At 43.7% G+C, this 211,989-nt stretch overlaps 2 protein-coding genes and 1 long non-coding RNA gene across 5 annotated transcripts; all 3 read left to right on the top strand.

Annotated features, from left to right (window-relative positions):
• Positions 1 to 25,263: 25,263 nt before the first annotated feature.
• On the top strand, positions 25,264 to 153,148 carry pid1 (phosphotyrosine interaction domain containing 1). 2 transcript variants are annotated; one of them, XM_033031922.1, is made up of 3 exons: positions 25,264 to 25,455; positions 81,454 to 81,600; positions 151,097 to 153,148. In XM_033031922.1, the coding sequence occupies exons 1-3, from the start codon at positions 25,426 to 25,428 to the stop codon at positions 151,568 to 151,570; spliced, it is 651 nt and encodes a 216-aa protein (XP_032887813.1). In that variant the 5' UTR covers positions 25,264 to 25,425; the 3' UTR covers positions 151,571 to 153,148. The 2 variants fall into 2 exon arrangements, with proteins under 2 accessions (XP_032887813.1, XP_032887814.1); XM_033031923.1 differs by lacking the exon at positions 25,264 to 25,455 and adding an exon at positions 45,313 to 45,441.
• LOC116979961 lies at positions 108,780 to 123,843 on the top strand. Its single transcript, XR_004413814.1, has 3 exons — positions 108,780 to 108,790; positions 110,332 to 110,337; positions 123,732 to 123,843. It is a non-coding gene; the product is annotated as an uncharacterized LOC116979961 (long non-coding RNA).
• A 40,027-nt stretch (positions 153,149 to 193,175) lies between the features above and the next one.
• Positions 193,176 to 198,695, top strand: rnf7 (ring finger protein 7). 2 transcript variants are annotated; one of them, XM_033031920.1, is made up of 3 exons: positions 193,176 to 193,390; positions 197,430 to 197,477; positions 198,377 to 198,695. In XM_033031920.1, the coding sequence occupies exons 1-3, from the start codon at positions 193,228 to 193,230 to the stop codon at positions 198,493 to 198,495; spliced, it is 330 nt and encodes a 109-aa protein (XP_032887811.1). In that variant the 5' UTR covers positions 193,176 to 193,227; the 3' UTR covers positions 198,496 to 198,695. The 2 variants fall into 2 exon arrangements, with proteins under 2 accessions (XP_032887811.1, XP_032887812.1); XM_033031921.1 differs by having other exon boundaries at positions 193,181 to 193,383; positions 198,377 to 198,433.
• The last annotated feature ends 13,294 nt before the right edge of the window (positions 198,696 to 211,989 follow it).

Below are 211,989 nucleotides of genomic sequence, written 5' to 3'. Positions count from 1 at the left end.
CAGCTAGAATTATTTTCTCTGTGTGTCTCTGCTGGTTCACCAGTTGACTTGGTGCTCCACATGGATACAATTACACTGTTGCTAGAGCTGTTGCCTCACACGCCAGAGACCTGGACTAGGGTGCTGTCTGTGCGGAGTTTGCGCATTCTCCATGTGAGCATGTGTGTTTCATCTAGGTGTTAGTAGAAGTGATAGGAAAGTGGGATAATGTAGAACCAGTGTGAACAAATGATCAATAATAATAATAATAATGGATGGGATTTATATAGCGCCTTTCTAATACTCAAGGCGCTTTACATCGCATTATTCATTCACTCCTCAGTCACACTCGGTGGTGGTAAGCTACTTCTGTAGCCACAGCTGCCCTGGGGCAGACTGACGGAAGCGTGGCTGCCAATCTGCGCCTACGGCCCCTCCGACCACCACCAATCACTCACACACATTCACACACATTCACACACAGGCAAAGGTGGGTGAAGTGTCTTGCCCAAGGACACAACGACAGTATGCACTCCAAGCGGGATTCGAACCGGCTACCTTCCGGTTGCCAGCCGAACACTTAGCCCATTGTGCCATCTGTCGTCCCATTAATGGACTCAGTGGGGGGAAGGGTCTGATTCCATGCTGTACCGCTAAAATTGTAAACTAAAGTTCTTTAATATTTGATTTTTCTGAAAATTCTTAATCTGGGACAACTATTACTCAATCATGGCCACCATTACCAGTAGATTAATAAACATGAGATTTTGTTGTCTGCATCACTCCAGCGGTGCTCTGTAGTATTCAAAAACTTCAGACGGCTCTGTTCTGCATTGTAATGTTTGAGCATCACATAAGCTCCACCATGAGCTGTCTTGTTCGGGCATTAGGGAGACCAGGGGGCAATAGATCGGAAGCAGAATGGAGAGGGATAAGGATGGAGGGTAATGGAGAGGTAGAGAAGCAGATGGAACATCAGAAAGGAAGAAGGGGGAGAGAGTGAAGCAGGCAGAATCCAGATCTACTGGAGCCAGAAGTAGTTAGCATGTATGAGTGGGAAGGTGAGTGTTTAGAAAAGAAAGGTGTAGGCAGTGTGAGAAGTTGAGAAGAGAGAAGAAGGCGAGAACTGTAGCTGCAATGATAATGTCTTAGGTTTTGAGGACGCTTCTTAAGTCAACCTGGTAAGATCATGAGAGTGACACCAGTGGCCAGTGTTGGCAGCTAATGCAAATCTTCCCTCAAAATTCTTGCCATTGTCACCTGCAGGAAGTTCCAGAGAGTGTCTGTATACCATCCCTTCCATGCCTCAATAGAGGACATCACTCAACAACATTGCTCAACACATTAACACAGTCACAAAGTGACTTCATCAATGTCTCTACTTCCTTAGAAGATTGGTATGTCCGCAAATATACTATTGAACATCTACAGTTGTACGGTAGAGAGCATATTGACTGGTTGCATCATGGCCTGGTTTGGTAAGTCAAACGCCCAAGAATGAAGTAGGCTGCAGAATGTGATACACAATGACCTCCCCCACCATCAAAGGGATGTACAGGAGGATATGCCTCCAAAAGACAGCCAATATCATCAAAGACCCACACCAACCCGGCCATGTTCTCATCATGCTAGAAAATAGGTGCAGGAGTAGGCCATTCGGCCCTTCGAGCCTGCACCACCATTCAATATGATCATGGCTGATCATGGAAGGTACAGGGGCCTGAAAACTGTGACCTCCAGGTTCAATAACAGTTTCTTCCCAGCAACGTCAGCCACTGGAACACTAAACACAACCATATCTCAGCAACTATGATCAACCATGCAGTTTGGTTTGGTTGGACAAATACAGTACTTCAGCTTTGCACTAATATGGTCTGATTATCTAGTGTTACTGATTATTAATACTGATTATGAATTTATTGTTTTACCGATTATTGTATATTTATTTGTGTGTTATTGCATCAATGGGCCTACAAGATTACAGCAAGTAGGAAATGTATTATTTTGTGGCCAAAAGATATGACAAACAAACATTCTTGCCTCTTGACTCTTGCGTCACAAGCCGGCTTTAACTTTGCCTGCCGTCCATGAATGAAACTTTCAATGGTAGACTTTCATGTTCCTGCCCGGAGACCAGAATTGGCAAGGGTTCAGACCAGGAATGTCATAGATTTCCCGACATAGTGGCATGCCCTATCCAGCCCCTCATGACAAGCTAGATCTGGCAAATTAGGGATGTTGCAGGTTTGTACTGCAGGTCAGCTTTTGGTCATGATGATCTTCAACTCCCAATTGTAACAAAGGCTTCTGTGAGAGTCATGGAGCACGGAAACAGGCCCTTCATCACAACTATTCCATGCCAACCCCATCCATACCCCAACTAGGCTAGTCCTATTTGTCTGCATTTGGCCCATATCATTCGAAACCTTTTCTATCCACGGATCTGTGCAAGTGCTCAGTTTTCCCTGGGGACCCTATGGATCCTTTGATCAGCATCTGACTGGGTTAGATCTGAATGCAGCAAGGGTTCTGACCCAAAACGTCACCTATCCGCGTTCTCCAGAGTTGCTGCCTGATCTGTTGAGTTACTCCAGCACTTTGTGTCTTTGCAAGAACCAGCATTTGTAGTTCCTTGTGTCTACACCTTCAGAGTGTGTTTCTCTGTCTTTTGCTCTCTATGAGTCAGTGCTTCCTGGGGGCAAGAGTCACAAAAAGGTACCCCTCTTCTCTGAGCTGTACCAATGGTTTTGCTCTGCATATTTTGAATACCTCTGAAATGGGGCTAGATCTTTGACCTGGATTCATAGAAATATAGACTCCTAGCTATACAGCATGGAGTAATAGATCTATAAAGCTTAGTCCTTGCTGGCTAAGTTGCTTAACCAAGCTAGTCTTGCTTGCCTGTACCTGGCACATAACCCTCCAAACCTTCCCTACCTGTGTACCTGTCCAAGTGTCTCTTAAATGTCACTTATGTACCTGCTGCCAACACTTCCTCTGGCAGCTTTAGACGTTATTTTAGAATTTAGAGATACAGTGCATTCAGAAAGTATTCAGACCCCTTCACCTTTTCCACATTTTGTTACGTGACAGCCTTAATTTTAAATGGATTACATTCATTTTTTATCATCAATCTACACACAATACCCCAGAATGAAGAAGCAAAAACAAATGTTTTGACATTTTTGCAAAGTAATTAAAAATAAATAACTGAAATATCTTATTTACATAAGTATTCAGACACTTTACTATGACACTCATTAGGTTCATCCTGTTACCATTGATTACCCTTGAGATGTTTCTACAACTTGATTGGAGTCCACCAGTGGTAAATTAAATTGATTGGACATGATTTGGAAAGGCACACAGTTGTCTATATAAGGTCCCACAGTTGTCAGTGCATGTCAGAGCAAAAACCAAGCCATGAAGATAAAGGAATTGTCTGTAGACCTCCGAGACAGGATTGTGTCGAGACACAGATCTGGGGAAGGGAATAAAATAATATTTGCAGCATTGCAGGTCCTGAAGAGCACAGTGGCCTCCGTCATTCTTAAATGGAAGAACTTTGGAACCACCAGGACTCTTCATAGAACTGGCCGCCCGGCCAAACTGAGCAATCGGGGGAGAAGGGCCTTAGTCAGGGAGGTGACCAAGAACCCGATGGTCACTCTGACAGAGCTCCAGAGTTCCTCTGTGGAGATGGGAGAACCTTCCAGAAGGACAACTATATCTGCAGCACTCCACCAATCAGGTCTTTATGGTAGAGTGGCTGGATGGAAGCCACTCCTCAGTAAAAGGCACATGACAGCCCGCTTGGAGTTTGCCAAAAAGCATGAGAAACAAAATTCTCGGGTCTGATGAAACCAAGATTGAAATCTTTGGCCTGAATGCCAAGCGTCATGTCTGGAGAAAACCAGGCACCGCTCATCACCTGGCCAATACCATACCTACGGTGAAGCATGGTGGTGGCATGTTTGTGGGGATGTTTGTGGGGATGTTTTCCAGAGGCAGGAACTGGGAAACTAGTCAGGATCGAGGGAAAGATGAACGGATCAAAGTACAGAGAGATCCTTGATGAAAACCTGCTCCAGAGCGTTCAGGACCTCAGACTGGGGCAGAGGTTCACCGTCCAACAGGACAACGACCCTAAGCACACAGACAAGACAACTCGGGAGTGGCTTCGTGACAAGTCAAGTCAAGTCAAGTTTATTTGTCACATACACACACGAGATGTGAAATGAAATGTGACAATGCTTGTGGATTGTACAAAAAAACAAACAAACAAACTACAAACAGAATGGAACAGAATCACATATTCGCATATTAGATATTTGTGGGAGGAAAGAAAAAGGAAATAAACAGCAAATTTAAAAAACAGTGAATGGTACAGTAAAGTTAGTAAAGTTAGTCCCTGGTGAGATAGGAGTTTACAGTCCTTAGGCCTCTGGGAAGAAACTCCTTCTCATCCTCTCCGTTCTCACAGCATGACAATGGAGGTGTTTGCCTGACCGTAGCAGCAGGAACAGTCCATTGCTGTGGTGGAAGGGGTCTCCCATAATCTTGTTTGTTCTGGAGTTGCACCTCGGGGTGAGTGTAGTTCCCATTGTGCGTTCGGCCGAACGCATTACTCTCTGCAGAGCCTTCTTGTCCTGGGCAGAGCAGTTCCCAAACCAAATCCTGATATTTCCGGACAAGATGCTTTCCACAGCCGCTGAGTAGAGGCACTGGAGGATCCTCGGAGACACTCTGAATTTCCTCAATTACCTGAGGTGGTAAAGACGCTGCCTTGCCTTGCTCACGAGTGCTGCAGCGTGTGATGTCCATGCCATATCCTCAGAGATGTGGACTCCCAGGTATTTAAAACAGCTCATCCTATCCACAGTATCCCCATTTATCTTCAATAGGGTGAATGTCCTTGAGTGGCCCAGCCAGAGCCCGGACATCTCTGGAGGGACCTGAAAATAGCTGTGCATCGATGCTCCCCTTCCAACCTGACAGAGCTTGAGAGGATCTGCAGAGAAGAATGGGAGAAATTACCCAAATACAGGTGTGCCATGCTTGTAATGTCATACCCAAGAAGAATTGTGGCTGTAATTGCTGCCAAAGGTGCCTCAACAAAGTACTGAGTAAAGGGTGTGAATACTTATGCAAATGTGATATTTCAGTTATTTCTTTTTAATTACTTTGCAAAAAAAGTTTTTGCTTTTTTTATTATGTGGTATTGTGTGTAGATTGATGATTAAAAAAATGAATTTAATCCATTTTGGAAGGCTGTAACGTAACAAAATGTGGAAAAAGTGAAGGAGTCTGAATACTTTCTGAATGCATTGTACAGCCCCTTCAGCCCATCAAGTCCATGCTGACCAGTGATGACCTGTACACTAGCACTATCCGACACACTAGGGAAGATTTACAATTGTTCCAAAGCTAATTAACCTACGAACCTGAACGTCTTTGGAGTTTGGGAGGAAACCAGGGCACCCGGAGAAAACCCATGCGGTCACAAGGAGAATGTACAAACTTCACACAGAGAGCACCCATTGTCAGGATCGAACCCGGGTCTTGGTGCTGTAAGGCAGCAACTCTACCACTGTGCTGCCCAAATCTATAATCTTGGACCATTTACTCAGGAAACTAATTAGAAATTTATGCTGAGGTAACAAAGGATTATATTCAAACAATGAAAGATGGCTATCTCTTCAATGGCCATGCTTGAGAAAAGTCTTTAGTACGACAGAGGTAACAGCCTGCGAGTGGCCTGTCTGAGACAGTCTTCCTTAGGGAGCCTGGAGATTAGATAATGAAATCAATATCAAAGATTTCACTATATATTTGTTCACTTGCAAAAGTGTGTCTCCACATTTGTTCACTTGTTTGGTTTTACAGCCAGACCAGACAAAATATCTTCAAAATGGAACATTCCATTCCTGCAAATAAATCCAGAAGACCTCAGATGCTGCTTTCAACCTAAAAATCAAACTCACAGCTGCATTCTCGTAGAATAGTGCCCTGTTTCTATTTGTCATATCTGGTAAGTCATTGACTTTCATAAGTGATTTCTTCAGTGCATCTAATCACTGGTGCATGTTAATCGGTACTAATTTCATTTCTAATGATAAATTTGTGCTGGAGACCTCTCCGAATCAATTGCTTGAGCCTTGCTGTTATTCTGTGATGTATTCAATGCCATTTAAACCCTCTCCGTGAAACTGATGTAGTTATTAACCCTTAACCAGAACGAGAAATAGCAACCAAGACATTGTAAATGGAATGTCCTGAAAATAAGTGAGCTGTTATTTACATTGATGAAAAGATCAAATCAATACTCCATTAAAAGGAAGACGGATGGTGACGTTTCCTGAGTTATTTAAGAAGCTTATAAACTTCAACGTTCATTTACTTAGGTACATTTAAAATGTGCACAGGAAACAAAGACTAAAAATGATTTTAAAATGACCTGAAATTAACTTTGCATTTGCAAATTAAAACATTAATCTGGAAGCATATATACAAAAGTTCCACTTGCAATTTATCCTGTTGCATTTAATTTAGTTCTTCCCCTCTGAATTAGACATCTTATGATAACTTGTAATTTAAACCACCTATAGTTTAGTTTATTATTGTCACTTGGGTACAGTGAAAAGCCTTTGTTGTGTTCTATCCAGTCAAAGAAAAGACTTTACATGTTAAAAATTAGCCAAGATCAAACTCTGTTTCCAGTGGTGGATTTTGATCTTGCTGATCAGGCATTAAACAGATGTGATATCTAATTTTAGAATCACAAGAGACTGCAGATGTTGTAATCTGGAGCAAAGAAAGCAAACCACAGGAGGAACTCAATGGATCTGACAGCATCTGTTGAGAAAAATGGACATTTGACATTTCAGATCAAGATCCTGTCTTTCGGACAGATCCCTCTACCTCCACAGATGCTGCCTGACCCTGTGACTTCCTCCTGCGGTTTTCTTTTTGCTTGATCATGCCTGATCATTATATCTATAGGAAAAAAAGGAACTGTAAAATAGAGATACTATGAACTGCAGATGCTGAAATCTTGATTAAAACACAAAGTGGTGGAGCAACTCAACGGATCAGACAGCATCTGTGGAGAGAATGGATAAGCGACATTTTGGGTTGGGACCATTCTTGAAACTGATTGTCTTCAAAGTAGCAGAGCTGTTTCTCCAATGGGAGTTGGGTTCTCCCATCAGCTTTACATGTAACAATCATGTCAAACACGTAATTAACTTGGTTTGGAATTATTTTAATGAACGACTGGTTCCTGGATGTATCAAAATAATGTAGTTTGGTGTCTTCAACCTTTTGTGTTAATCACTTCATATAATTTCTGGGTTATATTCAACTGATCTCAACCCAGTCTTTGCATTGCCCATCATTGTAGAGAAGGAACACCGGATGAGTTCACATTACTCGTTTAAGGGCATTGAGGCTAATTAAACATCCTGATTGCCAGTCAAGCAATGTAATATAGGTTGGGGATCAATTCTAGCCTCTATGCTACTATGCTACTGAACAATTATTGATGTGATTTCTGTAGGGTCCACAACCTTAAATATGTTTCCAAAATGTGACACCTAAACTTTAGTTATTTTGCATTGGAGTATGACGAGAGGTTTATATCACTAAACATACAACTATAGATTCTAGACAGTCCATGAGGTACCTACCAAAGATACTAGAGGAGCTCCTCCAGTATCTTTGGTACCTACCACTGATTTGTACCAGTTATTTCTATATTCAGCGATTGTCCAACATACTTTTGTGCTCTACTCTGATTGGGAGAGGAATTGTGTGTGTGTGTGTGTGTGTGTGTTTATTTCATAGTTCTCCCTTGGGTATTTTTTTACACCATGAATCAACAAGAACAAGAACTTACAAAAAACATTGTCACCGATTTCTCTCCATTTCTATTTTGCCAATTATTTCAACAATGAATCCTGGCAACACAATAGCTGCAGAGTTGCTGCCTTACGATGTCAGAGACCTGGTTCGATCATGACTACGGCGCTGTCTGTATGGAGTTTGTACATTCTCCCTGTGTGTCCACTTGGGTTTTCTCCAGTTGCTCTGGCTTCCTCCCACATCCCAAAGACGTACAAGTTTGTAGGATAATTGGCTTCAGTAAAAATTGTAAATTATCCCCAGTGTGTAGTGTACGGGGTGATCGCTAGCCGCTGTGGACTCAGTGGGCCGAAGCAAAGATCCTATAGCGGAGCAAGATAGGCTACTCCTGCGAAATGTAATGGGCTGACGTGTAGTACGCTACGGAGGGGATCCTGGGCATTTTTCCCCGCCCATTTTAGTAACCGGAGCCTACCTGACCCGACCCGACTCGCAGTGTAATCAACGTTGCGGGGAAACAGTTTGTGTGTGTGATATAGGGTTAGATTCATAATTCTGTCAGTTCATACCTGTTAATTCTTGTCAAGAATAAAATTTGACTCTGGTAATTGTCTTTTTAATGTTTTTTAAATCATTTCTTTTTAAATGGCTCATAAGATCTTTGGGCCGAAGGGCCTGTTTCCGCACTGTATCTCTAATGTCTAAAGCTAAGCACTAACCTGAATGGATTACTAAAATCTCCAGCTAGCAAATTGCTTTATCAATAGAAGTACAGGCTAGGAAGTGGCTGTCAAGAGTCCTATCCGACAAACACTTTTACTGAAGGTATTAACCCATCTACAGTATTTCAAAAACATTTTAGTGGTTACCATTTCCACCAAAAATAAAGGAGAATTTAATTGGACTGTGTTAAATGTTCGTCCGATAATTTTGCTAATTAACTTTCTATGGAAGCGCGACAACTGGGTGTAATCATTTACATTCAGGATCTCATCAAGTGCAATGGTTATTTTCTTCAGGATTTCCACTGTTACCACTGTTTGTTTAATTTAAATCTAAAACATCGATAGAAATGGAAAGACCAAATCCAAAGAGTACTAATGCTAATTGTTAAATCATTTTCTCTGTCTATGTTTTCCCTGCAACCATAAACTTCTGATTGAAAGTGTATTTAGCATTGTATCCCTTTCTCTGAAATGTAGTGGCTGTAAGCAATACAATCCAGCTTTCATCATTTTAATCTTATTTTGTCAATAAAAACTTTATGTTCACAGTTATTACTTTGAACCGTATGTAGTGATGTTAATCGCTAGAAATTATTTGAGGGAGCTGTTAAGATCAGTAAGGCTGAATTTTCTGTGTCTGTTCATAGAGTCATACACCACGGAAACAGCCCCTTTGGCCAAACTCATCAATGCTGACCAAGATGCCCCATCTAAGCAAGTCCCATTCCCCTGTATTTGCCCCATATTCCTCTAAGCCTTTCCTATCCATGATAGGAACCTGTCCAAGTATTTTTTAAATGCTTTGTAGTAAATGTTTTGCCTCAACTACCTTCTCTGGCAGCTTGTTCCATATACCCACCACCCTCTGAGTGAAACCGTTACCCCTCAGGTTCGTATTAAACCTTGCCCCTGTCAACCTTAAGCCTATGTCCTCTAGTCCTTGATTTCCCTACCCTTAAGATTGTGATTGGTGATACCATTTGCCACAGTTAATGCCCCCTTGCCAACAGGGTCAGTACAGTGGCACAGCGGTAGAGTTGCTGCCTTACAGCGCCAGGGACCCGGGTTCGATCCTGACTTGTACAGAATTTGTACGTTCTCCGTATGACCGCATGGTTTTTCTCCAGGTGCTCCAATTTCCTCCCACACTCCAAAGACGTACAGGTTTGTAGGTTAATTGGCTATGATAATATTGTAAACATTCTCCCTAGTGTGTAGGATAATGTTAGTGTACGGGGTGATTGCTGGTCGGTGCGGACTCGGTGGGCCGAAGGGCCTGTTTCCGCGCTGTATCTCTAAAGCCTAAATCAAGCTCAAGTTAATGTCAATCTGATGGAAGTTTCAATTGATGCCTATATGGACAAGGCAGATCTGTGGAATATGGACAGTCCCACTTACCGACAAAGGGGAGTTTTGGAAAAGAATAAATCTCAGAAGCTCCCTCTGCATTCTTAAGCTTGCTTTCTCTTCGGAGGCAGTCGACTCATTTTCCAAAGTTCTTCCTTAATTGGTCACAGATTCTTTAGTTGTTTGTTACCCATTGTTTTTTTTTTATGTGAGTTTGTTTAAAAGCTAAATCTGATTTTAATAAACAGGATGTGTTTTTGAAGATAAATATGCTTAACTCAAGTTAAATTTGATTTGGCTTTAAGACCTCCAAATGTTTTACATTGATGTTAACTGTTCAATGTTTCATGTCCCATGATTGTTATTTTGCAGTTCAAAATCTAAAGGGTGCCAGATCTCTTTAACTTAACACCAAACAATATAGCTACTTTAAATACATCTTTCTTCTTGTAAATGATCTTGATTGCTTTGTATTCCACACTTGTATTACAGCGTGTAAAACATGAAATCATAAGACATAGCAGCAGACTTAGGCCATTTGGCCCATCAAGTCTACTCCACCATTCGATCACGGCTCATCTACTTTTCACAATCAATCCCATTCTCCTGCCTTCTCATCGTAACCTTTGACACCCTTACTAATCAAAAACCTATTAATCTCCACTTTAAAAATACCCAATGACGGCCTCCACTACTGTCTGTGGCAATAAAGTCCACAGATTGACCAGGGGTAATATCTTTAATTGTGGGTTTCACTCATTCCTTCGATGACACTAATCATTCACACTGTACCTGGGTGGATGAAAATTTGAGAAAAAAACCCTGCAGATACTGAAAAACTTAAGTAAAATCAAAATGCAGGAAACACTCAGCAGGTCATGCATCATTTGTGGAAAAAGAGTTCATGTTTTCAGATCGAAAAAGCCCTTCCTACTCAGAAATGGTTTCATCTTCTTTGATTTTAGTGAAGCATAGTTAACATACCACAAAGTGAGATTTCCCATTGACTGCATTCAATGCCCATGGGGGTTGCATTTAATAATCCAGATTTTTTTCCCCCAATCCTTCAATGGTTGGAAAATCCAGTCGAAGGCGTTCCTAATTGTGAATCCCACATCTCTGGTGGCTCATTTATCCTCAACAAGATCGAACAGCTAGACCTTTTTCACAGTTTCCTGTATCTGATGGGTGGACCCTGGGGGGCAAACACAATCCTCTGACTTCTCTGGCTCCTGTCACCAGTGTCTAATAGGCTGAGGGCCAATGCATGGTGGCACAGCGGTAGAGTTCTTGCCTTACAGCACTTGCAGCATCGGAGACCCGGGTTCGATCCCGACTACGGGAGCTGTCTGTACGGAGTTTGTACGTTCTCCCTGTGACCGCGTGGGTTTCCTCCAAGATCTTTGGTTTCCTCCCGCACTCCAATGACGTACAGGTTTGTAGGTTAACTGGTTTCTGTAAATTGACCCTAGTGTGTGTAGGATGGTGTTAATGTGTGGGGATCGCTGGTCGGTGCGGACGCGGTGGGCCGACGGGCCTGTTTCCGTGCTGTATCTCTAAAACTAAAAAAAACTAAAAAGCAACATGGAGCATCAAAGCCATTGTGGAAATGATCTGAAAATGACATTCTAGTGTTGGCATCAGACCTGAGATGCCTTGCTGTAAGCGTGGGGGCTTCATAACTGGGTGGGGGGGTAAAGGCAGTAGCTGATGCTGGAGGATGAGCAGTGTGTAGACCCTGAGTCTGATGGATATAGGGCACAGGATGAAAGGGTGCAGGAACTAGAGGATGAGAAATGATACTTCCAGTTGTTACACAATGCCTGTGTTCTCACTTCCCATGCAGAGGGCAGCAGTGACTGAGTGGGTCATGGGGACTCGATGATGGAGCAAAGTTTCCTATCAGAAGCCGGTGAAATTATAATGCAGGCGGAGGGAGAGTGATCATCTCCATCTCACAGTCCCGTCCTTAACACCAACAGAGTTCAGACCTAATCACCTGACAGAGCTCAGATGACATACAGTATAACAGTCATGTACGCTCACTTTCACAGCTCCACCCGCATGGACCAAGACACGTCTGTGAATGAACACCTAATCCCAGTACCAAAATGGCACACTGCAGCCCTTGTCAGCTCAATGCAACATTACTTGTCAAGAGGATCGGAACCCTTCTTCAGACCCGAAAAGACCCGAAACGTTACCTACTTCTTTTCTCCAGTGATGCTGCCTGTCCTGTTGAGTTACTCCAGCATTTTGTGTCTATCTTGCTAATTGACATTGCCTGTTTGACATTAGAGGCAGAAGATGTATTTCCATCACATTTTATGGATGTTGGGGTGGCATCAGAGACAGCAAATGCTGGAATCTGTCACAAATAAGGAGAGCAGCTGGAGGAACTCAATGGGTCAGGCAGCATCTGCGGAGGGAAGTGGGCAGTTAAAGTTTTGGGTTGGAGACCCTTCATTTAGACTGAAAGAGTAATGGTGAAGTGGCCAGTGCAATGAGGTGAGGGGACAGATGAGGCAAGAGTTAGCAAACAATGGGTGGGTGAGGTGAGATTGATTGGCAAATAACATCAGGCGGGAGAGGGAAGGGTGGAGATAGCGACAGAGGCTGGGAGGTGATCAGTGGAGAATAAGAAGCTGGAAACTGATAGGAAAGGAAGATGACAATTTGAACAGAATGAGGGGTGTTGGCATATGAGGACAGCAGAGGGAAGGGAAGAGTGAACAGTAGGGGGTGAAGGGGATCTCATGGGAAGAAAGGGGGGGGGAAGAAATTGTATGATTGGGGGCTGGAGGAAGAAGGGAGTGTGAGAGGGAGCCAGGGTAGATGGGATGAGAGAGAGAAAGGGGCAGAGGGAATGTAGGTTACCTGAAATTGGAGCGTTCAATGCTCTTATCTTTGGGTTGTCGATGTTGTGTTTAATTAAGATATTAACATATTTAGGCCCTGAAATTCATCTTGGATGGTGTTAATTACCTATTGTATTTTGGCTTGATTGTATTTATGTATAGTATTATCTGATTTGGTTAGATAGCATACAAAACAAAGCTTTTCACTGTACCTAGATACGTGACATACATAAATCAAACCCTAAGCCAATGAAGATGACATATCATGAGCTAGATTCTAATTGAGATGAACCCTACAAGGGAAAAGTAATGCAGCACTATAGAGGAGATAGAATATAGAACAGTACAGCACACAAATGGACCCTTCAGCCCACAATAACTGTGTTGACCATACCATATTAAACTGCATGTCTGCCTGCCATGATCTATATTCCTCCAGTTGTACTTGATCATGTGTCTGTCTAAATGCCTCTTAAACATTGCTATCATTTTTTCTTCCACCACTTCACCTGGCAACACATCCCAGACACCTACCACGCCAAGAATTTAAAAAAGTACATGTCTGCTAAATCTCATTTGAATGCTCTCCTTTCCCCTTTTATGTCCTCTCGTATTTGACATTTCCACCCTGGCGAAAACACTCTATCTGTGCCTCTCATAATGTTAGATACTTCTATCAGGTCACCCCCTCAACCTTTGTGCTCCAGAGTAAATAACACAAGTTTGGTCAACTTTTCCTTGAAGCAATTGTTCAGCAATCCAAAGCAAATCTCCGTCCAATAATGTTTAAATAAAGTAAGTAAGTACGTTTATTGGCCAAGTATTCACATACAAGGAATTTGCCTTGGTGCTCCGCCCACAAATAACAACATGACATACAGTGACAGTTACGAATGACTCAGAAAACACTAAACATTATTAATAATAAAACATTAATGATAAAACACCATTGATCAAGAATGTGAACCAACAAAATACCAGATCGAAGGGAGGCTGTTGAGTGGAGCAACTACTCGTGGATAAAAACTGTTTTTATGTCTGGCTGTGGCAGCTTTGACAGTCCGGTGTCACCTTCCAGAGGGAAGTGATTCAAAGAGTTTGTGGCCAGGGTGCGAGGGGTCAGAGATGATCTTGCCCACTCGCTTCCTGGCCCTTGCAGTGTACAGTTCATCAATGGAGGGAAGGTTGCAGCCAATAACCTTCTCTGTTGATCGGACGATTCGCTGCAGCCTCCAGGTGTCGTGCTTGGTGGCTGAGCCAAACCAGACCATGATGGAGAAGGTGAGAACAGACTCTACGATGGCCGTGTAGAATTGGACCATCATTGCCTGTGGCAGATTGTGCTTCCTCAGCTGCCGCAGGAAGTACATCCTCTGTTGTGCCTTTTTGACTGTGGAGTCGATGGTAGCCCCCCACTTAAGGTCCTTGGAGGTGATGGTTCCCAGGAACTTAAAAGACTCCACAGATGTGACTGTGGTGTTGTTGATGTTGAGTGGGGTGGGGGGAAGGGGAGGTTTCATAAAGTCTACAATCAATTCCACTGTCTTAAGACTTTAGGTTTAGGTTTATGTTTACCATGTAACATTGAAATGCTTTGTTTGTCAATCTATGCAATCAAATCAGATAATACTATACATAGCTGCAATCAAGTTAACCTCAAGCACAATAGGTAATTAACACCATCCAAGGCGAATTTCAGAGCCTAAATCTGTTAATATCTCAATTAAACACAGTCTACAACCTAAAGACATCCAATGGTCAAATTCAGGTACCGGTATATAATAGGTAGAGCAAAGGGAAAGATACAGAGTGCAGAATATGATTCTCAGCATTATAGCACAACAGTTCTAGAGCCATTGTTCAATGTCTGAAATGGGGTAGAGAAAAATCTATTTTTATTATAGACTACATTCATTAAAAAGTCATGATTTTTTATATCGGTAAGTCAATATAAACTAAACTCATAAGTATGGCTTAAGTTGTTGACAGTAAATTGTCCAAATTGACAATATGACAATTTGAGAAATGTGTGTAATCATTATAAAATCCATATGTGTACTGAGATGCATAAACCAATGCACAGATAACCATTTGATTCAGCTTCCCATATTCCAGCCCAATAATTCCTTCAAGGCACCCCACATAAATGCCATCATTGCTATTCAAAATATCAAGCCAAATCAAGTTTATTGTCATATGCACAAGTACAGTGATGTACAGGTATAATAAAAACCTTGCTTGCAGCAGCATCAGACTCAGGCAACGCACAAAACATAAGTTTTACATAAATTATACAAGATAGTAAAAAAAAAGTCTGCAAACTAAAGATTAGTGCAAAAACACAATTAGATATCAAGCCCATGATAGTGCAGGATGACCCAAAGAACAAATAAAGTTCTATCCTATCGTATCGTATCGTAGGTGGTCTGTGGTGTTCCATTGTTGATGTGTGCTTAGTATTGTGCAGCTCAATTCAAGATGGTTGTAGGAAAGTAGCTGTTCCTGAACCTGGTGGTGTGGGAGTTCAGGCTTCTGTACCTCCTGCCTGATGGTGGCAGTGAGAAGAAGGCACAGCCCAGATGATGGAGATCCTTAATGATAGATGTTGCCTTCTTGGGGCAACACCTCATGTAGATACTTTTGATGGGGGGGGATGGCTGTGCTCGTGATGGACTGGGCTGAGTCTACCACTCTCTGCAGCCTGTGCATTGCAAAGTCCATTGAATGAATTAATTAATCAATCAATTAATTAATTAATTAATTGGTTGATTAATTAATTGATTAGTTAAATAATTGATTCATATGTTTATTGGCCAAATATTCACATACAAGGAATTTGCCTTGGTGCTCCGCCCGCAAGTGACAACGACATACAGTGACAGTTAGGAATGACACATAAAACATTAAACATTAGTAATAAAATATTATTGATTAAACATGTGAATTAAATAAAATACCAGAGCAAAAGGAGGCTACAGATTTTTGGTTGTTGAATCGAGCCACTACTCGTGGAAAAAAGCTGTTTTTATGTCTGGCTGTGGCAGCTTTGACAGTCCAGTCGCCTTCCAGAGGGAAGTGATTCAAAGAGTTTGTGACCAGGGTGAGAGGGGTCAGAGATGATCTTGCCCGCTCGCTTCCTGGCCCTTGCAGTGTACAGTTCATCAATGGAGGAAAGGTTGCAGCCAATAACCTTCTCAGCTGATCGGACGATTCGCTGCAGCCTCCGGATGTTGTGCTTGGTGGCTGAGCCAAACCAAACCATGATGGAGAAGGTGAGGACAGACTCTACGATTGCCGTATAGAATTGGACCATCATTGACTGTGGCAGATTGTGCTTCCTCAGCTGCCGCAGGAAGTGCATCATCTGTTGTGCCTTTTTGACTTGCAGGCCATGATGCAATCAGTCATGACACTTTCCGCAGTGCATCTGTTGAAGTATTTGGATACATGCCGAATCCCTTCAAACCTCTACCTTGAGGCAGTGGCTCTGCTTTGAACTCCATTGGCCATTCATCAGTCCACTTGCCAGCTGATCAAGACCCTGCTATAATTTTTGATAACGCTCTTCACTGTCTACGATACCACCTACTTTAGTGTCATCTGTGGACTTACTTATCATGCCTTGCACATGCTCATCTAAATTGTTCACATAAATTACAAACAGCAATGAGCCCACCACCTATCTCTGAGGCACACAACAGGTCACAGGCCTCCAGAATAAAAAACAATCTTCCATCACCACCCTCTGCTTCCTTCCATGAAGCCAATTCTGTATCTGGGTAGCTAGCTCTCCCTGAGTGCCATGTGATATAATCTTCCAAAACAGCCAACCACGTAGAACCTTATAGAAGGCCTTGCTGAAGTCCATACAGCCAATGTCTATGGACTTACCCCTGTCCAACTTTTTGGTTACTTCTTCAAAAACTCCAATCGGTGAGACACGATCTCCTACGTACAAAACCATGTTGACTATCCTAAATCCGCCTCTGCCTATCCAAATGCATATATATCTTATTACTCAGAATCCTCTCCAGTGAAGTATCTACCACAGATGTTATGCTCACTGGTCTACAGACCCCAGGCTCTTCCTTGCAACGTTTCTTAAATAGTGACATAACAATAACCACCCTCCAGCCTTCCAGCATCTCACCTGTATCTAACAATGATTCATATATCGCCATCAGGGCTCCTGTAATTTCTTCTTTAGCTTCCTACTGTGTTCTCGGAGATATCTGATCAGAGCCGGGAGATTTATCTACCTTAATACAACTTAGGACATCCAGTATCTCCACAACCATAATGCGAACTGTCCTCAAGACATCTCCATTCACTGACCCAAGTTCCCCAATCTTCATATCATAGAAACATAGAAACTAGGTGCAGGAGTAGGCCATTAGGCCCTTCGAGCCTGCACCGCCATACAATATGATCATGGCTGATCATCCAACTCAGTATCCCGTACCTGCCTTCTCTCCATACCCCCTGATCCCCTTAGCCACAAGGGGAAAAGCAACGCCCGAACAGGGACTTGAACCCTGGACCCTCAGATTAAAAGTCTGATGCTCTACCGACTGAACTATCAAATAATTGATTGAAATATATTTTCAGGACAAACTTTCCATGCTATTTAAATTTTATATAATCCACGTAATCATTCATCAGTTGTTTCCTTTCCTAAAGAGCCATTCTATGAACTTCATTCAAGCAGTAACTGGTTTCGATCCAATGGTTAAAACTGGACACTTTGATAAACATATGGTCTGATCTGTTTGTTGAAGACTTTGTGTGATTTGTCACTTCAACAGTGAGCTGGGTCTTACTGTAGATTCCAGAAAGGCATTCGTGCCTTGAAAAGAATGATTTGGGAAAAACTTAAAGAGGATGTGAGCTAAGATTGCATGGTTGAGGGGAAAGTTGTTATGCAAAATACATGTCGACTATTTTAATTGGAAACGTCTGGCAGTGCCTAAAATTATAACCATACAAACTTAAAGAAAAACAAACACCAGACTTCTCCCTACCCTAGTGAAGCTGAATTATAAGTTGTTGGATTTGGCTTCATAACCTGAAGAAGTGACTGAGAAATGATCCGATGTTTTAAAAGAGGTAATAAAGATCTATCACTATTGACGTTAAGAATTACAGTAGTTCCTAACCAGGGGGTTCAAGTGAGAACAATAAAGGGAGATTGTGGAAGCAGCCAGGGAAACAAGTATAAGCAGTGTCGGTAAGAGTGTAAATCCTTTCTAGGTGGTTGAGCGAGGATGAACAGAAAGATCTTTGCCACAGGATTTATCTTATGGCCGCAGTTTGCCAAAATAATTCTTCGCAAAGGATTCATCAGGATCAACGTGTTTTGTTCATGAACTTTTATTGATCCAGTGCCCTTATGGAATAGACATACCTGCTGCTTGTGGATATGTGTTTGGTCTGGGGAAAGAAGGGAAAATGTGTCAATAAGACAGTTAGAGTCAGCAATACCTCTTAGTGACAGGCTGATGAGTAGTGAGAAGATAAATATTGGCCTGTAAGTGATACTTTATGCAGGAGCATCTAGAGCCTGTGAAAGCAATTGTATTCAGTAGATGAAAGTTGAAAATAACACTTTACTAAATTTAATAAACCGTGCATATATTCTGGATTTGCAATATCATTGGGGAATATTATATAGATTGCAATAAACTATCTCACAATTGAAGCTGATTAAACAAAGGCTATCCATCTGTGGTTTATTTCTTGGGGAATATACACCTTCCCACTAGCTATAATAAAATTCAAAAGGTGTAGTGATGACTATCACGAGCAGTAAAATACAAGTGGATGTAGAAACAAAGAACTGCAGATGCTGGTTTATACCAAAGATAGACACAACGTGCTGGAGTAACTCCGTGGGTCAGGCAGTCTCTTTGGAGAAAAAGGTTGGGTGACGTTTCGGGTCGGGACCCTTCTTTGGACTGAAGGTTTGCCGAGAATGTTGCTGAGGTAAAATATCAGCTATGATTTTCTTGAATAGTGCATCAGGTATGTGGGACAAAATGACTTACTTCTGCTCCTATAAATATATTTTTAAAATCATGCTGCTTATTAATTCCCCAAATTAAACACCTAAAAAGACAACAGGAAGCCCATTAAACCTAGGTGCCGCAGGCCACTGCCTAGTGTTTGGATGAGGGAGAAGGCCGAAGAGGATTGATGTCCCTAGTTAGCAAGGGCTTCATGGCAGGAGTCCCAGGAGGCCGTTTACAAGATATTCCAATTTGAGACTAGGGAATGACTGGGGTGTGAGTGATCTTGATTATGTTGGCTGCTTTCCTGAAGCAGGGTGAAGTATAGACGGAGTTGATGAGGACTGAGGAGAAGGCTAGTTTGTGTGATAGACTGGTCTGTGTTCACAACTCTCTCAATTTCTTCAGGTCTTAGGCTGAGCTGTTGCATACCAAGCTGCATACATCCCAATGGGATCCTTTCCAAGGTACATCGGTAGAAATAAGTAAGAGTCATTGGAGACATGCTGAATCTCCTTAAGGGCATGTCCCACTTGGCTATTTTGCTAGCGTCATATCAATGTTGTCAAAAGATTTGGAACATTTCAAAATCTAGCGGCGACAAAAAAAAATATTGCGACACTTGAAAAATCACCGCCGCGTCATACGACATCCCGCCGCATCACCGCCGCGTCATACGACATCACGCCGCGTCATACGTCGTCATGCCAAATCACGCCACGTATTTTTCAGTGACCTGATACGTCAGTCAATGATGCCGGCAGTCGCTGAAAAAATCGCCAAGTGGGACAGGCCCTTATGTCTTCTGAGGAAGTAGAGGTATTGGTGCGTTTTTTGGCCGTAGAATTAATATGGCTGGACCTGGACTTAGCCCACTTGCCCAGCTGATTAGAATCCTGCCATCATTGTTGATAACCATCTTCACTGTCTACAATTCTTCCTATTTTAATGTTGTCATTCATTGACCTTTGTTTAAAACGAGTATGGAATGCATTGAGCTCGTCAGAGAGGCATGCAATATTGCCACCAATTCAGGCCCACCACTTTGAGTGAAGAGTGTTTAATTGTCATTTGTAGCCCATTATAGGGTGGCACAGCAGTAGAGTCGCTGCCTTACAGCGCCAGAGACCTGGGTTCGATCCTGACTACTGGTGCTGTCTATATGGAGTTTGTACGTTCTTCCCATGAGTGGGTTTCCTCCGTGTGCTCCAGGTTCCTCCCACACTCCACAGGTTTGTAGGTTAATTGACTGGTAATAATTGTAAATTGGGTAGGATAGCGCTAGTGTGTGGGCTGGTGCCCAAACTCAGTGCGCCAATGTGCTTGTTTTCACGCTGTATCTCTAAAGTCAAAAGTAAAGTCTACGGCATTCGAACCTTGCCACAATGGACCACAGTCTGTGTGGTGAGTTTGGGACTCTAGCTTGGTTTGCCCTCAGTTATTGAACTGCCACAATCATCTCTGCAAAGATATGCTTGCCCCTGAATCAAGAAGGTGGGCTGGGTCAGCAAAGCATAAATTGCAGTCATGTTTTGCTTGAATTATCACATAAAATGATACGTTACATGGAGATCTGTTCTATATTCAATCTCACCAGCATCTTTGGTTCCAGAGCTCATAATTTAAATCTGTTGAAGAGAGAAAATGCATTAAATCTCACAGAATCAAATCTCCAATTCTCTCACCTGCAATTGCAAGTGATTAAGCTGCCTCCCATTGGACATTCCAAAGAGCCGAGGCATTGCCTTTGCATGTTTTCTGGATTTCCTCAATATAGCACTGAGCGAGCTCTTTTTACAGAAATCCTGGCATTTCTAAGTGCTTGATAGTGACGGTTCTGATAGGACACCATGGGCTCGCCAACCCAAGGCCACAGCAACAGCTAGGGTATTGTCTGATCCACCTTTACTGAGGTGGGCCCCTGCTCACCCCATGGACTGGAGAAGAGGGAGCCAGTCAGAATGGTAAGCGGCCTGCAGTGGCCCAGAGCGGTGGAGCAGTAGTGGAGGGCACCAACCACTATGCTTGGCCAGGCCGACCATGCAGAGTTGCCAGGACAACGGGCCTTCATGGTCAGGTTAAAAACTCTACACTCTATAACAACTAGGAGTCACAGCATCAGAGAGCGATACAGTGTGGAAACAGGCCCTTCGGCCCAACTTGCCCACAGCGGCCAACATGTCCCAGCTACACACTAGTCCCACCAACCAGCATTTGGTCCATATCCCTCCAAACCTGTCCTATCCAAGTACCTGTCTAATTGCTTCTTAAATGTTGGGATAGTCCCGGCATCAACTACCTCCTCTGGCAGTTTGTCCCATACATCCACCACCCTTGGACTTGAAAATGACGCCAAATTTTGCAACCGTGTAAACTGTCTCAATGTACTACTACTATACACTTGTAGTACATTGTATCTGACGTGCTTATCTACAATGTATTTAATTGCTTATGTATAGTGATACGTACTGAACTGTATACAAATAGAATTTTGCTGTACCTTGCTACATGTGACAATAAAGTGCCATTGAAGCATAGAACCACTGAGGACCATTGTTGTACTCTGAAACTGTCTTGCGTGCATATTGCAAGGATAGATTGATCATCATTCAATATGGTGTTCAAAGTAATCCTGCTGACCTTTTGGAGAGATTTAATGAAATAGTGCAGTTGAACACCATGATTGTATGAATAAATTTAGGTTCTCTGTACAGAATTGTAGATGTACATGTACAGTAGTTGCACTAGGACACAAACCTAAAGAGGCATTCCTGCATTTAGTTGATATTGAGCATGCTTTAGTCAAATAGCAACCGATACTAGGAAGCAGACTGCAATAAGTTAAGGCCTAGATTTGAACAGAGAATAAGGCTGCTCCACCACTATCTGGATAACTGGAACACATAAGCCAGGCTGCTGTTCATTGACTAGAGCTTGGCGTTCAACAATATAGTTCCCTCCAAACTCATCATCAAACTCTAACACGGTGGACAGCACAGTGGTTCGCCGTTAAAATTGTGCCTTACAGTACCAGACACCCGGGTTCGATCCTGACTATGGGTGCTGTCTGTATGGACTGGTACATTCTCAATGTGACCAGTAGTGGGTTTTCTCCGGGGTCTCTGGTTTCCTCCCTCGGTCCAAAGGCGTACAGGTTTGTAGGTTAATTAGCTTGGTGTAATTGTAAATTGTCCCCAGTGTGTGTAGGGTAGTGTAAGTGTGCGGGGATCGCTGGTCAGTGTGGATTCGGTGGGCCGAAGGGCCTGTTTCCGTGCTGCATCTCTAAATTAAACTAAACTTAGGCCTCTGTGCCTCCCTTTGCCATTGGATCCTTGATTTCCTCATCAGCAGGCCTCAATCAGTGTGGACTGGTAATAATATCTCCTCACTTATCGTCAACACAAGTGCACCTCAAAGCTGTGCGATTAGAACCTGATCTTCTCTCTTTACTCCCATGACTGGGCGGCTAAAGGAAGCTCCAACGCCATCTATAAATTCCCAACAGTTGCTGGTTGACTCACGGGTAGTGATAAGTCAGCGTACAGGAGAGAGATGGAACTGCTTGTTGAATGGTGCCACAACAACAACAACCTCTTGCTTAATAACAACAAAACCAAGGGTCTACGATCATTTACTTCAGGAGAGCGAGGTTTGAAGGCCACATTATAGTTTTCATTGGTGGGTCAGTGAAACGTTAGCAGCTTCAAAATCCTTGGTATTAACATCTGGGATGACTTGTGCTGGACCCAGCACATAGATGTGGGCAATGAAAAGGTGCATTCGTCCCTCTATTTTCTTAGAAGTTTAAAGAGATTTGGCATGTCACTGAATACTCCAATGATCTTCTAAAGCTGAACTGTAGAAAGAATGGTTACATCATGGCCTGGTGCGGCAATTCCAACACACAAGAATCTGCAAAGAGTGGTGGGCCTAGTCCAGTCCTTCATGGGCACAGCCCTGCCCACCATTGAAAGCATCTGGATGAGGCACTACCTCAAGTAGGTGGCATCTATCTTCAAGGATCACACCTTCTGGTCCATGCCCTCATCTCACTATTATCAACGGGAAGGAGGTACAGAAGTCCCACACCACCAGCTTCAAGAGCAGGTGCTTTCCTACAACTATCAGGTTTCATAAATGAACCTGCACAACTGTAATTCTACTTCAGCAACAGAACACTTTAGACCACCTCTTGCAGTAGCATAGACTTGTTTTCTAATTGTGCATCATTGCATTCATATCTTGCTTTTGTGAACACCTGTCACTAGCTTGTAGAATGTATGTAACATTTATCTTGTAGGGTGTTGTCTGAGTCTATGTGCTTGTGATACAGCAGCACGATTTTCATTGTACCTGTACCATACCATACTTGTGCATCGAACAATAAACCTGACGATATCACTTGCTATGAATTCTAAGCTGCTGCTCAAACAGCAAACAGAAAAGTTTGAAACTAATTCTTATTTTATCGTTTAACAGTTCTGCCAATTTGTGAAAACAACAAACTAATAATTTCTTCCATTCATGCATGATCTTTATGCCAATTGTCGGTCTTGATGTCTGATACTTGAGGTGTGAGGAACTCTTCAGAAGCTTGTAAATTTTCACCTATGGAATACCCTGGCAAATGTGTGCACAGATTTGGACCCAAGGCTGCTTGTTCTTTGTGCATTTTGCCCTGGTGATGACGAACTTAGCCTCATTTCACTTTAATTTACATCCGGGAAGTAAGCATTCCCCAGACAAGTGAGAAATTCACCTCTCCATTTCATCCTGGTTATAACTCCAACTCTGCTTTTGAAGTTAAATCCAAGCCACATGATTTCAAGGATGTTTCGGGACTGAAGAAGTGTCCTGACCTCGAAACATCCTCTATCCATGTTCTCCAGAGATGCTGCCTGATCCACTGAATTATTCCAGCACTTTGGGTCCTTTTTTTATGGATATGGGCCAAATGCAGGAAAATGAGACCAACCCAGAAAGCCAACTAGGTTGGTATGGACAAGTTGGTCCGAAATGTCTCTTACCATGGTGTATAACTCTGTGATCCTGTGACTCCATTCCCCCTCTACAGCCTGACAGGACCGAACATTAAGCAGGCCACTTTACATGCCAATTACCTCTGTGTGTTTTGTTAAGAAGTGCATTCACGCTACAGACTGACTTCCTTGTATATTCTGGAAGTGAGTGAAGAGGTAAAAGAGCAAATAAACAGTTTGAAAACGTTGACTCTGTGATGGCTGGATTAAAATAGTCCTTGATTTGGAGCCTTCCCATTTTCCTGCTGGACCGGCGAATGGAAAAGTTTTAAATCAATTCCTACTTTATCTTAATAGCCCAGTCAATGAGCTCCAGCAAACTAAATATTTCAGGGTCTTTTTGCCGACTGTATAAGCAGGTTTGGTGTCATAGAAACATAGAAAAATAGGAGCAAGGGTTAGCCATTCGCCGCTTCGAGCCAGCACCGCCATCCAATATGATCATGGCTGATCATCTAAAATCAGTACCCCTTTCCTGTTTTTTCTCCATATCCCTTGATTCCTTTAGCCCTAAGAGCTAAGAACTAAACCTAACTCGAGGTGTCAAGACCAGGGCTCGACATTCACTGTTGAGACGTGATATAACATATTACTGTGCTTGCCCCAGTCTGATGCCAAGCCTCTGTTGTGTTGTAACAATGGTAGGGGGAATGGATGCCCTTGTGAATTCTCTCTGGTTCTGAGTGTCACTGGCATGTGGGTTACTCTGTTTCCTGACGCGTCTCTCTCTTTCTCTCTCAATCGGACTCAGGGGGGTGTAATTAGTAAAAAGCTACCAAAAATCATCATTGTCTACTTCCCTTAGATCCACCGAACTGCCGGACACCGTGCTCAGCGCATGAAACATAGGCATTCAAAGGGTCGCTGCCGTTTATCGTGAAACACGGTTAAAAGGAGGAGGGGGGGGAACGAATATTTCCTCAATAATCCCAGATATCCTGGAATCTTTCTTCCCTCTCTCGCCTGCTTTGGGATTCGATCCCTGCCACACGGGGTAAGTAAGGGGCGACTGACCTCCACACCCCAGCTCGTCCGAACTGCAGCTAAAGTGAGTCCAATTGGGAAGGTCACAACTGCAGGAGTCGCTTCTCTTGGGGAATGTGGCCAGTGCCCGCTGGCGCACTTACACCTTAAACATACTCTCTGGGGAGATCTGGTTGATACAAAATCCCGGGGCATGATTTATGGGCATTTAAGTGGGATTAACATGAAGGGAAGCTGCAAGATGATTCCACCGACGATGTTGTTAATGTGTGTGTGCCTGACGCCGAGAGAGGGAGAGAGAGGCGAGACCTCCCCCTTTCTCCCAGCGCTGCGAACTACAAATGGGATTGAGGATCAGACTGTGAGGTTTTTCCGCCTCTGGATCCCCGCCTGCAGCAGAGCATAGTGGCCAGAGGAGGTGAGAGTGAGTGAGTGTGTGTGAGAGAGGGAGGGAGGGAGAGAGAGGGAGGGAGAGAGAGGGAGGGAGGGAGGGAGACGCCGGCCTCATCAGTCGAACCTCCCCCCACACACAGACAGCGCCGGAGGGGACGCAGTCGGCAGCAAGCGGGAGAAGCGAGCAGGTCAGGCCACCCACTGTCACCCGGGGCCCTCCGGCAGCACCAGCATGTGGCAGCCAGCGAGCGAGAGACTGCAGGTAAGAGTCGTGTAGGCAGCCCATGGGGAACCGTCAAGACTGTCTGCACTGATCCCCGACACCAGCGCTCTCTGTGTGTCTCCCTCTCTCTCTGCCTCCACACACAGCGTTCAGCCACCTCTGGTTAAGGAGAGAGAACGAGAACAGCAGGGCTGGGAGCCTGGGAATAAACAGGCTCACCCTAACCTGCAAACTCCCACTCGTCCTCTCTCCCCTTCCTTGATGCTAAGAGGGAAAACAACCCGTTATTTGTGTTTAATTATCTGTTGCTTTCACCACCTGCCTCTCCGCCAGGCGTGATAGTGATCGCCAGTTGTATCTGGGACTGTGTTTTGTAGCAAGGTAACGCTACCAGACACTGGATAACATGGGGGGCTCCCACACTCCAAGGGGCTCTGGGCAGAGATTTCAGCAGAAAGTGTGCCCCCTCCCTCACTCTTCTCAGTCAAAGGATGAGCAGAGCCAAAGTTAGAATAAGTCTCCTCGTCTAGTTGCGCCTGGCTGTAAGTGTCTCCCTTTCAGAGCTGAGTAGCCCTGCTGTGGTGGAATTTGCCGTGGCATGCATTGGGAAACTCGAACCGCGTCTTATCAAGGCTGTTGCAAGCTTTGCCCGTTTTTCTCCACCTTTAAACCCCCCCCCCCCCTTCCACGTGTATTGCAGATTTTGAGCCAAATGGCGAGGGACACTTGTGTCAGTCACACTGGAACATATTCTGCAGTCCGTAGATACAGGAAAGTCGCCAAAGAAACCTGTTCACGGTCCTTAAAGCGACGCCTAAATCCCTCCCTGTCCACTGTGTGGAGAATTTCATAGAGATTGTCTGTCGGTGGGGATGGGAAATAGGGGATGACATTTTGCCCCCAGATTTTAATTTCTAATGATAAACTTAAACTTTAGAGAGTGACATACAATTGAAAGCAGGCGAGGAATCAATACAGTACTTGCATGCTTGATGATATTTCATCTAGGTTGGCATTCCAGTTCATAGTCATACAGCACGGAAACAGGCCCTTCAGCCCAACTTGTCCATGCTGACCAATATGCCCCATCTACACCAGTCCCACCTGCCCATGCTTGGCCCATATCCCTCTAAACCTGTCCTTTCCATGTACCTGCCCAAACGATCCTTACACATTATTATAGTACCTGTTTTCACACCTTACACTTCCTTATCCATGTATCTCCCTCTCCCCTGGAGAAGGGTCTCGACCCGAAATGTCACCCATTCCTTCTCTCCAGAGATTCTGCCTGTCCCGCTGAGTTACTGCAGCATTTGCGTCTATCTTCGGTTTAAACCAGCATCTGCAGTTCCTTCATACACATGATAGTACCAGCCTCCGGCAGCTCGTTCTGAACACCCACTACCCTTTGTGTTAAAAAAAAAAGTTACCCCTCGGGTTTCTTTCGCCCTTCACCTTAAAATACTGGGGTGCTGTCTAATACTGGGAGAGAATTGCATTGTCAAAGATGTCATCTTTCAAATGGAGTTCTTAACCTAATCCATTCTGTGCTACACGTCTAAGTAAAAAATCCCAAAGCTGTAATTGAACTACCATAGAATTATTCCCAGTGTCCTGGGCTGTATTTATCCTGCAATCAGTATTTTTAAAACAGATTATCTGGTCACTATTACACTTCATGAGAGCTTTCTCTTCATCTGCTTTCCATTATTGAAGTATACAAGCTTATTTGAGGCGTTGATAGGGTAGACAGTCAGGATCTTTATCCCAGGGTGGAAATGGTAAGGACTAGAAGGTTTAGTTTTAAGGTGCCACTGGTAACATATGCAGGGGAAGTTTATTTACATGGAGAATGGTGGGAGCCTGAACGTGCTGCCAAGGGTGGTGGTGGCAGGTGGAGGCATTTAAGAGGGTTTTAGAGAGGCATATGGATATGCAGGGAATGGAGGAATATGGATCAGATGCAGGCAGAGAAGTTTAGTTTAACCAGCCATCATGTTAGTCACTGTGAGCTCAAGGACATGTCACTGTGTTGTATTGTTCTATGTTATATTAGTTACCATGCTTCCAACAGCACCTCAGTGGCTCTATTGTGCTTTGGGTAAAAGAAAGATGAAAACTATCCAAAAAAATTATTCCTTTCAGTTGTTGTTTCATATATTAGAGAATAATCATTGCAGTATTAACCTAACCTGTTGTGGCAGTCTGAAGAAGGGTTTCGACTCAAATAGTCGCCCATTCCTTCTCCCCAGAAATGCTGCCTGGCCCGCTGAGTTACTCCAGCATTTTGTGTCAATCTTCGGTTTAAACCAGCATCTGCAGTTCCTTCATACACTGTTGTGGTAGGACATGGGTTTATATTCAGTGTGCGCTTGGATCACTAGATATTACCCATGTTGAAACCTCCCGCTGGGTATATAATCTGGTCCAGTATTCCAGTGCAGTACTGAAGGAGTCCACCATATAAGGAGAACTGCCTTTTCAATGAGGTCTTAAATCAAGGAGTTGTCAACCCATTCTGTTAGATATAGAAGCCATTTAATAATGCATTGCTAATACTATTGGAAGTTCATCCCCTGTTCTGGCCAACATTCCTTCCTTAACTGATGCCCTGAAACCAATATTTGCTACCTATTCACTGCTGTCTTTTGGGGAACTTGCTTTGAAGAAAAGGGGCTGCCAGCTTTCTCCACATATTAATCATTTGCTCTTTGGGATATGATTGCATTAGATGTTCTTAATTGCAGCAATAAAGTGCTACTTAAAAATTGATTTAGTTATTATCTGTGCAGGGAATAGAATTTTTATGCCGATTTGCAATATGGATAGACAGAAAGTGAGTGACTCAATGGATCAGGCAGCATCTTTGGAGAAAAGGGGTGGGTGACATTTCAGGTCAGGACCCTTCATCAGACTGAGTTACTCCAGCAGTTTATGTCTACCTTTGCTATAAACCAGTATCTGCAGTTCCTTTCTACACTTTGTAATGTGGATGTTGGCATGCTTGCTAGCTTCAATGTGTACATTATATGAAAGATAAAAGGATTATCTAAAGGATCTTAGCTGCCAAAAGTGATGATTAAGTTAAAGATAATTTAAACACCCATAGCTTATTCCTTAAGATGAAATCTTCTCCTTGAATTTTAATGGCAAGAACTGGGAAATGTAAATTGCCTATTCACACAGAACATTTGGAAATATTCAGCAGGTTACTCTGCATCTGAGGAGAAAGCAAAAGAGTTAACCGTTTAGGTTGATGAGCTTTCATTCGAAGTCATTGATCCAAATAATTGATTCTCCTTCCACAGATGCTGCTGAGCATTTCTGCCATTTTCTGTTTTTTATTTCAGATTTCCAGCATCTGCTGGATTTTTTTTTTGCTATTCCATTGTCATTTGACATTTGGCTTGTTGAATGGCACTGATTTAAAACTTCTTTCAAAGAAAGCGTATAAAGTCAAACACATGTTTACAATCTCCTTGGAGTACACAATTGAGAGGTGACCTGGGAGAATGGCTCTGCTTTCTAGCCATGACTTGGGCTTTTGATGATCAAAGTACTCTTTCCATTCCAAAAATCACAGGTCACTTTAGATCATCATGTTCCAAATACAAGGAATTATATTTATAACTTTAGACTTTACTTAAAACTTTAGAAATACAGCACAGAAACAAGTCCTTTGGCCCATCGAGTCCATGCTGGCCAGCGATCCCCAAACACTAGCACGATCATACACACTAGGGGCGATTTATAATTTTACCAAAGCCAATTAACCTACAAACCAGTACCTCTTTGGAGTATGGGAGGAAACCGGAGCACCCAGAGACGTACAAACTCTGTACAGAGAGCGCCTGTAGTCATGATCAAAGTGGGTCTCTGGTGCCGTAAGGCAGGAACTCAACTGCTGTGTCATTGTGCCACCCTACTGAAAACAACAAAAGGGAAAAAATGATACAGTGGTGTAAATTTAGAAACAAGGAATAGCAAATGCTGGAATTTGTCCCTGGTCAATTCATCCCTTCCCACCCAAATCACCCCCTCCCCTGGTACTTTTTCTTGCAACTGCAGGAAATGCTACACTTGTCGCTTTACCTCCCCCCTCGACTTCATCCAAGGACCCAAGCAGTCTTTCCAGGTGAGGCAGAGGTTCACCTGCACCTCCTCCAACCTCATCTATTGCATCCGCTGTTCCAGGTGTCAGCTGCTCTACATCGGTGAGACCAAGCGCAGGCTTGGCGATTGCTTCACCCAACACCTCGGCTCAGTTCGCAATAACCAACCTGATCTCCCGGTGGCTCAGCACTTCAACTCCCCCTCCCTTTCCGAATCCGACCTTTCTGTCCTGGGCCTCCTCCATGGCCAGAATGAGGCCCACCGCAAATTGGAGGTACAGCACCTCATATTTTGCTTGGACAGTTTACCCTCAGCGGTATGAACATTGACTTCTCCAATTTCAGGTTGTCCTTGCTTTCTCCTTCCTTCCCCTCCCCATCCCAGCTCCCCCACAGCCTACTGTCTCTGCCTCTTCCTTTCTTCTCCCCCCCCCCCCCACCGACATCAGTCTGAAGAAGAGTCTCGACCCGAAACGTCGCCTATTCCTTCGCTCTACAGATTGTTAGTCTGAGGAAGAGTCCCAACCAGAAACATCACCTATCCATGTTCTCCAGGGATGCTGCCTGACCCGCTCTGAGTTACTCCAGCATTTTGTGTCCTATCAAAGGTGGAGATTTGTTATGCAAGATACAGATCTGAATTGTATAGAAAGGAACTGCAGATGCTGGTTTATACCAAAGATAGACACAAAGTGCTGGAGTAACTCAGCGGGTGAGATAGCATCTCTGGTGAAAAGGGATGTGTGACATTTCCTTTTTTCCCCAGAGATCCTGTCTGACCCACTGAGTTACTCCAGCACTGTGTATATATCTACAGATCTGAATTAGTGGATGCCCAGAACTAGGTACTGTCCTATGCTATATGGCCTATATCCTTCTAAACCTTTCCTATCCATGTACCTGTCCAATGTCTTTTTAAATGTTGTGATAGTACCTGTCTCAACTAACTCCTCTGGCAGCTCGTTCCATACACCCACCACCCACCAAATGCTTCCCCTCAAGTTCCTATTAAATCTTGCCCTCTCACAAACCTCTGTCATCAAGTTCTCTATTCTAGGTTCCCCTACTCTCAGTAAATACCCAGGTTAATTACATACAAGGTATGATAACACGATACCAAAGGTAAGACAGGTACAGTTTAAGTAAAAAAGAGCATATTTACAAATAAACAACAGACATTGCAGCTTCAGGAGAAATTTATTTCATGACAAACTGGGTAGCGTGTGGAATTCCATAGGACACACACATAATGAATGAAGCAGACGATTGCCACATAAGGATTTGTGGATTTTAGCAATATAAGAAGTGAAAAGAATGAATGGATGGCTGATTCTTTTTCCTCCTGCATGAAACCGTTAAATTCAATCGAGGGAATTATATTGGACTGAGCAACTTGAAGGTCTTCAGTGAGCAGCACATAAAGCCATCAGCTAGGCAGTATTTGTGTTCCATTATTTTCGGTGGTCACACTGAAGCACATTGTAAAGAAGCACCATCCCCCTTCCCATACACCCCCACCCTCCCCTACACCCCGTCTCCCCTACACCCCTCTCGTCCACACACACCCTCGTCCACACCTTCCCTCCCCCTACCACCACACCCCTTCTCCCCTCCCAGTTACACCCTCTCCCCGCCCCCACAACCCCCCCTACCCAATAAACCCCCCCCCCCTCCCCACAAACACCCCTCCCCCACACCCCCCCCCTCCCCCACAAACCACCTCTCCACACACACCCCCCCCACAGACCCCCCTACACACACCCCCCCTTCCCCCACACCACCCCCCACCCTCACCCACACCCCCCTCCCCCACACCCTCCCCTCCTCCCACACCGGGCCCCCCCTCCCCCACACCCACCCCTCCCCCCACCAACCACCTCTCCACCACACCCGCCCCCTCACCAGACCCCCCTCCCCCACAGCCCCCTCCCCCACACCCTCCCCCGCACAGACCCCCCTACACACTCCCCCCCCCCACCCCACCTCCCCCTCTCCTCACGCCTCCCTCCCCACACCCCCTCCCCCCACCCCCACACACCCCCTCCCCCTCTCACAGCCCCTCCCGGCGCAAACCCCCCTCCCCCGCGACAAAACACCCTCCCCCGCACTACCCCCTCCCCCACACCACACCCCTCCCCACACACCCCTCCTCCACCCCCCCTCCCCTCCCCACACACCTCCCCTCCCCCACACACCTCCCCTCCCCCACGTACACCCCCCTCCCGTAAACATCCCCACACACCCCCCCCCCCCTCCCACACACACCAGCCCCCGACAGGCCCCACCTGAAGCAGTCCCCGTGTCCTGGCTACAGAAAGCTCCCGCCGTTGTGTTGGGGGAACAGGTGAGTGGTGGATTATTGCATTGGGGAATGGGTTGCGTTGGGGGACCAGGCCTCCCGTGTGACTGGGACCCAACATGTACCTATTCAAGTCATTCTTAAACGTTGGGTTAGTGCCTGTAAATCGTACGTGGAGTTCAGAAAGGGGGGGAGGGGCCGTCCATCTACATTAGACCTGTCGACCCATTGTACCTCCCTCCACCACTCCCTCCGGCAGTTTGTTCCAACCAGCGGCATTCTCTGTGTGGAAAATCCGAATCCTTGGCTATCCTTCAAAATTTTCCCCTCTCACCATAATCCTGTGCCCTCTATTTCTAAACACCTCTACCTGGGGATCAACATTTCTGCCGTATACGAGTACATGGGAATTTCATGTTTAGTTTTTTCACTTATTTGCATGCCTGTTTGCAAGGAGCCTGTGGCTGGTTCTATGGGTGAATGTCTTCTTAAGCAGTCTTTTGCTGGGCTGTGTGTAATGTTTAGCATACCTCTTTGCTGCAAGGTTCATAATGAGGCAATTTTTCCGTAAGTGAGATTCTTATGAAAATACTAGGTTCCAGAAAAAATATTGGCAGCAAAATTTACTCTCCCTTTGAGATGTTTTCTTTTAAAGCACTTCAATTTCATGGTAGAGTACAAAGTAAATCAAGTCTTGTGAAATAGATTAGCTAATCCCAGCCCATTCTTATGGCCTTGGAAACCTGTTTAACAATTTCATGGCTCAGTCTGTAACAGGTCACCAGGACGGAACATTTATCATCTGGAGCAAGTACATCTGCTGTACATTTGTATCCTTGAGCTGGCACAGTCAGTAGCTGGCAAGAGAGACACAGTTTTTAGTGAGTATACCTGTGGCTTAACCTGCTGGTGTTCTTGGCCACGTAGGCACTGTAAAGGTGGTTGGCCTGCAGGTCAGTGCCGCCAGCATTTTTATACCCGTCCCACTCATACACACCCTCCATCAGTGCCCCGATACTCTTGCCAGAATTCAGGTCACCAGTAGTTGCTATCGACTAGCCAACTATAAAATCCTCGGAAAATGTGAGTGCAGTGGAACCTCTGCTCAGTTCTGTGCAAGCTTGAGCTACTGTGAAAGAGTTGTTACAGCTTGTGTAGATTGACAAAGGTGCAATCAGATGAGAAGTCACAGTTTGCTCCCATCTAACAGATGCATGATGCTGGAGATTGCATGTGGTAGACCTTTTAATGATGTTTATCGTCTCCAACTATGGGTCACAATCTTCACCTGCTACTTAAAAGGTTGCAATTCTGCCCTGTTTGTTGAACTGAAGGAGATCCCATTATCACCCATTTGCACATAGAATCCATTACACACTTTTACATTGTGTTGCCTGACCTTCTGATCTCCGTACCTCCCCAAACCACTAGTTTAGTTTAGCTTAGAGATACAGCACGGAAACAGGCCCTTCGGCCCACCGGGTCCCCGCCGACCAGCGATCCCCGCATATTAACACTATCCTACACACACAAGGGGCAATTTTTACATTTACTAAGCCAATTAACCTACAAACCTGTACGTCTTTGGATTGTCTCTCACTATTTCTGGTTTTGCCAAAATTGAAAACATGAGTAAGTTTTAAGGGCGTCACAGTAGTGCAGCAATAGAGTTGTTGCCTTGCAGCGACAGAGACCCGGGTTCGATCCTGACTATGGGTGCAGTCTGTACGGAGTTTATACATTCTCCCTGTGAACGCGTGGGTTTCATTTGGGCGCTCCAGTTTCCTCACACTTCAAAGATGTGCAAGTTTGTAGGTTAATTGGCTTTGGTAAAATTGTAAATGTCCCTAGTATGCTGGATGGATAGTGCGGGCTAGGCGGTGTGGACTCAGTGGGCCGAAGGGCCTGTTTCCACGCTGTATCGCTAAAATCTAAAGGTTTGAGGAATTCCTTCCCTATCTCCAGCCATTGTCTTTTGTTGCACAGTGCAATCCCCACAGGCTTGCCTGCTGCCGATTCAGTTAGTCTCGCTTCCCTTTCTTTCTCAGGGCTGTGGTTCACAAGACTTCCTGCACACGAGACAATGTGCAGCTGAGCTATTCCAAAATATATATTTTTAATTAATTTAGCGTTATGCCCTTAAGTGTCAAGCAGCAAGACGGGAGGGAGCAACCTCTTTTCCACCCTCCTCTTCACTTGAGGAATATCAAGTAGGATTCAAGGCATAATGAAAACTATATACCTCCAACTAAGTAGAAAGTGGCAGGAAAATATTTGTGCTCATTGTTTATCTTCTATTTTAGTAAACAAGTAAACAGTCTTCTATACGCTGGAGATACAAGAAAGTGTAGATGCTGGAATCTTGAGCAAAACCTAATGTGCTGGAGGAACTCAGGTGGAATCTATGGAGGGTTTGTTTCAGACTGAGTCTGAAGAAGGGTCCTGACCTGAAACATCACCATTCCATGCTCTCCACAGACGCTTTTTGACCTGCTGGTTACTCCAGCAATTGCTCAGCCTTTGGTACATGTGCCACCAATAGCACTCAGTGAATTAATCATGATTTTGTGATAAATAGCCTGAGGGAATTTATTTGCAGTATTCAAGTTGTAAAGATGAAGACCTTAATATCTATTCATCCTAGTTCTGTTCCTCGTTGTCTTGCTGCGATCTGAAATTGTTCCTTTTCATCCAATAGCTTTCTTTAGCTATCACACTACGGCTGTGAGTTTTCTGCCTCCATGTATTAAGGGTCCATTTCAGGCCATAGATCACTTCTGCCGAGGCCCTACCCTGTTTTTGTGTCTATCCTGGTTTCAGCCGGAAGTGAAGGCAGTCACTTTTTTGGGGTTGGATCGAAAGATGACATTGTCTGACAAACTTCCCACAAGCTTCACCTCAATTAACGTTTAATGTGGTGGTGTAATGCAGGTGTACCGGTCTGCATGGGTCTCGCCCCGGCACAAGCAGGGTCACTTACAATTCAAAAGCCTGGATTCCCTTTCGCAAATTCAAATAAGTAAGCATTTGAAATACCCTTCAAAGTCCTTCTGTATTATTCGCCAAACCTCTTGTCGAAGCAGGAAGGGATTAGAGAGAAATCCCTCCTTTATTCAATTGAACCCATGGAGGGATGTGGGACAAATGCAGGCGCATGGTTTGCCAACGTGGCTGGCATGGACAAGGTGGGCCGAAGGGTCTGGTTCCATGTTGTAAAGCTCTACGACTCTGTAACTCTGCTCCTTAATTGCAATAAAGATGGTGACCACCACTGTGATGTAGAGGATTTCAGAATGTTACTGACACAAGTGGCCAGAGTTAAAGTGACTAATTGAAAACACAAGAAATCGGGGACTCTGAATTCCAGAGAAACAGGTTTTCATTGATTTCATGTGCGCATTGTATCCTTGTGGATAAGATAGCCATACAATTACAGTGTTTCTCATTCAAAACCAAAACATCCAACATTTAATCAAAGTCGCAGTCACGTAGATTGATTTTAAAGTTATCTTTGCATGAAGGCAGGTGGATCCTTTCACCAGAGAAGTATGAAAGATTGATTTGTAAGCCTCCAAAGAAAAGAAGAGTTGGATTTGTATATTAGCGCCTTTTACATCTTCGGGATACCAGACTAAGTACTTTAGCATGCAATCACTTCTAAGCCAAGTGGTTGCTTGCCAAGCAGGCACCACTGCCTCAAACAGAAGAGTTAAATGAACTGGTGAACTGTTTAGTTGTGTAAATTGGAGAGATTAATATTGATAAGAACATCAGTGGAAGGCCACAATTCATCCAACTGTGCCATGAGATCATCAGTCCAAGAGGATGAACAGGACCTCAGTGTAACATCACACTTGAAGGTCTTTCCTATTACTCCCATCCAAACCCATCACTCTCAGACTCGGAGACACGATCTGCCATTGACTGAGTTACGGTTGACATGATTAAACACACGATAAAATAGGCCAAAGTCAACATGGTTTTCTGAAAGGGAGATCTTGCCTGATAACACTTTGGAATTCGTTGAGGAAGTAAATAGCAGGATAGACAAGGGAGAGTCGGTGGATGTGGTTTACCTTGATTTTCAGAAGGCCTTTGATTAGGTGCCGTACGTGAGGCTGCTAAAGAAAACGAGAGCCCATGGTATCAGAGGGCAGATACTAGCATGGATAGCAGGTTGCTGGATGGCAGAAGGCAAAGAGCGGCAATAAAGGGGGGCTAATTCCGATGATTGCCGGTGGCTGCCGGTGATTAGCGGAGTTCCGCAGGGCTTGTTGCTGGGGCAGCTGCTCTTCACAGCATATATCAATGATTTGGATGAAGGAATTGAAGGCTTTGTGGCCAAGTTTGCAGATAATATGAAGGTAAGTGGAGGGGCAGGTAGTGTAGAGAAAGCAGGGTCTCTGCAGAAGGATTTGGACAGGTTGAGAGAGTGGGCTGAGAAGTGGCAGATGGAATACAGCGTTGCCAAGTGTGGAGTTGTGTATTTTGGTAGTAGGAAGAAAGGCGTAGACTATTTTCTAAATGGGGAGAGAATTCAGAAATTGGAGGTGCAAAGGGACTTGGCAATGCTGGTGCTGGATTTGTTAATAAAAAAGTTAATTTGCAAGTCGAATCGGTAGCAATGAAGCTGAATACAATGCTAGCATTTATTTCGCGAGGTCTACAATACAAAAACAAGGATGTAACGCTGAAGCTTTATAAGGCACTGGTCAGACTGCATTTGGAGTATTGTTGAGCAATTTTGAGGCTCTATCTGAGGAAAGGCGCTGGCGTTGCAGAGGATCCAGAGGAAGTTTACGAGAATGATCCCAGGAATTATTGGGTTAACATATGATGAGTGTTTGATGGCACTGGGCCTGTACATGCTGGAGTTTAGAAGGATAAGAGCGGACCTCTTTGAAACTTACCAAACAGTGAAGGGCCTGGATAGAGCAGATGTGGAGAGGATGTTTCCATTAGTAGGAGAGCCTAGGACCAGAGGCCATAACTTCAGAATAAAAGTTTGTGCCTTTAGAAAGGAGATGAGGAGGAATTTTTCTAGTCACAGCGGTGAATCTGTGGAATTCATTGCCACAGACGGCTGTGGAGGGCAAGTCAATTAATATTTTTAAGGCGGAGTTTATCAGGGTTTTGATTAATTAGGGTGTCAAGAGTTATGGGGAGAAGGCAGGAGAATGGGGTTGAGAGGGAAAGATAGATCAGCCATGATTGAATCACGAAGTAGACTTGGTTCCAAATGGCTTAATTCTGCTCCTAGAACTTATGATTTTATGACAGACTACCATATTGATCTAGCACAATCAGTACGTTGCTAGCTTCTGAAAACTATAAACACACCGAAATCCCAGTAAATGTGAAATGTTTACCCCATGATCATTTTTACCCCAAAGACCTGGATAGAGTGGACGTAGAAAGGATGTTTCCAGTAATGGGAGAGTCTCGAACCAGAGAGCACAGCTTCAGAATAAATGGAGATGAGGAAGTATTTCTTTAGCCAGAGGGTGTTTCCATTAGAGGGAGAGCCTGGGACCAGAGGCCATAACCAGAAGTTATGGCCCCTGGTCCTAGGCTCTCCTACTAATGGAAACATCCTCTCCACATCTGCTCTATCCAGGCTCTTCACTATTTGGTGAGCTTCAAAGAGGTCCACTCTTTCGAATGGAGATGAGGAAGTATTTCGTCAGTCAGAGGGTGGTGAATCAGTGGAATTCATTGGCAGAGATTGCTGTGGAGGCCAAGACATCGGGTATTCTTAAAGCAAAGATTCTTGATTAGTAATGGTGTCAAAGGTCACAGGGAGAAGACAGGAGAATGGGGTTGAGTGGAAAAAATAGATAAAGTATGATTAAATGGCAGAATAGACTCGATGGGCCAAATGGCCTATTTCTGCGCCTATGTCTTATGATCTTATATGGCCCAGCTGATTATTATTAATTCACTTTTCCTTTAAGGCTTTCCCTCGGTGGATCCAAATAATTGCATACCTTTGGCAAAGAAATGAGATGGCGGTATTTGGTCACCAAATGAGATTTTGTTTGTTTGTTTGTATGAAGTGAAACAAGCAAACTAGAAATGCAGAGACTATCCAGCTGTTCCATAAGAAGATGTGCTGCTTTAGTACCAGATGTGGAACCTCCCTATAACATGCTTCCGCCACAATAGACAACAGGTGCAGGAGTAGGCCATTCGGCCCTTCAAGCCAGCACCGCCATTCAGTGTGATCATGGCTGATTATCCCCAATCAGTACCCCGTTCCTGCCTTCTCCCCATATCCCCTTACTCTGCTATTTTTAAGAGCCCTATCTAGCTCTCTCTTGAAAGCATCCAGAGAACCTGCCTCCACCGCCCTCTGAGGCACTGGGTATAACTGTTGGGTTTCCAGATCAGCGGAGATAACTGTATGAATTAATTAAAAAAATAATCAAAACCGACTATTTATTGGCCAATCTTTACCACTTTATTGTACAATCACCCTTGTGGTAGGTTCTGTCCGAAGAAGGGTCCAGAGATGCTGGCTGTCCGGCTGAGTTACTCCAGCATTTTGTGTCTATCTTTGAGGTAGGTTTAGCTTGCATTCACGTTTAGCACAGACATTGTGGGCTGAAGGGCCTGTTCTTGTGCTGTACCGTTCTATGTTCTAATCAGGAGTCTTGAGTCATCAGAGGCTGCGTTATAAATATCATCCAGGCTTCATGGAGAAGCTTCCGGAAATAACAAGACCACTTCCAAAATAATTACAGGGAAGATGTGAGAAAGCCCTCCATTGAAGCCACCATCAAGATAGTCCCATAGAAAATTACTGACTTAGTTAAACCAAGCACTGACCTTGTGCAGGTTCAAGCCTTTACCAAGATAGTTCAAGTCGGCAATCATCACATCGAGCTCTGCAAACTGTAAACAAAATGCGCTCAATTGATGCATGATACAATTCCAAACCGAGGCAGGATCGCAACTGGGCGCAAACAACTGTATTCAATCAAATTGAAACTGTATGTAAACAAATCATTAGGGATTGTTGTTTATATTTGTTAGTGGATATTTAGCAACAAATGCTGGTAGAGCTGCTGCCTTTCAATGCCAGAGACCTGGATTCAATGCTGTCCTTGGGTGCTGTCTTTGTGGAGTTTGCATGTTCACCCTGTGACCAATTAGGGTTTCCTCCCATCTCCGTTTGTAGATTAACTGGCATCTATAATTTGCCCCTAATGTGTAGGGAGTGGAAGGGAAAATGGGATGACCTATAACTAGAGTGAACCGATGATCGATGTGTAGTCAATGGGACAAAGGGCCAGTTTTCATGGTATCTCTCTCAGCTAAAAACAAAACTAATGCTTTTGTACAAAACGCTTTCTTATTTTTTCCTCTTGTGTTGCAACCTTGGTCCACAACTCTGAGCTACAAGTTGTATAAACATAGAATAAATAGAAAGCATTTTATCTGGATGCATCACAGCATGGTTTGGGAACAGCTCCATCCAAGACCACAAGGAATTGCAGGGAAAATTTGCACGCAGTCCAGACCATCACGCACACCAACCTCCCTTGCATTGACTCCATGTACATTTAACTCTGCCTCGGTAAGGTCACCAACATAATCAAGGACAAGTCTCACCCTGGGCATTCCTTCTTCTCCCCTCTCCCATCAGGCAAGAGGTACAGCTGTTTGAGTATTCATTCCTCCAGATTCAGGGACAGTTTCTTCCCAGCTGTTATAGGCAACTGAACCATGCTATCATCAACTAGAGAGCAGTCCTGACCTACAATCTACATCACTGGAGACCCTCGGATTATCTTTAATCGGACTTTACTGGAATTTATCTTGTACTAAACACGATTCACTTTATCCTGTATCTGTACACTGTGGACGGCTTGATAATAATCATGTACAGTCATTCGGCTTACTCTATTAACACGCAACAAAAAGCTATTTACTGGATCTCGGTACAGGTGACAATAAACAAAACTAAACTAAACATTTCCCAATTCTTCGGATCTTAAATTTAGGCATAATTTAGTGTTGGAGTGAAGTCAGAAGGGACTGAAATTTAAGTTGCAGCTAGTCTGAAGGAGAACTGCTGTTAGGAAACAATGGGAAATATTGGGAAGACTTGGAATAAGCACAGGAACTTCATTAGCGAAAGAACAATGCTGACATGTGAAATGATTTTTGCAAACAGTGAGAAAATATCAGCTATGCCTATTGAGTGAAACACCTGGCCATGCATCTCCTGTTTACTGATAACATTGATACTGAGCTGTTAGAAAGCTGTTTGGTGCCTAATGAATATTCCATTGCTCCATCTGAAACATTGGCAAATTAAAAGCAACCCAGAGAGAGTTATCCATGCCAGGTTTCAAATTGCTACAGTCTGTTCTCAAATATCTCTCTCCTAGAGCAACCATCAGTCTGAAGGGAATGTTCAGATGGTTGATCTAAGATCATCAGACATAGGGGCAGAATTAGGCCATTCAGCCCATTCGATCATGGCTGATCTATTTTTCCTTCGCAACCCCATTCTCCTGCCTTCCCCCATATCCTTTTTACTAATCAAAAACATCAATCTCTGCTATAAAAATACCCATTGACTTGGCCTCCACCGCTGTCTGTGGCAATGAATTCCATACATTCACCACTCTCTGGCTAAAGAAATTCCTCCTCATCTCTATTCTAAAAGTGTTTTTTTTTATTCTGAGGATGTGCCCTTTTGTTCTAGTCTCCCCCCCCCCCCCCCCCCCCCCCCCCCCCCTGATGGAAACCCCCTCCACGTCCATTCTATCCAGGTCCTTGCACAACACTTCATGTGTGAGATGATCTGCAGTTTAGTGGTGAAAGTTGTGTTTGGATGACAATCTACTGCAATTTTATTACTTGTAGAAACACAAACAAATGAAGTGTATTAATTATTTTTGCAATCGCAATCAACATTATCTTCCACCCATATAAGTATGTTTGAACCTTCGTCGGTGCAATTTGTGCGCTCAAACCAGTTATTTAACATTTTGATCGATCAATTGCGCAACTGAACCGACTGTAATTGTTTGATGTTGGACTGGTTAAGCAAACAAAGGAAATCAATGGATAACATCTAAACGATTTAAAGTATGTTAAGCTTCTGGGTGAGAGGTAGGTTGAGAGGATAGCCAATTGCAATTGCAAATCCGCCATTTAAAAAATGTCTCAATGTTAACGGTGAATACTTGAACAATCCACATGTACAAAAGGATGAAAGAGTTCCTGATCTACAGTTTAGTTTAGCGATACAGTGCGGAAACGGGCCCTAGAGCCCACCGAGACCACACACACGAGGGACAATTTACAATCGTTACCGCAGCCAATGAACCTACAAACCTATACATCTTTGGAGTGTGGGAGGAAACCAATTCAATTCAATTCAACTTTATTGCCATTGCACAGATACAAGTATGGGTACAACGAAATGCAGTTTAGCGTCTGTTCGTAGTAATAGTGCAATGTAGAAATAAAAATACAGAATAAGCAAACAATGTGGACGGAGAGACTGGAGAAACCAGAGCACCTGGGTGGGGGAAATCCATGTAGTCACGAGGAGAATGTACAAACCCATAGTCAGGATCAAACCTGGGTCTCTGACGCTGTGTGGCATCAACTCTATGTCGCCCATATTCATTGACCTTTCAAGATCTTTTTAAGAATCTGTTTCCCACTAAATAATGAAATGTGAGCAAGTGGTCGAATGTAACAGCTCCAAACTAATAGAGAACATATTTTACCATGATAGACACCAAGACGATTAAAATGCACTGATATGACAGTACCTGCAGATAAATAAATGGTAAAAAAACAATTGGTGCTGTTATTTGTGTAAATTCTGTTGCTAATTGAATCAGTTTGAACTGTTTTCTTCTCTCCATTAACTATATCTTCTCTATTCTATCTCTTTGAAATGTTACAAAAACTACCACATGGAATAAATTGCTTTGGAATTGACTGTAGCCTCAGTGAGTAGCCTTTCTGTACAGAAAATAAAAATCCTCATCTAACAATGAGGGGAATTACCAGCAAATTATGTTTTAAGGATGAGGTGCTATATCCCAATAAACCTAAATATATTAAGAACTTAACTTTCCACCTAAAGAAAGAGACATGGTCTTAAATTAACAATGTATGCAGCACTCGGTCAGTACTGCACTGAAGTATTAGGTCCTCTGTTGAAAACCAAGTACAGGTGAGCCTGTTCATGCAAGAGTCAGTTGTATTGACTCAGAAGGCTCAAATCCTTCAATGTGTGTAATGATATGCTGCACATGTTTTACAACACTGTGGTTGCAAGTGTTATTTTCTACGCTGTTGTCTGCTGGGGCAACAGCATTAGGGCAAAAAACAACAAGAAGCTGGTCAAACTGGTTAAACGAGCTAGCTCAGTGCTGGAGGGGAGAGTAGACTCTGGGATGGATGTGCTTGAGAGGCGTATGAGGCACAAGGTGCAGGCCATCCTGAAAAACCCCGGGCATCCCCTCCATGTAATTCTGGAGAGTCAAAAGAGCACTCGGAACAACAACCGGCTCCTCTCCCTTCCCTGTAGAACGGAGCGGTTCAGGAGATCCTTCACCCCTGCAGCCATTAGATTTTATAATTTGGACCGCTAGGCTGTAGGGAGACGCATTTTGCAATTTTTAATTTTAAATTGTTAATTATTGGTCTTTTTAAGTATTTATTGCTCTCAGGTAGTGTCCACATTGTATTCTATGTATTTTCTGTCTGCGTTCGTTTTGAATCTGTGGGTTTGTTGGTTGGGGGCTTCTGGACATCTGAATTTCCCTGAGGGGATCAATAAAGTATTTATTATTATTATTATTATTATTATTATTATTGATATTTGTGCTACAGATTCATCTTTGAGAACAGATAAGGCTCAAATTTAATATCAGTTTGTGCAAAATATGTAGAAACAAAACAGCTGCTTGTAACAACCTGATCATGTTTTCCAGTTATCGGTAGTTAATGGGTAATAAGATGATAAGATAAGACTGATTCTCAATAGCTACCGATTCTCTTCAATATGAAAACAACATGCAGATGCTAGAAATCTGAAGTAAAAGAACAAATGCTGGAAACTCTCAACAATTTCGACAGAATCTGTGGAAAGAGTCTGTATGGAGTTTGTATGTTCTCCCTGTGATCGTGTAGGCTTCCTCCCATACCAAAGACATACAGGTTTGTAGGTTAATTGGCTTTGGTAGAATAGTAAATTGTCCCTAGTGTTTGTAGGATAGTGCTAGTGTACGGCGTGATTGCTTCACGGCGTGGACTCACTGGGCCGAACGGCTTGTTTCCACGCTGTATCTCTAAAGTCTAAAGAAATAATTAACTTTATTAGGTCCAGAACCTTTTACCAATGGTCTTATGAAGAGTCTCAGACCTGAAGCGATTTTCCTCTATTCACAGATATTGCCTGAATGTTTCCAGTTTTTTTTGTTTTGACTTCTAATTCTCTCGCTCTGTTCCCCATCAAAGCAGAATTCCTCCACTTAGTAGTCTTTTTTAAAAACAACTAACTAAATGAAGACACATTAGGATTTTCTGCCTTGTGAATAGTTAAAACATTAAATATGTAAAATGTCCAAGTATTATTTTCATGTACTGTACAGAGGTGGCACGGTGGCACAGCAGTGTATTACACCACCAGAGAACTGGGTTCGATCCTGACTATGGGTGCTGTCTGTACGGAATTTGTACATTCGCTCTGTGACCGTGTAGGTGTTCTCAGGTTGCTCTGGTTTCGTCCCACACTCCAAAGACACGCATGTTTGCAGGTTAATTAGACTCTGTACATTGTCCCTTGTGTATAGGGACAATTTACACACAGGTGATTGCTGGTCAGCCCAGGCTTGGTGGGCCGAAGGGCCTGTTGCTTGGCAATTTCTAAACTAAACTATCTGCTGCAGCAACAGGGATTAACCGCTGTGGCACAGCATTTCCAGCAGAGAATAGGTGTGAACTGTCTAAATAACTGGTATAGAGTTGCATAGAAACTAGGAGGCCACACAATCCACACCAATTCCCATCCACTGGGAACCCCAACCAATCTCCCTGGACAAAGCATTTTCCACCAGAGTCTCTCAGACACTAACATGACAAGCAGCTCCATCCCCAGCTCCCTGTAACAACCAGTACCTCCCTATGATTCCAGTTGCCAATTCTCACTGAGGCACCCTCACAGTACAACCCCATTGCCAGCTCCTGGTTTGACCCTCACCAACCTGCAAGCCCACGTCCATTTCCATACCTGGCACAACAGCTCTACCAACCTTCAGGCCCAGCACACCCCTACATTCGATCCCAGACTGAGCCATTTACCCATCTTTCAGTTTGAGTCCCACCGTGTGGTCAGCTCAGCGGTTGCATAAACACCCATCTCCTAGCACAATCACGCCATCTCGCTGGTCTGATTCCAAACATACGTGCAACTAGTCATAGAATCATACAGCGTGGAAACAGGCCCTGCGGCCCAACTACCCCACGCCGACTAACTTGCCCCGTCTACCTTCGTCCTGCCTGCCTCTAATCCTGTCCTATACATGTTCCTGTCCAAATGTTGTTTAAACATTGTGATAGTCCTCCGACAACTCGTTTCACATACCTGCCACCTTATGTGTATGTTAAAAAAAAATTGCCCCTCAGGTTCCTATTAAATCTTCCCCATGCCCCTCAATTTAAAGTTATTCCTTTGGTTCTTGATTCCCCTGCTCTGGGTAAAAGACTGTGCATTTACCCTATCTATTCCCCTCATGATCTTATACACCTCTATAAGATAACTCCTCATCCTGCACTCCAGTCCTGGTCTTGCATGATTTTGGGGCTTACCTGGATCAGGGTCCACTCCAGTACATCGAGTACGTGGACTGGACTTTGGACATTTTGTAAATGGTGCCAAAATATGGTGACATGCATGTGTGATCTATGAGAGATCTAAGAGAATTTCACTGTGCAGTACATTCATGACATTTTGTACATTCTACAGAACTTTTAGGAAGCTATTTAGTAGAGCACTCACTTTCTATCCTGCTGAAGTTTGCATCTGTGATAAAATATTTAAATATTTTATCAATATAATATTCATTGGTCAGCATGCACCAACATTTTGACATGCACAACACATGCCGATCATCCTCTAGGCATCCAGAATTTAAGCCTTCTTTGAATTCTTCACTGCATTCTCTGAGCTCAGGTTATGGATTATTACTGTCATTTAATTTTAATCAACGGAGGAACTTAATTCCAAGTCCAGCACCTAAGCTAATTATATTTTGTATCACAGTTGCAAACTGGAATTTTTAATTCAATGGAAAGTACATTCTTTTTGCAGACTGTCAAACCTAAATAACCTGAATACAAATACAGTTTTGAAAAGTTGGAATTTATTCACACAAGTAAAATTGCAAAATGGTTCTTGTGAAAGGTGTGCTGGATGAAGATGTTAAGATCTCCAATTTGCATCTGCAGCAGTCCTGAAACGGTCAGTGATTCGGCTGTTAGTGCTGAGGAATATCAGTTCCAAAGGACTTCCTGCCTCGTCCCAATTGAAACAATTCCAGCGTAAAGCTGTTCATCAGCCGCAACTGGCAAATTAAGGTAATTAAGTTGGTTAGTGTAGGAAATGGGGAATTGATAGCAGCTCAATGGGGCTGCTCATCGGACGGAGGCTGTGACTAGGTTTCAAAGAGAGCATTTATTCCATGTTAACCCTATGTATCACTTTATTTCAAATATTGCGATTTTCTTAACCGTATTGCTGTTTTCAACAATGAGAGTTGCCTCCATTTCAAAAATCCAGACAACGCCATTTGATCTCAGTGTTCAAAAGGGAACTGCAGATGCTGGAATATCGAAGGTACACAAAATTGCTGGGGAAACTCAGCGGGTGCAGCAGCATCTATGGAGCGAAGGAAATGGGCGACGTTTCGGGCCGAAACCCTTCTTCAGACTGATGGGGGGTGGGGGGGGGAAGAAAGAAGGAAATGGGGAGGAGGAGGAGAAGCCCGAGGGCAGGCGGATGGGAGGGTGGGAGGAGACAGCTAGAGGGTTAAGGAAGGGGAGGAGACAACAAGGGCTAGCAAAATTGGGAGAATTCAATGTTAATGCCATACGGACGCAAGGTCCCCAGACGGAATATGAGGTGCTGTTCCTCCAATTTCCGCTGTTGCTCACTCTGGCAATGGAGGAGACCCAGGACAGAGAGGTCGGATTGGGAATGGGAGGGGGAGTTGAAGTGCTGAGCCACCGGGAGTTCAGGTAGGTTATTGCGGACTGAGCGGAGGTGTTCGGCGAAACGATCGCCCAACCTACGCTTGGTCTCCCCGATGTAAATCAGCTGACACCTAGAGCAGCGGATGCAGTAGATGAGGTTGGAGGAGATACAGGTGAACCTTTGTCGCACCTGGAACGACTGCTTGGGTCCTTGAATGGAGTTGAGGCGGGAGGTGAAGGGACAGGTGTTGCGTTGCAAACCCACTGACTCACATGGCTATCTGGACTACACGTCTTCCCACCCTGCCCCCTGTAAAGACTCCATCTCCTACTCCCAATTCCTCCGCCTACGCCGCATCTGTTCCCAGGATGAGACATTCCATACCAGGGCATCGGAAATGTCCTCGTTCTTCAGGGAACGGGGATTCCTCTCCGCCACCATAGATGAGGCTCACACCAGGGTCTCATCCATACCCCGTAACACTGCTCTCTCTCCCCATCCCCGCACTCGCAACAAGGGCAGAGTCCCTCTGGTCCTCACCTTTCACCCCACCAGCCGGCAAATACAACACATAATCCTCCGCCATTTCCGCCACCTCCAACGTGACCCCACCACTCGCCACATCTTCCCATCTCCCCCCATGTCTGCCTTCCGCAAAGACCGCTCCCTCCGCAACTCCCTCGTCAATTCTTCCCTTCCCCCCCGCACCACCCACTTTCCGTTGCAACCGCAAGAAATGCAACACCTGTCCCTTCACCTCCCCCCTCGACTCCATTCAAGGACCCAAGCAGTCGTTCCAGGTGCGACAAAGGTTCACCTGTATCTCCTCCAACCTCATCTACTGCATCCGCTGCTCTAGATGTCAGCTGATTTACATCGGGGAGACCAAGCGTAGGTTGGGCGATCGTTTCGCCGAACACCTCCGCTCAGTCCGCAATAACCTACCTGAACTCCCGGTGGCTCAGCACTTCAACTCCCCCTCCCATTCCCAATCCGACCTCTCTGTCCTGGGTCTCCTCCATTGCCAGAGTGAGCAACAGCGGAAATTGGAGGAACAGCACCTCATATTCCGTCTGGGGACCTTGCGTCCGTATGGCATTAACATTGAATTCTCCCCATTTTGCTAGCCCTTGTTGTCTCCTCCCCTTCCTTAACCCTCTAGCTGTCTCCTCCCACCCTCCCATCCGCCCGCCCTCGGGCTCCTCCTCCTCCTCCCCTTTTCCTTCTTTCTTCCCCCCCCCACCCCCCATCAGTCTGAAGAAGGGTTTCGGCCCGAAACGTCGCCTATTTCCTTCGCTCCATAGATGCTGCTGCACCCGCTGAGTTTCCCCAGCAATTTTGTGTACCTGCCATTTGATCTCATGTGTCTGATCGTCCCGTTCAGTAAGATTATGGCTGATGTACATCAGTGTCACTTTTTGTACTGTCCCCTAATCCCTTGATTTCATTGACATCTAGCAATCTATTGAACGCTATCTTAAATATATTCAGCCACTGGGCCTCAGTGGCAGTCTTCAGTGAAGAAAATCAAAGATTCACTATTGTCTGGTGGAAAAGTTTCTTTCCATTCATGTCCTGAACGTCTGTTCCTTTATTCTGAGTCAATGAACCCTAGCGTTAGGCGCTCCAGCGAGAGGAAAGATCATCTCCATATCTGTCTTGCAAAACCCCTTAAATGCATTGCATATTTCAATAAGAAATATTGAAACATTTCAATAACCTCTTGTTCTTCTACACTCAAGAGTGTATAGGCCTGGTCCACTTTATCTCTTCCCATATTGAAATCAATGTCTCTCCTTCCCCCGCCAATCCTGGGGATTAATCTAGTGAATCTTTCCTCCATCACAGGTGTACAGTGCATTCAGAAAGTATTCGGACCCCTTCACGTTTTCCACATTTTGTTGTGTTTCAGCCTTATTTTACAAATACTTATGTAAATGTGATATTTCAGTTATTTATTTTCAATTACTTTGCAAAAAATTCTAAGCACCTGTTTTCACTTTTATATTATGGGGTATTGTGTGTGGATTGATGATTTAAAAAAAAGATTAAAATCAATTTTAGAATAAGGCTAACGTAACAAAATGTGGAAAAAGTGAAGGGGCCTGAATACTTTCTGAATGCACTGTTTATCGCTCTATCACAGGTATATCCTTCATAAGTAGAGAAAGTAGACCTTATGCAATATTCTAAAGTGGTCTCATCGGGATCCTGTGTAATTACAGTATGACGACGCCTTTATTCTTGTACTCAAATCCTCTTGGAATTAAGACCACCATTTGCTTTCCTAATTGCTTGATGTCTGAAAGGCCTCTTGATGTCTGAGAATGTCCACTGGATTTCACCCAACAAAAAATACGTAACTATCATGAAAATACTGTGGTACGTAACAGGAGGGAAAACAAGGAAATGAAACAAAAATAAAAAAGACACATTAAATTTTCAATGGCACGAATATTACTACAGACACTCCCTGACTTATGTAAATGCGACCTGCATAAATTAGCACTTACGTAAACACTTTTGTACTCAGTTCTGAGTGCAATCAAGGCAGTTTGTAATTTCCACAACACTATACGCTCGCTCAAGTTTACATTGGAAACAAGCCGGCAATGGCGGCGGTGCTTACCCAGAAGGCCGTGCGCTGCAGAAAGTGCCCTGACACCACTATGGCAGCAAAGCCTCAAAAATACCACGACTGCTGACAAAGGCAATTGTGGCAAACGGGATTTGGCTAAACCAAAAATGGTTTGGCTGAGCCAATAAATAAAAGGTTCGGAAGAAGGTGCAATGACATTGATCAGATTGTTACGTCTTTCATCAGTTGAACAACATGGGATTACTTGCACTTTTACCTTCTTCCGTTCCAGAATTTAAACGATTTGAATTTATGCCTTCAGAAAGTTGTTTTACTGTCACTGGGGAATTGTTAGGAAGGAAGATCCTCGAACGGTTTGAAAACTACCTTGAAAACACTACTCAAATGCTAAAACATCAAGGTCTGTGTCATGTTCATGCTGAGATGCATGTTCTTATTTTACTGCTTTCGGACATCTTCTTTCACAAAGTTAAAGAATTAATGGTACAAGAACCAATTGCTTGTACCTCATCCTCAAGTACAAATACATCAGCGTACACCCAATGCAGCTAACTGTTTCAAGCAGGATAGAGACACGAAGAGCTGAGTTTTATTGGGTCTGCACTATATCCACTATAAAATCTGCACATTATGTAATAATTTATGAACAACATACAACTGTTGGAGGAACTCAGCAGGTCAAGCAGCATCTATGGAGAGAAACGGACAGACGACGTTTCGGGTCAGGATGCTTCCTCGGGTCTTCCTGCAATAATTTATGCTGCAGCCCAAATATGTCAACTTTTGTTGACCACCCAGGAACAAAAATAGATAATGCCTGTCATCCCTACCTCCACCCCTTCTCTACACTATGAAATAATATTATGTACTCCACTAGACTAAGAATAGTCCCACTGCTGGATGGCACAGTGGCACTGAGGTACAGTCGCTACTTCACAGCACCAGATATCTGGGTCCAATCCTGATTACAGGTGCTGTCTGTACGGAGTTTGTACATTCTCCCTGTGACCGTGTGGGTTTTCTCCATGTGCTCCAGTTTCCTCCTGCATTCCAAATGCAGGTTTCTAGATTAATTGAGCTTTAGTGTGTAGGATGCAAAAGTGAGATAACATAGAATAGTAAGATTAAACGAGAACTTATCAGTTTGAAGTTTGATCTGTATTTTATGAGGAGTTACGATGAGGGATTACGTGAAGAACCCGTCCAGCACGCATGCGCGACATACTTCAAAGCAGCGGTGTGGAATCACAGACAGACACAGTAATTGAAATAAATATAGTAAAGAAAAGGAGAGCTTAGTTACCAGTTTGATCTCTATTATTGAGGGTGGGAGCGGAGGGCACGTAATCCCTCATCGTGACTCCTCATAAAATACAGATCAAACTTCAAACTGGTAAGTTCTCGTTTAATCTTACTATTTTACTTCGGAGTCACGTGAGTGACTACGTGAAGATTTTAAAGCTCTGTGATTTCAAACCGTGTAACAGTTCATACTTCACTCGCTGCCGAAGTCATTCGAGGGAGGAAGTATGTTATCGTAATCAACCATGAATCTGTTTGTAAAACAAAAATGGTGTTATCAACAATAACAAGACAAAAATACTCCCCCGGGCTTAAATTATATATTTGCAGATTCTAATGTTATTTCTGCAACCGATACAGGTTCTGCCAGCGGCTTGTTACAAAGTTAGGAACGTATACTCCCTAGACCACCCCGCTGTAGCCAGGATGTGGTCCATAGGCACGTCCATCCTCTTAGTCACTGACGTGGAAGCTGCCCTGGTGGAATAAGATTTATACACGTTAGTATTTACTCCAGCAACTCCCAGTACCTGCTTGAGCCACTAGAGATAGTTTAGCTCGTCACCCGACCATGAGGTTTCTTGTGGCTGACCCATGAGGCTTTTTCCTCTCCCTCGGGTATTTCTTATTGTGTCAATGTGGTTCATTAAGTGGGTCATGACACATAACCGTGGTTCAGGTGGGTATGCCTGGACTTCCATGATTGGACCTGATGTTCCTGGTCTGCTCTGTTTGGCCAGCCCCTGAATGGAAAATGTGACACTATCAGGTGTTATCACCATGTTGTCCAATCGCAGTAGATGGAAGGACTGGGTCTTTGTGCTGAGGTAAGGCCGTCAGCATATCCATCTTCAGAGTAGGCTGTTCCAGGGTGAGGGACCTGGCTGGTGATCATCCCCTAAGGTACGTCAGGATCTCACTGACTTCCCAATTTGGGTGTACCTAGTTCTGGGGAATGGGAATTGAATATACCTCTCCTGAATTTGATCACCAGTGGGTGGTACCCTTGCCCTGTTGTCGTGGTGCCTGAGTTGAATAGGCTGACAGGGTACTTCTGGCTATATTGATGGCGCAGTAGCTGAGTCCTTCATTGTGGTGAAGGCCTGCCAGGAACTCCAGTACAGGTTTTGTTGTAGTTGAATGTGTAGTTCCTGAGTTTGAGCAGTTTCTTCCCACGTATGTTCCCTAGTGGATATGCGACGGAATGCTGTCATCATGTTGATAGTGCTGTCTGATCCAGGCCCAGCAGTGGTCTTCCCAATTCTGTAATCCAGGCCCTTTCTTCCTGCAACCTAGTAGTTTATCGTGGCATGGATGGTTTATGCCTGAACTGGGTGGGTTGATAAGCCTAGGCTATTGGGAATCATAGGGTTTTGATGACCATGTCGAGGACCATTGGGAACCATGACTGTGGGTTTAGTCCACTGTATTTTGCGTAGTACCCGACTGATGAGACCGTAGTACCTATTGATGAGGTAGAAAGAAGGGGAGAACATAGAGATTAGTTTCCCCCCCCCCCACCTCAATACGCGGGAATATATCCATGCCGCTGCCTTGAGTTGGTTCCATGCGACATACATTGGTACGTGGCGATTCAATTGGAATATAAGGTAATCGATATCTGGTGTCCATATTGTTTTGTAATCTCAGCAAATACTTTTGGTTTAAATGTTCGTTTACAGTATTTAGCTCACCTGACAGGTAAGTTACTGATGGTCAAACATGTTTGACGACATACGGTTACCAATTGTTAAATAAATTGTCACATAATATCGATTTTATTCCGCCCAAGTGGTTTGGTATATGCCACCACTGTGATGTTGTTAATTTATAAACGAACATGCAAAATGGTGCACTACTCAGCAATATGCTTGCCCAATAGTAAGTAAGTTTTATTTATATAGCACGTTTTAAGTCAACTCGCATTGACACCAAAGTGCTTTACAAAAATAGATAATACGTTTGCATACCATAGAAAAAGGTTAACAAATAAAGAAAATGGACAACACATATAGAGTTCTACACAAACGTTCCCCCCCCCCCCACAGCAGAATCGAATTTCCACTGTGGGGAAAGGCACCAGAATGTTAAGTCCTCTTCCTCTGAAAACCCCCGAGGTCGGCCCATTTGTGGCCTTGCAGCCAGTCCGATGAATATACTCAATAGAACATACTCAATATTTCTAACTAGGTTTAATGCCCAGTGTCTATAGTGATGACAACTCCAGATTAGTCCATTTGCCACCATATTCTAGGTATGGGATATAGTTTGAACACTAGTATCTCAGCTCATTGGAAAGGTACAATGTTCAGTGGCTGGTAATGCTGCTACTTTCCCAATTACTTTTGCCACGTAGTTGATAGGTGGTTAAATGTTACCATAACTGATAGCATTAATGAATACCAGATAGACAATGTTGTGGATGGGGTCAACGTAGATATCTGGATAATATGACAGAGCCCAGGCTAAAATAAGTTAGTAGCTAATGCAGCTGATATAGCTATTCCAAGGATAGTCTGTCGTTAATATATAGACATGCCATGACGAAATGTTCCTTAAGTGTCAGGGCTGGTTTGAAATTCTGGAATAGCTTCTGCTCATACTGTCAATGCTCACAGGATTATTTAGCAAAAAATTAATGATCCCAACTAATCAGATTAGTTACGTAAACTCTTAATGCAACATCCCTACATGATTCATTCAAGCAGCCATAGACATACAAAATATTTACTAGAGGCTTTACAAGCTTTAGTGTTTATTCAAATATTTTTAAATGTTTGCCAAAGTATGCGTGTGTTAAGAAACATTAAAGCAGCTGGGTAAATATATTTTTTTCATTGAAGGCTGATTAAAACTAAGAGAAAACATCTGGGTGAAGATAGCATTACGATGTAGGCATTGCCTGAAGCCTTCACTGGACATCCATAGAAAAGGGAAATTAGATAAATCATCTGCCGTAGTGGTTGATAAAGTCACAGCAGGGCCATCCTGAGGAACTACTTGAATCAACATCAAGTATTAGGGGGGTTAGAAATGTCACTTTGGGCACATTTGCCAATCTGGTAGAAGTGAAGCTCAAAACTACTGGATTTTTTTGCCCACCTGATTTTCATTCAAACTCATTTTAGTTTGGCTTAGTTTAGAGATACAGTTCAGAAACAGGCCATTCAGCCCAAAGCATCCACGCTGACCAGCGACCCCTGCTCACTAACACTATCCTACATTTATGCATTATTAAATGTAAAATCTGTTACAGGCCAGTAAATTTTGGGGAGGTTTTAAGGGCCTGCCCCACTTTCACGACCTAATTCACAACCTCTGCCGAGTTTGCCCTTGACTCGTACTCACAGCATGGTCGTAGGAGGACGTAGGTAGGTTGTGATGCTAGTCGTAGGTACTCGTGACATCAAGTAGGTCGGGGCGTTTTTCTAGCATGATGAAAAATGTCCACGAGTTAAAAAGGTTGTGTATTAGGTTGTGAAAGTGGGACAGGCACTTTAGAAGATTACATTTTTTTTTAATGGTATGCTTTTAAAAAACATTTTCTTAAGGCATCTGGAACAAGTGCCAGGTGTGGTGGTGGAGCAGGTATGATAATGGCATTTACGAGACTTATGGATAGGCACATGTATATGCAGGGAATGGAAGGATATGAATTATGTGCAGAGAGATAAGAGTGGTCTTGGCATCTTGGTCAGCACAGACATTGTTGGCCGAAGAACCTGATCCTGTGCTTTTTTATTTCTAAATGTTTTACATTATTCATGAATTTTGAGGAGTAATGATGCATTTTGATGAATGAAACTGAAAATTGGTTTATCATAACTTGACACTGATTAAGAGAGAGACGCAAGGAACTGCAGATGCTGAAATCTTGAGTAAAACATAAAGTGCAGGAGTGACTCTGGGTCAGGCAGTATCTGTGGACGGAGTGAATAGGCGATATTGTCCCAGCCCAAAGCGTTATCTGTCAAATCTCTCCACAGATGCTGCCTGACCCATAGAGTTACTCCAGCTCTCTGTGTTTTGACACTGGTTAAATTGGATATGTCTTGTATCTATTAAAACTAAAAATCACATTAAATCACATTTAAAACCAATTTTTAATGCACAATGGTAAGATTTTTTAGCAAATTAAGAAAACAAATTAAATTCAAAAACATTTTCAAACATGTCAATTAATATAGAAACAAGGAACTGCAGATGCTGGTTTACAAAAAAGACACAAAGTGCTGGGGTAACTAAGCAGGTCAGGCAGCATCTCTGGTGACATTTCAGGTCAGAACCCTTCTTCAGACTAATAATCTTAGACCTAATAAAACAAAAATGGCAGATCCTCCTGACTGTCTCACACAGATCAAATAAAGTAATACTCCGTATTAGTGGTTATTTGTTACTGAGAGTGTAGCCAGTTTTGTTCTCAGGACCAGCTTCGAGTCTGTTCAACAAACACAAAAGATCAGGGAAAGTCGATTAGCACTGGTCATAACTTGCACTTGAAGCTCCCATCTTTTCTGCAGTCATTTGCCATTTTTGACCAAATTATGCTGAATGACTCCAGGCCTTTGAGTTTAGCAGTGTGAAAGTCAAATAGACTTGATGGGCAGGGGATATGAGAAGTCAGAGTTGTTGATTTTGACTTTTAAAGCTGAATGAGAAACAACAACAGTAAATTGAGTTGTCGTCCTGTGTTACATCAAACCCAATCTTTGATTCTGGACAATTTGACATGCATCTTTGACTAGCTGAAATACAGAATCTCGCCAAATTGCAAGTGATTGCCCCATTCTAATCTGAGGCTGTGCCCTCTGGTCTCACCAGTGGAAACATCCTCCCCACCTCCACTCTATCAAGGCCTTTAACTATTCAGTAAGTTTCAATGAGATCTCCCCCCCCCCCCCCCCCCCCCCCCATCCTTTGAAGTTTATTTCTCGGTTTATTTCATAGTAACTCTTGAGACCTTTTATTGTTCCTGAGCTTCTTGTGCCAAGACTTGTTAATTCTGTGGAACCCAAATTATGTGACAATCTTGACTATTAGAAGCACAGAAGAGCAAATTGTTGATTTATTTCAAACATTCACGATGGAATTGAATTTATCCCTGACCTAATAAGAAGTGGAGGAATAATTTATTTTCCGTGTTGGAGATTTTATGTGAAAATATTGAAGCATTCCCAAGGACCTTTCTAGTGGATGCACGGCATCTTCCGTAAGCTCATGTGTGTGGATAGTTGATACATTACTTGCAAACGTCTTCCTTTATTCTGGGTCCATAGACGTACAAAAAGGATTTCATGATGCAATGGTCAAGAGCAGCGGTTACCTGTGCAGCTTTCACTCCCGGAACCTGAGAGGTTCTGATCCTAAGCCTAAGAGTCCAAGTCCATAACTCCCTGAAAGTGGCAACACAAGTAGATAGAATGGTAAAGAAGTCTCATGGTATGCTTGCCTTTATTGGTCAGGGCATTGAGTATGAGTCAGGGAGTCATGATGGAGCTTTATAAGACTTTGGATAGGCCTCTTTTGGAGTATTGCATGCCGTTCTGGATGCCCCATTACAGGGAAGATGTGGAGGCTGCGGAGAGGGTGCAGAGGAGGTTCACCAGAATGATGCCTGGATTCGGGGGTATTAGCTGCAGGGAGAGGTTTGACAGACTTGGATTTGTTTGCAAAGGAATGCCGGAGGTTGAGGGGAGACCTGATAGAGGTACAGTATATAATATTGTGAGATGGCTGGGTAGTGTAGGCTGTCGGAACCCTTTTCTCAGGATGGAAATATCAAATGCTCGAGGGCTTAGATTTAAGGTGAAAGGAGGAAAGTTTAAAGGAGTGTTTTGTGCGAGGTTTCCATACAGAGGGTGGTGGATGCCTGGAACATGCTGCCAGAGGGTGGTGGTGGAGGCAGATAAGATAATGGCATTTTAGAAACTTTTGTTGAGGCCCATGGATATGGATTATATGCAGGCAGATAAAAGTTGGTCTTGACATCATGTTCGGCACGGATAGAGTGGCAGTTCCATGCTGTACTGCTCTTTGTTCTCAGTTCAATGTTCTTAAACCCTTTTTTCAGTGACTTCGTATAAAATCATTGCTCTTTATGCAAGGTGGAGCAACAAACCGTGGTTTCTTGGATTATAATGCTGAACTCTCAGTGATTAATACCATTGACTTGGTAGTGAAGCCGAGACATTGGTTTAGTTTAGTTTATTATTGTCACATCTACCACGTTACAGTGAAAAGCTTTTTGGTGCGTGCTATCCAGTCAGCGAAAAGACTGTACATGATTATAATCAAGCCGTCCGCAATGTACTGATCCACAGTGCAATAAAGTCCAATGAAAGATAGTTCGAAAGTCTCTAATGAGGTAGGTGGGAGGTCAGGACCGACCTCTAGCTGGTGAGAGGACTGTTCAGTTGTCAATAGACAATGGACAACAGGTGCAGGAGTAGGCCATTCGGCCCTTCGAGCCAGCACCGCCATTCACTGTGATCATGGCTGATCATCCACAATCAGTACCCTGTTCCTGCCTCCTCCCCATATCCCTTGATGCCGTTATCTTTAAGAGCTTTATCTAACTCTTGAAAGTATCCAGAGAATCGGCCTCCACTGCCCTCTGAGGCGGAGAATTCCACAGAACCACAACCCTCTGTTTGAAAATGTTTTTCCTCATCTCCGTTCTAAATGGCCTGGCCCTTATTCTTAAACAGTGGCCCCTGGTTCTGCAATCCCCCAACACCAGGAACATGTTTCCTGCCTCTAGCGTGTCCAATCCCTTAATAATCCTTTATATTTTAATAAGATACCCTCTCATCCTTTTAAATTCCAGTGAATGCAAGCCCAGTCGCTCCATTCTTTCAACATATGACTGTCCCGCCATCCTGAGAAATAACCCCGTGAACCTACGCGGCACTCACTCAATAGCAAGAATGTCCTTCCTCAAATTTGGAGACCAAAACTGCACACAATACTCCAGGTGTGGTCTCACTAGGGCCCTGTACAACTGCAGAAGGACCTCTTTGCTCCTGTACTCGACTCCTCTTGTTATGAAGGCCATCATGCCATTAGCTTTCTTCACTGCCTGCTGTACCTGCATGCTTACTTGTCTGATAACAGCTGCGAAACACAGTCCCTGAATCACAGAGGTACGTGATTCACAGAACAAAAGAAAAAATTGGTGGATAGGTTCAATAGCTGCTATATACCAACACATTCATTATATCCTAAGATGAAGTGAGCAGTTGCAAAACTATAATGTTTTAATATGATTTAATTGCTCAAAATGGAGGCTTATCCCCAATTACTTATGTTTATGTATAAAATTCTGACAACTTAAATGTCTGAAATTGTCAGGTGCCGTGATCTGACTATCGTTAGTAAGGTCACATTAAATAGGCAGTGAACCATGAGCTTCAAGCTTTAAATCATGGATGGAGTAAACCAATGGGGAAAAATAGAGCACTGGATATGTGACAGTAATGCGAATGAGATCTATTCCCTTAAACCTTAAAATATAGCAATTTAAATTTGGAAACACAGCGCAAGAGTAAAAAGAATAAAACTGATGATACTTTCAACAGAATTATGACCGATTCTTTGCTTTGCTGAGAAATAGATAATGTTATGTTATTGCTCCAAAATATATGGTGCCTCTGTACTGCCAAATGTTGCGCATAATTCCGACAGGTTTTCAGCAACAACAAAAAAGCACAGTGCAATTATGATGAGTGTATTTGTTAAAAATCCATGTGTTACAGGAAGTCATAAATTATTTGTAGCAATTTAAACATTGAAATCTATGAAATATTGTTTGCCACACAGACATAACAAAAAGTTTAATAAGTATACTTAAAGCAATAACTATTGTTTTAATAACTGATCTCTATCAATGGACTCGTGTTGCAACATTCTCACTTTGAAAACTGCCTAAGATTAAAGGTTGCATGCTAAAAGTTTGGATGTACACATCTGGATCCAACATGTATCCAGGGGATGTCTGTGTCAGACCTCTCGCTGTGAGAATGAGTTATAAATAAAAAGATTACAAGAGAGCCATTCTGCCTGTAATTTCTTTTCCTTGGAATTTAGAATTCGATTCAATTGTTCCCTGTAGATGGAAACCTCATAAAATCAGGCCTTTGTTAAGAAACGTAAATTTGTGACTTTCATTTTCTCGATTTCCTTCTGTGAAGAAACTCTGCCTGCCACCTTTGGGTAAATTCTGTCAGTTAGCTCGTTGCCAATTCCTGTTGCACATAAAGTATGTGTTCAGGGCTGCAATCATTGGATTATCTAATATTCATTGGCTGTGGGTTCGGGTCTGCCAGCACTGCGAGACCTCCTAGAATCTACCCTTTATTTTTGTTTCATAAGAAGTACAAGAGTAGGATTGTAATTCTTTGGCCAGTCACAACATGGACAAATACCAAACTCTAGCCACCTCTTACTAACTTCAATTACCTTCCTTCTCAAGTGTTTTTACAGTTCCCTCGTGGAACTGCTAACTCTATTCATTCACGGTGGCGCAGCGGTAGAGTTGCTGCCTCGCAGTGCCAGAGACCTGGGTTCAATCCTGACTATGGGTCATGTCTGTACGGAGTCTGTATGTTCTCCCTGTGACAGCGTGGGCTTTCTCTGGGTGCTCTGGTTTCCTCCCAAATTCTAAAGATGTGCAGCTTTGTAGGTTGACTGGTTTCTGTAAATTGTCTATGTGTAAATTCTACGTGTAGGATAGAACTATTGTACAGGTGATTGTTAGTTGACATGGGCTCGTTGGTTGACGGGCCTGTTTCCACGCTGTATATCTAAACTAAACTAAAAACACTGCCTCCTTCAACTCTTTCTAGATAAAATAAGCAAATTAAAAAAGTCCAGTGCACTTTCCGTCCTTCATGCTCCTGCTTTAAGGGCCTGTCCCACTGTACAAGCTAATTCAAGAGTTCTCCCGAGTTTCCCCTGATTCGAACTCGGTGAATTACGGTAATAGCCGTTCGTAGGTACTCTGGGCTCTCGTGGACATTTTTCAACATGGTGAAAAATCTTCACGAGCTTACCGCGTTTCCCGAGTACCTGCCGTTAGCGTTACGAGCCGCTAAGAGACGTCCCGAGCTCCGACGTACCCGCTACGTACATTCTACGTGCTTACCACGAGTTTGATTTTTTTCTTAAAACTCGGGAGAGCTCTTGAATTACCTCGTACAGTGGGACAGGCCCTTTACAGTGTTAATTGGGCTCTGGAATTAGTGTGGTGCTTCTCACACTGTTGGCATTTTTACAAGTAAGTGCTGCAAGTTTGGGATTCCCTGATTGAATGCTGAAGTGCTGATCGTGGCCCATTCTCCAACGGCATTAACTGACTGGGCTCCAACCTTGGATTCTTCATGTGTTCCATCCATGCAGCAGTTCCTCAAGCTTTAAACTGGGGAACCTGCACCCTGAACCTGTGCCAAGTTAGATCTGGCCCAGGAACCGCGACTCCATTTGTTTGCACAGTGAGGAACAGGTGTGAGGAAACTCTTAACAATTCTTTTTAACTAATTGAGTTACATGCTTTAATTTAAAAGTAAATTAACTGGGTGGGTGGCACGGTGGCCCGGGTTCAATCCTGACTGTGGTGCTGTCTGTATGGAGTTTGTACGTTCTCCCCATGACCCCCATGGGTGTGCAGCGTAGGTTTACAAGGTTAATTCCAGGGATGGCAGGACTGTCATATGCTGAGAGAATGGAGCGGCTGGGCTTGTACACTCTGGAGTTTAGAAGGATGAGAGGTGATCTTATTGAAACATATAAGATTATTAAGGGTTTGGACACGCTAGAGGCAGGAAACATGTTCCCGATGTTGTAGGAGTCCAGTACCAGGGGCCACAGTTTAAAAATAAGGGGTAAGCCATTTAGAACGGAGACGAGGAAACACTTTTTTCTCACAGAGAGTTGTGAGTCTGTGGAATTCTCTGCCTCAGAGGGCGGTGGAGGCCAGTTCTCTGGATACTTTCAAGAGAGAGCTAGATAGGGCTCTTAAAGATAGCGGAGTCAGGGGATATGGGGAGAAGGCAGGAACGGGGAACTGATTGGGGATGATAAACCATGATCGCATTGAATGGTGGTGCTGGCTCGAAGGGCCGAATGGCCTACTCCTGCACCTATTGTCTATTGACCGCGTGGGTTTCTCTGGGTGCTCCGGTTTCCTCCCACACTCCAAAGACGTACAGGATTGTAGGCTTGGTAAAATTGTAAATTATCCCGAGTGTGTATAGGATAGAGCTAGTGTAGGTCACTGATCGGCACGAACACAGTGGGGCGAAGGGCCTGTTTCTGTGCTGTATCTCCCATTAGTGGGAGAGTCTATGACCAGAGGCCAGAGACTAAAAGGAGATCCTTTAGAAAAGAGATGAGGAGGAATTTCTTTAATCAGAGGATGGTGAATCTGTGTAATTCATTGCCACAGACAGCTGTGAAGGCTGTCAGTGGATATTTGTAAGGCAGAGATAGATAGATTCTTGATTTGTATGGTTGTCTGGAGTTATGAGGCAAAGGCAGGAGAATGGGGTTGAGAGGGAAAGATAGATCGACCATGTATGAATGGTGGAGTAGACCTGATGGGCCGAATTACCTATTTCTGCTAAAACTTATGAATGAAGCATGAGTTTACACCTCAGTGTAAATTGAGCGAAATTTACAGTAATGGACCAGAGTGACAATAAATAAGAGTAACTTCAAAAAAGGGATATAAAAACCAATGAATCATAGATAAAAAAACACCAGATGGTTTCCCCTCCAATGTTCAGTCAGGTTGCAACTATATTTACACCCAAGCTGTCTTCTGAAATGAATGTGGAAATGCTTCTATTTAAAAATGTATCAATGAAACCTATTATATTTTTGGACTGCAAAATCTTTGATCTTCACGTACCATTTCATTAGACCCAGCAGGGTGGCATTGGTTCAGTTGTTCACAATAGGTGGAAAATAATATGTTGACCCCCAGAAACACCTGAAACGTAGACTGCATGAGTTGATGAAGCATAATTACCAACAGAATAAAACTGACTGGGGACTGTAAAAACTTTATTTCATTTTTTTACTGGATCGAACCTCTTGCTGCCTCAAGACATGATACATGACCCCTTTTAATGCTTAATGCTGTTCCCTTCGTCTGGCATTGAGAGCTTACATAGAAGGAACATATAAATTTGAACATAGGAAGAGCATGCTTGCCTTGGAGGCTGTTCTGAGTGGATTAACTTCATTGATTCCTGGGTTGAAGGTTGTATTATGAAGAACAATAGAACAGGGTGCATGAACACTCTTTAGAGTTTAGAAAAAGGAAATCCAATCGCATTGAACCATTAGATTCTGAGACTGGTTGACAGATTTCAGAGGGATCAAGGGACTAATCGTGGAGTAGAGAGTAGTGTTTCTGAATAACGGTTTTAGGACTGAGATCAGGAGAAATCTTTCGACTTGGGTTGTGAGCAATTGCCATTCTCCACCGAAAGTACTTAATTACTGATGCCATCAACAAAGAGAAACAAGAGGTAACGGGATTAGGTAGGAATGGCAACTTTAGCGAGAAGATAATCCGTAATCTCATTAAATAAAAGTTCAGTTTTGAAGCAAAATGTGCTACTCCTACTTTCTTACATACCTTAACTTGCCAAGTCCCCCCCCCCCCCCCCCCCCCCCCACTGCAAAATGCACATGATTAATGACAGAGATTCAGCCAACACCAAGGGATTAAAAATTGTGATGAAAGTGTGATTGGGTTTAATATATTGGATCAGGGATCTTCCCTGGTTCGGGGAAGCAAAATAGTGGGCGAAAGGCCTTGTGGAATTTTTGTTTCAACAAAATGTGGTCAATTATAGGCTTACAATAATATAGAAAACATTAACAGCACCGTGTGCCTAAAGCATATTGCTGAAGGTGTTTAAATATTTCATTAAAAATCAGTATATTTTGAACACAGCACAAGACATGAACACCAATTTAGTAGATATAATGATTTATTCATCATTAATGGTCCACTTTAAAATAATCAGGGATTACAGATTGTGTGTTTAATGAAAAAAAAACTTGCATGAACTTGGCATCATATTTTTTCTTAACTTTATACACTGTACGGCCAGCTCTTAAACTAATAAATTGACCTATGTTTGAAAAACTTGAATGGTTGATTGATGTTTCTTCTGAAAAATTCTACACATTTCCCTTTTACTGCTTATGTTCCTTTTCAGTTGTCAAAACGATTGCTGTAACCACATTCTCTTCAACGTGCATGCCAAGAGCTGGTAAAATAAAAGGCTGTATTGTTCATATCATTATTGGAGCACATTGATCTAATGCCAAAAATGGGAATGAATGCCTGGAAATCTCGGACTCCCCCAATAGGAATTTTGAGGTGCTCTCAGCAACCTTTCTGTAGCTGGAAATTTCATAGTTCTCCCCAAGGGACTTTATTCCATTTGAAGATAGAAGGTAACGAAAGAAAATGATGCGAGATATTAGGAAGTATGTGATACACAAAACACCCAAACCTGCAATGTTCCTCAAACCCTCCTTCCAAAATTCAGTTTATTTGCAGTTAATGGAAAATAATTTCATAAAGACATATGAAATGCATTTGCTGTGGCATCAGCAGTTCGAAAGAGGATAAATTATTTTTCTTCATTTTTCTGTTGGTAGCGAATCAAAACAAATTATTCCAGAAATAATCAGCAGGACAAAACACAGAGTGAGGTTAAATGATCTGATGAGTTTAGTTTAGTTTAGAGACACAGCGTGGAAACAAGCTCTTTGACCCACCGAGTCCGCGCCGACCAGCGATCCCTGTACACTAACACTATCCTTCACTTTAGAGACAATTTACAATTTTTACCTAAGCCAATTCACCGACAAACCTGTACGTTTTTGGAGTGTGGGTGGAAACCTGAGCACCCAGAGAAAACCGGCACGGTCACGGGGAGAACATACAAACTCCGTACAGGCAATACCCGTAGTCAGCATTGAACCTATGTTTCTGGCTCTGAAAGAGTCTATAAGAAGGGTCTTGACCCGAAACATCATCTCTCCATCTTCTCCACAAATGCTGCCTGACCTGCTGATTTACTCCAGCACTTTGGATTAAACAGGCCATTTTTAGTTTGCAATCAATGTGGTTTTGCAGGGCATAATGCTGAAACCGTGTTCAGGTTCTACATTAATAATTGAAAGCAAGGGTGGCTTATAAAGCTAGATACACATGTACCGAGGTGCCTATGTGGAAGATCCAAAAATGTTTCGGGGCAATTTAGGTAGGCTATATAAATGGGCAAGGACATGGTAGATAGAATATAATGTGGAAAAGTATTATATTCTTTGGCTGGAAACATAGAAAGGCAGTGTATTTGTTTTAGACCAGAGGTGGGGGTCTGTGCATTTATGTAAATAAAGCATGGTGCTCGGACTCCACCATCATCGAGAGTCACTGCTCAGCTAACCTTGAGTTCCTCTTGGTTAGATGCAGACCGTTCTATCTGCCCAGAGAGTTTACCTCCACTGTTGTGACTGCAGCCTATATCCCTCCTGATGCTAATGCCAAGCTTGCAATGAAACAGCTGCATACTGCCATTAGCAAACAACAGACTCACAACCCCGAGGCAGCCTTCATTGTTGCGGGTGACTTCAATCACTCCAACCTGAAGACTGTACTCCCCAAATTCCACCAACATGTCTCCTTCGCCACTAGAGTAGACAAGACACTGGACAAAGTCTACACTAACATGGCTGAAGCTTACAAAGCCGTCCCCCTCCCCCACCTTGGTCAGTCTGATCACCTCTCATTGTTCCTGCTCCCTAAGTACTCCCCACTCATCAGACGGGTTAAATCCACTGTGAGGACAGTTAAAGTCTGGTCAGAGGAAGCGGACTCCACACTTCAGCAGTGTTTTGGAAACACTGACTGGAAGGCGTTTGCAGCCCAGGCCACCCTTGACTCCCACACGGACATTGATTCCTACACATCCTCTGTTCAGGACTTTATAAACTCCACCATCAATAGTGTCACCTCCCTCAAACGGGTGACCATATTCCCGAATCAGAAGCCATGGATCAACAGCGAGGTCAGGCTACTGCTGAAAGCACGGGACACCGCTTTCAGATGCTGTTCATCCAGGGCTAACCTGAAGAGGGGCATCAAGAAGGCCATAAGCTCAGGATTGAGGAGCACTTCAACAACAACTCCGACCCCCGACGCATGTGGCAAGGCATCCAGGCCATCACGGACTATAGACCCACCAACACCACCCCCACATCCAGCGATGCCTCCTTCCTTGAGGAGCTTAACCACTTCTATGGCCGCTTCGACAGGGACAATCTAGAGACAGCCATCAAGGCTGTGCTCCCTGCTGATCACCAACCCCTCACACTCACCCCCTACGACGTGTACGTGGCACTGAGTAGGACTAATGCACATAAGGCTGCTGGCCCTGACGGCATCCCCGAGCGCGTCCTCAGGGCCTGTGCTGCGCAGCTGACAGACGTCTGGACTGACATCTTCAACCTGTCACTTGCCCAAGCAGTTGTCCCCACGTGCACAATGTAGACATACCGAGACAAGCACACCTCTTCAACCCTCACCCTGAACACCGGCGTTCCACAGGGCTGTGTGCTGAGCCACCTCCTCTACTCCCTCTTCACCTACGACTGCACACCTGTACATGGTACTAACACCATCATCAAGTATGCAGATGATACAACGGTGATTGGCCTCATCAGCAACAACGATGAGTCGGCCTACAGGGAGGAGGTCCAGCTCCTAGCAGCATGGTGCGCTGACAACAGCCTGGCCCTTAACTCCAAGAAGACCAAGGAGCTCATTGTAGACTTCAGGAAGTCTAGGGGCGGCACGCACACCCCCATCCACATCAACGGGACGGAGGTAGAACGTGTTTCCAGCTTCAGGTTCCTGGGGGTCAACATCTCCGATGACCTCTCTTGGACTCACAATTCCTCAACTCTGGTCAAGAAGGCTCATCAGCGTCTTCTTCCTGAGGAGACTGAAGAAGGTCCATCTGTCTCCTCAGATTCTGGTGAACTTCTACCGCTGCACCATCGAGAGCATCCTTACCAACTGTATCACAGTATGGTATGGCAACTGCTCTGTCTCCGACCGGAAAGCACTGCAGAGGGTGGTGAAAACTGCCCAACGCATCAGCGGTTCCTCGCTCCCCTCCATTGAGTCTGTCCAAAGCAAGCGTTGTCTGCGAAGGGCGCTCAGCATCGCCAAGGACTGCTCTCACCCCAACCATGGACTGTTTACCCTCCTACCATCCGGGAGGCGCTACAGGTCTCTCCGTTGCCGGACCAGCAGGTCCAGGAACAGCTTCTTCCCTGCGGCTGTCACACTACTCAACAACGTACCTCGGTGACTGCCAATCACCCCCCCCCCGGACACTCCTCCCACAGGAAAAACACTATGACTGTATGCATGTAAATAGATTTATTTATTGAAATCATATTCTATGTCGCTCTTCCAGGGAGATGCTAACTGCATTTCGTTGTCTCTGTACTGTACACTGACAATGACAATAAAAGTTGAATCTGAATCTGAATCTTGAACAGTAAGAGATTGAAAAGTAGTGTTGAACAGAGGGACCAAGATGTCCCTACGTACGACATCCTGATAACTCATGAGTATAGAAGTTGAGAAGTCATGTGCAGTTGTATAAGACGTTGGTGAGGCTACATTTAGAATATTGTGTTCAGTTCTGGGCACCGTTTTATAGGAAAGATGTTATCAAGTGGGAAAGTGTACAATTATGAGAATGTTGCCACGACTCGAGGGTCTGAGCTATAGTGAGAGGTTGAGTAGGCTGGGACTCTATTCCTTGGAGCGCAGCGGTGATCTTATTGAGAGGAATAGATCAGGTAGATGCCCAGAGTCTCTTGCCCAGAGTAGGTGAATTGAGGACTAGAGGACATAAGTTTAAGGTGAAGGGGAAAAGATTTAATAGGAATATGAGGGGTAACCTTTTCATACAAAGGGTGGTGGGTGCATGGAACAAGCTGCCAGAGGAGATAGTTGAGGCAGGGACTATCCTAATGTTTAGAAACAGTTCTCTCCAGAGATGCTGCCTGTGAGCATTTTGTGTCTACCTTTAGAATCAGTTAGACAGGTACATGGATAGGATAGGTTTGGAAGCATATGGACCAGGTGAGAATAGTGTAGCTGGGACATGTTGGCCGTTGTGGGCAAGTTGGGCCGAAAGGCCTGTTTCCACACTGTATCACTCTGACGAGTCTTACAATGTTAATATGCACATTTTAGTTTTTGTTTAGTTTATTTAGTTTATTATTAAATACGTGAATAATCTGTGAGTGTATGAGTTTAATTTATTGAGTTTGAGTTTAGTTTATTGTCACATGTGCCGACGTACAGAGTAATGGGGCTGTCCCACTGCGGCGACCTAATCCACTAGTTAAGAAGAGTGTCTTCGACCTTCAAGCTCGAGGACACTCACCTGGAAAACTTCGAGTTGGATCGACCGTCCGCGTTGAAACCGCGAGCTGGATCAACCGACACACACACAAACACATCGCAAAGGCGGGGGCCAGGGAAAGCGGGGGAGCGCTGTCTGAAATTCACACCCGCAATGAAGAGGAAGGAAAGACGTCTGGCACAGTAAACGGTAAGTCCTTTAGAGAGCGGGGGGGGGGGGGGGGGGGAGAAAGAGTGGAGACACTTTTAAGAAGTATAATAAAGTTTAGCGGGCATTTTACATACTGGTCAGTTTTCCTGGGTCCTAAAAACTACAATGAGCCAATCAAAATGCCCGGTCAGCGAAGGAAATTGCCTACGTCTGCCCTCGCCTGCCTGTAACTAAATAGCGACCCCACTCCACTGCACTACGAGTTAAAAAGAACCACGCAGACCAAATTTTACTCACAGAAAAATTTTCAACATGCTGAAATATTTTCTGCGACCTAGCTGAGGCCGCGAATATTCGGGAACTTCCCACGAGCATGAAGGAGAGTTCCAGTGACCTCACAGGACCTCCTAGGACCACGTGTCGAGCATGCTGCGAGTTTGAGTTGAGGGCTAACTCTTCTAAACTTGCAGATTAGGTTGCTGCAGTGGGACAGCCTCTTAAAGCTTTTGTTGCATGCTCTCCAGACAGCCATCTAAGCACCGTTACCCTTGTTTAACATAAATATTTCCTTGTTTGTCATTCTGTTTTAGATTCTTAGAATTATCACTGCACTAGAGGACATTCACCCATTAACCCCATTTGCGATGTTGAGTGCTTTTTGCACTTTTATTTTATATCTGCAGAATCTGCAACTTTTTGATCTTCTGAAAGTCGCTAGTCGCGAATAAACTAAGTACAGCTGTTGACTCAACTATTGTTGCCAAGTCTGTGGCGATGAGGAGAAGTTTTTTAAAGAAACGTACTGATAGAAAGAGCAAATCCCCACAATGAAATAAAAATGTACTCCATACACTCAGCTCAGTGAAAGCCAGATAACAGCGTGTCCCCGGCATTCAGGCGCCGGCAACAAGATTTGTCCTGTGCCGAAATATTCTTTTAATTTAAAATTATTTCTGACATGTAACAGCTATAAAATTAACACTCCTTTCACACTTTATATTAACTTGTTCAGACATGGCAAGGAAATTGGATGTCTGAATAGTACACTTTACCCTATTGCCGTTAGAACTAAACAGATGGATTTGCCTCCTTGCAGTCTGTTACTATTTTCTTTCTTCATGTTTCAGGTGTGCAATATTCCTCCCAAACAGTGTTTTAAAAAAAAAAAAAAAATGTGTATCAGACACTGCTGAACTCTGCTCTCAACTATTACCATCTGGTACAATGATGTGGCAGTGTTTCCATCAAGGTGCCTGACTTTTTAAACGCAATGTTGTACTTGGAAAATCTGATCTCAAAACACTTAACTGAAACAGTCTTTTCCCCATTCATGAATCATTATGATTGGTTCATTGTATGAATCATGAGCTTTGTTTCGATGGGCCTAGATTGTCACATTGAAAGACTTTAGACCAACTGGTAACCACTTAAAGACATTGAGCAAGGGGAATGTGTGAAAGGATTAGGATGCCTTCAGAATGACTATAAACACCTCGGTGATAGCAAGCAGATGCATTCAACTTGCACCCTTCTCTCATAGCCAGATGTTGATCTATTTGCTTTCTCCTTCCCCACCATCCATTTCCACCTGTATTTCTTCTTCTGTCTTCACATTTCATTCCTTCTCTCTCCTTCCCTTGCACCTTTTTGTCACATTTTCATCTGTCCACCCATCTATTAACCAAACTTCCCCCTCCCTCACCTATATCCACCTTTATCACTTGCAGGTTTTGTCCTGCCCCCCCCCCCCACTGCAATCAGTCTGATGAAGGGTCCCAACCCCCAACTATCACCACTAACCCCATCACCTATCCATGTCACTTTGCGTGTGGGGGGGGGGGGGGGTCTGTTCATAAGTACATATTTCAACATAATGTTATTCCAATACATAAGAGTATTGCTCAGCATTCTTGCAAAACGAGGGCATACAAAGGAGCCTACAATGTTGAAATGAAACCAGAGTTACAGCTGAGTTTTTAACAATGTGTGTGATAACTGTTGTATAACCTCCCTGGCTTCAGAAAGGTGTTTTTTAATTCCATGATATATTTTAGCATATTCCATAATCTCGTAAATGTATCCCAATCAGTATTTTATTTTAAGTGATTTCATTTTTTTTTTAAAAGCAACGATAGGCGCTTCTCACTTTAAAGCACAAAGTGCTGGAGGAACTCAGCAAGTCAGGCAGCATCGGGGAAGGAATTCTGAAAAGCTCTTCTAGTCTGAAGAAGGGTTCTGACCCAAAATGTTATCCATCTATGTTTTCCAGAGGTTCTGCCTGACCCGCTGAGTTACTCCGGCACTTATTGTCCTTTTTGGAAAGTTCTTGGTTGATCCACAGCATTTTCCAGTTGTCAGTCTGCTAGTTCCGCCATTCATCTGTAATTAATAAATAACTCAATAATCCGTATTATTGGGGCGGCACGGTGGCGCAGAGGTAGAGGTGCTGCTTTAGAGCGCTTACAGTGCCAGAGACCCGGGTTCAATCCTGACTATAGGTGCTCTCTGTAAGTTCTCCCTGTGACCACGTGGGATTTTTCTGAATTCTTCGGTTTCCTCTCACACTCCAAAGACGTACAGGTTTGTAGGTTAATTGGCTTGATATAAATGTAAATTGACCCTAGTGTGTATATGTTAGTGTTAATGTGTGGGGATCACTGGTCGGTGCAGACTCGGTGGGCCGAAGGGCCTGTTTCCACGTTGTTTCTCTGAACTATAAACTAAACTAATCCCTCCATAACGAGTCATGCTACAATTATGTTAATTTTGTTCTGAATAATATTTTTTCACAAATATTCCACTAAATAGCCATTCCACTGATAGCCCTGTCCCAAGGTGCGAGTTCATTCCAAGAGTTCTCCCGAGTTTGCCCTGATTCGAACTCGGAGATTTACGGCATTGGCCACTCATCGGTACTCGAGGCTCTCGTGGACATTTTTCAACATGTTAAAAAATCTTCACGAGTCTTCCCGTGCTTACCTGCCATTAGCGAGTCTTCCCGAGTACCTGCCGTTAGTGGTACAAGCCAGAAAGAGACGTCCCCGAACTCCGATGTACCCACTACGTTCATTCTCCGTGCTTACCACGAGTTTGATTTTTTTTAAACTCGGGAGAGCACTTGAATGAACTCGCACTGTGGGACAGGGCTTTAAGAAGGAAGATTGACTTTTCTCTTTATTTGATGTTCATCCACAAGTGTTTTATCTTTCGCTATTTCTTCATCTCTTTATTTCCTTTTCTCTCATAACAAATATAATATGTTATTTCTTTCAACTAACCATACGGCTTCTACTCCGCAAGATTCACTAAAGCCTGCCTCCCCTCCTTTGGTTCCCACCTAGACTCGTCCATTGATTCCCATAAATATCAGAACCTGTGGCCCCTACAGTGCATGTCTGGTGATCTGAGCGTGGGGATGACATTTGAAGTTCTGAAGGTTTCATTCAAGGATGATTGAATTCTCAGTTTTTGTTGAGTTCAAATGGGCCTTTACAAGAATCCATATTACCTCATCGTGTGTGCAATTGGCTTCTTTTACATTATATTTCAACATAAGTGACATGTCTATCACTAGTTATGTACTGTATTATAACAATAGCAAACAGCCACAGTTATACAGCAACTTTAACATTCTCCAATGTCTCGAACAATCTGGAAACATAAAAATCACCAACTCTTGTCATGAGGGCTCAAAGTCAGCAAAGAGGTCTTAGACTTCAAGCCACATGACTATACAAAAAACAGAACCATAGATGATAGGCTTGGTTATAATTTGCGGGTAGAATGCAAAAATCAGCACCTAATGTATAGATTAGTTTTAAGGGGCTGTCCCACTGCGGCAACCTAATTGGCGAGTTTAGAAGAGTTTAGGAGAGTTTGAAAAAGTGTCATGTTGGAGACCTCCTTCAACTATGTTGAAGACTAACTTCGACTAGCTTCGGGAGAATTGGACCTCCTTCGACCTCCCTTCAACTATGTTGAAGACTATCTACGACTACCTTCCACTACCCTCGATTAAATACGAATAACATGCCAGACCTACTGTGACCTACTTCGACTAAACATACAAGTTAAAAAAAAGATTGATTTTTTTTTTTCCATGGTGACCTTTTTTTTACTCGCAGGCATCTTTCAGCACGTTGAGTTATGCCCCTGTCCCACTTAGAAAACCTGAACGGAAACATCTGGTCCATGAGTTGCCAGAGGTTTTGGTCACTCGCCTGGAAAGCCTCGACTGAAGCGTGAGCTGCATCTACTGACCAAAGATCCTACAGGATCGTTGCTACCGACCACACACACACGCACGCACACACACACACATATATACACATCGCGAAGGTGGGGGCCAGGGACAGCGGGGGAGCGCTGTCTGCGCGATTAAGTGGAAGGTAAACGGCTGCCGCGGAGCACGGTAAGTCCTTTGGAGAGCCCGGGAGGGGGGGGGGGAGAAGGGGGCAGAAGGGGAGAGAGAAGGGGGAGAGAAGTGGGGAGAAGGGGAGAGAAGAGGGGGGGAGAAGGAGTGGAGACAGTTTTATGAAGTTTAATAAAGCTTAGCGGGCATTTTACCTTCCGGTGGGTCCGTCTAGGTCGTGACACTCCAATGAGCCAATCAAAATGGTCGGTCAGCGAAGGAGATGGCCTTCGACTGCCTGTAAGTAAATAGCAACCCCACTCCACTGGCTTCCACCAAACGGCAACCTATTTTTAGTCGAGGCCGGTTTCAATTTTGTTGAAATAATCGAAGGAACATAGAAGAAACCTCGACCACGCGGAAACCACTTTCGACCATTAGGGATAGTGACCAAAACCTCCAGGAACCTCATGGAAACCTTGGGTGGGGCGCAAGGTCACCAGAGGTTTCCGTTCAGGGACAGGGGCATAACAAAGACCTCCTAGGACCTCGTGTCGACCATGCTGTGAGTATGAGTCGAGGGCAAACTCTTCTAAACTCGCCAATTAGGTCGCCGCAGTGGGACAGCCCCTTTTTTAGAAGATTGAGGGGTGAAATAATCACGCTGTCCACAATCTACAGATACAGGACAAAGGGTATAATGTTTAGTGCAAGATAAAGTCCAGTAAAGTCTATTTAAAGATTGTTCAAATGTCTCCAAGGAGGTAGCTGGGAGGCCTGGACCACTCTCTAGTTGCCAAGAGGATGATTCAGTTGCCTGACAACAGCTGGGAAGACATTGTCTCTGAATCTGTATATATTAATCTACAAGAGATACATAACAGGCCCTTTACATAACTTTCCCTTTCTTCACATCAGTGCATCCGTGGATGTTTCCACTAGTGGGAGAGTCCAGGACCAGAAGCCATAGCCTCAGAATAAAAGGACGTACTTTTAAAAAGGAGATGGAGAGGAATTTTTTTTAGCCAGAGAGTGGTGAATCTGTGGAATTAATTGCCACAGAAGGTTATGGAGGCCATCAATGATTTTTTTAAGGTGGAGATTGGCAGATTCTTGATTAGTATGGGGTTATGGGGAGAAGGCAAGAAAATGTGGTTGAGAGGGAAAGATAGATCAATCTTGATTGAATGGCAGAGTAGACTTGATGGGCTGAATGGCCTAATTCTGCTCCTTATGAACAAACCAAAGCTCGGCGGACAATGGGGAAGGTGTAATGTGTGGCTGGGGCCCACTTTCTTTAAAGTAGCATCAGTGAACAGGAGACCTTCCTTCTACTTTTTGTATTTGTTTGACACATGTAATGCAGAGGTATGAAAAGATTTTGACAATGCCACTTTTGAATGCCTTGGAATACTCTGGAATGAAACATAGATGAGCTCCCAACCTGTGACTGGTACTTGATGAATTAATTATGTATCAAAATACAGATGTAAATTAAAATAAACAAAAACTTGGTGGAAAAATACATTTTTGCATGTTAATAGTATTTCGTGTAAGCAATTTACATTTACACTGTGGGTGGCGTAATGGTAGGTTTCCTGCCGTACAGCGCTAGAGATCGAGGTTCAATCCTGACTTTTGGGTGCTGTCTGTACAGAGTTTGTACGTTCTCACTGTGACTGTACGGGTTTATCTCCTGGTGCGCTGGTTTCCTCGCATATCCCAAAGAGTTACCAAGAAGTCCTATAGTGCTGTTTTGTACATTATAAGTATCTATCATCAACCAGCAAATTAATGGATCATTAATCTGGTTTTAGTGATATTTATTGATTGGTTTACTGATTTATGTGAAAGCATTTGCCAGGCTTAGTGCTGGTCAGACAATATTCTAAGGATGAAAACACAAAATGCTGGAGTAACTCAGAGGACCAGGTAATAATAATAATAATGGATGGGATTTATATAGCGCCTTTCTAATACTCAAGGCGCTTTACATCGCATTATTCATTCACTCCTCAGTCACACTCGGTGGTGGTAAGCTACTTCTGTAGCCACAGCTGCCCTGGGGCAGACTGACGGAAGCGTGGCTGCCAATCTGCGCCTACGGCCCCTCCGACCACCACCAATCACTCACACACATTCACACACATTCACACACAGGCAAAGGTGGGTGAAGTGTCTTGCCCAAGGACACAACGACAGTATGCACTCCAAGCGGGATCCCATCAATGAAGGGAATGGATAGGTGATGTTTCGGGTTGGGATCATTCCTCAACCCGGATGTGAAACATCTCCTGATCCATGGATGCTGACTGACCTGCTGAGTTACTTTGCATTTTGCTCTAGATTGCTGCACCTCGGTTTCTTGATGCTCTATGTTCTAAGACAGAATTCCTCCTCATAGGCTCCAAAGCCACACTTAGCAAAATCAATAACCCCACTCTCACCATCGACGGCACCACTGTCTCCCCATCTCCCCAGGCCCGCAACCTTGGCGTGATCTTTGATTCCACCCTCTCCCTTGAGCCTCACAGCCGCCATGTCATTAAAACCTCCTTCTTTCATCTCCGCAACATCGCCAAACTCAGACCCTCTCTCACACCTCCCGCTGCTGAAAGACTCATCCATGCCTTCATCTCCTCCCGACTGGACTACTGCAACTCACTTCTCCTTGGCATCAGCTCCACCTACATCAACCGACTCAAACTGGTCCAGAACGCAGCCGCCCGACTCATCACCCACACCAAATCCTGGCATCACATCACTCCAGTCCTCAAACAACTTCACTGGCTTCCCATCTCCCACCGGATCAACTACAAAATCCTGATCCTCACCTACAAAGCCCTCCACCATCTGGCCCCCCCATATCTCACTGACCTCCTCTCCTCCTACCAACCCTCACGGTCCCTCAGATCCACACCAGCCGGTCTCCTCTCCATCCACAAGTCCAACCTCCGCAGTTTTGGGGACCGAGCCTTCTCCAGGGCAGCTCCCAGGCTCTGGAACTCCCTCCCCCAACTGATCCGCAATTCCGTGTCCCTCACCATCTTCCAGTCCCGCCTCAAGACCCATCTCTTCACCTCTGCCTATCCTTAGCCCCACGTCCCCCTCCCTTTTCATCTGTGCATTAATTGCCTCATATTGTGTTTTGTATTGAATTCTGTCTTTACTTTATGTACTAGTCATGTCTCTACTATTTATTTAATTCCCCTTACATGTTTTTCCTCTACCTGCTAAATTTTTGTAAGGTGTCCTTGAGACTCTTGAAAGGCGCCCATAAATAAAATGTATTATTATTATTATTAAGAATAATGAGTCTAGCACCAAAGTTGTAAACACTTTGCTCCCAAACCCACATCCTGCCCATGGCTGTGCGTCACACAGATCCCGATCCAGTTTTTAAATAGAGGGACTTGTGGTTTACTGACAGCCTGCTGAAACCGTGCCCAGGGCTGCAGGGAAGTGGAGGTACTGTAGTTTGAAAATGCAATCTTAAACTCATAGGAAATGCCATGATATTGGCAACACAACTTTGGAGGGTTACATGTACTGTATGAGTTAACATTTAAAAAATGTCCAAGTGCCAAAAATGATTAAAGGATAAATAATTTCCATTCACCTCATAAATAACTGTTCAAAAATGCATTAACTAGGCCCAGGTATGCCCTTTGCATTAAAAAATGAAATCTTAACCATTCCCTTTTCTGCAATTGGTAACGTTTCTGCTATTGCTGCCCAATTTATCTCATATAATGACGAGCCAGGTGCCTCTCCACAGGACTAATGTCAACCACTGTCGTTGTGGGCTCTGTGCCCTTGCATACAGCATCCCATCTCTGGATGTCCCTTATCTGTAGGCCAGCTCAGGGTCTGGGCTACTTGGCATTGTGCCAGCCTGGAGCCAGTGAACTGCAAGGAACATCCACTTGTGTCATGAGCTCTCTGGCATCACATTAGTTATGTGATCATGGCCTTAAGGGCTTTAAAGGTGTGGAAGACTCCCAGTTATTTATTTGAAGGTCCTGTTATTCTGGGTGGACATACTATATGACTATAGGCCATCGGAGTCAGTACGACGCCCAGTGTAACTCTAGTCTAGATTTAAGCATGAAGCGTGTAATTAGAAATTATTTGGTTTACTTAACAAGTACGAAATGGCAGTCATAAATCATATACCAAGTAATCGAGTTTCACTGTACCTTAATTGGTACACGTGACAATAAACAGACCTTTGACCTTTGAAGCCTTTGAATAATGACAAGACAGAGAACAGGAAGGAGATTGAGAATCTCGTAACCTGGGGCCAAGACACCAGCCTCTCCCTCAATGTCAGCAAGACAAAGGAGATTGTGATGGACTTCAGGAAGCGAAGGCGATGCACATACATTGATGCTGACAAGGTAGAGATGGTTGATAGCTTCAAGTTCTTCGGAATAAATATCACCAGCAATTTATCCCGGACCTGCCATATCGAACCAATGGCCAAGAAAGTGCAACAGCGCTTCTACTTCCTTCGAAGGCTTAGGAAATTCGGCATTTCTCCAACACCTCTCACCAGTTTCTACAATTTCAGTGGTCCTGACCTGCAATCTACATCATTGGAGGCCTTCGGTCTATCTTTAATCGGACTTCACTGGGCTTTATCTTGCATTAAACGTCATTCCCTTTATCCACTGTGGGCGTAACCTAACTGCAATCATGTATAGTCTTTTCATTGACTGGATAGCACACAACAAAAAGCTTTTCACTGTACTTTGGTATCTGTGACAATAATAAATTAAAGCAAAATGAACTAAATTGCTCCCTCCATGTACAATACAAACATGATTGACTCCAATCAACCAGCTACTCAGCCTCTTCAATTGCATTAACTTGGATGGGAAATAAATAGTAACGAGAATTCAAAAATTCTTTTGACAGCCAAATACCGGCAGTCCTCGGAAGATGGGAACTTAAACACAGTTTGTCAGGAATGAGGAAATGTTTATTTATATTACTGACAAAAAGCCTGTGTGCTGTCAAGTTTAAAAAAAAAAAAGCCTCCTTTGTTCAATGCCTATCTATTATCATCTGTCGCAGTCAAAGGCAGAGTTTGACATTCTGTCATTGTTATTTTGAGGAGTCACTATGTATGTTCATATACTCTGGTGTTGCAATCTGACACAGCATGGTTGCAGAAACAGATACCAGCTATGTGTAAATGGTGTGGTGGTCCTATATATGAATGGGTCTCTGTGTCAGCTAATGCTGACGAGTCATTTATTTATCCTTATTTATACTCCCTTCCATTCAGAATTTCACTGCTAAAGTTTATAATGGAGATAGAAAACCTGTGATACACTTACAAATCTCAATGTTGATGTTCCATTCAATCATGATTTTGCATTCAATGGTTCAATGGTTCTTTATTTGTCACATATGCTACTTTGTACTAGTGAAATTCTCCTTGCATATATTACACATGCAGGCGCCACCATGTTTTGTCGCCATTTCCAAAGTCCGGTTGGCCCGCGCGCTCGAATTAGTGGAGCAGTTCCCACAAACCAACGTTCCTCTCCTCTCCGGCCTTCTTTGTGCCCCAGGGTCGCCTCCTGCAGCCGACCCTGAGGGTGCTGGATGCATTACCCTCCTAACGGCCCGTGGTCTTTGTGTCCGATGTCTCCAGCTCCTTCCTGGTTCTGCTGACCTACGAGCCTTCGGGCAGGATCCCACCGACCAACAAGCCTACAGGCTGGGGGGTCCCACCGACCAATGTGCCTTCAGGCGGGTTCCCATTGACCAACGAGTCTACAGGCTGGTTCCCACCGACCAACAAGCCTACAGGCTGGGGGGTCCCACCGACCAATGTGCCTTCAGGCGGGTTACCATTGACCAACGAGTCTACAGGCTGGATCCCACCGACCAACGAGGCTACAGGTTGGGTCCCACCGACCACCAGGCCTGCCGAGCGGGTACAGGACATATATAGAATTAGTTTATCTGGGGCCTACACATTCAGTGTATTCACATATTTCCTATAGCCCTGCAGCAGAGATCAATTGGACTGCTGTTCCTGGCCATGTACTCCTTTGCTCTTCAGCTCCTCATGAAGGACCTTCATGCTCCTTTAAAATGTTGCAAACCAACAGGGCCACCCATCCATCATTTTCTTTCATCTGTGCTCTTTTGAAAAACCTCTAACCACACGGTACTTGATGGGGGAGAACATCCTCCCATCAACATGACCTCTGTGACACTCCATTATACAAGCCCACACACATTTAGCTTACAGACAATTGAAGAAAGATACTCTCATTTGTCATTGAGATGTTCTGCTCAACACTTCACTTTGCTCTTGGAATGACAACAACTTCTTACTCTGGAAGTGACCTGTTAAATTTAGTTTAGTTTAATTTAGAAATACAGCACGGAATCAGGCCCCTCAGCATACGGAGTCTGTGTTGCCCAGCGATCACCCCGTACACTGGCGCTATCCTACACACAAGGGACAATTTACAATTTTTTTACCAAAGCCAATTAACCTACAAACCTATACGTCTCTGGAATGTGGGAGAAAACCGGAGCACCCAGAGAAAACCCACACAATCACTGGGAGAACGTACAAGCTCCGTACAGACAGCACCCGTAGCCAGGATCAAACCCGGGTCTCTGGCGCTGTAAGGCAGCAACTCTACCGCTGCGCCACCGTGCCGCCCCTAAAATATTTGAGAAGTATCCTTTGATTCAAGAATATTTTGATTTAGTTAACGAAACAAGTATATTTTCAGAATCCCTGCTTCTGTTATGATTTCTCCCAATTATATAAGCCATCCAATAAATGAACCTATTTAGTCACTTCAGCAGGAAAAATTTGACTTGACCCCAATATCAATATCAAATACTTCCAGGCCAAGTGTAGCTGCAATCCCAGGAAAAATAAACATTTGTTTCTCTAAAATCCTCCAGCAATCTATCTTGTCTATATAGCCTCAACACAGTACGGGTGGCATGGTGGCATAACCATAGTGTTGCTGCCTTACAGTGCCAGAGACCTGGGTTTGATCCTGACTATAGGTGCTTGTCTGTACGGAGTTTATATGTTCTCTCCATGACCTGCGTGGGTTTTACCCGATATCTCCGGTTTCCTCCCACAGGTTTGTGGGCTAATTGGCTTGGTATAATTGTAAATTATATTCAATTCGGGCACTCCAAGCCGCGGAGTGTGTTCCATCCGTCCCGACGTCGGAGCTTCCATCATCCCGACGAGAGGGCTTGTACATCGGGCCGTCCGTAGCGGCGACTACGGAGGGTCAAGGCCCCAAACACGGGTGAACAAAAGGAGGAGGACTGACTGAACTTTATTGGCTTCCATCACAGTGAACACTGTGGTGGATGTTTATGTTAAATTCTATCATTTTTTTAAATTGTGTTGTGTTCTTTTAATTGTATGGCTGCATGGTAACTCAAATATCACTGATGCACGTGACAATAAATGTGAATCTGAGTCTAAAATTGTCCCTAGTGCATGTAGGATAGTGTTAGCGTCGTGGGTCGGCACAAACTTGGTGGGCTGAAGGGCCTGTTTCTACGCTGTATCTCTAAACTAAATTAAACTATAGTACCATGATACTACACACCTTCCGCATCTAAATTTCACAATTCGTCGCTGTTGACTGTGAGGTGTCAGTGAGGTTGATGAAGTTTAATGTCAACAACAACTGAATTATGAGAAATTCTAAGCTTGTGGTCCAGGGAATGGGTCTGGTTTTAAATGTTTTCCCAAAATGTGGAAGCATTGTAATTTGACTCGCTTTACCATAAACGACCCCTCAGACTGTTAGGCAAACCATGGCATTATATATTTCACTCCAGACTTCCAGGTACATCCAGTTCAGACATTTACACAAAGGAGAGCTTGAATATGTTTTGGTCATTTTATGTTTTTCGAAGTTTGTGTATTTGTTTTACAAAGACATCTTGAGAAGAATTTGCTGGTGGTTAAAATTCCTGAGACAGCTGGTAAACATTTCTAACAGGGACACTGATGAAATGGTGTGGCTTTAACTCTTTGCTGTTTTTACATTCAGTGATGACTTGCTGTTTTGAACGTTCTGTGCTTGTGAAAGGCGCTGGAAGTTCCGTAAAGTTTTGGCCTCCAAGCAGGATTTCTGATTTAACTTGAAGAAATTAGTACAGTTAAGACTGCCTTGTGGCCCCATATGTTTTTATAATATTCCTATTTCAGATTTCACAGACTCCGCATTGTCCAATACATTTTATTTCAAAGTATACCAAGAAAATGTGATACTCAAGAGAACTAAAATCCAACGGAATTTACAGTTATTTGAGATCTAACTGGAACCTGGCGGGCAAAAGAAAATCTTTAAAATTTATAAGTGTCCTTATACACCCTGAGTGCATATTACTGCAAAGCACCATGACATTTTCTTTTAAGACGCTTCATGAGTTAGCGTCTACTTTGCCTCATAAACTGACAGGATGCAATTCATGAAAATGTATTTTTTCACAAGATATTGTTCTCAACTGATATATATGAATAACCAAATTTGGACAGGAATATGTCCCTAGATCCTACTCTGCCCTTTGATAAGATTATGGCTGATGTCATCGTAACCTCAACTCTTCTTCTTCTTGCGCATGGCGTGCACAGCCTAAAGTTGTAGGTCAACTTGTGTTATTTGATCTATTTGTTTGTGCACGTCGGGTTGATTGCATTAGTCGAAACAGGGTGGACAACGTGAATGTTGAAATCTCCCACCCCACCTCAACTCTGCATTTCCACCTTTCACCATTAACCTTTTGCCCCTGTGCCTATTAAGCATCAATATCCCACTGCCATAAAAATAAGCAAAGATTCTATCTCTACCACCTTTGTGGAAGGCCGTCCCAAAATCTGCAGCCCCCTAACAGAATAAAAGTCACTTCATTTCTGTCTTAAACAGCAACCCTTATTTTTAAACAATGTCTAGTTTCACCCACAGCAGCAAACATCCTCTCCACATCTTGTGAAGACCTCGTGAGGTCCTAGTATTTTTCAATCAATTCATCGCTTTTTTCTAAACTCTCCCTATCCATTCTTCCCTTGTAAGATAACACACTTATTCCAGGTATCAATCGGGTGTATTTTGGCCAAACTGCTTCCTTAGCTTTAACAACCTTCATCGATTTAAAAAGACCGATTTTTTTTTTTAAAGCCACATTTCTCCAGATGCTCTGTATAACAGAAGCATAACTCCCCCTTCTTATGTATTGAATTCCCCTGGCAATAAACTACTATTCTGCCATCTTTCCCAATTACCTCCTCTACCTGAACACCAGCCTTTCTCATGGCTGGATCCCTTTGCACCTCACTTAGCATTCAGATAATGTGCCCTCTTCTTTACTCCTGACAAAATGGACAGTAGCATGCCCAGCTAGACTCCATTTCTCCAATCTTTGCCAACATGCTTAACCTACCTACAACCACTTAATGGCTTCTTAATGTTCTCGTCTTAACTTCCTTTCCTCCCTATCCTTGTGTAAATTTAGCAACTAGGCCTTCTGTGCCCACGTCCCAGTCATTTAAGTAAATAATAACAAGATGGAGACCTAGACCTGCATTTGTTACAACTTGCCAAATATAAAAAGACTCTTTATGCCAACATGGATTAACCATCTATCCACGGCAACATGCTATCTCCCGCACCATAAACTCTAATGTTCCACAATCCCATTGACAAAAGAGTTGCCATCTAATATCAGATGATCCCTACACAATGACATGGAGGACTTCATCCATACAAATTAGCTCACCCATAGTAATTGTATAGTGCAAAAAGTAAAGACCCCTCACATGCTCAAACCCTAATAGAATGAGATAAAGTAAATGTTTTGCAGGTTCAGGAAATCCCCTCTTTTATCATGTGCCCCTTGTTAGTTTTCAATGTTACCCAATAACATTTCTGCATGGTGTTTTTTCTTAAATCCATGCCAACCCTTAGCACGGATAAGACAGACACAAAGTGCCAAAGTAACTCAGCGGGTCAGGCAATATCTGGATAAATGAATAGGTGGCATTTTGGGTTGGGACCCTCCTTCTGACTGATTGTGAACCAGCATCTGCAGTTCATTTTTATTACCTTAGCATGGATAACTTCATCTGATAATACAACCTAGTTTTTCTGCATGAATTATACTTGCATTCATTCCATTTCTAAATATATTCAGGCCTAAGAATACATTTTTCAACTACTGAGGAATAGGGCCTTTGGAGACTGGGTAACAAGGTGGATCAATCTGAATGGTAGTGAAAGCCTGAGTAAGAATGGCTTACTCTTGCACCTGTTTCCAACGTGCTTATGCAACATAAATTCAAGAGCAATTTTCAGGTGCTCTGCCAATTGCTTTATTCTCCCACTATGAATAAAATCATCTTTTCCTTATGTTTGCAGATGAGTTGAAATGAATCTAACCTAGACTATTTGTTATTCATGCCAATTCACTCCAAAGCACTCTGAGTTTGACTCATTCTTTTGCATTCCAGCACTTTCAGACCATGCTGAAAACCAAGTTGAATGTGTTGACTCTGCGGAAGGAACCCTTGCCCACTGTCATCTTTCATGAACCAGAAGCCATCGAATTGTCCCCCACAGCTCCTTTGATGAACAGCCAGTACAACACAGAGCGCAAGGTTGGTTGCAAGCTGCGTGTAGGATATTGCTTGACAGGATGTTTTTGTGGGCAACAGTATGCTATTTATTAGTGAGAATATCTCACTGGCTGGGGCAAATATATGTTAGTACTTCCTAACCTCAGTTAACATTTACTGTCTGGACAAGGTGCCAGAATCCATGTACAGACAACTGCACTCTTCAGCTTACCAAAGGTACATGGTTGTGGTGCCTTGAGACATTACCTCAGACTGCTGCATACATAGAATTACTTGATCTATTGGCTTTAAAATGCTCTGCAATTTTTTTAATTCAGGAAGAGAAAGCAAACAAAGGCATCGCTATTACGCTCGGCGGCTACTCAAATTTGAAAAGTATTGAAAAATGAAATATAAAAATCATTCAGAAATGTTTCCGAAAAATGTTTTCATTTTCTTAAAAAAAAAACCCTTGAGAATTGCCTGTGATGTATAATCAAAAATGCGTCCTTTCTTTGGGATCTCAGGGGGGAATCTCGGATCAGAATGATGTAAATCAAAGTTTCACTCGACCCTCTTTGTGTCCTAAATAGCAGAGGCAATGACAAGGTTTTGTTGAAAAGCACACATAATTGACATGATAATCTTTGGCTTTCACTGTCTTTCAATGACAGTAAGACTTTGAGTTTTCCCCATCTGGTAGTGGGTATCTATGGCAAGGCCACAATTTAATGTCTGTCAATGATGCCCTTAAAATATTGAGATGGTGACTTCTTGGACACCTGCAAACACCTGCATCGATGCCCATATCTGAACTTTGTGAATGGAGTAACTGGGGAACTAAACAAAATAATTAGATAATAGTCTTTGCCTCTGCCATTAAGACAAGTGTGGATAATTGTTTTTGTGGGTTACTCTGCCTCCCCCCCCTCCCCCGTCTCCCAGAGTCTTGACGTTACTCTGTACTGTTTGGATATACGCCTTCTCATTCTGCCAGTTCTGAAATGAGTTTAATTACAATCAAATGTTTTGCGTTTTGTGCAAATTGCAAATACATTGTTCACTGGGTCTGGGATGTAACCACATGGTTGGGGGGAGAAATGAAATATTCCTGCAGTTTGGCTTAAAACCTATTCCAGCCGCAACTAGCAGGAGTTTTGTGTGGCAATTAATCTGTACCACCTGAAACTGCTGCTGTGTGGTGTGTTTCATATTAACATCGGCATAGGAAGATGCAAAGCTGCCCTCTTCCCCACCTTTGTCCAAATCCATATTTCTGAATATAGACATCTTATTTTAATCAATGCAGCAATCAGTAAACTATGAAAATGAAAATGAGGTATAATGGGTAATAAATAACTTTGATAGTTAGAAACTAAGAGGAACATAAACCATACGGGATACATACAGTGAAACCGTTCTACTAGTTTATCAGCCAGGTGATGTAGTTAAAAAATTATTCAAAACGTGGAATTATTGCCCTTTCATTTCTAATTTACTGCAATTAAATTGCCAAATAACGTCTCAAGAGATTTGCTTTACAAGTTTCAGTTACAGATCTTGCATGGAAAATGCACGCATACAGCATCATGGGTGACTTCAAAATGCGTGCTGCATGCAATCTGAGCGCAGTTTGAGAGCACGGAAAAGAACCTGGAACCAATCCAGCAATCCATAAAAACTATACTCAGATTTTTTTGATGAAGTTCTTTTACAAATCACTTGTGTAAAGGAATCTCTCAACACATGTTAGCATTGTTTATTCTTAGTCAAGTTCAGGTGATGCTAAAAAACTGTGAGTGTCGTGATTTTCAGTGACACAAACATGTTTTTCCCATTGATTCCAATGTTATAAGTTGATATGTGTTCCTACACGATGTTTTTTTTCTCTCATATTAAACCATTTCATTGGAGATGATAAAGTGAGCAACTGTTGATATAGAACAGCCGAGGCCGACATTAAGAGTTGGGGATAAGAGAGGAATGGACAAGACTTCTGCAAAAGAAACAATTACTCTTGTCATTGTTATTTTTAGTCAAAATAAGTCAATATCACTGCGTCAATTTGGTTGCCAGTTTAGACTTTACTTTAGACTTCAGAGATCCAGCAAGGAATCAGGCCCTTGGGCCCACCGAGTCTGCCCCAAATTTGAAGTCAATTAGGACCTCTGTGGTGAATCCATGTACTTTTGCCAGGAATGTGTTTGGAGCAAGCGGCATTGGTGTTGAGGTGCAATGCAGAACAATAGAAGAGGTATTAGTGGTTAAATGGCTCACCCTTTATCTTATCCTCCTCTGTCCTGTTGTCCACGATGCTTTAACTGTCCTCAGTGAGCCTGCCTTGTTTGCATTGGGTGGCATTCAAAGGATCATCAGGTTCATGCAAACATTTTTAACTATTGAGCCATTAGCCAGGTTATTCTCCATATCAGATGAGATACAGTCAACGTGATGTTATTTAGGCTCATCTGCAGATTCTGCGCTGGGTGCCTCAGCACTGGAAAAATGCTGACACTGCGCTCTTGTTCAAACACAGCAGTACCTGCAGGTCAGTCAGGTCATCTTTTGTTTGAGGAGATACATGTAGTTCTGGAAATCAGAATCCGAAGCAAAACTAGACAACTGAACTGATTAGACAAAAAAGCCAAGTCAATCCTTTTTTTAAAAGGTAAACCATTTCAACAAACCTTACAATAGACACAATAGGCTGGAGTAACTCAGCGGGTAAGACAGCATCTCTGGAGAAAAGGAATAGGAGATGTTCCGGGTCGAGACCCTTCTTCAGACCTGACCCGAAACGTCAGCTATTCCTGCCTGACCCGCTGAGATACTCCAGCAGTTTGTGCCTATCTTTGGTGTAAACCAGCATATGCAGTTCTTCCCTACTCAACTAACCTATAGTTTTTAAATGAAGTAACAAAGGAATTCAGAGGGAAATGTGGTCAATGTGGTGTAAACAGACTTTCAAAAGATGTTTGATAACCCACCACATAATTGGATTGTCGTCAAGATCGCAGGCCATGGGATATGAAGGGTTGTAGCAGCATGGTTAGAAAATTGGCTGAGCAACAGGAAATAGAGAGTGGTAGTGAGAGGCTATTTATCAAACTGAAGGAAAGTGTGCAATTAAATTTCTTCTGGGTTGTTACAAAGACCGCAGCTTTATTTAAGATTTATTATCTTGGCTTAGACTTGGATGTAGATGGCTCACTTTCCAAGCTTGTACAGGATGCAAAACTGAGGTAGTGGTGAGCTTTGAAGAGGATACAGAGGAGCTCAACGAAACAAACAGGTTGGTGGATTTTGCACAAGATCGACACAAAATGCTGCAGTAATTCATCAGGTCAGGCAGCATCTCTGGAGAAACGTATAGGTGATATTTCAGGTTGGGAACCTTCTTCAAACTGATTGTATTAGGGAGACTCTTTGTAGGCCCTGACCTGAAACGTTACCGCTGAGTTACTCCAGCATTTTGTATCTATCTTTGATACAAATCAGCACCTGCAATTCCTTTTTATTACACAGTGGATTTGGTGAATAAGTGGCAGAGGAGATTTAATGTAGAGAAATTTACAATTTTACATTCTGATGGAAGAAATGGACGTGGAGATACGAACAGGAGGCTCAATCCACTGTGAGGGGTGGCATGGTGCCAGAGACCCAGGTTCGATCCTCACTACGGATGTTGTCTATTGAAATTGTACATTCTCCCTATGACCACATGGGTTTTCTCCGGGTGCTCCGGTTTCCTCCCACACTCCAAAGAGGTACAGGTTTGTAGGTTAATTGGCTTTGGTAAGATTATAAATTGTTCCTAGTGTGTAGGATAGTGCTAGTGCAAGGGGTGATTGTTGGTTGGCATGGACTCGGTGGGTCATAGGGCCTGTTTCCACGCTATATCTTTAAAGTCTAAAGTTACAATTCTATGTACAAGAATATGAAGATCGAGTGGCATATTTACAGTGTTTTCAAAAGACGCATGTTTAAACGATTTACAGGGTCCTAGGTTTTATAGATGGAGCTAACGAATACTGAATAAGATTCCCCATTGTGCCCAGCTTGTGCCCTCTCCCCTGACTCTCGGAAGGGTCTTGACCCGAAACGTCACCTATTCCTTTTCTCCAGAGATGCTGCATAACCTGCTGAGTTACTCCAGCATTTTCTGTCTATCTTTGGTGTAAACCAGCGTCTGCAGTTCTTTCCGTCACTTACTTTCACCTCTGTCAGTTTTGATGATAACAGGGCTTCCAGCAATAGTGTGCTGCCAGCATTGTCACTACTCAGGTCCCCATTGAATAAACACCTCAGGAGCATTAAGGTGCAAGAACACACTCCCATCAGGTCTAATGCACGCGTTGAACCATGGCAGGTATTGAGCAGCCTGTAGTCATTTTTTGAATATCCCAGTCGAATCCCCCAGAGCGTACACTGAAATAGTGAGTAATCCAACAGCCCACAACAACCGTTCCACAATGGTCAGAGAGTGGAGCTTTAGTAAAAATGGATTGAAACAAGACGTGTGGACTGTGATGTTAAAGCATGCAAACATGAAACCCAGAAACACCCAGAGATCGCAGATGCATGTAAACTAATGCAGCGTCTAATTTTAGTATTGGCCTAATTTCGCCAGGGATTGAAACCAGAACAATGCAATCCAATTTCCAGGCAAATATGCGTTTAATTCTGAGCGGTGTACCTGTGATTTTCTAATATGCTACCATTACTCCAATGGCCCTGGGGAGTTGTTAACATTTCACATATGGAGAGAATATAAATTCAAATCTTGGGTCTGGTATGTGAGGGGATTATAGCACGGCGCAGGCATTTCCGTGCTCGGAGAATGATGAGAATGTGGAACTCGTGGCTGCACAGAGTGTCAGAGAGTCAGACAGCAGGGAAACAGGCCCTTCGGCCCAACGTCCGTGCCAACAGTGTTCCCTGCTATGTTAATCCCATTTGCCCCATTTGATTTCTACCCCTCTAAACCTTTCCTATCCATATATCTGTCCAAAATTGCTTGTGAATCCTGTCATTGTACCTGCTTCAACTATGCCCACTCGCAATGCATTCTACATAGATGCCACCCCTTGTGTGAAAACTTTGCCCATCAGGTTCCTATTAAATCTTTCCTAGCAGGTCTTGAACTCTCACTGTCACACTTTTAATAGACCCTCACTTGACGGACATCCCTTTGCCCGCAAACATGCTCCAAATCAACTTTTGGCAACCCCTGTCTATGATCGTCAAAATTAGCCTTGCCCCAATTTAGAATTTGAACTCATGGGACGGTTCTGTCCTTTTCCGTAACTATTTTCAAAGTTATAGAATTATGGTCACTGGTCCAAAAGTGGTCCCCTACTGCCACCTCAGTCACTTGCCCTGCACTCTTTCCCAAGAGTAGGTCTCCTCATTAGGGTTCTTCATAAATTGTATGTAAAAACTTTCCTGAACACCGTAAAAACAAATTCCACCCCACCTATGCCCTTCACAGTATAGCAGTCCCAGGCTATATTAGAAAGTTTAAATTCCCTTCCATGACCACCCTATTATTCTTGCAGCTCCCTGCAATCCCCCTGCATATTTCCTCCTCTATTTCCCGGTGACTATTTGGGGCCTCAGCAAACTCAGCAAGATGTTCAGAAAGAGAGTTAGATTTAGCTCTTTCGGGCTAACGGAATCAAGGGATATGGGGGAAAAGCAGGAACGAGGTACTGATTTTGGATCGTCAGCCATGATCATATTGAATGGCTCGAAGGGCCGAATGGCCTACTCCTGCAACTATTTTCTATGTTTCATTCCCCCATTTCCCAGCTCCATCCAGCAAGCGTTACTGGGTGGCCACTCAGTAATTTCATTTTGGACGATTGATTTGATGTTCCCTGTAATCAAAACTGTAATTTCCCCCAGATCCTTTACCAACACCTCTATCCTGCTTGTAGCACCTGTACCTTGGAACAGTAAGCTGTCAGTTCTGGTATGAATCAAAGTGGGAATGTTTCAATTGCTGAGAATACCACACTCTGAGAAACCATAAACAAAACAAAATGTATGTACGTGCACACGTGCACAACCTGGCCATTAGCACCAAGAAGACCAAGGAGCTCATTGTGGACTGCAGAAGGTCTAGGGGTGGCACACACACCCCCATCCATATTAACGGGACGGAGGTGGAGCGTGTTTCCAGCTTCAGGTTTCTGGGGGTCAACATCTCTGATGACCTCTCTTGGACCCACAATACCTCAACTCTGGTCAAGAAGGCTCACCAGCGTCTCTTCTTCCTGAGGAGACTAAAGAAGGTCCATCTGTCTCCTCAGATCCTGGTGAACATCTACCGCTGCACCATCGAGAGCATCCTTACCAACTGTATCACAGTATGGTATGGCAACTGCTCTGTCTCCGATCGAAAAGCACTGCAGAGGGTGGTGAAAACTGCCCAACGCATCAGCGGTTCCTCACTCCCCTCCATTGAGTCTGTCCAAAGCAAGCGATGTCTGCGAAGGGTGCACAGCATCATCAAGGACTGCTCTCACCCCAGCCACAGACTGTTTACCCCCCTCTAACTGCATTTCGTTGTCTCTGTACTTGTACACTGCACAATGACAATAAAGTTTGAATCTGAATCTGAATCTGTGTTGGAGGTAGTGCAAAGTAATATATAAGAAAAATAATATAAGCAATGTGGCTTTGGCCAGACACAACTTAAATAGATGCTGCTCCACATGTCTTGCCGCAATTATTCAAAATCCTGGTCACATCAGATGCATTTGCCTTTGGCAGTCCTTAAATGAGAAAAGTTCAAGAATAACAGCTGCTTTTACTTTGTTCAGTGGTACTCCCAGGTGGCCCATCAGATCCTCTCCTCCCTCGGCTGCCAATAGCTTCCAGTGGTTTACGCCACTGCCTGCCATCACAGCAACGGCATCTCTACAGCTATTGCCTCCCCACCAGCACCACTGCTTTCTCGCACTACTTGATGTATTCAAGAGAGTTAGATATAGCTCTTAGGGCTAACGGAATCAAGGGATATGAAAGCAGGAACGGCATATTGATTTTGGATGATCAGCCATGTTCATATTGAATGGCAGTGCTGGCTTGAAGGGCCGAATGGCCTACTCCTGCACCTATTTTCTATGTTTCTACATCTACTTACAATTATCTCGCACAGTTACGATGCGATGTTCCCCCTGATTCCTTTCCCCGTTGACCGATTGCACAAGGCAAGCGAATGGTCCAGAGCGCGGTGGTGAGACTGACCACGGCGCAAAGGGAACAAAGCAAAACCCGAGCAAGCGCCAACAACAATCTCCCCTGCAGGCGGACACAGTGAAGGATGAGCAGGAGTCTGGGAACGTCCCATATTCTTAGTTGTCTTTTTCCTGCTGCCGCGCAAGATCGTTGTGAACCCTGTTGATTCCGAAAGGGAAATGTGTCTCGGAGTGTTCCTTCGCCAAATTGGAAGGAGGGGAGCAATTTCAAACAAAAAGAAAATACTATGGAGATTGAAAGTCTGGAATAAAAGCAGAAAATACTGGAAACAGTCGGAAACCATCTGTAAGTAGAGAAGCAGAGTTAACATCTCAGGTCAACATTCTTGCAAATGAACTGGAAAAACAGAGCGATAAAATAGGTTTCAACGGGAACGGGGAGAGGACTGATCTTCACGCTGTTCTTTCCCCCACGTGTCACCTGATTGATTATTATCGCCTACCCTTTCTGGTTCTGGTGCAAAGTCGTCAAACTGAGCTCTGTTTCTCTCCCTCCAGCTGCTGTCTGACATTCTGAGTATATCCAGCACTCTCTGGTTTATTGCAAATAAGTTAAAACTCGTACTCTAAACTCACTTTTAATATTGCACACATGCAGTTTGTCAACTAAGTGATGAATGATGGGATAAAGTAAAACAACGAGCTAATGGCGTAATTGACGCCTTATTAAAATGAAACAAACATTCAGTGAGTCATTGCAATCCACACTGGAGACGCGTTCACGGGTCCCAGTTGCTTTGTCCTTTTACAGTTGTACACTTCAATGCAAGGGTTGAAAATGTGTTTCTGAAAGTACTGTCGCAAAACCTTTGGCGTCAATGGTATTTGGTATATATTTGTCTTCAGCAGCTGTACCCTCTCCAATATTTCCCTTGCCCCAAAGGAGTAACATGTTCAAGGTTTACAATGGAAAAGCACATTGGATAAAGGATGAACACTATACGTCAGCCATGTCCATATCCAAAGATTTGTCGGGTTGATAATTTGTCACTGGCAGTTTCAGGTCAACATAATTTGTCTGAGTATCCATAATTCAGCAGTTCCCTGATGACCCAATTAGGACTAGCTTTTTGCCAAATATATAATTAGTTCAAGTTCAAGTTACATTTATTGTCACATGCACCAATTGGTACAGTGAGATTTGAGTTACCAGACAGCCATACGAATAAAAAGGAACACAATACACGATAGAGTTTAACATAAACATCCCTCCACAGCGGAATCAGTGTTTCCCACTGTGAGGGAAGGCTATAAAGTTCAGTCATCTTCCTCTTTGTTCACCCGTGGTCGGGGCCTTTGAACCCTCCGCAGTCGCCGCTATGGTGACCCGATGTTCAGACCCTCTCGTCGGGATGATGGAACTCCGACTTCGGAACGGAAGAACACACACGGCTTGGAGTTTCCGAATTGGTCACTTCCTACCGGAGACCGCGGATCCCGAAGTCCACGGGCCGAGCTGGGCAGAGATTCAACACTGGCGACCCTCAGCAAAGGATCCCAGGACTACGCGATGTTAAAGTCAGCGCCACCTGCGGTTGGAAGCTCCACAAACCACAGCTCCACAGTGTTAATCAGCAGGCCCGGTAAGGCATCGCCTGCTCAGCGATGGAATTCAGTGCTGCGCCGCTGCTGAAGCTCTGGCCGGTCTCCGGCAGGAAAGGCCGCGCCAATCCAGTTGGTAGGCGACGAGGGGGTCGCGAAGATGCGACTCAGAGAGAAGACGCATCCTCGACCAGGTAGTGACTGAGAAACGGTTTCCCCTCTTCCCCCTCCACCCCCCACATAAAAAAGACCAAGAAACCTCCAATTACATACTTTTTAGACTAAAAACAACAAAAAGGGTGAAAGGACAGACAAATTGCTGACGAGGCTGTTGCAAGCGGCGCCACCCGATGACAATTTCATTAATAGAAGCACAATTATTATTACAAGCACAATTCCTGCTACGTGCACCAATGATTTACATGAATCCCATGGTTGCCTACATACTTTTTTTGTTCTCCTTTACTTTAGAGCTACTTTTGGCTTTAGAGATACAGCGCGGAAACTGGCCCTTCGTCCCACCCAGTTCCACGGCGACCAGCGATCACTCCACGCGCTAACGCTATCCTACACACTATGGACAATATTACTATTTTTACCAAAGCCAATTAACCTACAAATCTGTATGTCTTTGGAGTGCAAGAGGAAACAGGAGCACCCGGAGAAAACCCACAGGAAGAGCGTGCAAACCCCATACAGACAGCACCCACTCTCAGGATTGAGCCCTGTCACTGGCGCTGTAAGGCAGCAACTCTACCACTGCGCCACTGTACTGCCCTAAACCAATCCTTTGCCAATACAATTCGGTTTCCCATTCAAAAGTCGGTACCTACTCTGTCAATGATATCACCAGCCATCACAATTCAAGGTATCTTTTCGAACTGAACAATTAAATGGCAAAAAAAAAATACAATCAGCAAATTTATCTTTATAATTAGCTTCTAATTATTTTGAAAGGTGAAATTCAGTTTGCATGTGAAATCTTGGTGTATAACTACAAGATTTAATTAATATTCATCCACATTGCAGTGTGAAGCATTTAAATTTTATCAGTCCTACTTTCTTTTTAACAAAATCCACTACAGGTTTGTTTGTTTTTTTTCAAGTTAACAATTTTCAGGTTCTTTGATGGTTTTTGGGAGCATTTGGGATTTTTGTGTGTGGGGAAATAAATTCCATTAAAAAATATACCAATGCATTAAGGCAATTTAGGAAAAAACAATAATTGTGAACAGTATGTATTTAATCCACATGGGTTCCTCTCAATGGCTGGTGATTAATAGATTTATTTTTCAGGACACATTCTTTATTTACTCATGGGAAAAATCATTATTTAATGGGCATACCTGATTGCTGATTTTTACATCCACCTATACTGTGGCATTCATCATACACTTGCTACAATTCTTTAATTAAATGTAAACCCTAACATTACTCATGATTAAACTAATGGAATATATACTGTATTCAGTCATTAATGAATACCATGAAACTTTTTTTTTATTATTACTCGCTTTAAAAATACTTGAAAATATATGGGAGACATTTGGACTGGTACATGGAGAGGAATGGTTTAGACTGAGGTATATGGGACGAACATGCGCAGCTGGGACTAGTGTAGATGGGGCATCTTGGTCGGCATGGGCAAGTTGGGCAGAAGGGCCTGTTTAGGAGCAAATGGAAAGGCCACGCCGTGTTGTGTTCGAAGTAACTGGCAATGTTATAAAATTGATGCACACCAGGAGACCAGTCAAAGCTGTTCTCCTGAGTGCAATCTTGGTACAGCTTTTACATTGTCAGCTGACAAGATTACACAGAAACTTGATTAACAGACAAACGAGGTCTTGGTTACAGAATAAAATGATTATCCACAAATCTAACTTTGTTGACAGTGGATCCCATTTTCTGTTACCACGATGGGTACACACTATAATGGAATCAATGAAGTTCCTGAAACTTGGGTGTCATCACAGCTGCATTCCATAGCTCTACTTTTAGGCTTTGTCTGCAGGATCCCTGTCACCACATTAGCACAATCCACATCCCTATTTGTGTAGAAAGCAACTGCAGATGCTGGTATATATGGAAGATAGACTCAAAGTGCTGGAGTAACTCAACGGGCCAGGCAGCATCTCTGGAGTAAAAGGATGGGTGACGTTTCAGGTCGGAACCCTTCATCAAACTCCAGAGATGCCACATTGCTATTTACTAGTTATGAGCCCTCACTATTTTGTCCCCTGTTTCCATGCTGTATGACTATAAGAATCACCATAAAGTCAGATTTTCATAAATCAGGTCATTCGTAACCCAAGGAGCCCCTGTACTAATATGAAATAACTTAAAATAACTATAATTAACTAAAAGGTGTCTAAAGTTTAATTGTATTTAAAATTAACTACAAAGGCCCTCAAGTTCAGTGGAGCTTCTCTTGTTTGCTAACTCAAACTGCAGTGAGAAATTGGCTACAGTCCCAGAGAAATGGTTTAGATATCTGTTCCCAAATGTCTTCGCCTTTGTCCTGAGATATTTCCAGTTTCTGGCTGAGTTCAGCAGGAACACTGTGGAACCACGATGCTCCTGAATGGGCAAGATCACGTGGAGTGCAAGAGGATGCTTCCAGTGAATTGGTCACCAAGTACATTACAGTGCGATGCATCACAGAAGTCATCTGTGGATTAATGCCTGTGTGCAGGGTCATAGAGAGATGCAAGAAAACAAACCATTCACCCTACTAAGTCCATGCCAACCACCGGGCATCCAATTTTACATTAATCTTACGCTAACCCATTTCATTCTCCTCAAATTACCATTAATTCCCATCAGATTCTAACACTCACCGATGTACTAAGGGCTCAGAGAACAACTTAAGCCCCTGTCCCACTTTCATGACCTAATTGGCGATCTCTGCCGAGTTTGCCTTCGACTCATACTCGCAGCACGGTCGCCATGAGGTCGTAGAAGGTCTTTGTAACTCTTCCTCATGCTCGTGAGTGGTCTCCTCGTACCCATGGCCTCAAGTAGGTTGCGGCGTTTTTTTCCACCCTGATAAAAAATGTCCACGAGTAAAAAAAAGGTCGGCACGGAAAAAATTGATACTTTTTACTCGTAGGTAGGTCGTAGTAGGTCATGATGGTAGTCGTAGATAATCGTAGGTAGTCGTAGGTCAGTAACTTGGCCGAGAAAAAAAATGCAAACATGACATCATTTTATCATGTGATAATTTTCCACTCGTAGCTGGTCGTAGTTGGTCTTAGGTGTGGAAGTCTGAGGTCGAGGGGGGTCGTAGGAGGTCGTAGACATTGCCGTAGGAGGTCGTAGGAAGTCTTTTACTTCGGCGAGTCAACACGACCGTGACATTTTTTAAAACTCGTCTAGGGTCTTCTAAACTCGTGGATTAGGTCGTCCAAGTGGGACAGGCCCTTTAGCACTCATAACAAAAAAGTAAAAGAGCTCATCATTGACCAGGAAGAAGCAGGGTGACCATCCCCCACTGCACATGAACAGAGAAAGAGTGGACAGAGTCTCCTATTTCAGGTTCCTGGGCACCCACATCTCAGCAGATCTCAGGTGGTCAACTAACACGCACTCCCTGGTAAAGAAGGCACAACAACGGCTTTACTTCCTGAGGTCACTCAGGAAAGTCAACTTGCCACAACAGCTGCTAGTGTCATTCTACCGTTGCGCCATAGAGAGTGTCCTGACACATGGCATCCTGGTATGGTATGGCAATAGTTCTGCGGCTGACAAGAAGGCTTTGCAGAGTCATCAATACAGCCCAGAAGATCACCAACACACACCTGCCTGCCCTGGAAGAGATCTATAGCTCTCGTTGCCTGCGGAAGGCATCACGCATACTAAAGGACTCATCTCATCCCACACATCACTTGTTTGCCCTTCTGCCCTCAGGAAAGTGTTACAGGTCCATCAAATCGCACACTACAAGATTAATGAGCAGTTTCTACCCCAAGGCCATTATGACTTGACGTTTCTTGCCGTTTTTGTTATTCGTTATTATTTATCTGATACGTTGGAGCTCCACTCGGGCAGTGCGCCTGAAATATCGTTGTATGTATTTACAATGACAATAGAGTGTATTATTATCATTATTATTATTAATTTACAGCAGTCAGTTAATCTGTAAAAGAGGGCGAACAGCTGGAGGAACAGTGGGTTAGGCATGCATCTGCAGAGAATATTGGCCGATCGATATTTCAGGCTGAGACCCGTCATCTAGACTGTTTTAGTTTAGAGATTTAGCTTAGTGATAAAGCATGAAAACTGGCCCTACACTGACCATTGATCACCAGTTCACACTAGTTCTATGTTATCCTACTTTCGCATCCACTCCCTGCGTGCTAGGGGAAATTTACAGAGGCCAATTGACCTACAAACCCGCACGTCTTTGGGATAACCATATAACCATATAACAATTACAGCACAGAAACAGGCCATCTCGGCCCTACAAGTCCATGCCGAACAACTTTTTTCCCTTAGTCCCACCTGCCTGCACTCATACCATAACCCTGTGGAAGTAAACTGGAGCACCCGGAGGAAACCCACGCGTTCACAGTGAGAACGTGCAAAACTCCAGCAGACGGCACGCGAGTTCAGGATTGAACCCGGGTCTCTGGCGCCGTGAGGCAGCAACTCTACCGGCTGCGCCACTGTGCCACTCACTGCCGACCAGTCTCGACTAAATACACAACCCGCACATCTGTTAAATATGGAAGACAACCCAAACACCAGCAGGAATGTATTCACCATGCATTCACAGGGAGAACGTGCAAACTCCACACTGACAGCCCCAGAGGCCGGAATTGAAACCCGGTTTCTGGGCTGTATCAGCTGCACCACTATTGCATCTGAGCTCATTTGACCCTGCTACAAAATGCAAACCCTCTATTGATCCCTCAGTTTAATCACAGACATTCTGTATGTAAACAGCCCCACACATTTGACTGGAGTTAATGATTGATTGCAAAGGTAAGTGCAGGTTGGTGTTTTGGATTTCTAATCTACATTTTATGTTCTTAATGATTTTAATTAATTTCTAGCTGCTAAACATTTTTAAGATACTAGGTTATCTTTAATTCAACTGAGTCTGAAGAAGGAGCCTGATCCGAAACGTCACCTATACTAACCCGAGACATCAACTATCCACATTCTCCTGAGATGCTGCCTGACCTGCTGAGTCACTCCAGAACTTTGTGTCTGCTATTTTATGCTATCTTTTAGTTTCTTATAATAATATTTATATCTTAATTACTAAAATGGATTTCAATCATTGTAAAAATGTGATTATCAGAAAGACAGAGCATTGAGGAAAATAATGGCATAATCCATGGTGCCAAGAAATAGTAAGTGTACTTACAATTTAGTGTAGGGAGGCAAGAAAGAGAACAGTCTGGATCAAACCATAGTCCACCTCATTGTATGTGACGTGCTGCATCAGCGCTGTAAGTCAGCTCAGATCATTGCTGTGGAAAGTCTTGATATAATGAATTTGTTTAAACTCAACTCAATTCCGGATAAGCATGAGTCCACAATCCAATACTTTTAGTAATTTCTTTAATTTATCATTCATTGACATCAGCCCTGCAGGCATACAATGTTAAAAGTATTTGTTAAAGTGTTTTGTACCTCAGCTACGAAACCATTTTATATCAGACAACCGATTTTCAGCGTGACATTTACAAAGAAAAATGGTGTCCATCTCCTACTGTGACATTTCAAGAGTTCACTCGAACGTGGCCATCCGGTCAGTCCTTAGCAGCAACGTATTGGTTGAAAGAGCTGCACATTTGTCTTCTTATTTAGTGGTTCACCGAATACAGTTCTTATACAACACACACGCTTTGATTCTTACGCTAGCAGAGAGGTGCTTTATTTCCCATTGAAGCAGAACGGAAAGGTTTGGGATGTTAAATTGCCTGTGGTTTTATTAGTGGAAGATTGCCGCTGCTCTTTGTTTCTCAATCCATTTTAGGGTTTTGATGAGGGGCTTCATAGGTTTGGACTCCGAAATTATCCCCTGGGGCAAAATAGTTAGCAGATTTCTGAGAGTTTTTGCTGGGATAGAACCTGAGAGACAGAACGTTTTTTAATAAGGAACTGCAGATGCTGGAAAATCGAAGGTACACAAAAATGCTGTAGAAACTCAGCGGGTGCAGCAGCATCTATGGAGCGAAGGAAATAGGCAACGTTTCGGGCCGAAACCCTTCTTCAGACTGATAGGGGGTGGGGGGTGGGGAGAAGAAAGGAAAAAGGAGGAGGAGGAGCCCGAGGGCTGAGGGAGAGCTGGGAAGGGGAGGAGACAGCAAGGGCTAACAGAATTGTGAGAATTCAATGTTCATGCCACCAGGATGCAGACTCCCCAAGCGGAATATGAGGTGCTGTTCCTCCAATTTCCGGTGGTGCTCACTCTGGCCATGGAGGAGGCCCAGCACAGAGAGGTCGGATATGGAATGGGAGGGGGAGTTGAAGTGAGAGACAGAACCATTGGGATGAATAGACAACACGATATTGTCATTCAGTAAACATTTCAGCAAGGTTGTCTTTGTAAACTAGAGGCACAATAAATGCCGTCAGTACCAGGTACTACTGCAAATGACACTAATATTTCCTGTGGCTCAGCCACCAAGCTCTGATAAATGCTGCCCTGCGTAGTTAATAAAAGCAGATTAGATTCGACAAAGAGCAAGGTTTATGCTAATAGTAGATAAAAAGAAAACAGCACTAAACAGTGCGTCCAGTCCATTTGTCAGAAGTCAACAGAAACAAAAATAAGGGGAAGCTTGAAAGGAGCAGTCCATGGAGCACGGATTAGGCCTCAGGTGGCTGACCCTGAGGTCTTGTTCCCAGCACTTGAGAGTGTTTACTGACAACATTACTTCAGGCAATGACTCGGAGGTAGGATGGGACATATGACTTGGCTCATAACTACTGCACAGTCAACAAAATCAATTTACTCAGAAACTGTCGTGTTAAAGGGTGGAAGAAATAGATGAATGAAGCTACAGCAGTGTCTCACGGTAAATGCAGTGTAATTTCTCCACAGTAATGGAGTCAATGTAGGATAGTTACGCATATAAAATCTATCTCAGTCATTTACAGCAGGGTGGGCATCATGTGGGATTGGCAAGAGAATTGATCAATCACCTCTATTCTGGCTTGCAATAGTCTACATGAAGCAAAATACAAAGTGCTGGTGTAACTGAGGGGATCAGGTAGCATTTCTGGAGGGAATAGACCTCTTCGGACCTCAATGCTATATCTTGCACTAAATGTTGTACACTTTAACCTTTATCTGTGCACTGTGGGTGGCTTGATTGTATTCCTACTCAGTCTTTTCTTTGACTGGATAGCATGTAAACATACAGCCAGTCTGAAGAAGGGTGTCGACCCAAAAAGTCACCCATTCCAGAAATGCTGCCTGTCCCGCTGAGTTACTCCAGCATTTTGTGTTTATCTGAGCTTTTCACTGTACCTTGATACATGTGACAATAATAAACAAAACTGTTCTAACCTTATTAGTTCTCTCAAAGTAAATTGCTTCATGTTTTTTCAGCACTAAATTCCATCTGCGATTTCTTTGCCCATTTTACAGACTTATCAATATTATTCAGTACCCACCTCGCTAGCAACAACACACTGATTTTTGTGTCTTTAATGAACTTGCTGATCATACTTCCTACTACATTCACATCCAAATAGTTGATGCATCTTAAGGGTCCCAGCACCCATGCCAATGATACACAGCAGGTCACAGGCTTTCAATTGTAAAATATAGTCGCAAATCACCCTCTGCATCCTCTTCACAAGCATCTTCTGTGCATGCTGTGCCCACATTTCCAAAGCCTACAGTGCCTGCACATTGTCAAGTCAAGTCAAGTCACATTTATTTATATAGCACATTTAAAAAACAACTCTCGTTGGCCAAAGTGCTTTACATTTGTTATAAGAATAGCACAACAAAACAGACTACATACATATATAGTGTTCAAGGAGGAACTGCAGATGCTGGAAGATCGAAGGTACACAAAAATGCTGGAGAAACTCAGCGGGTGCAGCAGCATCTATGGAGAAGGGTTTCGGCCCGAAACGTCACCTATTTCCTTCGCTCCATAGATGCTGCTGCACCCGCTGAGTTTCTCCAGCATTTTTGTGTACCTACATACATATATACATGTAGCCCTCACTCAGAGGACGTCAGGAAAGGCTTGGGAGTATAGATAAGTCTTTAGCCTTGACTTAAAAGAGTCGATGGAGGGGGCAGTCCTGATGGGAAAGGGGATGCTGTTCCACAGTCTAGGGGCTGCAAATTGTGCCACCTTTCACTGTTTTTCATATACAAAGAGCTGCCGCTGCCTGCAGTCACAATGCTCTCCTCTTGAAGAGCAGCCAGTTAACATTATGTAGTGCAGGCTGGCATTAGCTGGTACCACCCATGCATAATAATGGCACCACTGCCGATCATCTGGGTGCATGCGACGCTGTAATGCGAAGGTCCATGAAGATGCCGCCTTGCCCACGTTGCATTTAATGGGCCCACTACAATCTCGCTACCTGCTTCAGCCACTTTTGAATTTAGCCGCTTAGATCTTTCAAATCCGCCGACCAAATGTTTCCGTTTTACAGGAAGGTTGTGATTACTGTTAAAGAATGTTAAGAAACCCTCAAATCAAACCACGAGAATCAAAGTTTATTCCCTTGAGTAGTACCATCTGAACTCCGAGTACCATAATTCACTTTCGATCAGCCACTGTTTGTTCGCTTATCAGCCTCATCCAATTGTCACAGAGGAAATTTCCATATGTTTCCGCTTGTCTAGACATATAGGTGATGTTTCTGAGGAGATTCACTGCTACCGTAACCGAGTTTACTTCTTCCTGTCTGTTGAAATTGTCGTGCCTCACAACCGTGACAGCTTTGAAAGCATTCTGACAGTCATCACTGCTTACTTATATCTTACTGCCATTTTACACAGAGGTTCTCTTTTAAAACTTGGTGCAACTAGCTACCACATGTGAGTTTCTAGTATCTGCTGGCTGAATCAGCTTGGGCTGCATCCTGTCTCGTGGGCATATTTTGGATTGAATTCAGCTGTAAGGCCTCTAGTCCAATCTTTCAAGTCATTGAACATGTGGCTCTCGCTAATGTGTACACGAATGATCATTATCCATGACCTCAAAGATTACCAGCATCCTCTTTGATACAGCTATTAGCTTTGGAATGAATCAGTCATCCTAATGTGTGCCATTGATCTCTTAAAGACCATTTAATTACGGACTCCACATTACCCCTGCAATTACCTATATATCATTTGTGATAACTATATTATGCCTTTGAAAGTTTGACACGCAGCAAGGCTTGTTGGGGCAATCTTTCAACATTGGAAAGGTGTGAAATTGGCAGAGGAATACTCAGTCTTTAGAGAGGATCCCCTTTCTTCATTTAATTGATATTAATGAAAATATAATTGGCATCTTCCAGAGTAAGCAGTCAATTTCAGAATTAAACACGGGCTGGAAATTTGGAAAATATCTGCCACACATGCTGTCCATTTCTGTTTTAATTTAGCATTCCGCATGTTGTTACATATTCCGCAAGGGCATTTCTGTACCCTATACCCATCTGTTCTGAGAAGGAGATGTATCCTTCCACCCTCTCTTAAATTGTTAGACTTCTTGTGGAGATTGTGATTTACGCACTGTCTATATACTGTATTTATTATGCTGCTGCAAGTAAGAATTTCATTGTTCTGTTCCGGGACACATGACAATAAAAGACTCTTGACTCTTAACATGATACAAGTCAACCATGTTATATGTTGTCATTTGAACCTTACCACATTTATTGAATTTCATTTCACAGGTGGCTACATTTGAGCTCACAGCTTTCAGATTTCTAGCATATTTCTCATGTGCCTGTCTTGTGAATATGTGGATCAGTATTCAGTATTCAGTATTTACTTTAATGTCATTTTAACTGAGTGCTTACATACACAGATGAAATGGAAAAATTGTGTTACTTGGTCAATCATTAGTGAATTTCAGTTTCTGATTTTGTGTAAAACCATGATCTTTCATTGACACCATTTTTTTGGGTTATTATAGTCACATGTACTGTGATACAGAGAAAAACATTATTTGCATGCCATCCAGTCAAATCTTATTATTCATACGAACAATCAAGCCATAGATGAGTGTAATAGGTTGCGCAAAGAGAATACGACCAGAATATCGTGTTACAGCTGCAGAGGAAGTTCAGATAAAATAAAGTGGAAGGGTTGTAATGAGGTAGGTTGGGGGATCGGAACCACATTCTCAGATTATGAGAGGACTGTTCAGTAGTCTGATAAGGGCCTTGTTGAAGCTGGTTGTCTGAAGCTGTGTTGAAGCTGTGCCTGAACTTGGTGGTTTGAAACTTTTGGATTTTCTGCCCGATTAGAGTGGGGAGAAGAGCAAATGACTGCAATGAAAATGATACTTGATTCTGTTAGCTGCTTTCCTAAGGCAATGTGACGTGCAGACGGAGCCAATGGGAATCGGGGTGGAGAGCTTAGTTTGTGTGATGGGCTGGGCAGTCTTGGGTAGAGCTGTTGACAAACCAAGTTGTGATGCAATCCGATAGGATGCTTTCTCTGGCGCATCTGCAGAAGTCGGTAAGAGTGTTGGAAACATGCTAAACTTCATTAGCCCTCTCCGTAGAGACTGCACCCATGGTCAGGATCCAACCCGGGTCTCTGGCGCTGTAAGGCAGCAACACTACCGCTGCGCCACTGTGCTGCCCACTGTAATTTAGTTTGTTAGAATCCAGATTGGATGCTGCTAAGTCCTTGAGTCATCCCACTAATATGCTGCTGGCAATCACATGTACTATTAGCACTGAGAGTCATCTCGAATAGTTGACCTTAAAGCCTTTCCAATTTTCACCCAAAAAATAAAGTCACTGTTAAAATTGGTTGAAGGTTTAGTAGATCAGATGCGGGTGGGTCAGATGCCTCAATTGCCATAAAGCCGGCAAGTCCTCTTCTTCCGTAGAATGACCAGGATATAGCTGAAGGGCAGTGTGTTGTGGTGTTGGAGTAAGCTCACCAGCAATGTGTGCTGTGCACTCTCCAAATGTTTAACGAGTCCAAATGTTTATTAAAACCGAATGCTGGCTCTCCGAAAATGATGGCCTATGTGTTAATATGTTTCTAAAACCTCTTATGAATTTGAAAATAAAAATGATCTCATAGAAGAGATGAATCCAGATTATCCTTTACCATTGCGTAAATAGTGTGGCTTTAATTAACTTTAAACACAGATTTTGCTCCAACAGATTTCACTGCTGCATGAAAGCTTCTGTTATTTCTGGCATGTTTTAGTACTTGAGGCCTTGCGCTGTGTTGAAATCACCCGGAATCTAGACAACCAATAGACAGCAATACCGGGCATTCCAACTCATTCTCCTAATACATTCATGAAAAGCTCTTCAATTCTAAAAAAAATGTAAATTAAACTTTGAACAGATCTGTCATAGAATTGTTAATCTACCTGTAGAATCTGTACTGCCTCTAATATTATTAACCACACCAACTCAAAAATGCCCCCATTTAAACCTGCAAGGCAAGAACAGAGTTGGTTGGGAAGCCTTGCTCCGTTTTATTTAGACAATAGCACTTATCCAGAATCCAGAGTATCAATACGGAACTGCTGGCTTACAAACGAAGGCCCAAAGTGCTGACGTATATCACAGGGTCCGGCAGCATCTATGGTGAGCATGGATAGGTAGTGTATCAGGTCTGGACCCTTCTTCAGACTGATGTGAGTAAGAGTCCCAACCCAAAATGTCACCTCTCCATGTTCTCCAGAGATGCTGCCTGACTCGCTGAGATATTCTAGCACTTTATGTCTTCATAGGAGTATCAACATTCTCATCTATACATCCTTCAACGACTGTTGCACGCTCAGAATTGCCAAATGTACGAGTAATACGAGGACAAATGTGCTTTTAGAAATAAAAGTCGAAATGGGATTGGTAGCACAGAGATTGAGAGGAACAGTTTCACAAAGCATCGCAAGCTGTGACACAGGCTAACAAATGGGGTGGTGGTGAGGGCAGATAAAGTAGTGGCATTTAAGAGGCTTTTAGATAGGCAAATGGATATGGAGGTGTATGGATCACATGAAGACATATGAGATTAGTCTATCTTGGCTTCATGTTTGGCACAGGTATTGTGGGCCGAAGGACCTTATTCCTGTGCTGTAGTGTTCTATGTTCTAAAGCCATAACAATCATATGATGGAACAGGGATTTATTTATAAAGGAATGTAATTCAAAATCAGAAAACTCTAGTTAAATTTACACAGAACCCTTGTTAATTCATATTTGGAGCATTGTATACAGTTCTATGGCATGAACGAGGTATAAAAGCTCAAGAGGAAGGTACAATGAAATATATACAAGACCGGTTCCAAACTGAGAGCTTCATAACCATAAGGAAACATTAAATATCATCAAAGGTTGGGTTCTCCCATCTAGAACTTTACCAGGTATGATGGTGAAATCCTAATTTTGTGAGTAGGGAGTGGGGAGATGGGAAAGAATAAGGGGATAGGATGAATATTTCTTGAAGTTGGAGAATTTAATGATCCCTGCCTCCACTCTCTTCCTCATGCCTCCACCCCACCACGGTGGGCTTCCAATTCCCCCATCATCTCTCACCCCACCCCTGTCACCCTGCTCTTTTCCCTCCTTCGAACACTCGTCTCCCATCCCCGTCCCCCACTTTCCTTTTATCTCCTCTTTCCCTTTCCCACTGCCTCCTTCCATCCCCATCCCTCATCCCGCTTTACATTTCACTCCACCTCTCTCCTTATTTCACACCCTTTAGTGTTCTTTTCACCTTTAACTTTTGGCACCTATTCTACCCATCTGCCAGTCTATCCCCCTCACCTGTATCCACCACCGATCACTTGCCCGACTTTGTCCTGACCTCACATTTCCTTCCCAGCTTTATTCCCTTCTACACCAATCAGTTAGAAAAAGGGTCCTGACCCAAAGCATCACCTGTCCATTTCTCTCCACAGATGCTGCCTGACCCTTTGATTTCCTCCAGCACTTTGATGGGGTAATGATAGGAGGAGGCTTGTATGGCCATTAGCACATCACATGCACAGGTTCTCCTGACTGATGTGCACCTTGTTATAACTTCTATGTAATCTAGAGAAAGTAACGGTATCCCATTTCCTGCCTTTCAAGCTGCTGGTCAAGTGCCTAAGAATTTCCTGAGATACATGGTGTATGATAAGATGGTGATGCAGCGTACTGAGTACTGAGTTTGTACGTTCTCTCTGTCACCAGTTTTCCCTGGGTGTTACAGTTTCCTCCCACACTCCAAAGACGTACAGGTTTGTAGGTTAATTGGCTTTGGGGAAAATTGTAAGTTGTCCCTTGTATGAAGGATAGTGCCAGTATACGGGGATCGCTTGTCGGCGCGGACTCAGTGGGTCGAAGGACCTGTTTCCACGCTGTATCTCTAAACAAAACTATACTAAACTAAACCTGGATTTTAATAACTTAACGAAAACCAGGTATATAGAAAACCTTAACAGCCTGGTGGAATTAACATATTCTGGCAATATTGTTATGTGGTATGACACAGCCTTATACTGTCATTGCACCCTAGTGCGATTCTTTTCACTGTCATGGAAGATCCCAGACCTGAATCTTGAACTCTGTTTCACTTTCCGCAGATGCTGACTGACCTGCTTAGTGTTTCCAGCATTTTGGGGTTTTTTTGTTTCAGATGTCAGACGTCTGCAGCTTCTTTCACTTTTCATTTATCATTGAATCCACTGCCACTTCTCTTCCACCAAAGCCAATCTTGAAGAGGTTCACTGCTCTCAGAGGAACACATATCCATTCATTTTTCCGTGAACGAATTGTCCTGGACCTGAAGCCTTAACTTTGTTACTTTTAGATGCTGCCCGACCACCCGAGTGTTTCCAGCATTCCCTGTTTTTGTTCCTTCACTGTTCCCCTTGAACAGTACAAGTTAAATTTCCCATGGTCATCACATCTGTTTAATTAATAACACAACTCATTGGAAAGAGAGGAAGAATTTTGGCAGTGGAATGCATAGTCAAGATCCCAAGGTTTAGAAAACCAAATTTAGCAAGGGATCAATTAGGTTTTTTGGATGTGGGTGGTGGAGTTGGATTCTATGGATATAATGGAATCCAAAGCTGGGAAGGGGGGAAATATTTCTAGATTTTGCACCCCAGGAGGTATCGTGAAGTAAGATCTGCAGTTATTTTTTCTCACGTCAACCTCAAAATGTACATTTACCAAAGAAAAACATTTTTGTTGTTCAGAAAGGAATGCCAACTGGAAGTAAGTTAGTTGCGACCAAGTTGAGATAGTCTTGCTTTGTTTCATTTAAGGAGGGCCGGGGAGAGAGTGGAGACATGAAGTGTTTGGATGAGACTGGGGAGAGGGAAGGGGTAAGGAGAGACTGGATGTAGGGAGGGTGTGGGGGAAGGACTTGAGGTAAGAGGGGCGGAGAGAGCAGAGGCTGGAGAGGAGGAGACTAGACTGTAGATAGGGAGGGCCTGAGAAGGATTGGGGTCGGGAGGGCGTAAATAGGATGGGGAGGGGAGAGACCGTAGGTTGGGAGAGAGATATGTGTATTCCTCACCTCTCCTACTTCCAGTGTCTCCCTACTAGATATCTATCTGTTCAATTTTCAAGATTTGAACATCACAAGACCAACATTTATAGCCCACCTCTAATAGTCCTTGAGAAAGCAACCACTTATTGTAGCTAATACTCCCTAATCCAGGCAGCATCCAGTAACTTTCTGCACCCTCTCCAAAGCCACCATATCCTTTCTGTAATAGGTAACCAGAACTGCATGCAACACTCCAAATATGGCCCACCCAAAGAGCTATATTGCTGCATTGCGACTTTCTGACTCTATACTCAATGCCCCGACCATTGAAGTTGAAATAGATTGCTTTGCCTCCTTTACCATTCTATTACTTGTACTGTCATTGGTCATTGGCTGGCATTATTGTGGCATGAATGCTACTTGCCATTTACCGATCCATGCCGGAGTCTTGTCAAGTTCCTACTGCATCTTGGCATGAATTGTTTCGTTTGCTAAGAAGGCACAAATGGATTTGAACTGGAATGGATTCAGACCTTATGATGGATGGAAGAAAGACCATTGATGAAGCAAATGTAGATATTTGGGTCCAGGACACTGTCCTGAGGAATTACTGCAACTATGTCCTCCAACTTGGATGCTTGACCTCCAGCACCCAAAACCATCTTCCTTTGAGTGAGAAATTATCCCCAACCATTGTAGCGGCTCAGTGGTGCAGCTGGCGGAGCTGCTGCCCCCCAGCACCATGGATCCAGGTTCGATCCTAGCCTCGGGCTGTCTGTGTGGAGTTTGCACGTTCTCTCTGTAACCACGTGGGTTACCTTCGGATGCTCCGGCTTCCTCCCATATCCCAAAGATGTGAGGGTTTGTAGGTTAATTGCCCACTGCTACTTGCCACTGGTGTGTGGGAAGTGGATGAGAACTGGTGTGAATGGATGATCGATGATCGACCTGGGCAAGGTCGGCAGAAGGGCCTGTTTCCATGTTGCAATCATTTTAACTCACCTATTGTATCCCCTTCTAAGCGTTAATACAGTATGGAGCCTCAATCTGGCAGACACCTAAAAGGTATACAAGTTTTAGTTTCCTGCTTGTTCATTTTCACCCCCTAGATATGAGCGCCAGTCCTTTGTTTACTTTCACTGTTACGGTGCTAACCTCCATCACGACTTTAAAATATTTGTGTGTCTGTTTCCTGAGATTTCTCTGCGCTTCCACCTTATTTAGATTTTCCAAAAGGCACACAGGAGTCTCTTTATTCCTCTGCCCAAAATCTACTTATTTATATTAAAGCAGGGTTGTTGGTCCAAAGTCAGACAGAAATAAATAATTTCAACATTTGTCTACCTTTTTTAATCAGGCATATATTTAGCTGCCTTTCCTCTCCCCCCTCTTGCTGAAAGAAGCTGTCCAAAACCTAGGCAGTGTCAACAAAACTCACATCTAGAAGTAATTAATAGATATGAATACTGGAAAATTCATCACAATCGATCATACGTGCAGCACACAGAAGATTAGACGGCATTAAACAAAGCTGCTGCAGGGTAAAGTGTTCTGGAAGATATTTTAGAAGTCTGTCAGTGGTCCATTCATTAAACTCCACCACATGTGCTGTCCTCTAAATATGATCCAAGAGAAAATAATTTTAAAAGGATTTGTTTATGTATTTTAGCATCGATGGGGAGCTAATCAGTGGGTTAAGGAAGAGCCATGGAAAATAAGGGAAAGCAGATGAAAAATCAGAGAGTGGTGATAAATGAGGGGGGAAATAATAGAGGAATGAAGCACAGGGGTTTAGGAGATAGATAAATGAGAGCTGGTTATTTTCATGTTGGTCATATCTGTAAGGCAATGCCGATACTCCATCCAAGTTGAATCCAGGAGAGACTCATCCACTACAAATAGACACCTTTCTATTACAGTCTATATTTAGTGTGGTCTTTTTCATCCGTGCCTTTAAATTGACTCTGTCAGATTGGTGATGAGGTCACGCAGTGGCATTCCTGAAGCAAATTCTAACCATCTGCTGCCGATGACTGCAGATCATTGGTTTCAGGGAGCACTCCATACTCCTCTGTGAGAGATTAATTGCACGATGCACGGCATTGGCTATCATTGCCTTGCGTGGGATAAGGAAGTCTGACTTTGTCAAGGAAAGCACTGCATTTTAGTTTCCTCTTCTCATATTTTCCTCAACTGTCCAGACAAATTGCAAAAATGATTTTTTTTTTTAAAGTCAAGATCCTAATGGGCCTGTCCCACTTAGGCGATTTTTCAGCGGACTGCCTGCGGCTGTCAAGTTGCCGGCAGTCGCCTGAAAAACCGGGAACTGGAACAGCAACTGTCAGAGTGGAACACACACACACACACAAACACATCGCAAAGGCCAGGGCAAGCGGGGGGAGCGCTGTCTGAATTTCACACGGTGCAAAGCCATGATGATACAGACACACACCGCGATGAACAGGAAAGTTAAGACGGCTAGCATAGTGCACGTTAAGTCCTTTAAAAGAGGGTGAGAGGGGGGAGGGGAGAAGGGGGAAGAAGGAGTGGAGACACTTTTAAGAAGCCAGACAACTTTGAATAAGCCAGTGATACACAGCTGTGAAGTTCGGCGGGCATTTAACATTATCGGTCGGTTATCCTTGGTTCTGAAAACTCGTGCATACTTTTTTTTCCCCCAATGAGCCAATGAAAATGCCCGGTCAGCAAAGGCGATTAACTAAAACTACCTACGACTACCTCGACTACCCATAACTACGTGGCGACACCACTACAACTGCACCTAAGACTACAGGATTATCGATTTTCTCCATGGCGACCAATTTTTGGTCACAGAAAAATGTTCAACATGTTGAAGAATTTGCGGTGACCATACTGAGGCCGCGACTAGTTCCCAGAACGCGGGAACTCCTCGCGACCATGAAGGAAACTCACCAGCGAACATGTGACGAGCGCAGAGTCTCTTACACTCACCTAAAAAGTCGCCTAAGTGGGACAGGCCCATAAATCTACAACCAAAATGGCAATGGGATCCAAGCGAATTGCAGCTTTATCTGCAGGCAATTCAGACCCCAGGCTGCACGAAATGTGAATTAGTTATGAGTTTTTACCTCATAGTCAAAGAGTCATAGAGTCATACATTATGGAAACAGGCCCTTCAGTCCAACTTGCCCACACCGACCAACATGTCCCATCTACACTAGTCCCACCTGCCTGCATTTGGTTCATATCTGTCTAATCCTGTCCTTTCACATACCTGTCCAAATGTTTCTTAAACGTTGCGATAGTACCCTGCCTCAACTACCTCCTCCGGCAGCTCGTTCCATACACCTACCGCCCTTAATGTAAAAAAGTAACCCCTCATGTTTCCATTTAAACTTTCCCTCCTCACCATAAACCTATGTCCTCTGGTTCTCGATCTCCCTACTCGCTAATGTGACATGTGTGCATACCAGTTAAAAACTCATTCTACCTAGTAGGTACAAGACATTTGTCATCACAAAAAGTTATTGGATAGATGCAGTAAATGGTTAGGAAGGCAAGTGGCATAGAAGATTTTATTGCAAGAGTTAAAGTTTAGAAATATACCCTTTTTCCTGTATCTGTACATTGTGGACGGCTCGATTATAATCATGTAAAACCTGTTCGCTGACTGGATAGCACGCAACAAAAAAGCTTTTCTCTGTGCGTCAGTACACGTGATAATAATAAACCAAACTAAAGGAAAGCTTGACAATTGGATGGGTGCTCGTGAGACTCAATTACAGTCAGTACTGTGTACAGTTTTGATCCTCTTATTTAAGAAAGGATAGAGCAGCATTGGAGACAATCCAAAAGAGATTCACAAGGATAATTCCTGAGATGCGAGGCTTGTCCTATCGAAAGTGGCTAAAGAAATTATATCTGTGTTCTCTGGAGTTTAGAAGAATGTGAAGTGATCTTATTGAAACACAAAAGGTCCCAAGAGAGCACAACAGGGCAGGTAACAGGATGTTTCCACCTGTGTGAGAAACTCAAATCAGGGTAAGTCTGAAGAAGGGTCCCGACCCGAACCGTCACCTTTTCTTTTTCTCCAGAGATGCTGCCTGACCCACTGTGTTACTCCAGCACTTAGAGTCTGTCTGAGGGTAAAAAATAATAAGATCGGAGGGCAGAGAGCTACCACAGAGGGTTAAGTTTAGTCTAGTTTAGAAACTGAAGATCTCGGATGTGCGTGTGTGTGCATATACATATATATATAATCTATATATGTATTTGCGAGTATGTGTGTATATATACACACACTGAACTTTTTTTTTCTCTCGTTTATTATATTGTTCACCGTGTACTATGTTTACATATTGTGTTGTGCTGCTGCATGTAAGAGTTTCATTGTTCTATCTGGGACACATAACAATAAAACACTTTTGACTCTTGAAGTGGTTTGACTGGGTGTGAGTGTACAAGAGCTGGACTGGGGCAAGCATTGTTTCTGTCTTAATGGATGTGCTTATTCTGTGCAATATAAAGTTACACTGAATTGTTTGCAGGATTGTCATAAAACTATTTTCATATTGCTGCCAATTGTAAAAAGCTCGTAAATGAATGTATTTGCATTTTGGTTCTCTTGAAAGGATCTGAGAGTCAGACTATTGAATCAGTCACATAAAAATGTACTTGATAAAGGATAGCACGCATTGCAAAAATACTTTGCCCCATGTTCTGGAAATGGTTGCAATATCTACCTCCCAGCGTGGAGCCTGTTTGCTACAAGGGAACTAACTGTTCCTCAGAGGTTATGATATGGAGATTTACACGCAATATAGTCCTGATTTAATCAACCGAGAACAGTACAACATTGGAACAGGACCTTTGGCCCACAATGTCTATGCCCATCATGAAGCCAAGTTAAACTAACCGCATCTGCCTGCACATGATCCATATGTCTGAAGATGGGTCTTGACCCGAAACGTGACCCATTTCTTCCATCCAGAGATGCTGCCTGTCTTGCTGAGTTACTCCAGCATTTTGTAAATATCTTCGGTTTAAACCAGCATCTGCAGTTCCTTCCTACACATCCCTCCATTCCCCGCATGTTCTTCTGCCTTTCTAAATGCCTCTTATATAACATGTTCAAGGGACCCGTCATTTTGTGTAAAAACAGAATGTGCCCCATATCTTTCCTTTAAACTTTCCCTCTCTCACCTTATAGCTGCTCCCTCTAGTATTTGACATTTCTACTCTATGGCTCTCATACAGAATGCAGAATATAGTTCTCAGCATTGTAACACATCAGTTCCCTAGACAAAGTCCAATGCCCTCAATGAGATAGAGGTGAATCAGACAGTAGTACCCTATGGAAGGACCGTTGAGAAGCCCGATAACAGAGGAGAAGAAGCTGTTCCTGTCAGTGATGTCCTGATATTCTAATATGTCCTTCCTGGGTAAAGTACTGCAGGGAAGAAAATCAGAACACTTGTAATTCAACATTTAACTTAAGGGTGATACAATAGATTGAATAAGGTTTTAAACAACCTGCTGCTTTTCCTGTTTACAAGTGCTACCCAACTTACATAATGGTTATATTCCGTGAACCCTTACATAAATCAGTTATTACGTAAGTCTGAATCACCATCGCCATCCTCTGACCTAAACAACTGTATTGACTGTCTTGGCTGTGTCTGCGGTACTTTCTGTGGCTCACAGCCTTCTGGGTAAGCACCGCCGCCATTGCTGCCTTGAGTTCCGTCTCGCCCTTGGGGCACTTTTTGCAGCGCACGGCCTTCTGGGTAAGCACCATCACCATTGCCGGCTTGTTTCCATTGTAAATGTGAGTGATCATAGAGTGTTGTGGAAATTACAAACTGCCTTTGTTGCACTAGGGATTGAGTACAGAATTATTTACATAACGCGAGTTTAAATAAGCCTCCTATTGTGTAAGTCTGGGAACGTCTGGATACGGGATGAGGGAATTGGTCCAGATGGAATGTGAGGAAATACTGTAAATCCATGTGCAACTGATAGGAGTTACTTTGTAATCAACAGGTGAAAGACACACCAGTCACAGGGGAAGGAATGTACAATATATAGGTTACTCCATGCGTGACTGTGGGTGTTCCTCCCTGATCAAAATGGTGGAAGTCGTTAAACTGGGAATAATTTGGTTCTTAAATGTGTGGGGTGGTTACATTCTAGGAGTGGCACTCTCCCTGACAAAACTATGTGAGAATTGTTCCATGCGTGACACTGTGGAAGTTTCTCTGTACTCAAGAGGTGGCAATTACTGTACCTCCTACCTTAATGTACGGCAATCACTCCATGCAGTACCGTGTGGAATTATTCAATGTATTTCTGTTTGAGACTTGCCCTACATTAGCAAGTCCCAATTCAAGGCATTCTAGAGCCCATTTAAGGCTGTCAGTCCATTGAGAACGTTACAAAATGCTTGATTATTCAGCAGGGTGAGGGTTCTGTGGCTTGCATCTGTGCTGGAGTTCTTGTTTGTTCTTCAAGTTGAAGAGAGGTCACTTGATAACACTGTGGTGTTCCTGTTTATTTAGCAGGGCAGGAATATTAAATCCATGTGTGAATTTATATGTTCAGTCAAGAGTGGGTTACGTTATGTAACCACATATAATTCCTTTTTACTCACTAGGGTAAATGGTTTTAAAAAATGGTGTGATTCATATTGGTGTATTTATATCCTGGAATCACAGTTTGCCAAATGGTAGACATGGTCTTTTTGTACACAGTGTCACAGTAGTTTAGACTTTAGAGATACTGTGGAAACAGGCCCTTTGGCCCACCAAGTCCACGCCGACCAGTGATCACCCTGTACATGATGAGCACTAAACACTACACACTAGGGACAATTTACAATTTTACCGAAGCCAATGAACCTACAAACCTGTATGTCTTGGGAGTGTGGGAGGAAATCAGAGGACCCGGAAGAAACCCACACGGTCACTGAGAGAACGTACAAACTCCACGCAGACGGCACCCGTAGACAGGATCGAATCTGGGTCCCTAGCGCTGTAAGGCAGTAACTCTACCGCTGTACCATTGTGCCACCCCAGTTACTTGCGACCATCTCTAATTGGCTTTTTTTTTAAACTCCCTGGGTGCAAATTAGACAGCTTAAAATAAGGATTGAATTTACAGCTGTTAAGAATCACTAACATTTGCTTCTCTCCGAATGGTTGTTATCAGGCTGTAATATTGAAGACCATTATGCAGATTGTAAACTTGCAGACTGGGTTGTGATGGATTAATGTTATTCAATAAATTAATTTAATGGCGACAACCACCATGTCTCCCACATATTTCTATACAGTGATAGTTCTTGCAACGCTGCAAGGCTTACTATGCTTTATGGTATTAATTAGCATGGCAGGCAGTAATCGACGTGATGTAGTGTTGAAAATAACAGTAGGTTGCATTTGTATGACAACTTTGTTGATTCGCTGGTTTGGGCAAATTTTCCAAAAGCTGCTGGTTCTTAAGCATAGTTTTCCGTGAGGAGCTTGTGTGATGATGTTCCTGGGTGGGCGTGATTGCCAACATGCAATGGTTTTTATTTATTAGGACTCTATTGCTCTCTTAGGACGTTATATAGCTTATATTTTTCCAGAGGCTCCCACCATCTCCTGGGTTTCCTCCCCTTTACATATATCTCTATTCCACAAACACAGGGCAGGGAGTGAAGGGTGGGCATCACCATGAAGAAGAGACTGAAGAAGGGTCTAGACCCAAAACGTCACCCATTCCTTCTCTCCAGAGATGCTGCCTGTCCCGCTGAGTTACTCCAGATTTTTGCATCTATCTACCTCGAAGAAGAGACCTAACTCAAAATGTTGCCTGTCCATTCCTTCTACATGTTGTTCAGCCTTGGGAAGGTAGGACTGGAGAGTACACTTTTACTTGAAAAAATATCCAGAACCTAGTTTGCTGTGACGAAAAGACAGGAACTGCGAATGCTGGTTTACAAAAAAAGACACAAAGTGCTGGAGTATATCAACAGATTAGGCAGCATCTCTGGAGAACAGAGATAGGTGGCATTTTGGGTCGGGATCCTTCTTCATCTGAAGAAGGGTCCCTAACAGAAATGTCACCTATCCATGATCTCCAGAGATGCTGCCTGACGAGGGTTGCTAACTTATTCACTCCCAAATAAGGGACAAAAGGTCAAAATAAGGGACAAATTCCCAACGGCAATTTGTTGACCGACTCGGCCATGGGTGGGTGAATGATGAGTTGGCCCGGGTGCTGGACTGCATACAAAGCCCAGCCGGCGGGCCAGCTGAGGAATTTTGGCCTGGGCGCCAGGGGCACGCGACTTCGCGCGCAAAGTCCGGCACCCCATCCAACTCATGAACCGATGATCGGCCATGTGAAGGATGGATGGTGGTGTCGGCAGTAAGCAAAGGTCCGAAGGTCGGACAGCTGGCCCGCCTGCCGACCGACGCGGCCACGGGCGAGGTGATGCTGCTGCACCACATGGGCTGCACTACGTCGGGACGGGTGAGGCGGGGCCGGACACAGCCCTCCGATCCGACAGTCCACTCGACCCGAGTAGTAGCAGTCAAATATGGGACAAGGGCGCTCCCGTATGGGACAAACCAATTTAGCCCAATATACGGGATGTCCTGGCTAATACGGGACAGTTGGCAACCTTAGGCCTGACCCATTGAGTTACCCCAGCAGTTTGTGTGCTATACTGGGAAGTAAATGACTGACTCTTCCTGCAATGCTCACAAAAGCTCTCTATAGTCATGAAGAGTACACGTAGGGGGGCGCTGCAGTGGCTGCGCCTGTCAGCAGCGCGTTAGTCTTTTCAATTTTTAGTATGTTTTAAAGTATGTTTTAAAGTTTGTTTTAATGTTCCTTCGTGTGTTTGTGTGGGGGGGTAAGGGGGAAACCGCTTCGGTCGCCTCCTCCACGGAGAGGCGACTTTTTCCAGGTCGCCTCCCCCGTGGCCTAACAACGAGGATCGGCGCGGCCTTTTCCGGAGACGCGCCCGGGGGCTTCAGCGGCGGGCGCAGCGTGGACTCTCGGCGTGGAGCGGGCGAGCCCTCGCTGGAGGGGAGCGCTCCGTTTCGCTGGCCCGCGGCAGTCGGCAGCCTGAAGCCGCGGTCTGCAGAGCTCCAGATGGCGCGGCGTCCGCAGCCCGGGATCCCTCATGGGGGACCCGGGGGAAGAAGAAGCCATCACGGCCGGCCCGCGGCCAACTTCTACCGCGGGTGCGGCATGGACTTACCATCACCCCTGGAGGGGAGCTTCGACCATCGGCCCTGCGGTCTGCGGTGCTTCTGGCTGCGGCGCGGCGCGAACCTTAAATCTTCGACCGCCGGCCTGCGGCCTACAACAACCTGAAGCCGCGGTCTCCGGTGGGGAAGAGCCGATCCTGGACTTACCTTGACTTTGACTTTGTCCCTTACCATCTGGACGCCTGCAGCAACGGCTGCGGAGGGTGAAGGTCCCGACCACGGGGGGAAATGGAGGAGGACTGGCCAAGTTCTGTGCCTTCCACCACAGTGATGAATGCTGTGGTGGATGTTTGTGTTACATTTTTATTGTGGTTGTGTGTTCTTTATTATTGTACCGCTGCTGACAACCCAAATTCCACCGACCCTGGTTGTGTGGCAAATAAATTCTATTCTATTCTATTCTATTTAAGTGTTGAATAAATGCAGAAATTATGATAATAAGATTTGCCAGGACACCACACCTGGTTGAAGAGATTAACATCTTTATAGTGCCTTAACATTGCTGATTTTACTTGGCTCGGCGTAAATTGGACATGGTCTTCTTCCCCTGAGAAACCTGATCCAAGAGAAAAAAGAGAGGACAGAACAGGATAATCAGGACAGAAGGCTGAAAAATTCCAAAGGATGTGAGTAAGAACTCAAGTATCTCCAGTGAGATTGAATATGAGCTCAGGAAGACCAGTGTCAGGGGTTATGGGGAGAAGGCAGGAGAATGGGATTGAGAGGGAAAGATAGATCAGCCAAGATTGAATGGCGGAGTAGATTTGATGGGCCACATGGTCTAATTCTGCTCCTATAGCTTATGAACTATGAAATGCTGTGGGTATTCCAGTACTTGTGAGCATGTTGAGTGAGAGTGATCACCGAGTGACAACAAACTAGGGTGGAACAGCAAAGGGCAGACGGTGGCACAACTGATGAGGAAATTACAAATAAGCTTTCTATGGAGACAGAGCATTATTCTCCATCAAAGCCAGATTATGCATAGTGATAGTAAAATCAACAGCCTGTTAAATTAGATACAAACAGGGAAATAAATCATTTGAAGATGCTTCATTTTGCAAGGAGACTGCTAAACTACATTCTGATTTACATCGGTGAGACCAAGCGTAGGTTGGGCGATCGTTTCGCCGAACACCTCCGCTCAGTCCGCAATAACCTACCTGACCTCCCGGTGGCTCAGCACTTCAACTCCCCCTCCCATTCCCAATCCGACCTCTCTGTCCTGGGTCTCCTCCATTGCCAGAGTGAGCAACAGCGGAAATTGGAGGAACAGCACCTCATATTCCGTCTGGGGACCTTTCGTCCTTATGGCATTAACATTGAATTCTCCCAATTTGGCTAGCCCTTGCTGTCTCCTCCCCTTCCTTGACCCTCTAGCTGTCTCCTCCCACCCTCCCATCCGCCCGCCCTCGGGCTCCTCCTCCTCCTCCCCTTTTCCTTCTTTCTTTCCCCCCCCCCCCACCCCCCATCAGTCTGAAGAAGGGTTTCGGCCCGAAACGTCGCCTATTTCCTTCGCTCCATAGATGCTGCTGCACCCGCTGAGTTTCCCCAGCAATTTTGTGTACCTTCTGATCATAACTGCTGCTCAAATAAATGAATACAGTGCTTGTGTCTGCCAAAGATCCTGTCGTTTTGAATCTTTCCTCTATTAGATCCTTCTAGGTCTGAAGAAGGGGTTCAGCCCGAAACGTTGCCCATTTCCTTCGCTCCATAGATGATGCCGCACCCGCTGAGTTTCTCCAGCATTTTTGTCTACCTTATAGGACTGAGCTGTGTGCAGAGTGGGTGTGGTTGATTTGAGCAGCATTGAAGATATCATTTGTCATCCGACCATACATGGTGCTAAAAGTTAACATCAATCCTGATTTCAGCAAAGGTGAAGTTTTGTTCAAGTAACCAGTGAAGGACTGACTTGTGTAAATTATTGTAGTCTATAGACTCTTTAGTGTTGCTACTTGTAAATTAAAGTAATAGGACAAGGACAAAAGACAAAGGACATTTATTGTCACATACACCAATTGGTGCAGTGAAATTTGAGTTACCATGCAGCACACAAATAAGATAAACACAACACTATAGAATTTAACATAAAACATAAAATCACCCCCCCCCCCCCCCAGCGGAATCAACGTTTCCCACAGTGAGGGAAGGCAACAAAGTTCAGTCCTCTTCCTCTGTTCACCCGTAGTCTGGGCCTATTGAGGCCTCTGCAGTCGCCACAACGGCGGCCCGATGTTTCAGGGCCTCTCTCCAGAATGATGGAAACCGGCCTCGGAACGGAAGAACACTCTCAGCAGCTTGGAGTTTCTGAATCGGCCGCTTCCTACCGGAGGCCGAGCTGGGTGGAGCTCCAACACTGGCAATCCTCGGCGAAAGATCTCTGGCCTCCACGATGTTAAAGTCAACGCCGCCCGCAGCTGGAAGCTCCGCAGACCACAGCTCCACTGTGTTAAAGTCAGCAGGCCCAACACTCCGGAGCTCCAACACAGAGATCCCGGTAAGGCATCGCCCGCTCCTTGATGGTAATTCAGTGCTGTGCCGCTGCTGAAGCTCTGGCCGGTCTCCGGCAGGGAAGGCCGCGCCAATCCAGATGGTAGGCTGCGACGAGGGGGCGAAGATGCGGCTCGGAGAAAAGTCGCATCCTGGACCAGGTAGTGACTGAGAAGATGGTTTCCCCCATCCCCCCCACCCCCCACATAAAAAAGACTAAAAGACCTCCAAAAACAAACTTTTAGACAGACTAAAAATAACAAAAAGGATGAAAGGACAGACAGCTGCTGGCGAGGCTGCCACACTCAATGGCGCCACCACTCGAAATAGGGGGTAATTTATCAGTGGTACGTCCATTACTGAAGACAACGTGCTCTCAACTAACTTATAGAAACATAGAAACATAGAAAGTAGGTGCGAGAGTAGACCACCAGGTCCGTCGAGCCCGCACCGCCATTCGCTCATGGCTGAACACTAAACAGACACACTTACCCACAAACAGTAGACACAAGACACAGAACACAAGACACTACCCTCCCCTTTATACCGCTATCACCCCTCTCCACCCCAAAAACCTCGTGATCTCCTGGGGGAGGCAAAAAAACGGATAAAAACCCAGGTCCAATTCGGGAAAAAAATCCGGGAAATTCCTCTCCGACCCCAATCCAGGCGATCGACACTTGTCCAGGAGATCACTCAGGTCTTACTATACTAACCATACCTAGGTCCATATCCCTGCCCTCTCCCCGTAGCCCCTTATCCCCTTGGCAGCTAAAAAAACATCTATTTTAGTCTTAAATATATTTTAAGTTTCTGCTTCCACTGCTCCCTGGGGCAGTGAATTCCATAAATTAACCACCCTCTGGGTGAAGAAGTTCTTCCTCATCTCAGTTTTAAAAGAGCCCCCCCTTATTCTGCAACTATGTCCCCTAGTTCTAGTTTCCCCGATCATTGGGAACATCCTCGGTGCATCCACCCGATCAAGGCCCCTCACGATCTTATATGTTTCAATGAGATCGCCTCTCATTCTTCTAAACTCCAAAGAGTAGAGTTCCAGCCTACTTAACCTTTCCTCATATGTCAATCCCCTCATTGCAGGAATTAATCTTGTAAACCTTCGCTGCACTGCCTCCAGGGCTAGTACATCCTTTCTTAAGTATGGACCCCAGAACTGTACACAGTATTCCAAATGTGATCTCACTAATACTGTGTACAGCTGCAGCAAGACCTCCGTGTTTTTATACTCAATCCCCCTAGCAATAAAGGCCAAAACTCCATTGGCCTTCCTGATTGCTTGCTGCACCTGCATACTGACTTTTAGTGATTCATGTACTAATACCCCTAGATCCCTTTGCGTTGCGTTACAACGCAGCTCCTCCTCATTTAGAAAATAACTTGCCCTATCATTTTTTTCCCCAAAGTGAATGACTTCACATTTATTAGTATTAAATTTCATCTGCCAAGTTGTTGCCCACTCACCTAGCTTATCTATATCCAATTGCAGACTCTTCCTATCCTCCTCATCCCCTACTTTCCCTCCCATTTTCGTATCGTCCGCAAATTTTGATATATTACACTTGGTTCCCTCCTCCAAATCATTTATATAAATTGTGAACAACTGGGGTCCCAGCACCGACCCTTGCGGAACCCCGCTAGTTACCGGTTGCCATCCCGAGTATGAACCATTTATCCCCACTCTCTGCTTCCTATTCGTTAGCCAATCCTCTACCCATGCTAATATATTACCCCCAATCCCATAATTTTTTATTTTTAGCAATAGTCTCTTATGTGGCACCTTGTCAAAAGCCTTTTGGAAGTCCAAGTATACCACATCCACCGGTTCCCCTTTATCCACCCGGGTTGTTACTTCCTCAAAGAATTCGAGCAGATTCGTTAAACACGATTTCCCCTTCACAAAACCATGCTGGTTCTGTCTGATTAAGTCATGTTTATCCAAGTGGCCCGTTAGTGTTTCTTTAATAATTGTCTCCAACATTTTACCCACCACCGATGTTAGACTAACCGGTCTATAGTTACCCGCCTTCTGTTTACTTCCTTTTTTAAATATAGGTGTTACATTGGCCATTTTCCAATCCACTGGGACCGTTCCTGCCTCCAGGGAGTTTTGGAAAATTATCACCAATGCATCCACAATCCCCACTGCTATCTCCCTCAAGACCCTTGGATGTAATCCATCAGGCCCAGGGGATTTATCCTCCTTCAGTCTCATTAATTTCCCTAATACCACCTCCTTGGTGATCTTAATAGTATTTAGCTCCTCCATTCCTACCGCCTCCTGTTTATCCAGCGTTGGAATATTTTTTGTGTCTTCTATGGTGAAGACTGATACAAAATACTCGTTTAATGCCTTTGCCATTTCCATGTTCCCCGCCAACAACTCTCCAGTCTCACCCTCCAATGGACCAACGTTCACCTTAGCCACCCTTTTTCTTCTTATATAGCTATAAAAACTCTTACTATTAGTTTTTATGTTGTTCGCTAAATTCCTTTCATAGCCTATTTTCCCCGTCTTAATTAATCTCTTAGTTACTTTTTGCTGACCTTTAAATGCTTCCCAATCCTCTACCCTCCCACTACCTCTGGCTACCTTATATGCCCTTGCCTTCAGCCGAATACTATCCTTTATAGTTTTACTGAGCCATGGCTGACTGTTCTTACCCTTACCCCTTTTTTTCTTCATAGGAATAAATTTTTCTTGAAGGTTATACAGTAGACCCTTAAACGTACACCACTGCTCATGTACTGTCTTATTCTTGAGTCTGCTATCCCAGTCAACTTTGATCAGCTCAGTCCTCATACCTTCATAATCCCCCTTATTTAGACTAAGCACCCTAGCCTGAGTTTCAACCTGCTCCCCTTCTATTTGAATATGGAATTCGACCATATTGTGGTCACTTGTTCCCAACGAGTCCCTAACTATGACATTTTTAATTAATCCTGCTTCATTACACAGGACCAGATCCAAGATTGCCTCCCCCCTTGTCGGTTCTGTGACATACTGTTCTAGGAACCCGTCTCTAATACATTCTATAAACTCTTCCTCTAGTCTACCCTGCCCAGTTTGGTTTGCCCAATTAATATGAAAATTGAAGTCCCCCATGATTACAGCAGTTCCCTTTTTACATGCGTCAACTATTTGCAGATTTATGTTCTGACTAACAGCGTCACAGCTATTTGGAGGTCTATAAATTACACCCACTAGTGTTTTTTTCCCCTTGTTATTCTCTATCTGTACCCAAGCTGTTTCACTATCCTGATCCTTCAACGCAATATCCTTCCTCTCTATTGCCGTTATTCCCTCCCTTATTAAAAGGGCCACCCCTCCTCCCTTTCTTTCCTGTCTATCTTTCCTAATTGTCGAGTACCCCTCTATATTTAACTCCCAGTCCTGATCCCCTTGCAGCCATGTCTCCGTAATGGCCACGATATCATAACTATATATACTTAATTGCACCGTTAATTCATTTATCTTATTACGAATACTCCGTGCATTTAGATAAAGCACTTTCAGATGATTTTTACTACCCTTCCTTTCCGTTTTTGCCCCTTTTACATCTAGAGCTTTATCTTCACACATTCTGTCTCCTGTCACATTTTGACTTTCTGCTTCCCCACTGATACCCTGCTCTATTTCCTCTACCCCTGCCGTTATTACCCCCCTTGATACCTCCCCCCCGCTACTTAGTTTAACTTCAGTCCAATATCAAAAATAATACCACAAGACACACTTTACTTTTTATAGTTTAAAAACATGTATCAACTACTTTCCTTTTGTAAAACCACATACAATTATTTACGTCTATATATGTATACATTTATGAACTAACAACATCAATGTATAGTGAATAGAATTCTGTTAAAAATAATTTAAAAGACATTTGGACTGGTGCATGGAGGGATATGGGCCAAATGTGAGCAGGTGGGGCTGGTGTATTGGGCATCTTGGTTGGCATGTGTAAGTTGGGCCATGCTTTATGACTCTATTAACTCACTCAATCACTTGGTTGCTTTATTCACTGAACTCTCTGACTTTTTCTGAATCATCTCCAAGGCGTTCAGCACAGTCTAGCTTATCTATGTTGCGATTAGGCACATGTTGTTCACATTATGTTGGACCGACATCAGTGAGTCCATATGTTCTGTAACATCTCTCATAGGAGCTTCAGAATTGCCTCCATATTGCAATGCGATCCTGTGTTTAAAGCATCCAGCTCAAGCCAAACCTGGTTCAGGTTCTCTAAACAACAAGGCATGTATACACCGAGCCATTCCACGGAGCTCCTCTGTCCACATGGTCCATGCCAGATTCAATTAGCATCACCTCGCTTACAACACTTAGTGTAGAACCTTTTACTCCTCACCTGATTGTGGACTCTTGCAGTAGCACCGCACGCTGTTGTCCTGAAACCTTTGTGAACCAGCGCTTTTATACTGTAAAGGGATCACAAATTACCTCTGAACTGATTGCCACTGAGCTCCGTGAATCGTCACATTGTACCCAGGAGCTTAGGAAGTGCAGTGAAAGAGAGAGATTAGAGAAAAAAAGGCAAGGAGCATTGTGAATGAAAGTGAGTACAGAGCCACAAGAAGCCATTGTTCCCATTGTCCCATTAACAAACCGATGACTTTGACGAGCTGCTTATAATGGACTCTCTTTCACTATCCCAGGAGACGGAGCATCTTTCTCTCTGGGAAACCTTGTTCTGGATCTATTTCTCTGACCAGTTCATTGATTCACTTTGCTTTTCTTCAAACACGTGCGAGCCTCTGCTTCTGCATTAATACCTTGTGCAATAATGCATCATTATAATTCGTCATGGCAATGCCTGCCTCACTTGTAAAACTATTAATGGCAGACAGCTAAGCAGTTGGCATTGTGAACCCATGGCTGATAAAGAATGTCCACAATATGCTCTTTATTGTCTGAAGGTATGTTTAGTTTAGAAATACAACGTGGAAACAGGCCCTTCGGCCCTTCGGCCCACCAAGCCCACACCAACCATTCACCCGCACATTAATTCTACGGTATCCTACTTTTGAATCCTACACACTGACAATAAAGGCTATCTATCTATCTATCTATCTATCTATCTATCTATCTATCTATCTATCTATCTATCTATCTATCTATCTATCTATCTATCTATCTATCTATCTATCTATCTATCTATCTATCTGGAATTTACAGAAGCCAATTAACCTACAAACTTGCATGTCTTTGGAATGTGGGAGGAAACCGGAGCACCCGGAGAAAACCACAAAAGGTCACACAGAGAACGTACAAACTCCGCACAGGCAGCACCTGTAGTCAGGATCGAACCCGGGCCTCTGGCGCTGTGAGGCGGCAATACCACTGCACCACGTGCTACCTCTTATTAATCTTTATTGATGTCACCTATTCAATGTTGTCATGGCTGATCATCCACTTCTGTGGAAATCATTAAAAAAAAGCACCGAGTAACTGGAGTAACTCAGTGGGTCGGGCAGCATCTCCAGAGAACATGGATAAGCGACATTTTGGATCGCAACCCTACTTCTGAGTAAATCATTTTTATCCAATCTCTGCTCTGAAGCTTCACCCAGCTGTGTGTCACCGTAATTTCCTTTCATTTCCGTAGTTTGCAACATCTTGATGCGTTGGACTAACCACTGCCCTACTACCTTCCAGGCAGGTCTCACATTTAACTGCCCTGCTCCTATAGATCAGCTGCCCATTCCTGCACTGAGCCCATATTCTTTGATTCCTTTAATATCTGAACATCTAGTGGTCTCGGTCTTGAATACACTCCAGTGACACAAGCAAATATGTTTCATTGTCAAATGTGCAGAGTTTAAAAGGCCAGGCTCATAAACCCTTGAGATTAGAGATGACTCATTCAAACATACAAAATTCTTACAGGGCTTGATAGAGGAAATGCATGGATGATGATTTCTCCTGTCTGGAATGTCTGGAACAAGGGATCATATTCTAAAAATAAGAGGGGTGTCATTCATGCAGAGGTGGGATTAATTTTTTTCACCTCAAGGTGACAGAAGAAGGGACGGTTCAGTCAGCAAATTATATTTGACACGGAGATCCTCCCGCAAAGGGTGGTGAGCCTCTGGAATTCTCTATCTTTAGTTTACTTTAGAGATACATTGCGGAACCAGGCCCTCTGGCCAGGCCATCATGTCGACCATCGACCACAATTTTACCGAAGCCAATTATCCTACAAACCTATATGTCTTTGGAAAATGGGAGGAAACTGGTGCACCCAGTGAAAACACACATGGTCATAGGGAGAACGTACAAGCTCCGTGCAGACAGCAACCGTAGTCAGGATCGAGCCCAGGTCTCTGGTGCTGTAAGGTAGCAACCATACCGCTGCGCCACTGTGCTGCCCACAACATCCTAAAAGGTTGTGAAGGCTAGGTCATTGGGGGTATTGAAAGAGGAAGTAGGTACATGTTTGAACAATCAAGGAGTTGAAAGAATTGGCAATAAAGGGGAAATGACAGATCAGTTGTAATCATCCTTAATGGTGGAGCAGGCTTGAGGGGCCATGTGGTCTACTCCTGCTCCGAATTTCTTATGTCCTAATGCATTGATCCTTTGAGATTAAAGAAATCTTGAGTATAGGTTTTGTGAAGGAAAGTGCTATGTCGTTATTTCTGTGTGTGAAAGTGTGAAAGATACATCAGCAGCAGAGAAAACACAAATGGTTGAATGGGGTTTTTGTGCCTTATTTCATATATGTTTCTGTTAAAAAATGAAATATAGAAATGCTCAGCAGGTCAAGCGACATCTATGGGGGAAAAAACCCCAGAGATAATACATCAGTTAATGACCTTCGATCAGTTTTTTGAAGGGTCGGATGGTGAGAATCTTTGTTTAGCATATTATCCAAACATTTCAGATAATGCAATACGTAAATACAATCAAGTACAAAAGATAGAGCAAAGGGGAAGAATGCAGAATATAGTTCTCAGCATTGTAGCGCATCAGTTCTAGAGACAAAGTCCAATGTTCTCAATGGGCTAGAGGTGAATCACACAGTACCCTAGCTTATGGAAGGATCATTCAGAAGCCTGTTGACAGGAGAAGAAGCTGTTCCTGCGTCTGCACCTTCTGTCAGATGGGATCAGAGAGAAGAAGGAATGACTGGGTGAGATGTCTTTGATTATGATGGCTGCTTTTCCAAGGCAGCGTGAAGTGTAGATGGAGTCATTGGTAGGAGCTCTGGTCTGTGTGATGGACTGGGCTACATATTGCAGTCTTGGGCAGAACTGTGCCCAAACCAAGCTCTGATGCAACCTGTGTATACTTTCTATGGTGCATCTTCAGAAGTTTATAAGAGACATTGGAGACATGTCAATTTTCCTCAATCTCCCAAGGAAGTAGAGGCGTTTGTGTGCCTTCTTGGCTGTCGCATCAATGAAGTTGGTTCATGACAGATCGTTAGTAATAATAATGCCAAGGAAATTGAAGCTCTCGGCCATTTCCACTTCGGCACCATTGATGCTGATTGAGGCATGTTTCAATTTGTGGAAAAGATAGAAAGAACAAACCAAATGATAAGGTGGAGATGAAATGGGACTAAATGCCTGATGCAATGGTGATACAGGTTGAGATAAGGTTAGTCTGCTAATCACAGCTCATCTGTCTGGAGGAGATGGGAAATAGAAGGGAATTGATGAAGTAGAGAATAAAAATATATATTTTTTAAATGCTGGAACTGAGATATAAAACATTTATGAAATAAAATACTGCACATGGTGGAAATCCAATATAAAAATGGAATACTGGAAATGAACAGCATCTGAATATAGAGAAAGAAACAGCTTATGTCTCAAGATGATGGTTTTCATCAGAACTAGTTAGTTAGTTACCTGGAATTGTTGAGGCAGAATTGTTCTGAAAGCAATAATATGCTAAATTGGAAGAGGCACGTTAGAGAGATCGGAGTAGGAGTTGGGTGGAGGATTAAAGTGAAAGGCAACTAGAAATATAGGGTCACCCCTGATTAATGAGTGGAGGTGTTGCAGAAGCAGTCAGCTAATCTGTGAACTCAAGCAACTGCAGATGCAGGATTACAAAAAAAACCCACAAAGGGTTGGAGCAACACAGCGGGTTAGGCAACATTTCTGGAGAATATGGATAGGCGACGTTTCGGGTCAGGACCCTTCTTCAGACAACATGGATAGGAACACAATGTCAAACGTTGCCTATCCATGTTCTCCAGCGAAGTGCTGAGTTCCTCCAGCACTTTGTGTCTTTTTTTTCAGCTAATCTGTTTTTAGTTTTCCCAGGGTAGATGAGGTCACCTCTTGAGCATGGAATGCAAGATGAGGAAATGGTGTTGGGTTACTGGGTGATGAGTCCAGAAGAGGGAAAAGAGTGGGGTTTGCGTCTATATGTGAAGGTGTGGCGAAAAGGAGAACGCATATAGTGGAGGTGGGAAAGGGAACCAGAGTGTTGTGGAAGAAACAGTCTCCACTGAATGTCGAAAGGCAAGGTAAGGTTGTGCCTGTTGGTGGCATCACATTGAAGGTGCCAGAAATTATGGAGGGTGGTTCGGTAACAACAAGGGTAACTCCACCTATGTGTAGGAAGGATGCGGGTTTAAACCGAAGATAGACACAAAATGCTGGAGTAACTCAGCGGGACAGGCAGCATCTCTGGAGAGAAGGAACGGGTGACGTTTCGGGTTGAGACCCATCCTCTATACTTGTTCTGGCTGGGAGTGGAGCAGCTGAGAAGAGAAATGTAGGAAATGAGACAGATGTGGTTGTGAGCACGGCCAACTGTGTTGGAAGGGAAAGCAGAGTTAAGAAATACGTCTCGAAAGATGTCACCAGAGAAACTGGAGGAAAAGGAATGGACTATCCTGACAGGAAGAACGGAGGGAATGTTAGGAAGTGGGGGGCCGGGGGGGAGGGGGGGGAGGAAGAGGTAGTCAAGGAACCATGGAAACCATGAACTTGGAATGGATACTAATCACTGACCTCTGTGTATTTTGACTTTGCTGTACTAACTTAACTACAAGAAAAATATTAGTGTTTATAAAAAAGTAGACTAAACGTGCTAAAAATGCAGAGCAGGCCAGTATCGGTAGAGTAGAGATGGATTTCTATTTCGGCTAGCATCTTTCATCACAGCCACGCTGGAAATATTCCATCTAAGGCACCAGACAAACTTTCTCTGCAATTCCCGACTGGGTTGTTTGGCTGATCCTTCGTTTTCTGCATAAGCATCAATTCACGTCTCTGAAGAAGCCATAATTCCACTGCTCAGTCTATCTCTTGTATCTCTCATACTTTCAGAAACTAAGGCCAGCATGAGCTTCCAAAGAATGTATAATATCTGCAAGACATTTTGGGAGCAGAGACTGTTCGATAGTCGCCAGCTGTTAAGGAGAATTATTATTTTGCAACACTCTTCCCAGTTCAGGTCACATTTCAGTTCATGCCCTAGAGCTAAAAGAACAGTGGTGCAATAGATTGCATAACCACTTCCCTCAAGGATTTCAAAATGAGTATTGACCTGTTTGGAATAGAAAGTAGTCAGTCTTCTCTCTCTGGTTGTAAACGTCACATCTTGCTGAACTGTGAAAGAACTGTCTGTTTCAGTTTGATTTTTTTTTTTAACTTTTGGTCAAAACATTCATTTAATTGAAGGATCTCTGATGTGCCGTAATAGACACCCACAGGACAGGATTACCCAGCACACGAAAGTGACTTTTTCCACTTCCCACAGTAAGCATCGTCCTGAGCCCTGAGAGAAGCTGGCATTTTGATGCCAAATCACCCTCAATGATGCTCATTATGTGGTGTGGACTCATGCCTACTTGGAGCAGAATGCAGGCCGTGCAAACACATTTTGAGTTAAATCTTTATAGCTGGCATAGAAAGGAAAGGTTTTTTTTTCCATCCGTTCGGCTGAACAAGTGCCAGCGTTGAAAAGATGCGTCACTAACCGATTCTCAATCACCTCAATGCAATCCATCAATATAAACTTGCAAAATGAAAATAACTTTGTAGATCAGCAGTGTTGTGGAATCAAGCTGCTATTTGCTTGTGCTTCCTTCAATCAAGTGCAATGCTCTCAGTGTTCGCATTGTGGACTCCTCTACAGCGGAGAAACTAAATACAAATGGGATAACTACTTTGCATGCACCTGCGTTCAGTCCGCAGGGGCCACTTGAGCTTCCTGTTTCCTGCTACTTGAACTCTACATCCACTCCCACTCCGACCAATCGGCCTGTGGTCGCCAGCATTGTTACGATGAGGCCCATTGCAAGTTTGAGGAACTGAAACTCATCTTCCATCTGGGCACATTGCAGCCTTCCGGACCTAATATAGAATTCCGCAGTTTTACAGAACTCTCAATCTGTATCAATGATTCAATGGTACTTTATCATCATGTGTACAGTGGATTTTTTTTTTGCATACAGTTCATTGACAATCCTATTAAACATTAGGCACAATCATACTAAGTGTAAGATAGTAGACCACATTGAGTCATTATCCAAGAGTCGCCTTGTTTTAGATGCCATCTTGTACCCTTCAAGTCCAATTTTTTTTAATGTTTGTGTCTTACAAAATGTTAGAGTCTTAACTTGGCGCTGAAGGCCCAGTGTCATGGTGGTGCATTGGGTCAGTGTTGCAGTGGTCAGTCTGGCTAGAGGACGTGTTGGTGTCCTCTGTGCCACTGCAGGCCGCGGCGGTTGTATGCACTCGGCCACTAGGAGCTGCGCCCGATCTAACGGAGCCCCAGGCAGCTTTTTGTCATCTGCAAATTTGCTAATGTTACTTTGAATCCCTTCATCTAAATCATTGATGTATATTGTAAATAGCTGCGGTCCCAGCACCGAGCCTTGCGGTACCCGGCTAGTGATTGCCTGCCATTCTGAAACGGACCAGCTAATCCCTACTCTTTGTTTAATGTCTGCCAACCAATTTTCTATCTGTCAACACCCTACCCCCAATACCATGTGCTCTAATTTTGCCCACTAATCTCCTAGGTGGGACCTTTTCAAACGATTTCTGAAAGTCCAGGTACACTACATCCACTGGCTCTCCCTTGTCCATTTTCTTAGTTATATCCTCAAAAAATTCAAGAAGATTAGACAAGCATGATTTCCCCTTCGTAAATCCATGCTGACTTGGACCGATCCTGCTATTGTTATCCAAATGTGTCTCTATTTCATCTTTTATAACTGACTCCAGCATCTTCCCCACCACCGATGTCAGGTTAACTGGTCTATAATTCCCTGTTTTCTCTCTCCCACCTTTCTTAAAAAGTGGGATTAATTTAGCTACCCTGCAATCCACAGGAACTGATCCTGAATTGATAGAACATTGGAAAATGATCACCAATGCATCCACGATTTCTAAAGCCACTTGCTTACGTACCCCGGGATGCAGACCATCAGGCCCTGGGGATTTATCAGTCTTCAGTCCCGTCAGTCTACCATGAAACCAATTCTGAATCCAGTTGATTGATTGAAAAATTGGAAAGGTACGGCATGGAAACAGACCCACCGAGTCCATGCCAACCATCCATCATCCGTTCACAGTAGTTCTATGTTATCCCACTCTCTCATTCATCATCCACTCCCTGCGTACTAGGGGCAATTTACAAGGGCCAATTAAACTACAAACCCCACGTTTTTGCCACCCATTCTAGGAAAGGGTTAACACATTTTCTTTCCCACAGATGTGGCCTAACCTGCTGTGTATTTCCAGCATTTATTATAAATGGACCACAGTGGCCACCTTTTTACCTTTAGATGTACAGATTAACGATTTGATCCATGGACAGTGTAAATTCAGCCTGGTTTAGTTATTTATATCAATGCGATCTGTATTTAAACCTTGCACTCAAAGATGCAACATAATTTTGAATCGATCTCCAAGTACTAGTTTTAGTCTTAAATCAGGTCTATATCTAACAAGATCAACCTGAGCCATTAAATTAAAGAGAAGCAGCTGGATTTTCTCAAGGGTGGATTCACACCAAGGGCATGACTTTCGCTCCAAATCCTTTATTAATATGATGCAATTTCCATCTTTGTTCTGACTTCCTCATACAGGATGAGATGCCAGCAGGATTTTCAACACATACAGGGAGCCCAATACTGCAAATATGCCAAAGTTGACCCATTTCAGCAGGGACCTAACTAACAATGCCAGTTAAAGCAGGAAGGTAGCTTAAAGTAGTCAGAAATATCCACAGCTTCAATGCTGAGTTGTGCGCCTTCCACAAAGAGATACATGGGCTAATTTCATGTACAGGTATTTCAGTTGGTACCTGAAACTGAAAGTGCTAATGCTGCATACAATCCACCATGCAATCCACCACCATTTTGTAGTTTAGTTTAGTTTAGAGACACATTAGGGAAACAGGTCCTTTGTTCCATCGAGACCACAGCGATCAGCAATCATTCCATACACTGGTGCTATCCTGCACACTAGGGATAATTTACAATATTTACCAAAGCCAATTAACCTACAAACCTGTACATCTTTGGAGTAGGGGACGAAACCGGAGCACCCGGAGAAAACCCACACGGTCACGGGGAGAACGTACAAACTCCGTACAGACAGCACCCGTAGTCAGGATCGAACCCGGGTCTCTGGTGCTGTAAGGCAGTAACTCTACCATGCCGCCCCATGCACCTGCCGTGATCATCAGAATATCTGGGCAGTCCGGGCATCCAACTGATCAAGCGACACAACTATTCCAATCTTTGGTAGGGATCCCACAGAAATGTTGACAGGAATGCTCAGGGCTGTTGTTCAATAAAGAAACAAGAGTCAAGAGTGTTTTATTGTCATAAGTCCCAGATAGAACAATGAAACTTGCAGCAGCACAACAGAATATGTAAACAAGTAGCAAAGGAGGATATTTAAGTGGCCAAAAAAGCTTCATTATCAGTATATAACTCTAATATAACTCCACCGCTGCACCATAGTTCCGCCCTTAAACACTCAAAGAATGCAGATCGTGGACAGTGGGAGCTGATAGGCATGGAATATCTATGAAACCTACTTCCAGGAGATCTTGATTGCTGGTTGTGCTAACTTTTCAAAGAGTTAGTGTGTGATTAAGCAACCAGCTGTTTGTTTTCACATTCCCCTAACAAACGTAAAATGGCCACAAGGCAATAATTACCTGACTAGAACATACAAATCAGTTCAAATCTCACAAACAAGTATTTTTCCGTTAATCCATTTTATTACCGAGGAAAAAATATATAGTATGGCAGTAGATGAAGTTTTATGCCCCTTAAATTTCTTTACATAACACAGATATCCATTCATCCTGTTATTTTCCATGCTTTTGCGCGTATGTTTTTCCTCAAAGATCTACGGAAACTGCCAGTAAGATTTGTTACAGGTCATTAATTAGACCTGAAAAAAAAAGACACAAAATGCTGGAGTAACTCAGCGGGTCAGGCAGCATCTCTGGAGAACATGGATAGGTGATGTTTCGTGTCGGGACTGGTGTGGGAGAGGGGTGGATGCTGGAAGAGAGGTTGGTCCGGACAAAGCCTGGCAAAGGATACAGGTGAGGGGGGGTTGGGGGGGTTGAGGGGTAGATGGTTCGACAAAGGCAAGGGATGAAAGGACATAGGGTGTGAGGCAAACGGATGAAAGAGTTGTGAATTGTGTAGCTGGAGGAAGGGGAAGGGGAGAAAGAGGTGCTTGTTCAGGTGGGGCACAGGGGGGAGAGGTGCAGAAAAAGGATGGGGAATAAGGGAAGGGGGAGGGTTGTATCACTAAAATTGGAGAATTCAATGCTCATACCTTTGGGTTGTAAGCTACCCAAGCAGGATATGAGGCCTGATTCACCATTTGTTTTCAAGCCAGCTAGAAGTTAAATAAGACCAGGTAAATAATACTCCTTTCTTAAAACAAAATTATTTCAGAGATCATCAAAATAAATTGAATAGTCATATAATTATACAGCATGAAACAGGCTCTTTGGTCCACTTGTCCATGATGACAAAGATGTTCCATATAAGCTAGTCAATATCCCTCTAAATCTTTCCTATCCCTGTACCTCTCTAAGTGTCTTAAGTGCTGTCACGGTACCTGCCTCATCCACCTCCCTCGGCAGCTTGTTCCAAATACCAACTGCCCGCTGAATAATTGGAAAGAAATTGGACATGCAGTTGAGAGTGACGGTTACTTAACCTGGTCCACAAATCAATAATGGATTTCAATGCACTGGAATATTGTTTCACCGCCCTTTTCCCTTAGCAAGGATGATCTGTAAAGACTTTCATAAATTTTCCTTTTTAGTTTACAAAGAACTATAGGGGCAGAACAGTAGTGCAGCGGTAAAGTTGCTGCCTTACAGAGCCAGAGGCCTGGGTACGATCCTAAATAAGGGTGCTGCCTGTACTGAGTTCTCCCTTTGACTGTGTGGGTTTTTCTCCGGGTGCTCTGGTTTCCTCCCACACTCTAAAGACATACAGGGTTGTAGGTTTGATGTTATTGGAAAAAATTGTAAATTATCCCTAGTGTGTAGGAAAGTGCTAGTGTACGGGGGCCATTGCTGGTCGGCGCGGACTCGGTGGGCCAAAGGGCCTGTTTGCATGCTGTATCTCTAAAACTTAAAGTCTACAGTCTAAAACTTGTAACAAGAACAATCCACTCCACCCAACGGCTCCATGCCAGAGTTTCTATTCCGCTTAAGCTTCCTCCATCTTATTTTGTCAAGAGTATTAATGAATCACAGGAACTTAGTGCTTGTGAGACCATTCAACCCATTGTGCCCACGCTGGCCAAAATAGAATAATCCCACTTCGAAATTCTTGACTTCTATCTTTTTAGATTATTGCTTGTCACAGGTGAAATTCTCCCCAGTTGCATGCACTAAATGCAAAATATTGTAGCAACGAAAATTGTCTGCTTCTGAAATGTTCATAAATTCTAGGAGCAGAATTAAGTGATTCAGCCCATCAAATCTACTTTGCCATTCAATAATCATGGCTGATCTATTTTTCCCTGTCAATCCATTAATGTTCCATTAACGTCTGACGGTTTCAAACAATGAACACTTTCTGTGTTCAATCAAATGCTTAGAAATAGATTGAGTTTGGGACACCATCATCCTTTCATGCAATGAGTTTCAAATTCCCACCGTCAATTTCTCCTCTATACTTTCAACTTTAAATCCCTGTCCACTATCTACTGACCTTTCTGTTAGGAGAAATTGACGTGTCATGTTCAAGCTATCTACGCCTCTTATATAATTGTTACACCTCAGTTAAATCTCCATCTGTTCTTCGTAGCTTCAAGGAGAAGCTTTCTTGTAACAGATCGGGCAACATTGTCATAAATTTAGATGCAAAGCGTTGGAGTAACTCAGAGGGTCAGGCAACATCTCTGGAGAACATGTCATAAATCTCCTCCGTATTCTCATTAATGTTGTCACATCCTGGTGTGATGCCTGTGGTGATGTTCTCTAATGCAGAGACTAGACTAAACACCAATCTCCAGCTGTGGTTTGACCCGTGCGATGCACTGTCCTGCTGTTCTTGACTTCCATTCAAGACAGGGAATATTGCTTTATTTCTCTTGCCACAATTTCACAAGTTCTGCACAATATATACAGTATATACATGGTATAGATTTAGTATATTTATATATATATATATGACTTGGACCAAAATGAAGATGGGTTGGTCAGTAAATTTGCAGATGACACAAATGGTGATGTTACAGACAGTGAAGACGGCTGTCAAAGGATACAGCAATAGATCATATAGATCAATTACACATGTGGATGGAGAAATGGCAGTGAGCTTCTTGTAAATAGACAACCTAAATGCTCATTCTCCACTTTGAACATCCTTGACCAGGGATTCCCATGTTGGAGATTCTGGCCTGGGAGAGGTTATAGATAGTGATTCATTTATGCTGCCAGTGGAATTGAAGGATTTATAATGGATGGGATTTATATAGCGCCTTTCTAATACTCAAGGTGCTTTACATCGCATTATTCATTCACTCCTCAGTCACACTCGTTGGTGGTAAGCTACTTCTGTAGCCACAGCTGCCCTGGGGCAGACTGACGGAGGCGTGGCTGCCAATCTGCGCCTACGGCCCCTCCGACCACCACCAATCACTCACACACATTCACACACAGGCACATTTAGTAGAAACACCTTTGGAGTACTTCTCCAGTGTTTTGCAGTGCCTCCTGAAAGTAGTTCATGAGTTTACAGGACAACAGGTATCTCTGGTGTCCAGCAGACCAGGAGCTTTGTGCCAGATTGGAGGTTTTGATCATCAAATGCACTTTTTCTCAGGCAGACACAGACTTGCTAGTGAACTGAAGGTAAGGTTGAATTTCATCTCTGAGAGATGACTCCCACATCATAAAAGTGGTTCAGGTTATGTAGGTTAATGTGTTGGGCCCATTACTATCAATGCTGCCATTTTATGGTGAAGGACATTTGGTAGAATGCTGATTTATGCTGGAGATAGACACAAAATGCTGGAGTAACTCAGCGGGTCAGGCAGCATCTCTGGAGAAAAAGAATAGGTGAGGTTTCGGAGTCAAAACCCTTCTTTATTTTTCTCCAGGAATGCTGCCTGGAGTTACTCTAGCATTTTGTGTCTATCTCTGCCTAAATTGTTTTGCTAATCTAGTTTAGTTTAGTTTAGTTTAGAGATAATTTGTGGAAACAGGTCCTTTGGCCCTGTTTGCCGACCTGCACACTAGGTCTATCCTGTACATTGTGGACAATTTACAGAAGCCAATTAGCCTACAAACCTGCACCTCTTTGGAGTGGGGGAGGAAACTGGAGCACCCGGAGAAAACCCACATGGTCACAGGGAGAACGTACAAACTCTGTACAGACAGCCCCTGTAGTCAGGATCTAACCCAGGTATCTGGCGCTGTAAGGCAGTAATTCTACCACTGCGCCATTGTGTCACCCAATGTTTGTTAAAAGGCCATTCTGCAGTTAACAGGATGATGGTTCAAAGTAAGATGTAGAAATAAGGAACTGCAGACGCTGGTTTACCAAGGAAAGGCACAAAATGCTGGAGTAACTCAGCGGGTTAGGCAGCATCCCTGGAGAACATGGATAGGTGACGTTTCGGGTTGGGACCCTCCTTCAAGGTGAAGCAGTGGCAGCAGTGACGTAGTTTGAATAGTTCCCCATTCTTCTGTCAATTTGTTCCACTCTTAATCACACAGTGGAATTTGCGGTTAAAGATGGTACCAGTGGCTCAACCTGTTTTCAGACAGTTATGGATAACTAATTCATCAGTCAACCAATGAGGTTGGGAGAATGTCCCGAAAATCTCTGCATGTGTAACGAAACAAAACCAGCCTGTCTTTGGCATCAGTGCTTCAAATCAAAAACAGAGGCATTTGTACTTTTCCACTGTTGCTTCAGGAGGCACGAGGAGACGATGCAGCCACAGAGCTCAATACAATGGGCTGTGGACACACCTGCCATGTCCTGAGTCCAGTCAAAATGTAAAAACAAAGAACTGCAGATGCTGGTTTATACTAAAAATAGACACAGAGTAACTCAGTTGGTCAGGCAATATCTCGAGAGAAAAAGGAATGGGTGTCAAAATGCAGAGCAATTTACAACCCAGCAGTATGAACATTGAATTTGAAATAACTTCATCTCCACTCACCACTCCCACCTTGCCCCCTTGGGGGGCGGTAAGAAGAAAGAAAGAGGCGGAGACAGTGGGCTGTGGGAGTGTAGAGTTGGAGGGAAGAGGGAATCACAGAGGGAGTAACAACCTCCTCTCCCTCTGCCCCCCCTTTGTGATTCCCCTTTCCCTCCAACTATACGCAACTATACGCTCCCATAGCCTACTGTCTCCGCCTCTTCCTTTCTTCTTCCCCCCCCCCCCCCCAACCACCCCACCCCCACATCAGTTTGAAGAAGGGTCTCGACCCGAAACGTCACCTATTTCCTTTGCTCCATAGATGCTGCCTCACCCGCTGAGTTTCTCCAGCATTTTTGTCTACATTTGCAGCTGAAGGAAGTTTGTGGAAGAACAATTCTTGATCTTTAATAGGAAACAGGAAAGCTCTATTCCTCCTCAGCTTGTTCAACCACGTTCAAGCTTGATTATTTGCCTTTGTTATCGCAGCATGTCAAAGTAATAAACATCACAATGCAATCCTGGGATTGCCAAGAAATCTCTATTGGAAATTGAAATAAATAATTGAAATCCCTGCCTAAGAGAAGTTAAACCTGCCCCACAAATAATCAGAACATGACACCACATCTACAGTACCTACTGTCGTGAAGTTGGGCGTTGAGTAATTGGGAGATTTGATCCAACTATGTGAATGTCTGATTTTCATCACATTTTCTGCCAAGTCAGCCATGTGGCTTTATTGGTGATTTGGATGCATCATGGGCCTCCAGTCTTTTGTCTCAAAAGTGCGCTGTACAAGTGGGCCAACGTTTGTTTTCCACTCCTTGTTGCTCTGGCATTGGTATGGCTTGGCAAACAGTTTAACTGGGATTAATAGTTGCCATATTGAGTCATTTATAAGTAGGTGGATCTGGCAGCTTCTGTGCCCTGAAGAGTTTCTTGGTAGTTCAGCAGCATTCATGTCTCTTTTTGGGGAATATGAGACATATCAGTGGCAGAAACTTTAGACTTTCGAGATACAGCTTGGAAACAGGCCCGTTGTCTCACCGGGTCCGCGGCGACCAGCGATCACCCCCGTACACTAGCACTGTCCTACACACGAGGGCCAATTTACTATTTTTACCGAAGTCAATTAACCTACAAACCTGTATGTCTTTGGAGTGTGGAAGGAAACCGGAGCACCCAGAGAAAACCCACACAGTCACAGGGACAGTGAACAAACTCCGTACAGACAGTACGCGTAGTCAGGATCAAACGCGGGTTTATTGTGCTGTAGGGCAGCAACTCTACAACTCTATCGCTGCACCACTGTGCTGCCCCTAGCTGCTTCTGTGATGTAAATCGTATGGAATTAGGAGCAGAAGTAGATAACTCATCCTCTTGATCCTCTTCCATTCAATAAGTTCATGCCTTGTTTAGTCTTAACCTCAGCTCCACATTTCCACCCACATCCTATAACCTTTTATCATCCTTCTTTATCAAGAACCTTACCTCTGCCTTAAAACTATTCAAGGCATCTGCTTCCACTGACCTTTGAAGAGGGGTTTCAGAGAACATATTGACTCATCTATGTAATAAATGGACGTCATTATTTTGCAACAGTGACCCTGCATTTAGACTCACGCACAAGGAAGCATACTCTCCACATCCATCCTCTCAAGACATTCAGGATCTTATGTTTCAAGTTCCAAGTAATTTTTCTGGTGCCGACCCAAGTGTTTCTAAATTAATTGGATGTGATTCCTACTATTATCGCAGTGGGATCCAAATTTGATCCGTGATATTCTGCAGAACTTTGAGACGTTATCACAGGCACAGTGGAATTTCCTTTAAACCCAGCTCAGTCCTTTTAATAAACTGACTAGAATTTACTGTGGTCATGCACGCTCCTCATTATTTATGGGTATCATGTACATACGATTACAACATCTTTGGATTACCTTTTAGTAAAGATGAATAATTGTATTCATTTTCCTACCAAGCTGTATGTTTGGAGTTTTTTCATCGTAAATGTATGAGCTGAAAATCGGTGTGATATTTTCCTGGAAGTGTAGCTCACACTCCAATCTTGCCTCCTGTCAAAAGTTATCAAAGCATTTTGGGTGTTGAGTTTAATTTTGTTTATTATTGTCACGTGTACCGAGGTACAGTGAAAAGTTTTTGTTTGCGTGCTAACCAGCCAAAGAATAGACTATACATAAATACAATCAAGCCTTCGACAGTGCACAGATAAAGGATAACGGGTATAGTATTTAGTGCAAGACATGACATTGAAGTCTGATAAAGTTTGTTTGAAGATAGTTCAAAGGTCTTCAATGAGGTAGATGGGAGGTGAGGACTGCACTGTAGTAGATACAGACTCATTATACCTTACCACTGAACCCTTGGTGCTGCGAGTCAACTTGTCTGGCCATTGCAATTGGAGTTGGTGGAAAGGTGAGCTGTTTTGGCCTATGCTTGGAAAAAGGAACGGTGCAAACTACTTCATATGGAAATGTTGGACTCAACGGCAGCAGGTTTAGCAAGGAGTTACTAATGCAATCATTGCACACAAAAATAAATCCCTCATACTTCCCACATGTATTTCATGGTTAGAAAATGAAATGTATTCCAGAAGTAACTATTACACAGCTAGTAATTGTGAGCATATGTACAATAGCATATGGAAGTGCTTAATGGGTAAAACTTGGGAGAGTGAGGGACAAACTGCTGAAATGTCCCATGTGTCCAGGCTCCATGTTGTCCCATTTGTTGTATAAACAACAAAAATGAACATAGAGAATGTCATTATCACTATTTTGAAAAATAAAGTTCAGTTTTCTGTAGTTCTTTCTTTGTATATCAGATCGATATAGAAAATTAAGAGTTTTAACATGAATTTGGATGTTGTCCCTTTTCATTCGTTATTTTAAACATTTTTGTGTAACTCCACTAATGTCAAAGATGTATCTGGAACACAGAACAGTACAGTACAGTTTAGAGGTGTACATAATCATGAGAGGAATAGATCGATAGCCCAGAATAGGAGAATCGAAAACACAGGTTTAAGGTGAGGGGGAAAAGATTTAATAGGAACCTAACCTTTTCACACAAAGGGTGGTAGTTGTATGGAATGAGCTGCTGGAGGAGGTAGTTGATGCAAGTACTATCGCAATGTTTAAGAAACATTAAGACAGGTACATGGATAGGACATGTTTAGAGGGAAATGGGCCAAATGCAGGCAGGTGGTACATGTGTAGATGGGACATGTTGGTCAGTGTGAGCAAGTTAGGCCGAAGGGGCTGTTTTCACGCTGTATGACTCAATGACTCTATGTTCATTGGTGCATGTAATGCCAAAACAGAGGCAATACACTTATTGAATGTGGATAAGATCATCGGCCATAATCGGAGGTAATTAAAAGCCTATATTTGAGACTTAGTTAGTTAAATTGAGATATGTAACTGCAAAGAGATGTCAAGTTAATGCTTGGGTCCCATGTTTCAATGCAGTTTTGTCAGCATAATTTCCAGTGATCAGATATGTATCATAAAATGTGTGGATTAAATCTGAAGTTCCAAATCTACAATGCCCTCCATAATGTTTGGGACAAAGACCCCTCGTTTATTTATTTGCCTCTGCACTCCATAATTTGAGATTTGTAATAGAAAAAAATAGTAAGATTAAACGAGAATTTACCAGTTTGAAGTTTGATCTGTATTTTATGAGGAGTTACGATGAGGGATTACGTGAAGAACCCGCTCAGTGCGCAGGCGCGGCATACTTCCAAGCAGCGGTGTGGAATCACAGATAGACACAGTTATTTTGAAGTAAACATAGTAAAGATAAGGAGACATCAATTTATTAGTTTGATCCATATAATGAGGGTGGGAGCGGAGGGCACGTAATCCCTCATCGTAACTCCTCATAAAATACAGATCAAACTTCAAACTGGTAAGTTCTCGTTTAATCTTACTATTTTACTTCGGAGTCACGTGAGTGACTACGTGAAGATTTCAAAGCTCTGTGATTTCAAACCGTGTAACAGTTTCATTTCACTCACTGCCGAAGTTCTTGAGGGAGGAAGTGTTATCGTAATGAACCAATGAGTCTATTTGTAGAAAAACACAATGGTATTTTTTAAACAATAACAACAAAGAATTAAGTTGCTCCCCTGGGTTTAAATTAAATATTTGCAGTTCGTAAATCTTTACTGCAAATAAACCAGGTTTTGCCAACGGCTTATTATAAAATTTCTGAACGGTCTTTTCCCTTCCCACCATCCTGCTGTAGCCAGGATGTGGTCTATAGGCATGTCCATTCTTTAGCCGTCGACATGGATGCTGCCCTGGTGGAATAAAATTTGTACATGTTAGTGTTTATCCCAGCAGTTTCCAGCACCTGCTTGAGCCATCTCGCAATGGTTTGGCTCGTACCCCACCATAAGGTTTTTGTGACTGACCCACAAGGCTTTTCATCTCCCTCGAATATTCTGGTTGTGTCTATGTAGGATAGTAGGTGGGTCATGGCACATAACCGTGGTTCTGGTGGGTAAGCCACGACTGGATTAGGTGTTCCTGGTCTGCTCTGTTTGACCAGTCGCTGGATAACGACAGATCTGGTCTGGAGCTGTGATCATGTTGTCCAGTCGCAATAGGTGTAGTGACTGGACCCTCTGAGCGGATACAAGTGCCATCAACATGAGCGTCTTTAGTGTAGCTTGCTCGAGGCCGGGGGATCTGGCTGGTGGCCATTCCCTGAGATATGTCAGGACCACACTGATATCCCAAATATGGGTATACCTGGGCTTAGGGCTTGATATTGTAAATGCCCTTCATCAGTTTTACCACCAGTGGATGGGATCCCATCGCCTGTTGTCCTGGCGCTGGTTTGAGATAAGCAGAAAGAGCACTCTGCGCTGTGTTGATGGCACTGTAGCTGATCCCTACATCGTGGTGTAGATGGCCAGGAACTCCAGTATGTTGGTGGCTGTAGCTGTTGCGTATGTTGTCCATGTTTCCTGGCAGTACTTCTCCCTTTTTTGATGCTGGTTAAGTACTGCCTCTTGGTGGATGTTCGAAGGGATGCCGACATGGTGGTGATGGTTTGTTTGGACAATCCCAGTTCCAGGTAAGGTCTGTTCAAACTTGCAACCCAGGCGTTTAATTTTCTCATGGCATGGGTGTTTAGCTTACCTGGTAGGTAAGTAGCTGATAGCCAAATATGTCTTTCGACATACCATTGCCAAATCATGTTGACCAATTTGTCGCATGATAATGATTTTATGCCACCCATATGGTTAATATAAGCCATCACCATAGTATTTATCAATTTGTAACCGAACATGCAAGTGCTGCATATTAGATACATATGCTTTTAAACCATAAAAGGCGCCCAACATCTCTAGATAGTTAATGCCCAGTGTAAGTAGTAATGATGACTCTAGTTTAGTCCATCTACCACTTGTGCTGGATATGGAGTTAGTCACTCCCCAGCCTTGAGCACTGGCATCTGTTTGAATAACTAAAGTAGGGTTAGTGATAAAGATAGGGCTGAAACTATGCCAAACGTTTTCTGCCCACCACTGTAGCTCTGATATTGCTTCAGTGGGTAAGTTCATGACACGATCATAGTGACCTGTATGTCGTTTTATTGCCCGTACCTTTGCTCTCTGTAAATTTTTTGATAGTGCAAAGGTCCGAATTGTGTAGCCGGAAATGCTGCTACCATTTCCCCAATTACTCTTGCTACTTGTCGAATAGTTGGTCGCTCGTTGACCATTAATTTGTTGCATGATTGTGCTAATTCAACCATTTTTGCCTTTGGCAAGGTAACAGTCATATGGACTGAGTTAATTGTGAAGCCCAGGTAGTCCATGATAGTGGATGGCTTCAACTAGATTTATCTGGATGTAGGACGAACCCCAGAGTTTCGAGGAGCTGTTTTGTAGCTGATACTGCTGCCACAGCCAATTCCATCGTTTTCCCTACTATCAGAATATCCTCCAGATATGCCATGACAATATGTTTTTGTTTTCTTAGTATTGCCATGGCTGGGTTCAATATTTTGGTGAATAATCTTGGGCTGAAGTTCGCCCATAGGGCAATGCTTTGTACCATCCAGATAAATTTTAGGTATCTGCGATGATCCTTGTATATGGGTACTAGATAGTAAGCATATTTAAGATAAATGCTTGCCATGAAGTGTCCTTTGGAATTCAGTTGTTTGGCAGTAACATATGTCTCCATTTTGAAATGTATATACTTAACAAATTTGTTTAATGATGTTAAGTCAATGATGATGCTACAGACACCATCTTTTTTGGTTTTAGTGAATATATTCGATACAAATTCCAAAGGTTCATGTTTGGTCTTTTCGATGACCCCCTTTGTGATAAGTCTCACCAGTTCAGCTTGTCCCTCACGTTTCTCTTTGACGGAGGGAGAAATACCCTTTGGGGCCATTGTTGAACTGGCGGCGTTTTTTCTGACATGAATTGTATTTTATATCCTGTAATGTTGTTGAGTATATACTTGTCACTCGTGACCATACCCCATGCTTCTTTAAACAAGTGTAATCTCCCCCCTGTTAATAAAGCACCCTTATTCTCTATATGCTGGTAGGGACCAGACCCACCTACCTCCATGGTTATTGGTGATTCTGTTTCTTCATTTTCTTGAAGATTTTGTTCTGACGTGCTGGTGATGTTGGGGGGAGGTGCATTTTCCAGAGGGTCCGCTGCGGGCCCTGATCTAAAAGATCTTTGGGGATAATGTGCAGAACCCAAGCGTTCACCAGTCCCATATTGCGGACGTCGACTGGTGGATGCCGTGGGGTGCTGCCGCTTGGGTATCGGAGGTCTTGGTTTGCTCGTCCCGGGGCCTGCCCTCATTAGGCCGAAGGTTTTTGATGCTTCCTGCATCTCCTTCAGTTTTTTATTGAAATCTTTCCCAAATAGCAGCGCGTCCGTCTCCGCAGCTGAGGCTTTACACAAGCCAGCAAATTTGGGATTGAGGGCAGGTCTTATGTTTCCCTCCGGAGATTGTTGATCTCAAATTGTGTGGTACACATTAATGCCAGCACATCCTGCTGGCAGGTATCCATCTCCGTGGTCTCCACGGAACGAGCAAAGGCTGTGATGGCTGACGTCAGGAGCCTTAGGATCCGCTGTAGCTTGAGTTCTTGGGTCTGGATGTGTGACCCACATGCCCCCAGATTTGGCTGTTGACACTTTTTACTTTGAGGGCCTCACCGTTTTCTGGTGCTGTGTTGCTTCAGCCCCTCAGCGAGCACCTTTTCCAGTAATGGTTGATGCTGGCCGCCATTCTTGGTTCCAGCGGTGCTCCAGCCCGTGGGGTTGCTACAAGCGGTCCATCACACCCAACAGCTCTTCATGTTCCTGCACCCCTGGCATACTCCCGAATTCGTCCGCCTGCCCCTGTTCCAGACCAGCCCAGCCCTGGTCACCAATGCTAGCCTCCAGTAATGAGGGAGCAGAGGGCAGTGCATGAAGCACTGTGGAGGGGGTGCCTGACCTCCCTCCGCGAGAGCGCTCTTTCTGCGCATCTCGCTGGAGCTGCTCCAATTGCTATTGGATGCAGCTCAGGCGGCTGTCTCTCCTCCATTTAGGTGGAGACATGTCCCCGTCCGACGAATCGGACGCCACCGGCCGGATGCCTGTTCGGATGGCTAGACATCCAGCCCACAGTTCAGGCACTAGCGGGACTGGGCTCGGCGCGGTGATGGGGATAGCGGAGCGACCGGTAATTGTTCCTACCGCCTTGTTTTGGAGCTTTTGTGCCTTGTAGTAGCGAGAGCGCCCCTCAAGCAGCGCGTCTCGCAGGCACCTGCTCCGTGAGCCGCTCCAGCGGCTCAGGCGGCTCTCTCTCCCCCCGTGCGGGTGGAGAGACGTCCCGTCCGGCATCGGGAACACCTGCCGGATGCCTCTCGAGTGGCTATGCGTCCAGCCCGCTGCTTCAGCTACTAGCGGGCTGGCCTTGGCACGGTGTCGGGGAATTACGGAACACCGGGTAACGCTCCTACCGCCTGTTGCTGCCCCCCTCCCCAACGGGAAAACGGGGGACAGTTTTGTTCCAGAGCCTTTTTCTCTGCCTGTAAAAAACACAAGCAGAAAAAGGCTCACCTGTAAATGAAAACCCGACCTCAGGATACTCACCTGAAGGACCGGTTCATCCTGTAACGGGAGAGCCTAACTCCCGTGGCAGCCGCTGTTGCACTGCTGGCGTAATGCCGCGCCTGCGCACTGAGCGGGTTTTTCACGTAGTCACTCACGTGACTCCGAAGTAAAATCACTGGTTAAAGTGCACATTGTCAGATTTTATACAACACCAGAAATTGGAGGAACAGCACCTCATATTCCGCAAACTCCGGAAATTGGAGGAACAGCACCTCATATTCCGCTTGGGGAGTCTGCATCCTGGGGGCATGAACATCGAATTCTCCCAATTTTGTTAGTCCTTGCTGTCTCCTCCCCTTCCTCAGTCCTCCTGCTGTCTCCTCCCATTCCCCAGCCTTCGGGCTCCACCTCCTTTTTCTTTTCTTGTCCCCGCCCTCCCCCCACCCCCGATCAGTCTGAAGGAGGGTTTCGGCCCGAAACGTTGCCTATTTCCTTCGCTCCATAGATGCTGCTGCACCCGCTGAGTTTCTCCAGCTTTTTTGTGTACCTCAGATTTTATACATGTTAGTTTCACCATGTAGAAATTACAGCAGTTACATAAATTACATAGTCCACCCATTTCAGGGCACCATAATGTTTGGGACACAACAATGTCATGTAAATAATGAAAGTAGTCATGTTTAGTATTTTGTTGCATATCCTTTGCATGCAATGACTGCTTGAAGTCTGCGATTCATGAACATCACCAGTTTCTGGGTGTCTTCTCTGGTGATGCTCTGCCAGGCCTGTATTGCAGCCATCTTTAGCTTATGCTTGTTTTTGGGGGCTAGTACCCTTCAGTTTTCTCTTCAGCTTATAAAAGGCATGCTCAATTGGGTTGAAATCGGGTGATTGACTTGGCCACTCAAGAATTTACCATTTTTTAGCTTAGAAAAACTCCTTTGTTGCTTTAACAGCATGTTTAGGATCATTGTCTTGCTGTAGAATGAACCGCCGGGCAATGAGTTTTGAGGATTTGTTTGAACTTGAGCAGATAGGATGTGTCATACACTTCAGAATTCATTATGCCTCTACCATCAGCAGTTGTATCATCAATGAAGATAAGTGAGCCAGTACCTTCAGCAACTATACATGCCCAGGCCATAACACCGCCACCACCGTGTTTCACAGATGAAGTGATATGCTTTGGATCTTAGGCAGTTCCTTCTCTCTGCTATACATTGCTCTTGCCATAACTCTGATAAGTTAATTTTTGTCTCATCTGTCCACAAGACCTTTTTTCAGAACTGTGGTTGGTCTTTTAAGTACTTCCTGGCAAACTGTAACCTGGCCATCCTATTTTTGAGGCAAAGCAGTGGTTTGCATCTTGCAGTGTAGCCTCTGTAAAATGGACAAGGGAGAGCCAGTGGATGTAGTGTACCTGGACTTTTGATAAGCATTTGATAAAGTCCCACATAGGAGATTAGTGGGCCAAATTATGGCACATGGTATTGGGGGTAGAGTGCTGAAGTGGATAGAAAATTGGTTGGCAGGCAGGAAACAAAGTCTAGGGATTAACGGGTCCCTTTCAGAATGGCAGGCTGTGACTAGTGAGGTACCGCAAGGCTCGGTGCTGGGACCGCAGCTATTTACAATATACATCAATGATTTAGATGAAGGGATTCAAAGTAACATCAGCAAATTTGCAGATGACACAAAGCTAGGTGGCAGTGTGAACTGTGAGGAAGATGCTATGAGAATGCAGGGTGACTTGGACAGGTTGGGTGAGTGGGCAATGCATGGCAGATGCAGTTTAATGTGGATAAATGCGAGGTTATCCACTTTGGTAGCAAAAACAGGAAAACAGATTATTATCTAAATGGTGTCAAGTTGGGAAAAGGGGAAGTACAACGGGGCCTGGGGGTTCTTGTTCATCAGTCAATGAAAGTAAGCATGCAGGTACAGCAGGCAGTGAAGAAACCGAATGGCATGTTGGCCTTCATAACAAGAGGAATTGAGTATAGGGGCAAAGAGGTCCTTCTGCAGGTGTATAGGGCCCTGGTGAGACCACACCTGGAGTATTGTGTGCAGTTTTGGTCCCCTAATTTGAGGAAGGACATTCTTGCTATTGAGGGAGTGGAGCATAGGTTTACAAGGTTATTTCCCGGGGTGGCGGGAAGTATGTTTAGGATCATTGTCTTGCTGGAACAGATTCTTTCCCTATGTTATTAGGCTTCAGAATGGTTCTTCCATAAGCCAGGGTACTGTCCGATTCACCTCCACCCCATTGCAGACATTGGACTTTGTCTGTAGAACTGTAGCACTACAACACAGAGTTGCACGGTGGCGCAGCGGTAGAGTTGCTGAGACCCGGATTAGATCCTGACAGCGGGTACTGTCTGTAGGGAGTTTGTATGTTCTCCCCGTTCCCACGTGGGTTTTCTCCAGGTGGTCCGACTTTCTCCCACACTCCAAACACATACATGTGTGTAGGTTAAGTGTTTAAGAAGGAACTGCAGATGCTGGAAAATCGAAGGTACACAAAAATACTGGAGAAACTCAGCGGGTGCAGCAGCATCTATGGAGCGAAGGAAATAGGCAATGTTTCGGGCCAAAACCCTTCTTCAGACTGATGGGGGGTGGCGGGGAGAAGAAAGGAAAAAGGAGGAGGAGGAGCCCGAGGGCTGAGGGATGGGAGGAGACAGCAAGGGCTAACAAAATTGGGAGAATTCAATGTTCATGCCCGCAGGATGCAGACTCCCCAAGCGGAATATGAGGTGCTGTTCCTCCAATTTCCGGTGTTGCTCACTCTGGCCATGGAGGAGACCCAGGACAGAGAGATCGGATGGGGAATGGGAGGGGGAGTTGAAGTGCTGAGCCACCGGGAGGTCAGGTTGGTTATTGCGGACCAAGCGGAGGTGTTCGGCAAAACAATCGCCCAACCTCCGTTTGGTCTCACCGATGTAGATCAGCTGACATCTTCGGTAAAAATTGTAAATTGTGTAGGACAGTGTTCGTGCACAGGGATTGCTGGCTGACGATGACTCGGGGAGGCCGCCTATTCTGCTCTGTATCTCTAAAACTAAAAAAACTTTAAAAAAACTAAACACTACAACAGATACAGATGCATTCTGTATCTTCCCCTTGAGTGTGCCATGATTGTATTTATACAGTATTATCTGATTGGATAATATGCAATACAAAGCTTTTCACTTTACCTCACTATGTGACAATATTAAACCTAAAAGCAACCAAAAAGACGGAGGGATAAAAAGAAAAGGTTTGCTCCGCCAATAATTGCATGATGTCATTTGAAAGACAAATCTGGGAAAAAGCCAGTCTATTGTTAACGCTCGTTATATAGACAGCATGGGTTTCCAAGCAAATGGACCAGGAAATTACTTATTGTATTTAACACTTCAGTGTTTTATTGGTGTGCCATTTGTCGAATATAGTTTTTATTTATTATTATAGTCAGTGCATTTCTAACGCCAATAATCTTGTACTGAGTAAAAGCTGTAAAATCTATTCTGTGTAATTACAGCCAGCAAAGTATCCCTCCTTATGAAGCTGCTTGATCTGCAACTATTGATTAATTGGATATCAGAATTAAATCGAGTGCTGAATGGATTATTACACATGATTACCCTTGAGTTGATTTCATGATATTGTGAACACATTTCTGAACCTTTTGAAGATTCAGCATGGTGATGCACGATCCACAACACATGGTCAGAATGTGGCGAGATTCATTAAAAAAAAATAGCAGATGGTGCAAATGACAAGAACATTCACTAGTGGTGTGTGGTATGGAGGACAAGGCAAACTCTGTACTTTGGTTGGAGTACTGCCTGAAATGTTTAACACTCCAGAGGCATGTCTGTAGCAAAATATGCAGAGGCATGGTTCAGTATACCATTCACTGCCAGGAGTGGACAAAATGACTGCAGATTGCCTGTAATAATAGCAATCCTGCTGTGAACTGGCCTCTCTCTGCCTCAGAGCGCAAGCTATTTTGTCGGTATCATTATGGGGCACACTGCAAGATCTGACCGCTTTCCCCCTACCCATTACTGAATTTAAATCCAGATTTTCAGAAAAAAAATAATTGGAAGTTTTTCATTCACATAAATGTTGAAAAACGATTAGATCCTTGTTAGACCTGTGCTATGCATTAGATTCAATCCAACAAATAATATGGGAAAGAAAGACACACCAAGTGCTGGAGTAACTCAGCGAGTCAGGCAGCATCTCTGGAGAAAACGGATGGGTGACATTTTGGGTCGGGACCCATCTTCAGACCTGTCTAAGATGCTGCTTGACCCGCTGCATTACTCCAGCACTTTGTGTCTATCTTTGCTATAAACCGGCATCTGCAGTTAAGGGGCGGCACAGTGGGCGCAGCGGTATAGTTGCTTCCTTATAGTGCCATAGTCCCGGGTCCGACCCTGATTATGGGGTGAAGTCAGTATCGAGTTTGTACATTCTTCCTGGGACCACACGCGTTTTCTCCGGGTGCTCCGGTTTCTCCAGTGCTAGTGTAGGGGACGATCGCTGGTTAGCATAGACTCCGTGGGTCAAGGTGCCACTTTCCACGCTGTATCTCTAAAATCTAAAGTAAAGTGCAGTCCTTTATTTCTGCAAAAATGGTAAGATTGTCTTTTGCACACTTCATGATAAAAAATGATTAATGCCCTTCCCCAAATTTTGCTCAGTTACGGACATATACTGTGCAGTGGAAGGAATTTAAAAATTCCAAACAGCTGGTTTCATGGAGACTGCAAATGGATGTGATGCAAGGGGCTAAACCATTTCTATGATAAAAAGTTGTTAAAAAATCTCAGGCATTCAGAATTTTGTGGAAAAACTAATCTGTTTTGAGGTCTGGATGGTCACACAGGGCTGGAAGATGAAGCTGTTGCGTCTGGTTTGTTGACTTAAAGTTCAGGAAATAGACAACAGGCATCTGTACAAGTTAGAACCATTCTTAAGTCTAAGTGAGGTTGAGTACAAGTACCGCAACCAGATACATTTGTGTTTGCTTGCCAAATATTTTTTAGTATGAGACAAATAGTTCTGCCATCTGTTAGCCATTACTAAAATTACAATTTTATTCTTTGTGCTTTTGGAAGTGTAATGTTTATTCTTCCTGTATTGGCTCTGTAGGTAAGCGATGTGGCATTGAAGCTGCATAAATATAAATGTTCTAAACAGGTTCAGTCTCTGCTGAATTGGGTCATTTTACACAAAACCATCAGATAACAATAATGACCTCAGTTCCTCCAAGTACAGGGGGAAAGCCATTGAGGCTGCGCTCTTTAATACCACCTCCTGCAAGTCCTTGTGCGCAAATTTTACGCAGCGGTAGAGTTGCTGCCTTACAGCGCCAGAGACCTGGGTTCGATCCTGACTACTGGTGCTGTCTGTATGGAGTTTGTACGTTCTCCCTGTGATCGCTTCAATTTTCTCCATGTGCTCCGGTTTCCTCCCACATCCCAAAGACATGTAGTTTTGTAGGTTGACAAAAATGCTGGAGAAACTCAGCGGGTGAGACGGCATCTATGCAGCGAAGGAAATAGGCAACGTTTCGGGCCGAAATCCTTCTTCAGGTTTCGGCCAGAAACGTTGCCTATTTCCTTCGCTCCATAGATGCTGCCTCACCCGCTGAGTTTCTCCAGCATTTTTGTCTACCTTCGATTTTGCAGCATCTGCAGTTCCTTCTTAAACAAATTGTTTTGTAGGTTAATTGGCTTCTGTAAATTGTCCCTATTGTGTAGGATAGAAATAGTGTACGGGTGATCGTTGGCCGGCGTGGACTCGGTGGGCTGAAGGGCTGTTTCCACTCTGTATCTTTAAAACTAAAACTAAAAAAACTAAAAACTAAACTAAAACAAAAAATCCATCCCACTGGATAGGAAGCCAAGAAGCTGCACATGTCAAATCTGCCACATTGGAGCATGATTGTTGGCAATGTTAAGTCCAGGAATAACATCTTCTGCAGGAGAGATGGTATGGATCAGGCATTCTTTAGATCACAAATGTAAAGTCAACAAGGGGTTGTTGATCATAAGCTCCTACACTTCCATAGTTCTTCATATACATATATATATATATGTATAATTCTTTTTCAAGAATCATAATGAGAATGCAGTGATGTGAAGACCATGGTCTTCACATCACTACATTCTCATTATGATTCTTGAAAAAGATTAAATTCAATTACACTTTATTGTCACATGTGCCTGGATTCAGTGAAATTCTTTGTTTTGCACACAATCCAGTAAAATCATACGGCAGACCTCACAAAGTCGCCACGTTTCTGGCGCCGACGAAGTTACAAAAAGTTAATCGAACAGGCTTATCTTTCCCTGGCAGCGGTGAACCAGGCCTGCCGCTGCACAGTCTCTTGCCACATCCTGCATCCATCTCATGCAAACTAATGAGCTGCATGGCCACTTCCCTTTCTTCCTGAAAAAGGGTCTCGACCCGAAACGTCACCCATTCCTTCTCTCCAGAGATGCTGCCTGTCCCGCTGAGTTGCTTCAGCTTTTTATGTCTATAACTTTCTAACCCTTATGTGTTACCCATCCACACTAGTCCCACCCGCTGCTTCATCTGCAAAAGTACTGATCACGCCTTGTACATTCTAGACAAGTTGCCATGTCCAGCGATATCAGTGCAGGCAGAGACGTTTGGGTCAGTTTTCTTTTGCAAAGCTCATTAGATTAACAGTGAAGAGGATGATGACATTGTCTATCAAGCATTGTTGCCTGACATATTTTGACGGGGTTGTCACTGTTGGTAAACAACAATCCAGCTGACAACTTGCAGATTGACAGGTGCATTTTTGCAGAATGAGCTGCACGATGCAGAGGGAGAAATGATACCTGTCTTCTTGCCGAAAAGCTGCAAAACAAATTCCTCTTAGTTATTTTCATTCAGTGGTCGGACTGCTTTCTGCTCTGTGCAGCATGTAAACCTGTAGCTGCCATCAGTAATCAGGAATGTGCTACATCAGAAGATCCCAATATTCTTTAAATATCGTGGGGCCTCATGTATTTCCACCAGGAGTGCTGGCAGTCCAACCTAAAGCCTTCTCGGAAATAAAACTGTATTACAGTGCTCCTTTTAATTTTGTCTCATTGCTGGCCCATTCATGCTGAACAAATAGATGGTACATTGATCACCAATAATAATCCATAGAACAGGATTCCCAAAGAGTTAGTTTGCAAGTTGAATTGGTAGTAAGGAAGGTAAATGCAATGCCAGCATTTATTTTGGGAGGACTGGAAATATATAAACATGGATGTAATGCTGAGGCTTTATAAGGCACTGGTCAGACCGCATATGGAGTATTGAGGACAGTTTTGGGCCCCATATTTGAGGAAGGACATGCTGGCTTTGGGGATGATCCAGAGGAGATTTATGAAAATGATACCAGGAATGATTGGGTTAACGTATGATGAGCGTTTGAAGGCACTGGGCCTGTACTTGTGGAGTTTAGAAGATTGAGGGGGGACCACATTGAAACTTACCGAATAGTGAAAGGCATGGATACAGTGGATAGAGTGGATGTGGAGAGGGTGTTTCCATTTGTGGAAGAGTCTTGCACCAGAGACCATAGCCTCAGAATAAAAGGACATACCTTTATAAAGGAGTTGAGGAGGAATTTCATTAGCCAGAGAGTAGTGAATCTGTCAAATTCATTGCCACAGACGGCTGTGGAGCCCAAGACATTGGGTATTTTAAGGCGGAGATTGACAGATTTTTGATTAGTTAAGACCCTGTCCCACAAGCATGCGACTCCATGCGGCAAGCGCGACCTAACGTGGTCGCTTCAGCCGTACGGCCTCGCGGGGCCGGTCCCACTTCTATCGCCGGAGCCATATGGAGTTGAGCGGAGCTGGCCCCGACATTGTGCGGGGCTCCGAAAAACTGACCGTGTTCAAAAATTCCGTGCGGCAACGGCATGCCGGCCCGCAGCCGCGTCGTACGTCACGCGCGAACTTCCCATGGACTTCGCTCGAACTTCACGTCACTCACTCGACCTCCGCGCGGCCCCCGCTTCCGGTTTGGTCGCGCTCGCCGCATGCAGGCGCATGCTGGTGGGACCGGCCCTGTACGGGGATCACTCAACCTCCGCGAGGCCCCCGCTTCCGGTTTGGTCGCGCTTGCCGCATGCAGGTCGCATGCTCGTGGGACAGGCCCTTAAGGGTGTCAAGGGTTATGAGGGGAAGGCAGGACAATGGGGTTGAGAGGGAAAGATAGGTCAGCCACGATTGAATGGCAGAGTAGACTCGATGGGCTGAATGACCTGATTGTGCTCCCATAACTTTAGAAGGATGCGGAGGGACAAGATTGAACAGAATATAGAATTGTGCCCACTGATAATCTACTTACCGCATGCACACAGTTATTTGAATGCTGAACCTTGTGGATATTTACACTTATTTTGAAAACTCGCTGTAGTAAAGCTAGTAAATGAAATTTATTGACATGGAAGATGACGTATTTGTTTCTATCAACTTCTTACTAGTTAATATTCACGATTGTTCTAATCATTTGATTTTCTTTTTGTTGTTCACAGGTGAGGTACTTAGGAAAAGTGGTCATGAAGGGGACACAATTTATGTCGGGCTGCACCGAGAGGTCAGTTGTGGAGTTGTGGGAGAAGGAGGCAATGGATCAAGAAGACATATCGTCAGCCAATGCCATTTTGGAGATCCGCCCTTTCCAGGTCCGTCTCCACCATTTGGATTCCAGGAGGGAGGCCACGGTCCAAATGGATACGTTCCAGGTGTCGCGCATTGCCTATTGCACAGCAGATCACCACGTCAGCACCAACATCTTTGCATGGCTTTACAGAGAGATCAATGACGATTTGTCCTACCAGATAGATTGCCACGCGGTCGAATGTGGGAGTAAGCTCGAAGCCAAAAAACTAGCGCACGCCATGATGGAGGCGTTCAAGAAGACCTTCACCAGCATGAAGAATGACGGGAAAATCCACCACAGCAGCTCCTCGGAGGAAGCAGAGTCCGCGGCGTCGGATGACGGCTGAGAGGGAAATCGATGTATCCGGGATCAACGTTGAAGTCTGGCCTGACGATGAGAGCCATTTGAAAGAAACAAATAGAGGAAATCTAATTGAAGATGAAATGCCAATGAACCCTTGGTTGGTTAGCTTGCCAAATTAGCCAAGTGACAATACATAATGAGAAAAGTTTAAAAAAAAGATTACGCATTATTAAATAGTTGCATTGAAATTTAAAACAACTGCTCTGCTCTGACTGTGAGTGTACAATCTCTAATTCCCTATGGGAGTTTGACACATCTGCTGATGTTAGTTCTTTGCTAATTTACCTAAAAAAATTCTTGAAACTAACAGAACAATTAACTTTATCGCTGCAACCAAGAATTAAACCAGTTTTAACTACAGAGGAAGTATCACACAGGCAAAACAGTTAGGAAAAACAAAATGGAAAATTTACATTCAGATTGGAACAAAACCAGCAAGATTTACACATGAAAACAATTAAAAAGAAATGCATTGATCTATCTTCATATCTTTCTACCAACATATAAGCTACAATATATTTAAAGATATATTCCATTTTTATAAAATATATTTCAAATGTAAGTATTAAAATGTAATGTTTAAATCTTTAAAAATTGTGGAGTATTATCAACTGTGAAAAACACATGGAAATATTTGATTGTAAACTCAGAGGTTTGTCACGTGGAAATCTCTGATCTGCAGTTGTTTCTCAAAAGCAGAGGAATAAACCAGGCATTAAAAATCTTTAGCCAGCACGACTGTTTAAATGGACTCCAAAATTGTATTGTTTATTTTAAATTTGTTTTAGTTTCAGTGCAAGCAAGAATCATTTCACATTTTGATTTCCCCCTGTTCAGTACAAGCTGCTTGTTTCAGTTACATTCACCTGGATAGATTACACAAATCAGGCTTTGTCAATTGAAAGTCAACGGGAGGCTTATGTTCTGAAACCTTTGTAGATTTAATCTTAATACCTTGATGCTGGCCTTCAAATCATGGTGTTGCATTCTTCAAAGAAGATGGCAAGTCACAGTAAATGGCCACTTCCTATTTCTAGCTTCTATTCTTCCACAATATCCCCTTTTATTTTGTTCTTCCATTACTGAGGGAGAGAGCATGCCCGCTGTGAGAGAGCTGTGAATCTTTCATAACGGAAATAGATTTGTTTTCCATTTTCCTATCCGTGCCTTTGCACCCGCTTGTTGGCTTTAGGTAGAAAACTGGGTTCCCAAACTGGTCAGAGCTTTTCCATTTTCATCAAGGTAGACGCTGGAAGGCTTATATACCAATATATATATGGTATGGATAATTATGTCAGTGAAGAAAGCCATTGCTGCACTGGGATGGTGAACGGAACAGATTGTAAGGTAGAAAATCAGTAACAGCTGAGTACAGCCGACCAATAAATCTGTGTTCATGTGAATTGTCCATTTAGCAAAATGAAGTGACTTGTTATTTCAGTGGCAGCATACTGTCACCACAGCATGTAAACCAAGATTATCCGAGTGTGTGATTGTTTTTTTTCGGAAGTACAATGTTGCCTGCATTTGTCAAATTACAAAATAAATTGTTATATGGTGAGGTTTGGGTAGACGGTCATTATTTTATTGTTGGGAGATGAATTAATTTTGCAACTGCCCTGGGTGATAGCGCACCTGTTCACAACTCCCTTAATCATCTCCACATAGGAAATCTGTGGAAAATCTGAAATGCGTTTAGGAGATTGTTGAATCATTTGGAGTTAAGATGAGAATCTGGGCCTCGAATAGAGCTCAGACGACAGAGAATCAATACGAGTGCTGATAGAAACATAGGAAAATAGGTGCAGGAGTAGGCCATTTGATCCTTCGAGCCAGTAACTCGATCATAGCTGATCATCCAAAATCATTCCCCCTTTCCTGTTTTCTCTCCTTATCCCTTGTTTCCTTTAGCCCTAAGAGCTAAATCTAACTCTCATTATATTGTCTGAATCATTGTCATTGGCTGAAGCATGGCCATTGAGAGATTTTACTTTTCACATCTCTTTGGGACTTTGTAGTTTCCTCCAGGGACAGACATTGGTGCAAGTAATGGGTGGAGGTCAGGTGGGTGACATGAAATGGGTGTCGCAGTTGGCGACCACTGCAGGTCCCTGTTTAGGATCTGAGCCAAGTCAAATGGGGAAGGGAGATCATCAAGGATGCATGCAGTGAGAGGAGTAGGCTTGTCTGGGAAAATGGCAACCAAGGTGCTACTATGTCCTCAGAAACAGAGGTTGCAGAATGGTTGCAGCATGATGAAGGTCATGAGATCATAAGTGATAGGAGTAGAATTAGGCCATTCGGCCCATCAAGTCTACTCTGCCATTCAATCAAGGCTGATCTATCTCTCCCTCCTAACCCCATTCTTCTGCCTTCTCCCCATAACCTCTGGCACACATACAAATCAAAAATCTATCTCTGCCTTAAAAATATCCACTGACTTGGCCTCCACAGCCTTCTGTGGCAAAGAATTCCACAGATTTACCACCCTCTGATTAAATAAATTTCTCCTTGTCTCCTTCCTGAAAGACCGCCCTTTATTTCTGAGGCTATGACCTCTAGTCCTAGACTTTCCTGATAGTGGAAACATCCTCTCCACACTCTATCCAGACTTTCACTATACTGTATGTTTCAATGAGGTCCCCCCTCATTCTTCTAAACTCCAGCGAGTTCTGGCCCAAATGCCAACAAACGCTCATCATAGATTAACCTACTCATTCCTGGGATCATTCTTGTAAAGCTCCTCTGGACCCAGCGCATCCTTCCTAAGTTATGGTGCCGAAAAATGCTCACAATGTTCCCAATGCGGCCTTACCAGCACCTAATAGAGGCTGCTCGGTCCATCCAGTCCCTACTCGCTCGATGTTAGAGCTAATCCAACAGTCAAATTCCACCACTCTCTCTAAATTCCTTCCAGCTCCTTTTTGAACACTGCAATTGAACTTATATCCACTAATATCCCAGCTGTGGAATTCGGACCACAAATGCTCATTGCAAAATAAGTGTTTCCTCATGTTACTTTGGTTCTTTTGCAATCCATTGCAAATTGTGTATCCTCTGATTCTAGACTAATCCATCAGCTATATCGAACAAAATAAAACATCTAAGCCTCAACTGATCATGGTACGTGACCAGCTCTCGCCAACAGGTCAGATATTGCACAATCCTTGTGGTGCCAGTGCAAAAAAAAGGCAACATTTGCATATTGCCATCAGATTTTGACGTAGCAATGTTAGGGCACAATAATTGAAAGGCACACAGCCTTAGTGTTTGGCCATGTTCCACTGATCTCTCTGAAATAAGGACAACAAGTAAGGATTTCATTTATATCTGGGACATATGACAATAAAACACTTTTGACTGCTGATTGTCTTGAATCCATTCAAAGAGCAATAGCCCTGTAGGAACAATAGGATATTTCACAATTGTTGCATTGGGCTGGAGCCAATTTGCCTTGGCTTATCACAGTGGGTCATGATAAATGGAGACATTTAGTTGAGTGTGGTTTAGAGATACTTACTGGAAACAATCCCTTTGGTCCACCGAGTCCGTGCCGACCAGCAATACCCGCACACTAACACTATCCTACACACACTCGCTGCAATTTATTCTTTTACCAAACCAATTAGCCTACAAACCTGTATATCTTTGGAGTTTGGGAGGAAACCAGAGTTCCCGGAGAAAACCCACGCAGATCACAGGGAGAAGGTACAAATCCGTATAGACAGTATCGGTAGCCAGGATCAAACCCGAGTCCGTGGTACTGTAAGGCAGAAACTCTACTGCTGCACAGCCGTGCCACCCCTAATGTTTGGGATTAAAAGAAGCAAAGTTCTTCTCTTTTGTTATTTTGTCTCATGATTTTAATCCATTAAAAAATAGATATTTTCACAAATACTTTGGACCAGACAAATTGGACTTTACTGGACTTTATCTTGCACTAAACATTATTCCCTTTACCCTCTATCTATACACTGTGGACGGCTCGATTGTAATCATGCACAATCTTTTCGCTGACAGGATAGCACGCAACAAGAAGCTTTTCACTGAACCTCGGTACACGTGACAATAATAAACTAAACTAAAATAAATATGTTTAGATGAAACCGGTTCTTTAGATTGTTAAACGTCAAGCAGGACAAATGTTTGCAGCTAACATGCATAACATAAGGTGGACAAAAATGCTGGAGAAACTCAGCGGGTGAGACAGCATCTATGGAGCGAAGGAAATAGGCAACGTTTTGGGTCGAAACCCTTCTTCAGAACATAACATAACATAACTAAGAATGGGCCTAACAAAAATGTGATATGAGGGAATAACTAAAGATATAATAAGGAAAAGGATGAATAAAAAAAACAGTATTTCGTGGGCAATAAATGATATAAATTATAATTTATTGAGATGGTTTGTAGGGAAAGGTTGTTGAAAGGTTGGTTGATTAAGAGAATTCACAGGGAACCGAACTTGCATTCACTGGACTGTGCAGACACAGGTGCTTCAGTTTAATGTCCCCAGATTTCACAGGGCCTTCTTCCACCCAACCCAGCAATCCACCCCCGGACCACCAACTGGAATAAAGAGAGAAAATGCTGAAGACACTCAAAAGATCTGGAGCAGCAGTGGAGAGAAAAACAGGGCTAATGTGACCGCTCTCATAAAAGGTCATTGACACAAAGCATTCATTCTGTTTAACTTCACGGATACCACCTGACATACTGAGTATTTTCAGCACTTTTTATTTTCATTCTGCAGGATTTTATTTTGCGATTTCACAGAGGATAAGACCCAAATCATTGTTAGATCTTGAATGTCTACATTAGTTCATGTTAATAGCCTCCAGAGTTAGGCCATTCAGCCCATCAAGTCTACTCTGCCATTCAATCATGGTGGATCTATCTTTCCCTCTCAACCCCATTCTCCTGCCTTCTCCTCATAACTCCTGACACCCATACTAATCAAGAATTTGTCAATCTCCGCCTTAAAAAATATCCATTGACTTGGCCTCCACAGCGTCTGTGGCAATGAATTCCACAGATTTACCACCCTCTGACTAAAGAAATTCCTCCTTGTCTCCTTTCTAAACGTATGTCCTTTTATTCTGAGGCAATGGCTATAGTTTTGCAGTGGTCCCAAATTGGCATTAATTGAGAACTAATGATATTTATTATAGACAATAGGTGCAGGAGTAGACCATTCTTCCCTTGAGCCAGCACCGCCATTCAATGTGATCATGGCTGATCATCCACAATCAGTACCCCGTTCCTGCCTTCTCCCCATATCCCCTGACTCCGCTATCTTTAAGAACCCTACCTAGCTCTCTCTTGAAAGTATCCAGAGAACTGGCCTCCACCGTCCTCTGAGGCAGAGAATTCCACAGACTCACAACTCTCTGTGTGAAAAAGTGTTTCCTCGTCTCCGTTCTAAATGGATTACCCCTTATTCTTAAACTGTGACCCCTGGTTCTGGACTTCCCCAACATCGGGAACATGTTTCCTGCCTCTAGCGTGTCCAAACCCTTAATCATCTCATATGTTTCAATAAGATACCCTCTCATCCTTCTAAACTCCAGAGTATACAAGCCCAGCCGCTCCATTCTCTCAGCATCTGACAGTCCCGCCACCCCGGGAATTAACCTTGTAAACCTACCCCTTATTCTTATCCTTATTCATACAGCTCACAGTCCACATTTCAAAGCTATTAATTTGTTAGCTCAGCACAGACCTACTGTGTATGAGCCCCTGCAGACATAATGTATGTCTTTGAGCTGAGCATAATGTCAGTCTGCTTATAAAAGAATGCAATGATGTGATAAGTTTGAACTACTGTAGCCACTTACAACTAATTTCTTATTATTGTGAGCCTGGAGAGTCTCTGGGCAGCACTGGCAAACCAGACCTCTGTCCGGGCATGTGTTTAATAGACCAGGACTTGAATGTCCCTTTGAGTAAATGTGGCGGCTGCCTTCCTCTCCCCTCGATCCTCTCCCACCTTCCATGGCAGCCATGGCATGTTGTTGTGGCACTATTGAGGGCAGTGTGCCTTTAAATGCTCTCTCCCTTCTCTGACCATGACACAGCAAGTGTCAGAGGCTGCCATTACTTGGAGTGTGGTCGCAGCAGAAGCCTCACAGTTCTGCTGTAGCTCTTGTTTCTGGGTCCAAATCACCATCGTGCAGTTTCACGCTGGATTTTGGCCAAGTTTGCAACAATGTTTGCAGTGGTCCCAAATTGGCATTAACACTCCAAACGCCACTATGTCTTAGCTAACCAAAAACAGATGCAAACCAATTCATAGGCTCTTGTTTCTCAAATGTAATTTGCAGTAAAAAAGCTAATGAAGACACAGGTGGCCTTCATGAATTTTCAACAGCTCTGATGTTTGTCTTTTGTGCTTTGGCTGAGACCAACCTGATCTCAGCCAAGATCCCAGAGGTCCGCGCGTCTCTTTGGACTGTCTGCTGTTTTCAAACTATACTGCTGCAAGATCCAAGCAAAACAGCAGATCAAATCAGTAACAAGCTCTTCCCCTGTTCTAATCATGTGCTTTCACTACCTGGGTTCCTGCTAACTCCAATATATCACGTTAATGCCGGTGGGGGCGCAGCAATGGTGGCAGCCCTGTCAGCAGCGCGTTAGTTATTTTCAACTTTTTTAATTTTTTTTAGTATGTTTTAAAGTATGTTTTTAATGTTTCTTTGTGTGTTTTGTGTTGGGGGTGGTGTGGGGGGGTGAGGGGGAAACCGTTTCGGTCGCCTCCTCCAAGGAGAGGCAACTTTTTCCAGGTCGCCTCCCCCGTGGCATAACAGCGAGGATCGGCGCGGCCTTTCACGGAGACGCGCCCGGGGCTCGGGGCTCCAGCGGCGGGTGCAGCGTGGACTGTCAACGCGGAGCGGGTGAGCCCTTGCTGGGGCTCGCTGGAGGGAAGCTCTCCGTTTCGTTGGCCCACAGCAGCCGGCAGCCTGAAGCCGCGGTCTGCACAGCTCCAGCTGGCGCGGCGTCTACAGCCCGGGATCCCTCGGGGGGGACCCGGGGGAAGAATGCTTTTATTTTCTCATCATCTTTTCCAGTATTTAGGGAGGAAACATTTTGAATAGTCTTTCATCATTCACCACACCGCAAATACAGTTTCAATTATATGAGCCATTATGGAGTGAAAAATCTTTTAGCTGTCAATAATCTTCATTGTTTTCCCGTGATTGGTTGCAGTCTTAGATTCATCCCTTCAACCTACTGAGTCCCTACCAACCATTAGGCATCCATTTACACCAATCCCATTTGTTGTCCACATATTCTCTACAACTTCCCTAGATTCTTCCACTTGTAATGTCTAAAGGGCTTGTGACCATGAGATTCTTCCACTAGCCCACACTCACCGACACACCAGGGCAATTTACAGTGGCAAATTAACCTACCAACCCATACATCCTGGAAGGAATCAGAGGACCTAAAGGAAACCCCTAGGTTCAAAGGGGGAATGTCCGAACTCCACACAGACAGCACCAGAGGTCAAAATTAAACCCAGGTCCTGAGACTTAGACGTTACTTTAGACTTTAGAGACACAGCATGGAAACGGGCCATTCGACCCACTGAGTCCGCGCCGGCAAGCGATCACCCAGTACACTGGCATTATCCTACACACTATGGACAATTTACAGGAGCCAAGTCTTTGAGAGGAAACTGGAACAGCAGGAGAAAACCCATGCGGTTGCAGGGAGAACGACAACCTCCATACAGACAGCATCCGTAGTCAGATCAACCCAGGTCTCTGGCACTGTAAGGCAGCAACTCTATTGTTGCGCCACTGTGCTACCCCTGATAGCAGCAAGTCTAGAAGTTTTGTCATGGTGCCTCCTTCTGTAACTACTTCTGTATCCACACAAAGTGGAATGTTCAAACACTAATGTAGCCGCACCTCCTCCAAGATTCCTTGAAATAAAGAATAAAAACAAAAAATAAAGTACCTGAACTGATGGCCCACATTAGGCCAGTGGACTAAACTCCAATCCCAGCATTTGCCTTCCGCCCTGTCGTGATTAAATCAACATAACAATTCCTTGTCCAGTGTTTCTGTTGGATCAGCTTTAGTGCATTAGCAGGATATTGATATTGGTTTATTATTGTCACGTGTACCTAGATACAGTGAAAAATCTAGATAGCGTGCTATCTAGTAAAATGAGACCATACATAAGTACAATCAAGCCTTACACAAGTACAACAGGTAGTAACAAGTAAATTAACCAAAGTGCAGAATGTACTGTGATGGCACATTGGCGCAGTGGCAGAGTTGCTGCCTTACAGCGCCAGAGACCCAGGTTCGATCCTGACTATGGGTGCTGTCTGTACGGAGTTTATACATTCTCCCTGTAACTGCATGGGTTTCCTCCAGGTGTTCTGGTTTCCTCCCACACTCCAAACACATGCAGGTTTGTAGGTTAATTGGCTTCTGTAAATAATAAATAGGATAGAACTAGTGTATGGGCTGATCACTGGTCGGCATGGACTGGTGGGCCGAAGGGCCTGTTTCCACACTGTATCTAAAGCCACTACCAACTAGGGGTGAATTTCCAGGCAATTGCAGGATCCCCCTCACTAAAGCTGCTCCTACTTTCTGTGATATAAGATATTCAGAGTTTCATCTGCAGACTACCAATCTGCCACAGGAACTGTAGAAGGCTGGAAATGATGATCTGACTAGATGGATTATTTTCAGTCTGGTTCTGTAGTAACGTCTCTGTAAATTAGGATCAAGGAAAAACCGAGTTCAGTGCTCATGCTGTATGTATAACTGTTTTGTTCGCCTCATACTGAGGGCATGCTCAAAGTCTACTGCTCAAAGTTCTCTCTGGTTTTAGTTGGCAATTGGAGAGCATACCACTGAATTACTGAGCATTAACTAAACTACAGGTCATTCCAGCTTTGAAAAGCTGAAATGACTTTTGTTGGTGGAAATAACTGTAAACAAAAAAATACCGTAAGATTTCTTTAAAGGTGAACCTTTTTTAAATGCTCGTAGTATTACAAACACCAAACCTTATTTAATTCAGTCAAGTTTCACTGCAGACATAATAATCGGAAATTTAATTTAGTTTTCATATACGTTGCACCTTAATCATTTAACCTAATCAGCACCAATATAACTCTAGACTCACCAAAATTTAAGAAAGGAATAGGACAGTTTAATTTACCACAAGCAATAATTTTCTTACATATTTCTATGTGATATTGTATTCAGCTTCAAGGAGAGGCTGCCAGTGATTTCTGTAAGCAACTAGCATTGAGCAGTAACACACTGTGAAGATGTTGTGGAGAAAAGCAGGAACTCCCTCTTCCTGGCCACTCCCTCTTCTCCCCTCTCCCATCAAGCACAAGGTATAGAACTGTGAAAACACACACTCCAAGTTTCGGGGACAGTTTCTTCCCAGCTGTTTTCAGGCAACTGAATCATCCTACCACAACCAGAGAGCAGTGCTGAATTACTACCTCTTTGATGACCCTCAGACTATCCTTGATGAGACTTTGCTGGCTTTACCTTGCACTAAACGTTATTCCCTTATCATGTAGCTATACCCTGTAAATGGATCAATTGTATTCTTGTATTCATGTATAGTACACACATTCATTGTATATATTTATTACTTGGACAAGGGGCCACAGAGTGGCACGGGTGGGGGATAGTTTTGGTGGAATTTGACAAATGTAAAAATATTGTGCTGAAAAAAATTTGTATAGTCTCCGAAAATGTCGGATGAATTTTTTGTTCGAATGGTTCATGAATTGCATATATTTATCAATTGAATAAAGTCTATTTTGAAATTTAAAAACATTTTTTTTTTTTTAAAGTATTCATGTATAGTATTTCTGCTGACTGGTTAGCACTCAACAAAAGCTTTTCACTGTCCTCGGTATTCGTCACAATAAACTAAACTAAACTAAATATAACATTTCATATGGAGAATTTTACATAAGCACAATTAATTTCAGGCTTACGATTGGCTTAGTGCTACAATGCTATCACCACAAGGTAGATCAGGCAACATGTGCAAAGAGAACAAACAGTTGGAACGTGCACTCACTATCAGAACTGGATAGACAAAATACGCATGGAGGTTTGTCGTGTTTCTGATACCGCCTGACACGCTGGGTGTTTTTGGAGCTATTTCTGTTCTGTTCCTGTTCAGATTTACATGTCTCAGCTTAAACCATCGTCTCAGCTGCATTTGCTATTTAGGGCTATATGAAATATTTGGCAAAGTCAGCCGTTTTGGCTACGGATGTGAGTAATAGTCAGCAATTGGCAGGAATGAATTTCTAGACAATAACGTCTTGGGTAATAAAACCAGAAAATTCAGGAAATACTCAGCAGATCAGACAACATCTGTGGAGCGAGAAATGGGAGTTGCCATATCAGGTTGGTGATCCGCCATCAGAGCTAGTGGTTTATATGAACGTAGTTCCATGTGTTCTTGTGATGCACTAACTTTAACCTCTGTAACATGTGAGGCAATTGTAGTCTCCGTACCCATTGTTCCCATCTTCCAACTTCAGATTATACGTTGACCATATTAAACCTGGCAAAGCTGCAACACATGCCTTCAGGTATGCTAGACAACAAAGACCCGACAGCAGGAAAGGACACCTGAGATATTTCTCTACAACCTAAAAAGTTGAAGCAGCAAGAACTCAACACTAAATTAGTTCAGCAGGTCAGGCAGCATCTCTGAAGGACATGTCCTCCACAGATGCTGCCTGATCCACTGAGTTATCCCAGCACCGCATTAGATCATGATTGATTTGCCTCAAGCCTCATCTCTTCTCATTCTCACCAGATCTTGGACTTCGGAAATGGCGGCAAAACATGGCGGCGCCTGCACGTGTAAATATGCAAAAAGAATTTCACTGTACAGTTGCACATGTGACAAATAAAGCACCATTGAACCATTAAACCATTCTTACATGGCATTTCCCTTTCACAAATTCATCGTTTAGGCGGGAACTGCCGATGCTTGTTTTCACTGAAGATAGACATAAAATGCTGGAGAAACATTGGGACAGTCAGCATCTCTAGATAGAAGGAAACATAGAAATTAGGTGCAGGAGTAGGCCATTCGGCCCTTCGAGCCTGCACCGCCATTCAATATGATCATGGCTGATCATCCAACTCAGTATCCTGTACCTGCCTTCTCTCCATACCCCCTGATCCCTTTAGCCACAAGGGCCACATCTAACTCCCTCTTAAATATAGCCAATGAACTGGCCTCAACTACCTTCTGTGGCAGAGAATTCCAGAGATTCACCACCCTCTGTGTGAAAAATGTTTTTCTCAGAGCTTAAACCAAAATGAGTGACATTTTGGGTCAAGACCCTTCTTACTCTAAATCCCTCCTTCTTTCAAAAATATATCTATTTCCTCCTTAAATATCCCCAATAATTTAACCTCCACAACCCACCAGAGTGGAGAATTTCAGCAATACCAAGGCACCTCAGTTTTAAACAACCACCCATAATCTTGTAACTTTGACCCCTAATTCTAGATTCTCCCACATCAGAAGCATTACGATATCTACCCTGTCATGCCCCTAAGTATCTTAGAGCATAGAACAGTACAGCACAGGAACAGGCCCTTCGGCCCACAATGTCCGTGCTGAACATAATGCCAAGTTAAACTAACCACATCTGCCTGATCCAAACCCTTTCATTCTGTACATATCTATGTGCCTATCCAAAAGCATCTTACAAGCCGCTATCATTCTGCCTCCACCACCATCTCTGGCACCACATTCCAGGCACCCACCACCCACTTTGTAAAAAACATACCCTGCACATCTCCTTAAAGCTTTGTCCCTCTCGCCTTGAAGCTATGCCCTCTAGTCTTTAGACTTCACATTAGACTTTAGAAATTTTAGTCCTTGACTTTAGTCCTTGACATTTTCAGTCTAGGAAAATGGTTTAAACTCTGAAGAATATAGATCTAATTACTTTAGCATCTCATGATAAGATAACTAGGAATTAGCATAGTAATTTCACATTTCATTTATTGTTTCCGATTTAAACCCTCCCCTGATTGTACCCTTTACCGTTCACCGACATTTACACCTTTTTTTCAGCCAGCACCTCCATCATTCTCTCCTGATTTCCAGCCTAACTCAGACCTTTCATATTTCATTTTCCAACCCCACCCTCTGCAACATAAGGCATCTCCAACTTTGCCCGCTCCAATGATCAGGCATCAATGTAAAAGAACATGAACTCTCTCCTCTCTCTATAGATGTTGCCAGGCCTGCTGAGTATTCCCAGCATTTTCCATTTTATCTGAAGATCTACAACATGCACTCACAAACATTTTCATTCATCTTACTGGAATCAGAACTTCAATCAGAAACATTTTTACTTCCAAATATTTTTTTTCCACAAATGAACATTAATCAGAATGCAAAATATATACGAAACAAAAACTGAGCCAAAACTCTTCATACATTCTCAGTGTCTATACATTCAATAGTTTCATAGTCAGACAGTGTGGAAACAGGCCCTTCAGCCCAACATAAAAAGGCCGACCAACAAGCACCATTTACATTAGTACCACCTGCCTGCATTTGGCCCTCTAAATGTATCCTGCCCTATTCATGTACCTATCCTAATGTTTTTTCAACATTGCGATAATACCTGCTTAAATGTTATGATAGTTCCTGCATACTCAGTAGTGTTTGCATCTATTTTTGAACATAACACCCTTGCTACTCATATGGTCCCTGGGGTGATATCCCTACCCTTGTTTGTGGTGTGTCCCCACCGGACTCTGGCCCCTCAATGTCCAGCAGCAGAAGGACCCTAGACTGTGACTCTCCCGCACAGAGCCTTCACGTTGGTTCCACCTTACTTCAGTGCATCCTTCTGCATGTACCCCTGCAGTCTGGAATGGCAACATTCATTGTCTTTGTTGGCATCAAGATAGAATGTGGCGCAGGAGACATGGGGGGGTGGAATGACTGAAATGTTACATACGTGGCTGCGTGCAAGAACACAAATTAGCCTAAAACCCTATTAATTATGTACTGTTCCTTCTGAAAATGAAACTCTCAAACAACAGCCTGTGCATTTATTTCTAACTTGACTATTGGACTATTGTGCAACATTCACATATGTTCTATTTCAACGGACCGACAAAAATATTATCCCTGTCACACTGAACCTCGGTCATCCTACCGGGGGGGAAATAAAGGCGGAGGATGAGGAGTAAGAGTACTGGCGGCCTCGTGGCTGTGCAGGATTACGGAGCTGGTTTGAGGTTACATCCCCGATATTGTTGGGATTTAGAACAACGCTGCTTGCCAGGCATAGGAAAATAGATCAGCTTCAGAAACGGATCCTGATGGAAATACTGACACTTGTTGGACGACTGCCACAGGGGAGGAGAGTGCAGAGCGGGTTTGAAAACAACATTCATAATCTAATAAAGTACAGACACAACTTTCAGAAGGCAAATGGTGTCCAAACAAACACTGGCCACAATCTATCTGTGTTAGGTTTTGTCCCTGATTATACGTGTTGACAACTTATTGAAAAGACGCCAGTGCATTGGCCTTGCATTAGAGACAGAAAACAATTTTTTGGGGCTCATCTGGCCCACCTCAGCCTTCTGAGGCCAAGTCACTGTCTTGATGATGAAGCATTCCTTGAGGAAGTGAGCCTTCGTACTTGGCTCACATCTGGATCTCATTGGTAACACTTAATGGACGTCTTCCAAGGGAAGAGCAACTCTGAAATAGTTGAAATGCTTACACAATCTGGTGGGCAGGTTCACTTGTATAATGACAGAATAGCTCAAACCAAATGATCCATGTCCCAAATGCACACGTGCAGTCTTGCATGCATGCATATACACAAAAAACACACGCTTGCACAAGTGGTCATGCACATACGGAGACAGACAGGGACAGACAGACACACACAGACATGCTCATACACACGTGTACACTCATACATACTCATATACAAGCACACATACACACTCACACACACATACACGCTCTTATAAAGGCACACACACACACAAACACACATACACATATACACACACAAACACACATACACACACACATACACACACACAAACATACATACACATACACACAAACACATACACGCTCTTACACAAGTACACACACAAAGACACGTACACATACACACTCATATACACAGACATACACACACACACACACACACACACACACACACACACACACATACACTGTCATACACTCACAGATACACATCTGCACACTGCAGGGCACATCCATCAAGACTCTTGTTGGATATAATTTTTTTCTGAATAAAATGTTATTTTAACCGGTGGCAGAGTCTTGATGTGGATTCTTGCAAACAGCCACTGTCTTCCTTGCTTGCTGAATGAAACTTCGACCAACAATATTTATCTGTATTGTAGCATCTTGAAAGCACAGAAATACCTTGTAGGGTCTGAAGAAGGATCCCGACTCGAAACGTCACCTATTCTTGTTCTCCAGAGATGCTGCCTGGCTGCTTCGTGACTCCACGAAACGGTGGCACGGTGGCACAGCGGTAGAGTTGCTGCCTTACAGCGCCAGAGACCCCGGTTCAATCCTGACTAGGGATGCTGTCTGTACGGAGTTTATACATTCTCCCTGAAACTGCGTAGGTTTTCTATGGGTGCACTGGTTTCCTCCCACACTCCAAAGGCGTAAAGGTTTGTAAGTTAATTGGCTTCAGTAAAAATTGTAAATTGTCCCTAGTGTGCAGGATAGTGCTAGTGCACGCGGATCGCTGGTCAGCACAGATTCGGTGGACTGCACTGTATTTCTAAACTGAACTATGTAAATTCCAACGCTTTGTGTCCCTTTGTGTAAATCAGCATCTGCAGTTCCTTGTTTCTACAAAGCCTTTTAAGTGACAGGTAGGACCATCGTGCATTTCCAGATGAAAACTTGTTGCCCACTGTCCTGCAAAGGACATTAGTGTCAAGAAGGAATGAGGGAAATAATGAAAGTAATAATGTCTAGGACCAGATCCCCAGTCAATGGTTCTGAGCATGAGTGGTGTGTATGTTGTTCACCTCCTGGAGAAAAAGCTAGACTTCTACCCTGTGGTTGGATGCATCAGTCGAAGTATTTAGGGTCAGTTTATTCCCGGCTGTTATCAGGCAACTGAACCATCCTGTCACCAACTAGAGACTGGTCCTGACCCTACTATCTACCTCGGACTATCTTTACTGGACTTTATCTTGCACTCAACGTTATTCCCTTTATCCTGTATCTGTACACTGTGGGCAGCTTGGTTGTAATCATGTACAGTCTTTCTGCTGACTGGATAGCATGAAATAAATAAAAAATGGCACTGTACCTTAGTGCATGTGACAATAAACTAAACATAGCTACAAGAGAGCACGGGGTCTCTGTAATACAGCATTGACCCCGACCTGTATGGTCCCATCAGCTCACTTTTTGAAACATAAACAGAATCGCTCAGCCCCTCAAGCTGGATAACCTCAATGTTCTCCCTGTCTACATAGAACACACAACAGCACAGAGTAGGTCCTGGTCCTTCAACCCACCAGTTCGATGCCCACCAAAAAAACATTCTAACTCATCCCTGCCGCACATGCTCTTCATCCCTCTATTTCCTGTAGATTTATGTGTCTGTCTAAATGACATCAGGATTGGGGAGCAAGCAGGAATTGGGGTACTGATTTAGGATTATCAGCCATGATTATATTGAATGGCGGTGCTGGCTCGAAGGGCCGGATGGCCTACTCTTGCACCTGTTTTCTATGTTTCTATGGTTATACTTACCAACCAGGAAAGTACCCATTATCCTTATTCTGTTTCTGTGTGTTAACTATCCCTTCTCTATATTACCCTCAACATTGTGAGCCTCGTTTCTATGGAGCAAAACTCTATGGCATATTGTTAAATGCCTTTAAATAATTCAGATGTATTGTCCACTTGCAATCTACTCAGTTGGTCAAACACAAATTCCTTTTTGTAAAACCACACTTACTCTGCCCAATTCCATTATAATTGTTGTAGTGGACTGCTCCCACTTCCCCTGTAATAGTCTCCAAGAGAGCAGGTATTCAGTTGAGCCTATTCAGTGATGCCCATTTTTAAACTCACATGTCTGAGGCCAGATATCCAAGATAAACCATGTTTCTTGTCCTGGGTATAAATGATGATGGTGAGGGGCCATCTGATAGTGCAGCTTGTGGCTTCAACTTTGAATTGGAACCATATTTTCAGAGAATGTTTTCCTCAGCCAATATTTTGATTGCAGTTGACATGGTTGGGATTAATTCGTCTTCCATGAATATTTTTCATTCATCTCCCATTAATATTTCCACAGTCACACTTTGCTATTTTTTTTTAGTTCTGCGGTCAGTTTTCAGATTCACTAAAATTGAAATGAATTCCCACTTCCTTTGTAAAAGGATCAGTGCAAGGGTGCTTGGTATTCTGCATTTGAAATTGTAGAGTTGTAGATGTAGCCCAGTCTTTCACACAGACCAGACCGCCTGCCTGTGGCACGGTGGTGCAGCGGTAGAGTTGCTGCCTCACAGCACCAACGGCCCAGGCTTGATGCGGACTTCTGGTGCTGTCTGTACGGAGTTTGCACGTTCTCCCTGTGGCCGCATGGCTTTTCTTTGGGTGCTCCAGTTTCCTCCCACTTTCCAAAGACATGCAGGTTTGTAGATTATTTGGCTTCTGTAAATTGACCGTCGTGTTTAGGATAGAACGAACTGGTGTACGGGCGATCGCTTGTCGGCGCCGACTCGGTGGGACAAAGGGCCTGTTTCTACGCTATGTCACTAAACTAAACGAGTATTGACTGTTTATAATTCATGCTGCCTCAGAAAAACAGACAACATAATCAAAAACTTGTCTCATTTTTGTAATTCCTTCTTCTCCCTGCCATCTAGCAGAAGGTACAGAAGCTTGAAGCGGGCACACTCAGGAACAGCCTTTTCCCCTCTGTTATCAGGCTTCTGAATAGTCCTTCCATTAGCTAGGATACTGACCGATTCACCTTTACCCCATTGAGGACATTGGACATTGTTTAAAGAACTGAAGGACTACAATGCTTAGCATTACATTCTGCGCTCTGTTTCTTCCTCTATGCTCTATTTATTGTACTTGGGTTTGAACTGATTGTATCTATACATGGTACATCTGATGCATAGCAAGCTATTCATTATACCTCGATACATGTGACAATAATAAACCAATTAAGCAGGAGGAAACAAGAAACTGCAGATGCTGGTTTACAAATCAAAGCACACAAAGTCCTGGAGTAACTCAGCGGGTGAAGCAGCATCCTTGGATATCATGAATAGATGAAGTTTCGGGTCGAGATCCTTCTTCAGACTGAAGTTTTGGGTCGAGACCCTTCTTCAGACTCTTCGCACTGTTTCCTGCCCAAATGAAAGCTTCACAACATGCGTTCACCAACTACACCACCTCCTCTTCTTCAGATAAGGATGGTGTCCAGCTCATTAATGAGTGAATGCTTTTAAATTTAAGCCCCAGCTGTTGACATGGCAACCGACTTGGCCGCTTATTTTTCATGCAATGACAACTTTAAGGAGGCAAACTGTTGCACTTTTGTGCAGCCTGATTCAAAAATAAACAACCATTAAAACTGTCTTTGAGTGTTTAATCAGTGGCTATGTTACTCCATGTTGCATGCAGTAGGTGGGCTGAAGTATTTACAGTATGTGGCTTCACTGAAAGTAGTGTGCAGATCTGTAACGATCGGACCATATGGAGATGTTTAGTTTTCCGATGAGGCCCTGCACTTAAGTCTTTAGCCAAATTTTTAGACCTGTGCTCTGTTTGTTAATGATTTATTTGTTGTACGCACTTGGTTTTCCCTCAGCAGATGCACAAATGCTGCTGATGTGCACGTTTCACTAATGGCAGTAAGATTCCCCGCGGGAAAAAAAATGGTGCTTAAAGGCGCGCCAAACTGGGTGACCCGCTGTTTAGAGGAGGCAGGCTGCAGGTTCATACATGGAGAATTTCCACTCGTTTTTATCCAGTTGAGAATATTGTGCGGATGTGAAGAGAAAGAAGAAAGAGAGCTCCTCACCAGCTGCCCCCTTTCTCCTGCCAAGTGACTGGTAACAAAAAGATTCCAGTGAAGGTCTCAACACAAGCTGCTTTCACAACGTCACTTCAAAATCAGTAGCAATCGCAAACGAACCACACCAGCAAGTTTCTGTTCACTAATTCAATGGAAAAATCCGGAAAAAAAGAGGAACAAAATTATTTTAAGATATGCCTAATGCATATTGTTTCCCCTTTCATTTCCCAAAAATGTGCAGCAAATTTAAGTTTATTTTTACCCTTTTTGCAACTTTCTAACTGCGATCAGAACAAATTTAAAGCATAGTAAAACTCCAATAACCTGGCATGGTCAGAGCTTTGCACGAACAGGACAGTCTGATTTTCTGGACTATTGGATGTCATTTCTATTATTCTCCCCACAGCATTTCTTTCTATACACTGTTTGACGGCTTGATTATAATCATGTACAGTATGTCTGAGGGTCTCGACCCGAAACATCACCCATTCCTTCTCTCCAGAGATGCTGCCTGTTCCGCTGAGTTACTCCAGCATTTTGTGTCTATCTTCGCTTTAAACCAGCATCTGCAGTTCCTTCCTACACATATAGTCTTTCCACTGACTGGACAGCACGCAACAAAAAAAAGCTTTTCACTGTACCGTGACAATAAACTAAACTAAACTACACTTTTAATTCATTATTGTAGATGTTACACAGAAGTACAATAAATTTTCTAATTAATTTTCTGCATATTTGCATATTTGAATAGCGGATTATCAGAATTTTATTGAAATATAGAAATATCTCTTCAAACACTTGCAAAATATAATGCATATGACGGTAATTAGTGTGACATTCCATGTACTGCTGCAACTCAATGTGATACAGTGCAGCACCACACAGTGTTCGAGTGTATTCTAGCATGACATGCTCCATCACCATATTGTCAGGCAGTATGGCCTAATGTTCAGTATCAGTGGGAGAGCGTGCAATTATTTTGTAAGCAACATAGAGTGCATGGCAGAACCTTGAAGAGCATTGATGTACAAAGGGATCATGCAGTGTAAGTCCGTGGCTCTTTGAGAGTGGCAGTTGTAGTGAACTGGGTTTAGTTTAGTTTTGTCTAGTTTAGATATACCACACGGAAACAGGCCATTCGGCCCACCAAGTCCGCACCGATCAGTGATCCCTGCACACTAACACTACCCTACACACACTAGGGACAATTTTACATTTATACCAAGCCAATTAACCTACAAACATGTATGTCTTTGGTGTGTGAGGGGAAACCAAGCATATCGGAGAAAGCCCACACAGGTCACGTGGACAAGGTACAAATTCCAAGGTACATCCAAAGTCAGGATTGAACCCGGGTCTCTGGTCCTATAAAGCTCTACCACTACGCCACCGTGCCACCGTGCTGTGGGTGGTAAAGGAGGCATTCGGCAAGCTTGCATTCACCAGTAAAGTTATTGGGTATAAGTGTGGTGAAGTCATGCTCTAGCTGTATAAAAGTTTTGTCAGGTCACATTTAAAGTATTTTGTGCAATTTTGGTTGTCACATTGCAGGAAGAATAGCATAGAATAGAATAGAATAGAATTACCTTTATTGTCATTCAGACCTTACGGTTTGAACGAAATTTCGTGCCTGCAGTCATACATACAATGATACAATAATAAATAACAATAAACACAAATTAACATCCACCACAGTGAGTCCTCCAAGCACCTCCTCACTGTGGTGGAGGCAAAAATCTTAGGGTTACTGTCTCTTCCCTCCTCTTCTCCCTCTGCGCTGAGGCGATTCCCCACCGGGCGATGGCACAAACAGTCCCGCGGCTCACCGAACCCCGCAAACGGGCCGGCTCAAACACCGCGGCCCGGGGTGGTCGAAGCTGCTGCCCTCCAGTCCAGCGTACGCAGCCGCTGGCCCGCGGCTGAACCCAGGACTCAGGTCACCGCCGCCAGACGCCGTCCCAGCCACCGGAGCACCGTTCCAGCCCCGAGCCGGATCGCCCTCATGTGAGTACCGTTCCACCCTCAAGCTGGGCCGCTCCGACGGGAGCGCCATTCCACCTCGAGCTGGGCCGCTCCGACTGGAGCGCCATTCCACCCTCGGGCTGGGCCGCCCCGACGGGAGCGCCATTCCACCCTCGGGCTGGGCCGCCCCGACGGGAGCGCCACAGCCCCTCATGGGAGAGTCTCAGCCCCGCGCCAGGCCGCCCTTACGGGACCGTCACAGCCCCTCACGGGAGCGCCGTTCCAGCCCCGAGCCGGGCCGCCCTCACGGGAGCGAGCCCAGGGCAAGTCCTGACTGGCTCTGCCTCCGGAGTCTCGAGATCGCCAGCTCCGCCATTAGGCCTCAGCGCAGACGGAGGCAGAGAAGGGGGATACGACAAAAAAGTCGCATTCCCCCGAAGGGAGAGACAGAAAGCCCCGTTTCAACCCCCCGCCCCCCCCCCACACATAAACACAACCTAAAAACCAAACACTTAACTAGACAAAACGAAAAAAACAACACAAAAAAAAGTAAAAATGAACGGACTGCAGGCGAGAGGTGAGGCTTTGGAGAGAATACCAAAGAGGGTTGGATTGCGTGGATTAGAGAGTATTAGTTATAAGCAGAGGTTGGACAAACTTCGATTGTTTTCTTCAGAATGCCAGAGGCTGAGGGGCAGAAGTGTATAAAGTTACGAGGGGCATAAATAAGGTAGATAGTCAGGATCTTTCTCGGTCTATCCTGGAAATGTCAAATACTAGAGAACATAGATTTAAGGTGAGAGGGGGAAAACGCAAAGGAGATTCATGACACAGGTTTTACAGAGAGTGGTGGAGGTCTATAATGCACTTCCAGGGGAGATGGTAGAACCAGTTATAACAGCAACATTCAAGAGCTTTTGGGGGAACCATCTGGGGGCGGCGCGATGGTGCAGCAGTAGAGTTGCTGCCTTTATAGCGCCAGACACCCGGGTCGATCCTGACTACGGGTGCTGTCTGTACGGAGTACGCCCGCCGAGTCCATGCCAACCAGTGATCATCCTGTACTATCCTAGATATTAAGGACGATTTACAATTTTACAAAAGCCAATTAACTTGCAAACCTGTACATTTTTGGAGTGTGGGAGCAAACCTGAGCACCTGATGAAAACCCACATGGTCACAGCGAGAACATACAAACTCCCCCCAGACAGCACCCGTAGTCAGGATCAAACCCTGGTATCTGTTGCTGTGAGGCAGCTGCTCTAATGCTACGCCACTGTGCTGCCCACTAAATTATTCCAGCACTTTGCGTTTTTTGGTATAAAGTGGACTTGTATTTCCTCATTTGTTATATAAGATCTTAGCATCATACAGCAGAGAAACTGGCCCTTTGGCCCACCATGTCCTTGGTCCCCTGTGTAACATTCTCCACAAAACCATTTACCTACATAAGAGGAGTTTAATCCAGATGCTAAACTAGCATGTTGGTTATGTTACTGGTTGAGCAGCCAGTACCATAGACACGTTCAAATCCCCCACAGGAACCTGAGAAAGTAATTAATAAAGTACAGAATTACAAAAACGGGTATAAAAACTGCAAAACCACCTGATTATTATGATAACTCATTAGTTTCAATCGGGAGAAGAAATCTGCCATCATTACCCAGTGAGGCCAGTTTATAACTCATGTTTACAACTGCCTTCATAACTCAGGGGCAACTCAGGATGTTCGACTTCACATGTTATATCTGTATCGGGGTCAAGGAAAGAGCGTTCACATCACGGCCCTGTTTCCGCCAACCTTTCCACCACCACGCACAAGAAGCACAAGAAGTACAAGAAGTGCAAGATGCAATTGTGTGCAGACGCCGAGAAATGTGTTCAGCTCTGGCTGAATAATTTCTAATCTTGTGATGTGGACCCGATAAGAAGATCTCTGTATCTCCCTCCACAGCTGCTGCCTGGCCTGCTGAGTATTTCCAGCATTCCCAGAAATAAACTCAACGGGTCAGTCAGCGTCCACGGAGGGAATGGATAGATGACATTGCGGGTAGGTCTCGGCCAGAAACATCGTCTGTCCATTTCTTCCCCAGAGGGTGCCTGACCTGCAAAGTTATTCAGCACTTTGTGTTTCGCTCAAGATTGTAGCATCTGCAGTTCCTTGTGTCTCTAAAAATTGTGATAGGGTGAGGGGCGGAGAGGAGGGGAGGCGGTGAAGGAACCAAATCCCTTGATCATATGAAAGTGGCAAGAGTTTACATCAACCCTGATCTAGACCTCTTGTTAATGGTGTTAAGCAGCAAATCTTCACATATGGAACAAATAAAGTCTGAAACATTTTTTTCCAAAAATGCCATTGAGTTTGTGGAAAAATTAAACTTTATTTGATTTTTAAAAGATTGATAGACTTTTAATAGGCAATTATTCTAAAGATTGCAGAACATAAGTACAAATATGGAACTAAGATATAAAATCACCTCGGGCTGATATAAAAATAGAATTAATTCAAGAAGTTGAATTGCCGATTCTTGTACTTGCACACAAATGTTTTGGTTCCAAGTTGCTACAGTTCTCGTGCCTAATAAAACCAGCTGGGCAGCCAGAACATTTGATTGCATTACTGGGAGTTGTGGCAGATAATCCTATGAATTTCCCAAGAGCTGTTAAGTGTCAGTGTTCTACTGATAACGTGTTGATCAAGGACATTATGTTAAGTTCTATCAAATCCAGTTCTAGGACAATGCGTTGACTTTTACAGAACAAAATGTGTCCAGGGCAGTACGTCAGCTGATGCAGAATGCCTCCAACTATGAATGAAATTGAGCTGCACATATAAAGTCATGGAAGTTTAGAAGCTTCTAAATTAATGTTCGGATGTCATGGTTAGAACAGAATGAGTCCACAAAGAGTTATGTTCCTCAGTCCAACCTATTCATATCAACACTATATATTGACTTCTATAACTTCAAGTAACCCTTGCATTCCCTCGCTCTCCATTCCTCCCCACCCTAGTCATCCTGCTTGTTTCACTGTTGTATCCGCTTGTTATCACCTCGTCCACAGACAACAATGGAACATTGTGGGCTCTACCTTTCCTTGGTCATCGGTGCTGGCTCTGATTTGTTCTTTTGTTACTTTTCATTCATTTGTTCTTTGTCCCTTTTCTATACCTCTAGTTTCCCTATCCCCTGACCCTCAGTCTGAAGAAGTGTCTTGACCTGAAACGTCACCTACTCCTTTTCTCCAGAGATGCCGCCTGACCTGCTGAGTTAATCCAGCATTTTGTGTCTATCTTCGCTATAAAATTAAATTTGCTTCATTTGTATCAGTTGCCAAAGACACTTATGGAACTTATTTCCTGAACTTCAGAATCTTCTACGCTAATTTTGGCAGAAAGTAGCATTCTTTGATTTAACTTTGTATTATTTCATGCCCATGGGGAGGTTTTTGGTTTGATCGCTACTTGTTCACAATGTCTGAGAGATAGCAAAACGTTTTTGGATAAACTGGATTTCTAATATAAATATACCGGTAGATTATTTTTTAATTCATAATTTTTCTTGGAATTGTGAGCAGAGGAAATCTTTCCATTCAGTTTATAATGTCGGTGATACAAAGCAAATAAAGTTCTTTCTTTGGTGTATTTGCCAATATGGATTCAGCTCTGTGATGGATGCTTATCACTAATGGAGTGAACACACCAATTTAGGCAATGACCACGGGCCAGATCTCATCAATTTAAGTAAGTGTGACATCGCCAATATTGTGAACAAGGTTTTGTTCATCTGCATTGGAAATTACATTGGCCCTAATCTATCAGCACTCAACATCCCTGGAATAGATGACGTTTCGGGTCGAAACCCTTCTAAACACTGAAGAAGGGTCTCAACCAGAAACGTCACCTATTATTTTTCACCAGAGAAGCTGCCTGACTTGCTGAGTTACTCCAGCATTTTATGTCCATCTTCAGTGTAAAACAGCATCTGCAGTTCTTTCCTACACAGGTAATAGGTGAACACAGTCCAGGGGGTATTTTTGATAGGAAGATGATTGGATAAAGGCCAGAGAAGAAAATAAATGGTGTGAGACGCAACGACTGAAGAGTTGTGTATTGTGAAGCCAGAGGAAGGAATGTAGGTGGAGGGGAAGGGGAGAGGGAGGAAGTGGAAAAGATTGCAGATTGATTGATTGATTGATTGAAAGATACAGCATGGAAGCGGGCCCTTCAGCCCACTGAGCCCATGCTGACCATCGATCATCCGTTCACATTAGTTATCCCACTTTTTTATCCACTCCAGACATACACTGGGACAATTCACAGATTCCAATTAACCAACAAACCCACACACCTTTGGGATGTGGGAGCACCTCGAGAAAACCCCTACAGTCACAGGGTGTACATGCAAACTTCACAAAGACAGCACCTGATGTCAGGGTCGAACCCGGGTCTCTGATGCTATGAGGCAGCAGCTTAGATTTTAGTTTTAGAGATACAGCGCAGAAACAGTCCCTTCAGCCCACCAAGCCTGCACTAACCAGCGATCCCCACACACTAGCACTATTCTAGTGTATGCTGTGGAACCAGAATGCTAAAGATGTAACTAATGGGATAAATATCAATTGAGTTTGTTTCAATTGCTTCATTGCTGTGAATTCCTAATTAAAGTTGGCACACCTTACCACCTTAGCAAGACAATGAGTTGGTTGAGGCAGGGAATAGGCAGTGTGACCCCAGGCCTTTCCAACATATCCACCCACGACCTGTTCAGAGTTCCCCTCTTGTGAATGAAATATTAATTTAAATGTTTCTGGGTTCTTCATTGAAGTTAATCTTGGAAAATAGTTTGCAGACGAATTGGACCTTACCTCCGATTAAAGGAATACTTTCTTTAAAATAGTGAATATTAACTACAAGGAGTGGTTGGACAGGTAATTTTCTCTGGAATACCACAGGTTGACCTGATAGAATGATATAAAATTATGAGAGACAAAGATATGGTAGACAGTCAGAAGCTTTGTTCTCAGGATGTAAATATCAAAGACTAGAGGGCATAGCTTTAAGGTAAGAGGGTGTTTAACGGAGATGTGTTGGGCATGTTGTTGCACAGACAAAGGCGGGTGCCTGGAATGCGCTGCCTGGGATGGTGGTGCAGGCATTAATAGGCATATGGATATGCAGGGAATGGAGAGATATGGATTAGGTGGAGGTAGGTCTTGGCACCATGTCTGGCACAGATATTGTGGGCCGTAGTGGCCTGTTCCTGTGCTGTATACGTAAATCACATGCAGCAGAGTGTGATTTTCGTTGGGGCTTGTATTTGGTCTACTCGTTGAATCACTGTTTCACTAGGCTACGAGCCCAACACAGATATGTTCCCATCCAAGGTCTGAGCGGACCTGAGCCTGCCTGACAGGGTGTCGCAGGGAGCAGACCAAGAAAGTTTCCGCTTGCTCCACAGCACTACATTGCAACAACTGGACACAACCTTGGCAAAGACATGCAGTCCTCTCTTTCCCTGCCGCACAATTTGCACTGTGGATTATTATTCAAAAATAAACCAGCTCTTCGTATCAGTGTTCATTATTATCCACTGCAGAAGACTGGATACATTCTATTGGGTTCCACTCCATCTTGCATCGCCGACACAGCCTCCCTTTTTTTAGCCCATATGGAAATAGTTGACTTCTGGCAACATCCATTTTAACAAAAACATCCCAAGTCGCATTGAACTGCTTCCAAAGGCCGAGGCATGCGTAAAGGCAATATTATGTACCCTGTATTAGTCATGCTCCTGACATGCCATCAATTAAAATATTTTTTTTAAGATAAAATGGCACCAATTTAAAACACAAGTCTGTGCCAACTCAACAAGAAATGGTGGTTAAAAAGAGACAAGCAAATGGCTTTGACAAACAGTGGAATCTTCTCCCCGAGCCAAGTGGGGGGTTGTGCAGGCCTGTGAAGAATGCCAGTGGAGGGGCAAAGGCTGCCCAATATCAAAGACCAAAGGGAAGGCAAGGAATGCTGTGGTTTAGATTTACTGCTAGAGGATGGTCATACTTTAGTTTAATTTAGAGATCCAGCGGGGAAACAGGCCTTTGGCCCACCAAGTCCGCACCGACCAGCGATCCCCGCACAATAGTAAAATCCTTCACACTGGGACAATTTACAATTTTTACTGAAGCCAATTAACATACAAACCTGTTTGTCTACGGACTGTGGGAGGAAACCGGAGAACCCGGAGAAAACCCACGGGGTCATGGGGAGAGCATACAAATTCCGTACAGACGGCACACATAGTTAAGATGAAACCCGGGTCTCTAGCGCTGTAGTTGGTGCCTTGTTCAATTAATCAGGTTCTGGTGGAATAAAACTGGGTGAAAAAAAGGTCTTACCTTCCACTACCTGCAACCACCTTCAACTAACATCGCAACCGGCTTCGACTAAAAAATTACCGATTTTAAAAACGGCAACCTATTTTTAGTTGAGGCCGGTTTTGAATTTTTTGAAATAATCGCTGGAACATAGAAGAAGCTCGACTACGCGGAAACCACTTTCGATCATTAGGGAGAGTGCAAAAACCTCCGGGATCCTCACGGAAACCTTGGGTGGGGCGCAAGGTCTCCAGAGGTTTCCGATCAGGTTTCCTAAGTGGGACAAGGGCATAACTCTCTAATCCTTTTGTCTTACACATTGTGTGTGTTTACCTCTGACCTTTGTCCAATTACCTGCCTGTCAACCCCTCCCCCCTCCCTAATCTATGTTCACCTTTGACCTTCCATGCTTTGCCCTTCCTCCCACCATCTGCAATCAGTCTGAAGAAGGGTCCCGGCCCGAATCATCACCTATCCATCTTCTCCATGGATGCTGCTTGACTCGCTGAGTTACTCCAGCAGTTTAGTGTTTTTCCAGCACAGGAGAAAAAGTAGCCACATATCATAGAACATTGCAGGTAGCACCGTGACGGAACCAGTAGGGCTGCTGTTTCACCGCGCGGGTTCCATCCTGATTGTGCGGAGTTTGCCAGTTCTTCCCGTTTCCTGGCTTTCCTCCAGAGGTTCTGGTTTCCTCCCACATCCTAAAGACCAGTTCGGTGACCAGGTTAGTTAGCCACTGTATATTGCCCCTCTTGTGTAAGCGGGTGGTAGAATCTGGGGTAATTAATGAGAATAAAAAATGGCATTAATGTAACATTGGTGCAAATGACTGATTGATAGTCAGAGCAGACTAGGTGAGCCGAAGGGCTGTTTCCATGTTTTTCTCTCTATAACTATAACTTTATAACATTTATGACACAGACTGAGGCCAATCGGCCCATCATGTCTATCCGGTCTAACCTCCACATCCCTTATCAAGTTTGATCCATCACCCTGCAGGTCACAGCTCCTCAAGTACATACAGTATTCAAGTACTTTTTAAAAGCTTTTTGCGGTTTCTGTCTGCTGCTCTAATTACTATAAACAACAGCGAAGCATAAACTGCATTGAAAATTGTCCTGAATAAAGCAAAATTAATTGGCCCTGTGCACTTAGTACTATAATCGGCTTAGAACACAGGCACTTACAGTATATTAAATCAGTGGTTGCCACCTTCTGGATTAATATTTGTTGATATTTGTTTGTTTTTCAGATTTTGTTCCTAGTATCAAAACATTCCCACACATTAATGCATGGACCTGATGTGTTTCTGGAGTCATAGAGTCATATAGCATGGAAACAGACCCTTCAGCCCAATTTGCCCACGCCGACCAACAGGCCCCAGCTACGTTAGTCCCGCCAGCCTGTGTTCGGCCCATATCCCCCTAAACCTATCCTATTCATGTACCTATCTGAATGTTTCTTAACAGTTGCGATACTACCTGCCTCAACTACCTCCTCCGGCAGCTTGTTCCATTCACCCATTACCCTTTGTGTAAAAAGTTACCCCTCGGATTCCTATTAAATCTTTCCCCCCTAACCTTAAACCTATGATTCTCAGTTCCCCTACTCTGGGCAAAAGACTATGGTTTTACTCAATCTATTCCTCTCATAATATTATGCACCTCTATAAGATCACGCCTCATCCTCCCACGCTCCAAGGAATAAAGTCCTCACTTGCTCAACGTCTTCCTGTAGTTCAGGCCCTCCAGTCCTAGCAACATCCTCGTAAATCTTCTCTGAACCCTTTCCAGCTTGGCATCATCTTTCCTATAACATGGTGACCAAAACTGGTCAATACTCTAAACGTGGCCTCACCAACTGCAACATGACCTCCCTACCTCTATGGTAAATTCATTGTTTCTATTGTATATTTTATGGTATGTTCATTCAAATTCATTCATTCAATAATATTGTATGTTCTTTGTAAATTCATAAGAAATTTAGAGAGCAACTATTTCAAATTTTCTAGAAGATAGACACAAAATGCTGGAGTAACTCAGCAGGTCAGGCAGTATCTCTGGAGAAAAGAATAGGTGACATTTCGGGTCTAGACCCTTCTTCAGACTGAGAGTCGGGGGAGAGGGAAACTAGAGGCATAATATGGTTGAGCTGATATTGAAATAATGGAGGTAGCTGTCAGCATCAGTTTGTAAAAATAATGTAAGTCCTGATGATAATGTAAGTCCTTTATAAAACTTTGGTTAGTTCATAAGTTATAGGAGTGGGAATTAGGCCATTCAACCCATCCAGTCTCTGCCATTCAATCATGGCTGCTCTCTGCCTCTTAATCCCATTTTCCTGCCTTCTCCCCGTAACCCTTGACACCCGTTCTAATCAAGAATATGCCTCTCTTTGCTTTAAAAATATCCACTAACTTGGCCTCCACAGTCCTCTGTGGCAATGAGTTCCACAGATTAACTGCCCTCTAGGTTAAGAAGTTTCTCCTTGCCACATTTTTTTGTTTAGTTTAGTTTAGAGATACAGCGCGGAAACAGGCCCTTCGGCCCACCGAGTTTGTGCCGACCAGCGATTCCCACTTATCAACACTATCCTACACACACTAGGGACAGCTTTTACATTTACCAAGTCAATTTACCTACATACCTGCACTGTACGTCTTTGAAGTGTGGGAGGAAACTGAAGATCTCGGAGAAAACCCACGCGGTCACGGGGAGAACGTACTAGCTCCGTTACTATAGCACCCGTAGTCGGGATTGAACCCGGGTCTCCGGCGCTGCAAGAGCTGTAAGGCAGCAACTCTACCACTGCACCACCGTGCCACCCTAAAAGAGTGCCCTTTAATTCTGAGGCTACGACCTCTGGTCCTAGACTCTCCCACCAGTGGAAACATCCTTTCCACAGCCTTTCATTATTCTGCAAGTTTCAATGAGTTCCCCCCTCAACCTTCTAAAATCGAGCAGGTAAAGGCCACAGAATGCGTGCAGTTCTGGTCACCTCATTGCAGGAAGGATGTGAAGGCTGTGGAAGGGTGCAGAACAGGTTTACCCGAATGTTGCCTGTATTAGAGGGTATTAGCTGTAAGGAGTGGTGTGTGCCTGCACCAAGGGTGGTGGTAGTGGAAGCAGATACGATAGAGGCTTTTAGATAGGCACATGTACATGCAGGGAATGGAGATTAACTTAGCCTCATGTTTGGACCAAATGTTGTAAGGCTGTTTCTTTATTGTGCAGGTCTACATTCCATGATCTATTCATCGCACTGTATACAATGAATCTTCTGCCACTGGACACCCTCTGCATGGTTGTCCCAGAGCAAGTAAAAGGTTCACCATGCTCCACCCAGAGCCGGATTTACCACTTGGCTTCATAGGCTGAAGCCTAGGGCCTCAAAATCTAGGGAGCCTCCGGCCAAGGCAGGACACCTGCCGTTCAACTCTGGGCGGGTTCCCCTCTCTATCTCTCTCTCTCTCTGTCACTCTCCGTCTCCGCCGGGTCTCCGCTCTCCGCTCGCTTCTCATCCGCCGGCACGGCCGGCCGCCTTGCACATGCGCACTGCTACGGCCAACACATCCTCCCCCTGCACATGCGCAGAGGAGGCCCAGGACAGAACGGTCGGATTTGGAATGCGAGGGGGAGTTGAAGTGTTGAGCCACCGGGAGATCAGGTTGGTTATTGCGAACTGAGTGGAGGTGTTGTGCGAAGCGATCGCCAAGCATACGCTTGGTCTCACCGAGGTTGATCATACGCTGAATAATCCAACCACATTTTTGTTTGGAAGTGGAAAGAAATAATAGAAATTGCATTCATTGCAACGTGTAAAAAGAGTTGAGATACTGTATTATAATTTTTGCTGCTTGACATTGTGGTATATATCATGTCTTGATTGATGAATATGTTTAGTTTGTGACTTTATTTGAAGCAGAAATAATATGTGAATGCTTCATTTAGCATAATTCCGACTGGTAACTACGCACTTCGTCCGAGCACATTATCGCATGCGTCATGCAAGCCGTCTTAAATGACCACCTAAACTGTCATTTGGCAACTTAAAAAGCTGCCAAGGTTGCCCGGTTGACAACTGAGAAAATAAATTAAGTGAGAGCCCTGCAAGGTGTATAATATTTTTGACACTGTTATAGGCCTTTCTTACATATGCTGTCACAACGCAGTATAGTCTCGAAACAACCCTTCAGTAATTTTCCTTGCCGTTCATTTCAGAATAATAGTGTTTTAAGCCGAAAACTCGACACTAGCACTAGCAATAAATCTATATTACTAAAACTCTGATCTTGACCGCTTTTGGCACACTGTGGCATGATTTCCAAGAGAACACCGCCACCTACGGCCGTCATTTTTGGCCACCTCGCTCAGAGCCCCCCTCCGCCTTTCGGGACCGGAGGATTTTTCCCATCGATGAAAAATCAGAGAGATATTAATGTTTTTAAAAGATTTGTCATTCTCTCTGCTGCCCCTGCTGGTGGGAGGGACTATAAAACCTGGAAGTGGTGTGCCTCACTCACTCTTCAAGATGGAGGAAGCCAGAGGGTCACGTTTCTCTGAGCTGTGAATAACCCTGAACACATGTCTACTCAACTGTGAGTGCCCTTAATGTGGTTCTAAAATGCATGCAAAAAGTGTCTATTGGTTCTAAAATGCTTGCAAAAAGTGTCTATTGGTTCTAAAATGCTTGCAAAAAGTGTCTATTGGTTATAAAATGTTTGCAAAAAGTGTCTATTGGTGCTAAAATGCTTGCAAAAAGTGTCTATTGGTTCTAAAATGCTTGCAAAAAGTGTCCCTATTGGTTTTAAAATGCTTGCAAAAAAGTGTCTCTTGGTTCTAAAATGCTTGCAAAGAGTGTCTCTATTGGTTCTAAAATGCTTGCAAAGAGTGTCTCTATTGGTTCTACAATGCTTGCAAAAAGTGTCTATAGGTTCTAAAATGCTTTCAAAAAGTGTCTTTTTTGGTTCTACAATGCTTTAAAAAGTGTCTTTTTTGGTTCTACAATGCTTGCAAAGAGTGTCTATTGGTTCTAAAATGCTTGCAAAGGGTGTCTATTGGTTCTAAAATGCTTGCAAATGGTGTCTATTGGTTCTAATATGCTTGCAAAAAGTGTCTCAATTGGTTCTAAAATGCTTGTAAAAAGTGTCTCTATTGGTTCTAAAATGCTTGCAAACAGTGCCTCTATTGTTTCTAAAATGCTTGCAAATAGTGTCGATTGGTTCTAAAATGCTTGCAAATAGTGTCGATTGGTTCTAAAATGCTTGCAAATAGTGTCGATTGGTTCTAAAATGCTTGCAAATAGTGTCGATTGGTTCTAAAATGCTTGCAAATAGTGTCGATTGGTTCTAAAATGCTTGCAAATAGTGTCGATTGGTTCTAAAATGCTTGCAAAAAGTGTCTCTATTGGTTCTAAAATGGTTGCAGAAAGTGCCTCTATTGGTTCTAAAATGATTGCAGAAAGTGTCTCTATTGGTTCTAAAATGCTTGCAAAAAGTGTCTCTATTGACTAAAATGCTTGCAAAAAGTGTCTCTATTGGTTCTGAAATGGTTGCAAAAAGTGTCTCTATTGGTTCTAAAATGCTTGCAAAAAGAGTCTCTATTGGTTCTAAAATGCTTGCAAAAAGAGTCTCTATTGGTTCTAAAATGCTTGCAAAAAGAGTCTCTATTGGTTCTAAATGCTTGCAAAAAGTGGCTATTGGTTCCAAAATGGTGCAAAAAGTGTCACTATTGGTTCTAAAATGGTTGCAGAAAGTGTCTCTATTGGTTCTAAAATGGTTGCAGAAAGCGTCTATTGGTTCTAAAATGCTTGCAAAAAGGGTCTCTATTGCTTCTAAAATGTGTGTGTGCGCGTCGTGTCTGTGCGTGCGTATATGTGAGTGTCTGGATGAGTGTGTGAGTGTCTGTGTATGAGTGTGTGTATGAGTGTGTGTATGTGTGAGTGTCTGTATATGAGTGTCTGTGTATGTGTGAGTGTCTGTGTCTGTGTTTGAGTGTTTGACTGTGTGTGTATGAGTGTATGTGTGTATTTGTGTTCGTGTTCTGCTTGAAATGCTGTGAAATTGGCTTGGAGTGCTGTGAGGTTGGACTTGCGGCCTGCACTCTCCTTGCAGTGCTGTGAGGTTAGACTTGCTGCCTGCACTCCGTGATGACTTTTGAGGTAAATTCTTAGATTTTCTTTGTTAAAATTTGACTGCTTAATCTCTCTATATTAAAATTGTCTTTTTTTATATCAAAAGCAAAGTGTTATCAAGAGGCAGTGAGCAGCAGAACACAGCAAGAGACACAACAAAAAATAACTTAATAAATCTCATCTTTAACATTTAAATTGTTGTTATATTTTAAGTAATTCACATTTTAAACTTTAATAAATCCTTTTTCCACTTGCCATGCCTGCGTGCTCTTCATCACAATAGTAACCTAATAGGCAGGAAGGGTTGCGCTGTCGGAAAGAGCCACTAAGAGTGCATGGGGGGGAGATTGAGGGGAGATGGACTGAATGCGTGTGGGGGGGGGGGGGAATGGCATGGAGCAGAGTGGGGGGATGAAGGGAGGACGGGTGACTGAGTGAACTGCCACCACCAGCCATGAGAGACTGGGCTGCCAGTCCACCAGCCATGAGTAAGTGAAATGCCAGCCCACCAGCTGTAAGTGACTGAAGTGCCAGCCTACCACCCATGACTTAGTGAACTGCCAGCCCACCTGCCATGACTCACTGAACTGCAAGTCCAAAAATCCATTCAGTCCACAATGTCCATACTAGCCCTCTGGAAACCAGTCCCTTCAGCGCACAACAGACTGAGTGACTGAGCTGCCCGGCCAGAGTGACTGAGCTGCCCGGCCAGAGTGACTGAGGTGCCCAGCTTGAGTGACTGAGCGGCCAGCCCAAGAATCCATTCAGCCCACAATGTCCCTCTGGAAACCAGTCCCTTTGACCCACAACACACATACTAGCGCTCCAGAAAGCCCCCCCCCCCCCACCACTGGCCAGCAATATTGGAATTGGTGCAGAGGTGGAATATTGCATTGAGGGACCAGCCCTCCCGTGTGAAGCTGGGACCCAACGGGTCCCACTTAGTCTAGTAAATATATAAAAAGCGCAGGTTTTCAGCCCCTTATCTCATTGGCCACGCTCGGCTGCAAATCGGTGTCAATCTGGTGGACCATCTTCCTCTAGTTATAGGGGTGGGGGATTGGAAGGTGCCCCACAAGTGGAACAGTCTAGGGCCTCTCTTCATCTAAATCTGGCCCTGCTCCACCCCTATTGCACTGCTTACCTCCGGGCACTGACGAGAAAACAATTTGGATGATTGGACCAGCAAAGTGAGGCTGTGCACTTCCTCAGAGCATTATCTTCAGCTGCAGCCAGCAACCAGAAGAATGTGGACATGACTGACAACAAATTGTCTCTTCACAGACCAGACTATCCTGCTGAGACCACACGTGAGATTGGGTGAAGAAGGGACTCGACCCGAGACGTCACCCATTCCTTCTCTCCAGAGATGATGCCTGTTCCGCTGAGTTACTCCAGCATTTTGTGTTTATCTTCAGTATCAACAAGCAGCTGCAGTTCCGTCCTACACAAAAGATGGCATCATCTTTAAGATAAAGACCCTATCTCGAATAAGCAAGAAGTCAATGTCTGTCAGGAATGCTTGGCTCTCTTTAGTCACCCTCACAACCTACCTTTTATTTGCAAGAAGATCAGTGTTTTTGGGAAATCAAAGACTCGAGCCCCGACCCGAATCGTCACCTATTCCTTTTTCTCTGGGAGACGCTGCCTGAACCATTGAGTTACATAGACAATAGGTGCAGGAGTAGGCCATTTGGCCCTTTGAACCAGCATCGCCATTCAACGTGATCATAACTGATCATCCACAATCAGTACCCCGTCCTGTCTTCTCCCCATACCCCTTGATTCCGCTAGCCCTAAGAGCTCTATCTAACTCTATTTTGAATGCATCCAGTGAATAGGCCTCCACTGCCTTCTGAGGCAGAGAATTCCACAAATTACAACAAATTTAGAACTGAGATGTGTGACAACATTTTTCCCACATGTCAGTTCTAAATGACCTTTCCTTTATTCTTAAACTGCGGCCCCTGGTTCTGGACTCCCCCAACATCGGGAACATGTTTCCTGCATCTAACGAGCCCAATCCCTTAATAATTTTATATCTATACATAACTAAAACTCTGATCCTGTGCTCTTCAGGTTTACGTGGTTTATCTATTTGCAAAAACGGTACACGATAACGCCACGCATTTTCGTCAGCTCACTCACCGTTCTCCTGTGCTGCAAGTGCAACAAGTTTTGTTCCGATCGGTGGTATATTGTAAAAGTTAGCGAGGTTTAAAAATCGTAAAAACCCCGCGTGCGCTGATCGATCTCCTCCCCTGCCAGTCATCGCCGCGCGGATTTGTCCCTTCTCCTGTCACTTCCTGCGCCATCACGTCTTTACTGGAGCTGAGGGACGTTGCCGGTAGCCGGCGGAGTTCTCCAACCAGACACAATTTACGGTGGGACCGGAAGCGGCCTGGCGCAGCACAGAGTCAGAGATGTCGACAAGCGGAAAGCGGAGAGTTTGATCCTGGCGGAGGAGAGCATCCAGCGCCCGCTATGAGTCTCAAACGCACCGCCATCACAACGCCCCGCAGCTCCAGCCCCTTCCCCTCTGGTCCCCCTCCCTGACCTTCCCCCCCCCCAGCCCACACGCCGGTGGTGGCCGTAGCTGCTGGTGCTTCCGGGCCGAGTCGAGGGTCTGAGAACTGGCTCTAAGGGGATAGAGGGATAGGAGGGGGTAGGGAGGGGAGAGGAGTTATGGAGAGAGGGAGGGAGTGACTGAGGGTAGAGGAATGGAGAGGGAGAGAGAGGTGAGGGAGGGATTGGGGAGGGGAAGAGGAGAGGGGATTGAAGAGGGAGGGTGAAGAGGAGGGGGGGAGAGTGCTAGAGATGAGGGGAAATGAGCTGCGCCTGTGCAGTTGGGGGCTATGGGTGAGTGGTGGAATATTGCGTTTGGGGACCAAGCCTCCTGTGTGACAGTTGGGTCCCACTTAGTCTAGTGTTTCTATAAGATACCCTCTCATCCTTCTAAATTACAGTGAATACAAGCCTAGTCGCTCCATTCTTTCATCATATGACAGTCCCACCATCCCGGGAATTAACCTCGTGAACCTACGCTGCACTCCCTCAATAGCAAGAGTGTCCTTCCTCAAATTAGGAGACTAAAACTGCACACAATACTCCAGGTGTGGACTCACCAGGACCCTGCACAACTGCAGAAGGACCTCTTTGCTCCTATACTCAACTACTTTTGTTATGAAGGCCAACCTTTCTTCACTGCCTGTTGAACCTGCTTGCTTACTTTCAGTGTCTGATGTACTAGGGCACCCAGGTCTCATTGTACTTCCCCTTTTCCTAACTTGACACCATTCAGATAATAATATGCCTTCCTGTGGATAACCTCCCATTTATCCACATTAAACTGCATCTGCCATGCATCTGACCACTCACCCAACCTATCCAAGTCACCCTGCATCCTCATAGCATCCTCTTCACAATTCACACTGTCACCCAGCTTTGTGTCATCTGCAAAATTGCTAATGTTATTTTTAATGACTTCATCTAAATCATTAATGTATATTGTAAATAGCTGCGGTCCCAGCACCGAGCCTTGCGGCACCCTACTAGTCACTGCCTGCCATTTTGAAAGGGATCCGTTAATCCCTACTCTTTGTTTCCTGTCTGCCAACCAATTTTCTACCCATGTCAATACCCTACCCCCAATACCATGTGCTCTAATTTTGCCCATTAATCTCCTGTGTGGGACCTTATCAGAAGGCTTTCTGAAAGTCCAGGTACACTACATCCACTGGCTCTCCCTTGTCCGTTTTTCTTGTTACATCCTGAAAAAATTCTAAAAGATTTGTCAAACATGATTTCCCCTTTGTAAATCCATGCTGACTCAGACTGATCCTGTTACCCCAGCACTTTGTGTCTATCTTTGGTATAAACTAGCATCTGCAGTTCTTTGTTTCTACTCCATGGGAAAGCAGCCTGCTCATGATACAGATGTGAAGCCATTGATTGAGACATATCGTATTGTTTTACGTGTTCAATATTGACGCTGGTTGCAGAAGCGGTTTTATAAATATTAAGCGATGATTAGTGCATTCCATCCTAGGAGGGAAGCGGTGACTAGATAACAAGCAATGGGGTCGCCATCTACAGCCACAGCTGTAGCTTCCACGATAAGATGACAACATCCAACTGTGTATCATCCATTTATGTAGGAAGGAACCTCAAAGCTGGTTTATACCGAGGATGGACACAAAATGCTGGGGTAACTATGCGGGACAGGCAGCATCCCTGGAGAAAGAGGCCAGGTGAGGTTTCACGTCGGAACTCTTCTTCAGACTGAAAGTAGGGGTGGGGGGCTTCCTCGCCTTCTATTTATTCCCGTCCTCCCCACCTCTACTCTCAGTCTGAAGAAAGGTTTCCTGCACATCTCCTTTAAACTTTTCCCTTCTCACCTTAAAGCTCTGCCCTCTAGTATTTGATTTTTTCATCCTGGGAAAAACGGTTCTGGCTGTACACCTTTTTTATGCCTCCCATACTTGTATATACTTCCACCAGGTCTCCCAGTAACCTCCGGCGTTCCAGAGAAAACAACGTTTCACGTTGAGACCCAACATCAATACTGAGAGCATGGAGGGAAGGCAGGCGGTATACAGAGGTTTCCAGTCCAGCCTTGTTCAAGGCTGATATTTCAATGTCAGTTTTTCGACCGATGCAACTGATGAAAATTAAACCTTGTTGTCGACTGTCACCACAAGGCATCGCAGCACCCTCTGCTGGTCAAATGTAGTATAGGTCCACCGCCAACTGGTGGTCCGGCACCTCCTTTAATCCAGATAAAATTGCAAGAGCGTGCTTGAATTCCCTCCCTGGAAGCCCCCCGATAATGAGGTGATGAGGCAGCTGATCTTGACCCAATGGCAACTTCTGTGGCAATTGGCGGTTTGAGTTTTCCTCCTGTGGCTTGGGTTCTGAAACTCCGGCCCGGCCAGAGCCAGCAGATCCGTTCCCATTGCCGACTTCCACGGACAACTTTGCGGGCCAGTGTCTTGGTCCCATGAGCCATGACCTCTGTAGGTCTGGCAAAACGGATAATGCAACAAGGCTCTGGAACCACAGGGGGGAGGGGGGGCGACAACTCAGTGGTGGACCTGTACTTCAACATTACTGTCTGCAGAATGCACTGTAAGGTCTTGATGTTGAAGTGGACTCTGGAGTTTGTCTTTTTGTTTTCCTAACATACTCTTTATACACAAAATATTGTAATTATCAATGTTGTAATTATCTAATACCAGATATTCATAAAAAGCCATTGATTACAGCTAATATATACAGCTAATAATGTATTTGATAATCACAACATTGATAATTACAATATATTACAAATACACATAGATATAGATCATAGATATATATATAGTCTACAGTACATATATATGTGTATTTGTGAGTATGTGTGTATATTCACACACTGAACTTTTTTTTCTTGCTTGTTTATTATATTGTTTACAGTGTACTATGTTTACATATTCCGTTGTGCTGCTGCAAGTAAGAATTTCATTATTCTATCTGGGACATATGACAATAAAACACTCTTGACTCTTATGGTAGACAAAAATACTGGAGAAACTCAGCGGGTGAGGCAGCATCTATGGAGAAAAGTAAATAGGCTCTTATATTAAACTCTTATATTTGCCTTCTGTATTTACATTATTCTGCTTTCCCATACATTCCATTAGCAACAGGTTTGAGAGGACATGCTTCCCACACTCCTCAAGGTATGCCTACTTAGAAGACAGCCTCCTCTCTCCAATGGTATTTCTGCAACACCCTCTCTCGATGCTCCCCCTCTGTGATTCTGGTCATTTCTCACCTTAGGCTGTGGGCCGAGGAGCTTTATTCTAGTTTCGTGGCCCAAGTCACAGAACTACATGAAATTTTCACATATTGTGTAAAAGTATTATACAAATCACCCCTGAAACACGTCAAGAACAAGACTTGCACATTTTTAATAAATTAGAGAAAAACCGGAAATATTTCGGGTATTTTTCGTCCAATCAAAGCACGTTTAACATTGAGTTATATGCCAGTTGGCCAATCACGCGCCTTGTTTTAGGCTAGCTAGGCAGGGAGCACACAACATGGCTGAGAGGACTTCACTGATGCCTGTTTTACTGGAGATTCCGATGAAGGTTCTTTGTTGTTCTGTGGAATACATGTCATGGAAACTTGCAGCAGGGCAATTCAATTTAGTGAGAAAAGCATTAAGAAGTTTGAAGAATGTGCAGCTAAGTGGATAGAAGTGGAAGAGTCTTGAAAGCAAAGTCCCTGCTGAGGTGCTGCAACACAAAGTTGTGAAACCAGTGAAACTTTCTGCATCAACTCAAACTGAAAGGTAAGATCTAAAGTCTGAATTTATGAAAACTAATCTGTATGGACTTTAATTAATTTAATTGCACCGTTTTATAATGTGAAAAAATGAGATTTGGAGGCTGTACATTCAATTAAACATTTTCACTAATGCCAGCGATAACTTACCGGGAAAAAGTGCTCCGATCGCGGGGCCTATGTACTTAACATAGTGAAGCCGCGGTCTCAATTAAAAAGCGGCCGATTCGTGAACGCGGAGCCGTGGAGTGTGTTTGGATCAGCACCGCGGGCAGAGGGGGGGGGGGGGGAGAGGCTGTGCTTAGTGCTGTCCGGAGCGGCCATTTCCAGGCCCTGACCACGGAAGAAAAATGGAGGAATATTCATTGCACTTTATAGGCTGCCATTGGAGTGAGAAATGGTCAGAAATGGCTGATGTTTATGTAAGAAATTAATTGGTGTATGTGAACTTGAACTAATTTATCTATGGTAGTAACAGTGTTATTCTCATTAACATTAAGGTTGAAATGTTATGAATTGAAGTCCATGCAGACAATGACAATGAGATGCTTTTTTTTGTAGCCTCTGCCTGACCCTCCACTTGAACTTGAACTAACTTATCAATGGACTTATCAAAACTTATCAAAAGACTTGGAATCTGATGAAGGATATTCAGATGAAGATCAGATGTAATGTAAACAAATAAATTGGGGAAATAAATGATTATATAAAGTTTTATTTTAGTGTCGATCGTTTCACTGTTTATTTGGTCAAATTATTTAAACAATGAGTGAATTATTTATGATAATGGCGTGCTGGTGAATGACAGTGCAACAGCTCACCCATCCACACATACATACACACATCCACACACACATCCATCCGTACGCACACTTCCATGCATGCACACACAATCACATACATGCACACATACATCCTCACACACACACACATCCATCCGCACGCAGACATCCATGCACACACATACATCCACACACATACATCCACACATACATCCACACATCCACAGATACACGTTTGACAGGTATACACAAACACACGCACAAACTAATTTACTCAAAGAATGCAACACTTTTAGGGTTATTTTAGGTTAAAGGTAATAGCCCTCATTTGCAAAGGCACCATCGGAGGGGGTCTCTATCATATATATAGGCTCATTGTAGCTTTAAATGAATACTCATCGAGTAAACATCAGAGCATTCAATTATTGGTCAGGATGTGACATTTACATCAGAAATAAGACAGGTCTCTTACAGGTCCGCCACCCAGCCTGGCACTGCCCCAGTCCCACTATGGCCATTACCCCCACTCTCCCCACTATGGCAGTCAATGGGGTTCAGTAAAAGTGGGAACCCAGAGGATCTGGCCTGACCCTTTAATTAGGCAGGTTCATGAGCCCTTAAAACCTGGGACCTCTGCTGCAGTCGCATTAAAATTCCTATTAAAGCGACTGGAAGATGCCTTGCAGGATTGTCCCCGAGCCTGGCACTGCCCTAGTCCCACTATGGCCGTGATCCCCACTCTGCACACTGGCAATCAGTGGGGTTCGGTAAAGGGAGGAACCCACAAGAACTGCCCTCACCCAAAAAAACACTCATAATTATATTCATATTATTTTAATATAATATAATTATACTTAATATATATATATATATGACGTAAATATATATCATAAATAGTTTAATCATAATCATATATAGTTTAAATGGACTGCAACACGGAAATAGGCTGCCCATAGTGTAATATGGGCATTCGCCACTAGATGGCGCTTACTTTCCCGCTCATTTTCTAATTAGTTTAATTAATTAATGTGCAACTTTTGACAATGACGAGTTATGACATCCTTCTCAATTATATTTCATCTAAATCTGTGGAAAATATCATGTAGTTCTGTGACGTGGGTCACAAAAACTGATTTCTAGACAGATTTTTGATGCTCGGCCCACAGCCTACCTCCAGTTTATTTGCAAACCGGAGTGTAAACCGGAGCAACCGGAGAAAACAGACGCGGTTGCAAGGAGAACGTACAAACTCCACACAGACAGCACGCCAGGATCAGGATCGAACCTGGGTCTGTTGCGCTGTGTGGCAGTGGCTCTACCAGCTGCACAGTTGGGGCGCTCTGTCTCTGGATAGGACTCGCAAATGGGCATCAACTGGGACCAATTCAAGACATAAAGTGCTAGAGTAACGCAGCAGGTCAGGCAGCTAAATGGCCTACTCCTGCACCTATTGTCTATTGGAGAACATGGATAAGTGACGTATCGAGTCGGGACACTTTTCCGGACTCGCGGGTTGAGGTCGAGCGTTCCTAACCCGGGGATGGTGTTACACGAGGTCGTTGCCCCCTCTGGCAGCCGCGGTGGGGCGTTGCAGGTAGCGCTGCGCCCTCTAGCGGCCGCGGTGGGGCGTTGCAGGTAGCGCTGCGCCCTCTAGCGGCTGCGGTGGGGCGTTGCAGGTAGCGCTGCGCCCTCTAGCGGCCGCGGTGGGGTGTTGCAGGTAGCGCTGCGCGCTCTAACGGCCGCGGTGTGGCGTTGCAGGTAGCGCTGCGCCCTCTAGCGGCCGCGGTGTGGCGTTGCAGGTAACGCTGCGCCCTCTAGCGGCCGCGGTGGGGCGTTGCAGGTAGCGCTGCGCCCTCGAGCGGCCGCGGTGGGGCGTTGCAGGTAGCGCTGCGCCCTCTAGCGGCCGTGGTGGGGTGTTGCAGGTAGCCGCGATCCCCGGGGCAAATGGCGGGCGTGAAGGAGGAAACGGCTTGTGTTCGCAATGTGATGGCGACGGGCGGAAAGTCCGGAGACAAGATGTTTACGCTGAAGAAGTGGAACGCCGTGGCCATGTGGAGCTGGGACGTGGAGTGCGACACCTGCGCCATTTGCCGGGTGCAGGTGATGGGTGAGGAGCCGGGGCCTGGGTCTGGGGCTGGGTCTGGGCCGGGGTCTGGGGTCTGGGTCTGGGCGGCGGGGAGAGCGGGGTCTGGGCCGGGGTCTGGGTCTGGGCGGCGGGGAGAGCCGGGGCTGGGCCGGGGTCTGGGCCGGGGTCTGGGCGGCGGGGAGAGCGGGGTCTGGGCCGGGGTCTGGGCCGGGGTCTGGGCGGCGGGGAGAGCGGGGTCTGGGCCGGGGTCTGGGCCGGGGTCTGGGCGGCGGGGAGAGCGGGGTCTGTGTCTGGGACAAGAGCACCTTCACAATGTGGTGGCGGAGACGGGACGCTGCGGGGGGAGAGGGTGCGAGGGAGGGAGGGGGGGAGGGGGGAGGTTCGGGCATGAGGTGGGGATGGGGAGTCGGCCTCTGCTAAACCCTGCAACCTCTCCACAGCCTTCACATCCTCCACTGGCGCAACCAGAACTGAATGTGACCAAACCCCACAGGGTGCGGGTGTCTGAGAGGGGACGGGTGTGGGTGCTGGGGGTTAGAAGTAGGAATGGGGACGGTATGTGGGGTTAGGGAGTGTTGAGGATTAGGGATTGTGGATGTGGGAAGCAGTGTATTGCAAGGGGTGAGTGTGTGGGTACATGGGTGAGTGTAAGGGGTGGGGAGAGAATATGTGGGGTTAGGGAGTGGGTGGGGTAGGGGTGCATGGCTGTGGGTAAGAAGTGGGGGTGGGTGCTTTGCAGTGAATGAGGATGGAACTGGAAGGAAGTATGGCTTGAAATGGAGAAATGTTTAGACCACATGGAGTTTTGCATACAGTTCTAGTCGCCCCATTATAAGAAGGATGTGCAGGCTTTGGAGTGGATGCAGAAACGATTTACCAGAATACAGAGAATTATGGACGCAGCCCAGACCATCACACAAACCAACCTCCCTTCCATTGACTCCATCTATACTTCACACTGCCTTGGCAAGGCCACCAACATTAATAATAATAATGGATGGGATTTATATAGCGCCTTTCTAATACTCAAGGCGCTTGAGTATTAGAAACTCAACATTGAACATTAGAAACTCAACATTGCCAAGGACCAGTCCCTCCTCGGTCACTCCCACTTCTCCCATCAAGCAAGAGGTACATAAGTTTCAAAACACATACTTCCACATTCAGGGACAGATGTAATCAGGCAACTGAACCATCCTATCAACAACTAGAGAACAGTCCTGAGCTACAATCTACCTCATTGGAGACCCTTGGATTATCTTTAATCAGACTTTACTGGACTTTATCTTGCACTGTACATTGATCCCTTTATCTTGTAACTGTACACTGTGGACAGTAATCGTGTAGTCCGCTGACTGAATAGTTCACAACAAAAAGCTTTTCACTGTACCTCGGTACGTATGTACATTCTCACACATTACTATCAACCCCCAATCCTCGACTTTATCACTCGTCTACTACACATTTTCAGAGCCCAATTAACCTATCAAGCCCCATGTATTTAGGATATGGAAGAATACCAGAAGAAACCCTATGCTGTCAGAGGGAGAACATACAAACCCCCAAGAATAACAGCTGAGGCCAGGATTAAAACTGAGCCCCTGGTGTTATAAAGCAGCAGAACCAACCACTGTGCCACCCCATATGGAGTCAAATGAGTAACGTGAAGACTACCAGTAGTGAAATACTGAAGATGATTTTAACAAAAGTCTTAGTAAGAGGAACATAAATGCATTTGTAGTCTTTGAGAAGGCATGGGGAAGTAATGGATGTTATTGGTGGAAATGGAGTGATACCATGTAAGGACATCTCATTTTAATGTGTCCAAGCAGAAAGTTTTGTCAGATATTTATTGTCGAATGCATGTACAGTGAGGTACATGAAAATCATGCTTTCAATAGCATCAGAGGCACACAGGCTTAGACGAACACACATGAATTATCCTAAGTGCAAAGAGAAATTACTGCAAAAAAAAGACATTAATGAAAAAACACAATCAGTAAACGAGTCCATGGTAGTGCAATAGATGGTCCTTGGTGTCCTGTGTGCTGAGACAGTTTTAGGGCTGTTCAGGTCGGTTGAAGAAGCTGATGGTTATAGGAAACTAGCTGTCCCTGAACCTGGTGGTGTGGAACTTCAGCTTCTGTACCTCCTTACCGATGGTAGCAGCGAGAGGAGTGGCCGGTTGGTGGGGACCCTTGATGATAGATGCTGCCTTCTTGATGCAACACTCCATGTAGATGTCTTTGATGGCTGTGCTGTTGATCGATTGGGCTGAGTGCACTATTCTATGCGGCTACTTCCATTCCTGTGTATTGGAACTGCTGTATCATGCAATGATGCAACCATGCAATCTGGATACTTTCTACAGTTCATCTGTAGAAGTTTGTTAGAGTATTTGGTGAAGTGCTGAATCGCTTTAAACTCCTCAGCAAGTGGAGGCACTGGTGTGATTTCTTTGTGATTACATCTATGCGCTGGGCCCAGGATAAAAGTCATCCAAGATGTTAACAGCCAGTACTTTGAACCTACGATCTATCTCTCTCCACTGCCGACCCACCAATGTAAACTAGCAGGCAATTTTCCCGCTTTCCCTTTCTGAAGCCATGATAACTTCTTGGTTTTGTTGATGTTCCAAAGAAGGGCAAACATAATCCCAGATCAAAAAACAATTAGGCTTAATTCACCACCGGCAGAAATCAGTGTTGAACAAATGGTGGTTCACAAAGCTGATTTTCAATAGATGGTCTTTCAGAAGAGGTGGATATAGAGCAGAATGAAGATGACAATACGTTCAAAGGGATTCGCTGGAAAACAGTGAGTAAAAAAAATTAAAGTTTCAACTGGGATCAGTTTGAAGTGTCACCACACTGCCTGAAGACTTGTGACATTAGAAAGGAATCTGTATAGACTCTGCCCCATCTAAGCCATATATTCACATTATCTCCCCCTCCCCCACCCCGATTTAGAATGAGGTTTGCTGTTGAAGACCTGTTCACAATGTCATCAAGGTTCTACATCTAATCCCTATGAGGAGACTCCGGGCCTCAGAGATTAGTTTAGTTTAGATATACAGCGTAGAAACAGACCCTTTGGCCCACTGACCAACAATCGTCGACCAACGATCACCCGTACACTAAAGGGCCTGTCCCACTTAGGCTATTTTTTAGGCGATTACAGGTGACTAGGCTGTCGCCACATGGTCGCCGGGGTATCACCTGTATGGTCGTGAGTAGTCTCCTCAGTCGCCCAAAGAGTCATAACGTCTTTCTGGTCACCACTGGATTTTCAACATGTTCAAAAAATGTTGGCGACAGTGGGTTGACGCCAATGGACGTAGCTTGACTTCTCCTGACGTAGGTGCTGTCGTAGGTTGCCGCTGGTGCTGACTTTGGTAAATTCCATTAGCGACTACCTACGCAACCGGCGACTGAATTGTCTTCAGTTGTCGCCAACAGGGTCGTAGCTTGTGGACATAGGCTGACTTCGGTTGTCGTAGGTGGACGTCCTAATGGGTCATCGGTTGTTGGAAACTTGCCGTAGCTTGACATCGACTAGGTGGTAGGTTGTTGTAGCTTGTTGTAGACATTGTCATGCACATTGTCTTAGGAGGGTCCAGTCACTGGTTTTTCGGCGACCTGCTGCAACTATGACAGTCGCCTAAAAAATCGCCTAAGTGGGACAGGCCCTTAACTCTATCCTACACACTAAAAACAATTTTACAGAAGCCAATTAACCTATTAACCTGCATGTCTTTGGAATGTGGGAAGAAACTGGAGCATGTAGAGAAACCCACGTCACAGGGGGACGTACACACTCCATACAGACCGCACGTGCAGTCAGGATTGAACCTGGGTCTCTGGCACTGTAAGTCACGTGCTCCACTGTGCCGCCCTGTAAAAGAACATCCCCACAACATCCAAGATTCATATCACTTGCACCATAAAAACATCTGGGTTACAGTATTTCACAGTGCGGTCGAGTCACTATCACAAAAATGATTTGATTTTTAGATCTTTAATTTCCACTGAACTGTTAAACTATTTGTTTCTTTGTTTAGATGCATGTCTTCGATGTCAAGCTGAAAACAAACAAGAGGATTGTGTTGGTGAGTTCTTCCCTTGTGTTCTGTCCCTTCCTGCAGTCTCGTTGATTGCCTGCAATTTTGCAAGTTTGGTTTTATTATATGGAGAAAACTCACATTGATTGTCATCTATTGAGGACAGGATTAGCTCTTTATAATACTGATCACAACCAGCATGTGCCAAAGAATAAATAATATGGACAAAGTTACTGTAAACTAATCAAGTGAAATTTAAATTAATAATGGTATGAGGACAGAACATAGGACCATCAGGCATTGGAGCAGAATTATGCCATTGGACCCATCAAATATCCTCTCCCATTTGTTTAGTTGAATTTAGAGATATGGCGTGGAAACAGGCCCTTTGGCCCACCGAGTCTGCACCGACCAATGGTCCCCGCACATTAACACTATCCTATACACACTAGGGACAATTTACATTTTATTCCAAGCCAATTAACCTACAAACCTGTACATCTTTGTAGTGGGAGGAAACCGAAAATCTTGGAGAAAACCCACGCAGGTCACGGGGAGAATGTACGAATTCTGTACAGACAGCACCCGTAGTCAGGATTGAACCTTGGTATCCAGCGCTGTAAGGCAGCAACTGTATTGAGCTGTATTGAGCCATAGTGCCGCCCCATTTGATCAAGGCTGATTTATTTTTCCATCTCAACCCCATTCTCCTGTCTTTGCCCCATAATCTTTGATGCTCATTCATGGATCCAGATGTTCATATTATATTGACAGACTTCTACCTATTAGCTGTTAACACCTCTAGCATTTTTTTTATTAAACATAGTCAGTGATTATCATAATAATTTCTTATTTGAGGGATATGAACCATAAATATTTCTGCGTTTGGAAGAGAATCACCTTTTCTATGGTAAAACAAAATAAAATTATTTTTGTTTGTCTTACAGTGGTTTGGGGAGAATGTAACCACTCCTTCCACAACTGCTGCATGTCGCTGTGGGTAAAACAGAACAATCGCTGCCCTCTTTGCCAGCAGGACTGGGTGGTGCAGAGAATCGGAAAATAGTGCTGCACCCTTTCACTGCCACTTTATGGGCGCAGATTGACATGTTCAATATGGTGGTGTTCAGTTTGCTATTTGAAAGGGAACATTTTAACAGTGGCCCCTCCTTCCCCTTAGCCCTTGTACAATGATCTGCCTGTATTAAATAAATCATATGCCACTGGGTATGACTTGTATATATTTATTAAAAAGTTGGAGAGTAACACAAGGCTTCCTGTGTTTTGTATATCAGAGTGTCACTAGGACTTACATTTGCATGGGTCACGGATAATCTTTCCATCAAAATGTTTATAGCATTTGATTTGATTTTTCACATTAGAAACAGTTAATGTGCATTTCAATTGAACTGTCATGAAAAATATGTTACTTGTAACATTGACAGTCTATGCGTTAGGTTCCCGCTCGGTATTGTAATGCCTGTAGAAAGTTTATTTAATGGGTAAATATTATAAAGCTGGCTTTACCCATGTGGAAAAAGGTAGTATTACAGATCTTCTTTAATTACTCGTACACCATTCCCATCCAGCTCCACAGAAGAATTGGTACAAATTGTAAAGCCCCTCAGCTAGAGAAAAGGCAGGCCAGCAGGAAAATCTCTGGAGTCTAAAGAATGTGGCCATGAGGAGAGATAAGATACAGGAGTTTAATAATGTGGACTAATGGTTAAGAGAAGTTGGATTTCAAGCAAAACGTTATTACTGGATCATAAAATGTAATCATATATAATGTCCCAACCTCGACAATTTTATCAACTGACAGCATGTTCTAAGCGTGACCACTGTTCTATTAAATTTTAAATAGTTATAGGTAAGGACAGGGCTGGTCAATTAGTCAAAGTTCTACATTTGGGCAAGGCCAACGATATTAGGAACGTGTAATTGTTTGCCGGCAAACGGATGTCCGGAAAGTGGGAAGCTTTTAAAAGTGTGACAGTAAGAGTTCAAAGTATGCGTGTTCTTATTCGAGTTAAGGGCAAGGTGGGGAGTAAAGAACCCCTGGATGACGAGAGAAATTGAGGCCCTGGTCAGGGAAAAGAAGGAGATACAGGTCACATATAGGCAGCTGGGATCGTGTATCCCTGGAGAAGTATTGGGAATTGAGCATAATTAAGAAGGAAATCAAGAGGACAAAAAGGGAGCATAAGATCTGGCAGATAAGATAACAGAATCCAAATTTTAGGTAAGAACCATTACGTGTTGTCCAGCAGCATCTCTACATCCGCCACTCATGGAATCTTTTGTCTTTTTCCTCCTGATTGTCATTAAAAACTACTTCCACCAAAGTCTTAATGTAGCTTCACACCACCTCGTGGCTCATTCACTGGTTTTATTTAATAATGCTCTTATGAAGTCCTTGGGAGGTTTTGCTACACTAAAGGTGCCATACAAATCCCAATTATATTGTTGCTTTTGCAAATGCTAGTGGGTCTGTTGTGAACTGGAGTTAACTCTTAAAGGCATTTTATTCCCTTTCAAATCTGTGTACAAAGCCTAGTTGACTATTACAATTCAAATAAAACTTCATCCCCATATGGATGGTCTCAACTTTCCAAGATATGGATGGTTTCAACTTTCCAAGATAGGGCTAATTATTGAGCGTTTCTTCCAAAGATTACTTAAACTCACAATTGCCATTTCTAATGGGTGTAAGAGATTCTCTCATAGCATACTAAAACTGAACAATAAATGCCATTTTACTCACACTTTGCAGAGGTTTCTCAACCCAATTTAATTTTATGAAACCTTCAGAGGCAAAACAATAGAGAGATAACCTGTCCATTTGTTACTGTCTTAACTACATCACATTTTAAACGACCAGTTTTGGGATCGAAGCACTTTGCATTATGGAGTCATTTAGATATAGTATAACATTGGACCCACCAGGCTGAATATATTTCCATGTATCAGATTCCTCTCAACCCCAGCCACCACACCTCCACCTGATCTTCCCCAACATTTCAATAATTGCATTGACAATTAGAAATTATGACAGGGAACACCTCACTTTTAAGGTAGTAAACATTAAACACAGTCACTTAAATATGGGTAATCAAATAAAAGGAATTGTTTAGCTGCTACTACTAGCACCTTAGTCATGCAGCGACACTGCATGGTTTATAACACACAGTTGTTTAAAGCAATCTGTAGAATCTCATCACCATCATTTGTGGTGTCTCGTAGCTCCTGTCTTTGTTCCTACAATGACTGCTACCAAAATCAGCCCAAAATATAAGCAGCTAATCATTTTTTTTCTAGTTTCTGTCTGATCAATAAATTTGGCCAATTATCTATCTCTAAATCTACCGATTAAATTGATAGTTTGGAATATAAAACTGTTCCAATGAACAAGTTGTGTCTCCAACAAAAAATTTTCTCCATCAGTTCACAAGAATGACAAACACTGCAGTGGCAGTTGCTGGCAGTTACAGCTATGATGCCACAATGGGATCTCATTTACATAAACTCTCCCGTGAACTGCTCCACCCGTCAATGACATCACAATTGGATCTCATTTACATAAACTGCTCATCAACAGTGTTCCACCCAATGCAATGAGAGATTGGTTACATTGTGGTAAGGAGAGGGAGGGAGTGGGGGAGGAGGAGAAATGTTATTTAAACATTGTGTTTAGTGGGGGGGGGGGGGGGGGGTGCGATAGGGGAGAGGAGAGCGGGGGACCAGGGAGAGGAGAGCAGAGCAGAGGGAGGGTGAAGAGGGGGAGGGAGTGTTGGGGGGTGAGGGCAAATGAGCCGCGCCTGCGCAGTTGGCTATGGGTGAGTATTGGAATATTGCGCTGGGGGATCGGGTTGCTTTGGGGGAACGGGTGAGTGGTGCAAAAGGGTTGCGTTGGGGGAACGGGTCAGTGGTGAAATATTGCGTTGGGGGAACGGGGCCCAACGGGTCCCACAGTCTAGTATATATTAAACGGCTGGTGTCCGTAAATAGGATTCCAATTTTCTTTGTGCTAAAGCAGGACATGGTATAACTATACAGCTAATCTGTCTCTGCAGGTCAGCAGGTAGTGTAAGTGAATAATCTGCTACACGAACTAGCTGCATGGGCTTCTGTTATTCTGCAACATATTTGTACGGTTCTAGAACTAAGTATTCAATAAATATCTTGTACTGGTTTAAAGTCACAATAAAAGCATGTGGAGCTGTGCAACTCCTGTTTTCTAATACAGTTATTTTGATTTAATGATGACATCAGGATTAACGACACAGCGTACTTCTCACAACACCTTTTAATTGACATGTAACGTCAAGACAACTTCAGAGTTATAAAGCTGGATAAAATATTGGGTGAACGTGCAAGCAGTAAATTGCTATCTGCTGCTGACCCACACAAAGTTTTAACTTGAAGATAGACACAAAAAGCTGGAGTAACTCAGCGGGTCAGACAGCATCTCTGGAGAAAAGGAATAGGTGATGTCAGTTTTAACTTGGCTTGTGTACATCTTCCAGCATCATGGATGAGTGCAAAACCCTCTTTCGACAATGAGGCCTTCCTTGCATAGTGGCAGTACATCTTCATGTGAATGGAAAAGTGGAAAGGAGATGCCAAACCTGTCCTGCTGATGAAACTGATGAAATAAGCTGATAGATGGCTCAGCAGGTATTCCAATTTAGCCACCTTTCAAACATCTCAAAAGTTTTTGAATGTTTATCTTTAGCATTCAAAAACATTGTTTTTAATTTTGCGAATAAAAGAAATACCTTGAAACCTCTTTTAAATTATCACAAATACATTTCCGAAAGTAAAACTATTTAACAAAATGCAAATCATTCCAATGCCTGCCATTCCTCTCCACTCATATAAGTGGAATTGCTGGTCCTGCACAAGATCTAACCTGGGACAAGTTCAGCAGAGATTCTCCGGCCAAAGCGCAAGGAGATTGCTGCTACTTCTTTCTACAACAAGTACAACATTGGCAAATGTTCAGGGGAAAGCCGCTGATAAGCAACAGCAAGATGGGATTCTGTGTCTGAACCATGACCTTGGTTGGAGATTCCAACCATTCTTAGTGGCACTAATGCAGAAAATGTCCAAATACTTACCTGCAAAATGTGACCTATAATGACGTGTAACATAATCCAAACTGAGGAAAACATACCCTTCTTACCAGATGGTAATCTGAGTTATGTCGGCTCTGGTTGGGCCAATATATTGCTGTAGATAATTAAACTCTTCTATTTGTGAATGGTGAACAATTGACATGACCTTTGCATACTGGGCACCTGAGATCAGCCCATTGAGTCTGATCCATTATTCAATTGCGCCATGGTTGATCCATACTTAACCCCTGTTGACCTGTAATGGTATCTTTACCTATTAATAGTATATCAATTGCAGTGTTCAAAATGTTAATAGAATGTTAGACTTCAATAATCTACCGACAACTGGGTCTTAAACCGATTAATTATGGTTTTGTGGTTTCTATCCAATTTTTAAATAAAATATAATTTTGCATTTTCCTAATCAAGAGGTACAATATGAAAACCTAAAGACCTTTGTAAATTTATGAGATAAAGTCATGCTTTTGATATTTTTCATCTGCTTTAATTTGCATACACTTGGGTGGAGGCCTTCAGATTCCAGAGATACTTTTTATGTCATTTGTTTTTCATTACTATTTTCATATGCATTAAATTCTCCCATTGTCTTAACTTCAGACTTTATTGCTTTTTTTCTCTACTCAGGCAGACATTTTCCATACAAAGGCTCAGAAATGGAAAATTGCCCATTCTAGATTTTGATAGTTATATCCATGTTTCTTTACTGTTACCTTTGTACTTTCTTGCGTTCTTTTCCAGATTCACGTTTTGCATGTCTGCAGACATCATCTCTTCAAACTAAAATATTTAAATTAGTTTGAAACCTCTCATGGGCTAAATATAAAGAATGAACATTTAAAAAGTAGGTTCCAGATGAGCAACCTTATGTGTAAAGTTCCAAAAAATTGATTACAATTAGACAATAAACAAAAGACAATAGGTGCAGGAGGAGGCCATTCGGCCCTTTGAGCCAGCACCGCCATTCACTGTGATCATGGCTGATCATCTACAATCAGTACCCCATTCCTGCCTTCTCCCCATATCCCTTCACTCTGCTATCTTTAAGAGCTCTATCTAACTCTCTCTTGAAAGCATCCAGAGATTTGGCCTCCACGGCCTTCTGAGGCAGAGAATTCCACACATTCACAACTCTCTGGGTGAAATCCACAGATTCACAACTCTCTGGGTGATATGTTATGTTATTTTAGACAGAACAGCAAGTCCGCAGCATTCTAATATCATCCTACCATAGGTAACTTGTTTCACATAATCAGTACAACACACACGCATTTCTATTCATCCACATTTCTATTCATCTATTCATTAACTTTATTATCACAATTGTTCTTTCTACTGTGTCAATTTGAAATGTAAACATTTATATCTTCTGTGCTTCTGATCACTTTAACTACTCTGGTTATCATCCAGCACCATCCTCAAAGACTTGAGCCCCTGTCCCACGATGCGAGTTTACCCAAGAGCTCTCCCGAGTTTAAAAAAAAATCAAACTCGTGGTACTTCATCAGTAGTATTTTTTTTACTCTTGGAAATTTTTCACACTGTTGAAAAAACTTCACGAGTTACCGCGTTTCCCGAGTACCTGCCGTTAGCATTATGAGCCGCTACGAGACATCCACGAGCTCCGACGTACCCGCTACGTACATTCTACGTACTTACCACGAGTTTGATTTTTTTTTAAACTCGGGAGAGCTCTTGGGTAAACTCGCTTCGTGGGACAGGGGCCTTAATCATCTGTTGGTCTCAGTAAATTGGTCAGGTAAACATCTGAGCACCTGACAAAGAAAAATACGTTTATCTTCTAATTTCAATAGATTTAATGAAGTGAAGTGGGGTGGCGATAGAGTTGCTGCCTTACAGCACCAGAGACCCGGGTTCGATCCTGACTACGGGTGCTGTCTGTACGAAGCTTGCATGTTCTCCCTGTGACCGCGTGGATTTTCTCCGGGTGCTCTGGTTTCCTCCCACATTCCAAAGATGTGCTGGTTTGTAGGTTATTTGGCCTCTGTAAATTGTCCCTAGTGTGAGGGATAGAACTAATGTACAGGTGATTGTGTGTCGGGGTGGACTGTAGGCCGAAGGGCCTGTTTCCGTACTGTATCTCTAAACTAAACTAAGTCTTTATATGTACTGTTGTCTGAGACATCAATCTTATTGGATGATTGTATAGCATAACTGTCTAATGGGGTCAAGGAAAGAGCGTTCACGTTGCGGCCCTGTTTTCACCAATCTTTCCACCGCCACGCACAAGAAGCACAAGGAGCAAGAGACAGACACCATTGCATGCAGATGTCGAGAAGTGTGTTCAGCTCTGGCTGAACAACTTCTAACCTTGTGTGTGGACTCGATAAGAAGAAGAAGTAGACTAATGTAATAACTAGTAAATCCAGATGATTCCATCTGCAGATTTATTTGTTCAGTGCTGTAAATACCCATGAATTGTGGTAATGCTGCTCAGAAGTATGAGTTGTCATACAGACTCCTCTTAAAGATCACAACAATCTGAAATTGTAGAGCAAATTTAACCTACTAAAAATAATCCCAAAGGACTTTGCCAGAGAGCCGTGAAGTAGAGTTTACTGCATCAGGAGATAACGGCAGAGGTGAATAAACATTTTATTTATGGGCGCCTTTCAAGAGTCTCAAGGACACCTTACAAAAATTTAGCAGGTAGAGGAAAAACATGTAAGCGGAATGAAATAAATAGTAGAGACATGACTAGTACACAAAGTAAAGACAGAATTCAATACAAACCACAATATGAGGCAATTAATGCACAGATGAAAAGGGAGGGGGACGTGGGGCTAAGGATAGGCAGAGGTGAAGAGATGGGTCTTGAGGCGGGACTGGAAGATGGTGAGGGACACGGAATTGCGGATCAGTTGGGGGAGGGAGTTCCAGAGCCTGGGAGCTGCCCTGGAGAAGGCTCTGTCCCCAAAACTGCGGAGGTTGGACTTGTGGATGGAGAGGAGACCGGCTGATGTGGATCTGAGGGACCGTGAGGGTTGGTAGGGGGAGAGGAGGTCAGTGAGATATGGGGGGGCCAGATGGTGGAGGGCTTTGTAGGTGAGGATCAGGATTTTGTAGGTGATCCGGTGGGAGATGGGAAGCCAGTGAAGTTGTTTGAGGACTGGAGTGATGTGATGCCAGGATTTGGTGTGGGTGATGAGTCGGGCGGCTGCGTTCTGGACCAGTTGGAGTCGGTTAATGTAGGTGGAGCTGATGCCAAGGAGAAGTGAGTTGCAATAGTCCAGTCGGGAGGAGATGAAGGCATGGATGAGTCTTTCAGCAGCGGGAGGTGTGAGAGAGAGTCTGAGTTTGGCGATGTTGTGGAGATGAAAGAAGGAGGTTTTAATGACATGGCGGATGTGAGGCTCAAGGGAGAGGGTGGAATCAAAGATCACACCAAGGTTGCGGGCCTGGGGAGATGGGGAGACAGTGGTGCCGTCGATGGTGAGAGTGTGGTTATTGATTTTACTGAGTGTGGCTTTGGAGCCTATGAGGAGGACTCCCTAAAGAGAGAGCGGTGGAGTAGTGGAGAGATTTGAGACGGAATTTCCAAGTATGGGCAGCACTCAGTCATCAACACAAGAACAACGTCGGGGGTTGTCGCAGATGACAATTTTGGAAAGAACTTGGGGAAAATTGAAAAGTTAGAGTAGCCAGAGAGACTATTTGTAATAGTTGCCAGTTCAGAGGGCAAGGCAGGTCAGTGAGCGTAAGAGTGATGGGTAAATGAGACATTGAATGTAAAGATATAAATAGCACAGGGAAATACAAAGACAAGGAAGGTATAGTTGTTCCAGCAGTAGTTGAAGGGGGGGTGAAGACCAACATTGCTGTGGATGTTGAAGTAGGGAGTGCTGTGGAGGAAACTAAACGGGACAGGAAGCTTGGCTTGGGATCAAATAAAATCAAGGTTACAAACTCTGCTTCCACTTCAGAAGGCTAGAGGGAGAGTACAAAATAATTAAAGACAGAGGAAGCATATCTTCCAAGTCCCTCTTTAAAAAAAGTGTGTGACACCCCCTGTGACATGCAACGCACTTGTATATCACCAAAATGGAGAAGCAGCACATCCAAGCACTGAAACCCTCTCCATAAAGAGTACGCAGAAAACAAGCAGCAACAGTGGAAGGAGCTGACTACCTCCAATACTACCCACACCCTCCTGTCATTACCCTTGCCCATGTTTGGCAGTCTGTGAATCAGAGCCCAGGGATGTTGATATGGGAGAAGAGTCCAGAAGAGATTTACATAAATGATCCCAAGAATAATCGGGTTAACATACGAGGAGCTTTTGATGGCTCTGGGCATGTACTCGTTGGAGTTTCAAAGGATGAGGGGAGATCTCATCGAAACCTACCGAATAATGAAAGATAGAGTTGATGCAAAGAGGTTGTTTCCAGTTGTGAGAGTCTAGCACAGCCTCAGAATAAAAGGACATCCTTCAGAATGGAGATGATGAGGAATTATTTCGTCAGAGGGTGGTGAATCTGTGTAATTGCCGCAGATGGTGGTGGAGGCCACGTTATTGGGTGTTTTAAAGCGGAGATTGACAAGTTCTTGATTAGTAAGGCCATCAAAGGTTACGGGGAGAAAATGGGACTGAGAGAACAAAATAGATTAGACACGATCGAATGGCAGAGCAGATCCAATGGGCCAAATGGCCTAAATCTGATCGTATATCTAATTACACAGATCTTTATTCACATTTTGTAACAGGATTTGGAGGATTTACCAGAGGCAGAGGGCAGGTGCTTCGGTTTCCTCCCACATCCCAAAGGCACATAGGTTTGTAGGTTAATTGACTTTTATAAAGTGTCTTTCATGTGTAGGAAAGAACTAGTGCACGGGTGGTTGCTGGTTGGTGAGGACTCGGTGGGCAGGGCCTACTTCCGCGCTGTATCTCTAAATCTAAAACTAAAGGTGGTGCTTCACTTTGACATCACAACTGTAAAATGACATTTTCAATTGTGCAGCACTACAATGGTCCTAGAATGTTCAAGATTCAAAATTCAAGAGAGTTTATTGTCATGTGTCCCAGATAGGACAATGAAATTCTTGCTTTGCTTCAGCACAACAGAATATAGTAGCCATGAATACAGAACAGATCAGTGTGTCCATATGCCATTATGTAAATATATACACACATGAATGTTGTCCCCAGAGAGAGGGCAGGATGAATCAGCTTGATTAAAAAATCGGCAGCACCATCTGTGTGACTAGTTGTCACCACCAAGCCTGAGAAATTACACACAACCATCTGAAATTTGCAAAAGCACACTCCTTTAATTCAGTGACAGCTCATCTTCTGAACATGCTCACCAGTTGCATTTCAATGGTAATCACCTAATTTGCAACCCATACATTCCATCAGCCTGATTAATTGCAAATGCATGCAACACCACGGTAGTGAGAAGTTCTCCTGGCAGAACCACACCCATGTATCATACTCATTTGATATTCCTTGACAATCATACCAGGGTATAATTTGCAAAATAATTTTCAGTTGAAGATGCCTTACACAGTGGTGTGGAAGTAAGGTTTTACGGGATTATCCTTTCAAGATAACCTAATTCCGTCTCAAGCACCTTGCTCTCTGTTTCTGACAGTTTCTTTATATAAACTCCTCAGAGCAAACCATTCTCTGAGGTTTGAGAGCTAGTTCCGGGGCACAATGAAGGCTTTGTGAGTTTGGGCATTGATGACAGTTTTTCTGTCTCTTCATTGTCAATGTTTTTTTTCCTAATAAATAAGCATCTTATGGTATTGTTTACCTTGAACATAGCAATTTTCATGCAAAGATTGGACAGACTAAGGGGGGCAGTAACGCAGTTATTGTGAGATGAAACTAAGTACAGTTTCTCTTGGTTGAACCACCAATTCAAATAAATCATAATGCTGGTAATGTATGGTGCATGTTGATTAAAGACAATGTTTATTCTTTGTGTAATCAAAACCCTGATAAATTCAAAAATAAATTACTATTATTTAATGAATTAATTTTTCAATCTATGTTGGTAAATTTAGACCAACACATTTACAAAAACTGTGATATCTTATGAAAGCTAATTAACAATATGAAGATGTCACATCAAAATAGGAAATTCTCAGTTTTCTATGAATGTGAACATCTGTTTTCACAATAAAATAAATATCATAAGAGCCCATTCACATAATGAGTGAAATTGGGTAACGATAGCAATCTGTGAAAGATGTTGGTGCATTTTGGGGCTACACTAAGATTAATGATGGCGGGTGGGGGTGGTGGGGGGTAGAATAATATTCACAGGCCAGTGAGGAGAATGTAAATGCCATTTTAAGTAATAAATAAACATGGCTGTCACAAGTGGAGAAATTCAGTTCAAGAATGATCAAGAGGCCAGAAGTGGAAGAACAGAAAAAATATTAGAGAGAGGGAGGGAAGCTCACTTGCACAGAGGGATTTGTAAACAAGAGAATTTTAAATCAAAGTCCTGCATAACTAGAAGGCAATAAAGCAAACTTGGTGCAAGTTAGGACATGACCAGCAGATATATCAAAGAGTTGGACAGTGTGGGCAGGTGTCCAATAAAATGGTCATGTTCGAGTGATTAAAAGAGGTGCCAATGAGGGTTTCAACAGCAGATGAGCTGAGTCAGGTTGAAATATAGCAATGTTACAGATGGCTGTGTACAGTCTTGGTGTTGGCATAAATATGTGGTCCAAAGCTCAATTCACATGTTAAATATTAGACCAGGTTGAGTAGTCTTGTTTCGTCTCAGACAGATGCCAGGGAGAGCAGTAGATTGATTGCTTAGAAGACAAAATATTATCAGGACCAAAGACATCAGCTTTGGCATTACCAATATGAAGCTAAGGAAAATGTACTGTCATCCTATTCTGGATGTGACACCATGAAGCAATTCAGAGAGAGCTGTCTTATCCTTTGCGTCATTTTAAAATATGTACCCATTTCCATTTTAAATAGTAAGTAAATGGATTTTAGTTTAAACCATTGACTCCAGGATGAAAATATTTTTAATTAGGTATGAGGACCACAACTGCATTCAGTAAACTGAAGGCCTGTACAATCCCAGAAGGGCTTCATTATGGAATCATAGAGTGATACAGTGTGGAAACAGGCCCTTTGGCTCAAATTCCCCACACTGGCCAACATGTCCCAGCTACAGTAGTCCCACTTGCCCACGCTTAGTCCATATCCCTCCAAACTTGTCCTATCCATGTACCTATCTAATTGTTTCTTAAACGTTGGGATAGTCCCAGCCTCAGCTATCTCCCCTGGCAACTTGTCCCATACACCCACCACCTTTTGTGTGAAAAAGATACCCCTCAGATTCCTATTACATCTTTTCCCCTTCACCTTGAACCTATGTCCTCTGGTCCTCGATTCACCTACTCTCGGCACGAGATTCTGTCCATCTTCATTCTTGGAATAAAGACCAAAAATATATTTGCCTTCCTAACTATTAGCAATATTTGCATGATCCATCTTGCATCAGCACACTAAGATCATTTATCAATATTTATTAGTTTTACAGCAGTTAAAAAACTTGTTTTCTACTCTTTACAAATTATACAATGTTACTTTGTGTTCTTGATTTAGTACTGCTGACATTTTATAGCTTTTGTTTATTTTCTCTTTTTCTATTGATCCTCATTAGCCCTTTATCTGCAACTTATCCCATGACAGCCCCAACCTCACCACATCAGAGATATTCCCTTTGTCCTATCCATCCCTTCCTCATCTTCTCTGCAACATAAATCTAATTCGTTTTTTTCCATCCCAATTCTAATAAAGCTTGTTTAAAATGGACTATCAACTCTGTTGATCTTTCCACAGATATGCCTGAACTTAATTTAGCTTAGTTTAGTTTATTGTAGTGAAAAGCTTTTAGTTGTATGCAACCAGTCAGCGGAAAGAGTATTCATGATTACAATTGAGCTGTCCACGGTGTACAGATACATGATAAATAGATTAACATTTAGTGCAAGATAAAGTCCAGTAAAGTCCAATTGAAGATAGTCCGAGGGTCTTCAATGAGGTAGATAGACCTGCAGTCTTTTCAGCAATTCCTGCTCTTATTTCAGATTTTCAGCCTCTGCAGTTTTTTTTAAACTATACATCACAACAAATTTACTGCTTGGTTGCCTAAAATATACAGTTGGGTTTACTGTCCCGAAGGATTACGATGCATCTGCTCCAGTTAGTTAGAGCACAAGATTAAGAAAATATTACAGCAAAGATTGACTAATCTTCACTGGAATTCAGAAGAATAAGAGGTAAACTTAAGAGGCTGTCCCACTGCGACGACCTAATTGACGAGTTTAGAAGAGTTTGCCCTCGACTGATGCTCGCAGCATGGTCGACACGAGGTTCTACGATGTCTTTGTAACTCTCCTTCATGCTCGAGAGTAGTCTCCACGTACTCGAGGCCTCAGCTAGGTCGCGGCGTATTTTTCAACATGCTGAAAAATGCCCGCGTGTAAAAAAAGGCTGCCATGGAAAAAATCGATATTGTTTTTACTCGTAGGTTTAGTCGAAGTAGGTCGTAATAGGTCGGCTTGTTATTTGTAGATAATCGAGGGTAGTCAAAGGTAATCAAAGGTTGTCGAAGGTAGTCGTAGATAGTCTTCAACATAGTCGAAGGGAGGTCGAAGGATATCGAAGGAGGTCGTCTTCACTCTCCACTATTCGGTGTCAAATTTTCCCGAAGCTAGTCGAAGCTAGTTTTCAACATAGTCGAAGGGGGTCAAAGGAGGTCTTCAACATAACACTTTTTCAAACTCTTCTATACTCGGCAATTAGGTCGCCGCAGTGGGACACCCCCTTTAAGGATACATGTACAATTAAGAAAATGACTGGCAAGGCAGATGCAGAGAAGTGTCTAATCTGATAATAGAGTTTATAACTAAGAAAGAATCTTGATATCGGAGTTGGCTTTGGCCTCTGGACGTGCAAGGAGAATTCTGCTTTACTGAGATGGGCATGATTGGTTAGAATTCTGTACTAGAATCAATTAAGAATTAATTGAATTTAAGAATAAGGGGTCGGCCATTTAGAACTGAGATGAAGATAAACTTTTTAATCCAGAGAGGTGTGAATCTGTGGAATTCTCTGCCTCAGAAGGCAGTGGAGGCCAATTCTCTGGATACTTTCAAGAGAGAGTTAGAGCTCTTAAAGATAACGGCCAGGGGATATGGTGAGAAGCATGGTACTGAATGTGGATGATCAGCCATGATCACAGTGAATAGTGCTGCTGGCTCAAGGTGCCGAATGGCCTACTCCTGCACCTATTGTCATGTCATGTCGTGTCATATCTCCAAATTTGAGGAAGGACATTTTTGCTATTGAGGAGTGCAGCGTAGGTTCATGAGGTTAATTCCAGGGATGGAGGGACTGTCATATGTTGATAGACTGG

The sequence above is a fragment of the Amblyraja radiata genome, chromosome 13, assembly GCF_010909765.2.
Source record: "Amblyraja radiata isolate CabotCenter1 chromosome 13, sAmbRad1.1.pri, whole genome shotgun sequence".
Taxonomy (NCBI): Eukaryota; Metazoa; Chordata; class Chondrichthyes; order Rajiformes; family Rajidae; genus Amblyraja; species Amblyraja radiata.
This window is presented reverse-complemented; position numbering and strand designations above follow the sequence as displayed.

What these genes read in the sequence shown, in the direction of transcription:
- rnf7 (XM_033031920.1), top strand. Translation starts at nt 193,228, where the DNA reads ATGGCGGGCGTGAAGGAGGAAACGGCTTGTGTTCGCAATGTGATGGCG. An exon ending in TTGCCGGGTGCAGGTGATGG is followed by an intron (nt 193,391 to 197,429) that starts GTGAGGAGCCGG and finishes TTCTTTGTTTAG; the next exon opens with ATGCATGTCTTCGATGTCAA. An exon ending in CAAACAAGAGGATTGTGTTG is followed by an intron (nt 197,478 to 198,376) that starts GTGAGTTCTTCC and finishes TTTGTCTTACAG; the next exon opens with TGGTTTGGGGAGAATGTAAC.
- pid1 (XM_033031922.1), top strand. Translation starts at nt 25,426, where the DNA reads ATGTGGCAGCCAGCGAGCGAGAGACTGCAG. An exon ending in CAGCGAGCGAGAGACTGCAG is followed by an intron (nt 25,456 to 81,453) that starts GTAAGAGTCGTG and finishes TTTGCATTCCAG; the next exon opens with CACTTTCAGACCATGCTGAA. An exon ending in AGTACAACACAGAGCGCAAG is followed by an intron (nt 81,601 to 151,096) that starts GTTGGTTGCAAG and finishes TGTTGTTCACAG; the next exon opens with GTGAGGTACTTAGGAAAAGT.